This window comes from Mobula birostris, chromosome 6 (genome assembly GCF_030028105.1).
Source record: "Mobula birostris isolate sMobBir1 chromosome 6, sMobBir1.hap1, whole genome shotgun sequence".
In the NCBI taxonomy this organism is placed as follows: Eukaryota; Metazoa; Chordata; class Chondrichthyes; order Myliobatiformes; family Myliobatidae; genus Mobula; species Mobula birostris.
Window position 1 is genome coordinate 188,763,102 of NC_092375.1, and position 288,358 is coordinate 189,051,459.

A 288,358-nucleotide genomic window follows, 5' to 3' on the forward strand; every position below is an offset into this window, starting at 1 on the left:
TACTGAGTTGGGTTTGGAGACAGCACCCAGCAGCTCGAAGGTTGCTATGGTGACCGAAGGCAGGTTGTTGATGTTACTTTCAAGGACTTGTTGCCTGCTTGCATTTCTTCACAGACAAAGGAAGGAGGGATTATTTGAATGACAGGTGATGCTCAGCACAGGGAGATAAATAAGAGGTCAGATGATACAGACCTCAGACACATGATCTGGACACTGAATGAGCACTGTTGTGCCCGCAGAGAAAGTGGGTTTTTGGAGGATCGATCCAAATTGCTATTCCAGTGAAGGAGAAGGGATTGACTGGGGAGTGGGGTGGGGAGTTGTCTATGTGTCCACCCTTGCCGGGGTGATAGCTCCATCACAGGAAGACCGGTCCCCGGTTAAAGTCACAGTCGGTGACTTGTAAAGGGTTTCGGAGGACGACGAGAAGATCGACGGCATCAGCTCACCTGAAGACTCAACTCTCTCTCTCTCTCTCTCTCTCTCTCCATCACTACTCAACTAAATACCATGAACTGAACTGAACTGAACTGAACTTTACTCAACATCGTAAGCCGGTATCTTTTTACCCCTAGACTTAAAGAAGCTTGGTTTTCATACATATATTTCCACACTTACTGAATTATGTACTTATCATTGTTAATAATCATTGCTAACCTGTGTGAATTATCTTCATTTATATTACTGTACTGGACTCCAAAGTGGTTTCTATTTCTGCTGGTTTCTTTATCCCTGTCACGAGGTACGTGACAGTTCATTCTGACACAGAATATAACCCTTCATGTAAAAATATACAGAATAATGAAGGACAGTCATAATGAAATTGTTAGATCAAGTCATCGTAATCTGATTAAACTATTTTGTGGAGGTATCAAGAATGGGTAATTAAGAAGGTCATTAAGTGGTAGGAAAGGCATTTGAAAAAATTCTGAGGGGCAGGATTAGCGTACGCTTGGAAAGTCAAGGGTCGATCACGGATAGTCAGCATGGCTTTCTTGAAGAATCTGGCCAATCGAGATTTTGAAGAGATAACTAAATATCCTGGTGGCAGGGTGGTGATACATCTCTACCAAAGGATGTGGAAGGTGCCAGTGTGCAGGTCGCCCGTGGGCAATGTGTAACACCCGCTTAGCCTCCCCCCCCCCGATAAGGGTCACATGAAGCCATGGGATCAGGTGGTGAGCAGCTGGTGCATATCACAAGTCCTAGTTATTCGAACACTGATGCCATGCAGTCAGTTTCGGAAGAGTATTGATGATGGCTGAGGTCACCCATCTTGTTTAGACACTGCCCACAAGAAAGTAATGGCAAACTACTTCTGTAGAAAAATATACGGGAGTAATAATGCTCAAATGACCATAATTGGCCACATCATATGACACAGCACGTACAGTAATCATGATGATGAACTGAATATATTGATGACTGCAGTGTGGGATAAGGTTTTCAGTGAGGCTTTTGATAAGGTCCCATATGGAAGATGTGCCAAGTTTGTAAACTGGACCCAAAATTGGCTTGGCAATAGAATACAAAGTGTGATGGTAGAGGATTGCTGTGATTGGACGCCAGTGGCCAGTGGTGTACCATAGGGATTGGAGTTAGGACATTTGCTGTTTGTTATATAAAGGCAGTCCACAGATTGCACTGCTGAGAACTACCTGTAAACCCAGTTTTCTGTAAGTCAACTGCATCCATTTTTTAGAGCTACCCATATCCAATCACTCTGCATGCACTTGCTGTAATGCTTTTTCATTTCATTGAACAATCACCCTGACACTACATGTAACTGCCTCTCAAAGTCCAAAGCTATGTCCCCATCATGAAAGGTGAAAATGGGTAAGGAAGACCAACAGGGCTCTGGTGAAGCTGTGCAGTGGATGCAACAGATTGCGGAAGTGTTGATGAACTCCAGCCATACCATCGACTTCAGAGGACGATGGAGACAGGAGATCATCGATGGCCTATGCTCCACTAGGAGCTAAGAGCCCACAAAAAAAGAAAAGGACTACACATAATTAAACTAATGGAATATATATTCTATCCAGTCATTAATAAATATATGAAACATGTTATTACTAGCTTGAAAGATACTTTAATGGCAGAACCCATGTAGAGTTGTTTTTCTGTAAATCAGGTGATTCTTAACCCAGGAAGCCCCTGCACATTGATGATTCAGATATCAATAGCAGAATTATAAAGAATACATCTGCAGCTGATATGAAAATTGGTGGTGTTGATATCATAGATGGTAATCTCAAACTGCAGAATGATATTGATTGGCTGGTAAGCACATCAATGGCACACTTACTCTTGACAGTTGTGAGGTGATGCATTTGGGGAAGGGGGAAATAAGATTATACCTTGAATGGCAGGGCCTAGGGAATATTCTGAAACAAAGGAACCCTGGTGTACCCAAAGGTGATAGCATATAGTCTCCCTGTCTTCCTTTCTCTTCACCATTTACACCTCGGACTTCAACTACTGCACAGAGTCTTGTCATCTTCAGAAGTTTTCTGGTGACTCTGCCATAGTTGGATGCATCAGCAAGGGAGATGAGGCTGAGTACAGGGCTATGGTAGGAAGCTTTGTCACATGGTGTGAGCAGAATTATCTGCAGCTTAATGTGAAAAAGACTAAGGAGCCGGTGGTAGACCTGAGGAGAGCTAAGGTACCGGTGACCCCTGTTTCCATTCAGGGGGTCAGTGTGGACATGGTGGAGGATTACAAATACCTGGGGATACGAATTGACAATAAACTGGACTGGTCAAAGAACACTGAGGCTGTCTAGAAGAAGGGTCAGAGCCGTCTCTATTTCCCGAGGAGACTAAGGTCCTTTAACATCTGCCGGACGATGCTGAGGATGCTCTACGGGTCTGTGGTGGCCAGTGCGATCATGTTTGCTGTTGTGTGCTGGGGCAGCAGGCTGAGGGTAGCAGACACCATGCTGTCTCAGTTGCATGCCATCTTGGTCAATGTCTCCCATCCACTACATAAAGTACTGGGTGGGCACAGGAGTACATTCAGCCAGAGACTCATTCCACCGAGATGCAACACAGAGCATCATAGGAAGTCATTCCTGCCTGTGGCCATCAAACTTTACAACTCCTCCCTTGGAGGGTCAGACACCCTGAGCCAATAGGCTGGTCCTGGACTTATTTCCTGGCATAATTTACATCTTACTATTTAAGTATTTATGGTTTTATTAGTACTTAATTATTTATGGTGCAACTATAACGAAAACTAATTTCCCCCGGGATCAATAAAGTATGACTATGACTATGACTATAGGCAGGGTGGTACAGATAGGCAAGATGATGGCAATAGGCAGCTTGGTGGCAGATAGACGGGGTGGTACAGATAGATAGGGTGGTGACAGATAGGCAGGGTGGTATTACAACTTTATATGATATTAATTATACCATAAGATAGAGGAGTGGAATTAAGTCTGTTCCACCAGTTCATCAAGACCGAACTATTTTCTCTCTCAGCCCCAATCTCCTGCCTTCTCTGTCTCCCAGTAATCAAGAATCTATCAACCTGTGTTAAATATACTGAAGACTGGCCTCCACTACCTGTGGCAATGTATTCCACAGATTCACCATGCTCTGTCTAAAGAAATTCCTCCTCACCTCTGTTCTAAAAGGATGCCCCACTAATCTGAGGCTGTGTCCTCTGGTCTTAGTCTCTCTCACCATAGAAAACATCCTCTCCACATCCACTCTATCAGAGCCTTTCAACATTCGATACATTTCAATTAGTTCACCCCTTATTCTTCAGAATTCCAGTGAGTACACCCCCAGAGCCATCGAACACTCTTCATATGACAAGTCATTCAATCCCGGAATCATTTTTGTGAACCTCCTTTGAACCTTTTCCAATGTCAGCATATCCTTTCTTAGATAAGGAACCCAAAACTGCACACAATACTCCAAGTGGGCCCTCACTGGTGCTTTATAAAGCCTCAGCATTACACCCTTGCTTTTATGTTCTAGACCCCTTGAAGTGAACGCTTCCAGAAATTCCAGCCAATTGCTGCTTTGCTGACATCCTTGCCAGTGTTCTTCAGCCACAACTGGAACATTGTGTGCTCTTCTGAATGACAAATTGGAGGGCAGCACATCATTGCAATAGAAAGTTTGCAGAGGTCCTTCACCAGGATACTGAAGATTCAAAATTCAAGATATTGTCTAGGATGGAATGTTTCTGTTATGGGGAGAGACTAGATAAGCTGAACTCATTTTCTTTGGATCAGAGAAGGCTGAGAGGGGACTTGATGTGGATGTTCAATTTCATGAGAGAGACAGACAGGGTAAATAGTAAGAAAACATCGTATCAGATAAGTAACACACACAAAATGCTGGAGGAACTCAGCAGGCCAGGCAGCATCTATGGAAGAGCATATAGTTGATGTTTCGGGCTAAGACCCTTCAGCTTGATTGGAGAAGAACATGAGGAGTCAGAGTAAAAGGTGGGGGAAGGGAGGGAGAAACACAAGGTGAGAGGTGAAACTGGGAAGGGGGAGGGGTGAAGTAGAGAGCTGGGAAGTTGATTGGTGAAAGAGATATAGGGCAGGAGAAGGGGGAATCCAATAGAAGTGGACAAAAGGCCATGGGAAAAAAGAGGGGAGGAGCACCAAAGTGGGGCAAAGGGCAGGCAAGGAAACAAGGAGAGAGAGGGAAATGGGAATGGGAATGTGAGTGGGGTGGGCATGACCAGAAGTTCGAGAAATCTATGTTCATGTCATCAGGTTGGAGGCTACCCAGACGGAATACAAGGTGTTGCTCCTCCAACCTGAGTGTGGCCTCATAGCGGCAGTAGAGGAGGCCATGGATGGACATGTCGGAATGGGAATGGGAAGTGGAATTAAAATGGGTGGCTACCGGGAGATCCTGGTTTTTGTGACAGACGCAGAGTAGGTTCTTGGCGAAGCAGTCTCCCGATCTATGTCGGGTCTCACTGATATACAAGAGGCCACACCAGGAGCACCAGGTGTCTCCTCAACAGACTCACAGGTGAAGTGTCGCCTCACCTGGAAGGAATGTTTGGGACCCTGAATAGTAGTGAGGGAGGAGGTGTGGGGGGTGGGGGGCAGGTGTAGCACTTGATCCGCTTGCAAGGATAACTGCCAGGAGGGAGATCAGTTGGGAGGGATGAGTGGACAAGGGAGTCACCTAGGGAGTGATCCCTGTGGAAAGCAGAAAGTGAGGTGGGGTGGGGGGAGAGAAAGATGGGATCTCATTGGAGATGGCAAGAGAAATGTTGAAGACCCAAGGGCATAGCTTTGAGATAAAGAATAGAGGTTTAGAGGGATCTCTATTCAACAGCATCTGGATAAACCAGGGGTTCCCAGCCTTTTTATGCCAAGATCCCCTACATTATCTGAGGAGTCCATGGACCCCAGATTGGAAACCCCTGCATATACCCCTTGAAATGATAAGGTTTTGTAAACTCTGGACTAAGTGCTGGTAAAAGGGATTAGTACAGATAGGAACCTGATGTTCTTCATTGATCTTTGAAAACTACCTTAACTGTCTCTGCACAACATGGGTTAAATGGTCTTTCCCACTATCCTTGTTCTGCATGTGACCGTTCTGCTAATTGTTTATTGCTCATGGCTGTTTGCACTGTTGTCCTGTAAATTGTTGGTTGCAGTTTGTAGTGTAGGTTTTCAGAAATAAAACCGTGGAGGTATTTTACGTTTCAGAAAAACCATAGCAACTCATTGATTGAACACCAAAAACTTAAAAAGCATCCTAAAAGTTCTTTACATAATTACTTCAAAGTCAGACCCACCTCTCAACGTGAACCCCAACTGAAACTGACATTGTGAGCCCGTCCGGAGCTCGGACAAGCTGCCCAGCTCAGGTCCAAGTGGAAGAACAGCAGGTGGCTCTGGCTCGTCCAGAGGTGTGTTGACACGCTCATGGACACGTCATGACGCCAGGAGCATGGTAGTGGAATCCTCCAAATCGTAGTGGGCCGGTTCAAGGTCATCTACCGAAACACATTCAGGTTTACCCCTCTTATCACTGTCTGGTGTGGGTGGGGCTACTACATAGGACAGAATGAAGCTACAGAAAGTCGTTAAAATTAGTTAGCGCCATCTTGGGTACTAGACTCCATGGTATCCAAGACATCTTCAAGGAGCAGTGCGGGACCAGGTAACAAACGGGAGTGGTGGCCTTGTTAAAACATCTGTAATCACCACATGGGATACGCAATTGGACAAGGATCGTATGGAGGGGCAAAGCCCAGACTGGCATACAATGCCAAATCTTTCCTTGCTGGCAAACTCAGCCTTTGGGTCCCGTCTACATGCGCCGGCCAGTTGTAGAAATGTGGTGCTCGATCCCATGTTTGTGACTGTAGTGGAGAATGTGAGCTTGGTGAGGTTTGGGAATTCGCCCAGCAGTCAAGAAACTCATATGCGGCGGTGCATGTGATTGACAGAGGTTGTTGTGATTGACGAGTAAACTCATACACGGTGGGGCATGCAACTGAATCAGTTGTTTTGATTGACGAGTAAACTCATACGTGGTGGTGCATGTGATTGTCAGAGTCGTTGTGCAGAACTTACTGGAGGAGAAGGGTAATGACTCATTGAACACCAAAAACTCAAAACAAAGCGCACTATAAGTTCTTTACATAATTACCTCATCACATCAGACCCGCCTCTTAAAGTGAACCCCAAACCAATGTCCTATTGTTGTCCCCAAGAAGCACGACACCAAGGTTATGCACTGATTTCATAGAAACATAGAAACATAGAAAATAGGTGCAGGAGTAGGCCATTCGGCCCTTTGAGCCTGCACCGCCATTTATTATGATCATGGCTGATCATCCAACTCAGAACCCCGCCCCAGCCTTCCCTCCATATCCCCTGATCCCCGTAGCCACAAGGGCCATATCTAACTCCCTCTTAAATATAGCCAATGAACTGGCCTCAACTGTTTCCTGTGGCAGAGAATTCCACAGATTCACCACTCTCTGTGTGAAGAAGTTTTTCCTAATCTCGGTCCTAAAAGGCTTCCCCTTTATCCTCAAACTGTGACCCCTTGTTCTGGACTTCCCCAACATCGGGAACAATCTTCCTGCATCTAGCCTGTCCAATCCCTTTAGGATTTTATACGTTTCAATTAGATCCCCCCCTCAATCTTCTAAATTCCAACGAGTACAAGCCTAGTTCATCCCGTCTTTCTTCATATGAAAGTCCTGCCATCCCAGGAATCAATCTGGTGAACCTTCTTTGTACTCCCTCTATGGCAAGGATATCTTTCCTCAGATTAGGGGACCAAAACTGCACACAATACTCCAGGTGTGGTCTCACCAAGGCCTTGTACAACTGCAGTAGTACCTCCCTGCTCCTGTACTCGAATCCTCTTGCTATAAATGCCAGCATACCATTCGCCTTTTTCACCACCTGCTGTACCTGCATGCCCACTTTCAATGACTGGTGTATAATGACACCCAGATCTCGTTGCACCTCCCTTTTTCCTAATCGGCCACCATTCAGACAATAATCTGTTTTCCTATTTTTGCCACCAAAGTGGATAACTTCACATTTATCCACATTAAATTGCATCTGCCATGAATTTGCCCACTCACCCAACCTATCCAAGTCACTCTGCATCCTCTTAGCATCATCCTCACAGCTAACACTGCCACCCAGCTTCGTGTCATCCGCAAACTTGGAGATGCTGCATTTAATTCCCTCATCCAAGTCATTAATATATATTGTAAACAACTGGGGTCCCAGCACTGAGCCTTGCGGTACCCCACTAGTCACTGCCTGCCATTCTGAAAAGGTCCCGTTTATTCCCACTCTTTGCTTCCTGTCTGCTAACCAATTCTCCACCCACACCAATACCTTACCCCCAATACTGTGTGCTTTAAGTTTGCACACTAATCTCCTGTGTGGGACCTTGTCAAAAGCCTTTTGAAAATCCAAATATACCACATCCACTGGTTCTCCCCTATCCACTCTACTAGTTACATCCTCAAAAAATTCTATGAGATTCGTCATAAGATGAATGCCATTTCATTATTTGATGCTTATGCTATGCCCCGTATCGATGACCCACTGGAAAGGGAAAACTGTATTACAACACTGGACCTTTGTAAAGGCAAGTTCCCCTGAATGACCAATCAAAACCCCTCATTGCCTGCCGCACACCCCTGGATCTATTTCAGTTCACAGAGACACCCTTTGGTCTTCACGGTGGACCAGCAACCTTCCAGTGGCTGATGGATTGAGTGCTCCAAGGCTGTGAGGAATGCAGTGCGGCCTACCTAAATGACGATGTTGTCCACAACCAGGCATGGTCAGACCACTTGGACCATCTGTGCAGGATCCTGGCGAATATCCACGCTGCCGGTCTCTCCCTCAATCTACAAAAATGGCAGATACCTTTGCTACCAGTTGGGATGTGGAGAGGTTCGAGCCCAGATGCACAAAGTGGAAGTGATCCACAACTGTCTTTAACCTCACGCCAAGAGGGAAGTGGTCCTTCCCGGATCTGGTAGGGTGGCATTGCAGGTTCAATCCCCAATTCACTACTCTGGCTGCACCTCTCACTAATCTTAAAGGGAAGTCTGTTAGCAACGCAGTGGTGTGGACAAGTGAGTGTGAGAGCAGTTTTCAAGCCCTTAAAGCTCAAATGTAATCTTCTCCTGTTTTTCAGAACCCAGTGTTTGACAAATAATTCCTTGTCCAAGGTGGATACCTCAGGTGTAGGCACTGGAGTAGTGCTGACCCAAGGAGAACCTGGAGAACAGCGACCCGTCCTTTATCTGAGCCAAAAGCTGCTCCCAAGGGAAACCAGGTATTCCAGCATTAAAAAGGGGTGTCTTGTCAGTCTTCGGTATTACCTCCTTGGTGGGGGTTTGGCCGTTACACAGACCACAGGGTATTGAAATGTATACAGACATGAAGTACCTTAAAGCTAGAGTAACTCGGTGGTACCTGGAGTTCCAACTCTTAGAGTTCTGTGTCCATCATTAAGCTGGGGAAGGAAAGGTTACTGCAAACTACCTTTCTTGGTTGCCGAGCATTGTTGCCACCAGAGAGGAGGGTGGTAATGTGAAGGAGGGCACTCGGTAAATGCTCTCTGTACATATGCAACATCAACACGCACAAATATTGCCTTGTCATTCTGTTGTTACGCTGAGTGTGAGCACTACAGCATCTTCCCCGGTATATTCTCACATTTGGTCCAAACTGAGTCAATATATTTGGGTTGGCTTTATGTTGACTTTCCCATGATACACAGTGGAACCTTTCATTTCTATAGTAATGAGGAACTGTAAGTGTGTATATATTACATGTACACTGCATTTAAAGTAGATATTTCTACTTATTCTGTAATATGACTATAACTACATTGTGGAATGTATCGTATCCCAATTCATGTGTAGTTTTAAGTTAACTTTGGATAATTAAAGATGGTATATTCTGGTGGCTAAATGAGAGAGAGAGGGAGAGAGGAGGAGGGAGGGAGAAAGGGGGAAGGGAGATGACGGGGAGGGGGAGAGAGGGAGAGATAGATATCACACTGGTCAAGTATAATTATAGATCTTTTATTGTGTTTTTTTTAGTAGATAACTTATTGTAAATATCGGCAGTTTTTGCTATTTTCACAATTTTTTGTAAGTTACACTTCTGACGCACTGAAAATACATCTTTGTGCAAAAGTGCTAAGCAACTCCAGTCATCTTTTCTTGGGTCAAACATTCCATTTGTGTTAATAACCAACACAACTCGTGTGCACCCACAAGTGCCACCAACATAGCATGTTCATCATGTTGACAGAACCACACAACAACAGCAAAACAAGTCCTGTTCTCCACACCCCACCTCTAGAACTTCAGCCCCAGAGGACTCGTGGACAGCATGCCCTAAACTTCCCCGGTGAACTCGCAGATTCACAGACCGAGGGCTCCAGCCAGAAGATGAGGGGAGACCTGATAAAATTATGAGTCATTGATAGGCTAGACTGCCAGAATCTTTTCCGCAGGGTAGACTTATCGAATATTGGAGGGCATAGCTTGAAGGTGAAAGGGAGCAAATTTCTTACAGACTGTCATGTACCTGGAATGTGCTACCACAGTTGGTAGTGGAAGCAGATAGCGAGGCACATGAAACAGAGTGAATGAAGGGACATGGATCATTAGAAAGGATCACTTTAAATTGTCATCATGCCCAGCACAAGCATCACTGGCCAAAGGGCCTGTTCTGTTTTCTTTGCAGCCAATACATTGCACTACAAGTGCCCTGAGCAGGAGAGTGAAGTGGCATTATTGTGTGGGTAGAGAAGACAGAGGCTTTCCATTGGATACTATTGCAGTTGAGGAAGGTCCAATGTTTTTAATATCCAATATCAATACTCCAATAGTCTATCTCAGCCTTCTGTGAGATTTTACACAATATAATGAATTTCCAAGTAAACCTAGGCAGTTTAAAGTGAGAAGGAAATGTAAAGAATTTGTACCGTTAGGCTGTATTCTGGAGTTATGGAATATAGCAAATATTAATTTCAACAACAACCAGTCTTCAGATCTGAATGTAGATTATAGATTGAATCTAAAATGCAGCTCAGAACAGTGGTGTTCTTGGGAGCTGCAGACTGGGGTCGATCGCGAACCAATAAACACTCACTGACCTGACAGAAACGTCAACTGTACTTTTTCCATAGATGCTGCCTAGCCTGCTGAGTTCCTCCAGCATTTTGTGTGTGTTACACATTGATCTGAGATGTCTGCATATGCATGAATACAGCTCTGAAGTAACAGTGATTAGCCTTCATTTAGGGTGTCTGGAGTGTTTAGTGTGAAAATTATGGTGTTTGAAAATTATATATAATTCAAAGGAAGCATTGTAGATACATTGTAACTATAGAATTCTCCTGCTATCACCTTTGACCTTTTGCATATATCATGTAATATTGGATCAGAGAATCTCTTCTTCCAAAAGTGTCTGCAGTTTAATGCCTGCTTGTTTTGCTGAATAAAGACTTATATATCACCAGCTTCAGTGTCTCTCATGACTTTGTTCAGTCACAACAGAGCCCATCTCCAGCAGCACACACAGCCGTATACCAGCTGCTCCCCGAACATGCACCCCACTTCACCTTGGACATCCAGTTTAAATTCTTGATTATTGAGTAAAACAGATGGCAAAGCATCAGGATTTCTGATGAATTGAATGCTAAGTTATCAGCAGTTCTTTAATGTACACCCACAGCAGTACTTACCATCAATGTACTTGTTGCTCCTGTCTTCTATTTGGAAACTATAACCAGGATATTTATTGGTGTGCATATTGATATTGCAAGCAGGTCAGTAATCGGCCTGGAACTGTAATTTCTCATTTTAAGCTAGAATTCAGCTTATTGCTGATGGGACATTCACAAGTGAATATGTTAGTGAACCTAGGTAAGATGCCATTGAAAATTAATCTGCATCTTAATGCTTTGCAAGGCAAAAGTATAGGTACAATCAGAGATGAATCAGAGGTGGAAATAGTGAAGAAGTATTTGATTCAATGTGGCTTCGTGTTCAATTCATAAATACGAGAATGTCTGCAAATGCTGAAAATGCAGAGCCACACACACAAAATGCTCAGCAGTTCAGGTAGCATCTAAGGAATTGAACAAGCACTTGACATTTCAGGCCAAGTCCCTTCTTCAGGACTGGAAAGGAAGGGGAAGACTTAAGGTGGGGGTAGGGGAAGGAGGCAGTGTAAGGGGCAGTACGTAGGTTAGTAAAGGAGGTGAAGCAAGAGAGATAGAAGGTGACAGGTGAAGCCAGGTGAGTAGGAAAGGTAAAGGGCTGGAGGGGAAGGAATTTGATAGGACAGGAGGGTGGACCATAGGACAATGAGGAGGAGGAGTGGACGCAGGGATGACAGGCAGGCAAATAGAGGTAAGAAGTCAGAGTGGGGAAGAGAAGAAGAGGGGAGGGGGAAGGATTTTTTTCTTAAAATAGGAAGGAGAAATCAATATTCATGTCATCAGGCTGGAGGACGCACTGACGGAATATAAAGTGTTGCTCCTCCACCCTGAGGGTGGCCTCGTCTCAGCACAAAATTGAATTGACTTTATTTTTCACATCCTTCACATATATGAGTAAAAATCTTTACGTCTCTGCCTAAATGTGCAATTTGCAATCATAGTGATTTATAATAAGTAGAATAGTAAATGTAACATGCAAATACACTCAAATCAGCGTGAGTTAATCAGTCTGATGGCCTGGTGGAAGGAGCTGTCCCAGAGCCTGTTGGTGCTGGGTTTTTTGCTGCGGTACCGTTTCCCGGATGGTAGCAATTGGAATAGATTGTGGTTGGGGTGACTCGGGTCCTCAATAATCCTTCGGGCCCTTTTTTCACACTTGTCTTTGTAAATGTCCTGAATCGTGAAGTTCACAACTACAGATGTGCTGGGCCATCAACTGACATGTTGGAATGGGAATGGGAATGGAAATTAAAATGTTTAGCTACCAGGAATTCCTCTTTTGGTGGATGGAATGGAGGTGCTCGATGGGGCATTTCCCCACTTTATAACAGGTCTCACCAATGTAGAGCAGGCTGCATTGGGAGCAGTGGACACAACTGCAAACAGTACAAAATGTTTGTCGTAATCACACATTCCAATTAATTTTATTGCTTTCTATTATTTCCCAATTGTATATTCTGATTTGTGGGATGAATTTCACTGCTTCATAATGGTACCTTACTTATTCACACCTACTCAGATAATGATCAGGAGGATGTATGCATTCGACTGCAGGTATATCACAATGTAATTTAGAGAGCACCAGTAAGAAAGATTATCTGGGAGAGAGAGAGAATGATGAAGCAGCAACTGATGGTGTCCAGGGAAAACAGGAAACACTTAGCTGTGGAAACAAATGACCAAAATCTTTACAATTTCTCTGATCTGGCAGTTTAAGCTCATACTTTGGTAGAGATAATGTCACCTCTTTAAACATCATCACCTTCATAATTTATAAATTCTTTGATAATAAAAGTACTTTGAAACTTCCATAATTTATTGTGTGTTATGTGTTCTAGTGTGCTTTATACCCTGGTTCGGAGAAACATTGTCTTGTTTCTACATATATTATATGGTTATATATGTTATATACATGTATATAGTTAAATATCAATAAACTTACCTGAGTAATAAATTAATACTAATGCAATTCAGAACATTTCCCCAACTAAGCCAGAAAATTTACTACAGATGGCTGAGGAAAAAAAAAAGGTTGTGCCCAATTCAATCCTTGCAGCCAAGAAACATGAAGCCTTGAGCACTATTTTGAAAAATTAAGACCAAAAAACTTAGTGGAACTTTTTTTTGCCCAGGATGAATCTGCAGCTTAACTGGGAAGCACAAGCGGCTTAATTGTAATGTTTAATAGAAATGTTTGAATTGACAACTGATTATACTTGCACTGTTTTACCAAGTTTCTTGAAATTTATACACAGAAAGGCATGCACTCAAATAAATTGATTCAAGCATCCACCAAGGATTAATATTGCTGTTTAAACAAAGTGCACGTAGTTTTAAGAAAGTACACAATTCTTTATTTTCTGGTAATAAATCAAAAAATTTACCTATGAATGAATCATTTCAATATTTGTAACAAATAAATGGCATTTAAAGAAATTAGTATGATAAAAATTTCCCCTTTTCATTTTTAGAATGCTGTGGAAAATCAACTGGTTAATGGATAAATCTAAAAAAACATTGAAAATGGGCAGATTGAAGCAATGGTCACAATAGGCTTGGCAATTTCCAAGAGTGAATTTTTATCAAGGCAGAGAACAGAAAAGGGGCACAGATTGAGGTTCAACACCCTCCTCTTAAAGATACAAGGTTGTTTTTTGAAGTCTCAAGACAGCAGCGGCTCAATGAACAAGTCTAACGTGGTGACGTAAGAATACTGTGTAGCTGCTGGAAATCTGGAGCAACTCAGAAAATGCAGTAGGCACTGCAGGTCAGACAGCATCTACAGATTCAGGACTGGAAAGAAACAGGGGAGAAGCCAGAACAGAAGGGTGGAGGGAGGGGGTGGACTGAGAGCTGGCATGTAATAGGTAAATCCAATAGAGAGGCAGAAGATAGGCAGGTGGTGAAGGGACTAGGAACAATGTAATAAGCTTGGAAGTGACAAAGGGCCGAAGATGGAAAGGGTGGTGGACCGTGGAATAAAGGGAAGGAAATGAGCGAAGAACTGAAGGGAGGAATGTATATATAATGGCAGATTGAAAAGGCAGGATAAAGAGAAGATGTAACGCGGCCAGAGGGAATGGGAAAACAAAAGGCTGAGACAGATAGGAGTGGTTACCAGAAGCTGGAGAAATTGATGTTCATGCCATCATTTGGAGATTACCAAGATGGAATACGAGGTGTTATTCCTCTAATTGACATCTGGCCTCAATTTGGCAGTACAAGAGGCCATAGACCGACAGGCTGGTGTGAGATGTTGTGGGATTGATTCTCTGAAGTACTCCTTGTTGTTCAGTGGAAAATCCAGATCTGCCTCTGTTTTCTCTATACTCAGTAAGACACCTTTCCATGTGCTTTTTACTTTAAATGAATCATCGCATGACAGTTGATAAATTTCAATTCAAATGATTAAATATGTCTTTAATAAAAAACTTCAATCAGAAATAGTAGCTGTGAAACTGGCAGATTGCACGTAGAGTAGATTAGTATAGCCACTAGGACTTGATGTTTCAATCCCTATGGTAAGTTGGCAATCTCGATGTTGGCAGTGGGTTTGGAGTGGTGACAAGGAGGGAGCGTAGGTACGTCATCGGGGTCATCTGGTGGGCACCCTCCTTCTTTGACGTTTCATTGATAAGCCCACGACGTCTCCAGAGGGCTCAGCGGTGCTACCTGGTGTCCCAGATACACACCCCTCAGTTCCACACCCTCCTGTCTTCATCTTGCAGCCCAGTTGTTGTCTTTCCTTTTAATCCAAATCCAATTGCTGCTTTCTTCTGCTGCATTTGACAAGGACTTAATTGCTTGTTGGAGGAAGTGACCCCTCACCCCCATCTTCTTCAATAGACTGGTGGTAGATGTAGCAATGAATCCCCTGCATCCCACTTCTACAGGGAAAATCTTGGTCTTCCAGCTGTTCTGGGCAGCTTCAGTTTCCAGTTCAGAGTACTTGATCTTTTTCCTCTCATAAGCTTCTTCGACACCATCTTCCCATGGTACTGTCAATTCCACAACATATGCCAGCTTGGCTGTTGTGGACCACAGGACCACGTCTGGCCGTAGTGTTGTAGCCGCAATGTCTGGGGGAAACACAAGCTTTTTTTCCAAGTCCACGTCCATTTTCCAATCCCGAACAACCTGCAGAATGCTTACATCTTTTGATGTTATATGGTGCTCTGGAGGTTGGCCTGCTGGTACAAATCGTGTGATGTGGACATTTCCTGCCAATGTTTGTGGGAGAGCATTTGTGGTGATTCCCCTCTGATCCAAGATTGATGCCAGCTGTCTGAGATCGTAGTTATGCCGGCAAGTGTACCGTCCCTGGATGAGGCTCGTGGTGCATCCTGTTAAAATGTGCCTTAGTGATCCAGGTGCTTGACAAAGAGAGCAAGCGGGGTCTTCTCCCCACCACTGGTTCAGGTTTTGGGGTGTGCGTAGGAGGTCATAAGTGGCTCTGATGACAAAACTTAGTCGAGATCCCTCCAGCTCCCAGATGTCAAAGTGTATCTGGTTTAATTTGTATCTATATGACTCCAGGCCCATCCTAGTGGTTGGCTCGTTATTGTCTTCTCAGTTCTGCAGCAACTAGGTCACAGGCCTGGTTGATAGATAAGCATATGTGCTCTGAGCAGTATACATATTTGTCTGATATAATGTGTGCTTATCATTTACAACAATCATTTCTAACAGATATGCACTTTCTATCTATGCAGAGAGATCACAAGAAGTTAGCATTAGGGATATTGTATTCATATCAAGCAATGTAGTCAACCACCCACTGTATCTGGAATTGAAAGTATATCTTAGACAAGAAACACTCAACCTTTTCATAAGCTGTTCAACATTATGACTCCAAAATCAAAAGTTATCATTTCAACAGTGGAATTCAATGAAAGAATTACAGAAAATTAAATTCCAATATGATGTTTTCATATCTGAAATAATTTAGTTATTTGAAAGTAATTAAATATTCTGGGTAAGCTTGAACGTCATTGAAAATAATGAACATGGAAGGAGTCGCTGTGTTATCCACAACACTATCATACAAGTCTGTTGGATCACTTGAACTTTTTGAAGGGGGTGCGACCATTCCACCCTGTCCTTGACAGTAGATTCCAGTTAGCACTCGAGTGCGATACATGTATTTCATTCCATTTCTGTCAGGTTTTGAGAAAGTGTTGTGAGCAGAATAGTTTGCATTTACGGCAAAATAGGTGCCATTCCCATACATTGTGGCTACAAAAGAAAGTTAAACATTGCTTAATTGAGCAATACTATTTGCACATCAAACAGAAAACAAGTTAATCATTTTAAAGAAACAAACCAGAAACATTTGCTTCCAACATTCCAAGATTAAGCAATTGTAAAGACTTTTTAAAAATATGATTTGAAAAATGGAAACTGGAAGATTTGGAGCAGAGGAGCTGGTTTTCAGTTTTCTGTGGTGATTAAGTGGTTCGTGCACATTATGGTCCTATGCTGAGTGGAAGCAATATCTTACTATTTTAAAATCAGGGTGATGTGCCTCAGATGAAAAGCTTTTTGCATTTTATTCCTGCAGTCTAGTTTACAAACCACTGTATTTTACAGCTTAAAGAAAGCAATTATCTAAAAGATGACAGAATTTTGCTGATTAAAATAATGACAAATATTTCAAAACTAAAGAATAATACATTTCTGGTTAAATATAAACATCAGAACATATTTTCTTTCCCTTTTGGCTATTCTTTGACCAATACTCTCCATATTCCAATTTCCAGATTTGCAATTTGCCCTTTTGATTAATATTTCATTGCATACCATTCCTTCCAGCATAGCTCCGGTTGAATCCATGACGACTGATTAAATTGAGTGTATCAGATGCAGTTCCATGGAATAAATTCCTCTCATTATTAGTTCCAGGTGGATTTTTGTTATCAAGCTGTTGTTTTTTAATCATATAATTCTTCCAAAGACATGGGTTTTGAAGTCTTTCAATCTGTTAACACAATTTCCTTGGTCAATTGTGCTTATAGTTTCAACAAAAATAATCTCAAACAAACTTACCTCCTATTACATAGGATGCTGTTCCTATCACATGAAATGCTGATTTCCAGCACCTGCATTTCTTAGAAACTTTCCAAGTTCTCTTACAATCATTTATGTAGAAAGCATCTTAAGTATATACTGTACACTTTGCTTGACTGGTGGTCAGAATCTGTGCTTAGGATACAAGGTTTGTGCTAGGATAGTCTGAATGCTTATTGATGTTAATATATGAGGATCAACCAAATACTGCACCCACACCAGGGTAAAGCAGTAGCAGAGCTGTGCTCTGCCCTGCCCACACTCTTGCACGAGTCAGAGTGCTGGCACATGACAGAAAGCAACCTTGCCATACTGCTGTCATTCCACATCCTGAGCCTCTAGAAGACCCTCTGTATTTTCTGGTCAAGGAAGATCTCTGTTGGATCTCCATTATTTTCCGATCCTTAGGATTCTTTCAGGAGTCAGGAATGACGAGCATTCTTAATTATAAGATTTCAGATTATTTTAGAGTACAAACATGCAAATACTAAACAAACTAAATGAAGAGCTGAGAATCGATGCTAAGAGCTGTATTAATGAGGAGACAAAGGAATAAAGAAGCCAAGAGGCCAAGATGGTGTCTCCGAAAAATCCATTGCTTTTACAGAAAATTTGTTAGATAGAGAATAAACTAGTTAATAGCCTACATAATTAAAACAATTACATAATGTGGATAATGCGCTAATACTTAGCCAATGAAAAACGAGAAAGGTGATAAACCGTTAATTTTAGCTGCTATACCATTTTCTGCCAAGTGGGGATGAACCACCACATACTGTGAAAAGTACATGAGTTTGTTAAAAAGTATGAATCTTGTAAAATGTTATTTAAAAAGTGATTTCCAACATCTCCAACCATGCCCTACTCCTTCAGTGTCATCAAGAGATGGACACAATCATCATGAGGAACGGTTGGAGATCGACTGGGCATGTGATGAGAGCAGAGGCTAACTCTATCATCAAGACAGCACTGCACTAGACCCCTGAAGGGTGGAGGAAACGCAAGAGACCAAGACAATTGGGCGCCGTACTTTAGAGACAGAAATGAGGATCCTGAACCACACCTGGATTGCCAGGAGCTGTACCATCAATTTGCATGTCACTCAGGGTCTTGGAGTTGTTACGTACCCCGTAACTGGGTTGCCAAACCAGCAGAAATGGATCACTCAGTTGGAGTCTGGATTACTAGTACTAAGAAAGTTTTATTAAAGAAACAAGCAACACAGCAATCGAAAGGATAATAAATGCAACAGTTCAGCAATAATAAACACACATGTGCACAGAATTAAGATAACAGCATCAATCAAGCTCTGTCGTTGTCTAGGGATAAATGACCAATTTCAAAGTGACACAAAGTTCAGTCCAATTTAGTAGTTCAGTTCGCAGTAATCGTTGCCGTGGCGATGGACAACGTGGGGGGGGGGAGGAAGAGAGGGAGAGAGGGAGAGAGGGAGAGAGGGAGAGAGGGAGAGAGGGAGAGAGGGAGAGAGGGAGAGAGGGAGAGAGGGAGAGAGGGAGAGAGGGAGAGAGGGAGAGAGGGAGAGAGGGAGAGAGGGAGAGAGGGAGAGAGGGAGAGAGGGAGAGAGGGAGAGAGGGAGAGAGGGAGAGAGGGAGAGAGGGAGAGGGGAGAGGGGAGAGGGGAGAGGGGAGAGGGGAGAGGGGAGAGAGAGAGAAAAAAAAAAAATCACGAACGGGAACGACTGATCATTCAGACATGGCTTCCACTCACAGACCAGCGATATGGCTCACAAGCAGCTTTTGGGCAGGTCCTTGGTGATGTCACCTGAGGTCACCGACTGTGACCCCTCCTCCAGATGCGGTCGATCCTCTGCAGTGAACCCGGCACCCAAGCAAGGGCGGACACACACCGGGTTCCCGCTGATCGTACCTTTCCACCCTATGCGTTGTCTGGTACTTCCCACCGACTCGTGAGAGGCGCACCGCTTCCAGGGTCTCGTTACCTCGGGTGTCGTGTGTGTGTGTGCCTTAGCGAACCTGTCCCTTTTTATCCCCCTGCTGGGGTATCGCCTGTCCATCACTTCAAACAGTTCAGGGTTCAAAGGGGGAGCCGCTCCAGACAGCTCTCTCTCTCCCGTCCCTTCATTACACATCTCCAGATGCTGTTTCATTGTGTTCCTCATCTCTCTCTTGAAGACAGGTGGCAGACCAACTGCTGATCACACAGGACAGCTAACATCTTATCTATGTGTATTCTCGTCACACTTTCCCCCTTTAAGGATCTTTACCGGGAGGTAAAAATTACAAACATGAATATATTACTTGATACACGCACAAATATACATCTTTATCAGTTATTTGGCTAACACAGCGAGTTTGAAGTTGTCAGCACCTTGACAGACAGTCATCACATTTTCTGTTCCTTTTACATGTGTTATTAGACCAGGCTCCAACTCAGCAAACTTCATAGTGGCCAAAAACACTGATGAATTTCCATCAATGTAACCTCTCATTTGGTTTTGTCCCGGACCACAATAACAAGGGTCGTCCCATTCCGACTCAGTTTTCTCTCGCAAGGGCTTAGTAGGAGGGGGAGGGGTAGTGACCGCAAAGTTATTGCAAAACTTCCTACGGTACCCCACCATCTCCAAGAGCCTTCTGAGGGCCCTCTTGTCTGTCGGGGTTGGGAGGTCAGCGATAGCCTGCACTGTAGCTTGCATCGCTGCCAGCTGCCCCTGTGTCACCACAATTCCCAGGTAAGTGACCCTCGTGTGGCCGAATTCATTTTTTCCAAGGTTCACTATCAAGCTGGCTTCAGACAGCCGTATTAAATTGCCAATACACACCTCTGTGTTTATCAGCCCTTTAGTCACTGAATTACTTATTATATATGGCTGTTGTTTGCTAGGCTGCCCTATTGTAACAGACATCACCCAACGTCCCAGTTCTTTGCATTGCCTCGGGACAATCAACCACATGGGTGCGAGTCGTTTAATTACTCCTAAAGAGTCGCTTTGTTCGGGGATTAAGGGAGAGACCTTATCAGTAGCCCTGGCCAAAACAATAGCTTTCTCCCATCTGATCGATCCCATACTAATCTTTTCAAAATGGTTCTTTCCTCTTATCAGGGCGCCCCTAGCTTCATTGATTTCCACGCCAACACCGACTAGGTTTGTTAGCATATCAAAAGCCTGTGACCGTCTCAGTTCGCGTCGGTCATGATCAATAACATCCTTCCCCCTGGGCAGCCGGTAAACCTCTTTCATGATTCCACCAACTGTTTCCTCCAGCACCGCAAAATGTCCACCGGGGGGTACCTCGTGGGCGATGTTAAAAACCTCACCCTCATAACTCTTTTGCACCACCCCCCACTCCTCATCTACGGGTACTGTACTTGATTTCCCTTTTTTCCTTAGCACTTCGTCCTCCACACAATAGCCTACTAGTTCCCTTGTTAAAGCTGTGTCAGAGAGAGCTGTCTCTGCCAAAACCATCAGCCCCTCGTCTCGCTCCTGCGTCTGCACAAATTCTTTCCTGGCTACTGCTACGTCTGCCCCAGCTCCCTCACTGCCTCTTGTCTCACTACACTCTTTCTTTCCATTTTCTACCCTCTTCTCGTACAAGGTTGGCAGAAACGTTTCAGCTAAATTTACCACAGCAGTTAAATTCACCACCGCAGTCCCGTGATGAACCTGTGAGTCCATGGGCGGGGCCTCGCTGCTGGCAGGCCGACCTGTCAATCTCACGACTGGGAACACGATTCCCCCGGCGGTGTCATTACCGAGCAAGACTTCCACGCCTTTCATCGGTAATTCGGACCTCACCCCGATCGTGACTAGTCCAGAGACCAGGTTGCTTTGTAAGTGTATCTGGTGCAAAGGGACTGATTCTGTCCCTTCCCCAACACCTTTGACCTCTACCTCCCCAGTATGGGTCTCTGAGCTAAACTCTAATACACTCTTCAGTATTAGTGACTGACACGCTCCCGTGTCTCTCCAGATCCGCACTGGAACTGGTTTTAACCCCTCTTTCACTGACACCAATCCGGCCGAGATAAACTTCTCGCGCCCTTCCTGAATTTTGGCAGACCTGACCGTCCCTAGCGGTTCGCTTAACAGCTCGATACAGCCATTCAAAATTTCCGCTTTTCCTTTCCCCGTCTCCTTCCTTGGGGCAAAGCACCTGGACGTAAAGTGTCCGGCTTTCCCACAATTATAACAGACGACCCCAGGAGACTTCCTGCCAGACTGCTCCCGGTCTACCTTATCCTTCTCACTAGTCCCCGGCTTACTTTCTGACTTTTCCGGCGGACTCTCCCCGCCGTCCTGACTACCCTTCTGGTAGCCTTTACTCGGGGCAACCTTCATTTTATGCGTCAACGCATACTCATCCGCTGTATGAGTAGTCGTTGCGGCTAACGTGGCTGCCTCTTGCTCATCGAGGTAGGGTCTCATACCCTCAGGGACACAACCTTTAAACTGCTCAATCAGGATCAGCTGTCATAATCCCCCTCTACCCCCTTCGAGGCGCACCAACGCTCAAAATATGTCTACATCTCACGGGCAAACTCCAAATACGTGCGGTCCCACTGCTTCCTCGCATTCCGGAACCTCTGCTGGTATGCCTCCGGGACCAACTCATAAATCCTGAGGATGGCCTCTTTTACCACCTCATACCTCTGGGCATCTTCCGCGGAGTAAGCTTCTTGGGCTTTCCCTTTCAGTACACTCTGAAGTAAGACAACCCACTTATCCCTCGGCCAGTCCTGACTTATAGCCACTTTTTCGAAGTGGAGAAAGTACCGATCCACGTCGGTATCGTCAAATGGGGGAACCAGCCTAACCTCCTGGGTCGCCCGGAACCCTCCACCTTGGTTCGGCACGAGCCCCTGCTCTGCCCTTAACCTTAACTTCTCCAATTCGAATTCCCTTTCCCTCTGTTTCTCCTCTCTCTCCAACTGTCTGTCCCTCTCTTTCTCTTCTCTCTCCAACTGCCTTTCTCTCTCTTGTCTTTCTACCTCTCTCTCTCCTTCTCTTCTCGCTCCAACTGTCGTACCCGGAACTCGTGCTCGAATCTCAGTTTTTCAAGCTGTACCTGTACCGCGTCTCCAGCAGGTTTTTCAATAGACAACACTCCCAGCTCGCCTTGGGGAAACACACCCTTAGATACATAGTGCTCTACGATAGCTCTGTGTATCTCCTCTCTCCTCATTGTCGACTTCACCTTAGCAAGATTCAACCGTTTGGCCACAGCTACCAATTCCGATTTCCTGGCATCCTCTAGTGCCTCCAAGGTCGGCGCCTTTATAAATTCCTCAGCCTCCATTTCTGCTGTTTGTCTTTTCTTTCTTTCGGGAATTTTAACCCAACCAATTTACTCCGTCCCAAATTTAGCGTTCAAAATCGCGGACGAGAACCCACTTATGTTACGTACCCCGTAACTGGGTTGCCAAACCAGCAGAAATGGATCACTCAGTTGGAGTCTGGATTACTAGTACTAAGAAAGTTTTATTAAAGAAACAAGCAACACAGTAATCGAAAGGATAATAAATGCAACAGTCAGCAATAATAAACACACATGTGCACAGAATTAAGATAACAGCATCAATCAAGCTCTATCGTTGTCTAGGGATAAATGACCAATTTCAAAGTGACACAAAGTTCAGTCCAATTTAGTAGTTCAGTTCGCAGTAATCGTTGCCGTGGCGATGGACAACGTGGGGGGAGGGAGAGAGAGAACGGGAACGACTGATCATTCAGACACGGCTTCCACTCACAGATCGGCGATATGGCTCACAAGCAGCTTTTGGGCAGGTCCTTGGTGATGTCACCTGAGGTCACTGACTGTGACCCCTCCTCCAGATGCGGTCGATCCTCTGCAGTGAACCCGGCACCCAAGCAAGGGCGGACACACACTGGGTTCCCGCTGATCGTACCTTTCCACCCCGTGCGTTGTCCGGTACTTCCCACCGACTCGTGAGAGGCGCACCGCTTCCAGGGTCTCGTTACCTCGGGTGTCGTGTGTGTGTGTGCCTTAGCGAACCGGTCCTTTTTTATCCCCCTGCTGGGGTATCGCCTGTCCATCACTTCAAACAGTTCAGGGTTCAAAGGGGGAGCCGCTCCAGACAGCTCTCTCTCTCCCGTCCCTTCATTACACATCTCCAGATGCTGTTTCATTGTGTTCCTCATCTCTCTCTTGAAGACAGGTGGCAGACCAACTGCTGATCACACAGGACAGCTAACATCTTATCTATGTGTATTCTCGTCACAGAGTATACATGCGTTTTCTTGTGCAACAATTTGTGTTTTCTCTTCTCTCACTATTTTGAATGTATACTATGCACCTTGGCCCCAGAGGAAAGCTGTCTCATTTTGACTGTATCCGTGTACGGTTTGAATGATAATTAAACCTGATTTGATAATGTAGAGGACTGTAGCTAGTACATGTCCAACTAAGATAAATGATCACTATACTGTAACAAAGTATGGATACTACCAAAGATTTCACAGAACTGAGACAAGAAAACAACAGGCATCATATCTAATAGTGAGTGAGGTCCTGATATACACACACTCTGGTAAGTATGAACACTATAAAAAATTAGGCAGTGAAGGGCAACTGGGAAACAATGTACCTTTGTCCACGCTAGGTCATGTCTTAACAATCTTAAAGTTTTTAGAAGTTACCACGAAAATGGATGAAGGCAAGGCAGTGGAAGTTGTCGACATGGACTTTAAAAAGGTATTTAATAAGGTCCCACATGGGAAGTTGGTCAAAAAGGTTCAGTTGCTCGGTGTTCAAGATTAGGTAGTAAATTGGATTAGACATTGGCTTTGTGGGAGAAGCCAGAGACTGGTAGTAGATGGTTGCCGCACTGACTGGAGGTCTGTGACTAGTGGAGTGCTGCAGGGATCGGTGCTGGGTCCACTGTTGTTTGTCATCTGTATCAATGATCTGGATGATGGTGTGGTTAACTGGACCAGCAAATTTGTAGATGACACCAAGATCGTGAGTGTAGTGGACAGCAGAAGATCTGGATCAGCTGGGAAAATAGGCTGAAAAATGGCAGATGGAATTTAGTGCAGACAAGTGTGAGACATTGCACTTTGGTTGGTCCAACCAGGGTAGGTCTTATATAGTGAACAGTAGGACAAAGGGATCTGGGAATACAGGTCCATAATTCATTGACGTGGTGTCACAGGTAGTTAGGGTTGTCAAGAAAGCCTTTGGCATTGGCCTTCATTTATCAATGTACTGAGTAGAAAAGATGAGATGCTGAAGTTGTATAAGATGTTAGTGACCATTAGTGATGGGAACCTTTCATTTAGAGGGAAGGTTGAGTGAAGGTTGTGTTTATTCCAGAGACCAGCTGATTGAGCTATGCAAACCGATGCCAGTGCCCAGAGTGTGGTCTGAGATCTCACAGGAGCTTAGGAGGTTATGCCGAGGCTGCAGGGCCGGAGAGGAGGTTAAGGCTGAGGAGGAAATATAAACCTATCCCCGTGATCACCATGAGAAATGTGAGGTCCTTGGGAAATAAGATGGTGGAACCTGGTGCACTGATTAAGACCCAGAGGGAATACTGGGAGTGCAGAGTTTTGTGCTCAACTGAGACCTGACTACATGCACATTTTCCGGACCATTGTGCTACCATACCCGGCTTAAAGACTGTCCGAGTGGACAGAGATGTTACACTCAGCAGTAAGAAGGGAAGAGGGATTTTAGTGTTTGTGAATGAAAGGTGGTGTAATCATGGACATGTTACTGTAAAGGAACGTTTATGTAGACTGGACTTCGAGCTCTTAGCTGTTGGGATACGACCATATTATTTGCCTCAGGAATTCTCAACTGCCATTTTAGTTGTTGTTTACATTCAACCATCAACAGACGTAAATGTAGCGTGTGATGCTATTCTTCCGACCATTGCTAGAATACAAACTCAATATCCCAATGCTTTTGTGGCCGTTATTGGCGATTTTACTGGGACCTCCTGCTGTCCCCTCCCCCACTTGCCCAAACCACACACCCTCCCTGCCCCCGAAGCCTTCTCCCTCCATGCCTCCCTCCCTTCTGGTGAGTACTTGTGTTCCAAACCCAACTCTGGAGTCTCCTGCCTCCATGGGGATGACCGCCCTCCCCCACCTGACCGACTGCAGGTCAGGGTAAGAGACAGCTGGAGAGACTACATCAAGGCAAGGCTGCTGGACCCGACGGTATCAGCCCAGGGTACTGGAGGCCTGTGTGAGCCAGGTGTCTGGTATTTTGCAGCATCTTTACAATCTGAGTCTGAGTCAGGAAAAGATATGGTGCTATGAAAGACTTACTGCTTGGGTCCTGTACCCAAGAAGGTGACTTCATCTGGACTTACTGACTACAGACCAATTGCCCTCACATGTCATGTAATGAAGGTACTGAAGAGGCTGGTCCTGACTTACCATAGACCGCAGATGAGATCTTCATTGGACCCTCTGCAATTTGCCTGCCAACCTCATGTGGGAGTGATGATGCCATCATCTACCTCTTGTACTGAGCTCACTCCCACCTGGATGATGCTGGTGGCATTGTGAGAATCACTTTTTTGATTTCTCTTGTGCCTTCAATACAATCCAGCTATTTCTTCTGAGCAAGAAGTGAAGCTGCAAAGGATGGGCACTGACAAATCCACTATCTCCTGGATTATTGACAAACTGACAGATAGACCCCAGTTTGTACGGCTGGGTAGTTCTCCGTCTGAGATGGTGGTGAGTGGCACTGGAGTACCACCAGGGACTGTCCTGTCTCCACAATGTACACCTCAGACTTTCAATACAAATCTGAGTCTTGTCACTTGCAGAAGTTCTCTGTTGACTCTGCGGTGGTTGGGTATATCAGAGATGAGCAGGAGTTGGAGTACAGGGGACTGGTGGACAAGTTTGTGGAGTGGAGCGGGAGGAATCTCCTGCTCCTGATTGTGGCCAAAACCAGGGAGATGGTGATTGATTTTAGGACGAAGAAGACTGTGACGAGTCCTGTATCTATTCTGGGAGAAGTTATTGCGGTACTGGAGGAGTACAAATACTTGGGTGTTCACCTTGACAACAGACTTGACTGGAAAACTGGAAAACCATCACCAAGACTGTTTACAAGAAGGGGATGAGCAGACTCTGTTTTCAATGTGTGCAGCAGGATGTTGGAGATCTTTTACCAGTTTGTTGTAGCGAGTGCAGTCTTTCTTTGCTGCTTTATGTTGGGGGAGCTGCATCAGTGCTGGTGATGCAAAAAGACTAAATAAACTCATAAAAAATGGCTCGATCCATCCTTGGCTACAACTTGAACTCTTCTGAGTTAGTGATGGAGAGGAGGTCACTAAACTAACTGTTATCCGTCATGGACAATCAGACAGATTCTCTCCATGACCTACTGAACAAGTAGCAGAGCACTCTTTCGAACAGACTGATTCAGCTCTGCTGTCACAAGGATCGTTACAGAAAATCTTTCCTACCATATGCAGTAAGCACATACAACAGTCAATCACTGTGTGACAGGAGAACACACATCATTGTACAATAGTCTCTGCTTTGTTATTTTGTTCATTATTATTGCACATTGGTAAATTATTGTGTATATTATTATTCTGTACTTTATTATTAGTTAATATTATATTCATTATTTATTATTGCTGCATTTTAAATGTTGCTACTGTAACAAAATAATTTTCCATTTGGAATCAATAAAGTACTTATTATTAATATGCTATGTTGAAGTTGCATAAGACGTTGGTGAGGCCTAATTTGGAGTATTGTGTGCAGTTTTGGTTAAATACCTGCAAGAAAGATGTAAATAAGGTTGAAAGAGTACAGAGAAAATTTGCAAGGATGTTGACAGGACCTGAGTTATAAGGAAAGATTGAATCGGTGTGGACTTTATCCCTTGGAACACAGAAGATTGAGGGGAGATTTGATCGAGGTATACAATATTATGAGAGGTATAGATAGGTTAAATGCAAGCAGACTTTTTCCACTGAGGTTGGGTGGAGCTACAATTAGAGGTCATGGGTTAAGGGTAAAAGGTGAACAGTTTAAGGGGAAAATGAGAGGAAACTTCTTCTCTCAGAAGGTTGTGAGAGTGTGGTATGAGTTGCCAGCACAAGTAGTGCATGTGAGCTCAATTTCAAAGTTTAAGCAAAGTTTGGATAGGTACATGGATGGTAGGGGTATGGCGGGTTATGTTCCTGGTGCAAGGTCAATGGGAGTAGGCAGTTTAAATTGTTTTGGGGGGAGGGGGGGTTGAAGGGCCTGTTTCTGTACTGTGCCTTTCTATAACTCTATTGGGACAGGCAGCCACAATCAAAGAAACCCAATGGAACCCGTTAAACAAAAGACCATCAAACACCCATTCTGCAGAAAAAAAAAACAAATTGTGTCAATAATAAAGGTAAGCAAATAATCCCAGAATTGAAGTTCACTAAAGTGATTCCACAGCCATGAAGCCAGTCACAGCCTATCTAGGAGTTGGTCAGTTTCAGGCCACAGCCTCAGCTCAGCACAGAGATGAGTAAACCTGGTGGAGTAGTGAGCTGAACACAAGCTCATTCCTCACCTCCAGCCCCAACACACTGACCTTTTCAATCTGGCTTGGTGCTTAAATCAGGCAAGCCTTGGGTTGTTTCTCATTCTCAGACCCAAGTCCAAACGATTTGATATGCTGAAAACATATTAGATCTCTCCTTGTTAAGTTACAAGGTTATGAAGTACAAATTGGCTCATGATAATTAATTTGACATACCTTTACAATCTGACGCTGCGCAACAGTTGCTTTGAATGATAGTGCTACATCCTGATATTCTTTGGAATTCCTTTGTAGCTCCACAGATTTACTTTGTAGATTTTGCATGTCATCCCAATGTGTTGGTAGGCTATCAGCTAGTGTTCCTGCAGATATATCAAATAAATCATTATTATTACCTTTGCTCAAAGTTAATGTACTATCAACATACATATATGTTACTGTACACAGTCGGGATTCATTTTCTTGCAGACTTAATAAATCTGTAAAATAATAATCATAACAGAATCAATGAAAGACTGTCCAATTAGGATGTACAACCCGAATGTGGAAGAGGAGAAATGCAAATACAAAAACAAAGAAATAATAATAAATAAATACACAATAAATATCGAGAACATGAGATGAAGCGTCCTTGAAAGTGAGTCCAATGGTTGTGGGAACATTTCAATGAAGTTGAGAGAAGTTATCCTCTTTGGTTCAAGAGCCTGAGATTCATTTTCTTGTAGGCACTTACAGGAAAATAATAGAATAAAATTTTATGAAAAACTATACGAAAAAGAGTGCAAAAAAGATAAATTGATCAAATAAAATAATACTGAAAGCACGAGTTGTTTAAAAGACAGTTTGTAGGTCATAGAATCAGTTCAGAGTAATGCTTAATGAAGTTATCCACAATGGTTCAGGAGCCTGATTGATGTAGGGTAATAACTGTGCCTGAACCATGTGGTGTGGGATCTAAGGTTTCTGTATATATTGGCCGAAGGTGGTAGAGAGAAGAGGTTGTTAGTCAAATGTAGGTTTTAGATGATCAGTGATAAACATTTTAGACCAAGGATAATTTCCACTTCTTTCTCTTTCCATTTGTGTGGCAGCAGTACAGTACAATACATAATAAAAACTAAATTACAGGAAAAAATATAAGTTAAATTTGTGCAAAAAGGGGGAAAAAAAGTGAGGTAGTGTTCATGGGTTAAATGTCCATTCAGAAATCAGACAGCAGAGGGAAGAAGCTGTTCCTGAATCATTGAGGGTGTGCCTTCAGGCTTCTGTACCTCTTCCCTGATGGTAGTAGCAAGAAGAGGGCATGTCCTGGGTGATGGGGGTCCTTAATGATGGATGCTGCCTTTTTGAGTCATTACTCCTTGAAGAACTCATCAGGTCTAACAATCTGCACAAAATATTTCACAATCCAGGAACTGTCACTGAAAGTTACCCCACATGAGTATTGCTAAATATGCCATAATTATATTAGAATGTTGTATTCTACATCCGAAGTTAATTCCATTGAAATAAATGGAACAACATCCAGAGACAGAGGAAATACACAGACATGACTGATGCATGGTTTCTTCCACATGATTCAGAACAGCTGGAAGAATGGCAGGTGGGATTTAAATCCAGACAAATGTGTTGCATTTGGCAGGGCAAACCAATGAATGGTGAGAAGAATGAGGAGGGTGGTAGGAAAAATGGATCTAGGGATACAGAAACTGAATCACAGGTAGGTAAGGTTGTAAAGAGAGCTTTGGGCATATTGGCCTTCGTAAATCAGAGCATTAGACCATAAAACATCAGAGCAGAATTAGACCATCTGGAAAATCGAGTCTGCTCCACCATTCAATCATGACTGGCCCTTTTCTCCCCCACTCTCTGACTTCCTCCCCATAACCTTTGTTGCCATGGCCAATCAAGAACCTATCAATCTCTGCCTTAAGTACATCCAATGACCTGGCCTCCACAGCTGCCTGTGGTAATAACTGCCACAAATGTACCACCCTCTGCCTGAACAATTTTCTCTGCATCTCTGTTTTAAATGGATGCCCCTCTATCCTGAGGCAGTGCCCTCTTGTCCTAGACTCCCCCACCATGGTGACATCCTTTCCACATCTACTATGTCTAGGCCTTTCAACATTTGAAAGGTTTCAATGAGATCTCCCGTCACCCTTCTAAATTTCAGTGAGTCTAGGCCCAGAGCCATTAAACATTCCTCATATGATAATCCTTTTATTCCCAGAATCATTCTTATGAACCTACTCTGGACCGTCTTCAATGCCAACACATCTTTTCTAAGATAAGGAGCCCAAAATTGTTCACAATACTCAATGTGAGGCCTCGTCAGCATCATATCCCTGCTCTTGTATTCTAGATCTCTTGAAATTAATGCTAACATTGCATTTTCCTTCCTCACCACTGACTCAACCTGCAAGTTAACCTTTAGGGTGTTCGGCAAAAGGACTCCCAAGTCCCTTTGCATCTCTGGATTTTCTCCCCATTTAGAAAAGGGTCTGCACATTTATTTCTTCCACCAAAGTACATGACCATGCATTTTCCAACATTGTATTTCATTTCGCAAACAACAGGAATTCTGCAGATGCAGGAACTTCATGCAACACACATCAAAGTTGCTGGTGAACGCAGCAGGCCAGGCAGCATCTGTAGGAAGAGGTGCAGTCGACGTTTCAGGCCGAGATCCTTCGTCAGGACTAACTGAAGGAAGAGTGAGTAAGGGATTTGAAAGTTGGAGGGGGAGGGGGAGATCCAAAATGATAGGAGAAGACAGGAGGGGGAGGGATGGAGCCAAGAGCTGGACAGGTGATAGGCAAAAGGGATACAAGAGGATCATGGGACAGGAGGTCTGGGAAGAAAGACGGGGGGGGGGCGACCCAGAGGTTGGGCAAGGGGTATATTCAGAGGGACAGAGGGAGAAAAAAGAGAGTGAGAGAAAGAATGTGTGCATAAAAATAAGTAACAGATGGGGTACGAGGGGGAGGTGGGGCCTTAGCGGAAGTTAGAGAAGTCGATGTTTAATTCCACTTCCCATTCCCATTCTGACATGTCTATCCACGGCCTCCTCTACTGTAAAGATGAAGCCACACTCAGGTTGGAGGAACAACACCTTATATTCCGTCTGGGTAGCCTCCAACCTGATGGCATGAACATCGACTTCTCTAACTTCCGTTAAGGCCCCACCTCCCCCTCGTACCCCATCTGTTACTTATTTTTATGCACACATTCTTTCTCTCACTCTCCTTTTTCTCCCTCTGTCCCTCTGAATATACCTCTTGCCCATCCTCTGGGTCACCCCCCCCCGTCTTTCTTCCCGGACCTCCTGTCCCATGATCCTCTCATATCCCTTTTGCCTATCACCTGTCCAGCTCTTGGCTCCATCCCTCCCCCTCCTGTCTTCTTCTATCATTTTGGATCTCCCTCTCCCCCTCCAACTTTCAAATCCCTTACTCACTCTTCCTTCAGTTAGTCCTGACGAAGGGTTTCGGCCTGAAACGTCGACTGCACCTCTTCCTACAGATGCTGCCTGGCCTGCTGCGTTCACCAACAACTTTGATGTGTGTTGATTGTATTTCATTTGCCACTTTCCTGCCTATTGTCCAAATCTAAGTCCTTCTGCAACCTTCCTGTTTCCTCAACTCTACCAGCCCCTCCACTAATCTTTGTATCATCTGCAAACTTGGCATCAAAGCCACCTATTCCATCACTAAATCATTGATGTACAGCATAAAAAAGCAGTCCCAACATCGATCCCTGCGGAACACCACTAGTCACTGGCAGCCAACCAGAAATCATTCCCACTCGCTGCCTCCTACCAACCAGCCAATTCTCCAACTATGCTAGTGACTTTCCAGTAATAGTGCAGGCTCTTAACTTGGCAAGAAGACTCGTGTGGCGCCTTGTCAAAAGCCTTCTGAAAGTCCAAATATACAACATCTACTGCATCCCCTTTATCTATCCTACTTGTAATCTCCTCAAACAATTCCAACAGGTTTGTCAGGCAGATTTTCCCTGAAGGAAACCATGCTGACTTTGTACTATCTTGTCCTGTGTCACCAAGTACTCCATAACCTCATCCATAACAACTGACTCCAACATCTTCCCAAACACTGAGGTCAGGCTATCTGGTCTATAATTTCCCATATGCTGCATCCCTCCTTTCTTAAAGAACATTTTGCCAGTCCTTCAGAATCACGCCAGAGTCCAGTCATTCTTGAAAGATCATTACTAATGCCTCCACAATCTCCACTGCAAACTTTTTCAGAACCCTAGGGTGCAGTTCATCTGGTCTGGGTGACTTGTGTACCCTTAGGTCTTTCAGCATGTTGAGCACCTTCTCCCTTCTCCCTACACTCACTTTCTTCCTTTGCACCCTACAATACCTGGCACACTGCTCGTGTCTCCACAGTGAAGACTGATGCAAGATACTCATTTAGTTCATCTGCCATCTCCTTGGCCCCCATTAATATTTCTTCGGCTGATTTTTTTTGAGCATTGAGTACAGGAGTTGGGATGTTATGTTGAAGTTGCACAAGACATTGGTGAGGCCAAATTTGGGGTACTGTGTGCAGTTTTGATCACCTACCAACAGGAAAGTTGTAAACAGGGTTGAAAGAATACAGAGAAAATATATAAGGGTGTTTCTGGGTATGGAGGAAAGATTGAATAGGTTAGGACTATATTCCTCAGCATGTAGAAGATTGAGAGGAGATTTGAAAGAGCTCAACATAATTATGAGAGGTACAAATAGGGTGAATGCAAGCAGGCTTTTTCTACTGAGGTTGGGTGGGACTATAACCAGAGGTCATGGGTTAAGGATGAAAGGTGAAAAGTTTAAGGGGAAAATGAGGAGAAACTTCTTCAGTCAGAGGGTCGTGAGTGTGCAGAATGAGCTACCAGCACAACTGCTGTGTGCAAGCTCGATTTTTCAACGTTTAAGAGAAGTTTGGATCGGTACATGGATGGTAGGGGTTCATGTTAAGTTTGTCACCTATGTGCATTGTTGTATGACAAAGGCAATCATGGTCTTTTCATAATCATAATTGTTCTTGGCAATTTTTTCCCTACAGAAGTGGTTTGCCATTGCCTTCTTCGGGGCAGTGTCTTTACAAGATGAATGACCCCAGCCATATTCAATGTTCTTCAGAGATTGCCTGGCGTCTGTGGTTGCAAATCCAGGACGTGATATGCATCAGGGGCTCTACGACCATCCACCACCTGCTCACATGGCTTCACGTGACCCTGATTGGGGGGAGGGAAGCTAAGCATGTGCTACACCTTGCCTAAGGGTGAGTTGCAGGGTGGTGGAGGGAAGGAGTGTCTAACACCTTCTTTGGTAGAGACATATCTCCTCCCTGCCACATAATGAGGAGGATAGATAGGGTAAACTCTGGCAGGCTTTTAACACAGGTTGGGTGAGATTAGGATAGAGGTAATAGGTTAAGGGTGAAAGTTGAAATATTTAAGGGAAACCTCTTCACTTAAAGGCAATGTGAGCATGGAATAAGCTGCTAGTGGAAGTGGTGGATATAGATTTTATTGCAACAATTAAGAATACGACATGAAACGCTGTCGTAGGAAAGCAGAATCTATCAGAGATCCTCACCACCAAAGCCCTGCTCTTTTCGCACTATTGCCATCAGGAAGAAGGTACAAGAGCTCAGGACTCACACCACCAGGTTCAAGAACATTTACTACCCATATAACCATATAACAATTACAGCACGGAAACAGGCCATCTTGGTCCTTCTAGTCCATGCCGAATGCTTACTCTCACCTAGTCCCACCGACCTGCACTCAGCCTATAACCCTCCATTCTTTTCCTGTCCATATAACTATCCAATTTTACCTTAAATGACAATATGGAACCTGCCTCTACCACTTCTGCTGGAAGCTCGTTCCACACTGCTACCACTCTCTGAGTACCCCTCAGCCATCAGGCTCTTGAACAAAAGGGGAGAACTACACTCACTGGCCCATCCATTGAGATGCTCCCACAACCAATGATCTCACTTTTAGGAGATGTTATTTCAAGTTCTCGTTATTTGTTGCTATTTATTTATATTTGCATCTGCAGTTTGTTGTCTTCTGCACTCTGGTTGATCTTTCATTGATTCTGTTATAGTTACTGTTCTACAGGTTTGCTGAGTATGCCCGCAGGAATAAAAGAATCTCAGGGTTGTATGTGATGACATTTGTATTCTGATAATGAAAGTTACTCTGAACTTTGGAAAAGTACATGGATGGGAGGAGTATGGAGGGCTACGGTCCAGATATAGGTGATGGGATTTGGCAGAGTAACAATTTGTTACAAAATAGATGGGCCAACGTGTCTCATTCTCAGCTGGGCACGCTATGACTCTATGAATGAAAAGAAAGGTACAAATTAAATACAATGAAAAATTTACCTTCAGCTTTCGAAATCCTTTTCAAATTCATCTCACGTCCATTGACCCTTGCAGTACACTTGTTCATATCTACAACACATAGCTGGTTGCGAAATGTGAAAGCAATTTCAGCCTTTTGTTCAGTGAAAGCCTTTTCCAGTATCAGGTTTGTCGCACTGTCAAATGCTATGAATTGACTGCCAGCTTGAAACTGCCATTCAACCAAATTATTGACAAGTTCCTCATCTCTTTTTTCAAATTCATCTTTTCTGACGTTCTCAATCATCACATGAATTTTTGAAAAGGCATTCAGAACATCCTTTGTGATACCACAGATTTTTATCTGAGCTCCAGACTGGTTGCGTTGTAGTTCCAAAGAGATTTGAAGACTTTTCTGAAGACGATGTAATTCTTCATTTTCATTTTCAGAGAATTTAAATAAGAAATCATTAACAATAACTTCTTCACTCTGCTCTCCTGAAACAATACTTTCTATGAAGGATATAGTATCTTCAATAGTTTGCACATTGTTTCCACAGATCTCAAAATGAGCTGTCTCTATCCCATCTCTGAATTCAATTATTTCTTCAATGAAGGAGGCTGCATTTTCTTTCTTCTGTTCCCCCCAAAACACTGATGTAACTGTTGTAAATGGATCTGATATTAGCAGAAAAAAATTCACAAAATTACATAAAAGCATTGTATGCAGACACACAGAATAGAAACGGGATGCATGGTGTAACTTGCCAATCAACACACGTTCCACTTGATCCTCCTCTCTCTTTTTGTATTTAACTTGATCAACTTTGTTTACTACTCCCTTTCCTAAAATGTGCTGTTTGCTTCAACCACCTGGTAGCTAGTTTCACATTCTCACCAATATTTGCATGAAAATCATTGTAACATCTACACTCATCGTGGATGAAATCCCTCTATGTTCACTCCGTCAAAACACTCGGTAACTTTAAATAAAGGAATCTGCTGGTCTGTTATGGTCATCTACTGTATCCAGTGCTCCCAGTGTGGCACTGTATATCGGTGAAATCCAACGTAGGTTGCGAGACTGCCTCGCTGAGCACCTACACTCCATCTGCAAGAAAAAGCACAGGATTTCCCAGTGGTCACCCATTTTAATTCCACTTCCCATTCCCACATGTCAGTCCATGGCCTCCTCTGCTGCTGCCTTGAGGCCACTCTCAGTTTGGAGGAGCAACACCTTATATTCCGTCTGGTTAGCCTCCAACCTGATGGCATGAACATTGATTTCTCGAATTTCTAGTCATGCACGCTCCCCTTCATCATTCCCATTTCCCTCTCTCACCTCAACTCCTTACCAGCCTATCACCTCCCTCTGGTGCTCCTCCCCCTTTCCTTTCTTCCATGGCCTTCTGTCCTCTCCTATTAGATTCCCCCATTCTCCAGCCCTTTATTTCTTTCACCAATTGACTTCCCAGCTCTTTGCTTCAACCCTCCTCCCCTTCCCCCACCTTCTTACTCTGACTTCTCATCTTATTTTCTCCAGTCCTGATGAGGGTTTTGGCCTGAAATGTCAAATGTAAACTCTAAGCAGTAATTATCGCAATACTGCTTTTAGGAAATGTCACAAGCCATCTTCTAGGCTTTGAAGAAATGCCCAATACACCCACTATTTGCTTTCCCTTGTGGCACCAGACAGAAAATTTTTATTTTCCTTAATCCCTGAATCTACATTCCTTGACCTTGGGCACTAGGCATTCTAGCAGCACCTTATCAAAGGGTTCTAAAAATTTAGACAAAATATATCTACAATATAACTATTGTTGGTGCCTTGTTTACCCCTTTAAGCAAGATTTTACTTTTGAACTCTACATTGAGAATTCTTGTTTCTAAAGTTTTGTCCATTAACCTCTCTTAACAGGAATCCATTATTTTACCTACATTTAATGTTAAACAGACTAGTCCATAATTCTCTGTACCCTTAATACAGGTAATACACTAGATTTCACTATGCCTCTGACAATATCTTGTATATAGTACATCACTGAACTGAACTAAACTGAATATTCCTGGACTGTTTCGATGACTGTGTGGTTTGATGATTTACATTCTGTGTTTTTCACTAGCTTTTTTTGACATTTGAGTGATTTGTTCCCCCCCCCCCCCACATGTCAGGGTTTTTATGTTTTTCTTTGAATGGGTTTACTTTGTTTCATGGCTGTCTGGGGGAAGACTAATCTCAGTGTTCTATACTACATATATACTTTGATGATAAATGTACTCTGAATCTTGAATCATTGAAGGTCTTTTGTATCTCAACATCCTTTTAAAATGCATGATGCAAACCTGTTTTATTTTCTTTGATTTTAGTTTATGTAATAATCCTATTTTTCTATTTTAAAAGCATTTATCCCATTACTCATTCCAGTACAAAATATATTCTTCTTTTTAAAATGTCTGATACTTACTTGATATTTTTTTAATGAAAGATTCATGAACTGGAATATTAGATCCTTCACGCATTTTCATCCTGTTGTGAAATTCACTTAACATTTGAGGTTGAAAAATTACGATGCGAATCTTCCGCAAAGAAGCTGAAGGTTTCTTCTTTATAAATTCCACAACTGAATCAATCATTGCATCAGCAACTTGGGAGGGCTTGGCATTTCCTTGTCCTGGTGATTGGCATAGAAACATTTTAAATGTACACGTGATTTCGTTTACTAGCCACGATTAACCCGAAGTGCCAGGCAGAAACACAGAAACTGTACAGAACAGGCCATTTGTCCTTTCAAGACTGGAGAACTCATCTAGTGAGGTGTTGTGGGTGGAACTGAGGAATAAGAAAGGCCTGATCACGTTAATGGGGCTATACTGGAGACCACCCAACAGTCCAGGGATTTAGAGGAACAAATTTGTAGAGAGATCTCAGGTTACTATAGTAGGTGATTTTAACTTTATACATATTGACTGGTACTCTCTTATTTTAAACGGACTAAATGGGAAAGAGTTTGTTAATGTGTTCAGGAAAGTCTCCTTAATAAGTATGTAAAAGTGCGAACAAAGTGTGCAATACTTGATCTGCTATTAGGGAACGAGATAGGTCAGATGTTTGTGTAGGGGAATACTTTGCATCTGATGAAGGCAATGGCATTAGTTTCAAAGTAAATATAGAAAAAGATAGGTCTGGTCCACGGGTTGAGATTTCTAACTTGGATAAAGGCCAATACTGATGGCATCATGAAGGATCTGGCGACTGGATTGGGACAGGCCCTTTTCTGGCAAAGGTGTACTTGGTAAGTGGGAGGCCTTCAAAAGTGGAATTTTGAGAGTACAAAACTTGTATGTGCCTGTCAGAATAAATGGTAAAGATAACAGCTTCAGGAAACCTTGGTTTTCAAGAGATATTGAGGCCGTGATTAACAGAGGTATAGGCAGTTAAGTTTCTCTGTTCATCTGATTATGGCAACCCATTTCTTGTTTTCTTGGCAAATCATTTGATTGGCAGCAAAGAATCTGACTCTATAATTTCTTAAAGTTAAAACCTTATCAGTTCATGGCCAATGAAACTAAAACACTTTATATTACATTCACACATACTAATCTGAAGGTTACTTTTTCTGCATTATTTTTCTTCTATGTTTCTTTTATTTTTTATTTTAACCATTTTTTTACATTAAATATTTCAAATGTAAAGGATGATAACAATTAAAAGTTCATTTCATACTTTATAACATTAATATCTTCAGCTGCCTGAATGATTATCACTTAGGAACACTCACATAGACAACTACAGCACAGAAAGATCTTTTGGATCAGCTAGTCCATGTTAAATTATTAATCTGTCTAGTCCCATTGACCTGCCCCAGACAATAACCCTTCATACCCCCCTCCCATCCACATACATATCCAAACTTCTGTTAAATGTTGAAATCAAACTCAGAACCATCACTTCCACAGGCAGCCCGTCGTGCACTCTTACCAACCTTAGTGAAAAGGATCCCCCCCAGTGTTCCCCTAAATGTTCACCTTTAACCCATGACCTCTGGTTCTAGTCTCACCCAACCTCAGTGCAAAACCCCATCTATACACTTCATAATTTGTATACCTTTATCAAATCTCCTCTCAATCTTCTATGTTCCAAGGAGTAAAATCTTAACCTATTCAACCTTCCCCTATAACTCAGGCTCTCAATTCGCAGTAATGGCCTTGTAAATTTTCTCTGTTATCTTTTCTGGAGATAGGTGAACAAAACAGTGCACAATACTTCAGATTAGGACATCTGGAACATAACATCCCAACTCCTGCACTCAGTACTTTATGAAGGTCAATGTGCCAAAAGCTTTCTTTACAACCCTCTTTACCTCTGAGGCCACTTTCAAGAAATTATGGATCTGTGTTCCCAGATCCCTTTGTTCTACCGCACACCTCGGTACCTACTGCTCACCATGCAAGTCTTACCCTGCTTTGTCATGCCAAAGTGCAATACCTCACACTTGTCTGCATTAAATTCAATATGCCATTTTCAGCCCGTTTTTCACACTGCAAGTTTTGATAGCCTTTCTCACTATCCCATGCCTCCAAACTTGGTGTCATCCACAAATTAGTTTACATTATCACCCAGATTGTTAATATAGATGACAAAAAACAGACTCAGCACTGATCCCTGCGGCACACTACTAGTCAAAGGCCTTCAGTCAGAGAGGTAACTATCTACTACCACTCTTTGGATTTCCCCTCATGAAGCTATTGTCGAATCTTAATTACTACCTCATTCTGAATACCAAGTGACTGAACCTGCTTTACTCATCTCCCATGTGGGACCTTGTCAAAGGACTTGTAGACAGCATCAATTTTAGAAACATAGAAAGCATACAGCACAATACAGGCCCTACGGCCCACAAAGCTGTACTGAACATGTCCTTACCTTAGAACTACCCAGGGTTTACCCACAGACCTCTAGTTTTCTAAGCTCCCTGTAGCCATCCAGGAGTCTCTTAAAAGACCCTACTGTTTTTGCCTCCACCACCGCCGCCAGCAGCCCATTCCATGCACTCACACTGCGTAAAAAAACTTATCCCCGACATCTCCTCTGTACCTACTTCCAAGCACCTTAAAACTATGCCTTCTCGTGCTAGCCAGTTCAACCCTGGGGAAAAGCCTCTGACTATGCACACGATCAATGCCTCTCATTATCTTGTACACCTCTATCGTCACCTCTCATCCTCTGTCGCTCCAAGGAGAAAAGGCCGAGTTCACTCAGTCTATTCTCATAAGGCATGCTCCCCGATCCAGGCAACATCCTTGTAAATCTCCTCTGCATCTTTTCTATGGTTTCTACGTCCTTCCTATAGTGAGGTGACCAGAATTGAGCACAGTACTCCAAGTGGGGTCTGACCGGGGTCCTATATAGCTGCAACATTACCTCTCCGAACGTTCCTGGTAACTTCCTTGAAAAACTGTAAGGTAGATTAGACACAACTTACAATGCACACAACCATGTTGACTATCCTCAGTCAGTCCCAGTCTATCCAAATACTTATATATCCGGTCTCTTTGAATACCTTCCCAGAAATTTCCCACTGCTGATGTCAGGTTCACCAGCCTATAATTTCCTGGCAGATTCTTGGAGCCTTTTTTTAAACAGTGGAACAACATTTTCTATCCTCCAATTTTCCAACACATCACCCATAGCTATGGAAGTTTTAAATTGCTTTGCTAGGGCCCCTGCAATTTCTGCACAAGGTCTGAGAGAACACCTTATCAGTGCCTGGGGTTTTATCCACCCTAATTTTCCTCAAGACAATAAGCACCTCCTCTTCTGAAATCCATATACAGTCCATGAGCTCATTGATGCTTCGCCTCAATTCTATAAACTCTGGGCCCATCTGAGTAAATACAGATGCAAATAATCTATTAAGATCTTCCCCATCTCATTGGCTGCAAGCATAGATAACCATGCTGATCTTGACGAGCATCGATTTTGTCCCTTGCTATCCTTTTGTTTTTCATATAGAAACATAGAAAATAGGTGCAGGAGTAGGCCAATCGGCCCTTCAAGCCTGCACCGCCATTCAGTATCATCATAGCTGATCATCCAACTCAGAACCCTGTACCTACCTTCTCTCCATACCCCCTGATCCCTTTAGCCACAAGGGCCATATCTAACTCCCTCTTAAATATAGCCAATGAACTGGCCTCAACTGTTTCCTGTGGCAGAGAATTCCACAGATTCACCGCTCTCTGTGTGAAGAAGTTTTTCCTCATCTCCAATCCTCAGGGACTAGTCCAGAATCTAGAGTTTTGAAAAATTATCACTAATGCATCCACTATTTCTTGGGCTACTTCCTTAAGCACTCTGGGATGCAGACCATCTGGCCCTGGGGATTTATCTGCCTTTAATCCCTTCAATTTACCTAACACCACTTCCCTACTAACATGTATTTCCTTCAGTTCCTCCATCTCACTAGACCCTCGGTCCCCTACTATTTTTGGGAGATTATTTATGTCCTCTTTAGTGAAGACAGAACCAAAGTAGTTATTCAGTTGGTCTGCCATGTCCTTGTTCCCCATGATCAATTCACCTGTTTCTGACTGTAAGGGACCTACATTTGTCTTAACCAATCTTTTTCTTTTCACATATCTATAAAAGCTTTTACAGTCAGTTTTTATGTTCCCTGCCAGTCTTCTCTCATAATCTTTTTTCCCTTTCCTAATTAAGTCCTTTGTCCTCCTCTGCTGGACTCTGAATTTCTCCCAGTCCTCAGGTGTACCGCTTTTTCTGCTAATTTGTATGTTTCTTCTTTGGAATTGATACTATCCCTAATTTCCCTTGTCAGCCATGGGTGCACTACCTTCCCTGGTTTATTCTTTCGCCAAACTGGGATGAACAACTGTTGTAGTTCATCCATGCGATCTTCAAATGCTTGCCATTGCATATCCACCGTCAACCCTTTAAGTATCATTTGCCAGTCTACCTTAGCTAATTCACATCTTCTACCTTCAAATTTACCCTTCTTTAAGTTCAGAACCTTTGTTTCTGAATTAGCTACGTCACTCTCCATCTTAATGAAGAATTCCACCATATTATGGTCAGTCTTACCCAAGGGGCCTCTCACGACAAGATTGCTAATTAACCCTTCCTCATTGCTCAATACCCAGTCTAGAATGGCCTGCTCTCTAGTTGGTTCCTCGACATGTTGGTTCAAAAAACCATCCCGCATACATTCCAAGAAATCCTCTTCCTCAGCACCCTTACCAATTTGGTTCACCCAATCTATATGCTGTTTGAAGTCACCCATTATAACTGCTGTTCCTTTATTGTATGCATTTCTAATTTCCTGTTTGATGCCATTCCCAACCTCACTACTACTGTTAGGTGGCCTGTACACAACTCCCACCAGCGTTTTCTGCCCCTTAGTGTTATGCAACTCTACCCATATCGATTCCACATCCCCCTTGCTAATGTCCCTCCTTTCTATTGCGTTAATCTCCTCTCTAACCAGCAATGCTACCCCACCTCCTTTTCTTTCATGTCTATCCCTCCTGAATATTGAATATCCCTGAATGTTGAGATTCCATCCTTGGTCACCCTGGAGCCATGTCTCTGTGATCCCAACTATATCATATTCATTAATAACTATCTGCACTTTCAATTCATTCATCTTGTTACGAATGCTCCTTGCACTGACACACAAAGCCTTCAGGCTTGCTTTTACAACATTGTTCAGTTTTACATATAACTGAAGAAACCCTAGGAATTCTCCTTCAATTTGTTTACCAGAGCAACTTTATTCTCTCTTTTAGCCCTGGTGTCCCTCTTAAGTGTGCTTTTGCATTTGTCATTCTCAAATACCTCATTTCATCTTTACTGCCTATATGTTCTGTGCATCTCCTCTTCTTATTAACCAGGGGCTCAATATCTTTTGAAAAAATGCATTGTATGTTTCAACTACCAACACAGTCTGAAGATGTACTGGGACAGCCCGCAAGTGGCACTATGCTTCCAACACCAACACAGTGAGCCTGCAGCTATTAATCCTAACCTGTAGGTCCTTGACTGCTTGGGAGGAAACGGAGAACCCAAAAGAAGCCCATGTGATCACAGGGAGAAGGAAGGAAAAGAACAGTAAACTAAGGGAATCTCAGGTAAGAGAGCTGTTCAATTTAGTCAAGAAGGAAAAGAATGCATATGTAAGGTTCAGGATAAGATTCTGAACATTTCAAAAGCAATGGCCTAATTAGGGATTGTAAACATGGCTTTGTGTGGGGCAAGTCATGTCTTCAGATCTTGACTATGATTCTCAAGGTGATGAAGGTGATTGATGAAGAGCTCTGGATATTGGAGTTTAGTAAGATCCCTCATGGTAGGCTCATCAAGGAGATTAAAATGCATGGGATCCATAGTGATCTGTCCATTTGCATTCAAAATTCACATGCCCATAGAAGGTGTAGTCTTCTTTCTAAATGGGAAGTAAATTCAGTAGGATTCCTCATGTAGGATTTTCCCTGAAGGTTAATTTGCAAGTTAAGCTGGTAGTAAGGAAAGCAAATGCAATGTTAGCATTCATTTCTAGGGAACTAGAATATTGTATCTATATTTAGAGATACAGTGCAGAAGAGGCCCTTCCAGCTCAATGAGGCGAACTGCTCAGCAACCCAGCTATTTAACACTACCCTAATCATAGGACAATTTACAATGACCAATTAACCTAGTAACTGGTACGTTATGGACTGTGCGAGGAAACTGGAGCATCCGTAGGATATCCACATGGTTGACGGGGAGAACTCCTTACAGACAGTGCTGGAATTGAACTCTGAACTCTGGATTGCCCCAAGCTGTAGCAGCTTCGTGCTAACTGCTACACTGCTGTGTCACTCTTTAGAAAAGCAAGCATGCAATGCTGAGGCTGTGCAAGGCATTCGCCAGAACACGTCTGGAGTCCAGTATTTCAAACAGTTTTGGGCATCATATCTAAGAAAGGATACGCTGGGTGGTGAATCTGTGAAATTCATTTCCACAGACAGCTGTGGGGGTCAAGTCATTGGGTACATTTAAAGCAGAGATTGATAGGTTCTTGATTAGTAAGGGTGATAAAAGTTATGACAAGGAAGAAAAATGGGGTTGAGAGGGATAATAAATCAGCTATGATCTAATGGTGGAGCAAACCCAAAGAGCCAAGTGGCACTAATTCTCCTCCCATGTCCTATTGTCTTATAGAAGACAGAGGATAGTGGTCAACAGGACTTATGCAGGCTTCAGATCTGTAACTAGAGGTGTCCTGCAGGAATCTGTTGGCTAGAAAGAATTAACATCTGTGAATTAGCTAACAGGAATAAGCGAAGGGCAAGAGAAGTTGACAAAGCAAATGTTTTTGTTCCTGCCATGTGGTCAAAGTAATGAAGGTTGCCATTTTGTGAGACTGTTCTTGCAGCCACCATTTTGTAAACTGTTTAGGGATGGCTCAACAAGAACCAAACCTGAAACCATTTTCTAAATAAGAAGCTTTTTATTACATTATCTAAAAAAGGCAGGCTTGTAGAAAGAATGATCTACGATCTGAAATAGCCTGAGCCCACTGTTTGGTGGGCCTAACTAAACAGGTTTGAACTAGTCTGATTTGGAAAGGACGAAGGAAGCTACCTGAGGCACAAGAAACTGCTTGTAGCCCTGAGTCAGATCCAAAGAGAAGCTCACACAAGTCAGTCAGATGAGCCCACGCCAACACAAAGTCAAAATGTAACAAATCGATCTGATTAGCACAAGGATAAGAATTGGGAGTATGGGCAGTATGAGACCAACCACTGCAGAAGTGGATGATCCCACTGTGGAAACATAGAGATTACATCAGGATCAAGATCCTACCTTGCCATTCTCTTCAGATTTTGGTAATCGCAACATTATAGCATCTCTCTCACAAATTATCAAATCAAGTTCTTCAGTTGTAGCATGTATTGTGGAAGTAAGCACTAGGGTACGCACTTTCATCTAAACTGGAGTATCCAAAACTACGATTGCTGCCTGTTTCATCTCAAGCTCATTTTCAGACCAACTGCCTTCCCATGATCATAATCCACTAATTACATTCCCACATCTTACTGCATAATTCTTCTTACATACTGTAGTGGAACTAGGACACAACTTGTATAGTTTCTGTCATGGTCTGGATATTAATATTTTGGCTCTTCTCAGTGTGTAAGGAAACTCCAAAAGGAGTGGGGAATAAAAAACATTACGGGAAATACCAACCTGTACCAACGGCAGGGAAAGCTACTGAAGAGAATTTCTGTTGTTCACATAGCTGCAGAACTTCACCAACTGTAGCTTTGATTTTAGTTGGATCTGTTTGTCCAACCATATGAATTATAGCTTGACACCGCAGTTTTCCTGCACTTGTTATTATTGTTGCACTGTTTGCCTGTGAGCCTATGAATTAAAGAAAGAATTAGTGCATTTATTTTTTGCAGTCATTACATAAATAACAATTAAATTTTCCTGTCTACTAATATTTAGACCATAGGACACAGGAGAATTAGGCCATTCGGCCTATTGAGTCTGCTCTGCTATTCCATCATTGTTGATTTATCATCTCCCTGTAACCTCTAACAGTGTGTGTGTGTGTGTGTGTGTGTGTGTGTGTGTGTGTGTGTGTGTGTGTGTGTGTGTGTTCCCAACCATTGAAGACAGGCTAACTGGCCTATAATTTCCTTTCTTCTGCCTCCCTCCGTTCTCAAAGAGTGGAATGACATTTGCAAATTTCCAGTCTACAATGCCGTAAGATATCGGAGCAGAATTAGGCCATTTGGCTCATCGAGTCTACTCTGCCACTTCAACATGGCCGATCCATTTTCCCTCTCAGCCTCAATCTTCTGCCTCCCCCCCCCCCCCCCCGTATACCTTCCTGCCCTGACCAATCAAGAATCTATCAACCTATCTCTATCAATAGTTCCAGCAATAGTTTCAGTCCTCAGGAACCATTCTAGAATCTAGTGATTCTTCAAAGATCATTACTAATGCCCCCACAATCTCCTCAGCCACCTCTTTTAGAACCCTGGGTGTAGACCATCTGGTCCAGGTGACTTTACTTCAGACCTGTTGGCTTCCCAGACACCTTCCCCTTAGTAATAGCAATGACACTCGCTTCTGCACCCTCCACCCACCGATAGAAACTCTTGAATTTCTGGAATACTGCTGGTGTCTATTTGAATAGAGGTCTTTAAATTTTTAAAAATATTTTAAGAGATAAAGCGTGGAACAGGATCTTCTGGCCCAATGACCCACACCACCCAGCAACCCATCTATTTAACCCTAGCCTAATGACAGGACAATTTACAATCACCAATTAACCTGCTAACTGGTACGTCTTTGCACTGTGGGAGGACATACACACAGGGGAAGATCATACAAACTTTCTTACCGTGGACACCAGAATTGAACTACGACCACCTCCCCCCCCCCCACCCAAGCTGCATGAATTTTAAAACATTTTGACTTATGGCACTGTACAATATCTCATGCCACCTTACATCCCTTTCGCTCACTGACTTGCTAAACAACACAAGCTACCTCTTCCACAATGTGTTGATTTAAACCTTTTGATTGTATAAATTCTTGCATGACTTCACCCCTCCAGCTTTGTAATGTTCTCAAAGTTCAGCATTCTTTCACCTCATCAACCATGCACATGATCAACCCATCCATTGTTGGGTGGCGGGGTGGAGATACAGTACGTCCCTACCAAAGGAGGTGTGGGACGCTCCTTCCCTCCGCTAATCTGCAAAGCACCCTTGGGCAAGGTGTAGCCCCTGACCAGAGCCACATGATGCCATGGGAGTAGATGGTAGATGGTCATATGAGCAGCTGGTGCACATCACAAACCATAATGGCTGGGGTCATCCATCTTCTAAAGACACTCCCAGAGGAAGGCAATGACAAACCACCTCTGCAGAAAAATTGCCAAGAACCATCATGGTCATGGAAAGACGATGATCACCCACTTCATACAACATGGCAAATAGTGTGGAATTCCTTCTCTAAATCCTCCTGCAGATTTTCCTGCAATTCATTTTAAAAACCTGCTCATACCCTCCTTTGGACTCTGTTCATTACGCATCTTTGTAGCATCGAGGAACGAGGAAGTTGGTACATCAGGAAACAGAGACAAACTTCTAAGATCGTGGTAGAGTGAAGGAACCTTGAAATATTTTGCAAGCATCGTCATGTCTGTGAGCATTAGCCACCCTGGAATATGATAGCTTTGATATTCTGCACTTGGTATGAATAACAAGAAAAATTTGTTGAGGGCAGTAGAATGAAATACTTGCCTGAGGACATCCGAGATCTAGAGATTGAAATATTAAAAAAACAAAGTCCAAGAGTATATTAGGAAAAAATGCATGGAGAATAGTCTTAGAAAAAGTTTTATTTCAAGCATTAGGCCTCTGTGGTTCTGCTTTCTGTTTCTGTTGTTCTGCCTTCTGACCTGCACAGAGCTGTTTTGGCAGCTCAATTGGTATCTCTTCCATAACTACAGGAGCACTGATTCTGTCTCATTACATTTCTTGATAATCTTACATAAAATCTTTGCCTTTGATTTAGTATACAGTGCCTTGTAAAAGTATTCAGCCCCTAACACTTTGTTCACATAAATTAGCATTACAACCAGAATTTTTGATCAACTTAACCGAGATATTTTATTTGTGAATCACAGGCTCCTTTTTTCATAGTACAGCTCCCCTCACCAAAAAAACAGGGAGAATTCCAAAGCATGAAAAACTAAGAATTCAACAATATTCATTCTTCTTTGATCAGTACTTAGTTGAACCACTTCTCACAACTATTATAACCAGTAGTCTTTTGGGAAATCAGATTTACGCCCCACATACTGCTTGGTGTTGAGGCCAAAAAGTTCCTCTTCAGTCTCAGCTGACCGCAAGACCTTCCTCCACATCTTTACATTATCTTCTAAGTAACACTTTGCAAAGTCTTTATGGGCAAGAATATGTTTTTTCTTCAGCTAGGGCTTCTTGCTTGCCACTGTTCCATAAATACCCATTTTGTACAAGCCCTTAGAGTTTGTGAAACCATGAACATCATCTCTAGTTGCAGCCAGTGACTTCTGCAGCTTACTCAGAGTGACTGTTGGGGTCACAGTGACCTCTCTTACAAGTGCCATTCTTGTCTGGCAGCTAAGTTTAGAGGGGCACCCTGACCTAGGCAGTGTGGCTCTGGTTTCCTATTTTTTCCACTTTTTCACAATGGACTGCACTGAGTTCCGAGGTGTGTCCCGTGCCTCTGAGATAGTCTTGTACCCTTCTCCAGATCTGTGTTTCTTCATATAATTTCCCTGACTTGACTTGTATGATCTTTTGTCTGTGTTTTGGTTTGGCCTGTTGAAAATCTACCATACAGTTGTTTCTCACAGAGAACTGTATGAATTCATTGAAAACAAGTGATTCTCCAATTTTCTAAATCAACAATTTGCATGAGTTGGTAAGGTAATATAAAATATTGGATCTGTGAAAAGTTAGTGTAGTAATTAAAAAGGGGACGAATACTTCTTCAGCCTCACAATTTTGGTTTTTAATTTTTAGTAAATTGTTGACGTTTTGGAATTTTTCTTTTGATTTGACATGATGCACAATATTTTATCGATTAGCTCAACAAAATTCCAACTTGAATATATTTTAAATTTAGAAAATGAGAGAGTAAAATGTGAACATAATTGTGGGGGCTGAATACTTTTTCAAGGCAACGTAATATTCTGCCAGTTGGAAGCTTAAGTTTAATACTAACATGTTAAAATCCTATTGTACATTATAGGCAGAAAGGCAAAGAGATTGTTGAGCTAGAAGCTGCTTGGGTCTGTAGAAGAAAACAAATTCCAAACCTTTCTGATGGCACTCAGCTTCCACAGTTGGACCAGCAGCATCTAAAATCGCCTTGGAGACACCTGAAATTTAATTACAAATGAGTTGATTGATTTAATAGGAAAACCAAAATATTCTTAACCAGAGTAACACACACAAAATGCCGGAGGAACTCAGTTCCTAACCAACAACTGCCTTTTTATTGATCATATTTGATACTTTAAAAGTAAGTGTGCATGAATTGACAGAGATCTAAACTTAATAGTATTGCTGGTGGATTAATTCTAATAATAAACAGGTATGTCTTTGCATCACAAATACGAGTATTGTCTCTTTTTATTGTCTCCATTTTTAGTTTTCCTTTTTGACAAAATGAAATGTGATTAAATATGATCCTGCTTTATTGTAAACCAAACAAAGGCCAGATTTTTCTTTCAGCATGGTGTCTACTGATGCCTCAATGGGGCATTTTGTAAGCGTCTGAAATCATTGCTAATCTGGAATCTATTCCATTGAGGCATCACTCATGGAGCATCTCTGAATGAGGAAAGAAACATCAAGATGATGATCAATTGGACAGAAGTGTCCTCAGCAGCACACTTGCAGATCCGATGAGTTCAACTCGGTCCTTGTGTGCTGTCTATGTGGAGTTTGCACATGCTCCTTGTGACTGTGTGGAATGATGGAAACATCGAAAAGCCAAAGACTCCAGATGTTGAAGTTTCCTCCCCCATGCTAGAATTGTTGGAGTTAGTTAATTAACTGCTGTAAATTCCCGTAGTACATTGGGCACCATGTCAGGATGGCCGTTAGCACGATGCTATTCCAGCTCAGGGTGCTCCAGAGTTCAATTCTGTTCCGTAAGGAGCCTGAACAGCCTCCCCATGGAATGCAAAAGTTTTCTCTGGGTTTGCTGGTTTCCTTCCAGTCCAAAGACGTACCAGATAGGTTAATTATTTTCCTGTGATTAGGTTAGGGTTAATCGGGCTTGTCAGGGGTTGCTGTGGCAGCGTGACTCAAAGGGCCAAAAGGGCGCTGTCACTAAATAAAATAAATAAATATTGGTAAGTGGTAGCTGATGGGGGTGAGCTGATGGGAATGTACAGGGAATAAACTGGGTCAGGATAATATTAGTGTGAAAGAAAAGGGGTACTTGAAGGACGGTGGACTGAAGCCCCATTTCTATGCAGTGTCTGATTCATTGAATGAGGCACAGCACAATCCACAATATATAAAAAACAAACTAATGCTGACTTCAAATCTTATACAGAAAATATACTGTGGCTAGGGAAATAAAGATAGGATAATAGAAGTGAGAAACCAGACAGACTACATTTGCCTTAAAAATCACCTGAAAAAGTGATTATGAAAAAGTACTTACTTTTTCCTAAGCAAATGAGATGACATCTACATAAAATTCATACCCAACATTTGAGAGTTTCTTCAGCAGTAATTGTCCTTCATTAAAATAAATCCTTTGATCCCATATGTGTTAGACTTAACTTTTTAAGTTATCTTCAACAGAGAAGATTAGCAATTCAAAGTAAATTTATTATCAAAGTTCTTGTATGTCACCATTGAAAACTTGTACGGCCAGATTTGGGAACAGCCTCTTTCCAACTGTGATAAGACTGCTGAATTTCAGATCCTGACCCGGATCTGGGCTGTACCCTCCAAATATCCGGATCTGCCTCTTGGTTTTTTTGCACCAAATGTAGCGGTGCGCTACACACAGCGCCTGAATAACCAGACGGAGTCGGTGAGTTGGAGTTGTGATGGAAGAGATTTATTCAAACTTCGCGGCCTGCTTTAAAGCCTTCCCATTCCCGCCCTCCCTGGGTGAGACTGCTGTGGGAATGCATATTCCCAGACCCTTTCCGCGCGCGGGATTTTCCCCCTGCTGGTGAAGGTGGCCTGGCGCCCTTTCTGGGGCCGGCCCTCTGCCTGCGCGCGCTGTTTTGTGAGCTGGTTCGTGTGTGCTAGAAAGTGGGTCGCCACACCACCTTACTTCCCATTTTTCTATTTTCTATTTATGATTTCTAATTTAAAATTTTAATATTTACTAATTTTAACTATTTTTAATATTTAATATTTGTAATCCAGGGAGTGTGAAGCGCAGAATCAAATATCGCTGTGATGATGGTATGTTCTAGTACCAATTGTTTGGCGACAATAAAGTATAAAGTATATACAACCCTGAGATTAATTTTCTTGCAGGTATACTCAACAAATCCGTAATAGAATTACTTCATTTTTGCAATGCTTTGCAATGACCAGATCTGTTAATGTCTATCTGTATTGACTGCAATATGGGACCTATAGAGCAGCAGGCGTACTCGGCAGATTCCTGACTGTGGCCGAGTGCTTCACGATCTCAGGGAACTGCCTGGAAGATGCACACCTTTGGGGCTGGGAGGTCGGAAGTTGTGGGTGACCCGGTTCCTTGCTGATTTCACTAACTGAAGTGCTATGTGGGACTGGAACATCAAGACAGCAGACGGTGTATTTGCTGATCACCGGCTGCTCTCGGAGGAAGGCCTGTGCTCAAGCGATGCCCCTCTCTTTTATGATGGAGAAAGTGCGCCTGTTTGTCCTTGAGAAAGGGGGAAGAGCGAGTTGCTGGTCCCCGCTCTCATTTTTGCAAATGAGCGAACGAGAGAGATAGAGATATAGAGACAGACAGACAGAGATGGGGGGAGTGGAAGTGGGGGAGGAGGGGGGTGGGAGAGAGGGCGGGGAGAGAGAGTGTTGGGGAGGAGAGAGTGGGGGGCGGAGACAGAGACTTGAATGGTGGGTAGGGAGTCAGGGCTTCTGCTGGCGTGGGGGAGGGTCAATACTTCTGTTGCCGCTTGCGCAAGGGAGACTTCAGGTTTTCGATGTTTCTCTCATTCTATGGGGTTTCTTTGTTTCATGGATGTCTGTGAAGGGAACGAATTTTAGGTTGTATACCTTACAGCTACTCTGATATTTAATATACTTTGAAACCTTTGGGACATCTGGATTTTCCAATTTAATCACATCTACAATGTTAAAAGTTGCAATAACAGCAAAGCACCATTGTACAATTACAGTAAAATGCAGCCAATTCTAAGCAAGTAAAATCAATATGAAAATTAAGGGAATTGGATTCTTCTTCAAATTATCTTGGAAACAATGTGTTAAAATACCTGCTTTTAGTGTAAAATTGCCATTTGATGAGTTGACAATGACATCTGTGCTCTCCTTTGTGATATCTCCTGGTACCACTTGTAGTAAAATTGGTCCTATGAGCATTTCAGCCTGACCGGGTGCAGTCTCAGATAGGTTTCCAATGAAAAGACCTGTAAAATGGTTCCAAGATATCTCCTCAATTATACATTTCTTCATAGAACATTTTATTTTACTAATCAAATAGTCTTTAGAAACATGATAATACATTGCTTATGCAGTCCTCACATTTTTTTGTTTTTCGCAATCAGGCTTGGCAAGGTCGAGACCTCCTGACAAAAAGGTGGATACAGGGAATAAACCATCAAGATCTAGACAGACAAGAGAAAATCTGCAGATGCTGGAAATCCAAGCCACACACACAAAATGCTGGAGGAACTCAGCAGGCCAGGCAACATATATGGAGAACAGTACAATCGACATTTCGGGCCAAAACCCTTTAGTAGGACTGGAGAAAAAAAGCTGAGGAGTAGACTTAAAAGGGGAGAGAGAATTACAAGATGATAGGTGGAGGGATGAAGTAAAGCTGGAGGGGGAGGGATGAAGTAAAGAGCTAGGAAGTTAATTGGTGAAAGAGACAGAAGGCCATGGAAGAAAGAAAAAGGGAGGAGCAGCAGAGGGCAGGCGATGGGTGGGCAAGGAGATAAGGTGGGGGGGGTGTGGATATGGGGATGGGAAACAGTGAAGCGGGGTGTGGGGAGCATTACCAGAAGTTTGAGAAACTGATGTTCGTGCCAACAGGTTGGAGGCTACCCAAATGAAATATAAGATATTGTTCTGCCAATGTAACTGTAGCCTCATCACGACAGTGGACGAAGCCGTGGATGGAAATATCGGAATAGGAATGGGAAATGGAATTAAAATAGGCGGCTACTGGGAGATCCCACTTGTTCTGGTGGATGGAGCGTAGATGCTCGGCAAAGTGATCTCCCAAACTATGTTGGGTCTCACTGATATACAGGAGGCCACACCGGGAGCACCGAACACAGTATATGACCACAACAGACTCACAGGTGAAGTGTCACTTCACCTGGTAGGGCTGTTTAGGGCCCTGAATGTGAGGGAGGAAGTATAGGGGTAAGTGTAGCATTTGTTCCGCTTGGAAGGATAACTGCCAGGAGGGACGAATGGACAAGGGAGTCATGCAGGGAACAATCCCGGCTGAAAGCAGAAAGTGGGGGGCGGGAGGGAAAGATGTGCTTGGTAGTGGGATTCCGTTGGAGGTGGCGGAGGTTTTGGAGAATTATGTGCTGGACATGGAGACCAGTGGAGTGGTAGTTGAGGAAAAGAGGAACCTTATCCCTGGTAGGGTGGCAGGAGGATGGAGTAAGAGCAGACGTGCGTGAAACAGAAGAAATGCGGTTGAGGGCAGCATTGATGGTGGAGGAAAGGAATCCCCTTTCTTTGAAAAAGGACATCTCCTTTGTTTTAGAATGAAAAGCCTCATCCGGAGAGCAGATGCAGCGGAGATGGTGGGATTGAGAGAAGGGGATGGTGTTTTTACAAGTAGCAGGGTGGGATGAGGTGTAGCCCAGGTTGCTGTGAGAGTCCATGGGTTTGTAATAGACATTGGTGGATAAGCTCAGTCCAGAGATAGAGACAGTGAGATGGAGAAGGGGAAGGGAGGTGTCGGAAATGGGCCAGGTCAATTTGAAGGTAGAGTGGAAGCTGGAGGTAAATGGATGAAGTTGACGAGTTCAGCACGGGTGCAAGAAGCAGCATCAACGCAGTCATCGATGTAGCATCGGAAAAGTGCGGGATGGTCACCAGTGTAGGCTTGGAACATGGACTGTTCCACGTAACCGACAAACAGACAAGCATAGCTGGGACCCATTGAGTGCTCATGGCTAACCCCTTTGTGTGAAAGAAGTGGGAGGAGCCAAAGGAGAAATTATTTAGAGTGAGGACAAGTTCTGCTTGGCGGAGGAGAGTGGTGGAGGGTAACAGGTTAGCTCTGGTATCCAGAAAAAAACAGAGCTTTGAGGCCTTCCTGGTGGGGATGGAGGTGTATAGGGACTGGACTTCCATGGTAAAAATAAGATGATGGGGGCCAGGGAACCTGAAATTATTGAAAAGATCAAGAATGTGCGAGGTGTCACAGATGTAGTTTGGAAGGGACTAAACTAGACAGGCTGATTTCTAAAAACGCAAACACGAGGAAATGTGTAGATGCTGGGTCTCGGCCCGAAATGTCGACTGTTCCTCTTCCTATTGATGCTGCCTGGCCTGCTGCGTTCCACCAGCATTTTGTGTGAGAGGCTGATTTCCCCTGAGTTACTTGCATGCTGTGTGAACGGTAGCCTTCTCGGGATCTAGACATTATTCCAACATGCATAATAAGTGATGAAAAGGACCGTAGGCATGCAGAAAATGCATTTCTCACTGTAGAATGCACAGCATCAATTTCCAGTGGCCCGAGGTTGAAGATATTACATTTTCCCTGTGTCAGTAACCTCAAGACCTGTTACTAACCATATCCAGTAATTTTACTTCTCAGCTCATTTTCACTTCCTGACATTGTGGAAGCAAGCCTGAAAAGGACTCACGAATTTCCTTTAAAAAATTTAGTGGAGTATTTACTTAAAAGAAAATCTTCAGAGAGAGCGAAGAAGAGGAAGCAAAGTATTTTTATTGAAGTTTTAAATATTTACAATCTAACAAAGATGAAGAAACCTTGCACTTGACAACAAAGTATATATTTTTTAATCTGTTTGTGGTCTGGGAAAATAAACAAGATCTAATCAGCATTTGCAATAAACAGTGACCTACCCGTGGATTTCGGCTGATCAATAGGAACTGCAGTGTTTTGCTGCTTTGTAAAAACCTTTTGGAACTCCTGAGACATTGCCTATACAACAAAACACTGTTAATATTCCAAGAAACACACCGAATCACCATCTTAATAATATACTAGTGAGTATACATCAGCCAGTCTTCAGTGGTGCTCATTCTCTCTTGTTGCCATTTGCACAATTTGTTGCTTTTTGCGTGGGGAGGGGTGGTTTGATGTTCTTGTTGCTGTTTGTGCAATTTGTTGCTTTTTGCGTGGGGGGGTGATGTTTTTCTTTGAACAGCTTCCATGGTTGTCTTTCTTTCGTGGAACATGAATCTCAGGGTTGTATACTGCATACATTTATTTTAAGACTAAAGTCTGTCACGAGCTTTGTGGCCCATCATGCCGGTTTCCATACTGCATACATACTTTGATAATAATTGTACCTTTGAACCTTGTGGGGAAATTATTGGAGAAGATTCTTAGAGACAGGATTTATGAGCATTTGGATGAGGGTTATTCAGCATGCCTTTTGTGAGGGGCAGCTCATTACTCATGAGTCAGACTGAATACTTTGAGGATGTAACAAAGCATATTTATGAAGGTAGAGCAGTGCATGTGGTGCATATAGATTTTAGTAAGGCATTTGATAAGGTTCCCCATAGTAAGCCCATTCAGAAGATTAGGAGGCACGGAATCCAGGGAAACTCGGCTGGGTGGCTTCAGAGTGGCTTTCACAAAGAAGGAAGAGTGTAGTTTGAGGTGGAGTGTGAGGTGATCCACTCTGGATAGTTGAATTTGTCACAGACTACAGGGTTACTGGCTATATTCTTAGCAGGGTGGGGGAACAAAGAGATTTTGCAGTTGATACAACCATTGTTGGTAGAATCTCAGGTGGTGATGAGAGGGCATACAGGAGTGAGATATGCCAACTAGTGGAGTGGTGCCACAGCAACAACCTGGCACTCAACGTCAGTAAGACGAAAGAGCTGATTGTGAACTTCAGGAAGGGTAAGATGAAGGAACACATACCAATCTTTAGAGGGATCAGGAGTGGAGAGAGTGAGCAGCTTCAAGTTCCTGGGTGTCAAGATCTCTGAGGATCTAACCTGGTCCCAACATATCGATGTAGTTATAAAGAAGGCAAGACAGCGGCTATACTTTATTAGGAGTTTGAAGAGATTTGGCATGTCAACAAATACACCCAAAAACTTCTATAGTTGTACCATGGAGAGCATTCTGACAGGCTGTATCACTGTCTGGTATGGAGGGGCTACTGCACAGGACCAAAAGGAGCTGCAGAAGGTTGTAAATCTAGTCAGCTCCATCTTGGGTACTAGCCTACAAAGTACCCAAGACACCTTCAAGGAGTGGTGTCTCAGAAAGGCAGTGTCCATTATTAACGACCTCCAGCACCCAGGGCATGCCCTTTTCTCACTGTTACCATCAGGTAGGAGGTACAGAAGCCTGAAGGCACACACTCAGTGATTCAGGAACAGCTTCTTCCCCTCTGCCATCCGATTCCTAAATGGACATTGAATCTTTGGACACGATTTCACTTAAAAAGAAATACAGTAATTCTGTTTTTGCACTTTTTAAAAAATCTGTTCAATATACATATACTGTAATTGATTTACTTGTTTATTATATTTATTTTATTTTTTTTTCCCTGCTAGATTATGTTTGCATTGAACTGCTGTTACTAAGTTAACAAATTTCACGTCACATGTTGGTGATAATAAACCTGATTCTGATTCTGTCACAACTCTATAAAACCCTGGTTAGATCACACTTGGAATATTGTGTTCAGTTCTGGTTGCCCCATTATAGGAAGTATGTGGAAGCTTTAGAGAAGGTGCAGAGGAGATTTACCATGTTGCTGCCTGGATTACAGAACAGATCTTATGAGGACAGACTGAACGACCTTGGGGTTTTCTCTTTGAAGCAAAGAAGAATGAGAAGTGACTTGATAAAGGTGTACAAGATGACTTTTTTTCAGGATGGAAATGGCTAATACAAGGGGGCATAATTTTAAGGTGATTGCAGGAAAGTATAGAGCTGATGTCAGAGGTAAGCTGTTTTTTTTAATACACGGAGAGTGGTGAGTGCATGGAGTGAAATGCCAAGGATGGTGGTAGAGGCAGATACATTAGGGACATTTATGAGACTCTTGGAAAGGTATATTGATGTAAGAAAAAAAATGGAGAGCTATATGGGAGGGAAGAGTTAGACTGACCTTAGAGTAGCAACATAGAAAACCTACAGCATAATACAGGCCCTTCGGCCCACAAAGCTGTGCAGAACATGCCCTTACCCTAGAACTACCATCCAGGCGTCTCTTAAAATACCCTATCGTATCCACCTCCACAACCGCTGCCAGAAGCCAATTCCACGCACTCACCACTTTCTGCATAAAAAACCTACCCCGACAGCTCCTCTGTACCTACTTCCAAGCACCTTAAAATTATGCCCTCTTGTGCTAGCCATTTCAGCCCTGGGAAAAAGCCTCTGACTGTCCCATTCTACCTCACTTGGAGCACTGTGGGCAGTTTTGGTCTCCTTATTTAAGAAAAGATGTGCTGACATTGGAGAGGGTACAGAGAAGATTCACTAGAATGATTCCGGGAACGAGATGGTTAACAGATGAGGAATGTTTGTCCGCTCTTGAACTGTATTCCTTGGAGTTTAGAAGAATGAGCGGAGACCTCATAGAAACATTTCGAATGTTGAAAGGCATGGACAGAGTGGATGTGGCAAAGTTGTTTCCCATGATGGGGGAGTCTAGTACGAGAGGGCATGACTTAAGGATTGAAGTGCGCCCTTTCAGAACAGAAATGTGAAGAAATTTTTTTTAGCCAGAGGGTGGCGAATCTATGGAATTTGTTGCCACAGGTGGCAGTGGAGGCCAAGTCATTGGGTGTATTTAAGGCAGAGATTGATAGATATCTGAGTAGCCAGGGCATCAAAGGTTATCGTGAGAAGGTGGGGGAGTGGGACTAAATGGGAGAATGGATCAGCTCATGATAAAATGACGGAGCAGACTCGATGGGCCAAATGGCCGACTACTGCTCCTTTGTCTTATGGTCTTATGGTCTTATCCACACGATCAATGCCTCTCATTATCTTGTACACTTCTATCAGGTCACCTCTCATCCTCCGTCGCTCCAAGGTGAAAAGGCCGAACTTACTCAACCTATTCTCATAAGGCATGCTCCCCAATCCAGGCAACATCCTTGTAAATCTAGTAGATTAAAAGGTTGGCACAACATTGTAGGTGGTTATATTCTATGTTCGAAATTCCATAATGTTGGGTAAAAAAAATGGAAACCTACTAAACAAGGACATAAAGTATAAACAGGGGATTTGGTATATCTGGAACAACGCATACAAAACGCTGGAGAAACTTCTCCTCCTCTGCTAAACTTAGGCTGAAGGAGCAACACTGGTTATCCATCTGGGTAGTCTCCAACCTGATGCATAAACATCAATTTCTCTAATGTCCAGTAATTACTCACAACACCCTTCTCTCCTTTTCCATTCTCCATCTGGTAAACGTCTCACACCTTCCCATCACCTTCCTTAACTGTTGTTGGCAAAATTTCAGATGGTGATGAGGAGGCTACAGGACTGAGACAGATCAGCTGGTCGAGTGGTATCAGAACAACAACCATGCACTCAGCGTCACTAAGACCAAGGAGCTGATTGAAGACTTCAGGAAGGGGAAGTTGAGAATCACACACCAGACCTCATTGAGGGATCAGTAATGGAAAGTTTCTATTTGCTGGGTATTAACATCTCTGAACATCTACCACCTCCTGGCTTCTCACTCCATCCCTACTTCCCCACCCACTCACCTTCTCCCCTCCCCTGGTCTCACCCTCCACCTGCCAGTTTGCAAACCTTCTCCTCCCTGCACCTGCTTATTCTGGTTTCAGCCCACTTCCTTCCCAGTCCCCATGAAGGGTCTCAGCCCAAAATAGAAACATAGAAAACCTACAGCACAATACAGGCCCTTCAGCCCACAAAGTTGTGCTGAACATGTCCCTATCTTAGAAATTACTAGGGTTACCCATAGCCCTCTATTTTTCTAAGCTCTATGTACCTATCCAACAGTCTCTTAAAAGACCCTATTGTATCCGCCTCCACCACCGTTGCCAGCAGCCCATTCCACGCAGTCACCACTTTCTGAGTAAAAAACTTACCCCTGACATGTCCTCTGTACCTACCCCCCAGCACCTTAAACCTGTGTCCTCTTGTGGCAACCATTTCAGCCCTGGGAAAAAGCCTCTGATTATCCACACCATCAATGCCTCTCATCATCTTATACACCTCTATCAGGTCACCTCTCATCCTCCGTCGATTGTTTATTTCCCCCCAGAGATTCCGCCTGACTTGCTGAGTTCCTCCAGCACTTTGTGTGTCACTAAGCAAAGATAGCTACTTAGATCAGGTCTATAGTAGAGTCACAGAAAAGTACATCACTGAAACAGGCCCTCTGGCCGACCTAGTCCATGCCGAGTCATTTAAACTGCCCACTTCCATCGACCTGCACCGTGACCATAGCCCTCCATATCCCTCCCATCCATGTACTTGTCCAACCTTCTCTTAAAACATTGAAATCGAGCTTGCATGCACCACTTATGCTGGCAGCTCGTTCCACACTCTCACAACACTCTGAGTGAAGAAGTTTTCCCTCACGTTCTCCTTTAAACTTTTCACCTTTCACCCTTAAACCATGACCTCTACTTGCAGACCCACTGAACCTCAGTTGAAAAAGCCTGCTTGTATTTACCCTATCTGAACCCCTCATTATTTTGTATACCTCTATCAAATCTCCTCTCAATCTTCTATGTTCTAAGAAATAAAGTCCGAACCTATTCAATCTTTCCTTACAACTCAGGTCCTCCAGACCTGCAACATCCCTGTAAATTTTCTCTGCACTCTTTCCATGTTTACATCTTTCCTGTACGTAGGTGACCAAAACTGCACACAATACTCAATATCTGGTCTCACCAATGTCTTATACAACTGCAACATAACATCCCATCTCCTGTACTCAATAATTTTATTTATGAACCCCAATGTGCCAAAAGCTTTCATTACGACCCAATTACCTAGCACTTATGTAATTTAAATGAACAGCAAATGATGAAATATCATCAACCTATATTATTGACTCCTTTTCCCTCTACAGCAGAGGTTCACAACTTTTTTATGTTGTGGACCCCTGCCTTTAACCAAGGGGTCTGTGAACCCCGGGTTGGGAACCCCTACTGTACAGACACTGCCTGACTGGCTGACTTATTTTCATAATTTACTGTTATTTGCTTTTTGGTCCTAATTACCATATCTACAACAGTGCAGCAAAGGAACAGGCCCTTTGGTCCATTGTTTCCATGCCAACCAAGATGTATTAAAAAGGTGTGACTAATTTTAATCAGTATTATATTTAAGCAAACCGTGAATTTACAATTGGAATGTTAAATGTCCCTCATGAGTCAAAAATACAACTTATATCATCAGAAGTGGAATTAAGGATCCCTATCACCCACGACATGCCTCATTGCTACCATCAGGGAGGAGGTACAGAAGCCTGAAGGCACACACTCAATGATTCAGGAATAGCTTCTTCCCCTCTGCCATCCGATTCCTAAATGGACATTGAACCCTTGAACACTACCTCAACACTTCTTTATTTCTATTTTTTGCACTACTTATTTAATTTAGCCATTTAATATATATGTATATTCAGACTGTAATTCACAGTTTTTTCCCCCTCTACTTTTAGGTATTGCTCTGTACTGCTAATGCAAAGTCAACAAATCTCACGACATATGCTGGTGGTTTCAAACCCGATTCTGAAGTTCAGGACTGTGATGATAATGTAATTTGTAAATTAGTAGATGGTTAACAAGTTTGCAGATGACATCAAAACTGTTGGTATCATGGACAATGGAGAAGACTATTTAAGATTCCAACAGGACCTAGATGAACTGTGAAAGTGGGCCAAGGATCAAACATGTGAAGTATTGTATTTTAGTAAGTTAAACCAGGACTTAACAGTGAATGGTAGTGCTCTGAAGAATGTAGAATAGAGTGACCTAGAGATAGAAGTAGACAGCTCCCTAGATGTAGTGACTCAGGTAGACAGGGCAGTGAAGGAGGAGCTTAGTACACTCACCTTCAGTGGTCGGGGCATTGATTACAGGAGTTGGGACATCATATTGTCACTGTACAAATTGCTGGTGAGACCACACTTGGTGTACTTTGCACAGATCTGGTCACACAGCTATAGGAAGGATGCCACGAATCTGGAAAATGCGCAGGAAAAAACCACGAGGCTGTTACTGAGACAAGAGGGTTTGAGTTATAAGGAGACAGTGGGGACAGTGGGACTTTTATTCCTGAAGCAAAGAGGACTTATGGGAGACCTTACAGATTTATAAAATCATGAAGAGGGTGGATAAGGTGAATGGTTGCAGTCTTTTACCCATACAGGGGAGTCTAAAACTACAGGACAGGGATTTAAGGTGAGGGGAGACAGAATTAAAAAAAGGAGCCAAGGGGAGGCCTTTTCCACACAGAGTATGGTGGGTATGTGAGGAAGCTGTACAGGCTGGTATAATTATAATGTTTACAGGACAGGTAAATGTTTAGAGCAGGGGTTCCTAGCCTTTTTAATGCCATGGAGCCTTACCATTAACAGAGGGGTCCGTGGACCCCAAGTTGAGAACCCCTGGTTTGGAGGGTTACGGGACAAATATGGACCAACGGGACCAGCTCAGACAGACATCAGCATGTGTGAGTTGGGTAAAAGGGGGCTGCTTTCTGTGCTGTACATATTTATGACTTTCAACATCTTAAATCACTCACAAATACACCACATACATTTTTTGGTAATAACTCAAAGTCCTTGAACACCAACAGAAGCAAAACACACTATTGACAATTTGATACCAGCAGGCTTCACTGTGTGAATTGGGCAAAATAAGTTTAATCTCAATAATTCTTGTCAGTGACTATAATCCACACAGTTGCAAGGTTGCAATAGGAAGCGATATTGAAAGTAAGAAACTAGAAAGGGATTGCATCTCAGGTAAAGTTTTATTTTCATAAGTGTCTCTCTGTAAAGATTTGAGCTTTGTAGAGATTTGTGGGTTGCTGGTATCATAACGAAATACACAGAAAGTAGGAACCATATGAGTCAGAGGAGTAGATCTGTTCAAAGTTCAAAGTAAATTTATTGTTGAAGTACATGTACAAAGTACATCACCATGTACAACCCTGAGATTCAATTTTTGTGGGCATACTCAAAAAATCCAATAACCAATATAGAATCAATGAAAGACCCCACCAACAGCGGAGATAACCAATGTGCAAAAGACAATAAACTGTGCAAATAAAAGAAAGAAATAATAATATGATTGCTTACACTGGCACAATTAAGCGGCAAACATCTCCAAAATTTTGCTTTAAAATACAAACTCATAAAAAAAAATACATTCTGCGAATGTGAACTGAACACCCAGATGGTGTGTTGTCTCACAGGTGCCAGGGTCAGGGACATCTTGGATTGCATCCATAACGTTTTGGAGGGGGAGGGAAAGCAGCCAGATGTCTTGGTAAATATTGGTACCAATAACATCGGAACGAAAAGCAAAGAGGTCCTGAAGAGAGATTTTAGACAGTTAGGCAGAAAGCTGAGAAGCAGGACCTTCAGGGTACTAATTTCTGGACTGCCAGTGAAAGTAGAAGCAGTATGATCTGGCAGATTAATGTGTGGTTGAGAAGCTATTGCAGGAAGGTTCTTGGGATCTCTTCTAGGGGAGATATGACCTGCACAAGAGGAACCCGAGGGGGACCAATATACTCGTGGCAAGTTTGTTCGAGCTGTTGGGGAGGGTTTAAACTAATTTGCCTTGGGAACTGGGTGAAGGGGCTCAGGATAGGATGGATGGTAAAAAAGCAAAGGTAGTGTGCAGTCAGACTGACAAGAAGGGCAGGCAGATGATAGGACAAAACAAGACAGCAGAAGTTACAATACAGGCATTGGTGATGGCTAAAGAAGAAATAGCAAGGCATCTGGAAAGAAATGGATCCATCAGGCAGATGCAGCATGGACTCAGCAAAGGCAGATCCTGTTTGACAAACTTACTGGAGTTCTTCCACTATCCACTGTGCTCGTTATATCTTCAGAGGGGAAATGATGGAGGTTATTACTTGGACTTCCAGAAGGCGTTTGATAAGGTGCCACATAAAAGACTTATCAATAAGATAAGGATGCATAGAGTTGGGGGTGATGGATTAGCAAGGACAGAGGATAGATTAACTAACAGAAAGCAGAGAGTTGGGAAACATGGGTGTTACTCTGCTTGGCAATCAGTGGTGAGCGGTGTGCTGCAGGAGTCGGTGCTGGGCCTGCAATTGTTCACGATATACATTAACGATCTGGAAGAGGGACCGAGTGTAGTGTGTCTAAGTTTGCTGATGATACTAAGTTGAATGGAAAAGCAAATTGTGTGGAAGGTACAGAGAGTCTGCAGAGAGATATAGATAGGTTAAGTGAGTGGGCAAGGATCTGGCATATGGAGTATAATGTTGGTAAATGCAAGGTCATCCACTTTAGGAGAAATGGAAGAGCAGATTATTATTTAAATTAGGAGTAGGCAACGTTAAGCACAAATGATTTTCCAGCATGAGTTATTCTTTAATTTGAGGCAAAACATAACTAGGTGTATTTAAATGGATAATTCCCATATTTCAAGTGTTTTATAGCATTTATCTGGCCCACCATCCACTAATTAATACGCGATCCGGCCCACAGAGGCAAAAAGGTCGCTGACCCCTGATTTAAATGGTAAAAAGTTGCAGCATGCTGCTGTGCAGAGGGACTTGGGAGTGCTTGTGCATGAATCACAGAAGGTTGACTTACAGGTGCAGCAGGTTATCAAGAAGGTAAATGGAATATTGGTCTTCATTGCCAGAGGGATTGACTTTAAGAGCAGGAAAGTGTTGCTGCAACTGTATAGGGTACTGGTGAGGCCGCACCTGGAGTACTGCAAGCAGTTCTAGTCTTCTTACTTGAGTAAGCATATACTGGCTTTGGAGGCATTGCAGAGGAGAGGTTCTCTAGGTTGAGTCAAGAGATGGGGGGTTAGACTATGAGGAGGATTGAGTCGGCTGCGACTGTACTCGCTGGAATTCAGAAGAATGAGTGGAGATCTTACAGAAACATATAAAATTATGAAAGGGATAGATAAGATAGACGCAGAAAAGTTGTTTCCACTGGTAGATGAGACTGGAACTTGGGGACATAGTCTCAAGATTCGGGGGAGTAGATTTAGGACAGAGATGAAGAGGAACTGCTTTTCCCAGAGAGTGGAGAATCTGTGGAATTCTCTGCCCAATGAAGCAGTGGAGGCTACCTCAGTAAATATGTTTAAGACAAGCTTGGATAGATTTTTGCACAGTAAGGGAATTAAGGGTTATGGGGAAAAGGCAGGTAGGTGGAGATGAGTCATTGGTCAAATCCACCATCATCTTATTGAATGGTGGAGCAGGCTCGATGGACCAGATGGCCTATTCCTGCTCCTATTTCTTATGTTCTTAATATCTACAACTGGTATCATCCCAAAGTCACTAAACAATCCCATTAAACAAATAGGGCTACACAGCTACTGTATATCTATGTAAAACTTCAGGAAGCTACAATACTAAATACTACTAAAGTAGTCCAAAAGTCCCTAGCAATTGAGACATGAGTGTGCTTGGCTATGCCCATACCTCAGGTTTTACCAGCTTGATCTGAGAAAAAATATTTTTCAATACAATAATGATGATATTAAAAACACCAGAAAAATGCTGAATTAAAAGAGGAAATTGAAAGACTATGGAACATGAACAGGGTATATATACATTGTCCCAAGTGGTAACATCCCAAAGTCACTACACAATAGCATCGAACAATCAGGCCGACACAGCAATATTTATGTAAATCTCCAGAAAGCCACAATACTAAACACCATAGAATAGTCCAAACATTTCCAGGAATTGAGAAATGAGTGTGCTTGGCTATGCCCATACATCAGGTTTTACCAGCTTGGGTTGAGAAAAAATAAAAGTTGCAGGTACGTTTATTATCAAACTATGCACGCAGTATACAACTGAGATTCATCTCCTCCAGACAGCTACATAACAAAGAAAACCATGGATGCAGTTCAAAGAAAAACATCAACTCCCAAGCGCAAAAAAACACTAACTGCGTGAACGGCAACAAGAGCAATAATAATTAAAAACACGAGATAAAGAGATCTTTTCATAGATGAAAGGAGACTCCGGTGTGGATTCAGTACAAGAGCCTTAATCACAAATAGTGAATCATCTGTTTAGATAGCTTGAAAGGAACAAACTTTATTGTTTTAAAACATAACAAAACTCAGTGCAAGAGCAACGATGTAATGATGACATTATGCAGTAAAATGAAGCCCATGTAGGAAGAATATTCATCACCATATAACTAGCTAAGGCCAAGAACGGTATCACTGCCATTGAAATAGAACAAATCTGTAAAAGAGTTGTGAGAATTGTTGAGGATTTGGTGAACCGAAGCAGTTAATTAAAGGAAAGGAAATTAGCTTTTGAAGGTGCATTGATTTGGAAGGATTTGAAGTTGTCAACAAGATGGCAAATGAATCAACAATAGTTCAGAGTTCCAGAAACACATTCCATATGGAACCTGAATAACCCTGAAAATACTTCATCAAATTATTATTTCTATAGAAAATACAAAACAGAATCAAGGAAAAAATGCTCAATATGTCAAAAAAGTTATAGCTAAAAACATTTAGTACAAGGTATGTAATTTTCTTCTAATCCTCACCTGAACAACAAGACGATCATCAGGATGTACCACAAAGTAAACTTTCTTAAGGTGAGCTGACCGTCTCTCAGAGCTGAACTTCAGAACTGCTTTAAACATAACGTTTGCAACAACATCCTTTGGGAAAGATAGCTTGCTACTACTAATTGCCGGGAATGCGATGGAATCCTGCTGCGACCCTTCATTGTTCTTCAGGCAATCTCTGATTATGCCTTTCAAGACCTGAATCGCAATTTTACATTTAATCTTCAAGTCAATGCAGAATTTTCAAAAAATATGATTTGCTCCACAGGTGCAAACAATAAAATGTGTTACCTTTTCTGCATTCCTACTTTGTTCCCAACGAGGAACAACAGCATGATACACTTCATTACAGTCAAGATTACATCCTTGAGTTTCATATACCATTCCCATGAAAGGTTGTTTTCTCTTCTGTTCTTCCCACAGTAATTGTTTGAGGCTTGGGCCGGCTTTCTCTAATATTGCTTCGGAAACTGCACCTGAAGTAAGGTCCAGATCCATTCCAATGATGTTGACAATGACACTAGGAAGTCAAATTTAAAAATAATGGTAAAATACAATTTCTGGAATTACTACCAATTTCAAATAAATAAGTTACACTGAAGTCTTACTCTCATATCTTGAATATTTCCTTTGACGACAAGGATGTTTAGACCTTCTTTAGTTTGGGCTTCATGGAGACATTTAATACTTCTGTTTCTCATGTTGCCTGAGGCAATCCTGACCTGCTGTGAACTATTTATCAGGTCACCAAATATTTTCTGAACAGCATGGGAAACAGCATGGACAGATTGAGCATCATTATTTACCAAGTGGATCTCATTGAGTGTCCTCCCTCCTTGTAAGTTTGCACAGTGTTCCCTGACTGTCATGGCAATTATTTCAGCACATAAATCCAGTGGAAATCCAAATATTCCAGAACTAATAGCAGGGATTGCTATAGATTTAAAGTTATAAGCTTCTGGTAGACGTAGACTCTCCTTCAAGGCGCTTCTTAATCTCTTTTTAGCTGTGTTTGGATCGGTATCTGACCACCTTGGACCAACTGCATGAATCACTGCGGAACACGGTAGTTTGCCAGATTCAGTAAGAACGGCCTCACCAGGCAGAAGAGATCCTCGACATTTAATAATCCAATCACAGTCCTTTTGCAACACCGTTCCAGCTGCATCTGACAGAGCTTTTGCAAGACCACCAATATGCTTCAGGTCTTCATTTGAGCCATTAACAACGGCATCAACCTGACTCTTACACAAGTCTCCTTTATAAACAGTAATGACAGGTCCATTAGGCATCTGTACTTTACAGGAAGTCGGGCTCAAGTCACCATTACCTTCCATGTGCTCAATAAGTCTTACAATACAATGAAACTTTCTCTTTGCTGTGGAAACAAGATATTCTTCATTTTCTTTATAAGACTGCTTTATTCCTGGTGTGCTTATTTTGAACATCTTAGTAACTATTTTGGAAGCTTGACTTGAAAGTATATCCTCTGCCTGACAGACATTCTCTTCAGGACCAACGACAGAAACACTTGCATGATTTTTCTTGTCAAACACTTCTATTTGAACACCTGGAACATTAATTTTTCCAAAGGCCATCAAAAAGTGCAGCACTCCGCAGGACTTAAAAGGAATGCTTCTTTGAATAATTGTGTTCTTTTTGACAAATTCACTGAGCTTTTCAAAAGCTCTGCAGACAGCATCCGAGTAGCCAGAGATAGTAATCTGCGCATGCCTGTCCAGGGTTTTCTCTTCAATATCAACCCGCTTACTTTGGGAATTCAATGATTTATCTAATTTTCCCTTTATATCTGTCCATTCATTCTTTCTAATGACACATGTCTTGTATCTCAATACATTTGAAAGTGAGATGTCTTTTGATTTGCTTTTCTGCTTCACACAAAGTGTCTTCACTGCCTGTCACCACAGCAGAGTTGCCCTGAATGTCAAATGCAGCATTGATTCCACTTGATGTCAAAAGTTGGGAGGAAACTTCTTGACAGTGTACTTTTCGTAGAAACTCAACAAGACAATGGTCCAGATTAGTCTGTTTTTCCTTCATCTCAACAACTTTTTCTAATATCTTGCTTTTAGCACAATAAACATCCAAAGATAAGCCATGTAATATTAAATGGCATGCAAGTGGGCTGTACTTCATGTTAAGATTTGGAAATTGTTTGGTAAAACTGCTTTCAAGACCATTGTTTAATAATAAATAATATTTAGCTGGAGGAATTGGCACTACCTCAGATATAGTTTTGTACTTTGACAGACAACATGAGCACCTTGATTAATCAATAACTTACCAACCTCTGCCTTGAATATTTCCACTGATTTGGCCTGCACAACCATCTGTGACAAAGAATTCCAGATTTACCATCACATTTAAAGAAAATTTTCCTTCTCTCTGTCCTAGACGCATTTCCCTCAATTCTGAGGTTACATCCTCTTGTCCTAGACTCCCCATTATAAAAAAATTCTCTGCACAACCACACTATTCAGACTTTCAATGTTCAACAGGTCTCAATGAGATTCCCTCTCATTCTTCTAAACTCCATCAAGTAAAGCCCCAAAGTCATCAAACGCTCCTCATAGGTTAACACTTTCATTCCTGGAGTCATTCCCGTGAATCTCCTTTGGACCCTCTCCAACGCCAACACAACTTTTCTTAGTTAAGGGGCCCAGGGCTGCTCACAGTTCTCTAAGTACAGTCTGAGCACTGCCTTATAAAGCCACAGCATTACATCCTTAGAGGTTGCTGGTGAACGCAGCAGGCCAGGCAGCATTACTAGGAAGAGGTACAGTCAACGTTTCGGGCTGAGACCCTACGTCAGGACTAACTGAAAGAAGAGCTAGTAAGAGATTTGAAAGTGGGAGGGGGAAGGGGAGATCCAAAATGATAGGAGAAGAAGGAGCGGGAGGGATGGAGCCAAGAGCTGGATAGTTGATTGGCAAAAGGGATATGAGAGGATCATGGGACAGGAGGCCTAGGGAGGAAGAAAAGGGGGAGGGGGGAAAACCAGAGGATGGACAAGGGGTATAGTGAGCGGGATAGAGGGAGAAAAAGGAGAGAAAGAAAAAGAATGCGTGAATATAAATAAATAACGGATGAGGTACGAGGGGGAGGTGAGGCATTAGCGGAAGTTTGAGAAGTCAATGTTCATGCCATGAGGTTGGAGGCTACCCAGACGGAATATAAGGTGTTGTTCCTCCAACCTGAGTGTGGCTTCATCTTCACAGTAGAGGAGGCCGTGGATAGACATATCAGCATGGGAATGGGACGTGGAATTAAAATGTGTGGCCACTGGAAGATCCTGCTTTCTCTGGCGGACAGAGTGTAGGTGTTCAGCGAAAGGATCTCTCAGTCTGCGTCAGGTCTCGCCAATATACAGAAGGCCATATCGGGAGCACCGGACGCAGTATATCACCCCAGCTGACTCACAGGTGAAGTGTCGCCCCACCTGGAAGGACTGTCTGGGGCCCTGAATGGTGGTGAGGGAGGAAGTGTAAGGGCATGTGTAGCACTTGTTCCGCTTACAAGGATAATTGCAAGGAGGGAGATCGGTGGGGAGGGATGGGGGGGACGAATGGACAAGGGAGTCACGTAGTGAGCGATCCCTGCAGAAAGCAGAGAGGGAGGGTGAGGGAAAGATGTGCTTAGTGATGGGATCCCGTTGGAGGTGGCAGAAGTTGCGGAGAATTATATGTTGGAACTCAACGGTCGACCAGCATCCATGGAAATGAACAAAGAGTCTACGTGGGCTGGTGGGGTGGTAGGTGAGGACCAGGGGAACCCTATTCCTAGGGGGTGGCGGGAGGATGGAGTGAGAGCAGATGTGCGTGAAATGGGGGAGATGCGTTTGAGAGCAGAGTTGATGGTGGAGGAAGGGAAGCCCCTTTCTTTCAAAAAGGAAGACATCTCCCTTGTCCTGGAATGAAAAGTCTCATCCTGAGAGCAGATGCAGCGGAGACGGAGAAATTGCGAGAAGGGGATGGCATTTTTGCAAGAGACAGGGTGAGAAGAGGAATAGTCCAGATAGCTCTGAGAGTCAGTAGGCTTATAGTAGACATCAGTAGATAAGCTGTCTCCAGAGATAGAGACAGAAAGATCTAGAAAGGGGAGGGAGGTGTCGGAAATGGACCAGGTAAACTTGAGGGCAGGGTGAAAGTTGGAGGCAAAGTTAATGAAGTCAACGAGCTCAGCATGCGTGCAGGAAGCAGCGCCAATGCAGTCATCGATGTAGTGAAGGAAAAGTGGGGGACAGATACCAGAATAGGTTTGGAACATAGATTGTTCCACAAAGCAAACAAAAAGGCAGGCATAGCTAGGAACCATATGGGTGCCCATGGCTACACCTTTAATTTGGAGGAAGTGGGAGGAGCCAAAGGAGAAATTATTAAGAGTAAGGACTAATTCCACTAGACGGAGCAGAGTGGTGGTAGAAGGGAACTGGTTAGGTCTGGAATCCAAAAAGAAGCGGAGAGCTTTGAGACCTTCCTGATGGGGGATGGAAGTATACAGGGACTGGACATCCATGGTGAAAATAAAGCGGTGGGGGCCAGGGAACTTAAAATCATCGAAAAGTCTCAGGTTGGAGGAACACCACCTTATATTCCGTCTGGGTAGCCTCCAACCTGATGGCATGAACATTGACTTCTCAAAATTCCACTAACGTCCCATCTCGCCCTCGTACCCCATCCATTATTTATTCGTATTCACACATTCTTTTTCTCTCTCTCCTTTTTCTCCCTCTGTCCCCCTCACTATACCCCTTGCCCATCCTCTGGTTTTTTTCCCCCTTACCCCTTTTCTTTCTCCCTAGGCCTCCTGTCCCATGATCCTCTCATATCCCTTTTGCCAATCACCTGTTCAGCTCTTGGCTCCATCCCTCCCCCTCCTGTCTTCTCCTATCATTTCAGATCTCACCCTCCCCCTCCAACTTTCAAATCTCTTAGTAGCTCTTCTTTCAGTTAGTCCTGACGAAGGGTCTCGGCCCGAAATGTCGACTGTACCTCTTCCTAGAGATGCTGCCTGGCCTGCTGCGTTCACCAGCAACATTTATGTCTGTTGCTTGAAATTCCAGCGTCTGAAGATTTCCTCGTGTTTGAGCATTACATCCTTGCTTTTATACCCTAGTCCTCTTGAAATGAATGCTAATATTGCACTTGCTTTCCTCACCACCGCCTCAACCTGGAAGTTAACGTTTAGGGAATCCTGCATGCGGACTCCCAAATTCTCTGCATCTCTGATCTTTCAATCTTCTACCCATTTACAAAATACTCCACACCTTTATTTCTAAATTTTACTTTTATATATAGGTTTATAAATATTAACCATTAAAATTGGATTAATTCTAAACAGTGACAATGAAATGAAATAAAAACTAAGAAAGCACAACATTGGTTATATATTATACTTCTCCATTTTATATTTCAAAATATTTGTAACTCTACTTGCCTTCAACACTTTCAAAGGACACTGTTATATTTCTGCCCTCTCGGCTAAAGAATGTGAGGGACCCACCACCGGTAATGAAACTTTCAAAGTATTTTCGGAGACTGTTATCGCTTACGTTGTCACTGGACAATATTCCACTAATTGTTCTCTTTTCATCCAGAAAGCTTCTTTGAATGATTGTGTTCTTTTTGACAAATTCACTGAGCTTTTCAAAGGCCTTGCAGACAGCATCCGAGTAGCCAGAGATAATAATCTGCGCATGCCTGTCCAGGGTTTTCTCTTCAATATCAACCCGTTTACTTTGGGAATTCAATGATTTATCTAATTTTCCCTTTATATCTGTCCATTCATTCTTTCTTATGACACTTATGTCTTGTATCTCAATACATTTGAAAGTGAGATGTCTTTTGATTTGCTTTTCTGCTTCACACAAAGTGTCTTCACTGCCAGTCAACACAACAGAGTTGCCCTGAATGTCAAATGCAGCACTGATTCCATTTGATGTAAAAAGGTGGGAGGAAACTTCTTGACAGTGTACTTTTCGTAGAAACTCAACAAGACAAGGATCCAGATTAGTCTGTTTTTCCTTCATCTCAACGACTTGTTCTAATATCTTTGTTTTTCCCTTTCTAATTTTTTAATGGAATCATTCACAATTGATTTGAATGTTTGTTGCAGGATGTCCACACTCTCAGCCACGCCAGTGATGATTACTTTTCCCTTTGAAGTGTCTGGAATAACAACAACATTTTGGTTCAAATATTGACGCAAATCATTCTGAATTATTTCCCAAACTGATTTAATGGTGTCGTTTATATTAGTCTTGTACTTTGACAGAAGAGAAACTAAATTATCTGAAGCCTCCTTTTTCCAGTTCTTTGCAAGATTCTCAAATGAACTCATATGCTTGGAAAGTGCTGGGGAAATATTGACCAAGTTTGATTGGCCTGATTCTGGGAATGCAATATTACAGTGGCACGAGGACATTCTGTCCATGAATTCTGCAATTCGCTTTTCATCTTGTTTAAGAAACTGTAGAATGTAGGAATCAATTTCAAACAGAAAGGGATCAGGCATTTTCACCACTGGTCTTTTGTTCCCATATAAAGCTGATCCAATTGATTCATAATAAGGATAGACATAAATTGGGGTTTGAAATCTTGTGTTCTTCAGACAGAATGACATCCAGAACTGCAAGTAAAACAAAAAAAATGTTAGAGAATAATTTGTGAAAATGAACTCAACTTACATGTTCATAAATTTCTAATTCATCATTATTTTCCAAAGTACAAATTACCTTCAGAATCTTCAAAAGAGATCACAGCTGCATTATGCTCCAGTGTCATTCCTACAGAGCTTACAATTCCATTTCCATTTTTAGCACTTTCAAAGTATAGTTTTAGAATATCTTCACTGATGCTGGAAGGCAGGTTCTCCACTCGTAAACTCCTAGTTTTTTCCAGCATCTTCGCTCCAATTTTTTGCTGCTTCAGAAACTTGTTAGAATATTTTTGAATAAATTCAGAGAGATCTAAAAATAAAGTTGGGGGAAAAACAAACCTGTTAAAGGAATTCCAATTTTATTGAAAAATTTATAATTTAGTGATTAAAGATTTCAATTACAAAGCACGTCCAACACAGAAACAACTCATTCAACTTGACCAGTATATGATGTTTAAGCTTACGTAAATCTAAGGATATTCCATTCTTCCCAATAGAATTATTTTGAATGTATCGGTACTATTTTCAACCTCTCTCTGTTGTAGAAAGTTCCTCATTCTCCCCAGTCTTTTGGTAAAACTCTTTCTTTAGATTTCCTTTCTGGATTACTTGCTGACTCTCTATTACAATGGCTTTACTTTATTCTTCCTTCGAAACGAAAACATTCTCCGTACAACATTCCTGTGTCGCGCTACCACTGCGCTACCGTGGCACCCCAATGATACTGCAATACAGGATATATTTTGAAGATAAACCTTTAATATCTGGATATTTCACACTTATTTCTTTGCTATCCTTCAATCACTTCACAGCTCTAATGGAAAGTTACTGACCTGAAACACTGCACACAACTGTAGTACAGCAGAAATGTAGAGCAATGGACTTGCTTAAAACTAATGAACAAAAATAGAATTCCATTCAAGGATTATTTCTATAAATCCACAGGATTTAATTTTGGTGCTTTTTTTGTGCACTGACCCAGCTTTAAGTTTCTTTGGCAGGCAAGGAGCAGCAGGAATAAACTATCCTTGATATAAAGAAGGCAAGACAGACCGCAAAAATAGAAGAATAAAATGTTATTTTAATTACATCTTCATCTACTTTTCTCTGCATAATTTTAAATAAATGGGAAGCAATAACCTATATAATACATCTACATATTAAGAAAGCAGCATTAATAAGAGAACCAGAATAATGGTAGAATATGTACATACATGTCCCCATTTCCAGAAGAGTTGGGATATTTTCCAAAATGCAATAAAAACAAAAATCTGTGATATGTTAATTCACGTGAACCTTTATTTAACTGACAAAAGTACAAAGAAAAGATTTTCAATAGTTTTACTGACCAACTTTATTGTATTTTGTAAATATACACAAATTTAGAATTTGATGGCTGCAACACACTCAACAAAAGTTGGGACAGAGTTAAAATAAGATTGAAAAGTGCACAGAATGTTCAAGTAACACCAGTTTGGAAGACTCCACATTAAGCAGGCTAATTGGTAGCAGGTGAGGTATCATGGCTGGGTATAAAAGTAGCGTCCATCAAAGGCTCAGCCTTTGCAAGCAAGGATGGGTCGTGACTCACCCCTCTGTGCCAAAATTCGTGAGAGAATTGTTAGTCAGTTCAAAAGGAACATTTCTCAACGCAAGATTGCAGAGAATTTAGGTCTTTCAACATCTACAGTACATAATATTGTGAAAAGATTCAGAGAATTCAGAGACATCTCAGTGCATAAAGGGCAAGGTCGGAAAAAATGGGCGTCGAGTTCTCCGTGCCAAAGATGAAAACGACCATCCAGATTGTTATCAGCGAAAGGTGCAAAAGCCAGCATCTGTGATGGTATGGGGGTGCATCAGTGCCCACGGCATGGGTGAGTTGCATGTATGTGAAGGTACCATTGACTCTGAGGCGTATATTAGGATTTTAGAGAGACATATGTTGCCATCAGGGTGACGTCTCTTCCCGGGACGTCCATGCCTATTTCAGCAGGACAATGCCAGACCACATTATGCACGGGCTACAACAGCATGGCTTTGGCGTGTGCTTGACTGGCCTGCTGCCAGTCCAGATCTATCTCCTATTGAAAATGCATGGCGCATCATGAAGAGGAGAATCAGACAACGGAGACCACGGACTGTTGAGCAGCTGAAGTCTTATATCAAGCAAGAATGGACAAAATTTCCAGTTGCAAATCTACTATAATTAGTATCCTCAGTTCCAAAACAATTAAAAAGTGTTATTAAAAGGAAAGGTGATGTAACACAATGGTAAACATGCCTCTGTCCCAACTTTTGTTGAGTGTGTTGCAGCCATCAAATTCTAAATTTGTGTATGTTTACAAAATACAATTAAGTTGGTCAGTAAAACTATTGAAAATCTTTTCCTTGTACTTTTGTCAGTTAAATAAAGGTTCACGTGAATTAACATATCACAGATTTTTGTTTTTATTGCATTTTGCAAAATATCCCAACTTTTCTGGAAATGGGGTTTGTACATACGCGTCCCCACTTAAGAGAATTCAGAGCTCAAAAGCAAGGGTGTTGCAGAATAAACTCATAAGGGCTCAAAATATCCATGGGATTTTTGTGACTGAGACCATGCATAAGATTTCTCTTCATGCTGACGATTTATTGCTTTATATATCTAATCCTGACGAATCTATTCCTGCCTTGCTAAAATTATTCAATGAATTTGGAGATTTTTCAGGATATAGAATAAATTTCAGTAAAAGTGAATTATTTCCTTTAAATTATTCTGTCTCTATATATGATAATACTCCTTTTAAAGTCATGGATATTTAGGTATTATATTTTTTAGTAATTATAAGGATCTTTATAAAGCCAACTTTGTTCCTTTAGTAGACTCAATGAAGTATTTACTTAGTAGATGGAGTCCACTTACATTTTCACTTGTTGGTCGTATTCATATAGTTAAAATGATGATTTTACCAAAATTTTTATATTTATTTCCGAATATCCCTGTATTTTTGACTAGGAAGTTTTTTGAACGGATTGATTCTATTATTTTATCTTTTATTTGGAATAATAAAAGACCAAGAATTAGTAAATGTCACTTACAAAAATTGTAAAAGGATGGAGGTCTTGCCTTGCCTAATCTAAGAATGTATTATTGGGCCGTTAATGTGCGATACATGTCCTTTTGGTTATATTGGGTTGCTAAGAATGATCGGCCAATTTGGGTAGATCTGGAACTGAAAGTTGTAAAACAGCTTTACTTAACCTCGTTATTGGGAGCTGCTGTCAGGAGATGGAGGGGGAGCAGGCAGAGAGAGCAGAGCACCCCTGTGGCCATTCCCATCAACAATAAGCATGCCGTTTTGGATACTGTTGGTGGGGATAACCTACCAGGAACAAGTTGCAGTGGTCCTGTCTCTGGCACTGAGGTTGGACCCTCAACTCAGAAGGGGAGGAGGGAAGAGAGGACAGCAGTAGTGATAGGGGATTCTATAGTCAGGGGGGCAGATAGGAGATTTTGTGGGGGAGATCGGGAGTCTCGGATGGTATGTTGCCTCCCTGGTGCCGGGGTCCGGGACATCTCAGAGCAGGTGCAGGTTATTCTCGAGAGGGAGGGCAAGAATCCAGATGTTGTGGTCCATGTAGGGATGAACGACGTGGGTAGGAAGAGTGAGGGGGTCCTGCGTAGTGAGTTCAGGGAGTTAGGTGCGAAGTTGAAGGGCAGGACCTCCAGGGTAACAATCTCAGGATTGCTGCCTGTGTCACGTGCGAGTGAGGCGAGGAACAGAAGGATTACACAGATCAATACGTGACTGAGAGGATGGTGCAGGAGGGAGGGCTTCAGGTTTTTAGATAATTGGGCTTTGTTCCAGGGAAGGTGGGATCTGTTCCAACGGGACGGTTTACACCTGAACTGGAGGGGTACTAACATTCTTGCAGGAAGGTTTGCTAGTGCTGCTTGGGGGGGTTTAAACTAAATTTGCAGGGTGCAGGGATCCAGAATGTGAGAGAGGATAGCGAGACGAAGTATAAAGGACAGGTGGGGACTACACGGTTCCAGAATATTAAGTGTGAAGTAGAGAAAGGTGAGGCGGAATGAGTGATAAGGAGGATACATGTGCAGAGGGATGGTCTGACGGAGCATGGAGTTAAATGTGCAGAAAGAATAAGTAAATTTAAGAAGGACAACAAAATTCAAGGTATAGCCCGGTGAGAGTTCGGGGAGCTGGGTTATGCACAACAGGCAGCGATTTAAACAGAGAGAGGAGAAATGGGTTAAAACTTCTATATCTGAATGCACGAAGTGTCAGAAATAAGGCGGATGAGCTTGAAGCTCAGGTGAGAATGGGTAACTATGATGTTGTTGGGATAACGGAGACATGGCTGCAGGGGGATCAGACCTGGGAATTGAATGTACAAGGGTATACGTGCTATCGAAGGGACAGAAAGGTGGGCAGAGGGGGTGGGGTGGCCCTGTTGGTGAGGAATGAGATTCAGTCCCTTGCAAGGGGGGACATAGAATCAGGAGAAGTAGAGTCAGTGTGGATAGAACTGAGGAACAGTAAGGGCAAAAAGACCCTAATAGGTGTTATCTACAGACCCCCAATCAGTAGCATGGATATTGGGTGCAAGTTGAATAGGGAGTTAACAATGGCATGTGGCAAAGGAAATGTCACAGTAGTTATGAGGGATTTCAACATGCAGGTGAACTGGGAAAATCAGGTTGGTACTGGACCCCAGGATAGGGAGTTTGTAGAGTGCCTACGGGATGCATTTTTGGAGCAGCTTGTACGAGAGCCGACCAGGGATAAGGCTATTCTGGATTTAGTGGTTGTGCAATGAACAGGATTAGATAAGTGATCTTGAAGTAAAGGAGCCATTAGGAGGTAGTGACCATAATATATAAGTTTTTATCTGCAAGTTGAGAGGGATAAGGGCAGATCAGAAGTGTCAGTATTGCAGTTGAACAAAGGAGATTATGAAGCCACGAGGGAGGAGCTGGCCAAAGTTGACTGGTCTGATATCCTAGCAGGAAAGACAGTGGAACAGCAATGGCAGGTATTCTTGGGAATAATGCACAAGGTGCAAAATCAGTTCATCCCCTGGAGAAGGAAAGATTCAAAGGGGGGAAAGTGGCCACAGTGGTTGACGAAGGAAGTCAGAGATAGCATAGCATTAAAAAAGAAGTATAACAGAGCTAAGGTGATTGGGAAGACGGATGATTGGGAAATTTTTAAGGAGCAACAGAACTTAACTAAAAAGGCAATACGGGGAGAAAAAATGAGGTATGAACGCAAGCTAGCTAGGAATATAAAGGAGGCTAGCAAAAGTTTTTTTAGGTATGTGAAGAGAAGGAAGATAGTTAAGAACAATGTTGGGCCCTTGAAGAATGAATTGGGAGAAATTGTTATGGGAAACAGAGAAATGGCAGAAGAATTTAATAAGTACTTTGGATCTGTCTTCACTAGGGAAGACACAAGCAATCTCCCAGATGTATGGATGGGCCAAGGACATAGGGTAACAGAGGAACTGAAACAGATTGACATTAGGAAGGAAATGGTGACGAGTAGACTGATGGGACTGAAGGCTAACAAATCCCCAGGTCCAGATGGTCTGAATCCTAGGGTACTAAAGGAGGTGGCTCTGGAAACTGCGGATGCATTGGTGATCATTTTCCAATGTTCCTTAGATTCAGGATCAGTTCCTGAGGATTGGCAAATGGCTAATGTTATCCCACTTTTTAAGAAAGGAGGGAGGGAGAAAACAGAGAACTATCGCCCTGTTAGCCTAACATCAGTAGTGGAGAAGATGCTAGAGTCCATTATTAAAGATGAAATAGCTGCATATCTTGATAGCAGTGATAGGATTGGGCCGAGCCAACATGGATTTACCAAGGGCAAATCATGCTTGACTAATCTATTGGAGTTTTTCGAGGATGTAACCAGGAAGATAGACGCAGGAGATTCAGTGGATGTGGTGTACCTTGACTTTCAGAAGGCATTTGATAAGGTACCACATAGGAGATTAGTGGGTAAAATCAGAGCTCATGGCATTGGGGGGAGGATATTGACATGGATAGAAAACTGGTTGGCAGATAGAAAGCAAAGGGTAGCAGTGAATGGGTGTTTCTTGGAATGGCAGGTGGGGTGCCACAGCTGTTTACGATTTACGTCAATGATTTAGAGGAAGGCATTGTGAATAACATCACCAAGTTTGCTGATGATACTAAGCTGGGTGGCAGTGTGACATGTGATGTGGATGTTAGGAGAATCCAAGGTGACTTGGATAGGCTGGGTGAGTGGGCAGAAACTTGGCAGATGGCGTTTAATGTGAATAAGTGTGAGGTTATTCACTTTGGGAGCAAGAACAGGAAGGCAGATTATTATCTGAACGGTGTGGAGTTAGGTAAGGGAGAAATACAAAGAGATCTAGGAGTACTTGTTCATCAGTCTCTGAAGGTGAATGAGCAAGTGCAGCAGGCAGTGAAGAAGGCTAATGGAATGTTGGCCTTTATTACAAAGGGAATTGAGTACAAGAGCAAGGAAATCTTTTTGCATTTGTACAGGGCCCTGGTGAGACCCCACCTGGAGTATTGTGTGCAGTTTTGGTCTCTAGGGTTAAGGAAGAACATCCTGGCTGTGGAGGAGGTGCAGCGTAGGTTCACTAGGTTAATTCCTGGGATGTCCAGACTGTCTTACGCAGAGAGGTTAGAGAGACTGGGCTTGTACACACTGAAATTAAGGAGATTGAGGTGGGATCTGATTGAGACATATAAGATTATTAAGGTATTGGACAATATAGAGGCAGGAAATATGTTCCAGATGCTGGGAGAGTCCAGTACCAGAGGGCATGGTTTAAGAATAAGGGGTAGGTCATTTAGGACAGAGTTGAGGAGGAACTTCTTCCCCCAGAGAGTTGTGGAGGTGTGGAACGCACTGCCTCAGAAGGCAGTGGAGGGCAATTCTCTGGATGCTTTCAAGAAGGAGCTAGATAGGTATCTTATGGATAGGGGAATCAAGGGTTATGGGGACAAGGCAGGAACCGGGTATTGATAGTAGATGATCAGCCATGATCTCAGAATGGCGGTGCAGGCTTGAAGGGCCGAATGGTCTACTTCTGCACCTATTGTCTATTGTCTACTGCTTTACCTATACGATTAGCTGAAGTTGCTAATTTAAACCTATATCCTGTGATTAAGTATTCTTTACAAATTTGGCTCCAGTTCTGCAATTTTTTTAATCTTAAAGAATTTAAACTTCATAGTTTAATTTATCAAAATTACTTTTTTTAAGCCTTCTTTGAGTAATCCAATTTTTTTACTTTGGAAAAATAAAGGTATTAATTCATTTTTGGATTTATTTAAAGATAAATTGATGTCTTTTGAACAATTAGTTGATAAATATTCTCTTTCATACTCACATTTTCTGCAATACCTTCAAGTTAGACATTTTTTACAAAAGTATTTAAGTAATTTTCCTTACATATTGGAGGATGACCTGTTAGATACTATTATGAGTATGAACACTTCAACCAAGGGTTCTATTGGAAGAATTTATAACTTACTATTACAATGGGATAAGCATCCTTTATCTAAGATTAAACAGGATTGGGAAAAGGAACTCAATTTGACTTTTATGATGGAGGATTGGATGTGGATCTTGAAGTTGGTTAACTCTTCTTCAATTTGTGCTAGCCATTCACTGATTGAATTTAAAATTGTACATCGTTATCATTTGATAAAGGAGAGACTTTCTAAAATATTTTCTAATGTTGATAGTTATTGTGATAGATGTAAAACTGAGATAGCTACACTGCATTGGAATAGTTCTGGAGTTCAGTTTTTTCAACAATTTCTAAAGCACTTAAAATTAATCTACAACCTAATAAATTAACTGTGCCTTTTTGGAATAATTCCTCAAAATATTCATGTTATTTCTGTGTCTGACCATCATGTTATTGCATTTGTTACATTGATAGCTAGGAGGCCCGTTTTGTTGAAGTGGAAGGATACATCAGCTCCCACTTTGTCACAATGGTTCTCTCAAGTGATGCTATGTCTTAGTTTGGAGAAAATTAGAAGTCGAACCTTTGAACCTGTATTTGATTTTGAGAAAAGATAGGGCTCATTTGCTCGTTATTATCATTTGAGCTAATTGATAGATTTTTTTTCCACGATCTAGTTGTAAATTTTTTAGTATATTTTCTTTTCTTGCTGGTGGTTTGATGTTTATTTTTAGAAGCTTTTTGTATGACGCATGGCTCCGGGGTTGTACACCTAATGGGTCCCCCCCCCCCCCCACTTTTTCTGCTTAGTAGGTTTTTTTTGTTATCCCAAATTTTTTTCTATCTTTAAGATAATGTCTTTTTTGAGACATTGTAACTGTTGTTACTTAACGTACTCCTGTTATTTCTTTTGTATAATATACCAATAAAAAGATTTGAAAAGAGAAGAAATTTTCAACAAGAGAAAAATTGAGATTTCACATTTGATTCCTTGATTACAGCCTCCGTGGAGTGATACAATTCACCTACTTGTTAAAAACAGAAATAAAAATCATCTAAATTAGCCTATTTACAATATATTAGATTAAAGCTCCTAATATTGCTTGTGAGAGGAGCTACTGACAAGAGCAAAGGGATGGGGATTCTTAGTGTGAAGCACATTTGCAAAAATAATTCAGAACTCTCCGATTCCCATGAAATTGGTTAAAATGCCAACTATTTGCAATGGTAAATTGGGAGGCAGATCATTCTGCATGAAACAGATAAATGGTTTGAGTGCAGTATTGTGGCTGTCCATCATGTCTGACAATGACAGGACCTTGTGCAGGAGAGTTTTTAAAGTGGAAAAGCCGTTGCTCTGGGCAGTTCCAATCTTTCAACCTCAGAAGTCCAGGTCCAGTGGTACAAACAAGCATCACAAACCGGGGTCCTCCTTGATTGCAGAGGATGTTCATGACGTCTTCTGTGCCTTGTCATGCCCTTTGCTTTCCACGGAGCGTTACAGTACAGCCTTCCTGGCCATAGGATCTCTCTATAGATCTCATTCGTCCAGTCGCCAGAGCTGACTTTGCATGCTGGGATAGGTACATCACTAACTCGCTGGTGTATGAGGCAGAAGACTACCCTGGAGCCCAGTGATAGGCCACTTTAGAAATGGTACCTTCGTTTCAGATCATTCCAGTGATAACACCGAGAGCAAAATAACTTCCTCGTCTCCAATCTGGCTGTAAGTGTGTTAATAAAAACACAATGAAGATACACAGGTGGAAAATGATGCTTGTTTGCAGGTCAGTAATATCACTACTGCTTTTAAGGCAGCAAGTCAAATCTCGTTGATTGCCAGTTAACTATATACCTCTATACCATCAAACAAAACTTCTCTGGACCAGGGTACAAAGCCATTTTCAGGACAGTGGCGACATGCGGCACATATGTAAGGGCATGGAGGACATCAACTACAGGACAATATCACCTGCCTGTGCTGGTGATGCCTCCCTCCCAGATGCACTGAACAACTTCTACATTCGTTTGAGGCAGAAAATCACACAGTGGTGAGGAAGACCACTCCTTCTCCCAGTGACTAGCTGGTGTCTTACCGTGGCCGATATGAGGAAAACTCTACACAGGGTCAACCCATGGAAGGCTGCTGGACCAGAGAATATTCCTGGCAGAGTGCTCAGAGGATGTGCAGACCAGCTGGCAGATGTTCTCACTGACATCTTCAACATCTCCCTGAGCAGCGCCATCGTTCCAACATGCTTCAAGGCCGCCACCATTGTCCCCGTGCTGAAGAAGTCTTCAGTGTCCTGCCTCATCGACTACCATCCCATTGCACTCACATCCATCATCATGAAGTGTTTCGAGAGGCTCGTCATGAGGCACATCAACACCATGCTGCCCCTCTCACTGGACCCCCTGCAGTTCGTGACTCATCCCACTCAACAGACGACGCCATTGCCATTACCTTCCACCTGGCCCTCACCAACCTGGACAAAAAAGACACATACGTTCAAATGCTGCTGATAGACTTCAGTTCAGCATTCAACACAATCATTCCTCAGCACTTGATTCGAAAGCTGAAACTGCTGGGCCTGAACACCTCCCTCCGCAACTGGATTCTAGACTTCCTGACTGGCAGACCTCAGTCATTTTGGATTGGGAGCAGCATCTCCAACACCATCACACTGAGCACGGGGGCCCCCCAGGGCTGTGTGCTCAGTCCACTGCTATTCATTCTGCTGACCCACGACTGTGCAGCAATATACAGCTCGAACCACGTCATCAAGTTCGTCGATCACATGGGTCTCATCTGTAAGAACGATGAGTCAGCATACAGAGAAGAGCTGCAGTGGCTAATGGACTGGTGCCGAGCCAACAACCTTCATCTGAATGTGAACAAAACAAAAGAGATGGTTGTTGATTTCAGGACAGCATGGAGCGACCACAATCCGCTGAAAATCGACGGCTCCGCTGTAGAAATTGCTAAGAGCACCAAATTTCTTGGTGTTCATCTGGTGGAGAACCTCAGCTGATCCGTCAACACCAGCCCCATAGCAAAGAAAGCCCAGCAGTATCTCTACTTTCTGCAAAGGCTGAAAAAAGTCCATCTTTCACCCCCCATCCAGACCACATTCTACAGAGGATACATCAAGAGTATCCTGAGCGACTGCATCACTGCCTGGTTCGGAAATTGTACCGTCTCAGATCGCAAGACCCTGCAGCGGATAGTGAGGTCAGCTGAGAAGATCATCGGGTTCTCTCTTCCCACCAATACACCACATGCTGCATCCGCAAAGCTAACAGCATTGTGAAGGACCCCACGCACCCCTCATACAAATTCTTCTCCCTCCTGCCATCTGGCAAAAGGTCCCGAGGCATTCTGGCTCTCGCGACCAGACTGTGCAACAGTTTCTTCCCCCAAGCCATCAGACTCCTCAATTCCCAGAGTCTAGTCTGACACCAACCTACACACACACACTCACACTCTCTCTCTCTCAACTGAATGCCACTCCACTCCTTTTGCTACTTCTGCTCATTTCTTCCTCAATTCCTGCTAAAACATTGTTTATATCGACATCATTTATGATTATGTTGTAATTTGTCCTTTACTATGCCTATTGTCTTATTTATTAATTATTGTACTGTCTTGCACTGTTTTGTGCATCTTATGTAGTCCCGTGTAGGCCTGAAGTCTAGTGTAGTTTTGTGTTGTTTCACGTAGCACCATGGTCCTGGAGGATCGTTGTTTCATTTTTACTGTATTCTGTACCAGCAGTTATGGTTGAAATGACAATAAAAGCAACTTGACTTGATAAAGCACTGCAGTACATAAATCACATAATGACATATGAAAGCAAGGATGAAATCTACAGATAGATTATACACAAATAAGCAAGCTAAAGTGCATAAATTAAATATTGTAAGGTACAGAACAGATTTACCAGTGACACTTTGAATGCAATTTGGCAGCGAGTTCAGAAGCCTAACAGCCTGAGGGAAGAAACTGTTTCCCATCCTGACCGTTCTTGTTTATAATGCATCGGAGTCTCCCGCCTGAGGGTAAAAAAGTCAACGAGAATGCTGGATGGATGGGTGGGATCCTTACGCAATGATCCGGATAAATGTCCCCGATGGATGGTGGGGAGACTCCATGATCCTCTCAGTCACTCTCTGAAGTAGCAACTTCTGGCCCGTTGCTCGGCTGCTCCCATAGCAAATGGCGATACAACTTGTCAGAGAATTATTTTCCCTCTTACTGTTCTATTGTTTTTTTAATGCGCGGATCACAGGAATACTTGGAATTAGTCCATTAGTTGCTATGTACATGTTGCCCTTGCATAAAATATAGGAGCAGAATTAGGCCATTTGGCCTGTTGAGTCTGCTTTGCCATTTCATCATGGCTGATCCAATTTTCCTCTCAATCCCAATCAATCCCAATCTCTGTTTACCATGAATCTCTGATGACTGTGGTTGGAGCCTTCTACAGAAATGAAATATTCTTCCTTCAAAGTTCGTACAACCTCTGGACTATCCAGAAAACAAAATAGTACAAGCTCTCGCTGCTGGCTCTCCAACAGGTTGGGTAAGAAAATATCCTTTGCGATAAAGAAGGAGCACACAGTCACTACTCAGATGGAGCCTGCTTCTGTAGTTGTGGTCTATACAGTTTGCAAACCTCATTAGAAAAGTGCAGGAGTCACATAAGTGATGTGTTACATGTAGATTGATTATCACTTCTCATTTCCATTGACATCCATAGAGTTACAGAAAAGTACAGAGCAGAAACAATCCTTTCAGCCCATCTAGTCTGAGCCAAACCATTTAAGCTGCCTACTCTCATTGACCTGCACTGGGTCCACAGCCCTCCATTTCTCTAGTATCCATGTACTTATCCAAACTTTGCTTAAAACATTGAAATCGAGTTTGCATCCACCACTTGTGCTGGCAGCTCGTTCCACATTCTCACGACCCTCCGAGAGAAGGAGCTCCCCTCACATTCTCCTTAAACTTATAAAGCATGTTATCTGCATAATAGCTTATAGAAGTGCACAATCCTCACTGAGCAATTCAGTTTTTCAATGTTTGGTAAATGATAACTTTATGCTACATACAAGAATATCTCAGACATTATCTGGCATTTAGATTAAAAACTCTTATATTGGTTCCATAAGGTTGTCACAGCCAGAGGAGTTAATGGGGAAAGCTCCCACTACCTATTAAATGCTCCCAATGGAAACGTCTCAGACAGCCTCTAACAACCACGTCCAGCTCCTGGCTTTCACGTGTGGCTTTGCTAATAAGCCTGGTGGAATTGTTTCTACTGATAGAAGGTAGAAAGACATGTTACTGGCACCCTAAAACCAGTTGCTTCAGGTAGATGAGGCTTGTCAGCTGTGGTTGGCAGCTCATCTTGGAGAAGGAGATCTCTGATCTCAAACCTCCGCAGTCTTGCAGCTAAACTCACTCATGGGGAAGGCTTCGGGAGAAAACCGAGGAAGAATCTGGACTTGGTGTTTCCAGGATAGTCTTACTTTGAGTTCAACGCTGACTGGCAACTCCTACAGTGCCGCTGGTCCCAAACTGTATTGGTCTCTGCAGTTCCTTTGGATTCATCAGCTGTGTGGAGAGGGCTACAGTTTGATCTCCATATTGTACTGGTCCAGCTTGTGTATCATGTAAATAGCTGGGATACAACATCCATGCTCGACCCTGACCAACACAGGGCCTCAGATAAAAGAGGAACTGAAGTTTCCTAACACGAAACTAAAAGACTGAGCAAGATAAAGGGCATTATGGTCCCTAGAAACAACTACCATGCAGGATCTACTGTATATCTGAATGATTAATGTGCTGACACCTGTTACACATTTCCATCTCTTATTACTTCTGTCATTATTTATGTCTAAAATAATAATTTACTTGCTGTATTTCAGTGGATGAACAAAGATACCTTAACACATTAAGCTACAAATTGATGAATTTTCACCCTTACCAATGTCAGTTTTGAAGGTGATGACAGCTGCGTCCATATCGGTTATTATTTCCAAACTGAATTCACCACGTGCTTCTTCCAAATTAGTCAAACTTACAACAAACAGAGATAAAAGTTCACTCGTAACATCTTTAGGAAGGTCATATAGCAGAACAGCCGAGGATTGTGAAAAAGTATTACTCCTTTTCGGATGAAAACTCTTCACCGTTAACTGAATATTCTCCACAAGATGGACCCTTTGTCTCAACACTGCTTGAGTATCTATAAAAGAACATCAACACTATAAACGTTAGTAAAATCCAGACGTTAACTCTCCCCACTCCCATCAGACCATGACTTACAAAGAAGAGTACTGCAAAGGGCAGGCCCTTTGGCCCACGATGTTGTGCCAACACTTTAAACTACTCATGCATCAGTCTGACCCTTCCCGCACACAGAGCCCTCCGTTTTCTTTCACACACATGCTGAGCTAGGAGTCTCTTTAATGTCCCTCATGGACTTGCCTCTGCCAACAACTTCAAAGTAAATGTTATTATCAAAGTACATACATGTCAGCATAAACAACCCAAAGATTCATTTTCTTGAGGACGTACTCGACAAATCTATAGAATAATAACTATAACAGAATCAATGAAAGACCAGCAAACTAGGGCATTCAACCAGAGTGCAGAAGACAACAAACTGTGTAAATGCAAAAAGAAGAAACATAATAATAATAATAATAATAATAAATAATTAAGCAATAAATATTGAGAACATGAGATGAAGAGTCCTTGAAAGGGAGTCCATTGGCTGTAGGAACATTTCAATGGTGGAGCAAGTGAAGTCATCTCCTTTGGTTCAGGAGCCTGATGGTTGAGGGACAGTGACTGCCCCAGAATCTGGTGAGAGTCCTGAGGCTCTTGTACCTTCGTCCTGATGGCAGCAGTGAGAAGAGAGCATGTCCTGGGTGGTGGGGTTCCCTGATGATGGACACTACCTTCCTGCAACAGCATTTCATGCTAAACCTCTAGCTTTCTCTAAAATTACATGCAAAATACCTGACAGTATAAATGCATTTGATTTATGTGTGTTGCGCTGTTAATGATATCTTCTATTGCTTTTCTGATATTGAGTAAACTACTTGGTAATTTACAAAGAACACTGAAGGAACTCAACAGGTTGGCCAGCATTCATGGAAATGAACAAAGAGTCTACGTTTCAGGCGGAGACCCCTTTTTCAGGGCTGGAAAGGAAGGGGAAACACACCAAAATATAAAAGGGGAAGGGGGGAGAGGAAGGAGGATGGCTAGAAGGTGATAGGTGAAGCCAAGTGGGTGTGAAAGGTAAAAGGCTGGAGAGGAAGGAATCTGATAGGAGAAGAGAGTGGACCATAGGAGAAAGGGAAGGAGGAGACTCAAGAGGCAGGTGAGAAGAGGTAAGAGGCCAGACTGAGGAAAAGAAGAGGGAAAGGGCAGTAACTAATTGTCTTGCTTTTTTGTTGCCAGGCCACACTTGGACAAATTTTCACTGACCTGGAAAATTTTGATAAGAGGCATGGCTTAAAATCTTCTGTACTGGGTCGCAAAAACAAAGGAGCTGGTTGTGGACTACAGGAGGAATGGAGACAGGCTGAGCCCTATTGACATCTATGGATCTGGGGTTGAGAGAATGAACAGCTTTAAGTTCTCACGTGGTCTGTACAAACCAGCTGTGTGGATAAAAAAAGAACCAGACGGTTGAAGAAGTTTCGTATGAGTTCCCAAATCCTAAGGACTTTCTACAGGGGTACAACTGCCTGGAACTGCACTTCCCTCAATAGCAAGACTCTGCAGAGAATGGTGTGGATAGCCCAGCGCATCTATAGATGTGAATTTCCCACTATTCAGAACATCTACAAAGACAGATGTGTAAAAAGGGCCCGAAGGATCATTGGAGACCCGAGTCACCCCAACCACAAACTGTTCCAGCTGCTAACATCCGGGAAACAGTACCACTACATAAAAGCCAAGACCAACAGGCTCTGGGACATCTTCTTCCACCACGTACGTGAAGGATGTAAGAAATAAAGTCAATTCAATTCAAATTCAAGCTCAGATCCCATACTCTATTTAAATCATTTCTTTACAGTACAAAAAGACATTCAACCAATAGACTTGACTCATTAAGCAATCTTAGTTGTTCCTTGGCTGTAACCAGCTCTCTCATCAATTTCTTTATGAAATTAATCAAACTGACTGAAGTGATCCTTAGCAGGAATACGAGGTGGGTGAATCATTCACTTGGAAATTCATGCTGAATATGCTGGAGCTGCATCAGGTTTGAGCAAAGGGGTCACAAACTGGATTACACCAACACCAAGGATGGCAATGTGTTTAAAGCCTTCTTTAAAACGCAAGCAAGATCAGCAATTTCCTTTGTGAGAAACCACATGTCTGCTACTTTTCAAACTGTATGTTCAAATATACAGTATCAGGCAGACTGAACTAATTTTTCTTTTGTCCAAAATATCTGGGTAAAGCCTTTCAGAGAAGAAGACCATAATTCCTAGGAGCAGAATCAGGCCATTCAGCTCGAGTCTGCTCTGCCTCCCACCATGGTTTTTTTATTGTCCTTCTCATCTCCATTCTTCTGCCTTTTCCCCATAACCTCCAACAACTTGATTAATCAATAATTTATCAACCTCTGCCCTAAATATATCCACTGACTTGGCCTGCACAGCCATCTGTGACAAAGAATTCCAGATTTACCATCATGTTTAAAGAAAATTTTCCTTCTCTCTGTCCCAGATGAACTTCCCTCAATTCTGAGGTTATGCCCTCTGGTCCTAGATTCCCCATTATAAAAAAATTCTCTCCACATCCACTCTATTCAGACTTTCAATGTTCAATAGGTTTCAATGAGATTCCCTCTCATTCTTCTAAACTCCATCAAGTAAAGCCCCAAAGTCATCAAACGCTCCTCATACGTTAACACTTTCATTCCTGGGGTCATTCCTGTGAATTTCCTTTGGACCCCCTGATGCACTATCAATTACTCCAAAGGACTGGAAGTAGAGTAAATACTGAAAGGCTTTTATTAACAGTAAATGGACCAACGTCCATGCTGAGTATCTGTCCTGGACTGAGGGAGAAGCAGTGACACAATCGCCTTTATTCAGGGGTCTGTGGGAGGAGCCACAGGAGCAGTCAGCAGAGGGGTGTGTCCAGGCATGTCCAGACAAGTAACCCAGTTAAAGTAAAAGTAAAGACATCCGTTGGTCTTGCGAGACCATGGATCTGTGCCTGGAAAGTCTTCACTCTCCAGAGCGCAGGCCTGGGCAAGGTTGTATGGAAGACCAGCAGTTGCCCATGCTGCAAGTCTCCCCTCTCCATGACAGCAATGTTGTCCAAGGGAAGGGCATTAGGACCCATACAGCTTGGCACCAGTGTCGTCGCAGAGCAATGTGTGATTAAGTGCCTTGCTCAAGGACACAACACACTGCCTCAGCTGGGGCTCGAACTCACGACCTTCACGTCGCTAGTCTAATGCCTTAACCACTTGGCCATGCGCCCACCAGTTACAACCTATATATATGGTTTACCACACGCTCTCCAATGCCAGCACAACTTTTCTTAGATAAAGGGCCCAGGGCTGCTCACAGTTCTCTAAGTACTGTCCGAGCCGTGCCTTATAAAGCCACAGCATTACATCCTTGCTTTTATATTCTAGTCCTCTTGAAATGAATGCTAATATTGCATTTCCTCACCACCACCTCAACCAGGAAGTTAACGTTTAGGGAGTCCTGCACACGGACTCCCAAGTCCCTGTGCACCTCTCTTTTTTGAATTTTCTACCCAGTTACAAAATAGTCCACAACTTTATTTCTAAATTTTACTTTAATATCTAGGTTTATAAATTTTAAATTGTATATATAAATCATTAAAATCAGATTAATTCTAAACAGAGACAATGAAATGAAATAAATGGGCAGTAAGTAAATTTTACCCTATCATTGGAACCACTATCAAGGAAACAGCCGTTCAGTTTTTGACCAACTTCAGTTTTAATTGCAATCTCCCACGTTACTGTCCAGATTTTCTATCTACTTGATAGGATTGGTCATATTCAAAACATGTTCAATTTGCTGAAGGGTGCTAAAGATCTGTAGAAAGCCGAAGTTGCACTAGAGTATTGATGCAATCTTCCAATATCCCCTAAACTGAAGAACCCTGAGGGATTGCTGGAGAGGGTTTCAGGACTTAGGATTGTTTTAGGATGGAAGAGAGGTTCAAGACTTATGGTTCCCATCAGTAAGAAGATGGAGATTTGGGGTAATTGGATTAAGATGGACACCCAGAGTGTTAAGGGTATCGGGGAGCAGTGATACCCTTTTTTGTGATCACATAGAAGGAGTTTGGCTCAGAGAAGGAAAATTAGATTTGCCAAAGAAATCAGACTGATGACTGGGAAAGGCCAGACCAATCCTCTGGAAAGGGGCATCCAGAGAATATCAGCAGTGAGGTTGGAAGCATTGTGTAAAAGGCAAATATTAAAAATAGGAGAAAAATGGACTTTTTTCTCATGGTAGCCGATTGTTACACATTTTAACTAACTCCAAACCCAGTATCATATGAATTCATTCAAATCAGACTTTTAGATGCATAGCCAAGATATTTTAATTTGATTAACTCTGAAATACTTACTTCTGCCTTCTGCCTCAGTCACTCAATTCGACCTAGAAAAGTGGAACACAGAAATACACCTATCTAGTCCATGCCTAAACCAGTTAAGATGCCTACTCCTATCGATCTGCAGAGGGGCCATAGCCCTCCATAACCCTATCATCCATTATCTACCCAAACTTCGCTTAAACATTGAAATCGAGTTCACATCCATACTCTCACAACCCTCTGAGTGAAGAAGTTTTCCCTCATGTTCCCCTTAAACTTCTCACCTTCGACCCTTAACACATGACCTCTAGCTGTAGTCGCACCCAAGCTCTGCGGCAAAAGCCTGCTTGCATTTACCCTATCAAAAGAGGAGAAGGAGAAGATGGCGGCGTGACGCAGCTTGCACCGCCACGCCGGTGAATGACATCTGTAATCTGCCAAGTAGGGTGCTGTGCACAATCCTGATTTGATGGAGACCGATGTGAGAGAACAGAGGAACATCTGGAGAAACTTCTGAAATGCCTTTTTCCCTGCCGCTGTTACTGTGTGATCAAGAATCTCTGGAGGGGAAGGCCCCGAGTCCTCAGCTTTGCTTGTTGCTCGGTGGCCGGCGGCCAGGACGGAGTTGAAGCGCTTGGCAGAGATAGTGCTCGGTGCTCGGTGTCGAAGGGCTGGTCGGAGACTCGAAGTTTTTGGATTGACTCAGTGTCAGCTATGGTCGGGTGCTTCCAATGCATCGACAGTTGTCGGTGCCTGGAGGTTTATGGCAGAGGGAGTTTCTCCCTTCTGCTGCCTGCTATTGGGGACTATCGGTAGTCGATCGGAACTTTGAGACTTATTTTTACCATTTCCATGGTCTGCTCTTTATCAAATTATGGTATTGTTTTGCACTGCTGTAACTATATGTTATAATTATGTGGTCTTGTCAGTGTTAGTCTTTGCTTTTTCCTGTTTTTTTTGTGATATCACTCAAGAGGAACATTGTATCATTTCTTAATGCATGCATGCATTTCTAAATGACAATAAACAAGGACTGAGTGTCCTCATAATCTAATCTAATCTAAAAACTCCTCATAATTTTGTATACCTCTATCAAATCTCCTCTCAATATTCGAAAATCTAAGAAATAAAGTCTGAACCTATTCAATCTTGCCTTATAATCCTGGCAACATCCTTGTAATTTTTCTCCATTTACTTTCAACCTTGTTTATGTCCTTCCTCTAGGCTGGTGACCAGAACTGCACGCAGTACTCAAATAGGCCTCACCAACATCTTATACAACTTCAACATAACATCCCATCTTTTGTACTCAGTACTTTGATTTATGAAGGTCAATGTGTCCAAAGCACATTCTAACTACTTTAGATGCGGGGTGTCAAGTCAACATATAAACATCATTCTGTTGTTAAACCCTTGTTTTATAAGCCCCTGTTATATCAAAATTTGTCAGTATCCTCACTTTCAGAGAATCAATTCTGTAACATTTTAAAAGAAGCACAAGTACCTTTTCCTGGAGTGGGTCGGTTTCCTCTGCAAACCACAATCTGTGAAAGCATAAGAATAATGTCAAAATTGAAAAAAATCATAATATTGCTTTATGATGACAATTTACACAATGTACAGAAAACCTACATTTTGTTCTGGAGTCTGTGTTGCTCCTGCCTCATCCTTGCCCACAGCTGTCTCAGATGGTAGTCTGACAGTAAGATTAATAATCCCTTTCTTTTGCAGATCAATCTGGTGAGTTTTCTTCTCCAATACAAGGGACCTTACTAAAGAAATTATTAGAAGCAATTAAAGATACTAAATTTTGCTTTAAGTCACCATGTGTTTCAAACAAATAACTGAATATTTTGGACTGTTTCACTGAACAGTAAAAATTTATGTGCTTATTTTCTTCAAAGTCAAATGCTGTATGTCAGCACATTATTCTGCCAATGTTCAGTAAAAGGAAGTCACATTGTACAAATTAGCTTAGGTTTAACAGCAATATTGTCTGAAAAGTTGTACATACATTCACCAGTTTCCATGAAGTGAGAATGTAACTATATAATAATAATTCAATGCAACTATATAATATATATAACTAGATAATTCAAAAGAAGAAATGGCAGCTGCAGTAACATGCACAAAAAGCTGGAGGAACTCAGCAGGTCGGGTAGATCTATGGAAATGAATAAACAGTCAATGTTTTGGGCCGGGACCTTTCTTCAGGACTGAAAGGGAAAGGGCTGAAGCCAGAATAAGAGGGTGCGGGGAGGTGAAGGAGGCAAGCTAGAAGGTCAGAGGTGAAGCTAGGTTGGTGGGAAAGGTCAAGGGCTGGAGAAGAAGGAATCTGACAGGAGTGGAGAGAGGTCTGTAGGAGAAAGGGGAGGAAGAGGGGACCCAGAGGAAGTGATAGGCAGGAGAAAAAAGGTAACAGGCTAGAGTGGGGAATAGAGGAAGAGGAGAGAGGGAAAATTTTTTTAAAAACTAGAAGGAGAAATTGATATTTACACCATCAGGTTGGAGACTACCCAGACGGAATATGAGGTATTGCTCCTCCACCCTGAGGGTGGCCTCATCTTGCCACAAGAGGAGGCCATAGGTTGACATGTCATGTTCAGTTTTGGTTACCCCACTAATAAAATATGTTAGTAAACTGGAAAAAGTGCAGAAAAGATTTACAAGACTGTTGCCAGGACTTGAAAACTTAGTGAAAAGGAGAGTTTGGACAGGTTAGGATTTCATTGCTTGGAGTTTAGGACACTGACAGCGATCATAATTATGGAAAACTACAGCATACAAACAAGCCTTTTGGCCCACCTCGTCCATGCTGAACTATTAATCTACCTAGTCCCATCGACCTGCACCTGGACCACAGCCCTCCATGTCCCATCTCAACTATGTACCTATCCAAATTTCTCCCAAGTGTTGAAATCAAACCTGCATCCACCACTTCCGCTGGCAGCTCGTTCCACACACTACCCTCTGAGTGAAGAAACTCCCCTCATGTTCCCTGTGAACATTCCACCTTTTACCCTTAACCCACGACATCTAGTTCTAATCTCACCCATCCCAAGTGGAAAAAGCCTGCTTGCATTTACCCAAGCCATACCCTTCATAATTTTCTAAATTTCTATCAAATCTCCCCTAAATCTTGTACACTTCAAGGAATAAATTACTAAACTGTTTAATCTTTCCTTATAACTCATGTCCTCAAGACCTGGCGACATCCTTGGTAATTTTCTCTATACTCGTTCAACCCAGTTGACACCTTTCCTGTAGGTATGTGACCAGAACTGCACACGATGCTCCAAATCAGGCCTCACCAACGTGGTATACAACTTCAACACAACATCCCAAATTCTGTACTCAATACTTTGATTTACGAAGGCCAATGTGCCAAAGGCTTTTTTTATGACCAAATCTACCCATGATACACTTCCAAGGAAGTACGGATCTGTATTCCCAGATCCCACTGTTCTACCACACTCCTCAGTGCCTTACCGGTCCTACCTTAGCTTGTCCTCCCAAAGTGCAACACCTCACAAATGCCTGCACTAAATTCCATATGGCATTTATCCAGCTGGTCCAGATTCCACTGCAAGCTTTTATAGTCTTCCTCACTGTCCACTACACCCCCAATACAAGGTGATCTTACAGGTGTATAAAATCATGAAGGACATAAATTGGGTAAATCCACTCAGACATTTTCCCAGTACTGAGGCAGTATCGATAACAGCTTTTAAAACACAATTGGACAGGTACATCCTTCAAGAGGACCACAACCTTATCATGGTTTGGAGACCTGCGTTCCTTTGACTCCTGGTAGGGTCACCCATGCCAAACATATCAAAGAGTAGAAGCCAGACCTCCAGGTTTGGGGGTTCAGCTCAGGGCTTGACCGAAACCCCTCTGGTCAAGATGACGCCAGTGCACAATTCTCTGGGTGACATCTTCCAGATGGTCAGTTATTTCACTTTTTCTATGCCTATTACTTACCCTTTTTATCTTCATTGTATTTCGGAAACTGTTGGAGATGGTGACTTACAGTTTGGAGTTCAATTGAGTGATTTCGTGTTCAGCTGTCCCCAAGAAAATTCCAGCAGAGGACTGCAAGTACGAGTTGTCCCAAGCAGGAGATGAAAGAAGGGAATGCAGGGCCATGATTGACTCCATTTCTTGCTGCTCGAAGCATTGAGGAAGATTGAAACCGAGGCGAATGCGGAGGGGGCCAGGTCAACAGTCACTATTCACACGTCAGGCTGAAAGCTGTGAGGCCGCGGGTTGCTGGTCGCTCCCCGCTGAAGGACTGAATTCAAACAGTTGCTCTTCTCGAAGCTGACAGAGGATGTATTCAGAGTTCCGAGACATATCTGATTATCGGTGTGGACTGTGGTCTCCTTCAGGTTTTCTGTTGTCTTTCTTGCTGCTGATTGACAGGTGGGCAATATGCTACATTTTGGGGCGATACAGAGGTTGGATGTTTGATGTTACTGTTGGTTTTTTTGCATGGGGGGTGCTTGGGGTTAGGAGTTTGATGTCTTAGCTGCTGTGTCTGGATGGGTGATCTGGTAGTCTTTGTGTGAAGGAGGGGATTGGAGTTTGTGAGTTTTGTTTCTTTTTTGTACAGTGGGGGGTAGAGGAGATGCCTTTTCTTTCATCGACTTTGAGGTTTTTTCTGTATTTCATGACTATTATTATATGGAGAGGAAATCTCAGAGTTGTATTCTGTGTACATATTTTGATAATAACAAAAATGAACCTTTGAACAACCCTGACAGGTAAAACAAAATTGTTACAGAAACAGCAATGAAGAATCTCCCTACATCAGTGTGTGACAGTATTCCTGAGTCTCCACCTGGGACAGGTGTGACTGACAGTAGTGAAAACTGAGAGGAAGCTACTGACATGATGAAGGAAGCCCTGGACACCATCAGAGATGGAGGACCTTCATTGCTGCCCTAAACACCAGTGGCGTAACAGGCAGTAAGTAAGTAAGGACAGGTACATGGATTGGAAAGTTTTCAAAAGTTATGTGCAAAATGCTGGTACCTAGGACTTGTTTGGTTGGGGTATCTTGTTTGGCATGGAGGAGCATTTTCCATGCTGTGAAATTGCATGACTCTATTAAATGCATTTTATTAAAGTATTGTGCAATGGACTGATCAGAAATTTTGAAATCTATGGATGAATGCCAGCTTAATATACAAATGTATAACTGATTAAAAAACTAAAAGCAGTGAGCAGTGAAGTTAACCCTAATTGTCCCCATTTGATGATACAACCTCTATCACAAAATTCTAACTTCTTTTTACAGCTGTGCAAACCTACCATTGTGCTGAGCAGAAAATGCTTGTTACCTGAAAACTGTTTAGCACTTTAAATGTAATATGCACATCAAACTAACAAAAACCACAACTCACACACAAGTAAACAATATCAGGCAGTAAAAAAATACTGACAGTCATAAATGGCAAAAGTAAAATGTTTTGACTAGATGGCATTGGCCTTCAGTTCCTGGCTACCGACTTCCATTCTGTTTATTGTTACAACTTGTAACGGTGTTGTAACCTGAAACATTGACAATGTAAATATATTAAAGCTCTAAAATGTTTCTTTTCCAATACTTTTATTGATATTATATAAATTACATGAATACAAATACAAAATTCATAAGGATACAAGTAAATAATATGAATTACATTGCATTTAAATCACAGTAATATGATCACAGTATCCCATATTCCAAATCAATCATGTATAAAAAAAGATTGAATTATGAAATGAAACAGAATAAAATAATTGCACTTTATTTGAAAAAAATCTACCCCCACTACCAAAATGAGCTGGTTGGTTAAAAAAAAAGGAAAAGGAAGAATATCTTACCATATGATATTATAATAATAATGGCTCAGATCCATATTTTATTAACAGTCCAAAGATCGTGAAAATAATTCAGAAAGGGCCCCCATAACATTAGAAAATCATGTTTCGAATCAGAAATTGAACAACAAATCTTCTCTAGATCAAAGCACAACCTAACGTCAGATAGCCATTGAACATGAGTGGGCGCGGCGGCCTCCTTCCACTTCAGCAAGATCACCCTCCTGGCCATAAGAGACATAAAGGCCAATACCCGCAAATTAGATGGCTTCAATATTGTAGCACTATCCTCAACAATACCAAACAAGGCAGTCAAAGGATTGGGCTTAAAGCTGACATTGAAAAGTGCAGAAAAAGTTTGAAATACGTTTTTCCAGAATTTTTCAAGGCTCGGACATGTCCAAAACATATGAATTAGTGTGGCCACTCCATTAGTACATCTATCACAGTAAGAGGAAATATCTGTGTAGAAACGGGAAGCTTGTCTTTAGACATTTAAACTCTATGTACCACTTTGAATTGTAATAAAGAATGACGAGCACATAATGATGAAGAATTAATCAATTTTAAAATAATCTTTCAGCTCTCATCAAATATGAAAATCTGTAAATCTTTTTCCCAATCTCCTTTAATTTTATCTAAAGAGGCCTTTTTCAGTCCCAACAGTAGACCATAAATGTAAGATATTGAACCGTTATCAAAGGGTTTCAGATTAAAAATTGTATCTATTATATTCTTATCTGGACTTGTAGGAAATGTTAAGTAATTGAGATCTTAAAAAATCTCTAATCTGTAAGTATCGAAAAAAGTGAGTGTTGGAAAGGTTAAATTTTGTTAAAAGTTGCACAAGAGAGATTCTGTCCATCAAACAAATCCTGAAATTGTTTAATACCCAATCTATCCCATTCTTTAAAAGAGAAGTCAATTAAAGATGGTTTAAAAAAACAATTAGAAAATATGGGACTTGAGAGGGAGAATCTCAATAAACCAAAATGTTTTCTAAACTGTAACCAAAGCCTTATAAAGCTCTGCAGAGAATCCATCAGGTCCTGGGGATTTTCCAGAATGCAATTCTCAAAAAGCCTGAGCAATTTGAGGGGAGGAGAAGATGTCGGCGTGACGCAGCATGCGCAGCCGCTCCGGAATTATATCGTATTTGTAAGTAGGATGATATGCACAATCCTGATTTGATAGAGACAGATGTAAGAAGCATGGAGGAACATCTGGAGAAACTTCTGAAAGGCCCACTTCGCTGCCGCTGCTACTGTGCGATCGAGAATCTCCGGAGGGGAAGGCCCCAAATCCTCGGCTTTGCCTATTGCCTGTTGCCGGGGCCGGGGTCAAAGCGCTCAGCAGAGATGGTGCTCAGTGCTCAGTGTCGGAGGGCCGGTCGGAGGCTCGAAGTTTTTGGATGGACTCAAGAGTCGGCTGTTGTTGGATGCTTCCAGGGTGCTGCATCGGCAAGTTTGCGGTGCTGGAAGCTCATGGCAGGGAGAGTTTCTCCCTTCTACCATCTGCGTGAGATTATGGGACATTCGAGAGACTTCGAGACTTTTTTTTACTGTGCCCATGGTCTGTTCTTATCACATTACAGTATTGCTTTGCACTGTTGTAACTATATCTTATAATTATGTGGTTTTTGTCAGTTTTTTTTAGTCTTGGTTTGTCTTGTGTTTCTGTGATATCATTCTGGAGGAACATTGTATCATTTCTTAATGCATGCATTACTAAATGACAATAGAAGAGGACTGCGTGTCCTCATAATCTAATCTAATCTAATTTCCTCCTGGGAAATGGGTTGATCCAATTGCCTACGATCATCTAACGAAAGATTAGGAATATTTAATTGATCTAAAAAATTATTCATTGCAATATTATCATTAACAGAGTCAGAACTATAGAATTTAGAATAAAATTCCCTAAAATTGTCATTAATTTCAAGGTGGTCAGTTGTCATGTCCCCATTAATTTTACGTATTTCTTTAATTTGCCACTTGGCTGTAAACGGCTTCAATTGATTAGCCAGTAGCTTACCAGTTTTATCTCCGTGAATATGAAATTGACTTCTATCTTTTAAAAGTTGGCTTTCAATTGGATACGTTAAAAGAAGATCATATTTAGTTTTAGTTTCAATATGTCTCTTATATGTTTCAGGATCAGGTTCCGAAGCATATTAATGGTCCATTTGTTTTAACTGATTGGCTAGTTTATTTCTCTCTTGATTAGCTTTTTTAATAATGTTTGCAGTATAAAAAATAAATTGACCCCAGATGTATGCTTTAAAAGTATCCCATATAATAAGACTAGACGTCTCTTCCAATGTATTTTCTTCAAAAAAAGAGTAATTTGATTCTCCATAAATTTTAAAAAGTCCTCATCGGATAACAGAGTTAAATTAAATCGCCAAAATCTACTCATAGGGATAGGACCAGGAAGATTTAAAGATAGAAGTACAGGAGAGTGGTCAGAAATAGCAATCTCTTTATATTCGATCGATCGAACTAATGGAATTATTTGACTATCAATAAAAAAAAACAAATCCTGTTATAAGAACGATGAACATGAGAGAAAAAAGAATACTCCCTGTCCGTCGGATGGAGAAAACGCCAAGCATCAACTATTCCACATTTAGTTAGAAAGAACTGGATAAACAAAGCTGATATTATTAAGTGTGGCTGGTTTAATAGATGAGCGATCTAATACTGGATCTAACCAGCAGTTAAAATCTCCTCCCATCACAAGAGAGTAAGTACACAAATCTGGCAAAAATGAAAATGGACATTCAAAAAATCCTGGATCATCTACGTTGGGGGAATATACATTAGCAAAAACAATCAATTTACTGTCTAAGCTCCCTGATATAGTAACAAATCGACCATTAGGGTCCGAAACAACTTTATGCTGAACAAAGGAAACTGTATTAACAACAAAAATCGAAACTCCACGTGATTTTGCATTAAACGAAGCATTGAATTGCATAGCCTTCCACCGAGTAAAAAAAACATAAGCTATCACAGCTGCGTATGTGCATTTCTTGTACGAAAAAAAAGGGTGCTTTTAATTTTTTAATATAAGCAAACACTTCATTCCTTTTGATGGGGTGATTCAAGCCATTTCACATTCAAACTAAAGAAGTTAATATCTCAAACCATTTTAAATACCAATCAATATGTAATTAGAAGATCTGGCCATAAGTTGTTAAAACTAGAAAGCAAACCATAAGGCAGGGGTAGGCAACCTACAGTCCGCGGGCCAGATCCGGCCCGTGAGCAAATATTGGGATACTATGCTTATCTGGCCCGCGAGCGATTTTTCCTTATTCTGAGTGCTTCACGCGACCACACTGATGGACATGCATGGCGTCTTGTTACACTGGCCCCAGGTTCCGTTTTGTTCCAAACCAAACACTGGTATACAGAAATGACGGGAAGGCAGACTACCTTATTAATATGTATTAGATACTCTCCGCACACGCACAAGTTTTCAGATGGGATCGTTCAAATTTGTAAACAGAAACAGCATCACTGTGTTTTAACAAGAAATCCACGCTAAATATCCAGATATTTACATGTGCTATGATACTTGTTGAATAACTTGCATTTCAAAATAAAATCAAAGAAATAAATTCCAATGGCAATGAATGCAAAATGCAGGAAGGTTGACACTGAGTGCCGAAATTTCCAAGACACTTGGACACTAGATTACTTCTTCATCGAGCAAGCTGGGAAACCAGTTTGTCTCATTTGCCTAGAAAATGTTGCTGTGAAGAAGGTGGCAAATATCAGGTGACATTATGAGACCCACCACAGTGAAAATTTTAACAAGTTTACTGGGCAAGCAAGGAAAGATGAAGTTGAGCGAATGAAGGCTAGTTTTGGAAAACAAACATCATTTTTTGCCAAGAAAAGCAGTGAAAATGAAGGAAATACCCATGCCTGCTACGAAATCTCAAAATGTATTGCAGAAAAGATGAAGCCTTTTACAGATGGAGAGTTTGTCAAAGAATGTTTACTGGCAGTGGTGGATATTGTTTGTCCTGAAAAGAAATCTTTATTTGCACCTGTCAGCCTGTCAGCCAGAACTATCACATGGTGAGTTGAAGAAATGTCAGCAGATGTTAAAAGTTGTTTAAGGGATGCCTGCAATGAATTGCAATTTTTTTCAATTGTGCTTGATGAAAGCACAGACTTGAGAGACACTGCTCAACTTGCAGTGTTTGTGCGAGGAGTGACCTCAACTTTTCAAATTTTTGAAGAGTTTATTCAATTAATTCCTATGAAGGACATGGTTACTGGAGCGGACATATTTGAAGCTTTGTTGAAAATGATGTCAGAAATGAAACTTAATGTGTCGAAGCTAACTGGCATCACAACTGATGGGGCACCAGCAATGGTCAGACAGAAAAAAGGCATCATCGCATTGCTGCAAGGACAAACGGAAAACCTTGGAATCGCACAGAAACTGGTTAAAATTCATTGCGTTATCCATCAGGTGGCATTATGTGCCAAGTCTTTGAAATTAAAGGATATTATGGAAATTGTTGTGAAGGCAGTGAATCTGATTCTATCTCATGGATTGAATCATCACCAGTTTCAGCAGTTTTTGTTGGATACGGAGGCAGAATATGGGGATCTGGCTTATTTCTGCAATGTACGCTGGCTTAGCTGAGGGTCAATGCCGGAAAGTGTATTTGCATTGCATGAAGAGGTGGCAATATTCCTTGAAAGCAAAAATGAGGATGCTTCACATTTTCGGGATCCTGGTCGGATTGCAGCCTTGGCATTTCTTGTGGACATTACATCTCATTTAAATAACTCAAATTTACAACTTCAAGGAAAAAAATCAGCTGATACATGAGATGTACGGTCACATTGTGGCCTTTGCAAGAAAGCTGCAATTGTGGGAGTACCAGCTTCAAAAACGAAATTGTGCACATTTTCCTACTTTTCAAAAAAGTAAAGCACAGATCCAGGCATTTTTGTGAATATGGTCCAAGAACTGAGAAAAAAGTTTTCATCTCGTTTTGCTGATTTTTGCTTGCATGCAAATGAGTTCAAGCTGTCTGCTACTCCATTTGATGTGGAAGTGGACACTGCATCAGAAATTTTTCGAATGGAATTGATTGAAATGCAGTGTGATGACATATTGAGATTGAAATTTCATTCTGAAGATGTGTCAGTGCTTGACTTCTATAGAAAATATATTCATCCAAGTGGAAAGTATCCTAACTTAATGGACCATACAAAAAAGATGGCTTCATTGTTTGGCAGCACTTATCTGTGTGAGCAATTATTTTCAAAAATGAAGCACACCAAGAACCATTTGAGAACAAGATTGACTGCTGCCCATCTGGATAATGTCTTGCTCTTGGCATCAACAAGTCGGACACCCAATATTGAGAAGCTTTCAAACAACAAACAGCATCAAGTTCCACATTGATTTATCGAGTTTGCATTAAAATTTTCTTTTTTATTATACTTAATTTACCACCATTCAATGCATCATGTTCATAAGTTTTATGTTTAAAGATTCTGTGTCCTAGATTCAAAAGATGCCTTGATTGAAATAAATTGCAACTGAGTTCTTTGATTACTAATTGGCATCCCTGGTTAAGCACAAATGATTTTCGAGCATGCGTTATTCATTAATTTGAGGCAAAGCATAACTAGATGTATTTAAATGGATGATTCCCATATTTCAAGTTCTGTATGGCATTTATCTGGCCCACCGTCCACTCATTAATATGTGATCCAGCCCACAGAGGCAAAAAGGTTGCTGACCCCTGCCGTAAGGTTAGGTATTCAAACAGCCATATATTCAACACAATACAGCTCCCAGAGAAACATAGGCCCTACCCCCTCTCCACCCAAAGCGAGAAAGCTGACTAATAGACAGTTAGCGAGCTAAGAACTAAGTTCCCTCCCCAAATAATCCTGTTGACAGACTGGTCCTACAAGGTTATTGTGTCCCTACCAAGACACAACATAAAAAGAAAAATAACTCAGTATTCAAAAATATAAAAGGATCAGTTTAAACAAATTCAAAGAAATCTGCATTAAAATAAAGCCTCAAAAAAGGATAAAATAAAAAAGTATCAAAAAAATAACAGGAGACAATATATGAATAGCTAAAACATAAGCCTGATGAAACCTTATTTCAAGTTCATATTAACAGAAGAAAAAAAACTGATCAAATAAGAAATGTAACAGTTTTAGACTTCATCCTTCAGAAACTTTTTTGCTTCTTCAACCGACTTTATTCTTTTTCACAATCCGTTCTTCATAACAATACTCAGACGGCCTGGGAACCGAAGGGATGGTTTGTATCCTTTATTGTAAAGTTCCCACGTAACTTCTTCCTACTTCGGGCAAACAGACGTCCACAAATATAACCTTGTAATTTTGGAAATTGATCATTCCTTGTCGACGGGTATGGCGAATTAAAAGGTCCTTAATATGAAATTCATGAAAGCTTAGTATGACCGATCTGGGTCTCGCCACCAACGACAATGGCTTCGAAGTCGGAGAGCGATATGCTCGATCGAGCTTCGGCTCGGCAGTCAATAAAGCAGGGAAAAGCTTTTTCAGAAAGTTTGCAATAAACTTCGTAGGGTCAGCGCCTTCAATTGATTCTTCAAGACCCAGAATTCGCAAGTTATTTCTCCTGTTTCTATTCTCAAGACTGATGATCCTTTTCATCATTTTATCATTGGATAAAGATAACTCTTTGCAGAGTTTAATTGTATCGTCAACGTCCTCTTCAAGTGTCATTAGCTTCGCAATATTTTCCTGAATTCGGTTCTCATGCTCAGATAAAGTTTGTTGAATTGTATCCAATTTGCTGTTAAGTCATTGAATCTCCTCAGAAAATTCCAATTTTTGCCGTTTAAGGAAGTCACTGATTGAATCCAAAGTGACTGGGGATTCATTTTCTGTTTCTCTTTCTTTTGCAGACGCTTTGGTTCTTTTCCCAGCCATAGTAAAGCAGTATTAAAGTATTATAATAAGGTTTCAAAAAAAAGACTGGTAGGAGACAATTAAGTAAACAGGGTAGGAGCAATCTAAAAATGATGTTACTCCATCAGCTGCCAACAGAGCTCTCCTAAATTGTTTCAAAGTAAAGGTTGTAGTATGTTTATTATTTAGAAAATCTATGGATTACATTCATTAATACATAATTAACTACAGGATTTTTCACAGTTATATTAGCATGATTTTGAAATTATATAATAGAAAATCCATCTGTCTGGTACAAAGACTATGTGCATGGGAGCAGTTCAGTTACTGCACAGCCATGGAGCTTAGAGGGAACAGTGATCTCTGATACATCTTTTGTCCTGTCCAAACACTCTTGTCACTTTGCTTGCAACTTAAATTTTATTCTTTTTCTCATTCCACAAATGTTCACTGACATCCTGAGATTTTCCAGCAGTTTCTTTTATTTCTGATTTCCAGCACCTGCAATTTTTTTGGATTTTCATGTGTTACACATTGCTGTTCCCAGAGCTGTATCTAAATTCAAGATTTAAAATTAAAATTAGTAACTCATTTACTCTCAAACTGCACACCATGTGCTATGGGAGAATGCAATGTACAGTGTATACCACAATATATTGCGTGATGCAGCACATTAAGGACAAATGGTGTTCCTGTGACAATAACAAAGATCGTTATTCATTCTGCAATTATGTAGGGGGAAATGACTCTTCCTCAGAGGCCAGTATTTTCTATATATGTTGATACCAGAATTAACAGCCTAAATAGCCCCCAAACTGATAGCATGAATAGCGATTTCTCTAACTTCCCCTTCCCTCTCCTTTTCTCTTCACCTGTCTATCAACTCCGGCCCAGAACTCTGGCCCCACTCCATCTTTCTACTTGATAAACATGTGGCCATCCAAATCTCTGTTGACTGTGTGGAAACTGTGGCAAGGCATGGGTTAATTAATGTTGAGGCAAGTATAAAGTTGCAGATAGAGTGCAGACAGCCAAGGCAAGTGAGGCCTGCTTCCCTCCTGCACTGCAGGAGATGGGCACAATTTTGGCTTACTGCAACAATCAGGCAACTGATGGATTCAAGCAACACAAACCAAAGGACAATTACTTTACCAACTTCTAAATAGTATCATTGGTTCACTTTTTGTCTCCAACTTTCACTATGTCCTCAAGTTTACAGTCCATTTCCGACACCTACTCCCCTTTCTCAATCTCACTGTCTCTATCTCTGGAGACAGCTTATCAACTGATGTCTATTATACAACCACTGACTCCCATAGCTACCTGGACTTTACCTCTTCCCACCCTGACACTCGTAAAAACACCATCTCCTTCTCTCAATTCTTCCGTCTCTGCTGCATCTGCTCTCAGGATGAGGCTTTTCATTCCAGTACGAAGGAGATGTCCTCCTTTTTTAAAGAAAGGGGTTACTGTTCCTCCACCATCAATGCTGCCTTCAACAGCATCTCTCCCGTTTCACGCATGACTGCTCTCACCCCATCCTCCCACCACCCTATCAGGGATAGGGTTCATCTTGTTCTCACCTACCACACCACCTGCCTCTGTGTCCAGCACGTAATTCTCCAGAACTTCCGCCATTTGCAAGATGCCGCCACCAAGCACATTTTTTCCTCCCCACCCCCACTTTCTCCAGGGATTGGTCCCTAAGCAACTCCCTTGTCCATTTGTCCCTCCTTGCAAGCAGAACAAGTACACCACCTGCTTCGACACTTCCTCCCTCACTACCATTCAGGGTCCCAAACAGTCCTTCCAGATGAGGCAACACTTCAACCATGAGTCTGTTGTTGTTATCTACTGTGTCCAGTGCTCCCGGTATATCAGTGAGACCCACTGGAGATTGGGAGACTGCTTCGCCAAGCAGGAACGCTCCATCCACCAGGATCTCCCAGTGGCCACTCATTTTAATTCCACTTCCCATTCCCATTCCAAAAAGTCTATCCATGGTGTCTTTTACTGTCGCGATAGGGTGCACTCAAGTTGGAAGAACAACATCTTATGTTTTGTCTGAGTAACCTCCAACCCGATGGCATGAACATTGATTTCTCAAACTTTCATTAATGCCCCCACCCCTCTCTATCGTGCTTTATTTTACAAGTGCACAAGGGAACAGTATGGCCCCTGTCACAACACTGTTCTGAAACCTAAAAAGAGAAATGACATTTTAATACAGAATTGAGCAGCAGTTAGATACTGACCATTTAATAAACTGTGCATGTTTGAATTCCTTACTTGCAAGGTCAATCGCCATTCGCAATACAAGTGTTAAAAGTCAATTGAAACTACAGGCTAACAACCAATGATACTATAAAGAGAAAATCTGCCGATGTGGGAAATCCAAACAACTCACACAAAATGCTGGAGGAACTCAGTAGACCAGACAGCATCTATGGAAAAGAGTTCAGTCGAAGTTTCAGGCTGAGACCCTTCAGCAGGACTGGAGAGAGAAAGCTGAGGAGTAGATTTAAAAGGTGGGAGCTGGGGAGAGAGAAACACAAGGTGATAGGTGAATCGAAGTGGGGAGGGATGAAGTTGGGAAGTTGATTGGTGAAAGAGATACAGGGTTGGAGAAGGGGGAATCCAATAGAATTTTAATTGGAAGAAAGAAAAAGGAGGAAGAGCACAAGAGGGAGGTGATGGGCAGGCAAAGAGATGAGGTGAGAGAGAGAAAAGGGGATGGGGAATGGTGAGGGGAGGGGGGAAGATATAGGCCTGGAAATTAAAGAAATCTGGGGGGGGGGAGGTGAGAACCATGTACAACTGGAATAACCAGTATCGATCAGCAGTAATAGCATCTCTGCTGATTAACTGGAGTCTGAAAACCCATCACATTCCACCTCACAAACTGCACACCTGCCAGTCAGACACCTCCTACCCCGTATGGAGAAGAGTCTGCTGTCCCCACACTGGCCTCATTAGCCCCGCCAAATTCCCAAAACCTCAGTCTTGAGAGACTGCTTGAGGAAAGATCACCAGCAAGTGAGTGGTTGTCAAAGGAATAATCAGCAATTTAAATAATAATAATTATAAAATTACTAATTTTGGTAACTATTCCTCTGTCTAGGACAAACTGGGCAAGCGAAGGGACAGAAGCAACACTTGAGTCATTGATCTACAGCTAAGGTTCTCTGACAGACATGTTGGACTAAAGCATACTGCATGGACAGCTGTGCAAAAGGAGTATGACGTTGTCCCTCAAGGTAAGAGATCAGTATACTGAGAGAAGAAACTAAAGTGTAGACTATCTTCCAAATGGAGAGAAATTTCAAAATCTGCGGTGTACAGGGATTTGGAAACCATCCTGCAGGATTCCCTAAAGGTTAAAGCCGAAGGTGAGGAAGGCAAATGTGATATTAGCATTCATTTTTAGAAAACTAGAAAATAAAAGCAAGGATGCAATGTTGAGGCTTTGGAAAGCACTGGTGAGGCCTCACTTGAGTGTATTGTGACCATCTTTGAGCCCCTTATCTAAGAAACAATGTGCTGAAATTGAAGAGGGTTGAAAGGAGGTTCACAAAAATAATTCCAGCATTGAAAGGCTTGTCATATGAGCAGCATCTGAAGTCTCTGGGTCTCTACCCACTGGAATTCAGAAGAATGAGGAATAACCTCACTGACACCTATCTACTGCTCTGACTTTTTCCTGTTGTCCCTCTCGCCCTTGAAACCTATGGAATGTTGAAAAGCCTTGAGAAGTTGGATGTGGAGTGGATGTTTCCTATGGTGGGAGAGTCTAAGACCATAAGATACAGTCTCAGAATAAAGGGACTTCTATTTAGAACAGAGATTCGGAATTTCTTTAGCCAGAAGTCAGTGAATCTATGGAATTTGTTGCCACAGGCAGCTGTGGAGGGCAAGTCGTTGGGTATATTGAAGGTAGAATTGATTCTTGATTGATCAGGACATGAGGGGATATGGTGAGAAGGCAAGCGATTGGGGCTGAGAGGGAAATGATGTAATGGTGGAAGAGACTCAATGGGCCAAATGGTCTAATTCTGCTCCTATACCTTATGGTTTTATGCTTCCTTCACATAACCATAAAGGACATTTGGATTAGAACCATTTCTGCTTTTCAATATATCACAGAGATTCATCTTAAATTCAGTGATAACACTATTTGTATTAGGATTTCTTAACTTAGGACATAGAAACATAGAAAACCTACAGCACAATACAGGCCCTTCAGCCCAGAATGCTGTGCCGAACATGTCCTTACCTTAGAAATGACCTAGGGTTGCACATAGCCCTCTATTTTTCTGAGCTCCATGTACCTGACCAGGAGTCTCTTAAAAGACCCTATCGCATCCACCTCCACCACTGTCGCCAGCAGCCCATTCCATGTACTCACCACTCTCTGTGTAAAGAACTTACCCCTGACATCTCTGTACCTACTTCCAAGCACCTTAAAACTGTGCCCTCTTGTGCTAGTCATCTCAGCCCTGGGAAAAAGCCTCTGACTATCCACACAATCAATGCCTCTCATCATCTTATACACCTCTATCAGGTCACCTTTCATCCTCCGTCGCTCCAAGCAAAAAAGGCCAAGTTCACTCAACCTATTTTCATTAGGCATGCTCCCCAATCCAGGCAACATCCTTGTAAATCTCCTCTGCAGCCTTTCTATGGTTTCCACATCCTTCCTATAGTGAGGCAACTAGAACTGAGCACAGTACTCCAAGTGGGGCCTGACAGGGTCCTATATAGCTGGAGCATTACCTCTCAGCTCCTAAACTCAATCCCACTGTTGATGAAGGCCGATGCACTGTAAGCTTTCTTAACCACAGTCAACCTGTGCAGCAGCTTTGAGTGTTCTGTGGTCTCAGACCCCAAGATCCCTCTGATTCTCCACACTGCCAAGTACCATTAATACTATATTCTGCCATCATATTTGACATACCAAAATGAACAACCTCACACTTATCACACTTATCTGGATTGAACTCCATCTGCCAGTTCCCAGCCCAGTTTTGCATCCCATAAGTGTCTCACTGTAAGCTCTGACAGCCCTCCACACTATCCACAACACCTCCAACCTTTCTGTCATCAGCAAATTTACTAACCCATCCCTCCAGTTCTTCATCCAGGTAATTTATAAAGACCGCGAAGATTAGGGATTCCAGAACAGCTCCCTGAGTCACACCACTGGTCACCCACCTCCATGCAGAATATGCCTTCTGTGGGCAAACCAATTCTGGATCCACAAAGCAATGTCCCCTTGAATCCCATGCCTCCTTACTTTCTCAATAAGCCTTGCATGGAGTACCTTATCAAATGCCTTGCTGAAATCCATATACACTACATCTACTGCTCTACCTTCATCAATGTGTTTAGTCATATCCTCAAAAAATTCAATCAGGCTCGTAAGGCACGACCTGCCTTTCACAAAGCCATGCTGACTTTTCCTAATCATATTAAGCCTCTCCAAATGTTCAGAAATCCTGCCTATCAGGATCTTCTCCATCAGCTTACCAACCACTAAAGTAAGACTCACTGGTCTATAATTCCTGGGCTATCTCTACTCCCGTTCTTGAATAATGGAACAACATCTGCAACCCTCCAATCTTCTGGAACCCCTCCTGTCCCCATTGATGATGCAAAGATCATCGCCAGAGGCTCAGCAATCTGCTCCCTTGCCTCCCACAGTAGCCTGGGGTACATCTTATCCAGTCCTGGTGACTTATCCAACTTGATGCTTTCCAAAAGCTCCAGCACATCCTTTTTCTTAATATCTACATGCTCAAGCTTTTCAGTCTGCTGTAAGTCATCCCTACAATTGCCAAGATCCTTTTCCATAGTGAATACTGAAGCAAAGTACTCATTAAATACCTCTACTATCTCCTCCGGTTCCATACACACTTTCCCACTGTCACACTTGATCAGTCTTATTCTCTCACGTCTTATCCTCTGGCTCTTCACATACTTGTAGAATGACTTGGACTTTTCCTTAACCCTGTCCGCCAAGGCCTTCTCATGGCCCCTTCTGGCCCTCCTAATTTCTTTCTTAAGCTCCTTCCTGCTAGCCTTATAATCTTCTAGATCTCTATCATTACCTAGTTTTTTGAACCTTTCATAAGCTCTTCTGTGCTTCTTGACTAGATTTATAACAGCCTTTGTACACCACAGTTCCTGTACCCTACCATCCTTTCCGTCTCATTGGAATGTCTTTACGCAGAACTCCACGCAAATATCCTCTGGACATTTGCCATATTTCTTCCGTAAGTTTCCCTGAGAACAACTGTTGCCAATTTATGCTTCCAAGTTCCTGCCTGATAGCCTCATATTTCCCCTTACTCTAATTAAACACTTTCCTAACTTGTCAGTTCCTATCCCTCTCCAATGCTATGGTAAAGGAGATAGAACTGTGATCACTATCTCCAAAATGCACTCCCACTAAGAGATCTGACACCTGACCAGGTTCATTTCCCAATACCAGATCAAGTACAGCCTCTCCTCTTGTAGGCGTATCTACATATTGTGTCAAGAAACCTCCTTGAACACACCTAACAAACTCCACCCCATCTAAACCCTGTTATTATTACACCTTTCCAGAATCTGTCTCCCTATCTGCTCCTCAATGTCCCTGTTACTATTGGGTGGTCTATAAAAAACACCCAGCACAGTTATTGACCCCTTCCTGTTCCTAACTTCCACCCAAAGACACTCTGTAGACAATCCCTCCATGTCTTCCTCCTTTTCCACAACAGTGACACTATCTGATCAACAGTGCCACGCCCCCATCTCTTTTGCCTCCCTCCCTGTCCTTTCTGAAACAACTAAAACCCGGCACTTGAAGTAACCATTCCTGCCCTGAGCCATCAAAGTCTCTGTAATGGCCACAACATCATAGCTCTAAGTACTAATCCACGCTCCAAGCTCATCCCCTTTGTTCATAATAGTCCTTGCATTAAAATAGACACATCTCAAACCCGAGAAAATCTGCAGAAGCTGGAAATTCTAGCAACACACACCAAATGCTGGTGGAAAGCAGCAGGCCAGGCAGCATCTATAGGAAGATGTACCCTTTGACGAAGGGTCCCAGCCCGAAACGTCGACTGTACTTCTTCCTATAGATGCTGCCTGGCCTGCTGCGTTCCACCAGCATTTAGTGTGTGCTTCACATCTCAAACCATCGGTCCGAGCGCGTCTCTTCTCTATCACCTGCCTATCCTCCCTTTTGCACTGTCTCCAAGCTTTCTCTATTTGTGAGCCAACCGCCTCTTCAGTTCAGTTCCCAACGCCCAAATCCTAGTTTATACTCTCCCCAATAGCCTTAGCAAACCTCCCCGGAAAAAAAAACACAAGAAAAGGACATAGGATACAATTGCAAAACATAAAATAACTTCAATTCCAGACGCACACAACGTTTTGGCAAGATTTGATATTTTGTTTGATTAAAAACGAATTTCCCCATAACAACTTGACCGACATAGGTAATCATATTGGCATCAGTGATAAAGTATTTGCGGAGCGTAGCGACAACCCATTTTCATCACGGGTTTGCAGTCTATCAGTGCGGAGACAAATATTAAACTTTCTCAAAGCAAGGAGGTGATAGCGCAAAGTTTCCTTTCCTTTCTCCGGGCAGTAAACACGGCCATTTTCCAAGGATATTACAAATACTAATCTTACAAATATTAATGTCGTAAAATACGAGAGCTTCAAGATCTGTTGGGCTAAATTCTTCTCCCTCCCTCACTATCGAGTCTTCTTCCTCGCCGTTTTCTTAACTAACACTGCACTATCAAAAGCTAAATAAATCTGCTTCTGAAATAACTATAATCTCAACTGAAATGAATTCTAACGATTTGGGAGCGAGTTAGAAACTCACGCGCTTTCGTCACTGACGAAGCGTACCACTGCTTGGTTTGAGACAGGATCGTTATATTCCACGATACATTCTCCGCCGTTAGATTTCTTCTTGCTTTGGAAATAAATCTGCAGTTTATTTCTGAAAAAGGTAGCGTCGTCCAAATCCCATTTGCCCTCGACTATGAGAGGATAGTGGTAACCACCGTCTGCAGCCATCTTCCACAAGCGAATGGAAACTATCCTCGTCCTCTCCGGTAGTTTGCTGTCAGTTTCATTTTCGTTTTCCGTGAAAATAACTTTTTTTAGGCTTGAAGAAAATAGGAAATAACCTTGCACTGTTATTTCCTTTGTTAACGTAAACACTCAAAATTCGCCTTTGAATATGCCCAAAACGCACTTTGTACCAGGGGAATCAAGGTATTACAAATATGAATGGGATAGGTTTCCTCGAGGCGTAAAATGGCATGTGACATATTGGCCCCATTAACCGAAACTAGGGAGATAACCGAAAGCATTTGAGGCTTGCTACCACCCAAACTGGACCCCCTACAATTTGCCTACCGACATAACTAATCAACAGACGACACAATAGCCACTGCTCTACATACCATCCTTACACATTTGGAGAAGATGGATGCTTATGTGAGAATGCTGTTCTTGGACTACAGTTCAGCACTCAACACCATAATTCCCTCCAGGCTTGACAAGAAGTTCAGAGACCTTGGTCTTGACCCTGCCTTGTGCAGCTGAATCCTGTACTTCCTGTCCAATCACCAGCAGGTAGTAAGAGTGGGCTCCCTCACCCCCTGACTCTCAATACAGGAGCCCCGCAGGGCTGTGTACTAAGTCCCCTCCTTCACTCCCTGCATACCCATGACTGTGTTGCCACCCACAGCTCTAATCTGCTAATTAAATTTGCCAATGACACTACATTGATTGGCCTTATCTCAAACAATAACGCGGTGGCCTACAGGGAAGAAGTCATCTCTCTGACACAGTGGTGTCAAGAAAACAACCTCTCCCTCAATGTCGCAAAAACAAAGAAGCTGGTTGCGGATTACAGGAGGAATGCAGAGAGGTTAACCCCTATTGACATCTGGGGTTTAGAGGGTAAACAGCTTCAACTTCCTCGGCATCCACATCACTGAGGACCTCACATGGTCTGTACACACCAGCTGTGTGGTGAAAAAGGCACAACAGCACCTCTTTCACCTCAGACGGTTGAGGAAGTTTGGTACGGGCTCCCAGAACCTAAGAACTTTCTACAGGGGCACAATTGAGAGCATCCTGACTGGCTGCATCACTGCCTGGTATGGAAACTCTACCTCCTTCAATCACAGGATCCTGCAGGGAGTGGTGTGGACAGCTCAGCACATCTGTAGATGTGAACTTCACATGATTCAGGACAGTTACAAAGTCAGGTGTGTAAAAAGGGCCTGTAGGATCACCGGGGACCCGAGTCACCCAACCACAATCTCTTCCAGCTGCTAGCATCCTGGAAATGGTACCGCAGCATAAAAGCCAGGACATCATTGCCCTTCCACCAGGCCAACAGACTGATGAACTCACATTGCTTTGAGTGCATTTCTATGTTACATTGACTGTTCTATTTATTATAAATTACTATGAATGCATATTGCAAATTTAGACGGAGACGTAACGTAAAGACTCCTCATGTATGTGAAAGATGTAAGAAATATAGTCAATTCAATTACATAACACTCAATCCAGTATAGTTGATCCCCTAGTAGGCTCAACGACAAATTGCTCTAAAAAGCCATCTCGTAGGTATTCAAGCAACAGACATAAAAGTTGCTGGTGAACGCAGCAAGTCAGGCAGCATCTCTAGGAAGAGGTACAGTTGACGTTTCGGGCCGAGACCCTTTGTCAGGACTAACTGAAAGAAGAGCTAGTAAGAGATTTGAAAGTGGGAGGGGGAGGGGGAGGGGGAGATCCAAAATGATAGGAGAAGACAGGAGGGGGAGGGATGGAGCCAAGAGCTGGACAGGTGATTGGCAAAAGGGATATGAGAGGATCATGGGATGGGAGGCCGAGGGAGAAAGAAAGGGGGAGGGGAGAGCCCCAGTGGATGGGCAAGGTGTATAGTGAGAGGGACAGAGGGAGAAAAAGGAAAGAGAGAAAAAGAATGTGTGTATATAAGTAAATAAATAACGGATGGAGTACAAGGGGAGGCAACTTTTATGTGTGTTGCTTGAAATTCCAGCATCTGCAGATTTCCTCGTGTTTGAGTAGGTATTCACTTGGGATGCATTACCAACCTGATTTTCCCAATCTACCTGCAAGTTTAAAATCTCCCATGACTACAATAACATTGCCCTTTTCACCAGCATTTCTATTTCCTATTGTAATGTAGTCCACACCCCAGCTACTGCTTGGAGGCCTGTACTGTATATAACTGCCATCAGGGTCCTTTAACCCTTGCAGTTTCGTAACTCAACCCACAAGAATTCAACATCTTCCAATTCTATATCAAACCTCTCTAATGATTTGATCTCATTCTTTACCAGCAGAGCCACGCCACACCCTCTGTATACCTTCCTATCCTTCTGATACAATGTGTAACCTTGTACAAGTGATGTCAATGATAGATGGTGTATGTTCATCTTGGTCAGTACAGGGCTGCAAATTGTCTGGCATTGAACAAGATACCCAGTGAATGTCTTCCCGATAAGAAATTGATATTGGGCACACTACTTCCCTTCTGATGTTATTTTTTTCCTGCCCTGGGCACATGCCACTACAAGTTCTAATGGGAAAATTAATAACCACAATTTAACAGGAAACATGAAGTATAAACATGGTTATACTTAAGGCAGAGGTTGATAGATTCTTGATTAGTCAGGGCACGACAGGATATGGGGAGAAGGCAGGAGATTGGGGCTGAGAGGGAAATGGATTAGCCATGATGAAATGGTGGAGGAGACTGGATGGAACAAATGGCCTAATTCTTCTATATCTTATGGTCTATTTTTTGTTTTGTTGCCCTTTCCTCATAGAATCATAGTCATAGAGCTAGTTTGCCAACAACAGAGAAAAAGTAAATAAATTTAAACTAACTCTGTGATGATGTAAATCTGGTGGCACGTGTTCGTAGAGAAACAATATTGTCAGCCAGTAAAATAATCTAATCTTTCTCCATACTGGAGAAAGAGCCACTGGGTAGAAAAACTGATTTCCAGCTCGTTGCTCATTTGTTGGCTTGTGCCGTAATTGAAAAACTTGCTACTTTGAGGGAAAAAAATCCTGTTCTTGATTATATTTTCTCCGCAGACAAAATGCGTGCCAAACCAGGTCCTTGAGGAGGAATTGGTCACTCGCTCTCCATTACGCAATAATCGCCTGCTGCTGACAGTTACCGAGAATAGATTCGGACCTGCAGCATCAGTCAACTGTCAAAAGGAACGAGAGTTGTTTATGTACGTTATATTAAAACGTTCACGATCGATCAGAATAAGAAAACGCATACTGCGAAGTGACAGAGAAAGGGGGCGCCAGAGTCATCATCCTTGTGTTAAAAATCCTCTTAATTCGTGTGAAGATTCAAACTATCGGATTTCCAGCATCAGCAGATCTCGCGTTGGTTTTTACAAGGTGTTGATCGAAGTTCCACTTTTCCTTTCGAGAAGACGGCTGCAGGAATCCCGTGTGCAAACATCCAAGAAGATGGCAGTTTCATTTCCAGACGGCAGATCGTTTCTAATTGTGAGCTGGGAGGAAAATGTTCACGTTAGAGACGTGGAACGGATTCTGGACAATCACTTCCACAACCTGGCCCACCAGTTACACACCAAATGCGAACTGCGGAGTCTTGGCTTCCGGCAGGTTCTCGTTCTCCTGACGAAGACAACAGCAGGCGGTGAATATTAATCTTGTCATCTTGATTTACACAATGTCATCTGTTAGTTGTATTTATTAAAATGTGCATATCAACAGCTTATTTTAGTAGGACAGGTTTTAATGTGGCATGCATAGGCAAAGCATCCAAAAGAGACCTAACCTAAGAATGGGTATCGTCCATTGCAGTGTTGTTGGAGGATGCAGCAGAGCTACAGAAAAGCAGGTTAGAATGTCAAATGCACAAAATGACCCTGGATGGTGCCAAACCCAAAAATGTATTTGATGTTGCAAGTCCTCCCATGATGCAAATAACTGTTGGTTCAAGGAACAAGTGTGCAGAAAGTGTCACAGACAAGGTCACATAGAGAGAGTGTGCAAGTCAGACAGAAGCACAACCAAAGCAAAAAACTACACTGTGAAGTTTCACACCCAAAACGAAACAAATGCATAAAGTGACCGAATGTGAGACAGACAACACAGAGGCTGACAAAGGTGAGCAGTCATGCCTAGAATTGCATAGTATTACTGAAGCAGATCACAATAGATGTGTCTGGTGTAAAACTGAAAATGGAACTGGACACAGGGTCAGTTTTGTCTATAATTTCAAAGGCTGACTACAACAGACTGCTTCCTAAGATACTATTAGAGAAGACTTCAGTGATGCTAAGGACCTACACAGGCAAAAAAGTGTCTCCCAAAGGCAACTGAAGGTAAATGTGATGTATGGAGGCCAAAAACAGCAGGTACAGCTTTATGTATTGAAAACTGGAGGGCCATCATTTTTCAGACGTGAATGGTTGAGAAAAAGCCAACTAGACTGGTATGCAATCAAAGGTGTGGCATCAACAGGCAACTGCAGCCTAAATGGTAGCACTAAGCAGAGTCCATCAGAGCAGTTTGATCAAATCAGAAGGTGTTTGAGAAGGGAATAGACAAACAGATTGAAGACTGGGCCAAAAGCTGTTCCAGATACCAAAAGGTTCAAACTGCAGCCCCCACAAGCACCATTACACCCATGGGAGTGGCCTTTGGCACCATATTGGCTTTGCTGGGCCATTCATGGACTTCATGTTTCTGATTGCTGTGGATGCTCAGTCAAAGTGGCCAGAGGTTATACCAAAAAAGCCAACCACATCAGAAAAGACTGTTTGTGCCCTGAGGACTATCTTCGCCAGAAATGACTTACTAAAACAAATTGTAAGAGGCAACAAACTACAATACAAGTCAAAAGTATTCCGACGGTTCATGAAGAAAAATGGCATCAGACATTTCAAGTCAGCTCCTCACAAATGGGTCAGCTGAAAGGGTTATCCAAACCTACAGGAAGTCCATTAAAGTGACTGACAAGGAGGACATTTCCCTACAGCACAAGATGGACAACTTTCTTTTTGTGCATCAGAACTCTGTTCATGCGACAACAAATCAAACATCTGTAATGCTGTTCATGAGCAGAAATCTGAGATCTCACGTAGACCTCCTGAAACCAGATCTATGGAGGGAAGTACAGAATAAACAGTTCAACCAGTTGCCAAATAAACCAGCAAGAAGCATTGAGATTGGACAGGGAACCCTCACATGTGATTACTGAGAAGACAAGTAGACTCCTGGTAGGATAGCTACAAGAATTGGACCACTGATATTCACAGTGGATGTTGGAGATCAGACATGGAGACGTCACGTGGACCAGATACTGGATGGTCAACTGAAGAACATACCTGAGTCGACCGCATCTAACGAGATGGACTCGTTACAGTCATCCGACTTACCTCTCAGTGATGATGTCATTGACAGCAATGTGACACTGTAAACCAAGAACATTGTCTTACTCAAAACACCTATCAAACCTGATGCCACTCCACAGGTCCAGAGACAGTATCCTGAAAGAAACAAGTGCCACCCAAAAGACTAAACCCTTAGAACCGTGAAGCTAGTTATGGACTGTTATTGTGAAAGTATGTTTATTTGGAATATGGGTTTATAAAAGGGAAATTGACTGTTTTGAACATATACAGTTTTATATTGCATTAATTTAATGGGGGAGGAAGTGTAATGTATGGATCTATTTCTTTTGGAGCAATGACCGCCCCCCGCCCCAGCACTATGTGTTGATCTATTGTCAGCATATGCGCTGTTGGCGACACATGTGTATTGTTTTTTTTCTCTCCTCTCTCGCTTTCACTGCAATGTGAACAGACCAGTTAAAGCCATCTCCCGTGTGCGTGCTTTTATTTAATTGATATGTAGTTTTGTACAGACACAACACCCCCAACCTAGTTTCATCATCCTGTCATCCCTCCCTTCTCAGGTTCTACCGTCACCTACCAACCTCTGTCTCACCACCCACCCTTCTCATTTCCATGCACTGGCTTTCTATCCTTTGTACTGCAGGGTTTCAATCCTAAATTTCAACCATCACTTTTAATTCAGTTACTTCTGGACCTGTTGAGTTCTTCCAACAGTTTTTTTTTTGCTCCAAACTCTAGAATTTGTGTTCTCATAACTCTCCAGAGAAATTTGTTAGTTTTGGGGTTTTTTGAGAGTTGAAATAGATTTATACCCTTAATTTGTAAATGTGGAAATGATTGGATAGGCAAAATGGATTTTCCCTGTTCCATTACTTGTTTTAAAAATTCAACCCACCTGTAACAGAATGAAATATCCACATAATAAATTTGGCTTTTACTACTGATCAAAATGTTTTCAAACTGGTAAGGAGGATATAATTGATATATGTCATAATCCAGACCTAAAGAGATAGTCTACTTTTTGTAAAAGTATGAGATATTGTTGGAATTCCTAAATTGATACTAATAGCAGTATGATAATAGATTTTCTCTTCTACCTAGTGTTAAAAGCAATTGCTGCAAATACAAGTGTTCCATACAAAAATGAAGAAATTAAACTTAACATCAAAATCCCTTCAGAAGAATCTTTTACTTTGGATTCAAAGAATTTGGTTGGAAAAACAGAAAAGGTAAACTTATTTTGGAATAAAATTACTTTATAATTTCTAAATAGTTCTATTTAGAAAAGTTGTTTGAAGTTAAGTCAGTTTCAAGCAAATTAGATGCATGCAGAGACAGTTTGCTTGTTCGTAATGTGCCATGCCATATGACGTGGGCGATCATTCTCTTTCCCTGACCATGATTGTTCTTGGTAAATTTTTCTACAGAAGTGGCTTGCCATTGTCTTCTTCTGGGCAGTGACTTTACAAGATGGGTGACCCCAGACTCTTCAGAGATTGTCTGCCTGATATCAGTGGTCGCATAACCAGGATATGTGATATGCACCAGCTGCTCCAATGGCTTCATGTAACCCCGATCAGTAGTGGGGAGGAAGCTAAGCAGGTGCTTCACCTTGTCCAAGGCTGACCTGCAGGCAAGTGAAGGAGCACTTTATACCTCCTGTGATAGAGACGTATCTCCACCCTGCCTTGCAGAGACAGTGGAGAGTCCAAAGCAAGTATGTTCTCACAGAAAATAGATGGAGACTTCAAAATGTAGCCACCCTTTCCTAACAACCACTGGCTATTGAGGAGCATTCAACACAGGAATAAATTCAAAAAAGGAAATTTATGTCAGTTGATCAGACCTTGGTACTGCAAAGACCAATACAAATATAGAACCTGATAATAGAAAGCAAATTAGCAGAGAAAAGAGAGCATATGAAAACATTATTGTCAATTAAAGCTGAAAAAATGCAGTGCCTTGAAAAAAGTATTCAGCCCCCCCACAAATAGTTTCACATTTTATGGTCTTAATTTCTAACTTTAAAATGTATTGAAATAGAATTCTTTTGAGCTAATCTACAAAATATTGTGCACCATGTCAAGTCAAAGAAATTCCAATACCTGTCAACAATTTACCAAAAATTAAAATCCTAAATTGTCAAGCTGAAAAATGTATTCATCCCTTTTGCAATTGGTTAGGGCAGGCCTCCCCTCTGAACTTAGTCAACGGAGAAGAATGGCACTTGTAAGAGAGGCCACTGTGACACCAACAGTCACTCTGAGTGAGCTGCAGAAGTCACTGGCTGCAACTGGAGATGATGTTCATGGCTTCACCATCCCTAAGGCCTTGCACAAAAAACGTATTTATGGAAGAGGGGCAAGGAAGAAGCCCTGGCTAAAAGAAAAAGCATATACTTGCCTGTCAAGACTTTGCAAAGTGTCACTTTAAATATACTGTAAAGATGTGGAAGAAGGTCTTATGGTCAGATGAGATTAAAGTGGAATTTTTTGGCCTCAACATTAAGTGGTACATGTGGCATAAATCTAATACTGCACATCAGCCAGGTAACACATCCCTACTGTAAAGTATGGTGGTGATACCATCATGCTATAGGGTGCTTTTCAGCAGCAGGGACCGGAAATCTGGTTAGGATTGACGGAAAGATGAACGCTGCTAAATACAGAGAGATCCTAGATAAAAACCTGCTAGCCTCTGCCAGAAAGCTTAAACTGGGGAGGAAATTTGCATTTTAGCAGGACAACGACCCAAAGCGCACTGACCGAGCAACCATGGAGTTGCTTCAAGTGTGGAAAATTGATGTCCTTGAATGGTCCAGTCGGAGTCCTGACCTTAACCTGATCCAATATCTCTGGCAAGACCTCAAAATTGGTGTCCATCACTACCCCCCAACTAACCTGGCATGGCTTGAGCAATTTTGTGAGGAGGAGTGGTCTGATGTTGTGCAAGGCTGATAGAGACTGATCCATAAAGACTACTGGCTGTAATAGCTGTGACAGATGGTTCAACTAAATACTGAGCAAAGGGGAATGAATACTTTTGAACTCCTGACATTTCAGTTTTTGAACTTTTGGCTTTTCATGCTTGACAATTTTCCTTATTTTTTGGGCTGTACTGTGGGGAAAAAAAGGAGCTTGTAATTTACAAATTAAAATTCTCAGTTAAATTGATCAAAATCCCTGGTTGTAATACTCATTGTTGTGAACAAAAGTTGAGGGCTGAATATTTCTTACAAGGAACTGTATTTGTGATCAGTTCACAAAGGACAAGAAAACAAAAGATAAAGTAATTCTATTGGAGCATAAACTGGTGCTGTGTTTGAGGAAGCAGAAGGCAAGGACATTGTCCTATGTTAATGATTGGTATTGACTTTATCAAAAGAGGAGCATAACAATAACACATAAATGATGAATGTGAAATATCATCCATAGATTATGTGTACCTTAAGATGCTTAGAGTAACAAGGAAGGAAACAGTGGCTTAAGGCCATCTCTTTACGTGGGCATGCTGATAGATTACTGGGAATTGAGGATAGTAGAAGATGCTTCTAAGAAGATTAATAATTTGGAGCTGTAGCTCTGGCCCCTGATTAATACTTTTGCAGTTGTAATCCGTAAAGTACAATCTATTGGTCACCATTCAGTGACATGTAACAGACAATATCAACAACATCCTTTTGTCCAGTTTGACTCCACCCATCTGTTTGCATCCACTCTCGATGTCAAGGCAACGTGCATCCAGGCGTGGATTTAATCTATTAGGAGAAGGATTAGAAGGGTATTGAGGAAATAATTTCATCCACAATAAGTGGGGAACTGGAATGTCACCTGAAAAGTCAAGAAACCTCCAACACATTTAGTAAAAATCTAAAGCAGCACTTTATGTCATTACACGATAAACCAACAGTTGGGAAGTAGGGTTAGTTGTAATATTTCTTCTTCAGTAGACATTGTCTGATTAACCAAATGGCTTCCTATTGTAATTTAAACTCTTGCATGTTTGTGATTCAATGAAAAGTTAACCTTTTTAGATGACACCACTGAATTCTCTCTTTCTATTGATACTTCCTCTGATTTTACTGTTCATATCTCGACAGTGATAGTGGCTTTACATATTGAATTCCATGTGCTGTTAAGTTAGGGGAGTATGTATCAGAGAGGCTATGTTCTAGTAATAGCACTGGGTTGACAAAATTGTCAACGGAGATGCATTATGAATTTCAATGAGATTGAGATGGGTTCCTGAAGGAGTCTGACATTTCCAAGATTTATTGAGTTCCTGTTCTGGTTATTATCAGAACTTTGGGATCCATCACATTGTTGGCTACTAGAAGCCTTCAGTGAGCTTCTGGTTTCTCAACATTTGAGCTTTGCTATGTTACTTGTGCAGTAATTAAAGCCTTCTAGAAGCTCACTAGAAGCCCCAGTGGCCATTTGGTTTCTAAACCTTTGAGTCTTGCTGTGTTTCTTGTATGGTAATTGACCACACCTGTGCCTAGTATCTCTGAACATTTAATCTGTGTGAATGGTGCTGTCCTTTGCTCAATTCTTTGAGTTAACGCTTGATAACATGCCTGTCTTATAATCCAGTGCTGTATACGTTTGAGTGTTTTTTGCCCTTGTGTTGCTAGTTTTGTATTTTGGACATGTTTTATTTTAGAACTTTGGATTCTGTCTGCTGTTTTTTGTTCAATTGCTCGCCTGCTCCATTTTGACTCATGTTTTTGTTATACAGTCATAGAAAAGTACAGCACAGAAACAGGCTCTTTGGCCAATCTAGTCTGTGCTGAACCATTTAAATTGCCTACTCCCATTGACCTGCACCCGGAACATAGCTCTCCATACCCTGACTATCATGAACCTACCCAAACTTCTCATAAACATTGAAATCGAGTTTGCATGCACCACTTGCACTGGCAGCTCATTCCACACTCTCACAGACCTCTGAGTGAAGAAGTTTCCCCTCATGTTTCCCCGTTGAATCACTGCCTGGCCTTCTGAGTTGAGTTATTGAATTTATTGTGTATTTATGCTGGAAAGGTAAAATATCTAGTAAAGTACCTGTCTGAATATTCATTCTGGCCTGCTGTGTGATATCTGCACCTGGCTTCATTTGTCATGCAGCCCCTTGGGTACCATGGTAGAGTTCTGGATTGCCATGATGGAGACCCAGATCCAACCCAGACAGTCCCGACAGTAATGACCTAATTGAGAATTATAGTGTTGTTTATCCATCCTATAACATTTATACTGAGTTCTGAAGCGAGGGGATTTATGAGATTACAAACATAGAAACATAGAAAACCTACAGCACAGTACAGGCCCTTCGACCCACAATGCTGTGCCAAACATGTATTTACTTTGGAAATTACCTAGGGTTACCCATAGCCCTCTGTTTTTCTAAGCTCCATGTACCTGTCCAGGAGTCTCTTAAGAGACTCTATTGTATCCGCCTTCACCACTGCCGCCGGCAGCCCATTCCACACACTCAACACTCTCTGCGTAAAAAAACTTACCCCTGACGTCTCCTCTGTGTCTACTTCCAAGCACCTTAAAACTGTACCCTCTTGTGTCAGCCACTTCAGCCCTGGGAAAAAGCCTCTGACTATCCACACGATCAATGCCTCTCATCATCTTATACACCTCTATCAGGTCACCTCTCATCTTATGTCGCTCCAAGGAGAAAAGGCCGAGTTCACTCAACCTATTCTCATAAGGCATGTTCCCCAATGCAGGCAACGTCCTTGTAAATCTCCTCTGCACCCTTTCTATAGTTTCCACATCCTTCCTGTAGTGAGGTGATCAGAACTGAGCACAGTACTCCAAATGGGGCCTCATCAGGGTCCTATATAGCTGTAACATTACCTCTCGGCTCTTGAACTCAGTTGATGAAAGCCAGTACACCTCCTTAACCAAACATTTAACCTGTGCAGCAGCTTTGAGTGTCCTATGGACTTGGATCCCAAGATCCCTCTGATCCTCCACACTGCCAAGAGTCTACTGTATATTCTGCCATCATATTTGATTTCCCAAAATGAACCACACATTTATCTGGGTTGAGCTCCATCTGCCACTTCTCAGCCCAGTTTTGCTTCATATCGATGTCCCGCTGTATCCTCTGACAGCCCTCCACACTATTCACAACACCCACAACTGTTGTGTCATCAGCAAATTTACTAACCCATCCCTCCACTTCTTCATCCAGATCATTTATAAAATCATGAAGAGGAGGGGTCCCAGAACAGATCCCTGAGGCACTCCACTGGTGTCTGACCTCCATGCAGAAGATGACCCGTCTACAACCACTCTTTGCCTTCTGTGGGAAGCCAATTCTGGATCCACAAAGCAATGTCCCCTTGGATCCCATGCCTCCTTGCAGATTGCAGCAAGGAAGAAGTTAAACAAAGAAATGAATTCCTCTTTGTTGCGGAAAAATCTCAGGATCAGCAGACAGACAAATCAGGCCGACTCAGAGAATTGTTTCAGACTAAAGGACTTTATTTATACGTTATATAACGGAGATCCTCTTTTCCTAAAAGCAGTATTCAGAAGCTCTGGTTAGCGTTCAGACACACTTCATTATATAGATACAGCGTACGTAACTAAAAGCACTTAACAATAACATTGCTTGACTCTGAACTTAGGCCTAAAATGTGACAAACAACGTGACTTTGAACTTGGCCTAAGTTTCAACAAACAACAGCATTATGTAAATGCGGCGCCATAACATTTTTCTTTAGACATTATAGAAACATAAACATAGAAAATAGGTGCAGGAGTAGGCCATTAGGCCCTTTGAGCCTGCACCACCATTCAGTATGATCATGGCTGATCATCCAACTCAGAACCCTGTAACTGCCTTCTCTCCATACCCCTTGATCCCTTTAGCCACAAGGGCCATATCTAACTCCCTCTTAAATATAGCCAATGAACTGGCCTCAACTGTTTCCTGTGGCAGAGAATTCCACAGATTCACCACTCTCTGTGTGAAGAAGTTTTTCCTCATCTCGGTCCTAAAAGGCTTCCCCTTTATCCTCAAACTGTGACCACTCGTTCTGGACTTCTCCAACATCGGGAACAATCTTCCTGCATCTAGCCTGTCCAATCCCATTAGTATTTTATACGTTTCAAACAGATTCCCCCTTAATCTTCTAAATTCCAGAGAGTACAAGCCTAGTCATTCCAGTCTTTCATCATATGAAAGTCCTGCCATCCCAGGGATCAATCTGGTGAAACTTCTTTGTACTCCCTTTATGGCAAGAATGTCTTTCCTCAGATTAGGGGAACAAAACTGCACACAATACTCCAGGTGTGGTCTCACCAAGACCTTGTACAACTGTAGTAGTACTGCCCTGCTCCTGTACTCGAATCCCCTTGCTTTGAATGCCAGCATACCATTCGCCTTTTTCACCGCCTGCTGTACCTGCATGCCCACTTTCAATGACTGGTGTACAATGACACCCAGGTCTCGTTGCACCTCCCCTTTTCCTAATCGGCCACCATTCAGATAATAATCTGTTTTCCTGTTCTTGCCACCGAAGTGGATAACCTCACATTTATCCACATTAAATTGCATTACCATGAATTTGCCCACTCACCTAACCTATCCAAGTCACCCTGCATCCTCTTAGCATCCTCCTCACAGCTAACACTGCCACCCAGCTTCGTGTCATCTGCAAACTTGGAGATGCTGCATTTAATTCCCTTGTCTAAGTCATTAATATATATTGTAAACAACTGGGGTCCCAGCACTGAGCCTTGCGGTACCCCACTAGTCACCGCCTGCCATCCTGAAAAGGTCCCGTTTATTCCCACTCTTTGCTTCCTGTCTGCCAACCAATTCTCCATCCACATCAATACTGTGTGCTTTAAGTTTGCACACTAATCTCCTGTGTGGGACCTTGTCAAAAGCCTTTTGAAAATCCAAATATACCACATCCACTGGTTCTCCCCTATCCACTCTACTAGTTACATCCTCAAAAAATTCTATGAGATTCGTCAACTAAAGGGCTTTCAGATAAATTCTAAGAGCAAGGACTTTAGCTGAATTTTAAGAGCATTCGCAAGCTATTAGGTTAACCCCTACATATCCAAAGAGTCTTAAATTCTTCCACAATTCCCTCCTTTTTGATCCTTTCAGATCAATACTCCTCATGAGGTATTTCCTCCTCTTCCTCACAGTGGGGTTCATATCCCTCTGGTCTTTCTTTGCCAGGAGGTACCTTCTCTCCCCACCAGTTTCGCCTACTGCGTATTTCTCTCTCCATCTGGGGTATCACAGGGACATTTTCAGGTCCGAGTAAGGCTCTTTTCATTAACTGGTAACAACACAATCATAATGCTCCACATAAACAGCATCCTAAAACACATACCATTACCACTATAATTATGCCATGGGTAATCCAGCTTCCCCAGCCAGAAAACCATCCCTCTATTATTTTCCACCATTTCATTGCTGAACCAAAATTCTTAAGCTGTTTCCTTATTTTTCTACTCTCCTCAATTTTTCCTCTTATGTGTTGACTAAAGTCAGTTATGTTTTCTAAGGCATCGGGAATATAAGTACAGTACAACATTCCTGCCCTACCATGGCGCATGTTCCTCCTTTTTCAGCTAAGAGTAGGTCCAGGGCCATTCTATTTTGCAAGGCCACCATTCTAAGGGCCAACTGCCTCCGTTGTTAGGTCTTTCACTTGTGTCTGCACGTCAGTTAGCGCATCAGCAGTGTCATTGGCCAACTTCTCTAGAGCGGCTGCCATATGAATACTTTCTCACAAATTTTGGGTCACACCATATGAGGGAAATGCTACCATCCAAAGCCTTTCACTTTCCGTTATCCCTCGCTTACTTTGCCTTAAATAAGGGTGTTGCGATATATCTTTTATAGGATGCATGGAGGGCACTATATATGGAGGGCACCAAATAACAGCAACCTATCCAATTTCCTGGGGACACATTCCCATTTTTGCCTGGCGGCCCTGGAAACCAAGGATAAGCTCTTTCCCCACATACCGCCTCTGTTCAGTACAAGAGCTATTACCCAAAACGTCGCCCGCTGTATTACCATAACAAATTCCATTTACAGTTTTCTGTGTAATTATTAACTCAAAGGAGGACATTCTTTTCCCCTCCGTTGAGGTATGGAGGTACCATCCTTTGAAACAGGTACATCCAGAATCCTCTTCACTGACATCACAGTCCTTTATCATCTTCTGCCAATCTCTTGTTCTAAAGTTGGAATATGATGTGTTAAATTGGTTCATAAGTCTCACAGAAAGCATTTCTCTTCCGTTCAGGGGGACCCATTCCAGGGACATTCCCTGGGCGGTGTGCTGAGGTATCTTTACACACACCCAACAAGAGTCCAACTCTTCACTTTGTTGACTGGCATAAGTGTGACATAAAAGCAAAAAGGTATTTTTGGATAAGGCCATACTAACTCCCCCCAGTATCACCCCCCATAAAAGCATCTGGCTTGTCAGCTTCATACCTTCTTGTCCTCTAACTCCTGGTGCAGTTTGCACCTAGTAGCCTGAATCCATTCTCCTTTTCCTTCAACCTTTACCGTGGTCCGGGTTGTTAGTAGCATTGGGTAGGGACCTTTCCACCTGGGAGAGAAAGAATCTTTATTCACTGATCTCACATATATTCTATCTGCCGGCTGAACAGATGCATGTTACCTTCAGTTAAAAGGTGCCTGGGCTTGCCGGACCCTCTCATACAATTTCCCTGCCTTCTGACACATTGCTTGTGCATATTTCAGTATCTTCTCATCATTCCATATTAGCACTACCTTTTCTGGGACCATGGGGCTTAGTTCCTGTTGTCATAGAGTGCCCCATCAAAATTTCATGAGGGGTAAGTCCTTTATTTCTATTCTTCTGATTTTTGCAGAGTGTACGTTACTAGGGGCATTGCCTCTGGCCATCTGAAATCATTTTGCTGACAAATTTCTGTCAAAGCCGCTCTTATTTCTCCGTTTGCTCTTTCCACCACACCTAAGGACTGAGGCTGGTAGGGGATATGCAATTTCTACTGGAACCCCAAGGTTTCCTTCAGTCCCTGCACTACTTTAGTTGTAAAATGGGTTCCCCTGTCGCTATTTATCCCTAGGGGAATTCCAAACCTAGGTATAATTTCCCGGTTGGGGCAGGTGATCAAATCTAGCGGGCGGCTTTCCTCCATTGTTTTGCTGGCAAACTAAACAAGTTTGTGCTACCTTCTCGATAGTTACTGTTATCCCTGGGGCGTACCATTGTTGAGTGATGGCATGCTGCATCCCTCCTTTGCCCATGTGAGCCTGGCCATGTGCCAGGCGAGCAGGGGCAAAAATAAACTATGCGGGCACACTACTCGGCCGTCTGGGTGACGCCATAGTCCGGTATTCTGGTAACATGCAGATTTGCTCCAGGCACATTTCTCTTGCTGTGAGGCAAGATTTTGGGTTTCCTGGAACTGCTGGACGTCCATACACACAGGGGGCTCCTTCCCTCCCGATTCAGCCCGAGGGGTCTGTAGCACAGGTTGTCGCTGAAGGGCCACCTGTTTTGCTACCATGTCTTCAAACCGATTTCCTTGGAGACCTCATTGTCGGCTGAGGCGTGTGCCTCGCAATTAATTATTACTAAAGTCTGTGGCAACTGTATAGCTTCTAAAAGGTTCAGTACGAAGGAGGCGTGTTTAATCGCTTTCCCCGACGAGGTGATAAATCCTCCATTTTTCCACAATCGCCCATAGTCATGTGCTATCCCAAACGCATAACGTGAGTCAGAATAAACATTGGCAGCTTTTCCTTAGGCCAAAATTGAAGCAAGCTCGGGTAACGGCATAGAGTTCTGCCGCCTGCCTCCCTCCTATTTTCAAGGCATAAGCTGCTACTGTCTTGTGGGGAGTTACTATAGCATACCCTGCCAGCAACAGATCATCTCTTGGGCGGTGCAAAGAACCATCTGTGAAAATGATTAAATCAGGGTCATCAATAGGTTCGCTTCTCAGACCTGGTGGGGGAGTAGTAGTGGCCTCCACTGCGAGCAGACAGTCATGGTCATCCCCATCCTGCTGTGCAGATGGTAATTGAACAAAAGTAGCTGGATTAATAGCCGGAGATCTTTTGTACGTACAGTCGGATCGAGAGAGAAGAATCACTTAATAACCTGTCCTTCTGGCCGTAGTAAAATGCTGAGTAGCAGCTGAATTCAACAGTAGCATTACGGCATGGGGTACTATCACAGTACACAGGTGATCCAATACAATAGGAATAGATTTTTTCTACCATTACATTTAGGTCATGGAAGGCTTTCTCCCTTTCAGGTGTCCACTCTACGATGAGGGGCTCCGTTTTCAATGTAGCAGAACGCATTACTGCATCCCTCTCCCGGTATTCGGGAATCCACTGTCAACCGTGCCCTGCCATGCCCAGGAAAGAAAGGATGTCATTTTTTTTGTTTTGGGGACTGGGACCTTCTTTATTGCTTTTATTCGATCCCTTCCCAAACTTCGCCAACCTTTACTGAGCTGGAATCCAAGGTACTGGACAGTCTCTTGGCAAAACTGCATTTTCTCCACAGGCACCCTGTGCTCTCTTCTCGCCAAAAGTTCAAGGAGTGTTAAAGAATCGGTCAGACATTGTGGCCCTGTAGCAGAAGCTATCAGGATGTTGTCTGCATACTGAATCAGCGTGGAATATTCGGACAGCTGGCATTCAGCCAAATCATTTTTAACTGCTGCAGCATAAACTGCGGGGTTTTCGGTATATCCCTGGGGCAGACGTGTCCACGTATATTGCTCATTCTTTAAGTAAAGGCAAATAAATACTGGCTATCCTCATGCAAAGGTATGGAGAAAAATGCTGAGCACCGATCGATTACAGTAAAGGTACTAGTAAGTATAGAAGTAAGCATAATGTTGGTGTCCGGCGCCAGCGGAGTGATAGGGATGACTATCTTATTAATGGCTCTTGGGTCCTGCACAGTACGCCATTAATTTCTCCGGCCAGTTTTTGGGATAGGTAATATAGGGGTGTTATACATGCTTTGTGTCTTCACCAGCACTTCTTGCTGCAATGTGTCAAATACTAGAGCGACACCTTCTTCAGCTTCAGTAGTGATACAGTACTGTTTAATACAGGGCAGTGGCACGTTCTTTTTAGAGTAACTTTATGCTCCGGAGCTGCTTGGGCCATTCCTACATGATTGGGCCATTCCTTCATTCTACATGTTGGGCCCATAGGTTCCCTGGTACTCGCGCTCAGGCTCTAGGGGGAAGTAGAGGGTCTTCTGGTGGTGGCTGTTGCTTTTCAAAGGTTGTTTCCCGGCTCTCGGACTTTAACATAATTCTCCCCTCCTTTTCGTTAAAGAATTCTATTCGGACTTCCTGTCCCAGTACCGGCAGAGTTATAGTATAAACAGCCTTGGTTTCTTTCGCCAATCGTTTTACCATCGTCCCGATATCTCTAGGCTTCGGTGGTAGTTTTATGACCACTGTCAAATGAGGCATTGAGGAGTCCCCAAGTCGGAATCTTTTTTTCCCGATCTTCTACTAAATCTACCAGGAGCTCTAATCCCTCGGGGCCAAAATACACTTATGGTGTTGCCTTCAGCTTTACCGTTTAAATAAGGGTGTACAGCCTGATCATAGTGCGGGTCAGTTTGTAAAGTGTAACAGACCGTGCAATGGAGCTGCTTCTTTTCTCGGCTGCTATTAATTAAGTATTGCAGATTGTGCGTGTAGAGGTTGGCTCGTCTTATCAATGTGCCATACAATCTCTGAACTTGCCAAGCATAGAGATTACTATCCAGCTGCCAACAGTGTAGTATGGGTTCTGGACTGTCCTTTTCTCGCCCATTCATTAATTTTAGCATTTGAGGGACCCCAATCTGAGGAAGCTCAGCTTTACAGTGCAGTGTTGCCCCTAATTTACAAAGGGTCTGCAGGGGAAGCGGGGCTGTTTTAGATACAATGAAGGTGTCTGTTAAAAGCTTATCCTTCATTCTCTTTTTCTCTTTTCCTGCCTCTTTTTTCCTTTTCGGGCGCTTTTTTAAGTCATCTCTAGTACTAACACTTCCTTCAGCTCCCTCGGCTTCAATTCCTCTTTCCTGAGACCCTTCTCTCGTTACAGTGATGTCTGCTCCCCTGGGGGTGTTAGGTGCCTGAATTTCTGGCATGGGGGGTTGTAAGGAGTGGGTGCGGGTCGTCCCAAGGCAGTCGTTGTCATTATTAAATCGTCTATTTCACTACTGGGAGCCAATGGGGCACTCGCCGGTACGGGGAGTTGGGGATAAAGTCCCGTGGCAGGTTTCGTTGCAGCCCCAGCCTTCTCTGTTTCAGGCTGCTTAATCTTCTTTTTCTTTGGAGGTTGGTGTCTTTTAGCCACCTCCTTCCATCGTTTAAAACATCTTAACATGTAATCAGCATCCCATTTTGGGTCACTGTCCCCATTTCGGGTGGTGTCCTCCCAATGCTGGATTAGTCTCAAATTAAATTTCCCCTATACAGCCAATCCCCATGTGACCACTCACTACTGTTACCGCATAACGATTAGCTCCGGTCTCTCTGATTACCATATCTGCCGGGGATCCAGGCGGGACCAAGGGTCTCCTATTTGCTGGTGGTGCCGTTTTATCTTTTTATTCTTTTTGGCGGTCTTTTTCCTACCTGCACTTGAGTGTTCAAAGCCTTCGTCATACCTTCGGAACTCTTCGGTTTATTAGCAGGATCAGCGCTAGCCGATCAACTGCTGGCACTTCCCATTTTTCCTGGTTAGGATTTTAATTTCAGTTCCTTTATACACACTATGTACACAATGAGCGCTCACTGGTGTGTTTCTTCTGTCTTTCCACAGGTCCCTCAGTTCAGTCACGGAATTAATCGGTAGCTACCTTGTTACTCCCACAAGCACCCCCTGCCATCCCCCTTTCAGCCAGAAGACAGACCACCAGTCTCCCCCTTTCAGCTAGGAGACTGATTTCCCTTCCCAACTTGGAAGGCACCTTTCTGTCTTGTTTCTCCTTTTCCGCCTAGGGTTCTTTTCCTAGAATCGCGTAAGAGCCGCTGTCTTGCTTTTGCTCAAGCGTACCCTATCGCAATCCCATCCTCGTCATCATTCTGTTGCGGAAAAATCTCAGGAGCAGCAGACAGACAAATCAGGCCGACTCATAGAATTGTTTCAGACTGAAGGACTTCATTTATACGTTATATAACGGAGAGCCTCTTTTCCTAAAAGCGGTGCCCAAAAGCTCTGATTAGTGTTCAGACACGCTTCATTATATAGACACAGCGTACGTAACTAAAAGCACTTAACAATAACATTGCTTGACTGTGAACTTAGGCCTAAAATGTAACAACGTGACTTTGAACTTGGCCTAAATTTCAACAAACAACAGCATTACGTAAATGCGGCGCCATAACATTTTTCTTTAGACATTATCAAGGACTTTAGCTGAATTTTAAGAGCATTCACAAGCTACAGTATTAGGTTAACCCCTACATATCCAAAGAGTCTTAAATTCTTCCACACTCTTGAAGCAAGAGATTGGAGCTCTGCAATTTAGTGACAATTTACAATGAGATTGGATGCACGTTGACTTGACATTGAGTGGACGCAAACAGATGGGTGGAGTCAAAGTGGACAAAAGGATGTCGTTGATATTGTCTGTAACATATCATTGAATGGTGACTAATAGATTGCAGTTTATGGTTTACAACAGCAAAAATATTAATCAGGGGCCAGAGCTAAAGCTCCTGAAAACAATGTTAGCAAATGCACAATTTTTGAAGGTTAAGTATATTTTAAACAATTTTCTGAAAATATTTTTCTAGTATGTGTAGAAATAGATAGCTTGTGTGAAATCCCTCATTACTGACCTTGAATGAAGATGCCCTTCATTTAAAATAAGATAATTTACAAAAAATTACTCCACATATAGTCATAGTCATAGTCATACTTTATTGATCCCGGGGGAAATTGGTTTTTGTCACAGTTGCACCATAATAAATAGTAATAAAACCATAAATAGTTAAATAGTAATATGTAAATTATGCCAGGAAATAAGTCCAGGACCAGCCTATTAGCTCAGGGTGTCTGACCCTCCAAGGGAGAAGTTGTAAAGTTTGATGGCCACAGGCAGGAATGACTTTCTACGGCGCTCTGTGTTGCATCTTGGTGGAATGAGTCTCTGGCTGAATGTACTCCTCTGCCCAATCAGTATGTTATGTAGTGGATGGGAGACAGTGTCCAAGATGGCATGCAACTTGGACAGCATCCTCTTTTCAGACACCACCGTCAGAGTCCAGTTCCATCCCCACAACATCGCTGGCCTTACGAATGAGTTTGTTGATTCTGTTGGTGTCTGCTACCCTCAGCCTGCTGCCCCAGCACACAACAACAAACATGATCACACTGGCCACCGCAGACTTAATTAGTATTTATTCACAATAAGTCCATCAATTAGCTGAAGCACAAAAGTTATGGTAATAATTTTTTGAAAAAAATAGAAAATCAACATCCCACCCCCAAACCATAAGTCACTTCTCTGAAGAGTTAACAGCCTGATTTTCAATTAATTGAGAGCGCTCTCCTGAGTCGCTGCATCACTGCCTGGTATGGGAAGTGTACTTCCCTCAATCGCAGGACTCTGCAGAGAGTGGTGCGGACAGCCCAGCGCATCTGTAGATAGCCAGAGTCATACTTTATCACTCTTCAGGACATTTACAGAGACAGGTGCATAACAAGGGCCCGAACTATCGCTGGAGACCTGAGTAACCCCAGCCACAACTGTCCCAGTTGCTGCCATCCGGGAAACAGTACCGCAGCATTAAAGCCAGGACCAACAGGCTCTGGTGAAGCTTCTTCCACCAGGCCATCAGACTGATTAATTCATGCTGACACAATTGTATTTCTATGCTATATTGACTGTTCTGTTGTACATCTTACTGCAATGCTATTGTACATTGCATATTCAGACAGAGATGTAACAAAGATTTTTACTCATGTATGTGAAGGATGTAAGAAATTAAGTCAATTCAATTCAATTTAATGTATGGTAGGTGATGGGTATGGCTTTTTAATTCTTAGATTAGACTGTTTGTTATCTTTGCAGTTTAGCAAATCTGCTTGTATTTTAAGTAGTTCTTGTATGCACATAACAGTTTAAAATGCCTCCTAATGGTCACAGATTGTACATATAGCTATTCCTTACTGATCCCTTAGTGGTCATATTCGTATAGAACAGTTATGACTCTGGAAGATTCTCTTGGTGCTGCATAATTTGGATAAGTTCTTTCTTATTGCTTAACTCTTATCTCCAAATTTAAATGGAATTTTCTCATTCTATATGGGTATAAATATAGCTGACTACAAGGCATCATTATCTTAGTTCTTTTGTCTCTCTTCACTTAGTAGACCCCATCACTGTTCGTTTCAATTTTTCTTTGTTCTATTAATGCTTAATAAACTGATCTTGAAGTAACAAGTTTTGTCCCTCTTTCCTGACTTCTGAAAGAACCTTGGATTAAAACCTCAGAATCCAACATAGGGGTACAGGAAGTTTGACTTGGCATTGCCTTGTTTATCCAGAGATGTAATTATATTCGTAAATGATTTCCTCGATGAATTGTTGAATTAATAATAAATTCTCACTGTAATTACATTAGAGAGCCTGGGTTCCTTGCAGATTTCTCTCCTGTCCTCATTTAAAAGCATTTCATTAAGTTAAAATATGGAAATTTGATATCTGCGATAAAATAGAAAATGCTGGAAATATTCAGCAGGTCAAGTAGCACCTTTTGAGAGTTTTATCAGAAATATTATAGCTAAAGCGATGGATCAGCTCAGGGAAATGGCAGTAGATATTCCAGGAAGTCCACATATGGGAAGAAGGCTGTTATTGAAGATACTGCCTTCTGATCTTCAGTAAGTCATCTTTGATGACTAAAGACTCTTCTTGCTGTTCTAGTTCATCTGCCTTCAAAATGGCAGCTACCTTTTGACAGAAATCTATGAGAGATCAATGAGAGGTAGGTTCAAGTTTTGCCAAGTTTATTTGCTTGAGGTAGAAGATGCCTCAATCAGTGTCTCTGGTATTGACAGATTCTTTACTGAGATCTAATCTAAGAAATACAGAATGTTGATAACTATCCTGAGTGTATTTTGTGTTGTTGAAATTCTTTTATGTTAGAACTGTTTAATATTTTAAATGTTTCTTATTCTAATTTTCATTTTTAGGTTCCTGAGAAACATGATGGAGAGAATATTAGTAAGTGATTCCCAGTTTCAAGAGAATTTAAAAGTACTTTTGTTTTCTAATGCTGAAGGGACTTCTAATATCGGGGGGGGGGGTTGCGAGGAGTAGGATATTGAATTAAGATGACAAGCAGTCAAATGTTCAGAGCCACCTTCCTCTGATGAGACAGAGAAGACAGGTTGTAACTGCTATCACTCAGCTTATTTCAGTGCTTGAATTTCAGAAAAAGGACAGTCACCAAAAGTGATCAGTAATTTGGGAAACTTCCATAGATTTGCAGTAGGCCTTTCCCAATGTAAGCCTCTGCCAGGGATTCCAGCAGCATACAGTGAAGCAACAGTGGTCCTAATGTCAGTCATAACATCACCAGTCGTCACTCAGGTGTGTCTTCCTTAATTCCTGCTGGGAATGCATTGTGCAGGGCCGATCAGCAGCGGCAACTGAGCTCGACGAAGAATTGCTTCTCACAGGTCAGAGGTGGTAATTTAAAATGAGAGCTTCGCTGGTGTTAGTCCATTCTGCGGGGCATATCAGCTGCCGCAACTGAGCTCAACGAACTAAATAAAAGTACAGAAGGGATAAGCAAAGTGGCCATTGTCAGGAGTAGGCCAGTGGCGAGAGTAGAAGTGACAGGCTTTGGCTCATTCAGGCTTTAGTAAAAGCGGGCTTCGGTGAGGTAAGTGGGTAGGTGGACTTCATTTTTGGTTTCTCTTTGCATTTTTTTGAGGAATAGAGAGCATATCAGTAGGGTTAGAATTTTGCTCTGGGTGTTGGATTTGGGAATCCTGGGAATCTTCCTGTCTCCCAGATGGCCACATCTGCGCTAGGTGCACCGAGATGCAGCTCCTGAGGGACCGTGTTAGGGATCTGGAGCTGTGGCTTGATGACCTACAGTTTATTAGGGAGAGTGAACAGGAGATAGAGAGGAGCTACAGGGAGTTAATCACCCTCAGGCTGCAGGAGTTAGGTAAGAGGGAAGCGAAGGGAAGAGCTCAGATAGTAGAGAGCACTCCTGTGGCCAACCCCCCTCAGTAATCGTTATCTTGATTTGGATGCGTTTGAGGGGATGACCTGACAGAGGACGACCACGACGATCGGGTCTCTGGCACTGAGCCTGGTCCCGTGGTGCAGAAGGGAAAGAGGAAGATGAGGAATATGGTAGTCATAGGGGATTCCAGAGTGAGGGGAACAGAGAGGAGTTTCTGTCAGCCTGATAGAGATACCCACATGGTGTGTTGCCTCCCAGGTGCCAGGGTATGGGATGTCTCGGATCGGGTGCAGAGTATTCTGAAGGGAGAGGGTGAACAGCCAGAAGTCTTGGTACAGATTGGTACCAATGACATAGGTAGAAAAAGGGAGGAGGTCCTGAAGAGAGAATTCAGGGAATTAGTTAGGAGGCTGAAAAGCAGGACCTCTACGGTAGTAATCTCAGGGGAAAACAGAAATCAATCAAAGATAGTGTGCAACAGAGATTATAGAAAGAACAGGCAATAAAGGAAATTACAATGACATGAGAGGGGAACTGGCTGAAGTTGACTGGAAAGGGACATTTGCAGGAACGACAGCAGAGCAGCAATGGCTGGAGCTTCTGCAAAAAATGAGGGGAGTGCAAGACAGATATATTCCAAATAAGAAGAAATTTCCAAAGTGAAGGACACCACCGTGGCTGACAAGTGGTCAGAGCCAAAGTAAAAGCAAAAGAGAGGGCATACAAGGTAGCCAGAGCTAGTGGGAAGATAAAGGATTGGGAAGCTTTTAAAAACCTGCAGAAGGAAACAAAGAAGATCATTAGGAAGAATAATGAGAGGAAGCTGGTGACTAATATCAAAGAAGATACTAAGAGCTTTTCTTTAAGTACATAAAGGGTAAAAGAGAGTTGAGGGTAGATATAGGTCCAATACAGAATGATGCTGGAAATATTGTAATGAAAGATGCAGAGATGGCAGAGGAACTGAATGCAAATTTTGCATCAGTCTTCACAATGGAAAACTTCTGCAGTATACCAGATATTCAAGAGGGTCAGGGAAGTGAAGAATGTGCAGTGAAAATAACGACTGAGAAGGTGCTCAGGAAGCTTAATGGTCTGAGGGTGGATAAATCCCCTCGACCTGATGGAATGCACCCTTGGGTTCTGAGAGAAATAGCTGGAGAGATTACGGAGGCATTAACAATGATCTTTCAAGAATCAATAGATTCTGGCATTGTACTGGATGACTGGAAAATTGCAAATGTTACTCCGCTATTTAAGAAGGGTGGGAGGCAGCAGAAAGGAAACTATAGACCTGTTAGCCTGACATCAGTGGTTGGAAAGTTGTTGGAATCGACTGTTCGGGATGAGATTATGGAGTACCTGGAGGCACATGACAAGATAGGCCAAAGCCAGCATGGTTTCCTGAAAGGAAAATCCAGCCTGACAAACCTACAGCAATTCTTTGAGGAAATTACAAGCAGGGTAGACAAAGGAGATGCAGTAGATGTGGTGTACTTAGATTTTGACAAGTTGCTGCACATGAGGCTGCTTAGCAAAATAAGAGCCCATGGAATTACAGGGAAGTTACTAGCATGGGTGGAGCATTGCCTGGTCGGGATAAAACAAAGAGCGGGAATAAAGGGATCGTATTCTGGCTGGCTGCCGGTTACCAGTGAAGTTCCACAGAGGTTGGTGTTGGGACCGCTGCTTTTTACGATGTATGTCAATGATTTTGACTACGGTATTAATGGATTTGTGGCTAAATTTGCTGATGATACAAAGATAGGTTGAGGAGCAGGTTGTGTTGAGGAAACAGAGCCTGCAGAGAGACTTAGATAGTTTAGGGGAATGGGCAAAGTGGCAAATGAAATACAGTGTTGGAAAGTGTATGGTCATGCACTTTGGTGGAAGAAATAAATGGGCAGACTATTATTTAGATGCGGAGAGAATTCAAATGCAGAGATACAAAGGGAATTGGGAGTCCTTGTTCAGGATACCTCAAAGGTTGACCTCCAGGTTGGGTCAGTGGTGAAGAAGGCGAATGCAATGTTGGCATTCATTTCTAGAAATATAGAATTTAAGAGCAGGGATGTGATCTTGAGGCTCTATAAGGCACTCATGAGACCACACTTGGAGTATTGTGTGCAGTTTTGGGCTCCTTATTTTAGAAAGGACATACTGAAACTGGAGAGGGTTCAGAGAAGATTTACAAGAATGATTCCAGGAATGAAAGGGTTACCGTATGAGGAACGTCTGGTAGCTCTTGGGCTGTATTCCGTGGAGTTCAGGAGAATGAGGGGAGATCTCATGGAAACATTCTGAATGTTAAAAGGCCTGAACAGATTAGATATGGCAAAGTTATTTCCCATGGTAGGGGAGTCCAGGACAAGAGGCATTACTTTAGGATTGAAGGACGTCCTTTTAGAACTGAGATGCAGACAAATTACTTTAGTCAGAGGGTGGCAGATCTGTGGAATTTGTTGCCACAAGTGGCTGTGGAGGCCAAGTCATTGGGAGTATTTAAGGCAGAGATAGATAGGTTCTTGATTAGCCAGGCATCTACATCTAAGGGTATGGGTTGAAGACAGGGGAGTGGGGATGACTGGAAGAATTGGATCAGCCCATGATTGAATGGCGGAGCATACTCGATGGGCCGAATGGCCTACTTTTGTTCCTATATCTTTTCGTCTTATGGTGGGAGTAGGGAAAACCATTATTTCCTACCCAGGCTGCTCACCTTTGATGCCTGGCCGGTGAGAATTGTGTGGTGCCCATCCCAATCACACAGTTACTTCTTTACGACTGAAGAGCCCCACTACTTGATACAAAGGTGTAGTGTTGTGGTGCAGTGTGTTGGAACTCTGACTAAACACCAAGTTAAACCGGAGCCAATGAAGACAGAGTCGTAGTAAGGTTAACCATTTACTGTTCACTCCATAAGACCATAAGACAAAGGAGCAGAAGTAGGCCATTCGGCCCATCGAGTCTGCTCTGCCATTTTATCATGAGCTGATCCATTTTATCCTATTTAGTCCCGCCTTCTCACCATAAGCTTTGATGCCCTGGCTACTCAGATACCTATCAATCTCTGCCTTAAATACGCCCAATGACTTGGCCTCCACTGCTGCCCGTGGCAACAAATTCCATAGATTCACCACCCTCTAACTAAAAAAAATTTCTTCGCATTTCTGTTCTGAAAGGGCGCCCTGCAATCCTTAAGTCATGCCCTCTCGTACTAGACTCCCCCATCATGGGAAACAACTTTGCCACATCCACTCTGTCCATGCCTTTTAACATTCGAAATGTTTCTATGAGGTCTCCCCTCATTCTTCTAAACTCCAAGGAATACAGTCCAAGAGCGGACAGACGTTCCTCATATGTTAACCCTCTCATTCCCGGAATCATTCTCGTGAATCTTCTCTGTACCCTCTCCAACGTCAGCACATCCTTTCTTAAATAAGGAGACCAAAACTGCCCACAGTACTTCAAGTGAGGTCTCACCAGCGCCTTATAGAGCCTCAACATCACATCCCTGCTCCTATACTCTATTCCTCTAGAAATGAATGCCAACATTGCATTTGCCTTCTTCACTACTGACTCAACCTGGAGGTTAACTTTAAGGGAATCCTGTACGAGGACTCCCAAGTCCCGTTGCATCTCAGAACTCTGAATTCTTTCCCCATTTAAATAATAGTCTGCCCGTTTATTTTTTCTGCCAAAGTGCATAACCATACACTTTCCAACATTGTACTTCATTTGCCACTTCTCTGCCCATTCTTCCAATCTATCCAAGTCTCTCTGCAGACTCTCCATTTCTTCAGCACTACCGGCCCCTCCACCTATCTTCGTATCATCAGCAAACTTAGCCACAAAGCCATCTATTCCATAATCCAAATTGTTGATGTACAACGTGAAAAGAAGCGGCCCCAACACTGATCCCTGCGAACACCACTGGTAACCGGCAGCCGACCAGAATAGGATCCCTTTATTCCCACTCTCTGTTTCCTGCCAATCAGCCAATGCTCTATCCACATATGTAACTTTCCCGTAATTCCATGGGCTCTTATGTTGTTAAGTAGCCTCATGTGTGGCACCTTGTCAAAGGCCTTCTGAAAATCCAAATATACAACATCCACTGCATCTCCCTTGTCTAGCCTACTGGTAATTTCCTCAAAAAATTGTAATAGGTTTGTCAGGCAGGATTTTCCTTTAAGGAATCCATGCTGAGTTCTGCCTATCTTGTCATATGCCTCCAGGTACTCTGTAACCTCATCCTTGACAATCGACTCCAACAACTTCCCAACCACCGATGTCAAGCTAACAGGTCTATAATTTCCTTTTTGCTTCCTTGCCCCCTTCTTAAATAGCGGAGTGACATTTGCAATCTTCCAGTCTTCTGGAACCATGCCAGAATCTATCGACTTTTGAAAGATCATCGCTAATGCCTCCGCAATCTCCACAGCTACTTCCTTCAGAACACGAGGGTGCATTCCATCTGGTCCAGGAGATTTATCGACCTTTAGCCTATTCAGCTTCCTGAGTACTTTCTCTGTCGTAATTGTGACTGCGCACATTTCTCTTCCCTGCCACCCTTGAGTGTCCGGTATCCTGCTGTTTTCCTCAGTGAAGACTAATGAAAAATACTTGTTCAGTTCCTCTGCCATCTCCTCATCCCCCATTACAATTTCTCCAGCATCATTTTCTATCGGTCCTATATCTACTCTCACCTGTCTTTTACTCTTTATATACTTGAAAAAGCTTTTAGTATCCTCTTTGATATTATTTGCTAGTTTCCTTTCATAGTTAATCTTTTCTCTCTTAATGACCTTCTTGGTTTCCTTTTGTAAGGTTTTAAAAACTTCCCAATCCTTTGTCTTCCCACTAATTTTTGCTTCCTTGTATGCCCTCTCCTTTGCTTTAACTTTGGCTTTGACTTTGGCTTTGACTTCTCTTGTCAACCACGGTTGCATCCTTTTTCCACTCGAAAATTTCTTCTTTTTTGGAATATACCTGTCTTGCACCTTCCTCATTTCTCGCATAAACTCCAGCCACTGCTGCTCTGCTGTCTTTCCCGCCAGTGTCTCTTTCCAGTCAACTTTGGCCAGTTCCTCTCTCATGCCACTGTAATTTCCTTTACTCCACTGAAACACCGACACATCAGATTTCGGCTTCTCTTTTTCAAATTTCACAGTGAACTCAATCATGTTATGATCACTGCCTCCTAAGGGTTCCTTCACCTCAATCTTTCTAATCACCTCCGGTTCATTACACAATACCCAATCCAGTACAGCCGATCCCCTAGTGGGCTCGACAACAAGCTGTTCTAAAAAGCCATCTCGCAGACATTCTACAAATTCTCTCTCTTGAGATCCAGTGCCGACCTGATTTTTCCAATCTACTCGCATGTTAAAATCCCCCACAGTTATCATAACACTGCCCTTCTGACAAGCCTTTTCTATTTCCAGTTGTAATTTGTAGTCCACATCCCTGCAGCTGTTTGGAGGCCTATAAATAACTGCCATCAGGGTCCTTTTACCCCTGCTATTCCTTAGCTCAACCCATAAAGATTCTGCACCTTCCGATCCTATATCACCTCTTTCTAACGATTTAATATCATTTCTTACCAATAAAGCCAGAGACATGCATCCTTTAGCCACGTCTCAGTGATGGCCACAATATCATACCTGCCAATCTGTAGCTGTACAACAAGATCATCCACCTCATTCCTTATGCTGCGTGCATTTAAGTACAACACCTTAAGACCAGTATTTGATACTTCTTGCTTTGATTTCACTGCAATTTTATTGCATTGCAACTCATCCTGATGGCTACAAATTTGCCCCATCACCTGCCTGTCTTTCCTGACATCTTTACTGCTCACTATCTTAGATTTATTTCTTTATGAAGCGGGTAAAGTGATTGGATAAAGATTTGATAAATGAAGCATAATGCAGGAAAATATACAAATAATGTCCGGTTTAAGATGGCACTGGTGAAGCTTAGCAATCTCTTGCTGGAGGCCAATGAAACAAAGTAAACAACTAAATACTTTGTTAATCACAATTTTTTCCCACCACTTCCCCACTTTTATTTCCCACTCTGGCCTCTTACCTCTTTTCATCTGCCTATCACCTCCCGTGGGTCCCCTCCTCCTCCCTCCCTTTCTCCTATGATCCACTCTCCTCTCCTATCAGATTCCTGCCTCTCCAGTCTTTTATCTTTCCTACCCACCTGGCTTCACCTATCATCTTATAGGTATCTTCCTTCCCCTACCCCGATCTGTTTACTCAGGCATCTTCCCCATTCCTTTCTAGTTCTGAAGGGTCTCGACCTGAAATGCCAACTGTTTATGCATTTCCATAGATGCTGCCTGGCCTGCTCAGGTCCTCCAGTATTTTGTGTTTGTTGCTCTGGATTTCCAGCATCCCATCTGCAGAATTTCTTATGTCGATGTTGTGGATCTTGCTTGTAGGGAGAGCGGTCTATGGTTAGTAGACGTCTGATGCAAGATCCACCAGTTATGTGCTCAATCATCACTGCTAGCTGAGCAAAGCTGTCTGCATTTTGTAATTCCATGGAGGTGAAGGTTGAGCTGATCTGGGTTCTGTGGTTGAGATGACAAGATCAAATAGCTGGCTAGTTCCACTTCTTTGGGAGGCTAGTGGTATGTGCGGCAAGGAAGATTGAAAAGAGAATGAAGATCAAAAACTGAAGAAGCCAGAAATCTGAAAATAAAACAGCAGGCTAGGCAGCATCCATGGAAAGGAAAATAGCACGGGCGACCCTGGCTCAATTCCAGCCGCTGCCTGTAAGGAGTTCGTATGTTCTGTCTGTGACCGTGTGCGTTTCCTCACACAGTCCAAAGACATACCAGCTGGCAGGTTTATTGGTCATTGTAAATTGTCCCGCAATTAGGCTAGGATTAAATTGTGGGATTGCTGGGCAGCACAGCTCGAAGGCTGGAAAGACCTGCTCTGTGCTGTTTCTCAATAAATAAAAACAATAACATAAATTCTAATCTTGTTTCACTGCATCAGATCTATAGCCTTCTATGATTTTTTTCAATTCAAATGCTTGTCTAGAAATTTACTTACTTAATTTAATTTAGCGATTGTAATGTTCTGGTGCAGTGTGTTGGAACTCTGACTAAACAAGTTAAACGGGAGCCAATGAAGACAGAGTCGTAGTAAGGTTAACCATTTACTGTTCACTCTTCCACATTAACATCGTACGGTGAAAACTGTTGATGATAAATACAAACATTCTGGAGAGCAGGGGCTCTCTCTGCTTTCAGCGCGAGTCTCCGGCCGCCCCGAGCAGCGGGGGGGGAGGGGGGGGGTCCCGTCAAACCGCCGTCGGGCTCGAGCCCACCCCGCCTCTGGAATTGAAAAGCCGGCACGCGCGCCGCCCCAACCGCCGCTTCCTTCACAGAAACCGCGTTAATATTTTTACTTCAAGTACTTCCTCATGAACTTACGGCGTTGCTTCTATAATGTTTCTTTGTGGGTAGAAACGGAGCTCTTCAGGATGGCGCCGCACGCGCGGCTCCCGCCGTCACACCTCCCCCAACCGGCGGTGACGTCATCGCACGCCGCCATATACCCTTGACAATGAATTTACCTTTATAATACTGTAACTTAATTATCAACCTTTAGCTTTAACTAGAAAATAGTTACAAACAAATCATTTAAAGCGCAGACCCAACAAAGTCAAATAAATGCCTTAAGGGCAACACAAAAGGTACCCATTATATTCTGTCCTTCAAGAGTCTAGCCTACAGCAGGAAATTCTACAGGGATGTAGGATTTCGGCCAGACTTTGGACAAGTATGCATTTTCTGTGTGACTTGGCTTGGCTGTTCCAAGGATTAACATTAGGATTGCTCATTTGTGTCTTGCTTCTTGTTGCCCAGCAAAAGTGGTGCAGGTTCAGGGCACTGCAATAGGCTGTTGTTGTCACAATCAAGCTCAATATCACTGGCACATGATGTGAAATTTGTTGTTTTGCGGCAGCGTTACATTACAACACATAAAAAATGTAAATTACAGTAAGAAAATATATATGTATATACAGGTTAAATTAAATAAGTAATGCAAAAAGCAAAATAAAAAAAAGTAGTGAGGTGGTGTTCATGGGTTCAATGTTCAATGTCCATTCAGAAATCTGATGGCAGAGGGGAAGAAGCTGTTCCTGGATGGTCGAGTATGTGCCTTCAGGCTCCTGTACCACCTTCCTGATCTTGAATAGAAATTCAAGATTTTCTACTCTGAAACATTCTTTGTAACAGAACAATATATTGGAATTAGTTTATTCGTGTCATGTGCACCAAGATACAGTGAAAAGCTTTTCCTGCATACTGTTTATACAGATCAAATCATTGCACAGTGCATTGAGGTAGAGCAAGGTGAAACAAAAACAGAATGCAGGAGAAAGTGTAACAGCTACAGAGAATTTACAGTGCAAGTAAACAATCAGGTGCAGCATCATAATGAGATAGATTGTAAATAGTCCATCTTGTCATACTATGGAACAATATTGTAACAGTGGGTTAGAATTTGTCCTTGAGACTGGTGGTATGTGCTTTTAGGCTTTTGTATCTTCTGCCTGATAGGAGAATGCCACAAAAGAGATACCAGGTTGACCACGAATCCAGAATTTTTGTGATGTGTGTCGTGCCGGATTGGTAGTTTTGCTGAGTCATAGGTGGTTAGGTTAGGAGTAACAAATAAACACCTCTAATCCATGTGATGAGCACCTCACCCTACCTTTAAAGTACCCTGTAAATAGTACAAGTTGGACAAAAAAGAAAAAAGAAACAAGAAATGAAAAGCATGAAGCACTGCTCAAAATGTTATGCCATGCCACTGCTTGAAACACTGAAACAACCCTTTACTGTAATTGCACTCATGATCCAGTACTAATTCTTCATGAAATAATTTCACTTGTTCCTTCACCGTCTCTCCTGACAGTTCTACTCCTTTGCTGATGTGGAGTTTAAACCACTTTCAGCAGCACACACAAAATGCTGGAAGAATTCAGCAGGCCAAGCAACATCTAAGAAAAGAGTACAGTCGACTGAGTCCTGTCGAAGGTTTTCAGGCCAAAATGTTGACTGTACTCTTTTCCAAGATGCTGACTGGCCTGCTGAGTTCCTCCAGCATTTTGTGTATGTTGTTCAGATTTCCAATATCTGCAGATTTTCTCTTGTTTGTGACTTTGAAAACTTTATCTGGTTGTGAACATTTTCTATCTTTTAGTTTTCCTTATGCACAATTGTTTTTTTAATTCTGTGTCAGCCAAGAGCTGGAGCAACTTTCCTTTGCTTCTTTACATCATAAACTGTGGAAGAGCTGATATTATATAAGTTGCATATGCTTTTCACAGACACCACAGTCAAGGTTTTTCAAAACTTCCACCTTATCTTGTATAGATAATGTGTAGTGTTTGCAATGTACCCCACAAGAAGCACTTCCTTTATTCAGTGAAGACATGACTGAGGTTAGGTAAGCACAGGTTATAAAAATAAATGTAGAATAACACAAAGAAATAATTTGCTTCTTTTGAAGACTGCACCAACAGCTGATTCTGCTAATTGCAGCACAAAAACAGTGGTGAGGAGTTGGCACGGCAATGTGAGAAATTTGAAATTAGGCTGGCGAAAATGATGTCCGAACCAGGGACAAATCCAGATTACTGATTGCCAGATTCCAGGTAGTCGAGCTGTGTATTATTCATTTAAAGAAATCTAATTTTTCATGTCTCTTTAAGAATGAGAATTTTTCAGGTTGTGAAGTGAAGCTTTTGGCACATTAGCCTTCATGAATCAAAGCATTGAGTACAGGAGATGGGATGTTATTTTGAAGTTGTATAAGACATTGATGAGGCTGAATTTTGAATATTATGTGCAGTTTAGATGTAAATAAAGTTGAAAGCGTACACAGAAGATTTACAAGGATTTTGCTGGCGCTGGATGACCAAGTGTGGACTTTGTTCTTTGGAACGCAGAAGATTGAGAGGAGATTTGACAGGGGTATGGATAGGAGAAATGCGAACAGGCTTTTCCCATTAGGTTTGGGTGGGACTACAACCTGTGGTCATGGGTTCAGGGTAAACTGTGAAAAGTTTAAGGTGAACTTGAGGAGAAACCTCTTCAGTTAGAGGGTCATGAGAGTGTGGAACATGCTGCCAGTGCAAGTGGTGTATGTCTACTTGTGTGCTGCACTCTTCTATGGCTCTATGACTATGAATTCTGGATAAATATAGTTAAAGAAATGTATGACATAGGAAGAGGCTCTTTGGTCCACAGAGTCTATGTTGACCACCAATGCTGTAAGAATTCCATTTTTAAATATTCTCCCCACATTTTCAGCTACTCCTCTCAGATTCTGTCACTCTTGCTCATAGTAGGGGCAATTTATAATGGCCAACTAATCCACCGAACTGCATGTCTCTGGGAGCTGAGAGAAATTGGAGCAGCCCAGAGGAAGCGTATGTGATCACAGGGAAAACGTGCAAACTCCACACAGACACTACTTGAGGTTACATTTGAACATGGTCTCTGCCATAGTGAGGCAGTGAGTCTACACGGTGTGCTGTTGTACTGTCCGGAAAACTCTGGGGAGGCGTGAAGAAACAAAATTACCTCTCTCTGCTTGTGAGGAAAATTAATTGACAAATTACTTATGTCAGTTAGAAAATATTTGGCAACTGTTTGTTAGATTCTTTTTCACCCTGTATATTAACATCAATATTAATGTGTTTAATAATATGTAGCTGTTTTTACTATTTCTTCTGAATTCTTTCATTGTTGTTTTTTCCGTGCACTTTCACACGAGGAGCTGACATTAGTTTGCAAGAGGATCAGAAGTTTTACAGCAAGCAAATAAATGAAATAGAAACTCTGCAGTTGGAAGAGGAGGGTAAGGTTATTGTTTCAACTCCATTGACTCTTTTTTTCTACTTTAGTGATACAGTGCCGAGTAAGCCCTTCCAGCTCTTTAGTCCAACAAGCCTACAACACCGAGTAACCCTAAGCTCATCATAGAACAATTTACAAAGACCAATTAACCTACCTGGGCACATGTTTGGATTGTGGAAGGAAACCGGAGAACCCAGGGAAAACCTATGGATTCCACTGGGAACACACACAGAAACTCCGTATGGAATGGCACTGGAAATTGAACTCTGAACTCCAGAACGCCCCCCCAAAAAACTGTCACCATGTCATATTACTAAAAATATCATGTATTTCCGGACAAATTAAGAAATGGTATCCTATTCTTGACCATAAGGCCATAAAACATAAAGGTCTTTTAAGAGACTTTTGGATAGATACTTGGAGCTTAGAAAAATAGAGGGCTATGGGTAAGCCTAGTAATTCCTAAGGTAGGGACATGTTCGGCACAACTTTGTGGGCCGAAGGGCCTGTATTGTGCTGTAGGTTTTCTATGTTTCTAAAACATAGATGCAGTGTTAGCAGCATTAGCGGCAGACCAATCGATTCGCAGAGAGAGAAAGCTTCGTACAGGTCGGGGAGAAGACTTGAAAAAAGGAGCATTTCAGGGGGCTTGGCGCATTAGCGGTGGATCAATCAATTTGCAGAGAGAGGGAGCTACGTACAAGTCGGGGAGAAGGGTTTAAAAAAGGAGCGTTTCGTGGGGCTCAGCACATTAACGGTGGACCAACTGATTTGTGATTCATCAGCAGGAGCAAATAAATGTAAAGCAGGGTCAAAGCAGAGTGGCCATTATGTGAGTGGACCAGTGTGGGAGTGGGAACTTTGGCTCAAGTAGCTTTGGCATTGAGGCACAGGTAAGTAGTAGGTAAAGCTTATGTAGTGGTTGAATAAAAAGACACTAAGTTACAGCTAATTAAATAAAGGGATGATGCAGAATCAGGTTATGAGCTGTAGCTGCATGATGTGGGAGCTGGTGGACCCCACTGTAGATCCTGGTGACCACATCTGCAGCAAGTGTTGGCTGCTCGAGGAACTCAGACTCAAAGTTGATGACCTGGAATCTGAGCTTCAAACATTGGCACATCAGGGAGGGGGAGTGTTATCTGGATTCTCTGTTTCAGAGGGAGTCACACCCATTAGATTAGCTGCCTCAGATTGGTCTGTGGTTAGAGACAAGAGGGTGTGACTGCGAGTGAGGCGGTTAGTGGGAGCCAAGAGACAGTGCTGGAGGAGCCTCAGCCCTTGAGCTTGTCCAACAGGTCTGAGATTTTTGCTCCCTGTGTGGATGAGATTTGAGGCTGTAGGAAGGATGAGCAACCTAACGGTGGCACTGTAGTTCAGGGAGCCATTCAAGAGGGGAGAGGAGGGAAATATAGTGGTTATTAGGGATAGTATAGTCAGGAGAATAGACAGAGTTCTCTGTGGTGAAGATAGAGTGTACTGGGGAACAAAAGTTTAACTGAAAATGGAAAGATTTAAAGAAGATTTTTCACATGTAGATCAAGATGACACCAGTTCATTTTGTCTTGATTGCCTTATGGAAACTATTGGAGCCCATGAAGTGCAGTTTGGAACTGATCGAATGATCTGGTGGTTTGCTGTGTCTGGAGAGCTGCCTTGTGGAGAAGATCAGAGACAGGATCCCAAAAGGGTCCGAGAACACGAGCTGTCTCATGGAAAAGACCAGACAGCGCGGGGTCACGAATGACTCCATTTATAAGCATGGAGGAAGATTGAAGCATTAAGGTGAATGCGGAGGGGGGGGGTCAGTGATCACCCCCAATGGATGCCACTGGGACAACAACAGTCAGCAGCTACGTCGGTGGTGTTTGGACCTGGCATGGCGGTTGCTCTTCAAGGAAGGACTGAGTTCATGCAGCCGCTCTGCTTAAATGGTGATTGGTTGATGTTTGCGATATTCTGAGATTTATGTGATTCTTGAACTGTATTTTATATTGGTCTCCTTCAGTTATTCAGTGTTTTTTTTCTTGTGGCTGATTGGCAGGTGGGTGATCTGTTAGTTTTGTGTGTGTGGGGGGAGGGAATTGGGTGTTTTGTCGCGGCTCTTTTCTGTGAGTGAGAGGGTCGGGGATTTGATGTTTTTGCCACTGGAGTTTTCTCTGCGGGGGAGAGGGTTGGGGATTCGATGCTATTGTGGCTGTTTTTTTCTGCGAGGGAAGGTGGGGGGGTTTTGGGGGTTGTTAGTTTTGTTTCCTTTTCTTTTTCATGTTGAAGGTGGGGGGTGTTGATGTCTTTTCTTTCAACAATTCCCTTGATCTTTCTGTATTTCATGGCTACCTGGAGAAGATTAATATCAGAGTCGCATCGTACATGCATACTTTGACAATAAAATGAACCTTTGATGGATATACAGTAGATATTCTGGCATGGAGTCTCATCTATTCTATAGACTGGGCTGCATGCATTACTACTTGTAGGATTTTCTAGTCAAGGGCATTAGTGTTTTCATACCAGGCCATGATGCAGCCAGTCAATATACGTGCCATCCACACATTTGTAGGAGTTTGTCAACATTTTAGATGTCATGCCAAATCTTCACTAACTTCTAAGGAAGTAAAGGTGATGCTGTGCTTTCTTCGTAATTGCACTTACGTGTCAGGCCTGGGACAGATCCTCTGAAATGACAACACTGAGGAATTTGCTGACCCTCTCCACCTCTGATCCCTTGATGAGGACTGGCTCATGGATCTCTAGTTTCCTTCTCTTGAAGTCAATAATCATATCCTTGGTCTTGCTGACAGTGAGTGAGAGGTTGTTGTTCAACCAGATTTTCAGCCTTCCTCCTATATGCTGATTCGTCACCACCCATGTATCGGCCAATAGCAGTGGTGTCGTCAGTAATCTTCAATATGGCATTGAGCTGTGCTTAGTCTCACATTCATAAATATAAAACGAGTACAGCAGGGGGCTAAGCACACAGGCTCTGGGCTGAGGGAAGTTGTGGAGGAAATGTTGTTGCCAATCCAAGCTGACTGGGGTCTGTAAGTGAGGAAGTTGAGGATTCAATTGTACAACAAGGTATTAAGGCCAAGGTCCTGTAGTTCATTGATTAGTTCTGAGGCAATTATAGTATTGAATGTTGAGCTGTAGTCAATGAAGAACATCTTGATGTATACATCTTTGCTATCCGGATGTTCCAGGTTTGAATGAAGAGCCAATGAAATGGCATCTGCTGTGGATCTGTTGTGATTTTGGGTTTCGTGGTTCATCCACGGCCTCTAGTTGGGGAAGACTGAATGAGCCGATCCAAGTCACTTCTCAGACAGGAGTTGATATATTTCAACACCAGCCTCTCAAAACACTTCATCACTGTGGATATAAGTGCTGGATGTTAGTCATTGAGGCATTGGTATATTGAAGCCTGCTAGAAGCAGAAGGGTACCCCAGACTGCCAGAGCAAGCGGTTGAAGGTATTGGTGAACACCCTAGCTAGTTGATCAGCACAGGTGTCTAGTACTTGGCCACATATCCCACCTGGGCCACGTTCGGTTCTGGTGGTCAAAGCGAACATAAAAGGCTTTGAGCAACGTCTCATCTGGGAGCAACGCCTTTTTATCACCCATGATGCCGAGTTTCACTTTGTAAGGAGCAATAGCATTGAATCCCTGCCAGAGCTGTTGATCTTCCTTCAGTGATTCAGGTTTGATCCGCAATTGTCACTTCACATGTGACATGGCTTTCTGGATGATCTTGTATTTTACTTGTTTTCCAGAGATCCTTTGTGTAAAACAGGCCTCTGAAACAAAAAAAATGGGTAGAGCAACAGACATCACATCATTGCTGTGGAACAGCAACATAGAAGTTAGCATAACTCTACTATAGCACTTGTGATCCAAGTTCAGTTCCGACGTCGTCTAAAAGCAATCTGTCTATTCTCCCCTGACTGTGTGAGTTCCCCTAAGTGCTCTGGTTTCCCCCCACTTTCCAGAGATTTGTGGCTTAGTAGGTTAATTGGCCAAATTGGTGGAATTGCTTGGCACAGGACTTTTGGCCAGAAGGGCCTGTGACTGTACTGAATCTAAATAAAATAAAAGTATAAAAATAAGATTATTTTTGGGTGGCAGGGTGAAGATATGTCTTTACCAAAGGAGGTGTAGGGCCCTCCCTCCCTCTGCTGGCCTACAGGTCATCCTTGGGCAAGGTGTGGCACCTGCTTCACCCACCCCCTCCCCGTTCAGGCTCATGTGGAGCCATGGGAGCAACTAGTGGATGGTTGTATGAGTAGCTGGTGTTTATCGCAAGTCCTGGTTATGTGACCACTGATGCCAGGCAGACAATCTCTGAAGAGTATTGATAATGTTTAGGGTCACCTGTCTTATAAAGACACTGCCCAGAAGAAGGCAATGGCAAGCTACTTCTGTAGAGAAATATACCACATGGTACATAATGAAAGAATGAATGAAAATCATTTATTTCCACCAAGATTGTTTTTAACTACTGTTTTCTAAGTAGGTGAACACCAGATTAAAGACACAAGCCAAGAAGAAATGTGTATAGAGATCCCACTTGAAAATGATTTTGTCACTTTTGTGGAGGACAACATAAATCTGTTGTATGAAGTCATTAAAATGAAGTTTGACTCCTCTGTTACGATTTGTATAAAGGATAATATACAAACTGCTGCTCCAAAAAACTCAATGACTTTCAATTCAGTTCCTGTTATCAAGTCATTGTCCAGAATGACTGCTTTGCCTACTGGAGTCAGATACGTGAAGATCCTACCAGAAGGGTTTCACATTTTTGTCTGCTTGGATCATTTGGCAAAACATAAAGTAGATGCAATAGTGAACAGTGCCAATGAATATCTGAAACATGATCATGGTGTTGCCCGTGCTTTGGCATTGCAAGCTGGCCATGAATTTGATATGGAGAGTAACAGCCTGGTGCACATGCATGGTGCGGTACCAGTTGGTACAGCAGTTGTCACAGGTGGTGGACATCTTCCATGTAAGAAGGTCATTCATGCGGTGGGGCCTGTTTGGAATCATTATTCAGATTCAGAATGTGATCGTCTCCTGTTGTACTCCATCAAAAATAGCCTTCTGCTGGCAAATCAGCTTGGAATGACTTCCATCGCCATTCCAGCAGTGAGTTCTGAAAATGGTTTCCCACTACAAAGATGTGCAGAGTTGATAGTAAATGCAGTTATTATTTTTTATTCAATATGGCAGGAGACAGATCCTTTGAAACAGATCCATTTTGTTAACTCCAGTGAGATAGAGACTGCAGCAATAGAAAATGCATGTGACAATATTTTTGGACACACAGACCAAAAGCATTTGCCAAGCCATGATTTTGTTCCAAACAGTAGCCCAAACAACGATTTTGTTCCAAACAGTATACGTGACATATTTAAATTCCATAATCTACACTTAGAAATCAAGAAAGAAAATATTGAAGAACAGAATGTATGTATAGTTTAATTACATTTATATAAAAACTTTAAAGTCATAAATATATCTTTATGTAATCCATTGATTTATTCCAATAGAATAAAGCAAATCCTGCTGAAGGGTCTCGGCCCGAAACGTCGACTGTACTCTTTTCCATAGGTACTGCCTGGCCTGCTGAGCTCCTCTAGCATTTTGTGTGTGTTGCTTGGATTTCCAGCATTTGCAGATTTTCTCTTGGTTCAAAACGTATTTGTTATTGAATAGAATTTAAGGACTGGACTGTACTTGTATAAATGATCGTGGTTCAGGATATTTCTCCGTATAATCACAGAGGGATTATATTGAGGCCCTCCAGTCGTCGGGGTCAACCATGGAAATTGTGCCTGAGCCGCCTACATGATCTGCAAGCTAGGGCAAGCTGTTGCCCATGCAGCAGGCCCCCCCTCTCCACATAGCTGATGAATCCAAAGAGACTGAAATAATTTGGCACCAGCGGTGTCAGAGGAATTGTCAGATAGCATTGAACTTAACATACAGTAGGACTGCCTTAGTGACTACATCTCCAGAGTTTTCCTCAGGGTTTACTCCCAAAGCCTTCATCATGAGTAGGTATAGCTGCAAACCAGTGGAGGTTTGAGATGAGCGTTTTCCTTCTCCAAGATGAGCTGCCAACTACAACTGATGAGCCCAATGTGCCTGAAGTCACCTTTGCCCCTTCTGTCAGCAGAAACAGTTCTGCAAGGCTATAGCGTGAAGGCCAGGAACTGAACTTGGTTGTTGGAGGCTATTTGACACGTATGCCATTGGGAGCATTTAATGGGTAGTGGGAGCTTATCCCCACTACCTCCCCTGGGTATGACAAACTTAAGAAACCTTAGATAATGTTAAGTTATAGAGCTAAACACACATTGCAAAGGATTCAATACATACAGCATATCCTGTTTTTGTGAATTAGTTCCAGGTGAAAAGTTTGGCATTTGGTAAATCTTGCACACTGAATTAGATTGATAGAAAAGGATTCATTGAGTGCTTTCTGTCACATTCTCACTTAATATACTGAAGTGAATTAATTGATTCATCCCACCAAGACCTGCATTGATACAGTACTTGTACTGATACTGATACTACTTACAAGCTTACACTTGTAACCAATTTGATTAGTTGCCAGTTTCTGGAAATGGAGGACTGGAGGAACGAAATTATAAGACTTCAGCCTCCTGGCTATCTAAGGAGATATGTGAGTAGGTCCCAGGTCGATGGGAGAAGGCAGTATAAATGCTTTCGGCATGGACTAGATATGCTAAAGGCCCTGTTTCTTTGACGTACTCTATGATGGAATGGTTGAGAAGACTTGTGAGCCAAATGGCCCAATTCTGCTCCTAAGTCTTATGATCTTATGGTTCATATGGTGATCACATGCATTTTTGGCCTGAAGGGATCCTGGCCCTCTGAAGGAGATATGATTTGTGGAAATTTGCAACAAGGCAAAATTTTCTTGCTAAGGGGGGTACTTGCCTACTATACAGTTTTCTTGTCAGTAAGACGTAATTCAACAACAAGGTTTCCTCTGTTCTATGAAAAACATAATTTAGATTATTAATTGTTTTTTTTACATTTTATTTTTATTTGGATAAGGAATTCACAAATATCATGTACTTTTTTCACACATATAACCTTTTCCATTTTTTTATATGTATAAAACTATAATTACTTATACATTCTTAAGTACACATTGAGATGATATAAAAGGAAATTAGACACTTAAATAGATAATTATGTACTGTGGTAATTCTAATCTATTAGGCTAAGTAATGGTATTAGCTGTTAAGAAAAATGGTAATAATAGTTTCCATATAACTCTTCTGGACCATTTCCACTGGTCCAAAATGTTGTATATAAGCCTATGTAACAACCATTGTAGGTGTTTATATCCTAATTTGTTCATGCTTGTTCCTGCCCGCAGACATAATTATCCAATCCCTATGTACTTATTTACTTAATTTTTCATTTTTTATCCCTTTCCCAAATCTTTCCCTTTACTTGTGTTAATTCTCTATTTTCCAAAAGAAAACAAAAAAAAAGACATTTAGACTAGGGGTGCTTACGTTAGCAATATTACTGTGTTGATGAGAAGAGCAGTATAAATCATTAGGTGAGTCATCTAAAGTCTGCTCGCATTGGGGTTATATATACAATCCATTTATTCCAGATTTGATAAAATTTTTCTTTTTGAATTCTCAGGGAGTAAGTCAACTTTTCCATTTTAAATATTTCCAAGATAATTTCGTGCCAATCTTCTAATGTAGGTGATATTGGATTTAGCCACTTTCTAGTGATTGATTTCTTACTTGCCGCTAAGAGGGCCTGCAGCAACTTTATATCTTCCTTCTGTTCAAGAAACAATACATGCCCCAAATAGAGCGTCTCAAAGTTCAGAGGTATCTGGGACCTAAGTACCTTAACTAATGTTCTATGAATACCTTCCCAATATAGACTTAATTTAGGGCAATCCCAGAAAATATGAAAATAATTTGCCTCCTTGGAGCCGCACCTTCTCCAACACGTCACGTTTGTATCTTTATATTTTTCCTGATATGCGGTCTTGAAGTATCTTATAATGTTGTTCCAACAATGTTCTCTCCAAGTCAAAGAATTAGTCGAGGACCATTGAAAGCTGCAGATTTTCCCCCAAGCCTCCTCTGAAAGTACCAACCCCGCTTCTTTCTCCCACTTCTCTTTAATATACAGTGTATTTACATTTTTAGCATGGGAGAGTGCATTATATACTTGAGAAACTGATTTACTAGGTATTGAACTGCAAGCCGAATTCAGAATCTTGAAAAATTCTAATTCTACTGTTGATAGGTCTGTATATCTACAACTCTGGTTAACATAGTTTCGTACTTGAAGGTACCTAAAAAAGTCATTATGTTCTAGGCCATGTTTGTCCTGCAGGATTTGGAAACTTTGTAATACTCTTTTATCTATAAATGAGAGGTAGGTTGTAAGACCTTTCTTTATCCATAGCTCAAATCTTTTATCTCCTCTGTTGGGAAGGAATTCGGTATCATATGCACACCATCTAAAGAGTTTTAACATGTTATTAATTCCACACGAATTAACCACCTTCTGCCATACTTTTAATGTAAGATTTATCCAACTGTTTTTAAATTTTTCCAACTGCGCCATCAATCCTTTGTCAGCTATTGAGGCCTGTAGAGGAAAACTGTCAACTAATCCAAATTCTATTTCCTTCCATCTAGCCTTATATTCCCTATTACACCAATATAACAGAGGGGTTATCTGTGAGGCATAAAAATAATTTCTCAGGCAAGGAAGAACCATACCTCCTCCTTCCTTCCCTAACTGTAAGGTGTTATATCAAATTCTAGGTTTCTTTCCTTGCCAAATGAAGCGGGAAATCCATTTGTCCCATTCCCTGAATTGATTATCATCCACCTCCACCGGTAAAGTACGGAAAAGATACAATAACTGAGGAAGAATATTCATTTTTATAGTATTTATCCTTGAATTTAAACTTAAAAAGGGGATAAGATTCCATCTATGCATATCTGCTTTTATCTCTGAGATTAATGGCCCATAATTTACCTGTGACAGTGTTGAAAGATCCTTCGGCAGGGTTATTCCTAAATATTTTAATGATTTAGCTTCCCACTTAAGATCGTATGTATCCTGCAATTTTTTGGATGGTGTATAATTTAGGGACATAACCTGCGTTTTCTTTACATTTATTTTATAACCTGATATTTTCCCAAAGTCATCCAACAGTGTAAACAATCCTATAAATGATTTTTCTGATTCACTCACATAGACCAAAACATCATCTGCGAATAACGCCACTTTCTGTTTAATCCCTGCCACCTTGATACCTTTTACGATTTCGCTCTGTCTTATTAGTTGGGCAAGCGGTTCAATATATAGCGCAAAAAGGAGAGGAGAAATTGGGCATCCCTGTCTAGTGCCTCTCTCTAAGATGAAGGAGTCAGAGAGGTCCCCATTTATCTTAATTCGGGCTGTAGGGCTGTCATATAGAGTCTGAATTACTTTAATAAACTTTTCTTGAAAGCTGAATCTTCCTAACACTCTGTATAGGAATGCCCAACTAACCGAATCAAAAGCTTTCTCAGCGTCCAATCCTACTACCATTGTCTCTGTCTCGTTCTTATTAACCTGTTCTAATATGTGCAGAGTTCTCCTTATGTTGTCCTGTGTTTGTCTTTGTTGAATAAATCCAGTCTGGTCTGAATGGATTAGGCCAGGTATAAACTTTTCCAATCTGCGCGCTAATATAGATGTAAATAGGTTGTAATCTAAATTAAGAACACTAATTGGCCGATAATTGCCACATTCTAGTTTATCTTTACCCTCTTTAGGAATAACTGAAATAATCGCTTCTCTCCAGGAAGGTGGAGTTTCTCCTCTCTGCAAGATCCAATTAAAGGTGTTAAGTAGTAATGGGGCTAACTGTGTCTTCAGGGACTTGTACCACTCTGAGGTAAACCCATCAGAACCCGGGGACTTTCCAGCCTTTAACCTAGAGATGGCCACGTTCAGTTCTTTGACAGTTACTGGTTCTAATAAACTTTCATTTTGTAAATCTGTAAGTTTAGGTAGATCTAAAAAATTCAATACACTGTCTATATAGGGCTCATTGGGGGCCCGGGGTTGGGAGTACAGCTCTCGATAATATGTTTCAAAACTCTCTTGAATTTTCCTTGTACTCTCCACAAGCTTTGTCTTTGGATTCTTTATTTTATGAATTGTATTGTCTGCTTGTTGTTTTCGTAATTTATATGCTAATAATCTAGCTGATTTACCTCCTACTTCATAATTCTTTTGTCTCAGGTAAAGAAAATTTCTTTGAGTTTCCAACGTATAAATATCGTCAATTTCACTTTGCAATTTCCTAATTTCGTGTTTTCGATTTGAATTTCTTTTGTTGCTATCTACAACTTGAAGTTGTTTTAATTTTCCTTGAAGGTCTGCTAATTTTTGTGCATTGATTTTTTTCATGTGAGTGGTAATGGAAATAATTTTCCCTCTCAGTACAGCTTTCAATGTATCCCATAAGATCACTGGTGATGTTTCTCCCATGTCATTAAGGTCTAGGTATTCTTTGATTTCTCCCCTCAATCTCTCCATTACTTTTGGGTTATTGAGTATATGTGAGTTTAGCCGCCATAGTGTTTTCCTCATTTTCCTTTCCAGGATTAGAGACATAGAGACTGGGCTATGATCCGACAGATCAATTGTTTCAATATTACGGTTTTTTATCCTGAGTCTATCTGTATTAAAGATAAAGAAATAGTCTATCCTTGAATAGGCTGAATGAGGGAAAGAGTAATGTGTATAATCTTTACTAGTGGGGTGTAATTCCCTCCACACATCTATAATTCCCAACTCCTCCATCAATAAATTCATTTTCCGAGTCAGAGGTTTATTCTGAGTAACTATTCTTGAAGAATCTAATATAGGATTTAATCTAATATTAAAATCCCCTCCACAAATTACTACCCCTTGAGAACTGACCACTAGGTCAAAAATGTGTCTATAAAATGACCATTCACAACCAGGAGGAGCATAAACATTCAGCAATGTTATTTCTGTACCTTCTATTCTTCCTGTGATTTTTACAAACTGTCCTTCTTTGTCTTTAGTCTCTGAAATATGTTCATAATTAAGAGTACTTGATATTAAAGTAGCTACCCCTCTTTTGTGACTCAATTTATATGATGAATAAAATACATGCTTAAGGCCCATTCTTTTTAATTTTCCATGTTCAGATTGGCTCATATGTGTTTCCTGGAGGAAAGCTATTTGTGCCCTCTCTTTTTTCAATTTAGACATAATCTTATTTCTTTTAATTGGATTCAAAACCCCACTGACATTATAGGAAATTATTTTTACCAATTCAGTTTGCATTTTTCTCTAGTAGAGAAAAAAAACACTCTCCTTTTCTAACCAAACAGTAAGCAATCCCTTCTCAACAGTAAACCAGGACATATAACCACACCCTAGACATTTTTGAATGTGTAACATTTGAAAATTTTTCCCGACTTCCCACAGTGAAGCCTGAGCACCGACCCGCCTCAGTTCAGAGGGATAACCTCTATCTTCACCCTGTGTTAGAGGGCCCTCCGCAGTTTGAATAATCATAGAGAATTTTCTCCTATTTATGTCTCGACCAAATTGCTATCATTCAAGTTATTCCGCCTAGTTTATTTTCAGTTACCAGTTTTCATTTTACCTTTAAGTCCGATTTACTCTTTTCAGTCATTTCTCTTAATTAATCTGTATTCTTTGTACATTCGCGTCTGAATATTTGCAGCTTTTCCTTGTAGTTTGACACTCTGGTTCGACTTCTGCCGAATCCTCTCCAGTAGCGACTCCGGTTGGGTGATAACTTTAATAGGTAGTCCCTGGTCCGCCAGGTCCGACGTTGCCTCCTCCACCGTAGCGTAAGTTTTTATCCCTTCGTTGTAAAAGACTCTCAGCCGAGCTGGATACAGGGTCTGGAATGTGATGTTGTTTTCCTTCAGGACTCTTGTGTTTCCGTATATTCCTTCTGTCTGGCAAGAATGCCCGGTGCGTAGTCGTGGTCTAAACTGATTTTGCAGTTGTTCCACATGAAACCTTTATTTTGCCATGCCCTTTTAAGCACCTCTTCCTTCGTTCTGTAACTGAGAAATCTGACCAGAATCGATCTGGGCTGGGCGCCTGCCGGGGTCTGTGGTGCCAACGCGCGGTGAGCTCTTTCTATCTGTAGGTCTTTTGCGGCTGGTATATCAAGGTTCTCTCTAAGCAGCTTCTCCACGAAGGGAATCATCAATCCGGGTTTACCTTCGGTTCCTTCGGGAACTCTGTAAATCCTCACATTTTCCCTTCTTGAGCGGCCTTCTTGATCTATTAGTTTCCACTGGAGCTGCTCTTGCAGCTTCAGCATTTCAGCAATCTTTCCTCGGCGTTTTGTAGCTTCCCTTCAATTCCAACAATCCTCGCTTTGGCTTCATCTATCCGCGAGTTAGTTTTTACTATTTCTCCTTTAATATTTTCCAGTTGTTTGCTGTTATCTTGTCGGAACTCGCGAATCTCTCCGAGAATCAAAGACAGAGTCACCGATTCCCCCTCATTATCTCCGTCCTGGCTTGCCGTGGGGGAGCTAGGCCCATCGCCTTGCTGCGTCTCTTTATGTTTATCAGCCTTCGGAGCGGACTTTTTAATCTTGTTCTTAGACATCATCCGCGCCCCTTTTATTAATATAGTTATGCAATATTAAGTATTTGTCTAAATTCGATTTTGGGGCAGTTTACCTTCTTTTTTGTCGAGAGACCTTTTCCTTACGCTGCCATTCCCTTGATGACCCGGAAGTCCCCCCTAGGTTATTAATTGTAAACATTCTCACATAACATTAAATTTTTGTGGCCCAGGAAGATACTTCCCAGTTATATTAAGGCATATTTTTACTTTTGAAGTTGTAAGTTAGAACTTTGTGCAAGTATGTGACATGGAGTTAATAGGATCTGCAGTTATCTCAGGGGCTGGACAGCTTCCATGTACAAAGCCCATTCATACTATGGAATCCATTGGGAATAATTAACCTGTATATGTGAACAAGTTAGAAACAAACAAACTACTAAACCTGCAATGAGTCATGAAAATAATTTCCTATTACAAAGATGAGTACAGCTGGTAGAAACTTTAAGAATTCATTTTAGAAATTAAAACCTCATTTACATATGAACAAGGCTATTATACAAGTTGTATGATAGGTAGTTGATGTAGAAGGATTGAGTTCTGTGAGTTTATTATTGTTCACTTTCACCCGGCGGATCCTCTTGTAGCTGGTTATTATTCCTAATTATTCCTAATTTCAGAGTAGTGAGCTGTGCTGTGAGCTGGTGTTCTTCACCTGGTTTCTCTAAGCTAATGAATTTTGTTAACCAGGATTGGACTTACAATTCTAAGAAAAGTTATCTGGCACAGTGGTATGATGGCGCAGAATTGAGGACATGAAATACCTATTTTCCAGATGGCTTTGTGTTTATTGAGAGCATACTATGTCAAGCTGAGTGGTGGGATGGAGATATGTCTCTACTAAAGGAGGTATAAGGTGCTCCTTCTCTCTGCTTGCTTGCAGGTCACCCTTGGGCAAGGTGTAGCACCTGCTTAGCCCCGAGATCAGGATCACATGAAGCCATGGGAGCAGGTGGTGGATGGTCGTTTGAGTAGCTGGTGCATCTCACAAGTCCTCCTTATGTGATCCCTGATGCCAGCAGACAATCTCTGAAGAGTATTGATAATGCCTGGGGTCACCTCTCTTGTAAAGACACTGCTCAGAAGAGGGCAATGGTAAACCACTTCTGCGGAAAAAATTGCCAAGAACAATCATGGTAAAAGACAATGACCACCCATGTCATATGATATGGCACATAATGATGGTGATGATGATGTCAAGCAGGAAGTGTGTGCTGAACTGCCCTGCTTTCCAAGTTAGAGAATGTAGATGCACTGGTTGCAAGTAAATACCTGAAGTAAAATAGCGACCTGCATTTGTATGGCATAAGTAAACTCATTACTTTATTATATTCTTTGTCATAATATGTCCAAGACTTACAGAGCTAGTAGTAGCATTTTTTCTAACAAACTAGTGCTGCTGTTGGTGACTACATGGGTAGTTATCTTTGTATGGTGTGCCCCCCGATCAATCCAATAATAATGTTCCACAAAGTTGAAGAACTGTATTTGATCCTTTATTAGCAATGAACAAAACTATGCAATGTAATGTAATTAAGCGGTCAACAAAAGATATGACACCTTGCGGTTCCTGGAACCAAACTGTGACGAACAAAGCACGAATATATGACTTATTCCCTTTGCTTTTACAATGTCCCCCCTCACGTGACTAGTTACCATAATAAATGTTATCAATGTGCACCACAGAATACAATGCAGAAAGAAAACAGATGCATGGCTCCTACACTTGTAGTAATTGCCCATTCTTTTGTAGCTGCCATAGAGCCACCATTTTAAAAAGCTGCAAAATTACACTCAGCGAGCTTCTGTGGAAAAAACAATTCATGATTTTAAATTGGCAATCATAAAGGAATCATCATCTTTATGCACCAAGTCATATGACCATGGTCTACAGCCATAATTTTTCTGCAGAAGTGGTTTGCCATTGCCACCTTCTGGGCAGTGTCTTTCCAAGACGGGTGACCCAAGACATTATCAATACTCTTCGGAGATTGTCTGCCTGGCATCAGTGGTCGCATAATGAGGACTTGTGATCTGCACCGGCTGCTGATACAACCATCCACCACCTGCTTCCATGGCTTCACGTGACCCCGATCTGGGGGGCTAAGCAGATGCTACACCTTGCCCAAAGGTGACCTGCAGGCTAGCAGAGGGAAGGAACACTTTACACCTCCTTTGGTAGAGACGTATCTCCACCCCAGCATCCTGATAAAGGACTAATAACATATTTTCACTTCAGATGATGTGATTTGGAGGGGATTCTGCTGTTCCTATGCACCTGCTGTCCATGCCTTCTAGGAGATAGATGCTGTAGTTTTGGGATATGCACCCTGATAACAGCACATCAGCTGATACCTGATAATTAGCTGGCTTTGCCCTTCAAGGGTATGTACCAAGTTACTTACACAGGGAACAATGAGGGTTATGCTGTGTACATACATCTATTGATGCTTCTGTACACATCTTCAGTGATATTCCTGGAATCATCAGGTGTTTCGGGTCTTTCAACATCATACAACCTCCTCCAGGTGACCCAGCCGGGGCTGATCAGACCCCAGCTTGTGTCCAGATGGCTAGCTACTTATGACTCCATGGCTGCCCTCTTTTGAGCCACAGCCATCTTGAGGCCCTCTCTGCCGCATCGGTGGTACTGCGGATGGCTCTCCTCTTCCTCTCTCCCTCGATGCCCAAAATGCTGAAGGCTCTAACTAAAGAATGGGCTACGAATCCCCTACAACCAACCTCCACTGGGAGACACCTCGCTCTCCATCCAGCCTGCTGACAGTTGCTGACCAGTCCTGCGTACTTGGAGAGCTTCCTTTCAAAGGCCTCCTCCAAGCTATCTTCCCATGGGACTGTCAGCTCCAGCAGCACCACTTGCCTAGTAGACTCAGACACTAGGACAATGTCTGGTCGCAGGGTGGTGGCTGCGATATGGTTGGGGAACTTCAGCTGCCCTTCGAGGTCCACCAACGGCTGCCAATCCCTTGAAGAGGTCAGAATGCCTGCAGATGTCCTTTTGGCAGGTATTGGCTGCTCCCCAGCTCTGACAAAGGCAATGGTCTGCTTGGAGGGTCGGGACCGCTTCGCCCACTCAACTCCTGCGCTGACAGCTTCAGCGATGGTCAATAAGGATAAGGAAGAACGATTACTGCAAGATACTTGAATTAGTTCCATAATGCTTCTGTTTCTCAGACTCTTGTGGGAGATCTAACTGCAATTACATTTGGGTAATAAGTTCTAGTTGTTTTTATTTAAATATTTTAGAGTGTTTATAGGAAGATGATCTAGTTAGTATCAAGAATCTGAAGAGATTAAAGAGATGACTTCTTGAATCATTTTGCCTTAAAACAGACTGATGTGATTGTGAATGCCATTTCAAGGGATCTAAACCTGGATGTGATCAGAGTTTCTAAGGCTATTGGAGAAAAAGCTGGCCCTGAGCTTCAAAAGGAGCTTCGTAGAATTACAAAAATGGAATTATTGCCTTTAGGAGAAGTGTTAAAAACATCAGGATTTCTTTTGAATTGCAAGTATGTGTACCATGTTGTGTTTTCTCCAAATTCAAATCTCGAATCTGAAAAGGTAAAATGTTGTCATGGTATATTTTAACCATAAATTTATCATTTTATTTAATGTTTTTGTACTGAGATACTTTTTTTTCTTTAAAGTTTTTAAAGACGGTTATTTGTAGATGCTTGGAGCTTGCGGAAGAAGATGAAGTTTGTTCAATTGCAGTTCCTGTAACAACCGATACTAAATTATCGCTTCACCCAAGGAAGATGGCTAAACTTTTCACTGAAATATTGATGAACTTCATAGAATTGAACAAACAAAGCAAACTTACTACTGTTTATTTTGTGCTTCATCCAGAAGAAACTGAAATTTATGAGGTAATGTAGTATTAAGCAAATCTGATAATATGTTTCATATTATTAATTTCTATAATTGCTAACACTCACACTACAAAGCTCAAGCTTTTGTTTATTTCACTTCGAGGTTTGTAATTGAATTTATATATTTAGAAATATCACCAGCAGATTCAAGAACAGTTACTACCCCTCAATCATCAGGTTCTTGAACAAAAGAGGATACCTACACTCACTTCCCCATCCACTGAAATGCTCCCACAAACACTGATCTTACCTGAAGGACTCTTTATCTTGCTATTTCATGTTCTTGTTATTTATTGCCATTTAATTATATTTGCTTTTGATTAGTTTGTTGTCTTCTGGACTCTGGTTGATCTTTCATTGATCCTGTTAGAGTTACAACTCTATAGATTGATGAGTATGCCCACAGGAAAATTAATTTAGGGGTTGTATGTGGTGACATATACGTACTCTGATGATAAAATTTACTTCGTAATTTGATGCCAAATAATGTGTTGTGCATGCTTCCCACATGTGTGTTTAACAAGCGTGTTTCCAATTTGACAGACAATGTAGATTGTAATTAAATTACGTGCAAGCAACTTGCACGGTTCCAGAATGAATGGTGAAACGGAGCAAATTCTTATTGCCCTGAGGGACATTTAGAGTTCAAAGTACATCTATTATCAGAATGTATAGATTTTACAAGCTTGAGATTCATCTGCTAAAAGGCAGCCACAAAACAAAGAAACCCGAAAGAACCCACACGAAAAAAGAAGTTTCTTTCCCCCGCCATCCAATTTCTAAATGGACATTGAACACATGAACACTGCCTCACTACTTTTTAAATTTCTGTTTTTGCCTTACTTATTGTAAAATAATTATTTAATATACAAATATATAATTACTGTAATTCAGTTTTTTCTATATTTATTATATATTGCATTGTACTTTTGCCACAAAGTTCATAAACTTCACGACATGCTGTTTGCCAATATTAAACCTGATTGAATTGACGATTACTTACAGCCATCATATACATGAGGAGTAAAAATATTTGTTACGTCTTCATCTAAATGTGCAATGTGCAATTTATAATTTATAATAAATAAGATATTAAAAGGGACAATCAGTATAACATAGAAATACAATTGTATCAGCATGAATTAATCAGTCTGATGGCCTGGTGGAAGAAGCTGTCCCAGAGCCTGTTGGTCCTGGCTTTTATGATGTGGTACCGTTTCCTGGATGGTAGCAGCTGGAACAGTTTGTGGTTGGGGTGACTTGGGTCCCCAATGATCCTTTGGGACCTTTTTACCCACCTCTCTTTGTAAATGTCCTGAATAGTGGGAAGTTCACATCTACAGATGTGCTGGGCTGTCCGCACCACTCTCTGCAGAGTCTTGTAATTGAGGGAAGTATGGTTCCCATACCAGGCAGTGATGCAGCCAGTCAGAATGTTATCAACTGTGCCCCTGTAGAAAATCCATAGGATTTGGGGGCCCATACCAAACTTCAACAGTCTGAGGTGAAAGAGGTGCTGTTGTGCCTTGTTTACCACACAGCCGGTATGTACAGACCACGTGAGATCCTCGAAGATGTTTATGCCAAGGAACTTAAAGCTGTTCACCCTCTCAACCCCGGATAGATTGGTGTCAATAGGGGTTCGCCTCTCTCCATTCCTCCTGTAGTCCACAACCAGCTCCTTTGTTTTTGTGACATTGAGGAAGAGGTTATTTTCTTGACAGCACTGCATCAGGGTGATGACTTTTTCTCTGTAGGCTGCCTCATTATTATTCGAGATTAGGCCAATCGGTGTAGTATCTTCAGCGAATTTAATTAGCAGATTGGAGCTGTAGGTGGTGACACAGTTATGGGTATACAGAGAGTAAATGAGGGGGCTTAGGACACAGCCCTGTGGGGCACCTGTGTTGAGGGTCAGAGGGGCAGAGGTGAGGGAGACCACTCTTACCACCTGCTGGTAATCTGACAGGAAGTCCAGGATCCAGTTACACAAGGCAGGGTGAAGGCCAAGGTCCCTGAGCTTCCTGTCGAGCCTGGAAGGAACTATGGTGTTAAGAGCTGAACTGTAGTCCAAGAACAACATTCTCACATAAGCATCCCTCTTCTCCAGATGTGTAAGGACGGTATGTAGAGCTGTGGCTATTGTGTCATCTGTTGACCAGTTGTGTTGGTAGGTGAATTGTAGGGGGTCCAGTGTGATTCTGATTCTATGTTCTATGCCATGTGTTTAGGCATTTCTGCAGACATTTGCCAGACACAAGCAACAATCTCAAGAAAGTCCAAAACTTCCATCAATAATTGGTAAGTTAACAAAATAAGAAAAAATATTCATATAGGAATTGGATACAGTTTGCATTCTGAACAAAAGACAGACGTGGCGAAGCAAATTTTTATTTCCTTTGATAGCCAATAAGAAAAGGCAGCAGGTAGTATAGAAAATGGTAGACAAGATGAGGAAAATGGTCTATGGCATGTTCATCTTCATCGGAAAGGGCATTGAGTATAAATTGGGTGGCAGGGTGGAGATACATTTCTTCCAAAGGAGCTGTAAGGCATTCCTTCCTTCCACTCGCCTGCAGGTTACAATAGACAATAGACAATAGACAATAGACCATTCATAGTAGGCTATGCAGGAGTAGGCCATTCGGCCCTTCGAGCCAGCACCACCATTCACTGTGATCATGGCTGATCAACCACCATCAGTATCCAGTTCCTGCCTTATCCCCATAACCTTTGGTTCCGCTATCTTTAAGAGCTCTATCCATCTCTTTCTTAAAAACATCCAGAGACTTGGCCTCCACGGCCTTCTGGGGAGGAGCATTCCATATATCCACCACTCTCTGGGTGAAAAAATTTTTCCTCAACTCCGTTCTAAATGGCCTACCCCTTATTCTTAAACTGTGGCCTCTGGTTCTAGGCTCACCCATCAGCGGGAACATGCTTCCTGCCTCCAGCGTGTCCAATCCCTTAATAATCTTATATGTTTCAATAAGATCCCCTCTCAGCCTTCTAAATTCCAGTGTATACAAGCCCAGTCGCTCCAATCTTTCAACATATGACAGTCCCGCCATCCTGGGAATTAACCTTGTGAACCTACGCTCCACTCCCTCAATAGCTAGAATGTCCTTCCTCAAATTTGGAGACCAAAACTATACACAATATTCCAGGTGTGGTCTCACCAGGGCCCTGTACAACTGCAGAAGGACCTCTTTGCTCCTATACTCAATTCCCCTTGTTATGAAGGCCAGCATGCCATTAGCTTTCTTCACTGCCTGTTGTACCTGCATGCTTGCTTTCAGTGACTGATGCACAAGAACACCTAGATCTCATTGTACTTCCCCTTCTCCTAACTTCATTTAGATAATAATCTGCCTTCCTGTTCTTGCCACCAAAGTGGATAACCTCACATTTATCCACATTAAACTGCATCTGCCCACTCACTCAGCCTGTCCAAGTCACCCTGCATTCTCATAACATCCTCCTCACATTTCACACTGCCACCCAGCTTTGTGTCATCGGCAAATTTGCTAATGTTACTTTTAATTCCCTCATCTAAATCATTAATATATATTGTAAACAGCTGTAGTCCCAGCACTGAACCCTAGGGTACCCCACTGGTCACCGCCTGCCATTCCAAAAGGGACCCGTTAATCGCTACTCTTTGTTTTCTGTCAGCCAGCCAATTTTCAATCCATGTTAGTACTCTGCCCCCAATACCATGTGCCCTAATTTTGCCCACTAATCTCCTATGTGGGACTTTATCAAAGGCTTTCTGAAAGTCCAGGTACACTACATCCACTGGCTCTCCCTTGTCCATTTTCATAGTTACATCCTCAAAAAATTCCAGAAGATTAGTCAAGCACTATTTCCCCTTGGTAAATCCATGCTGACTCGGACCGATCCTGTTACTGCTATCCAGATGTGTCATAATTTCATCTTTTATAATTGACCCCAGCATCTTTCCCACCACTGACGTCAGGCTAACTGGTCTTTAACTCCCTGTTTTCTCTCTTCCTCCCTTCTTGAAGAGAGGGACAACATTAGCCACCCTCCAATCCACAGGAACTGATACTGAATCTATAGAACATTGGAAAATGATTACCAATGCGTCCACGATTTCTAAAGCCACCTCCTTAAGTACCCTGAGATGCAGACCATCAGGTCCCAGGGATGTATCAGCCTTCAGACCCAACAGTCTGTCCAACACCATTTCCTGCCTAATATAAATTTCCTTCATTTCATCCATTATCCTAGGTCCTTTGGCCACTATTATATCTGGGAGATTGTTTGTGTCTTCCCTAGTGAAGACAGATCCAAAGTACCTGTTCAACTCGTCTGCCATTTCCTTGTTCCCCATAATAAATTTACCCGTTTCTGTCTTCAAGGGCCCAATTTTGGTCTTAACTATTTTTTTCCTTTTCACATACTTAAAGAAGCTTTTACTATCCTCCTTTATATTCTCGGCTAGTTTACCTTCGTACCTCATTTTTTTCTCCGCGTATTGCCTTTTTAGTTACCTTCTGTTGCTCTTTAAAAGTTTCCCAATCCTCCGGCTTCCCACTCATCTTTGCTATGTTATACTTCTTCTCTTTTATTTTTATACTGTCCATTACTTCCCTTGTCAACCACAGCCTCCCCTTAGGATCTTTCTTCCTCTTTGGAATGAACTGATCCTGCACCTTCCGCATTATTCCCAGAAACACTTGCCATTGCTGTTCCACTGTCATCCCTGCTAGGGTATTGTTCCATTGAACTTTGGCCAGCTCCTTCCTCATAGCACCATAGTTCCCTTTGTTCAACGGTAATACTGACACTTCCGAGTTTCCCTTCTCCCTCTCAAATTGTAGATTAAAGCTTATCATATTATGGTCACTACCTCCTAATGGCTCCTTTACCTCGAGGTCCCTGATCAAATCCGGTTCATTACACAACACCAGATCTAGAATTGCATTCTCTCTGGTAGGCTCCAGTACAAGCTGTTCTAAGAATCCATCTCGGAGGGTCTCCACAAACTCCCTTTCTTGGGGTCCAGTACCAACCTGATTCCTCCAGTCTACCTGCGTGTTGAAATCCCCCATAACAACTGTAGCATTACCTTTGCGACATGCCAATTTTAACTCTTGATTCAACTTACACCCTACATCCAGACTACTGTTTGGGCGCCTGTAGATAACTCCCATTAGGGTCTTTCTACCCTTAGAATTTCTCAGTTCTATCCATACTGACTCTATGTCTCCTGATTCAATGTCCCCCCTCGCAAGGGACTGAATATCATTCCTCACCAACAGAGCCACCCCACCCCCTCTGCCCATCAGTCTGTCCTTTCGATAGGACGTATACCTTGAATATTCATTTCCCAGGCCCTGTCCACTTGAAGCCATGTCTCTGTTATTCCCACAACATCATACTTACCAATTTCCACTGTGCCTCAAGCCCATCCACTTTATTTCTTATACTCTGTGCATTCATATACAATACTTTTAATTCATCACTCCCCTCACCTCCCATATCAATTCCTATTTCACTTGGCCAGACTGTACGATCCCTTCTTGAGCCTTTGGGCAAGGAGTAGAACTTTGGCGTAGCACCCTCCCATCCCACCAATTACCATCATGTGACGTCGTGGGAGCAGATGGTGGATGGTGCATATCAGAAATCAGTCATGCGACCTCTGGCAGACAATCTCTGAAGAGTATTGATAATGGCTGGGGTCACCCATGTTGTAAAGACACTCCCCAGAAGAAAGCAATGGCAAACCACTTCTGTAGAAAAAATTGCCAAGAACATTCATGGTCATGGAAAGATGATGGCCAGTGAAAGTGTCATGAAATTATGAAGCTAGGTATTTGGGATAAGAAGAGCAGATAAGACTGGTGATCTCCAGTCTTGACTATTTTGTTCTGAATAAGTATACATGATTTGAATGCTACTCAGTAATAAAATTCTGTCCTGTATGTAGGAAAAGTAGAAGAGTTAGCAATTTTAGTTGAATTAAATATGTAGTGAAAAAATAGAAATAAAAAAAAGTAGGGAGGTCTAGTGTTCATGAGTTCAGTGTCCATTTAGAAATCAGATGGCAGAGGGAGAGAAGCTGTTTCTGAATCATTGAGTGTGGGCCTTCCTGATGGTAGCAATGAGAAGATGGCATGTCCTGGGTGATGGGGTCCTTACTGATGGGGCCCCATCACCCAGGTTAAACTAAGAAGTCTTAGAATAAAAATGTTTTTCCATTTTAACCTGATTATAAGCTTTACCATTTCGTGATTTTTTTTTTATATAGATTCAATGCCTTTTCTTGAACAGGAAGGAAGGACTGAACGAAGCATTAAACTTTGTGGTAAAGATTATCCTTTTCTAGAATGTGCACAGACTTGGATCAATTGTACCATTCTATCTGACCAAGGCTATCTCATCATAGAAAATAGAAACCTCATTTATTTCTCGGAATATGAACATAAAGTCTTATCTGCCCTTGGGATCAGAGAAGAGATAACGATGGAAGAGACAATAAATGAAATGAATGTATTCATTGAACTAAGTGGACCTCACTTTGAGATTCTGTATGTGGCACTGCATATAGAACTCTTACTTTGCAAACTGCAGGAGAATATGGTACAATTGAAAGAAACTCGGCTGCTGCAGTCTGTAGTACAGTGGATTTATTCAGTAGAAGATGAGATAAATCAGTATAATGTCACTGAAAACTTCCTTCTAGAAAAGGCCTTTGTAGATAATGAAACTTTATTAATGATTAAGGTGAACAATACTGAACAGACAATATATTTGCAAAGACTTATAGGATTGAATGATCAAAGAGATCAATTTAAAGTTGAAAGACTCGGTGAGTAAACTAGATCCTTTACTCATCAAAGTGCGAACATCTATTTAACAACTTGTTTAACATACTTGATAAAAAGATCACTTCATTTTATTAGTTTCACGCACAAGCCTTCATGCAAATTAATATGATCATTGAGTGATACTGTCATGAGCCCTGTGGGCCTGTGAGCACTGGACTCACAAGTTTTGAGAGCACCTGTATTTGCTAATTGTTCTCTTAATGAGGGCCGTTAAACCCTTAGCTTTCTGTTTAATGTTGTCAAGTTTATTCTGACTGGCATGGGTTTTCCACACACTGTAACTATTTAAAGCTGATTAGCGCTTTTCATGGGGTCCTTGTGTTTTGAGAATGATTTGTCTTGCGGTGTTGCTTGGCCGAGTCACTGATGTTCTGTTGGAATTCCTATGTATAAACTTTTGTTTCTGTCTCTACATGGGATTGAGAGGAGAAAGATCCAGTTGTCGTGGTCTGTGTTAGTACCAATGATGTAGGAAGAATACAGAAAGAGGTTCTGCTGAAGGAATTTGAGCAACTATGGCCTAAATTAAAACACAGAGCCAAAAAGCTAATAATTTCTGGATTGTTACCTGAGCCACATGCAAATTGCCACCAGATTAATAAGATCAGAGACCTAAATTCATGGCTCAAGGATTGGTGTAGGAGAAGTGGGTTTGAATTCATAGGACATGGGCAATGGAGGAGCTGTCCAAAGTTCATTGGAAGAGTTCACTTGCAGAGATGATGGTTACTCCAGCACCAGTTGCTGGAGTATTGCAGAAGAAGGGAGCTGTTCTGATAGAATGGGTTCCACCTGGACCATACTGAGCCCGTATCTTAACAAATCACATAAACAGGGCTGTGGATAGACTGTTAAGTTAAATAGTAGGAGTGGGTGCGATCAACAACTTAGAAAAATATTGATAAAGTAAAAGGGAAGGAGAGTGCAGGAGAGATTATTGAAGTCTCCAGAATAAAGAATAAGATAAAAAGTTTGGAAGGGGATAAGAATTTAACATTGGGCAACATGCAGACAAAATTGATGCAGGACTGAAGGTGTTCCACGTGATTGCACACAGTAAACAAGATAAGGTAGATAATGTTGTAGCCAGTTAGAAATTGGCAGGCATGATGTTGCTGTTGACGGAAGATCACGGCTGGGAGCTTAACATCCAAGTGAAAACTTCGTATCAAAATGACAGGCAGGTGGGCAGAGGGATGGGTGGCTTTCTGGTAATGAAATGAATTAAATCCTTTAAAATAAGTGACATTGGATCAGAAGATGTAGAATCCATGTGGATAGAGTTGAGAAATTGCAAGGGTAAAAAGACCCTGATGGGAGTTATATAAAGGCGGGCAAACGGTAGCCAGGATTTCAGTTCCAAATTACAGCGGGAGATGGAAATACATGTAAAAAGGGCTACATGCGATAATCGGGGGGGGGGGGGGTGGGATTTAAGTTTGCAAGTAGATTGGAAAAATCAGTTTGGTGCTGGATCCCAAGAGAAGGAATTGGTGGGATGCCTATGAGATAAGCTTTTTAAAGAAGCTTCTGGTCAAATCCACTAGAGAAAAGGCAATTCTGGATTGGCTGGTGTGCAATAAGCCAGATTTGTTTAGCTAGTATAAAATTAAGGAACTCTCAGGAAACAGTGATTATAATATGATAGAATTCACTCTGCAGTTTGAGACGAAGTTAAAATCGAATGTGTCGGTATTACAGTTGAGCAAAGGTAACTACAGAGACATGAGGGAGGAGCTGTCCAAAGTTGATTGGAAGAGTTCACTCACAGAGATGATGGTTAAGCACCAACTACTGGAGTTTCTGGGAGTAATTTGGAAGATGAAAGATTGCTTCATCTCAAAGATGAAGAAGTATTTCAAAGGGAGAATGAGGCAACCATGGCTGACAAGGGAAATTAAAGTCAAAGGAAGTCAGAAAACAAAAGAGAGAGAGCATATAATACAGGAAAAATTAGTGGAAAGCAAGAGGATCGGAAAGCTTTTAAAAAACAATGGGCAACTATAAAAACAATGAGAGAAAAGATGAAATATGAAGGTAAGATAGCTGATAATATAAAAGAGGATACCAAAAGATTTTTTGAGTAAAAGAGAAGCAAGAGTGAACATTGGACTGCTGGAAAATTATGCTGGAGAGGTAATGGAGAACAAAACAATGGTGGATGAACTGAATAAGTATTTTATAGCAGTCCTCACTGTGGAAGACACCAGCAGCTTGCCAGAAATTCAGGAGTGTTGGCAGGGGGCCGGGGGTGCAGAAGTGAGTGTGGGTGCTGTTACTAAGGAGAAGGCGTTTGGGAAGCTGAAAAATCTTAAGGTATGTAGATAAGTCACCTGCACCAGATGGCCTAAACTTGAGGGTTTTGAAAGAGATGGCTGAAGAGACTGTGGAAGCAATAGTAGTGATCTTTCAAGAATTATTAGATTCTGGAATGGTTCCCGAGGAATGGACATTTTCAAATGTCACTCCACTCTTTAAGAAGGGAGGGAAGCAGAAGAAAGGAATTTATAGAACAGTTCTCCTGACTTCAGCAGTTGGCAAGATGTTAGAGTCCATTGTTAAGGATGAGGTTTCAGGGTACGTGAAATCTTGCCTGACAAATTAGCCTGTTAGAATTCTTAGAGGAAATAACAGGCAGGATAGACAAAAATGCATGTTGATTACTTGGATTTTCTGAAGTCCTTTGACAAGGTGCCACACATGAGGCTGCTGAACAATACAAGGGCCCGTGGAATTACTGGAAAGATACTAGCATGAGTCGAAGATTGGCTGATTGACAGAAGGCAAAACAAAGGGGCTTTTTCTGGTTGGCTGCCAGTGACTAGTAGCCTTTAGATGCAACCATAAATGGAGCTTCCTAAGTTTAAATATAGATTTAAAAGCAGATTATGTGGTTAAAAATTACCTCTTGAATATGCCTAATTTTGGATGTTTTATAGCTGGGACTGCACCTATTTACAATATATACTAATGATTTAGATGAAGGGATTAAAAGTTGAGACTTCCGGTAGAGCTCATGGAGTGAAGTCGTGTTCTTGACTCGCTCCATTACCTCTGTTTTTTTTTCCTATGATCAGCTACTTTTAAGCTAACCATTAAGGCACCGATTTTTACAATACTTGCAGCGGTTTGTTATTAGATATTTGGGATTAAAAGTAACATTAGCAAATTTGCAGCTGGGTGGCAGTATGAAATGTGAGGAGGATGTTATGAGAATGCAGGGTGACTTGGACAAGTTGGGTGAGTGGGCAGATGCATGGCAGATGCAGATTAATGTGGATAAATGTGAGGTTATCCACTTTGGTGGCAAGAACAGGAAGGCAGATTATTATCTAAATGAAGTTAGGAGAAGGGGAAGTACAACGAGATCTAGGTGTTCTTGTACATCAGTCACTGAAAGCAAGCATGCAGGTACAACAGGCAGTGAAGAAAGCTAATGGCATGCTGGCCTTCATAACAAGGGGAATTGAGTATAGGAGCAAAGAGGTCCTTCTGCAGTTGTACAGGGCCCTGGTGAGACCACACCTGGAATATTGTATATAGTTTTGGTCTCCAAATTTGAGGAAGGACATTCTAGCTATTGAGGGAGTGCAGCGTAGGTTCACAAGGTTAATTCCCAGGATGGCGGGACTGTCATATGTTGAAAGATTGGAGCCAGTGGGGTTGTATACACTGGAATTTTAGAAGGATGAGAGGGGATCTATTTGAAACATATAAGATTATTAAGGGATTGGACACGCTGGAGGCAGGAAACATGTTCCCGATGTTGGGGGAGTCCAGAACCAGAGGCCACAGTTTAAGAATAAGGGGTAGACAATTTAGAACAGAGTTGAGGAAAAACCTTTTCACACAGAGGGTTGTGGTTCTGTGGAATACTCTGCCTCAGAAGGCAGTGGAGGCCAATTCTCTGGATTCTTTCAAAAAAGAGTTAGATAGAGCTCATAAAGATAGCAGAGTGAAGGGATATTGGGAGAAGGCAGGAAAAGGGTACTGATTGTGGATGATCAGCTATGATCACAGTGAATGGCGGTGCTGGCTCGAAGGGCTGAATAGCCTACTCCTGCACCTATTGTCGATTGTCTATTATCTATACTATTATATCATACACGGTATATTCTATCATATCAAGAACAATGTGTCATATAAAATGGCACAATTGTTCTTAACATGATAGTATAGCATAACAGATCGAAAACTAAAGAGTTGAACTTCCACTGGTTGTAAACTGAAGTATATGACAGTGGCTAATTTTCTTCTCGTCATGTGCCAATAGTGCTGAGTGAAGCTTATTATTTGACTTGAGAATAACTGGTGCATTTCTGCACATCGATCATCCTTGTTGAAAAGAATTTCCAAACTCATGAAGTGTTGAGGAAGCAGAGAATCTGCAGAAGAATTTAGACATTTTAAGGGAATGGCCCAAGAAGTGGTAGATGGAATACACCGTTGGGAAGTGTATGGTCATACACTTTGGTAGGAATAAAAGCATACACCATTTTCTAAATGGGGAGAAAATTCAGAAATCTGGGGTGCAAAGGGACTTAGCTGCCCTCATGCTGGATTCCCTAAAGGTTATCTTGCAGGGTGTGCCGGTGGTAAGGAAGGGAAATGCAATATTAGCATTCATTTCAAGAGGACTAGAATATAAAAGCAAGGATGTAATGCTGAGGGTTTATAAGGCATTGGTCAGACTGCATTTGGAGTATTGTGAGCGGTTTTGGGCCTCTTATAAAGGACGATGGTGTTGGCATTGGAAACGGTCCAGAGGAGGAGGGTCACAAGCATGATTCCACAAATTAAAGGGTTTATGTATGAGGAGCATTTGATGGCTCTTGACCAGTACTCACTGGGGTTTAGAAGAAAGAGGGGGGATCTCATTGAGAACTATTGAATATTGAAAGGCCCAGACAGAGTGGATTTGGAGAGGGTATTTTCTGTCATGGAGGAGTCTAGGATCAGCAGTCATAGCCTCAGAATAGAGGGACATTCCTTTAGAACACAGATGAGAATATTTTTTTAGCCAGAAGGTGGTTAATCTGTGAAATTCATTGCTATGGTGTCTGTGGAGGTCAAATTGTTAGGTACAGTGGCATGCAAACGTTTGGGCACCCCTGGTCAAAATTTCTGTTACTGTGAATAGTTAAGTGAGTAGAAGATGAACTGATCTCCAAAAGTCATAAAGGTAAAGATGAAACATTCTTTTCAACATTTTTAGATTACTGTATTATTTTTGGTTTGCATAATTTTAGAGTGAAAAAAAAGGAAAGGAGCACCATGCAAAAGTTTGGGCACACCAAGAGATTTGAGCTCTCAGATAACTTTTACCAAGGTCTCAGACCTTAATTAGCTTGTTAGGGCTATGGCTTGTTCACAATCATCGTTAGGAAAGGCCAGGAGATGCAAATTTCAAAGCTTTATAAATACCCTGACTCCGCAAACCTTGTCCGAACAATTAGCAGCCATGGGCTCCTTTAAGCAGCTGCCTAGCACTCTGAACATTAAAATAAATGATGCCCAGAAAGCAGGAGAAGGCTATAAGAAGATAGCAAAGCATTTTCAGGTAGACGTTTCCTCAGTTTGTAATGTAATTAAGAAATGGCTGTTAACAGGAACGGTGGAGGGCAAGTTGAGGTCTGGAAGACCAAGAAAACTTTCCGAGAGAACTGCTCGTAGGATTGCTAGAAAGGCAAATCAAAACCCCCGTTTGACTGCGAAAGACCTTCAGGAAGTTTTAGCAGACTCTGGAGTGGTGGTGCACTGTTCTACTGTGCAGCGACACCTGCACAAATATGACCTTCATGGAAGAGTCAGTAGAAGAAAACCTTTCCTGCATCCTCACCACAAAATTCAGCGTCAGAAGTTTGCAAAGGAACATCTAAACAAGCCTAATGCATTTTGGAAACAAGTCCTGTGGACTGATGAAGTTAAAATAGAACCTTTTGGCCACAATGAGCAAAGGTATGTTTGGAGAAAAAAGGGTGCAGAATTTCATGAAAAGAACCCCTCTCCAACTGTTAAGCACGGGGGTGGATCGATCATGCTTTGGGCTTGTGTTGCAGCCACTGGCACAGGGAACATTTCACTGGTAAAGGGAAGAATAAATTCAATTAAATACCAGCAAATTCTGGAAGCAAACATCACACCGTCTGTAAAAAAGCCGAAGATGAAAAGAGGATGGCTTCTACAACAGGATAATGATCCTAAACACACCTCAAAATCCACAATGGACTACCTCAAGAGGCACAAGCTGAAGGTTTTGCCAATCGCCCTCACAGTCCCCCGACCTAAACATCATCGAGAATCTGTGGATAGACCTCAAAAGAATAGTGCATGCAAGACGGCCCAAGAATCTCGCAGAACTAGAAGCCTTTTGCAAGGAAGAATGGGCGAAAATCCCCCAAACAAGAATTGAAAGACCCTTAGCTGGCTACAGAAAGCAGTTACAAGCTGTGATACTTGCCAAAGGGGGTGTTACTAAGTACTGACCATGCAGGGTGCCCAAACTTTTGCTTCGGGCCCTTTTCCTTTTTTGTTATTTTGAAACTGTAAAAGATGGAAATAAAAAAAGTACTCTTGCTTAAAATATTAAAGAAATGTGTCATCTTTAACTTATGCCTTTTGGAAATCAGGTAATCTTTTCCTCGCTTAGCTATTCACAGTAACAGAAATTTTCACCAGGGTGCCCAAACTTTTGCATGCCACTGTATACTTAAAGTGGAGGTTGATAGGTTCCTGGCTGGTAAGGGCATCAAATATTACAGAGAGAGGGCAGGAGAATGGGACTGAGTGGGTTGATGGAATGGTGGAGCAGTTGTGATGGACCGAATGGCCTAATTCTGCCCTTATGGTCTTATGAGCGTACTGTTCAACACACTCTTTAGGTAGATCAAATTGCAATGAAGACCTCTAGCAGAAAATGAAAGCCAAAATACCTGCAGATGCTGGAAATCTGAAATGAAACCAGAAAATGCTAAAAACGTGAATTGGCTGGTGGTAATTGACATCTCTGGCAGATGTGTAATACACCACAAGTTTTTCTCATTTTTTTTCATTTTCTTTTTGGTGGTGTGTTAATACCATTTCAATAATATGTCCAACTGTCATCCGAGCTAGTTTTTGTAAGATCCTTTTATTGTCAAAATCATTCTCTTCCTCATCTCCATTTGCAATGACCAAAAGTAATCCAGGCAGGATGATTACTTATTGAAAAATTGTGTGAAAATATTGATGACACAGATGACACCTTGCTAATATCTACTTCTAAACGGAAGCTCCAAGAAATACTAGATAAAATTGTCGAAGAAAGTGCAAAGAGAGAATTGAGCATCAACTTCAAGAAGACTGAATGTGTGGTTGTCACAAAGAGGAATAAAATACAGAATTGCGAACTGAAAGTGGGCAACAAAACAATTAAACAAACATAGAAGTTCGATTACTTAGGGAGCATGATAACATCTGACGGTAGGGCTGGTGTTGAAATTAGAAGGATTGGGATTGCTAAATGCACGTTCAAGCATTTGAGCAAGCTACTAAAGAATCAATTTCTCTGGGTACGAAACTCAGAGTGTTGCAGTGCCTTGTTCGTTCCACACTAACATGGAAACGAATGCTGGACAATATCAAAGCAAAGTGAGGGAAGACTCAAAGTTGCAGGAATGTGGTATTTGAGAAGAAAGATGAAAATATCATTGAAGGACAGAGTAACCAATGAAGTGTTGCTAAAAGCCAGAATAAGAAGAGAGCTGATATCATCAATCAAGAAACAGCAGCAGCTGGAATTTCTGGGACATGTACTAAGGAAAGAGAAGCTCGAAAATTTTGCAGTGATGGGAAAGATTGATGGAAGAAAAAGTTGCGGTCAACAGCGCATGATATTCATGACTTGCATCAAGGGATAGGCAGGCAAAAATTTTGAAGAACTTATTAGAATTTCTCAGAATAAAGACAGATACATGACCGTGTATACCCACATCATAAGACAAGGCACATGAAGATGATGCCTCCTCTCGGTTTTCACTACTGTCAGTCATGCAAGTCCTGGGTGGAGATTCAGGAATAGTTGCACTCAGATGTAGAAGAATTCTTCACTGCTGTTTCTATAACAGTTTTGTTTTACTAGTCAGGGTTGTTAACCCTGTTGAACCCCCCGAACCTGGAGGACAGGGTTAACAACTCCTTGTCTGTCCTCTACCCTTTGAGCTGTTTGGCATGGGTGATCCTACCAGGAGCCAAAGCATAAAGCCTTGACTCCAGCCAACATAACTCTCCAGGTCATTGAGGCACAATAAGGTTGTGCTCCTCTTAGAGGGTTTGATCAGATGCTCCCCTTGAGGCCTCCCAACAATTCTATGCACATGCAAAAACATTGTATTTCCAGTGGTTTTCTAGTGGTCACTTTGTTCCTCTGTGATCACACAGTGCAATAAGTAGACTAGTAAATAAGTAAACAAACTTTGTTGTGGTTCAGTCACCACTAGGAATGCAGTGATATAGTTATAATGAGTCCTTTTTTAGGGCAGTTTAAGTTTGCAAGGGGAGCCGTATTGGGAGTCTCTCAAATTGACAGAATATACCAAATATTATACACAGTTAGAGACCGAAAATGACTGGCGCTTTGCAGATGCTGACCTACTGTTATAAAAGGACTGATATTTCATCCCAAACCACTCAATGTTTGTGATAGTTGCATTATTCATCACCATGCCCAAGACAGAAAGACCCCACCCATCTGAACATCATCAGGTTACCACATTTTGTACATCTGGTGACTTATAGTTTTTTAACCTCACTGTCTGGTTCAACTTCATTTTTATCCATGGTGCTGGCTCAAATGTTTCTACACAATAAACGTTTTTAATATGGCCTCCCTTACTGGGTTGATGTTCTTCTGCCAATAGACGCATTTTTAAACAGCCACTATTGAATAATTGAACCTCTTACTTTTGATCATTTTCTATTATGCCTTAAGGTTAGGTTACATTTAGACCTTATTAATCATGCATAGTACATAATTAGATCTGTAACCCACACAATTAGTAGTTCTAAATGACTTGCAAGACCATGGATCTGCGCCTGGAAAGTCTTGACTCTCCAGGGCGCAAGCCTGGGCAAGGTTGTATGGAAGACCAGCAGTTGCCCATGCTGCAAGTCTCCCCTCTCCACACCACCAGTGTTGCAAGGGCATTAGGACCATGCAGCTTGGCACCAGTGTCGTCGCAGAGCAATGTGTGATCAAGTGCCTTGCTCAAGGACACAACACCCGTTGCCTCGGCTGGGGCTGGAACTCACGACCTTCAGGTCGCTAGTCCAATGCCTTAACCACTTGGCCACGTGCCCACAAGTTCTAAATGTACAATATACAATATTCTAAGCAGGTCTAATTCATGCAGAATAACATGGGGTGTGTTTATGATTTGTACATCCCTATGGTGTGCTTCTCTGTGCTCCCATGTAAACTATATCTAAAAACTAAGAACTTGCAATATCTTATAATAACAAGCTTATAGGTTTATCTGATAACTTATTTCATGCTTCATTTACTGAACTGTATTGGATTATCGTAGTGCTCTAGTTTGTCAGTCTATTTGTATTAAAAAGCCGCAGCAATGCATGCCCTGTTACACCACTCCCCTGTACCTTGCCCATAAGAAGACTGTCAATGTATGTGATTCTATGTGCAAATACAGTGCCTATACAAAGTATTCACTCCGCCCTCCCCCGGACGTTTTTATGTTCTGTTGTTTTACAACATTGAATCACAGTGAATTTAATTTGGCCTTTTTGACACTGATCAACAGAAAAAGACCCTTTGTGTCGAAATGAAAACAGGTCTTTACAAAGTGATCAAAATTAATTACAAATATAAAACACAAACTAATTGATTGCATAAGATTCACTCTTCCCCACCCCTTTTAATGTGACACACCAAATCATCACTGGTGCAACCAAGTCAAATAATTAGTTAAATGGAAACCTGCTTTAGGAGACCCGTGTACAGTGTTTCAATTGGTTCTAGTAAAAATACACCTGTATCTGGAAGGTCCAACTGCTGGTGAGTCAGTATCCTGGCAAAAACTACACCATGATGACAAAAAAACACTCAAAGTAAATTTGTAAAAATGGTTATTGAAAAGCACATGCCGGGAGATGGATACAAAAAGATTTCCAAGTCACTGAATGTCCCTTGGAGTACAGTTAAGTCAATCATCCAGAAATTATGGCACCTTAAATCTTCATGAACCAGGTCATCCTCAAAAACTGAGTGACCGTGCAAGAAGGGCACTATTGAGGGAGGTCACCAAGAGACCTGAGACAACTCTGGAGGAGATACAAGCTTCAGTGGCTGAGATGGGAGTGTCTGCGTATACAGTTGTTGATGGGGTGCTTCACCAGTCGCAGCTTTATAGGGGAGTTGTAAAGGGAAAGCCACTGTTGCAAAAAACTCACATGAAATCTCAGCTAGAGTTTGCTCAAAGGCACGTGGGAGTCGCTGAAGTCAGCTGGAAGAAGGTTCTATGGTCTGATGAAACCAAAATTTAGTTTTTTTGGCCATCAGACTAAATGTAAGCCAAACACCAGACATCATCAAAAACACACCATCCCTACCATGAAGCATGTTGGTGGCTGCATCATGCTGTGGGGATGCTTCACTGCAGCAGGCCCTGGAAGGCTTGTGAAAGTAGAGGATAAAATGAATGCAGCAAAATACAGGGAAATTCTGGAGGAAAACCTGATGCAGTCTGCAAGAGAACTGTGACTTGGGAGAAGATTTGTTTTCCAGCAAGACAATGACCCCAAGCATAAAGCCAAAGCTACACAGGAATGGCTTAAAAACAACAAAGTTAATGTTCTGAAGTGGCCAAGGCAGAATCCAGACCTGAATCCAATTGAGAATTTGAATTTGTAGCTGGACTTGAAAAGGGCTGCTTGCTCACGATCCCCATGCAATCTGACAGAGCTTGAGCATTTTGTAAAGAAGAATGGGGAAAAATTGGAGTGTCCAGATGTGCAAAGCTGATAGAGACCTATCCACACAGACTCAAGGCTGTAATTGCTGCCAAAGGTGCAACTACTAAATACTGACTTGAAGGGGGTGAATACTTATGCAATCAATTATTTTGTATTTTATATTTGTAATTAATTTAGACTGTCGATCAGTGTCAAAAAAGCCAAATTAAATCCATAGTTGTAAAACAATATAACAAGAAAACTTCCTTTTATAGGCACTGTACATCAAATTACAGACATTATTGGGAAGTTAACAGAAGAATTGTACAATCATGTAATATTTTTTATCAAGTATACAGTGACATTTATCAAAAGAGCTTTTTTTATTCCTTTTCTTAGTTCAGGGAGTTGATTACTTGAAGAACTTACCAAGTAATTGGGGCCCAATGGTTAGTTCAGTTTTCCAGAAAATACCAATGAAAATTACTAGTGATGAATTTAAAAAAAGAACCGAGGCATTTGAAGATGCAGGCCTCACCATTCTGAAGGTAAGTATAGTTGGGCTTCAAAAGCATTTTTTAATTTTATATAGTTTGATTAAAAATACATTCAGTTTGACTTTATCATCTGAAATACTATCATTTCTGTTTTTTAAAAAAATTGAACATCTGTTTCTGAAGTTCAGCATTCTAGCCCCAGTTACACCCTTAGGAGTCAGTTCATTCTGATGATCACCTTCCTTTACTAAGTATTTCCTGTAACAAAACCAAATTTCCCTCGGGATTAATAAAGTATATCTATCTATCTAAAAATATTTCTCTTCCTGGCCTTTGAGTTGTGCTCTTGTGCCTTCTTATTTAAAAGTATTATTGTTAGTTTATCCATCCCTCTGTGTACACTGAAGAATACTTTATTCTCCATGATCCTGCTTGAAATCATTTGGGATAAAGGGCAGTATTTTGGGAATGAGGCTATACCTTCAAAACAGTTCTGTTGGGTCAGATTGAAGAGGAATAAAGTTTAGGAATTCCAGCAATCTGTCATATAGTTTGAAAGTAGCTTTTGGTCCCAGATCGTGGTCAAAACCCCAAATGGAGTATGATCTACCAGTTCCATCCCATTGTTACCACTTTACTTCCCTCTGCACTCTTCCCCCCCCCCCTCACACACACACACCATCACACCATCCCACCATCTGAACATATAACGTGCTGAGTGCCTCTGCGGGCTAATTGAAATGACATTCATGTTCCATCCCATTAAATACATCAGAAGATTATGTTCACTTCGTGGAAATCCTTCTGTGCATGTTCAACTGATTAACTTCAGGATGGGATTTTTGAAGACATTTGTAAGAACTACCTAAACCTAATTAATTAAAAAACTCATTTAGATTGTGAGATTTTGCAGTATGATTAAAGTTATTCTGATTTAAAATTGTATAGCATGGAAAGAGGTTACTTTGATCAACTTGGCCATGATGGCACCCGTCCATATTGATTTCCTTTCTCACCACTTGGTCCATATTTTATGCCTAAATTTGTAAATGCCCATCTAGAAACCTCTGTAAAGCTGGCAGCAACCTAGCTTCAAACACCCTCTAAGTATTGCATTCAGGTACATACCACACACTGTGTGAAGAAGATCCTCCTCATATTCCCTCTCAATCTTTTTCCCTAATCCTACTTCTGCATCTTTAACTGAATTTCTCAATCCAAGGCAACATCCTGTTGTGTGGTGTTACACACTCTGATGTTGCAACTGCTGTAGCTTCTCAATATAATTGCATCTTCCTAAACCATTTGTTTGTTCATTATTTGTCCATCCATTTTTCGTTGTTTGTCCATTCTTTCCATGACCACGATTCTTATGGGTAACCTTTTCTACAAAAGTCGTTTGCGATTGCTTTCTTCTGGGTAGTGTCTTTACAAGTAGGGTGTCCCCAGCCACTATCAATACTCTTCAGAGATTGTCTGCCTGACATCAGTGGTCACATAGCCAGGACTTGTGAGATGCACCACCAGCTCATTCAACCGTCCACCACCTGCTCCCTTGGCTTCAGTGACTCTGATCAGGGGGACTAAGCAGGTGGTACACCTTGCCCAAGGGTGACCTGCAGGCTAGCAGAGAGAAAGAACACCTTACACCTCCTTTGGTACAGACTTGTCTCCACCCCATAGTGATCAGAAATGCATGGTACTCCTGCTAAAGTGGACCAAGGTCTTATTATCTTGGAGCGTGACATCCTACATTAGTTTCCAATGCCCTAACTAATGATTATCAGTTTCTTATGTATCTTTCTATCCATTATTAGATTAGATTAGATTATGAGGACACTCAGTCCTCATTTATTGTCATTTAGAAATGCATGCATTAAAAATGATACAATGTTATATCTACCTGTGTTGCTACTTTCAAGAAACTATGGTTTGAACTTCAAGAATTTAGAATGTTAAGTGTTGATCTGATTGAAAATTTCCAAGATATTACGTGAAATTGATTGGTTTGATCAGGGGTTCCCAACCTTTTTTCAGGCCATGGATCAATACCATTAAACAAGAGCTCTGTGGACCCCAGTTTGGGAACCATTGGGTTAGATGAAAAAATTTCTGCTGGTTATGGAATCTCGAACAAGGGATATAGTCTGAAATTTAAAGCAAGTCTGTCACAATTGTTTGAGAAGCTACTTGTTCATGCAGAGCACAGAACCATTGGCAAATGATACAAAGTTGATTTCAAATTTTAAACCTGAGATTTAAGTAAAGGTTTTAAACAGACGATGAAAATGCAGATGTAGAGAATTAAGCATAAAATAATAAATGCATGAAATCTAGAAGTAGAAAATGCTGGAAATGTCTAGTAACTCAGGCATTATCTATTGAAATAGTGGACTGTATTTAGTGCTCTCTGTGTGGTCTCCTCTACACTGAAGAAACCAAAGACAGAAAAGGTGGCTTTGTGGACTGCCTGCATATAAACTGGATGGGTGATTCTAGGGTAATTGAAATCTGTCTGCCAATTAAATTCCCTATTCCACTCCCATTCACACCTATCTGTGTTGTCAAAATGAGTGCGAGGAATGGGACCTCATCTTCCACCTCAGCACACTGCAGCCTTTCAGTTTCAATACTGAATTCAACATTGCCCAATCAGCACTGGCCCAATCTGCTGTAGGCCGGACTCTAATATTAAATCAGTTTTTTTTTCATCTTTCCCAAAACCTGTTCTCTCTCTCTCTCACTGTAATATCAGCCAGATAACCTCTTCAGCACCTGCCTAATCTGCTAAATCTAGCATTTCCTGTCCCTATCTCAGTGCAGCTATTATGTCATTAAAAGTCAGAACAGGATCAAGGGGATAAATCAACTACTCCTATTCCAAAATTCCTTCAGGAATAATTTCTGGAAGCATTTTAGAGCTATCCTTAAGCTTACTCATCTTGGAACTAGATTTTGTTTTTTTAATGTTAAGTTAGTATGATCAAGTCGTTGAGTTTCTTGTCATGTGCCACAGGTACGATGAGATACAAGTACAGTGAAAAACTTGCTGCAGTATCACAGAAATTCAGATGATAACACATGGAATATGAATTATAGTATACAAAGTAGTGAATGGAAAAAAATAGATTCTACTAAAGTAAACACAAATGCATGAAAACAATGAGAATCGAGTCTATGGCCATGCACGTGGTACTAGATAGTGTTCTATTTATTTATTTATTGAGATACAGCGTGGATTAGGCCCTTCTGGCCCTTTAAGGCCTGCTGCCTAGAAACTCCTGATTTAATACTTGCCTAATCATGAGACAATTTACAATGATCAATTAATATACCAACTAGTACATCTTTGAATACAAAATACTCTGCAGATGCTGGGGTCAAAGCAACACTCACAACATGCTGGAGGAACTCAGCAGGTCGGGCAGCATCTGTGGAAACGATCAATGTTTCGGGCCGGAACTCAGGTTGGAGGAGCAACACCTCATATATCGTCTAGCCCCTTGGTATGAGCAGAGGATTCTCCAACTTCCGGTAATTCCCTCCTCCTCTCTTCCCCTATCCCTATTTCACTCTGCCTACCTCCCTCATGGTTGCGCCTCCTTCTACCACTCATTGTGTATTCCCCATTCCTTCTTCACCTTTCCTGCCTATCCCCTCCCTGCTTCCCCTCCCCCACCCCTTTATCTTTCCCCTTACTGGTTTTTCACCTGGAACCTACCAGCCTTCTCCTTCCCACCCTCCCCCCTTCTTTATAGGGCCTCTGCCCCTTCCCTCTTCAGTCCTGACGAAGGGTTCCAGCCGGAAATGTTGACTGATTGTTTCTACGGATGCTGCCCGACCTGCTGAGTTCCTCCAGCGTGTTGTGAGCACATCTTTGAACTTTGGGAGGAAACTGGAGCACCCAGAGAAAACCCTTCAAACTCCTTACAGGCATCGGCCAGAATTGAACCCAGGGCACTGGTACTGTAGAGCATTGTGCTAATCATTACGCTACTATGCCTCCAATTGTTGACGTAGGATTAGGATTGTACAAATCGGTTGAGGAACCTAACGGTTGTAGGAAAGTAATGGTTTCTGAACCTGAAGGCATGAGATTTCAGGCTTCTGAACTTGCAGTGAGAAGGCAGCATGACATGGATAGTGGGAATCCGAGGATAGTTGCTGTCTTCTTGCAGAAACTTTAAATGGTTGGGAGAGTTTTGTCTGTGATAGACCAAGTATTGTGTGTATCCAATAAATGATTGCATTTGTGAACCCTTATAGTCATACTTTATTGATCCCGGGGTAAATTGGTTTTCATTACAGTTGCACCATAAATAATAAATAGTAATAGATTCATAAATAGTTAAATAGTAATATGTAAATTATGCCAGTAAATTATGAAATAAGTCCAGGACCACCCTATCGGCTCAGGGTGTCTGACCCTCCAAGGGAGGAGTTGTAAAGTTTGATGGCCACAGGCAGGAATGACTTCCTATGACGCTCTGTGCTGCATCTCGGAGGAATGAGTCTCCGGCTGAATGTACTGCTGTGCCTACCCAGTACATTATGTAGTGGATGGGAGACATTGACCAAGATGGCATGCAACTTAGACAGCATCCTCTTTTCAGACACCACCATGAGAGAGTCCAGTTCCATCCCCACAACATCACTGGCCTTACGAATGAGTTTGTTGATTCTGTTGGTGTCTGCTACCCTCAGCCTGCTGCCCCAGCACACAACAGCAAACATGATAGCACTGGCCACCACAGACTCGTAGAACATCCTCAACATCGTCCGGCAGATGTTAAAGGACCTCAGTCTCCTCAGGAAATAGAGACGGCACTGACCCTTCTTGTAGACAGCCTCAGTGTTCTTAGACCAGTCCAGTTTATGGTCAATTCGTATCCCCAGGTATTTGTAATCCTCCACCATGCCCACACTGACCCCCTGGATGGAAACAGGGGTCACCGGTACCTTTGCTCTCCTCAGGTCTACCACCACCTCCTTAGTCTTTTTCACAATTTAGGTTTGTTTATCTAAACAAACTTAAATTTTCATGAGTACCATTTATGATATTCAAGAGTTTCAAAATTTTACGGATCCTTCTAACTAATTTTGTTGGGACACATTCATTGCTTTAAGCTATATTAACTTAATATCCATAAGACATAGGAGCAGAATTAAGCCATTCAGCCCAATTGAATCTGCTGCAATAATGATCCTTAATGATAATTCCATCAAAAGGACCATAGTTTCTTAGAATTAAATAGCATAAAGAATATATGAAGTACTTTTATTGCTCTTTTGTGTGGATTTTCACTGGGGTGCTTCAATGTGGCTGAATTGAACTGAACTGAACTGAACATTCTGAGACTGTTTACTCTACAGCTCTGTGACTGTTATTTGCTCATTTCTTGCCCTTTGCGCGATTTGTTCTTTTCTTCATGCACCGGGTTTTTGATGTTTTCTTTGAATGGGTTCCAGTGTTTCTTGTTTCATGGCTGCCTGTGGGAAGAAGAATCTCAGGGTTGTATGCTACTTACATACTTTGATAATAAATGTACTTTGAATCTTTGAAGCAAGGAGCCACGTGATTAACATGGTATTTGCTGACCACACTGATCTTTGAGTTTCTAATTTGAAATGGATCTACATTTGGAAAATGTAATGTTTTAATAAGAATATTGCTTTAATACAGATTGAACAAATACAGAATCCTGTCTTGTGGGCTTGCTACTTAAATACGAAAGAAAATAATAAAGAGTTTATGCAAACTGATGGAAGTGTTACCACCTTGTATCATGCTGTTCCCAGCTACTTCTGCAACTTCGTCTGCAGAATTGGATTTCAGGAAACATATTCATATGTACACGGTAATTATATTTTATTCCATCATTAATCTAAATAATATCGTCAAATGTACTACCCAAGCACTGTAATTGTTTTTCACTTCATACTTAAGGTTAAAGGTGGTTTATTATCATTGGTCAGTACATAAGTGTAAAGGAGAACAAAATGATTATCACTCCAGAACTGATGCAGCATAGGAAAAACACAATAAATATAAATACATAAGATTAGCATTAATTGTATCTACATAAAGTGATGCTAGGCACAGAAGTATTTGAACACAAGGTGACTGACAGGAAATTATAAAGCAGTAGTGGTGTGGGTGGGTGTTAGTGGGTGGAGGTGCTGATCAGCCTGACAACCTGGGAGAAATATAACTGTCTGGTGGTCCAGGTGTGGATGCTGTGTAGCCTTCCTGATGTAGGTGGGATCCCTCATGATATCACTGGACTTTTACTGGCACCTTTCTATATAGAAACATAGAAAACCTACAGCTCAATGCAGGCCCTTCGGCCGACAAAGCTGTGCTGAACATGTCCTTATCTTAGAACCACCTAGGCTTACTCATAGCCCTGTATTTTTCTAAGCTCCATCTACCTATATATAGGCAATATATTGGTATATACAGTAGTGCAAAAATCTTTGGCACATATAGGGTGCCTAAGACCCTACAGTACCATATTTGACTACATGGAGTGGAAAGTGAGTTAGTAAACCTGGCGTGAGAAAAAGATGTTGGGAATGGCAAGGATGGGAGGCATGTAGGACAGGTGGCAGAGAAGGATGCCAGGGGTTGGGTTAGTGCAGTGCAGACACACGTAGCCCTGAGTCAGCAGACAAGGTCATTTGATTCCAAATAATTGGTTTATTGATCCTTACAGAATGTCTCTCTGGTGCTTCCCACCCTCTCTCCTCTCTCTTCCCCTTTTCCCAACTATGATAACCCCCTTTCCGCTCTCAATAAACAATACAGAACCTTATCAGAATCAGGTTAATCATCTCTCCAAATGTCATGAAATGTTTTTATTTTGCAGCAGCAGTGCAGTGTAAAATATAAAATTACTACAGTACTATGCAGAAGTTTTAGCCACCCTAGCCATATATACATGCCTAAGACTTTTGCATAGTACTGTACTTGATGGTCTGAGCATTTTTTTTCTGAGAAAAGCCTGTGAGAGTAGGTAGCCCTGTCCTACTACCAGCCCATTCTAATGTGAAGAATATTACAAGTCAAAATTGTGCATATGGTCCTTCCCTAAATAATAGTTTGGTGAAAATTATATATAACAGGTGATAGGACTACAAATTATTCACGATTAATTTATATATGTTTTAAATTTATAGATAAGGAATATGGTGATGGAATCTACTTTAGAAACAACTTGAAAAATCTCATGAAAAGAACTAATGTCGTTGGGAAAATAATTCACATCTTTGAAGCTGAAGTATTCATTGGCAATTGTAACAGAAAGCCCACATTTCATATTTCACAGCAACTAAAAGATTATGATTGTTGTGAGTACAAAGACAGTATTGCAGAGAGTACATCCAAAGCCTTTGTTATTTTGAACAGCTCTCGAGCTTATCCACATTATTTGATTACATGCAGATTGTAAGCACAAAATTTACCTATTACATATGAAATGTGGAAAATGATGCTGCATTGTATCAACTATTTGTAATTCACACTTGGTAAACTGGTTAATATCTATGGCTCAAACACAAGGAAATCTACAGATGCTGGAAATTCAAGCAACACACACAAAATGCTGGTGGAACTCAGCAAGTCAGGCAGCATCTATAGGAAGAAGTACAGTCGACGTTTCAGGCCGAGACCCTTCATCAGAACTAACTGATAGAAGAGATAGTAAGAGATTTGAAAGTGGGAGGGGGAGGGTGGATCCAAAATGATAGGAGAAGACAGGAGGGGGAGGGATGGAGCTAAGAGCTGGAAAAGTTGATTGGTAAAAGGAATACAAGGCTGGATCATGGGACAGGAAGCCTAGGGAAAAAGAAAGGGGGAGGGGAGCACCAGAGGAAGATGGAGAGCAGGCAAGGAGTTATTGTGAGAGGGACAGAGAGAGAAAAAGAAAGAGAAAAAAAGGGGGAAAATAATAAATAAATAAAGGCTGGGGTAAGAAGGGGAGGAGGGGCATTAACGTAAGTTAGAGAAATCAATGTTTCTCTACTGCGTCTGGTGCAGCCTTCTATATATTGGTGAGACCCGAAGCAGACTGGGAGACCATTTCACTGAACATCTACGCTCTGTCCGCCAGAGAAAGCAGGATTTCCCAGTGGCCACACATTTTAATTCCACATCCCATTCCCATTCTGCTATGTCAATCCATGGCCGCCTCTACTGTCAAGATGAAGCCACATTCAGGTTGGAGGAACATCACCTTATATTCTGTCTGGGTAGCCTCCAACCTGATGGCATGAACATTGGTTTCTCTAACTTCCGTTAATACCCCTCCTCCCCTTCTTACCCCCCCATCCCTTATTTATTAATACCCCCCCTCTTTTCTCTCTCTGTCCCTCTCACAATAACTCCTTGCCTGCTCTCCATCTTCCTCTGGTGCTCCCTTCCCCCTTTCTTTTTCCCTAGACCTCCCATTCCATGATCCTCTCCCCTCTCCAACCTTGTATCCATTTTGCCAATCAATTCTGCAGCTCTCAGCTTTATCCCTCCCCCTCCCACTTACCAATCTCTTACTATTTCATCCAGTTAGTCCTGACGAAGGGTCTCGGCTTGAAACGTCAACTGTACTTCTTCCTATAGATGCTACCTGACCTGCTGCGTTCCACCAGAATTTTGTGTGTGTTGATATCTGTGGCCTTCAGTCTGCTCAAAGTTCCTTCAAAGGAGAGAAGGAAGGATGCATCACTTTGAGCGTGCATGGGACAATTTGCAGCTGCAAATTGGTGTGAAATTCTATACTGCAATAAATTTCCACATCAAGAACTTCTTTCCAAATGCACACCAGAAAATATGTTTCCAACGAAAGGTGGCATTCAGGACCAGTGGCAAGTTATAATTCAGCAAGAATGTTGAGTGGTAATTAGCAGCATCTCTGGTGGATATTCCTTTGTGACAGAATCACATAGCACGTGTCCATTCAAAAGTTGTCTCTGAATTTTTAAGCAAGATTCTCAGGATGTGCCCATCCACAGTTTTACTGAAAAGATGCTGGTTGGCTTTTTCTCTTCCCACAGCACTTCTTGCAGTGGCGATGCAACAAGAATGGTTTAAGGTGGAAGGTCATTCACACCATGAGTTAAACTCCAGCTTCTTTTTCCTTGCCTAGATTTCCAAATGTTGATCAAAGTTCAAAGTGAATTCATTATCAAAGTGCATATATGTCACCATATACAACCCCTAGATTTGGTTTCTTGCAGCAACAAACTGCAAAAGCAATAGAAAAAAAGAAATAACAATAATAGATAAATAAACAATAAATGGAGAACATGAGATACAGAGTCCTTGAAAGTGAGTCATGGTTTTGGGAACAGTTCTGTAATGGTTCCATTAGAAATATGGGTAGCAAAATGGCAGAAGGAGTGTAATCATGATGTGTGAAGCGTTGCATCTTGGGAGGTCAAATGTACTGTATGAGGAACTTATACAGTAAATGGCAGGATCCTTTGGAAGCACTGATATACAGAGGATTCTTGGGGTACAGGTCTATAACTCCCTGAAAGTAGCAACACAAGTAGTAGAATTACAAAGACATATGGCACACTTTCTTAGTTGGGGTATTAGTACAAATTAGGAAGCTCATTGCTATTGCATATAACTTTGCTTAGGTCACATTTTGGATATTGTGTGCAGTTGTCTTCACCATATTACAGGAAGTATGTGCTGGCTTTGGAGTGTGTGCAGAAAGAACTTCACCAAGGAGCCAGAATATTTTTCCCAGGGTAGAAAATGTCAAATACTACAGATCATAGACTTATGGTGAGAGGGTGCTGATCTTAACATGACCTTCTATAATCCTCTGAACAGGGTTGATCTGTTGGGATGATTTGACTGGCGAAGTAAAGAGTTTGCTTAGGTATGAGATTATAGTTTCATGATGTACTCTTCCATTGCTGTTGATGGCCTACTCTCATGGATGCTCAGTTTTGAGTAGTTAAAACCTGTTCTTTACCTATCTTACTTTGCAGAACTGTAGTGCCGGAGAACAGTGGAGTGTTCTCAGGGTGAAGATGGGAGTTTGTTGCTTAGAAGGCTGGGGAGACTCAATCATTGTCTGCACTAAGAAACCAATTAATTTCTGCATATGAAACAGCCAAGATAGTGTTGAATGATAGAACAGGCTTGAGGGGCTGATAGACAATTCATCCCATTTAAGTTTTTATGTGGGGAATAAAGAGATAGGAATAGCATCTTGTATCAAAACAATTATCTCAGAAGACAAGGGTAATAGATCAGATGTCAGGTTAAGAGGTAGCCAACTGAAGATGAGCATGTAATCATTAGAAGATGAGTCACAGCAATGCAGGGTGGGGTTGGAGGAAGAAAAGAGTTAATATGTAGAAAGCTAAGGGTTCCAAGAGGTTGGCCTTCAGGTGAAGAAATACATGAGCCAAGTATGAAGGCAATAACGTTGCCCATGAAGTACAACAAAGTTTCAAAGTAACACATTTCCTATATTTTTCTACTTTACAATCAGAATACAATCTTGCAGCTTTGAAAACCAAAGGAAAATGAAAATAGCCGCAAAGTAATTACAAACTCAGATGAATTTTGTTTTAATGCTCAGATAAAAATCAGACAACTACATTATAAAATTATTTATTTGTATTAAATAGTCTATATAAAAGAAATCTATATCAAAGTCTTCTGCAAAAAAACTCTGTAGGAATATAATATGCATCCCTAGGTCAATATCGCTCAGTGTAAAACGACAAAGAACATTCTAACCTAAAAACTTTTCAAACATTTATTAATTCCTCTTTAGAGTCCAATTTGTGCTGTCCATTGTTGTAGCAGTAAAGACATTTCCTCTGGACTTCCACATGAAGTCAAAATGCCATTTATTATACACAAAATTCCTTCCTTGCCCATGTTTCTGCCTTATTAATAATATTCATTACCATTAATATATACACTTACACAAGAAACAGAAGGAAATCTAATTTTATCTGTGGTTTTTATCAAAGTGTAAACACAAGAGATTCTGCAGATACTGGAAATTCAGAGCAATACGCACACAAAAAGCTGGAGGAACTCGGCAGGTCAGGCAGCGTCTATGGAAATGACTGAACAATCAACATTTTGGATCAAGACCCTTAATTAGGGCTGAAAGGGGAAGATGCCAGAATAAAAGGGTGGGGTGAGGGGATGGAGGACAAGCTAGAATGTGATAGGTGATGTCAGGCGGGTGGGAAAGGTAAAGGGGCTGGATAAGACGGAATATGGTAGGAGAGGAGAGTGAACCATCGGAGAAAGGGAAGAAGCAATGGCATCAAGGAAGATGATAGGCAGGTGAGGAGAAGAGGTAAGAGGCCAGAATGGAGAATAGAAGAGGGAAACAGAAGGGGTAAAAGAGGAAAAAAGGTTCCCTGAAGAAATCTATGACCATGGGGTGGTAGGTGAGGACAAGAGGAATAGTTTCCCTGTATACACACATACAAGAGATAGGAAATAGCATTTTGAGAAGTGACAGGGAGGAAAGTAGTACTAGTCAAGAAAACCATGGAAATTCCTAAGTTTATAAAAGATGTCTGTTGACAGTTTGTCTCCAGAGATGGAGACAGAGGGATCGAGAAAGGGGAGAGAGGTGTCACAAATAGACCAAGTGAATTTAAGGGCAGGGTGGAAGTTGGAGACCGAGTTGATGAAACCGATGAGCTCAGCATGGGTATATGAAGCGGCAGCAATGCAGTTGTCAATGTAGCAAGAAAGAGTTGCAGAGTATTACTAGGGAAGGCTTGGACTATTTAGCATAGCCAATGAAAAGGCAGGGAATGTATAGTGCAATGTAGAAAATTAATGATATTTTATTTAGTTCCAATTTTAAAAAAATGAAATGAATGGAATGTGCCTAGTAAGACCAAATATAGTGAGACAGATAGGCAGACAGACACACATACCTTGGAGACCATAAAATATTTTACATGTAACAAGGAGTGTTTTCTGCATCACTTTGCTGCAGAGAAAAATCAATTTAATGGATACCTCAGCTCCTTTACTAAATGGCCAGGACATGAAGAAGCACAGAGTCATACAACAAGATTCATGCAAATAACAAAATCATTGTAATAAATCTACTAGTCTTCCAAATATTAGGTTTTTCCTCTCACTGGTACAGTGTCATCCGACAACATGTAGCACCCAAGGCATGGAGCCTACATTGTGGTAAATTCTGTGTAATGTGGCTAATCAAAGACAGCAGCTACTAGTGCCGGAGAACCAGCTGCAAGGTCCTGGATACTGAAGCCAAACCAGAAGAGTGGCAGCAACAGGGAAGAAATGAGCGATTAGGAGAGATGTTCTGGCTAAGACACAGATCTATCTACCAATTAGGTAGAGAAAGCAAGTATTCTATGCAGAAGATGAATCTTTCTTGTCAGGAGTATGCAAAGCCAAAGCTCCCAAAGCAGATCAAATGACCTTCTCCAGGTTTTGATGGATCCCAATAACATCGTTCATCAATAATCAGGCGGGGGTGGGGTGGGTGCAGATAACACTTAATAATCCCTCATATCCTGTCTTCGACATCCACCTTCACTGATTACATGACATAAATATTTCATTTATTGAGATTCAGTGTGGAGGAGGCCCTTTTGGCCCTTCGAAACATGCTGCACAGCAATTTAACACTAGCCTAATCACAATTTATAATGACCAATTAACCTACCAACTGGGATGTCTTTGCAATGCGGGAGGAAACCAGCACATCTGGAAGAAACCCAGGTGTCATGAAGAGAACATACAAACTCCTAAGAGACAGCAGTGGGAATTGAACCCAGATAGTCCGTTTGGTAAAGTTTTGAGCTAACCACTCTGCCACCCTATCAAATGGAAACCGCAGCCGCAGCAGCTGGGAATCTGAAACAAAAGTTGAAAATGCTGAAAACACTTAAATAGGTCAGGCTGTGGAAAGAGACAGTAAGGTCAAGATCACTGGTCAGAGCAATCTGACCTGAAACATTAACTTCTTTTCTCCGTCATCAATAAAGGCATCAACTGACCGTTATCCCATCAGAAATTGTTCATGTCCTGTTTTAGTGCATGTTCCTGGGTGTAAAACCAAGTCTTAAGTCATCTTTTAGGCTAATTTCACTATTTTTTTTGAGGAGGACCCAAATGAATCCAAGCACAGTGACACTTCAGCTCAGCACAGCTAAAAGATGAAACCCAATGTCTGGATAAATGTGTTGAATCTTTTGAATTAATAATTTATACCTGCATTTTTTAAAATTCAACTTGTACCTATATCAAAAACGTATCTTGCTCACTTGGTATTATAGGAGCAAAAATTGTATTGTTCAATACAAATGCTTGTTTTAAATGCTTTTGACAGTAAGAGTAATTTAAAATCAACAATTCACTTCCTATTGCAATTAGAGGGTGATTATGCACAAAACCACAAATTTCCCCAACTGATCAGAAATAGAATTGTTTCATTATCATCATGTATCTTATATTACAACAACTGATTTACCAATAAATTGAAAGATCTTTGTTCTTTAGCACAGCTGCCATTCGGGAAATTACTCAACAATTTCTGGGATTTCTTGGCCATCCAAAATAAGAGTGTGGATAATTCCTTCTCTTCGTTTCCCACTGCTCACAGCTTTGATACAGCAGTCATGATTGCCAATAGTAAAATGAGTCTCAGTGCCGTCTTCAACAAATTCTCCCTACAATTAACAGTAAAATGTTTTAAGCAAAGGAATTGCACTTCATCCCATCTTCAAAATATTCAATATTCAGGCATGACTTGTATAGACCTCAACCATTTAATAATTAATGAAATGACTAACAGCAAATCAGTTTTCATTGTGACAGATGAGCGAAGAATGCAGACAGAACACCAAAAGATGTCAGATGAAATATAGTGTTACTGATAAATGTAATACCTGAAGTATAAGTGTAAATGTGCTCATCCTGGAATAGTTATAACACAATCTTGTAACCTGGTAGTAAAAAGGCATCAAAAAGTGCCAAGCTGCAATTACTATCAGAAATTGTGTCAATTAATTTTGTGGCAAAATGAGCATGTAAGAAAAACAATTACATCAATTTGATACCTTAATTCAAATATTTAGAGTGCAAAAATTAGCGAAGTATAAGTAAGCACATTATACCAAAACCTATCTTCAAGTATCATGAGATTGTGATCAAATTAAGAGGATTCATCTTAAAAAAAGCCCACATAATTGACTGTCAAAACTAACAAATAATTTATAGACAACAAGTTACTGGACTTCTGGTAAGATGGCAATAGGTTAATCGCTTAAAATTGTCGCTCTGTTTCATTTCTTACCTCCACACTTCCTACCTTCCTTTTTCTACGCCAGACTGCTAATTTTGTTTTTGTTCTCCTACCTGCCTGCGAATACATCTGTCCTACAATGGCCTTCAAGCCCTCTAAATCCGGGAAAAAAGAAGTCTCTGCGACTGTCTCCGGCTCCTCTGCCGACATTATCGCCATTCTGGACTACACCGTCAAGAGACTATATCTGAACTTAAGTCTGAATACAAGTCTTCCTTCGGTTCGTTGGAGTCAAAATTGGATCAAATCAATTCCAAATGGAGGATCATGCCATTTGTCTCTCTGATCTTGACTTAGAAACTAAAGATTTAAAATGTCGCGTTCAGCAGCTGGAAGCCGTTTGCTCTAATTTGAGTGAGAATAACACCAAGTTATCATCGAAAATAGCTGATCTCAAATTTCTGATGTGTGGCATTTTTTCCATCCTACTGAGAGAGATTATTCCTTTTTTCACATGTCCATCATACTTCTGCTAGAACTGATTATTTCTTAATGGATAATCAGCTGATTCCATCTGTTTACTCTTGCGATTATCAGAGTACAGTGACTTTGGATCATGCCCCAGTTATCCTGTCCATAAATTTCCCTGGTTTTCCTCAAATGAACAAATATTGGCGTTTTAATCCGACCTTGTTGTTGGATAACGATTTTGTAAAATTTATGAAGGACCAGATAACTTTTTTTTAAAAAAAATACTAACATGTCATCTGAAATCTCATTCCAGGTTGTCTGGGATGCTATGAAAGCATATTTGAGGGGTCAAATAATTTCATATACTGTGAATCTGAAAAGAAAGACCTATATAGAGCATTTAGACTTGATTGGTCAAATCAAAGAAACAGACCAATTATATGCCCAGACCAAAAATCCTGAATTGTATAAGAGAGTAAACTTCAAACTAAGTTTGACCTCATCTCCACTCAGCTGGTTGAACGCCAACTTGTAAGAGCCGATTTTATATTCATGGGGATAAGTCCATTAGGTTTTTAGTTAACCAAGACGCTCTAAAGCTAAACAACAAATTACAAAAGTTCCAATGGGAAATGGGAACATTACTTCGAATCATTCTGATATTAATGACATATTTAAGAACTGTTATTCTCAACTCTATACTTCTGAATCTTTAAATGAGAATATCTCGGTTGAGCATTTTTTAAATAGTTTAAGTATTCCTTCGCTCTCCTCTGACTTTAAAGCAAAACTCAATGAACCATTATCATTAGAGGAAATATAATATGCCATCTCTGTATTACAGTCGGGTAAATTTCCTGGACCTGATGGCTTTTCTGCAAAATTTTAAATCATTTTCTTACACTGCTTTCATCTCAATTATTTTTAGTTCTATCTGATTTGCTTAAGCATGGTAAATTGCCTGCATCATTTAACGAGGCATGTATCATTCTTTTAGCCAAAAAAGGTATAGATCCGACAGTGTTCTTCGTATAGGACAATTTCGTTATTAAATGTCGATGTTAAAATTTTGGCTAAAGTTTTGGCTCATAGATTACAAAACATTACACCCTCTATTATTTCTGAAGATCAAACTGGTTTTATCAAAAATAGTCTTCCCTTTTTTAATATATGGCACTTATTTAATATCTTATATTCACCCTCAACTGGGACTCCCGAATGTGTTATTTCTCTTGATGCGGAGAAAGCGTTTGATCACGTCGAGTGGAATTACCTTTTTGCGGTTTTAGAAAAATTTGATTTTGGACAAAGTTTTACTACATGGATTAAATTGCTATAATCATGTCCTACCGCTTCTGTTTTGACCAACTCTCAGCTATCCCAGTCTTTCAGCCTTAGATGCGACACTCGTCAAGGTTGCCCTTTAAGTCCCTTACTCTTTGATTTGGCTATCGAACCACTCATGATTGCGTTTGGTAGTTGTGCTGAAGTGATGGGGATTTGGAGAGGAGGTGTTGAGCATAAAGTTTCCCTTTATGCTGATGATTTTTTACTTCTTATATCAAACCCGACTACCTCCTTACCCTCAATGTTTTCATTTCTTAAAAATTTAGTCAGCTTTCTGGTTATAAACTTAATTTACATAAGAGTGAACTCTTTCCAATTAATAGAGAAGCACAAGCTTTAGTATTCCATGACCTCCCTTTTAAAGTAGCTAACAATCAATTCACTTATCTTGGTATTACAATAACAAGGAACTTTAAGAATCTTTTTCGAGAAAATTTTACCAATCTTCTAAACTCTACAAAACAGAGTTTGACACAGTGGTCACCCTTGTCTATGTCTCTTGCAGGTCGTATTAATGTTATTAAAATGTACAACCTTCCTAAATTTTTGTATCCATTTCAGTCTTTAACAATTTTTATTTCTAAAACTTTTTTTTGATGGGTTAGTTTCTATTATTTCGTCTTATTTATGGAAGGGTAAATGCCCTAGACTTAATAAAGCTCACCTTCAAAAATATAAAAAGCAATAGCCTTGCCTAATTTTCGTTTATATTACTGGGCAGCCAATATTTGTTGTCTTATTTTTTGGTCTTTCTTCTACAATAAGACTGACTGCCCAAAATGGGTGGCAATGGAGTTGAACTGTACTAAGGATCTTTCAGTTTCTGCACTTCTCAGTTCCGCACTTCCTTGTCACTTGCCTAGACTTATTGTTAATCCTCTTATCAGACATACTTTAAGAATATGGGCTCAGTTCAGAAAATTTAATGATCTTCATGGCTTTTCTCTCTCTAGCCCTATTTTACATAATCATCTTTTCCTGCCTTCTATGCGGGATTCAACATTTTACGATTGGTATAGAAAGGGTATTAGGCGCTTTGAAGAAATTTTCATAGATAATTGTTTTGCAACTTTTCAACAACTGTCTGTAAAGTTTAATCTACCTAATACCCATTTCTTTAGATATCTTCAAATTAGACATTTCATTAACCTTTTGATATCAAACTTTCCTGAGATGCCTGAGAAAAATGTTCTGGACTTGTTTCTTTGTATCAATCCATTGGGTAAAGGTTTAATATCTGCTACTCGGGATAAGTTAGTGATTTTGAGGTGTGCCCCCTTCGATAAAATTAGAACTGCCTGGGAACAAGATCTAAATATTTCCTTATCTGATGCGGTTTGGGATTCAATTCTTAAGTCAGTCAACTCAACCTCTCTATGTGCTCGCCACTGCCTTTTGCAGTTTAAGGTTGTACACAGGGCTCATATATCTAAAACTAAATTACTGCAGTTTTACCCTGACATTAGTCCTGTCTGTGATAAGAGTAAAGGAGCTGAGGCTTCCCTTATTCATATGTACCGGGCCTGTCCTAGTCTAGAGAAATTCTGGAAAGAAGTTTTTTTCAACCCTATCTCATCTTTTTAATTGCCATTTAGAACCTAACCCTCTGCTTGCTCTTTTGGGCACCTTGGGTGAAGTAGATATGCACTTGAGACCGACTAAGTATCGAACATTATCTTTTACCTCTCTCTTGGCTAGACAGTTGGTTCTTCTTAGGTGGAAAAATGCTGCCCCACCCACTCACACTCAATGGCTTAGTGATATTATGGCCTGTTTAGACCTCGAAAAGATTAATTATTCACTTCTTAATTCAGACATAAAGTTTCATAAAACACACATAAAAGTTGCTGGTGAACGCAGCAGGCCAGGCAGCATCTCTAGGAAGAGGTGCAGTCGACGTTTCAGGCCGAGACCCTTCGTCAGGACTAACTGAAGGAAGAGTGAGTAAGGGATTTGAAAGTGGGAGGGGGAGGGGGAGATCCAAAATGATAGGAGAAGACAGGAGGGGGAGGGATGGAGCCAAGAGCTGGTGATAGGCAAAAGGGATACGAGAGGATCATGGGACAGGAGGTCCGGGAAGAAAGACAAGGGGGGGGACCCAGAGGATGGGCAAAGGGTATAGTCAGAGGGACAGAGGGAGAAAAAGGAGAGTGAGAGAAAGAATGTGTGTATAAAAATAAGTAACAGATGGGGTACGAGGGGGAGGTGGGGCATTAGCGGAAGTTAGAGAAGTTGATGTTCATGCCATCAGGTTGGAGGCTACCCAGACGGAATATAAGGTGTTGTTCCTCCAACCTGAGTGTGGCTTCATCTTTACAGTAGAGGAGGCCGTGGATAGACATGTCAGAATGGGAATGGGATGTGGAATTAAAATGTGTGGCCACTGGGAGATCCTGCTTTCTCTGGCGGACAGAGCGTAGGTGTTCAACAAAGCGGTCTCCCAGGCTGCGTCTGGTCTCGCCAATATAAAAAAGGCCACATCGGGAGCACCGGACGCAGTATATCACCCCAGCCGACTGACAGGTCAAGTGTTGCCTCACCTGGAAGGACTGTTTGGGGCCCTGAATGGTGGTGAGGGAGGAAGTGTAAGGGCATGTGTAGCACTTGTTCCGCTTACACGGATAAGTGCCAGGAGGGAGATCAGTGGGGAGGGATGGGGGACGAATGGACAAGGGAGTTGCGTAGGGAGCGATCCCTGCAGAATGCGGGGGGGGGGGGGGAGGGAAAGATGTGCTTAGTGGTGGGATCCCGTTGGAGGTGGCGGAAGTTACGGAGAATAATATGTTGGATCCGGAGGCTGGTGGGGTGGTAGGTGAGGACCAGGGGAACCCTATTCCTAGCGGGGTGGCGGGAGGATGGAGTGAGAGCAGATGTACGTGAAATGGGGGGGATGCGTTTAAGACCAGAGTTGATAGTGGAGGAAGGGAAGCCCCTTTCTTTAAAAAAGGAAGACATCTCCCTCATCCTAGAATGAAAAGCCTCATCCTGAGAGCAGATGTAGTGGAGACGGAGGAATTGCGAGAAGGGGATGGCGTTTTTGCAAGAGACAGGGTGAGAAGAGGAATAGAGTTTCATAAAGAATAAATTTTCATAAGGTGTGGGGACCTTTTCTTGAATATTTTAATAACTCTTTTTTAGGGTAAGCTTTTTTTTTTGTAGGCTACAATCCCTTACTTTCAGCTTTTTTTTGGTAAGTTACACGGTTTTTTGTTGTGAATTACATTATACTTTTGGTAGTCGGCATTATACTTTCTTTCTTCCTATGTATATTTACAGTTCTCTAGGGTTGAATGCGCCGATTAATTTTTTTCTTTTACACGCAGAAGTGGTTGGCCTGGGATTTTTTTTCCCCCCAGTGGGAGATTGGGGTGGATACTAATTTTACATAATTCTCTTTTGGGTACTTTTTTATTGTTATGAATTATATATTGGATTTGATTGTTTCGCACTGTATAAATCTCCATTTTCTTGTTGGGTTTTTTCCTGTAGTTTTATCGTAGAAACGCATAAAAAAATTTTAAAAAGTTACCAGGGATACATTGACATTTGGCAGTCAAAGAGCTCTCCAGACTTTGGAAGTTCAGAGAAGAGGGGACTTCAATCAGGATTACTGCCCAAGGATAAAGGCAGCAGTAGGTCACAGCAGTGAAAAAGCGCTTTGAAAAGCGAAGGTTTGTAAATACTGTATGGTGAGGTTTAAACTAGAGTTGAAGGGGGATGGGGACCAGCGTGCCAATGGAGAGGCTGTGGAGGCAAATATTGGTAAGACCTCAGACAAAGTTAGGAATCAAAAGATTAAGCATGGTGCTATAAGGCCATAAGACATAGGAGTAGAATTGGGCCGTTTGGCCCATCGACTCTGCTCTGCCATTCAATCATGGCTAATCCTTTCTTTTTCTCCTCCTCAACCCCAGTTCCTGGCCTCCTCCCTGAAACCTTTGAAGTCATGTCCAATCAAGACCCTATCAATCTCTGCCTTAAATACACCCAATGTCCTGGCCTCCGCAGTTGCATGTGGCAATAAATTCATCACCCTTTGGCTAAAGAAATTTCTCCACATCTGTTTTGAAAGGGCACCCCTCTATCCTGAGGCTGTGCCTTCTTGTCCGAGACTCTCCCACCATGGGAAACATTCTTTCCACATCTACTCTGTCTAGGTCTTTCAACATTCGAAAGGTTTCAATGAGATCCCCCCTCACCCTTCTGAATTCCAGCGAGTACAGACCAAGAGCCATCAAATGTTCCTCCTATGATAACCCTTTCATTCCTGGAATCATCTTTGTGAACCTCTTCTGGACCCTCTCCAATGCCAGCACATCTTTTCTAAGATGAGGGGTGCAAAATTGTTCACAATACTCAAGGTGAGGCCTCACCAGTGCCTTATAAAGCCTCAGCATCACATCCCTGCTCTTGTATTCTGGATCTCTTGAAATGAATGCTAACATGGCATTTGCCTTCCTCACCACTGCTTCGACCTGCAAGTTAACTTTTAGGGTGTTCTGCACAAGGACTTCCAAGTCCCTTTACATCTCCTATTTTTGGATTTTCTCCCCATTTACAAAGTAGACCGTACATTTATTTCTACTCCCAAAGTGCATGACCATGCATTTTCCAATATTGTATTTCATTTGCCACTTTGTTGTCCATTCTCCTAATCTGTCCAAGTCCTTCTGCATCCTCCCTGTTTCCTCAACTCTACCTGCCCCTCCACCAGTCTTCATTATCTGCAAACTTGGCAACAAAGCCATCTATTCCATCATCTAAATCATTTATATACAGCATAAAAGAAATGGTCCCAACGCTGACCCCTGCGGAACACCACTAGTCACTGGCAGCCAACCAGAAAAAAATCATTTTATTTCCACTCACTGCCTCCTACCAATCAGCCAATGCTCTAACCATGTTAGTAACTTTCGTGCAATACCTTGGACTCTTAACTTGGTAAGCAGCCTCATGTGTAGCACCTTGTCAAAAGCCTTCTGAAAGTCCAAATATACAACATCCACTGCATCCCCTTTATCTATCCTACTTGTAATCTCCTCAAAGAATTCCAATAGGTTCATCAGGCAGGATTATCCCTGAAGGAAACCATGCTGACTTTGTCCTGTTCCTGTTCTGTGTCACCAAGTACTCCATCACCTCATCCTTAACAATTGACTCCAACATCTTCCCAACCACTGAGGTCAGGCTAACTGGTCTATAATTTCCTTTCTGCTGCCTGCTTCCTTTCTTAAAGAGTGCAGTGACATTTGCAATTTTCCACTCCTTTGGCACCATGCCTGAGTCCAGTGGTTTTTGAAAGATCATTACTGATGCCACCACGATCTCTAACGCTACCTCTTTCAGAATCCTAGGGTGCAGTTCATCTGGTCCGGGTGACTTATGCACCTTTAGGTCATTCAGCTTTTTGAGCACCTTCTCTCTTGTAACAGTAACTGCACCCACTTCTGTTCCTTCACATACTACAACATCAGGCATACTGCTAGTGTCTTCCACAGTGAAGACTTATACAAAATACTCATTTAATTCATCAGCCATCTCCTTGTCCCCCGTTATTATTTCTCCTGCCTCATTTTCTAGCAGTCCTATATCCACTCGCATTTCCCTTTTATTTTTAACCTACTTGAAAAAACTTTTAACTATCCACTGATATTATTTGCTAGCTTGCTTTCATATTTCATCTTTTCCCTTCTAATGATTTTTTTTAAGTCGCTCTCTTTAGGTTTTTAAAAACTTCCCAATCCTCTATCTTCCCACTAATTTTTGCTTTGTTGTACACTCTCTCTTTTGCTCTTGCAATAGCTTTGACTTCCGTTGTCAGCCATTGTTGTACTATTTTACCATTTGAGTATTTCTTCATTTTTGGAATACACACGTCCTGCACCTTCCTCATTTTTCCCCAGAAACGCACATCATTGCTGCTCTGCTGACATCTGACATCCCTGCCAGCAACTCCTTCCAATTTACTTTGGCCAACTCCTCTCTCATATCACTGTAATTTCCCTTACTCCACTGAAATACTGCTACATCAGACTTTACTTTCTCCCTATCAAATTTCAAGTTGAACTCAATCATATTCACTGGTTCCCAGAGGTTCTTTTACATTAAGCTGCCTAATTGCCTCTGGTTCATTACATAACACCCAATCCAGTATAGCTGATCCCCTGAGCTGCCTGTATTTCAATGCAAGAAGAATCGCAGGAAAGGCAGATAGTGCTGAAGATGAGGTAGCTGAATGTAATGTTGAAACTTTATAAAGCACTGGTGAAGCTTCACTTGCAGTAATATGAGCAGGTCTGGGCCCCTATCTCAGAAAGGATGTGCTTAATCTGAAGAAGGCTTCAAAGGAGGTACACTGAAATGATTCCACGATTGAATGGCTTGTCATATGAAGAGCATTTGATGACTCTGGACCTGTATTCACTAGAATTCAGAAGGATGAGGGGTGACTTCATTGTAACCTATCAAATAGTGAAAGGCCTTGATAGAGTGGATATGGAGAGGATATTTCCTATGGTCAGAGAGTCTAAGACTAGAGGACACAGCCTCAGAATAGAGGGGTGTCCTTTAAAAACTCAGATAGGGAGGAATTTCTTTAGCCAGAGAGTGGTGAATCTGGTAAAGCTAAGTCTTTATGGATATTTAAGGCAGAGATTGATAGATTCTTGTTTGGTCAGGACATGAACGGATACTGGGAGAAGGCAGGAGATTGGGGCTGACAGGAAAATTGGATCAGCCATGATGAAATGGCGGAACAAATTCAATGGGCCAAATGGCCTAATTCTGTTCTTATACCTTATCGTCTTTATATTTGTGGCAACGAACTGATACAAATACAAATTAAATGATCAAAATTACTATACATTAAAGCTTTAATGTGTAATTATTTATAAATGTTCTGTGCCAGCAAATAGTGTCATCCTGATGAGATTAAGATGTTGCAGGAATTGGTGCTGTGAGATCTCACCTAATTTGTTGGGTGACCCAGAATTGCAGATGTTAGCTAGGGTAGTTAAGCGCTGGAATTTAATTGAATGCAGAACTCAATTGGATAATAAGGTACTTGATCCAAATTTTGTCCATGCTCAATATCCACATATGCATACTTCCTGCAATGGTGATGAGAACTGGGAAATTAGTGTTTCCCCATATTCATCCAGAGCTATTTAGAACAAGTTAAATTTCTACAACCACCAAAAGAGACTGGAACTGTTTTGATAAGAAATGCATCTATTCTGGGGTCTCAGGGTAGCGCAGTGGTTATTCTCAATACTTTACAGAAAAGTTGCCGGGTTCGATTCCCAATGCTGCCTGTAAGGAGTTTGTATGTTCTCCCCATGATCACGTGGTTTTCCTCCAGGTGCTCTAGTTTCCACCCACATTCCAAAGACGTACTGATTAGTTGGTGAATTGGTCTTTGTAAATCATTACATAATTAGGCTATGATTAAATTAGAAGACTGCTGGGCGGCATGGCCGAAGGGCTGGAAGGGGCTACTCCACGCTGTACCTCAGAATAAAATATATTACAAACAGAAAAGTAATAAATACTGCAATGATGCAGAGAAAATGCTGGAGGAACTCAATTCCTTCAGAATCTCTTTTCTTTTAAAGATAAACCTTTTCTCCACAAGGCTGTATTTTTCATACCCGATGAAAGGTAATAGACTGAAATTTTAATTGGATTCCCACTTCTGCAGATTCTGCCAGTCGCTACAATCTCAAATAGATGAATCATTTTATTTGTATGAAATGTGAAGCAAAAACACAATAGGCACAATATAATGTTTTTCTAAGCTGCCCTTTTGGTGGAGTATCAAAACGTCAACCTTTAATTACAAACATAAATGTTAAAAGTTTTCGGTTAGTTAGTGTAGGAACCACTTCAAACAATTTATTCAAAAAATGAAAATTCTGAAAGGACAACTTGTTTTGAAAAGAGTGCAAAATTTTTGTGAGCACGCCAGTCTCATGATACAAAGCAAAAGTATCCAAAAATTACAAAAATCTTACCACCGTCTCCATCTTCTTTCCATTGCACCAAACATCCATAGTGTCTTTCTCTGTAACGATAATTTGGTCATTTTGTAATTCTAATCAGAGAAACTTACAACTTGCGGATGTTTACATTAGATTTCCATTTCTCTTAGCTTGCATTTCTGAGCCAAACTACCACCATAATTAGTATTCATTTGACATCAAGCAACAATAGTCTCATTAGATTTATTAACGAGACATGTCACTTAGTTCCCTGTTTCATAAAGTGATTAGAATACCATACGTTCTACATTATTTCTGTGGGTAACTAAAGTACAGAACTTTAAATGGGGCATCACCAGAATTTGTCTTAAGGTAAAACATGTTCTTGTCACTTTCTCAGTTGGGCTGAGAAAAGAATTTTATTATTATAGATGGATTAAGATTTCTTGAATGTGGTGTAATCATATGTCATTACGAGTGAAAGTGAAGTCCATGATTATGGATGACCTTGCAAAATCAAAATGTAAGTGAAGGAGCAAAGGAGTGGTGTTACACCCAGTGCAGCTAGCTGCCTCATCTCCAGAATCTCCTGTACTTTTGGTAGAGAATCAGCACTCTTTCCATATGACTGTATCTCAGTATCTTCAAAATATCCCAAAAACATGTAATTAGTAGATAAATGGCTGCTGAAAATATCTGCAGTACCGGAGGGTGGTGGGAGAATCAGAATGCCTGCACCTACAGTATGTGCCTTTGAAGCTGCTGCAAGTTTTTGATTAGTCATAGTCATACTTTATTGATCCCAGGGGAAATTGGTTTTCATTACAGTTGCACCATAAATAATAAATAGTAATAGAACAATAAATAGTTAAATAGTAATATGTAAATTGTGCCAGTAAATTATGAAATAAGTCCAGGACCAGCCTATCGGCACAGGGTGTCTGACCCTCCAAGGGAGGGGTTGTAAAGTTTGATGGCCACAGGCAAGAATGACTTCCTATGACGCTCTGTGCTGCATCTTGAAGGAATGAGTCTCTGGCTGAATGTACTCCTGTGCCCACCCAGTACATTATGGAGTGGATGGGAGACATTGACCAAGATGCCATGCAACTTAGACAGCATCCTCTTTTCAGACACCACCATGAGAGAGTCCAGTTCCATCCCCACAACATCACTGGCCTTACGAATAAGTTTGTTGATTCTGTTGGTGTCTGCTACCCTCAGCCTGCTGCCCCAGCACACAACAGCAAACATGATAGCACTGGCCACAACAGACTCGTAGATCATCCTTAGCATCGTCCAGCAGATGTTAAAGGACCTCAGTCTCCTCAGGAAATACAGACGGCTCTGACCCTTCTTGTAGACAGCCTCAGTGTTCTTTGACCAGTCCAGTTTATTGTCAATACGTATCCCCAGGTATTTGTAATCCTCCACCATGTCCACACTGACCCCCTGGATGAAAACAGAGGTCACCGGTGCCTTAGCTCTCCTCAGGTCTACCACCACCTCCTTAGTCTTTTTCACATTAAGCTGCAGATAATTCTGCTGACACCATGTGACAAAGTTTCCTACAGTAGCCCTGTACTCGACCTCATCTCCCTTGCTGATGCATCCAACTATGGCAGAGTCATCCGAAAACTTCTGAAGATGACAAGACTCTGTGCAGTAGTTGAAGTCCGAGGTGTAAATGGTGAAGAGAAAGGGAGACAAGACAGTCCCCTGTGGAGCCCCAGTGCTGCTGATCACTCTGTCGGACATACAGTGTTGCAAGCACACGCACTGTGGTCTGCCAGTCAGGTAATCAAGAATCCATGATACCAGGGGAGCATCCACCTGCATTGCTGTCAGCTTCTCCCCCAGCAGAGCAGGGCGGATGGTGTTGAACGCGCTGGAGAAGTCAAAAAACATGACCCCCACAGTGCTCGCTGGGCCTTTAACACTCTGTACTTGTGCACGACATTAAAGTTCATTTGACTTGGATCGCTCCCAGGGCCCACATAAGCATGATGGGCCAGAGACAGAGAGATCAAAACAGTCTTTATAGGTGAAGCAGCACTTCAGTTGCACCTTCCAACCTGGGGTACTGTACCTAGTGTTCCAAAAGTGGCCTCCTCTACACTGGAGAAACCAAACATAGACTGGAGGATTACTTAGCCTGTTTTGTAATCCTGCATTAGCAGCACACAATAAAGACAAAGCAGCATAATCTGCTTCTACCTGTGCCATTAATCGATTTGGTCCCACTGTAGAAATATTCCCATTGTTCTTTCCATTCCTCCCCTTTATGTGATTGAAATTTTTTCTGTCCCCAATTCAGATTACGTGCTTGGCTAAAAGTGGCAACTGTTTCTTTCCTCAGATGATGCCCGAGATGTTGAGCATTTCCCGTATTCTCTACTTTTCAAGTGTTGGATAGGATGGATAATTTCTGAATAGTTTATGGAAAGGTGATAGCAATGAACTCAAGGCCTCAAGTATAAAAAGGAGTGTTCGTGACCAGGACTAGGAGTTGTGTATGTTGCTCAGTAACCATTAGAAGATGTAGATAATTGCAATTCACCATCATTAAGCAACTTAAAGTATAGCATTTTCATGAAGGAAATAACCAGTTACTTTAGGAAATGCAAATTAGAATAAGTGCGAGCAAAGCCTTGAAACTGTGTCTTATTTAGGATAATTTAAATATACACTCCTTGTGAAAAAGTAAAAATTACCACTGTAATATGCACTTACCCAGCACAATTCGAGAATCTATTCCATCTAGATTTAGTAGCCACGTATTTGTAGTCTTAGACCTGTTCTCCAAATATTTCTTTAGGCTTTTCCCATTGATCTCCAAAGTATATTCATACGCAAAGCCACTGATTGCATCAATGTTGATTGTTGCTTTTGTTTTAGTTGCCCCAACTACAAAGGTTTCCTTCCCAACAAGCTTGAACATCCAGTCCCTTTTTATGACTTCCTGATAACAAAATACCGTTGGTTACACACAAAAAACTTCAATTATTATTACACCAAACTAAGTTACGAGTTAATTCATACTGCATGGCAACGGCTAATAGGAGAAATGTAACCAGTCATAACAAGTTAGGAAGCATAAAAAAGCAAAATAAAAAGGTGCACAATCCGAATACAAAAAATTCAAACTATGGAGAGCACAATGACATAGCTATAAGAACTTTCAATCATGACACCCTACTCATGCTACCAATGGATAACTGAACAAGGAGTTTCATGCTTGAATATTCAAAATTCAGAAGTACTCTGTTTTCTAATAACCCTGATTTGGCTATGAAGGGCAACAACAACAAAAGTAAAAGTAATCTTGCAGGCAAATGGGTGTTCTGCAGAGAACTGCTGGCATTCACTCCCATAAATACAAGCACATCTGGAGTTCCACTCCGTTTACATTCAAATATGAAAGCCTCCTCATGGAGTGCAAAAGTTTTCTCTGGGTTTGCTGGTTTCCTTCCAGTCCAAAGACGTACCAGATAGGTTAATTATTTTTCTGTGATTAGGTTAGGGTTAATCGGGCTTGTCAGGGGTTGCTGGGGCAGTGTGACTCGAAGGGCCAAAAGGGCGCTGTCACTAAATAAAATAAATAAATATTGGTAAGTGGGAGATTATGGGGGTGAGCTGATGGTAATGTACAGGGAATAAACTGGGTCAGGATAATATTAGTGTGAAAGAAAAGGGGTACTTGAAGGACAGTGGACTGAAGCCCCATTTCTATGCAGTGTCTGTGATTCATTGAATGAGGCACAGCACAATCCACAACATATAAAAAACAAACTAAAGCTGACTTCAAATCTTACACAGAAAATATACTGTGGCTAGGGAAGTAAAGATAGGATAATAAAAATGAGAAACGAGACAGACTACATTTGCTTTAAAAATCACCTGAAAAAGTGATGAAAAAAGTACTTACTTTTTCCTAATCAAATGAGATGACATCTACGTAAAATTCATACCCAACATTTGAGAGTTTCTTCAGCAGTAACTGTCCTTCATTAAAATAAATCCTAGACTTAACTTTTTAATTTATCTTCAACAGAGAAGGTTAGCAATTAACCACCCTTTAGCAAAAGAAATTTCTCTGCATCTGGTTTAAACAGATGCCCATATATGCTGAGGCTGTGTCTTCTTGTCCTAGACACCCCCACTATGGGAAACATCCTTTCCACATCCACTCTGTAGAAGACCTTTTGTATCTCAGATTTTTGGTTTTTCTCCCAGTTTAGAAAATAATGTGCACATTCATTTCTACTACCAAAGTACATGACCATGAATTTTCTAACATTGTATTTTATTTGCCTCTTTCTTGCCCATTCTCCTAATCTGTCCATCCTCCTGCAGCCTTCCTGTTTCCTCAAAACTACCTGCCCCTCCACCAATCTCTGTATCATCTGCAAACTTGACAACAAAGCTATCTATTCCATCATCTAAATCATTGACATACAGTATAAACAGCAGTCCCAACTCCGACCCCAACGGAACAGCACTAGTCATTGGCAACCAGCCAGAAGAGGATCTTTTTATTCCATTTGCTGCTTCCTACCGATCAGCCAAATCTCACTATGTGAATAATTTTCCCATAATGCTGATAACTTGGCAGGCAGCCCATTGTGTGGCACCTTGTCAAAGGCCCCCTGAAAGTCCGAATATACAACATCTATACGCATCCCCTTTATCTATACTACGTGTATTCTCCTCAAATAATTCCAACAGGTTTGTCAGGCAAGATTTTCCTTTAAGTAACTTTGCCCCATCTTGTCCTGTGTCACCAAGTACCCCATAACCTCATCCTTGACAATTGACTCCACATCTTTCCAACCACTGAAATCAGGCTAACTGGTCTATAATTTCCTTTCTGCTGCCTTCCTCCTCTCTTAAAGAGTGGAGTGACATTTGTAATTTTCCAGTCCTCTGGCACCATGCCGCAGTCCAATGATTTTTGAAAGATCATTACTAATGCCTCCAGAATCTCTAACGCTAACTCTTTCAGAACCCCAGGATGCAGTTCATCTGGTCCAGGTGACTTACGTACCCTTAGCTCTTTCAACTTTTTGAACACTTTCTCTCTTGTAACTGCACTCACTTCTCTTCCCTCACACCCTTCAACGCCTGGCACACTGCTAGTGTCTTCCACAGTGAAGACTGATACAAAATACTCATTTAGTTCCTCTGCTGTCTTCTTGGCTCCCATTATTATTTCTCCAGTTTCATTTTCTAGTCATCCTACATCTACTCTCATCTCTTTTAATGTACTTGAAAAAAACTTTTCATATCCACCTTGATATTGTTTGCTAACTTCCCTTCATGTTTCATCTTTTCCCTTCAAATGATTCTTTAATTTGCTCTCTGTAGGATTTTAAAAGCTTTTCAATTCTGGCTTCCCACTAATTTCTGCTTTGTTGTTTGCCCTCTCTTTTACTTTTAAATTAGCTTTCACTTCCCTTGTCAGCCACAGTGGTACTATTTTGCCTTTTGTGTATTTCTTCACTTTTGGAATACATCTATCCAGCACCTTCCTCATTTTTCCTAGAAACTCACACCATTGCTGCTCTGCTGTTATCCCTGCCAGCATCTCCTTTTTGCCAACTTCTCTTTCATACCACTGTAATTTCCTTTACTCCACTGAAATACTGCTACATCATACTTTACTTTCTCCCTATCAAATTTCAAGTTGAACTCAATCATATTGTGATCCCTGCCTCCTAAATGTTCTTCTACCTTAAGTTCCCTAATCACCTCTGGTTCATTACATAACACCCAATTCAGTATAGCGGACCCCTCAGTAGACTCAATGAACTGCTCTAAAAAGCCATAAGATCATAAGATGTAGGAGTAGAAGCAGGCCATTTGGCCCATCGAGACTGCTCTGCCATTCAAGCCATCTCGTAGGCATTCAAATTCACTCTCCAGGTCCATTTCCAACCTAATCTTCCCCAATCGACCAGCATCTTGAAATCTCCCATGACTATCACAACATTGCCCTTTTGACATGCCTTTTCTATTTCCTGTTATAATCTGTGGTTCACATCCCAGTTAGTTGGGAGGCCTGTATATAACTGCCATCAAGGTCCTTTAATCCTTGCAGTTTCTTAACTCAACCCACAAGCATTCGACATCTTCCGATCCTATGTCACATCTTTTTACTGATTTGATGCCATTCTTTACCAGCAGAGCCATGCCACCCCCTCTACTTACCTTCCTATCCTTCTGATACAACATGTCAGCTTGGACATTTAGCTCCAACTCGAACCATCCTTCAGCTTTGATTCAGTGATGACCACAACATCATACCCAACAATCTGTAATAATGCAACAAGATCATCCACCTTATTTCTTATACTCTGTGCATTGAGAACTGTATTTGCTACCCTTTTTGATTCTGCATCCCTAATGCACAGATATTCAACTTGCTGGCTGCAATTATGTCCTATCATCTGCCTGCCCTTCCTAACCATCTGACTGCACACTATCTTTGCTTTTATACCATCCATCCCGTCCTAAGTTCCCAACCCCTGCCAAATTAGATTAAACCCTCCCCAACAGCTCTAACAAATCTGCCCAAGAAGATATCAGTTCCTCTTGGGTTCACGTGCAACCAGTCACTTTTAGACAGGTCACACCTCTCCCAGAAAAGACCTCAATGAACCAAGAATCTGAAGCCCTGCCCACTTCACCAGATTCTCAGACACTCAATAGTTTGCCAAATCATACTGCTTCTACCCTCAACGGTGCATGGCACAGGCAGCAATCCAGAAGTCACTACCTGGGAAGTCCTGCTTGTCAGCATTCTACATAGCTCTCTAAATTCCCTTTAAAGGACCTCTTTGCTTTTCCTTCATATGTCATTGGCACCAATATGTACCAAGACATCTGGCTGCTCGCCCTCCCTCTCCAAAATGTTATGGACTTGATCCGAGATGTTCTTGTCCCTGGAACCTGGGAGGCAACAAGCCATTCAGGTGATCTGTTCAGATCCATAGAATCTGCTGTCAGTTCCCCAAACTATTGAGTCCCCTATCACTACCGCTCCCCTCTTCTCCCTCATTCCCTTCTGCACCGCTGACTTATGTTCAGTGCCAGTAACCCTGTCTCCGTGGCGTTATCCTGGGAGATCATCCCCCACAACAGTATCCAAAACCGTATACTTATTGTTGAGGGGAATGGCCACAGGGGTGCTCTGCGCTAACTGCTTATTCACATTTCCATTTCTCCTGACAGCCACCCAGCTACTCGCCTCCTGCAACTTCGGGGTGACTACTTCCCTGTAACTCTGATTGATTATCTCCTCACTCTCTCATACAAGACAAAGGTCATCCAGCTGCTGCTCCAGATCCCTAACATGGTCTTCAAGGAGCTGCAGCCGGATGCACTTCACGCAAACGTAGTTCCCTGGGAGACTCTGGATCTCTCAGGACTCCCAACATCCAGCATGAAGAACACACAGCAGCCATTTACTATAGGTACAAGAAAAAAAAGAGAGAACCTTAACAAAAGCTTATCCAGAGCCAATTCCTCTTTTGAGCCAAAGCCTGAACGCTCCTACTCTCACCACTGGCCTACTGGGCCCTTCTGTACATTTAAACAAGTGTCACGGACCAGCAATCATTGTGGCCCGCTCCTGCCACTGATTTGGCCACCGGAAAGAGCCTGAACGCCCGCAAAACTCATTATATCCTTTGTTCTTCTTTGAACAAAGCTCCATAGGATATTTCATCATCAATCCAACAGAGCAGAAAGGGCCCCAGTTTAAAAGTATCATCTAATGCTCCAACTGCATGGCCTCACTGCAGTATTTTGATGGAATAATTCCAACATTTTTTTAATACTCGTTGCAAACTGGGATTTGAATGCACACACTTCTGATCTAGAGGCAAAAGTGCCTGTACTAGACCCAAGGTTACTTGGGCAACTCTGCAGCAATAAGCGATTTTGTTTCCAACTATCAACACAGATGTCAGTATTTTGAACTCAAGTTGTTGAATAGAGTTTTTCTTATTTCCAATGTGCCCACTGGTAAAATCAACTGATGGTCCAATAAAGCAGAGGTTCTCAACCTGGGGCTCATGGACCCTTGCTTAATGGTATTGGCTCATGCTATGAGAGGTTGGGAAGCCCTACAATAAAGGATACAGTGTTACTATTACATCATTACACTCACTTATTTATTAAAATATCAGGGAAGCAGGCACATATCAAAATTAATATGGAAAATTATGTGTGACAGACATTATAATTTTTAATATCATACCTTTCCATCAACATACACTACTCGCTTTCCTGAGGTGGTACCATGCTCAAATTCTATTTTATGAACACCATCGCTGAGAGCTACTTCCCACAATGCCACCAGGTCAGCCATTATTTCTCAATGTGGCCGTATGTATCAAGATCTAAATGAAACAAAATAATTACTTTTTAAATACACAAAAGGCATTAACTCATTATGACCAAGTTTTGTGGATAGTTTTAATTGCACACGTAGTTTGGTGACTGCAGTCCTGTAAACAGTGGGTTCTGCAAAGCTCAGAAGTTGGCCTTTTGGTTTCCATTGTATTTGTAAATAATTTGAAGTTCACAGTAGTTTGCCAATGTTAGAACAGACACATGTGTTAACAAATCCTTTATCTTTGCTATATACATAAACCCTCACCCTATACAACCTTACACAATGTATTATTTACATGGCATCTCCAGGTCTTTTGGAAATTCAGATACTACCTCCTGTCAGTGGCAGAAGAGCCTAAGTTTCCCAGTATGAGGTGCAACATGATTTTCAACATACACTCGAAGATACATAGCCTATTCTGACCTTAAACAAGCTTTTAAAATTTTACCCATTATAGATGACAAAGAACTCACATCAACATTGACTGCCTCTGAAGTTTATCACTAATTTGCATTTGCTTGTCATGGTTTGAAGGCTTGCGGGTATCAATGACCTGGAGGGCTACGTTGACTGGAGTCAGGGCTTCACGCTTTGGGTCTTGGTAGGGGGTCACCCATGCCAAACAGGTCAAAAAGTAGAGGCCAGACTAAGAGTGGTCCGCTGGTCCTCCAGGATTGGGGTTTCAGCTCAGGGCTAACAACCCTGACTGGTGAAACAAAACTGTTATGGAAACAGCAATGCAGAATCCTGCTGAAATGAATGCAATGACATTCCTGAGTATCTACTCAGGACTTGCATGATAGACAGTAGTGAAAACAGAGGAAGCTACTGACATGATGGAGGACCTTCATTGCTGCCCTTAACGCCAGTTGGTGTATTGAGCAGTAAGTAATCAAGCATTTGCTAAATGATGACATGCAAGCTATGACTCTAACCAACGAGTCCACCCTTGACTAACTACAATGCAGACCAGTATCAAGGCTGGGTCAACAACTCTTTTCTCATTTTTTCTTGCTCTAACAATGCACATTGCTTCAAATAAATTGCCTGCATTCCAGACAAAAGCCACTCCAATTTCACTCACTGAATTGGCATTTGTAGATGATGCTTGTGTATGTACCAAATTTCAAGTCACTGATGAGCCTTTTGAAGCGGATGACGTAATAGGCCATGAACATCAGCGAAACATAACTCTGCCTCTGAGCAATAAAAATCCATGGCAAGACACTGAAAAATGTGAATCACTTCTCTGGCTGTCTCTTGGAGAAGGTAGGTAAGGCTGGTGAAATTCAATAGTTTCAACTGCACCAGCACATACCCCTGTAGTCTACCAGGCAGCAATGATCCACTTTGGAGACAGAGATAACTTACTGCAGAGACAACAAAACACAGTACTAATGAAACATTTATAAGTCTTTGCACATTCCTCCAATTTCACTGGCAAGGTAAGTGATGTCTGCACCCTTTACCATGCCAACACACTGAAAATCAAATCTATTGGACTCAGCTGGCTCCAATGGAATGGGTTAAAATGGTAATTCCATGCCACATCACACAAATAAAAACAAACAAGAGGAAATACTGTCAGGGTAGAGTCGTAGAGTCTAACACTTACTGATTTGTGGGGATCTTTGGATTGTACCTAATCAAAATAAGAATGCTAGGATGGCACTGAGCACCTATAATTTCTTTGTCATCATATATTACAACCCAGGAGAACTGCTGAAAGACTCATAATACTTGCCTTACTGCTCAATAAATAGCCCCCATTAAGCACCCACTGCTCCACCCACATCAAAGTATGCATATCCTGCATGGACCTCATCAGCCACCTCAAAATCCACAGAACTAGAATGGAAGCAAATTGTCTTTAAAATCAAGGGAACACACAAGAGGCTGTTGCTTTATATTTCTCTGTATATTATACAAAAACATATGAGCTCTTACTTTTGCAGTAAACCATTATGTTGCTAATTCCTATATGCCCTTTCAAGATCAAAATACCTACATCCAAATGTTGTCATACAGCCCAAACAGAATCAGATGAATCAGATTTAATATCTGACCAGCACACTGTACATTGTCAACTGTGTTACATTTATGGCAGCAGTACAATGAAATACTTGATAAGTATAGAGAAAGAAACTGAGTTACATTTAGTATGTGTGTCTATTAAATAGTTAAGTAATGCAAAAAATAAACCCAAAAAAGTTATCAGGCAGTGTTTATGGGTTCAATATCCATTTAGAAATAAGAAGGCAGAGGGGAAGAAGCTGTTCCTGAATTGCTGAATGTGTGCTTTCAGGTTTCTGTATCTCCATCCCGACGGTAACAGTGTGAAGCAGGCACGTCCTGAGTGATGGGGATCCCTAATGATGAATACCTCCTTCCTAAAGCACCGCTCCTTTTAGATGGCTTGGATTCTACAGAGGCTAGTACCCACAATGGAGCTGACTAACTTTACAAGTTTCTGCAACTTATTTTGATCTTGAGCAGAAGCCCCGCCCCCCCACACCAGATGGTGACGCAACCAGTCAGAATGCTCTCCATGGTACATTTGTAGAAGATTGAGTGCTTTAGTTAACAAGCCACATCTCCTCAAACTCCTAATAAATGACCTGGATGAAGAAGTGGAGGGATGGGTTAGTAAATTTGCTGATGACACAAAGGTTGGAGGTGTTGTGGATAGTGTGGAGGGCTGTCAGAGGTTACAGCAGTACATTGAAAGGATGCAAAAAATGGGTTGAGAAGTGGCAGATGGAGTTCAACCCAGCTAATGTGAGGTGGTTCAAATATGACGGCAGAATATAGTATTAATGGTAAGACTCTTGGCAGTGTGGAGGATCAGAGGGATCTTGGGGTCTGTGTCCATAGGACAATCAAGGCTGCTGAGCAGGTTGACTCTGTGGTTAAGAAAGCATATGGTGTATTGGCCTTCATCAATCGTGGGATTAAGTTTAGGAGCTGAGAGGTAATGTTGCAGCTATGTAGGATCCTGGTCAGACCCCACTTGGAGTACTGTGCTCAGTTCTGGTCGCCTCACTACAGGAAGGATATGGAAACTATAGAAAGGGTGCAGAGGAGATTTACAAGGATGTCACCTGAATTGGGGAGCATGCCTTATGAGAATAGGTTGAGTGAACTCAGCCTTTTTTCCTTGGAGTGACAGAGGATGAGAGGTGACCTGATAGAGGTGTAGAAGATGATGAGAGGCATTGATCGTGTGGATAGTCAGAGGCTTTTTCCCAGGGCTGAAATGGCTAGCACAAGAGGGCACAGTTTTAAGGTGCTTGGAAGTAGATACAGAGGAGATGTCAGGGGTAAGTTTGCTTTTTTTAAAAAATGCAGAGGGCGGTGAGTACGTAGAATGGGCTGCCGGCAACGATGGTGGAGGCAGATACGATAGGGTCTTTTAAGATGCTCCTGGATAGGTAGATGGAGCTTAGAAAAATAGAGCGCTATTGGTAACCCTAGGTAATTTCTCAGGTAAGGATGTGCTCAGCACAACTTTGTGGGCCAAAGGGCCTGTATTGTGCTGTAGGTTTTCCATGTTTCTAATGAAATATAGCCACTATCTTGCTTTCTTTATAACTGTCAAATGTTGCACCCAGATTAGGGTCCACAAAAATACTGACCCCCCAGGAACTTGAAATTGCTCATTCTCTCCACTTCTGATCCCTCTACGGGGATTGGGTTGTGTTCCCTTGTTTTACCTTTCCTGAAGTCCATAAATCAGCTCTTTGGTCTTACTGACATTGAGTGCAAGGTTGTTGCTGTGACAACACTCCACTAACTGGTATACCTCGCTCCTGTATGCCCTTTCGTCACCAACTGAAATTCTGCCAACAATGATTGTACCTAATAAATCAGTTCCCATCACAGTGTGACAGAGTAATGAACAAAAAGAGGAAATTTTATACCCAGCATGAATGGAGTTGAATTTATCATTTGGATGCCACAAGTTGCTGATTAATACAAAGCTAGTTTATTCAAGATTAGCTTGATTTGTTACAATATTGAGTTTTTTTTTAAGTTGGCAATCGTAAACATCTCAAGACCTTATGAAAAGGTTTCTCTTGGCAACTAATAATTTCTTGCCCTAATTTTCTGGTAGATTCCCAGTAATAATCTCTGCAAATAGAGTGAACTCCAAGCATATCAAAACAAGTTAAAGATGACACATTTCTTTAATATTTTACGCAAGATTTTTTTTATAACCATATAAAAATTACAGCACGGAAACAGGTTATCTTGGCCCTTCTAGTTTGTGCCGAACTCTTACTTTCACCTAGTCCCACTGACCTGCACTCAGCCCATAACCCTCTATCTCTTTCCTGTCCATATAGCTGTCCAATTTAACTTTAAATGACAACATCAAACCTGCCTCAACCACTTCTGCTGGAAGCTCGTTCCACACAGCTACCACTCTCTGAGTAAAGAAGTTCCCCCTCATGTTACCCCTAAACTTTTGCCCTTTAACTCTCAACTCATGTCCTCTTGTTTGAATCTTCCCCACTCTCAATGGAAAAAGCCTATCCACGTCAACTCTATCTATCCCCCCCCCATAATTTTAAATACCTCTATCAAGTCCCCCCTCAACCTTCTATGTTCCAAAGAATAAAGACCCAACTTGTTCAACCTTTCTCTGTAACTTAGGTGATGAAACCCAGGTAACATTCTAGTAAATCTTCTCTGTACTCTCTCTATATCGTTGACATCCTTCCTATAATTCCGTGACGAAAACTGTACACAATACTCCAAATCTGGCCTCACCAATGCTTTGGGCCCTTTTCCTTTTTTGTTATTTTGAAAGTGTAAAAGATGGAAATAAAAAAGTAATCTTGCTTAAGATATTAAAGAAATGTGTCATCATTAACTTTTTGCCTTTTGGAAATCAATTCATCTTTTACTCACTTAGCTATTCACAGTAACAGAAATTTTGACCAGGGGTACCCAAACTTTTGCACGCCACTCTAAATGTCTCCTCTTTAATTATGCCCACAGTCCCTGCGAGATTGAGGAAACATGGTAATTAATTAAAACCTTTGCCTCTCCATTACTTAGTGGAATGTCAACATCAATAACACTGACCTTCATAGATTGTTTGGCCAGTCTATCGGACTACTTTATTTCCTTCCACCCCTGCGAGAGCTGGGATCCACAAAAAATAGACATACACTTCTCAATACTGCAACCATACTAATGTTTTCCAACTCCTAGTAGTCCTCCAGACATTTTGTTGAACACACCCACCACTACACAATCCAGAGAAGGAATCAGAAATGACAGCATAGTTAAGGGTGTACATCCACTGCAATAAGGATTGCCACCATTTCAATAGTGTAAACTGAAAGTTTATTAGACAACCCTTTTCCAATTGGCACCTGAAATTCTGGATCACAGATTGCTGCACCATTGTCATGAGACACTGGGTCTTTACAGCCACCTGTAAACACTGGAACCATTCTGTAATATTGATGATGCATATACAACTCTTCAGATACACACCGAGCACATTCTGACAGCATCTCCTAAAGTGTCAAATCTGCCTTAGGTAAAGGAAATAGTAAGGGAGGAATAATAGATAAAGCCAAACCAGGAGCATAGATCATATTAGGCAGAGCTATGTTGTCTGTCTGATCATTTCCACCCAAAACTGCAAATCTTGTGATCTTGATGTTCTCAACAACTTTCAATATATTCTTAGTTGGATGATCATCCTCATGACCACTAATGTACCCAGTAATTCACAGCCATCAGCAATCTTCTCAAATACAATGGCATCTTATCCATTTCCACCTGCAAAGCAGAGAAAAGAGAAGATCTAATAGCACCACAACCCAGACGTAAAGCCTGGGCTGGAATAATATGCAGCGATTTCAAAAGTGAGGAGGCAGAAGACTCAGACAAAAGACAAACATAACTGAAGACCCTGTCTTCTTCTTTTTTGTTTTATGGCGGTTGGCAACCAGTTTCTCAGAGCATTACCGCCACCTGCTAGACTTGAGGTGTTCCAACCAAATATGTCCTGGAGTTCTCTACTTTAGACAATCTAGTTCAGCCTGCAGTTCTCTCTTAGCATCACACTGTAGTTGCAATTCCTCGTGAATGCTTAATGCACTCATTAATGCCACAAACTACTATTCTTCCATAATTTTATCATGTTTTCATGTAGTTGCATTACCTCAATTACATTGATTTCATCTACATCACTTGTAAGACTAAAATCATTTTGTTAAAGGATAGTAATTATCGCACGTTATACTTTTAAAATTGCTGTTTTTCCAAGTCTATCTGCCTTTTTCAGGTTTTCCTTTTCTTGGATCGTAGCCTGCAGTTGTTTACTGAGACCTCAGAGTTCTTCTTCATTTGCTTTCATATTTTCATTTTCTAATCTAAATGTAGATAACTCACTTTGAAACAAATTCCTTTTCCTTTTGTATCCTTGTAATAATTTCCTCCATTTTCCAATCTCTTTTCCAACTCACAGTTGTTCTTGTCGGGTACTCCTATTTGTTGTTGGAGTTCTGCACATTTATCCTGGGCTTCAACCATAAAATCTGAGGATTTTCCTTAAGTTCTGAAAAATATTTCTTAAATTCTTGACCATTTGCGATAAATATACTGCCATTAAGATTCCACCTTCCCTGCCTGTGAACTGTTGGATCCTCCATTCAGCGTTTCTTTGACTTCTTCCCACCCAATCCCTTTAATACTAAGATACTTTTCTGCAGACTTGACTATAATTTTAATTTTTTTCAGTTCTTTTGCTTGTTTGCACTGAACAATTAATTGCATCCACCATAAAAAGTACGAAATTATTTCTACTCATTAATATTGTATCCTTATTTTTCATATTACAGCCCTCACATTTCACCAGTTTATTATTCCCTGTATTTGTTTGCTTGACAGCCTTTTTTCCAGCAAATTCTTTCATTGCCTCAGCATAACTGATTTCTTGAGTTACTTTTACATATTGTATCTCAGCCGCCTTCTTGCTATAAATGCACCCTCGATAAGCTGCGCTGTGTTCCTCACCACAATTGTAGCATTTCAGCCTAGCTCCTGCTTCACATTTCCCATATTCATGTTCTCCAGCGCATTTCCCACATCTTTGTTTTCCTCTGCAGACCGCTGCAATGTGCCCGAATTTCTGACATTTATAGCATCTTAAAGGCGGTGGTATATATATTCTAACTGCATAACACATATACCCTAAGTAAACGTTAGTCGGCAACCTCTCTTCATCAAAGTTAATCATTACCGATAAACTATCACACTTTTCCCCATTTCTTGTAACTTTCAAATGTTTGGCCTCAATAATTTTTGCTCCTTTTATGTTCTGTTTAATCTCATCCATAGTAACTTCTGTTGGAATCCCTGAAATAACTCCTCTAGTCTACTTTCTATTGTTGGGTATTGAGCATTGTACTTTTTGCTGTCTGTTTTACTTAATCTTATCACTTTGTCTTGTTGAGCAATATCCTGACAAATCACTAATAGCGATCCATTTCGTAAAATCTTTGCTCTTTTAATTTCGCCTATAATTTTGTTGAGCATCTTTGTCAAACGAATCGGGTTCCAATCACCAAAAGTCTTCGCTTAGTTTTATAATTGCTTTAATCTCAGCTTCTTTCCATTGCTTTGCTATCCTGTTTTGATCATCCGCCGACCCCTCAGAGTTTGATATCCAGTACCTCTACTTTCTTTTCTTCCTCTTTCCATTCCACTCCTCTTTCCCACCCACCTCCATCTCTAGTTCACTTCCACTCTCGCCAAAAACATCCTTCAACAGCTTGGCTCTTTCTTTAATGTTCTCTCTCTCTCTGCCATTTTTCAGTGAGCTCCACAATCAATTCCTGCTCCAGCACGTCAGCCACACCTTGACTCCATGATGTTCGAACCGACCTAAACTCATTCACCAATCCAACCCCCAACTGAAGACTGCTCTAATGAACTCCCAGTCTTATACTGGCCCACTGTCATAATGGTCACTCCACTTGAACCTAACTTCCGTTTATTGGTTGTTGTTTATCAACTATTACCTAACAATTTCTGTCCCTATTCCTATAAGAAAAACTCACAAGTCAGTCACGTGTCCTACTCTTTTGCATGCTTGTGCCTCTTGCTCCAAGTCCCCACTCTTAAGGAAAACTCACTAGCAAGTACAGAGACCTACCTCTTTTAACTCTTGCTCCTCTCACTCCAAGTCCCAGATCCTGTTAAGGTCTGGTGAGCAGTTAATAATTGTCAGATTACTCATCCTAAACTTGAATGAACAGAACATAAATTTTAAAAACATTTGCACTTATGCATTATTTTCAAAGCTTTTAAATGCCGATATGCTTCACAGATAGCGATTATTACTTAAGTGTCACTGTAGTGATTATAGAGGTAATCTGACGATCTTGATAATGGTGATTGGGTCATAAACTGTATGTATCTCACAAAAATGTTCTTTATTTTTCATTACTGGACATGAAGACAAGAAAGAATCAATCTACCATTTGAAATGACACACAGCTGATTGCACAATGTTAAGAATCTACATTTTCTTTAAAATCTAGTTCCTCTACCTGACTATTGAAATAAAAATATTTCAATATAGAAATATTACAATCTCACAATGTTTTAGCAAATAAAGTTAAGTAGTTTCATCAAGATTTGTAAACCAAGAAGCAGTAGAAAATTCCAAACTACAGAAATTTCTCCTCATCTCATTCCTAAATGGCCTATCTCCTATTCTGAGACTTTCCTTGGTTATAGATTACTCAGCCAGGGAAAAGAAAAGCATCTGCTCAACATTCACCTGGTCAAGCTCTGTTAAAATTTCATGTTTTAAAGAGATTATTCATCAGTTATTCTTCTGAACTCCAGATATAATCTACTCAATCGCTCTTCATACACTAAACCAGGATCCAGGCTGGTGATGCCCGGGATTTCCCCCGGGATCAATAAAGTATGACTACTACTACTACTACCAATACTAATATATTCAGTATACCCTTTGTTGTCATAATTACTCTTAAAAAAAATAACCGAACTTGATTAGCCAACCTGTTCTACAGAATTCACGGCAATGAATCAAACTGATATTTACAGACAATAAAAAAAATAAACAAACAACAATGCAATGGCTTAGCATCTATAATGAAATAATTTATATTAATAATATCTGAATTCTCTGACAAGACCCTACGTTGATAAAGGTGGAGTTTTCATTTTCCTTCCAGAGATTTCGACTCACTTCACAGTTAAAAGTATCTGAGAGAATAATATCGTTGTTTTGCGGAAAACGACGCAGTCAAATTTGCCCGCAACTCCCACAAAGTGCAACATGGCAAAGGCCAAGTAAACCACTTAATCGGGATGCGATCTGAGAGGCAAAATCCTGTGAGCATAAATCTTACATTGCAGATTCAATGAATGCACACGTTGTGAATAAGAACATTAATGAGTGAGGAGTAAATGAGGTTTAATGCCGGCGTACTATTTGGAAGAGAAACTGAGCTGCCCACCGATGTTTACTACCTTGGCGCCCCACTTGGTAACGATGGCAACCTCCAGCGACCAGCTCCTCTGCGAAAACACCCCTATTCTTCACATCAAAACAACAGCGAGAGCCTCGGGGTTTAATGGGTATCCGATCGGATCTGCCATCCACCTACGGCAGACACACACGAATTGCCATCCTCGCCTCTCCTTCCCCCAGACCGCGCCGAGTTGCTGAGACGTTGCGGGCGAAGGGGAAATAAATCCCGAAAGCAAACCCTCGCGAGAGCCACGACTCCTTGGCTCGATATGATTGGCTCATCCGTCTTGATGGGCGGCTGCTATTGGTGGAGATGCTCGAATAGGACATTAGCAACCGGTGCAAAGGTCATTGTGCTCCCAGCGCTGTCTATTTGAAGCTTTGAAGTACTTTATTAGTTTAAGCCTGTTGGGCATACAGTTTAATTATTCCTTATGTCTTGTTGTAAAACATTATCTGGGTTGTGTAGGTTTTGTCACGTTATGAAACAGTTGAACATATCAAATGCAGACTTAATTAGAATCCTTGAAGGTCGATACTTTCATTTAAAACATTTAAAAAACTTTGTCAAATCATGGGAGTGACTTTAGCTTAATTCAGAGTATCGCCTTTCATTAGACAGTCTATAGTGCTTTTTGGGGTTTCATTTGAAAGAGAAGTGGAAAGGGTTTTTCTCCCCAATTCTCTACACCACACTCCACTGTAGTTGGTAGCAGTAATGCACCTTTACGTTGGACTGCTAATAAAAGTCATAAGACGATGAGTACACGTAGTTCTGCCTATTCACAACTTTAATGTACTTATTTGTTTAGTCATATTGATCCCGGAGGAAATTGGTTTTCGTTACAGTTGCACCATAAATAATAAATAGTAATAAAACCGTAAATAGTTAAATAGTAATATGTAAATTATGCCAGGAAATTATGAAATAAGTCCAGGACCAGCCTATTGGCTCAGGGTGTCTGACCCTCCAAGGGAGGAGTTGTAAAGTTTGATTACAGGAAAGATTCTAGCATGGATAAAGCAGTGGCTGATTGGCAGGAAGAAGAGTAGGAATAAAGTGAGCCTTTCCTGGCTGGCTGCTGGTGACTATTGGTGTTCCACAGGAGTCTTTGTTGGGACCGATTCTTTTTATGTTTTACGTCAATGATTTGGATGTTGGAATTGTTGATTTTGTTGCAAAGTTTGCAGATGATATGAAGATAGGTGGAGGGGCAGGTAGTTTTGAGTAAATAGGCTACAGAAAGACCTAGACAGATTAGGAGTATGGATAAATAAATGGCAAATGGAATACAGTCTCAGGAAGTGTGTGGTCATGCACTTTGGTAGAAGAAATGAAAGGTTTGACAGCTTTCTAAATGGAGAGAAAATACAAAAAACTGAGACACAAAGGGAGTCCATGTGCAGGATTCCCTAAAGGTTAATTTGCAGGTTGAGTCTGTGGTGAGGAAGACAAATGAAATGTCATTTCAAGAGGACTAGAATATAAAAGCAAGATAATTTATAAAACAATGATGAGCCCTCACTTGGAGTATTGTAAGCAGGTTTGGGCCCCCTGTCTTAGAAAGGATGTACTGAAACTGGAGAGGAGGTGGTTCCAGGATTCCAGCATTGACTGGCTAATATGTTCAGTGCTAATCTATTTCTTCACAAGTCTTCATAAGTTAAACATGTAGATGTTGCTTCTTAATATTATTGATTGTACTTTTGAAACAAATTAAATAATTATCTTTGTAGGAATGACCTATTTCAGTGGCAGAGCAGAACTCTGAGGAAGCAGTATACGTTAGACCTGGAGCGACTCCATGACTCTGCTAAATCAGAGATTCAGGGGGTACAGGATGACAGCTTTGTGAAGTGTCAACATCAAAGTCAAACTGAAACAGTATAATCAAGGTATATAGGTAATAGTTTGATTGTAATGTGCCATGTCATCTGACGTGTGTGAAAATAGTCTTTCCATGACCATGATAGCTCTTAGTAAATTTTTCTACAGAAGTGGTTTGCCATTGCCTTCTCCTGAGCAGTGTCTTCACAAGATGGGTAACTCCAGCCATCATCAATACTCTTCAAAGATTGTCTGCCTGACGTCAGTGGTCGCATAACCAGGATTTGTGATATGTACCAGCTGCTCATATGACCATCCACCAGCATCTTCCATGGCTTCACATGATCCTGATCAGGGGGCTAAGCAAGTGCTACACCTTGCCCAAGGGTGACCTGCAGGCTGGCAGCGGGAAGGAGTGCCTTATTCCTCTTTCGGTAGAGACGTATCTCCACCCCACAACCCGACAGGTAATAGGTTGAATCCAGAGTGGTAATTTTTATTTTTTCAAAAATTATGCTGCTCTTTGTTGGATCACTGAGTTATGTGGTATACATATTTACTAACAATACCTTTCATGGTCCTGTGATAATTTTAGAAGACAAGAGTAGTTGATGTTACTTTATGGAAATCGTAAAATTGAGGAATTGCTCTTCGACTAATAAGCAAACACAGCTGCTTCACCTTTGCAACATCTAGAGGTGGACAGTGTGTCTGATCACTTAGTTCTGGTTTCTTACAATTCTGAACAGTGGAAACAAAAAGTAACTGTCAGCTCGAAATCTGGACAGGTATGCTGTGGAACCTGAGTAGCTTTGGCAGCACCTGGGGTGGGGAGAGGAACATGAAAAATTCTGAAGAGCTTCAGATCTGAAATGTTATTTTTTTTTAGTCATAGGAACTTCTAAAGATAAAGGCTAGTGGTTAGCATTGTGTCCGAAATTGTTTAAGATCCACTGCTTTCCAGACAAGATTGATGGCAGCCATTCAAGCAACTAACTGAAACGAGAATACATGTTCATTATCTTGTTACATCATCTGCAGTGAGGCTAATTGAGTGGGTAAGTGATTTGCAACCTTCAATTAATAGCAAAGTCTATGGGCCCCACAAACACTCCAAGACTTGTGCTGCAGAGGTAACTGTGCTTTTTGTCCAGGCTGCTCCACAATCTACCACAATGGAAATAGAACTACCTTCTACCCAGTCCTTTGTCCTTGACCTTCACAAACACTGGGTGAAATCTCAATTACCAACACTCTAGTAGAAAATATTTGTCATCATCTGGAGTGTGAGTCAGAGAATGACAAAGAAAAAATATTTTGTCTTGACTATTGGTTGTTGTGGCAAGTTAGCTAGATTGAAAACTCACTGTATTTTTGAGAGTGTATTAGTTTCAACATTGTCTTGCGCTTCCTATTCTTTAATTTTGCAGAAGCAATTAAAAAAATTCTTGTACCGATGGTATTAAGTTTAGTTGCTTACAGACTGGTGATTCAGAATTGAATTTTGTTCTGCAGTAAAGGTTCAATTTGTATTTAGTGTGTTATGAGGATTTTGTATCATTAGGTATACTGTTGTGGACTTGAAAAGAAGCACGAGCAAGAGAAGACGATTATGCAATTACAGAAAAGGTTGTACATGCTTGTGACTGAACAAGAAAAATACATTGAAGGGTACAAGTTTCAGAACCAAACTTCTGGAATGTATACCAGGTCCAACAAAAAGTAAGGTTCAAATCTTTCATATGGTGAGAATTGAATAGAATCAAAGAAATAAACAGTCCTCTTGGCCTACCTCATCCATGCTGACTGTGATGCTATTCCCATTTACCTGTATCTGGCCCCTATCCCTCTAAATCTTTCCTATCCATATACCCTTTTAAATGTTTGTAATGGTACTAACATCAACCATTTCCTCTGATAGCTCATTCCATATACCCACTACTTCTGTGTTTTTAAAAACTGGCTCCTCAGGTCATCTTTCAATTTTTTCCCACCCAACTTAAACCTATTCCTTTTAGTTTTGTAATTCCTTGGCCTGGAGAAAAGACAGGGACAATCCATGTTATCTAAGCTTGTAAATTTTACAAAGCTCCATAAGGTCCCCCCCCCCCCCCGCCCAGTCTCTTCCTTTCCATCAACAGCCTAAACAACATCTCCTCATAAGTTCAGCCTCCATTGCATCCTTCAGGACTCTTCACCACACACTCCTCCCACTGGCTTGTCTCTTTCATAGAAACATAGAAAACATACAGCATAATACAGGCTATTCGGCCCACAAAGCTGTGCTGAACATGTCCGTACCTTAGAACTACCGAGGGTTACCCATAGCCCTCTATTTTTCTAAATTCCAGGTATCCATCCAGGAGTCTCTTAAAAGACCCTATCACTTCCGCCTCCACCACCGCCACTGGCAGCCCATTCCACACACTCACCACTCTCTGCATAAAAAAAGCTTACCTCTGACATCTCTGTACCTACTTCCAAGCACCTTAAAGCTATGCCCTCTCGTGCTAGCTATTTCAGCCCTGGGAAAAATCCTCTGACTATCCTCACAATCAATGCCTCTCATTATCTTATACACCTCTATCAGGTCACCTCTCATCCTCTGCTGCTCCAAGGAGAAAAGGCCGAGTTCACTCAACCTATTTTCATAAGGCATGCTCCTCAATCCAGGCAACATCCTTGTAAATCTCCTCTGTACCCTTTCTATGGTTTCCACATCCTTCCTGTAGTGAGGCGACCAGAACTGAGCACAGTACTCCAAGTGGGGTCTGACCAGGGTCCTGTATAGCTGCAACATTACCTCTCGGCTCCTAAACTCAATCCCACGATAGATGAAGGCCAATGCACCGTATGCCTTCTTAACCAGAGTCCCAACTCCTCCCATATTACAATTTGCTCACCATTTCTCCCTTAATTGGTTCCTCTTCACCTTCCTTTCTTATCAAATTCCAAAATCTGCAGCCCTTTGTTGCCTTCACCTCCCAGTCTCTCTCACTAGTTCAACTCCTGCCTCCGCTGCCTGATTCCATCCATCAGTCAACCTCTCCTCACCTGGATCCACCTGTTCCTTGCCAGCTCTTGCCCCTATCCTTCCCCACTCATTGCTTTAACCTGGCTATCCTCTGCTCTTTCAGTCCAGATGTAGGGTCTTGACCTGAAACATTGTCATTTTCCTTCTACAGGTGCTGCCTGAGCCACTGAGCTCATTTTTTGCTCCATCTTGTCAGGTCCTGGAGATATATCCACCCTAATATTTCTATTTCCTCTTTAATTCAGATCTGCTTGAGAATATCAAAGTACTTAAGAGCATCAATGTACTCCTACTATAGCTGCAGCCTCTTGTTACGTAACCGGCAACAATGAATATTAATCGCGACAGGTTATATAAAAACAACCAAACATTTATTAAACACGTATAAACAATAAGGGGAAAAAAACAAAGGAAAACTTTAACCTGAAGTTAACAGATATGCAGCCGTTCACCAACTCCACTCGGCTCTAGTTCTTAAAGCGTTAAATGCAAAAACAGTTCTTAAAGCGATACAGTCAGATATAGTTTTTAAAGCGATAACTTCGAAAGTCCAACAGATTTACATGTTCAATTGGGAGAGACTTCTCTGGAGAGAGATTTCTTCACCTTTACTGCAGGTTCTGTCCACAGGATTCATGATGCCGAAAATAAACAGTTTAAATCGACTGACTTTAAATTCCTTTAGAGAGAGAGCACCTTTTTGCATGAACTCATTGCTCTTTCTGGCAAGAGTTATCTCGATGCAGGTAGCTACTGCTCCAACAAAGACTCACTAAGGTCGATCCTTTATTAAACTGCCAAACAATGCCGACTCCTCTTGATCCTGCACTTCGATGAATTCTTCACTCTCCCTTCGAATGTTGGAATTGAGTAAATCAACACATCTAGCAAAAATTTCCAGTCCAATAATACAATATCTTGTAAGAGAATGCACCTCCCCTTTTAAAAATGAAACTGCGTCACAAAAACAAACGCAACAGAAACGGACGCACGACACGTTCTACCTGGAAATCTACAAACTCAAAAACCTACTGCGTCACCTGAGTCGACTCTTATATAGTCACGGGGCACATGTCATCACGTGACCTCACATCGGCGGGAAAATCACATCAAGAGACCTCCAAAAGACCATTACATCATTCTAACAAAAAAACCAGATCTCCTTGAGCATATAACACTCTACACATCCACTAGCTTCTCCCCGATGAATACAATTAGACGTACCAGTTTAGGATCTCAGTTATGTCTCCCGCCTCCACACACAAATTAGTCCTCTAATCTCTGAAGGAAACTGTTCTTTGTTTAGCTACCCTTTTGCTTCTCTATGCTGTATAAAAGGTTTTAGATTCTCCTTAATCCTATATGTCAAAGTAATTTCTTGAACAGGAGACAATCTGCTGATGCTGGAAATCCAAAGCAACACACACAAAATGCTCAAGGAACTCAGTAGGTCAGGAAGCATCTATGGAGAAGAGTAAACAGTCGGCACTTCAGGCCTAGACCCTTCATCATGACTACTCTTTTCCATAGATGCTGTCAGTAGCTGAGTTCTTCCAACATTTTGTGTTGTATTGCAAAGTAATTTCTTGGATCCCTTTGCCCTCCTGATTTCTGAAGTTTCTTCTTTTCCCCCAATGAAACCCAGGTGGCTCATTTTATACCAATTTCCCACAACAGACATAGGCCTCCTCCTTTTCTCTGATCACACCTTAAAAATCCTTTGTTAAACCCACTTCCAAACTTACCATCTTTACCTCCTACCCTTGCTGCTCCATGCTTGCTTTGCATTTTTAGTATCTTGTTTTAGAACTTCTCTAACTTACCAAACGTTGTCTTCCTCTGTCAGCTGCTCCCAACCTACCTCTCCCAGCTCCTGTCTGACGCCATCAAAATCAGCCTTCCCCTAGTTTAGGTCTCTAAATCAACATGGAACATAGAACACTACAGCACAGAAACAGGACCTTTGGGCCACGATGTTAGAACACTACAGCACAGAAACAGACCCTTCGGTTCTATCACCTTCTGAGCAATCCATTGTCTCATTCGGACTGTGGCACGTAAAATGTGCTGACTGACCCGCTCACTTCTTGTAATCTCTCATGTTTAACTCTCAGTAGATAGATACTGTGCTGACCAACATAAACCTTCAATCCAACCCATCCTTCCTAAACAGCCCATATCTCTCTATTTTTTCTTACATCAGGTGCCTACCTAGGAGACTTTTAAATGTCCCTATTGTATCAGCCTCTATCACCACAACTGGTAGTGGGTTCCAGGCCACTTCCCAACAAACTAAAACAAACTAATTCTGACATTTCCCCTAAACTTTCACTCATCTTAAATGGATATCCTCTGGTATTGGCCATTGCCACCATGGGAAAGTGGTATGAGCTGTCTACTCTGTCTATGCCTCTCAGAATCTTGTACATCACTATTGAATCCATATGACCATAAGATACAAGAGCAGACTTTGGCCATTCGGCCCATCAAGTCTGCGGGAATCCTGCACAAGATCTCCCAAGTCCCTTTGCACCTCTGGTTTTTGAACTTTCTCTCTATTTACAAAGTAGTCACCTTTTTCCTTCTACCAGAGTGCATGACCATACACTTCACGACACTATAATCCATCTGCCACTTCTTTGCCCATTTTCCCAATCTGTCTAAGTCCTTCTGCAGACTCCTTGCTTCCTCAAAACTACCAGCCCCTCCACCTATCTTGATATCATCTTCAAGCTTGGCCACAAAACCATCAATTCCATCTTTAAAATAATTGACACATCATGTGAAAATAAACGGTCCCAACACTGACCTCTGCAGAACACCACTAGTTACTGACAGCCACAAAGAATATTTCCACTGTCCTGCCAGTCAGACAATCTTTTATCCATGTTAGTAAAAGTTAAGTTGTACCACAGAGGCAAAATTCTTTTTTCTTTTCTTTTTCAATCTTTTTATTAGTTTCAACAACAAACTCATTACAAAAAGTAAGTACATAACAATCGGGATTATGTTAAATGATAGTAATTATTAAAGTTTACAGTCAGGTAACACATAGTTAAAAAACATCCCAAAATCACACAGATTAGCAACAAAATATATAAAGAGTATAGATAAAATATAAAATATCATAAAAAAAGAAAAAGAAAAAAAACTCTCCAAAAAAAAACTAAACTACGCAAACTAAAGAAAACTACGAAAAAAAAGAGAGGGCTATTATGATATCTCAGATAGAACCAATAGTGTTGCCACTTCCGCTCCTCTCCCCAAATATTGAAATCACGAAATAGATTGGCAAGGGTCAAATTACATCATGTGGAAGTATTGAATAAATGGTCTTCAAGTCTCATCAAATTTAATAGATGGGTCAAAAATAACACTTCTAATCTTTTCTAGATTTAAACAAGATATAGTTTGAGAAAACCAATGAAATATTGTAGGAGGATTAATCTCTTTCCAATTCAATGGTATAGATCTTCTAGCCATTAAAGTAACAAAAGCAATCATCTGATGAACTGAAGGGGTCAAATGATGTTTTTCAATCTTTGGTAAACCAAAAATGGCAGTAATAGGGTGAGGTTGTAAATCAATGTTCAAGACAGTGGAAATAATATCAAAAATATCATCCCAATATTTTTTCAATAAAGGACAAGACTAAAACATATGAGTTAATGAAGCTATCTCAGAATGACATCTATCACATACAGGGTTTATATGAGAATAATAACGAGCTAATTTATCCTTAGACATATTAGCCCTATGTACAACTTTAAACTGTATCAACGCATGTTTAGCACAAATAGAGGAAGAATTAACCAATTGAAAAATTTTTTGCCATTTCTCGGTAGGTAAGGTAAGCTTAAGTTCCCTTTCCCAGTCATTCTTAATTGTATTGGAAACATCTGGATTTATTTTCCTAATCATATTATAAATAATTGCTATTGAACCTTTCTGAAAAAGGTTTAGATCCAAAATTTTTTCCAATATATCAGCGGAATCTGAAATCGGAAAGGTAGTAAGAACAGTACTTAAAAAGTTTCTGATCTGTAAATATCTAAAAAAATGTGATCTAGGTAAATTATATTTATTAGATAATTGTTCAAAAGACATAAAACAATTATCTGAAAATAAATCATAAAAACGTATAATACCCTTTGTTTTCCAAATCAGATATGCTTGATCCAAAAAAGGTTGAAAAAGAAAGTTAGATATAATAGGGCTAGTTAAAATGAATTGATTCAGTCCAAAAAATTTTCAAAACTGAAACCATATTCAAAGAGTATATTTAACTATTGGGTTATCCATTTGTTTGTCCAATTTAGAAAAGTCAAAAGGAAGTGGGGTCCCTAAAATAGAACCCAATGAAAATCCTGAAACACAATCTCATTCAAGATTAACCCATTGTGGACTAGGAACTGTATCCCAATTCCATGTCCAAAATTTTAAATAACAAATATTAATCACCCAATAGTAGAATCTAAAGTTTGGCAATCCTAAGCCACCCTCCTTTTTGGGCTTCTGTAAGTGTCTTTTACCTAATCTAGGATTTTTATTCTGCCATATGTATGAGGAGATTTTTGAATCAACATTGTCAAAAAAGGATTTTGGGATAAAAATAGGCAATGCTTGAAATAAATATAGAAACTTAGGTAAAATAATCATCTTAACAGCGTTAATCCGACCAATTAATGACAAAAACTTTGGTGACCATTTAGTTATCAAACCTTTAATCTGATCAAGTAAGGGTAAGAAACTAACCTTAAATAAATCCTTGTGCTTCTTAGTAATTTTAACTCCTAAATAAGTAAATTGATTAGTAACTAATCTAAATGGTAAATTTTTATAAATTGGAACCATCATATTTAACGGAAAAAGTTCACTCTTATTAAGATTCAGTTTGTATCCAGAAAAGTTACTGAACTTACCCAACAAGGATAAAGTTGCAGGAATAGATGTATCTGGGTCAGGCAAATATAATTAGGCTAGCATTAAGTTGGACTGCTGAGTGGCATGGCTTGAAGGGCCAGAAGAGCCTATTCTGTGCTGCATTTCAATAAAGGAACAAACAACATGCCAATCCTGAACTCTAATCAGCTGGTCTTTAATCAACTCCATGTCAGATGTGGACTTGTCCGACAGTAGCTGCTGCTAATCGACACCCCTTAGCTCCTGTCTTATCCTATCGTAATTTGTCCCTCCCCCAATTTAGTACCTTCCTGCAAGATCCAATTTAAAAACAAGAGAAAATCTGCAGATGCTGCAAATCCGAGCAACACACACAAAATGCTGGAGGAACTCAGCAGGCCAGGCAGCATCTTGGAAAAAAGTACAGTCGACATTTTCGAAATGTCGACTGTACTTTTTCCATAGATGCTACCTGGCCTGCTAAGATTCAATTTAATCTTACCTGTAATTATCTTAAAACATAATGAATGTTGGTCATTATTCCTAAAATGTTCACCATCAGATTTGAACTGTCATATAGAAGAATTAAGTAGATATTAAAACAAAATCAGCAGTAGTTCCTCAATTGGAACTGAAGCAAGACCGAGAAATAACGTTGTTTTAAGTAATTGTAGTGGTTACATGAAAACAAATCAAAACCACTCAGAAACTGAGTACGATGGTTGACACTGTATAACGTGCTTCTAAAATAGCGAATTTCCAAATCAAAAAAAGTACATCTGATCTTTTATTACGAAACCAGCAAAGACGATCAATCTTGTAGCAATTTAGCAAAATTAATGTTGCAATCAGTGTAACTAAGCGGTAAAACCAATCGATTTTGCTGTCAAGAAATTAATGGTCAACAAAAAAAAATTACCCTCCAGCCCACTCCCTGGCTGTAACTAGATTCAACTGAATGGAGACAAAGTGAGAATACGTAACCATATTCACTTGTTTTTACCTCGCCCCAACCCACATGACAAATTACCCATAATAAACGCACAATAGAAAATACAATACAGACAGAAAATAGATACGTGGCTCCTACAGTAACCTCTTAAAATACTTGAAGCAATACCAAGGAATAACGTTGCTTGTAAGTAACCTCTTAAAATACTTGATTCTTTAATGTGAGAAATATGGCAGCTACATTGTGTATAAGGTGGTCACTCAAACAGCAATGAAATGTGACCATGCACCTAATCTGTGTCTTGAGGGTCATATGCAGCTACAGCACAGATTTTACATTGTTTTCTTTTAGATCTTTTATGGTTACATGAACTACCGAAGGCGTACTACGCAAGTAAGAGAGTAATTAAAGAGCCTTAAGTTTGAATAGAAGGAAAAGGTGGGTGTAACATTCACATGATCTAGATTGTTAGGTCAACTTTTAAAGTAGTTAACTCTATCCTGAATTCATGACTTTTTGGCTCAGATAAAGCAGTATACGTACCATGCCAAGACCCATTGTGATTTATGCCCCCTTTGGCAGGTTACATATCAACAATGGAAAACTTTACATAATTTGCAGAGTTGGCAAATTCTGCTTTCTGCTTGTTCCACAATATAGTGATCCTAAAACAACACATGGAAGATAATTTTCTTCCACACAACAAAATATCACTGTACAGTTGAACTCTGCAAATAACTGGCGGGGTGTCTGATTGCTAAAATATGCTGAAAGCAGTTTTTGTAATACATCCTTTTGCTAAATTACCTTTTTTTCCTTTTGAAAGAAGTTTCACTTTTAATGTTTTAGTATAATCACTATATTAGAAGAGCATGCAGAATTCTTTCTAGCATTCTACACACTTTTTCAGGATTTACTGCAGCTATTATGTAAGAATAACAACTCAAATGTAGGATCTGAATCCAGGTAAAGATAACTCAAATAATCTGGCATTCAGTGTTTCAGAGAACTTGATGGTACAGCATCTATAAGCAAACATATGTATTAAATAAGCTATTTTATGAATTTATATTTGTTATTTTTTTAAAATTATTATTGTGCTCTTTATCATATTGAGATTTTTTTTTAGCTGCATTGGATCTGGAGTAACAATTATTTCATTCTTCTTAACACATGTGTACCAGAAATGATATTAAAAAATATTGAATCTGCTCATTAATGTGAGTCAGTTGTCTGGATCATGGGCTGGGTCCGAAGATGGAACTAGGGTCAGGAATTTCTGGTGGTTTTTGCTGAGACACAGGATCTGGAGAGCTTGTATATTCCCTTATTCATATAACCTTAGTGTTCCCGGAACATAGAATAGTACAGCTTAGTATAGGTCCTTTGACCCACAGTATTGGCCCAAAACCACCTGTACGTTTTTCCAATCATCTTAAAATTACATTCTCTCATATGAGCCATTTTCACCCTGGAACAAAGGTGCTGTCTGTCCACTCTGTTTACACCTCATATCATCTACAACAACCTTCCATGCTATCCACAACATAACAAACATTCTGCCTTCTGCAAATTTACTAGCCCACCGTTCCACTTCCTCATTCAAGTTATTTAGAAAATTTCCAAAGAACAGAGGTCCGGAACAGATGCCTGTGGAATATTACTAGTCAACAACTTCCAGTCAGAAGATGCTCCATCTACTATCACCCCCTGCCTTCTGGGGGCAAGCCAACTCTGAATCCACACAGCCAAGTTTCCATGGATCCCATCCTGACTTTCTGAATGAGCCTACATGGGGAACCCTAGGCAAGTGCCTTACTAAAATCCATATACATCTTATCCCATTCACTTCATCAATGTGCTTTGTCACTTTCTCAAAGAATTCAGTCAGGCTTGTGAGGTATGCCCTACTCTCACAAAGCCATACTGATTACCCCTAATCAGTCTATGCTTCTCCAAATGCTGACAACTGTTCACTAGAAAATTTATTATACTACAGTGCTTATAGATATTATAAAAGTCACATTCAATAGAAAGAAAAACCCAGTCTTGTACCAAACTTCAGAGTATCACAGTTTACTGTTGCTACCTAATGTCTTAACTAGCATTTTAATAAAGTTTTGAAATAATATATAGAAAATTGCAATTGATTAAGCACATGTATTGATATTAGCAGAAACTTTAATAAAAAGCTCTAATTATCTTTTTCTTTGTTACAGAGGTAGACAGTATAGACCATGTTTTATGTACAACGTTGGCATGCAGTCTGACTGTCAGGAAGGGCAGGCAGATGACAGGACGTAATTGTAGCCAGCAAGGTGAGTGTCAGAGTATTAGGGATGCAGAATCAAACAGGGTAGCAAATACGGTGCTTAAAGTGTTATAATTGAATGCACAGAATATAAGAAATATGATGGATGACCTTGTTGCACTATTACAGATTGTCAGGTATGATGTTGTGGTCATCACTGAATCGTGTCTGAAGGATGGTTGTAGTTGGGAGCTGAATGTCCAAGGTTACATGTTGTATCGGAGGGATAGGAAGATAGGCAGAGGGGATGGCATGGCTCTGCTGGTAAAGAATGGTATCAAATTGTAGAAAGATGTGACATAGGATTGGAAGATGTTGTGCCTTGTGGGTTGAGTTAGGAAACTGCAAGGGTAAAAGGACCCTTTGACAGTTATATACAGGCCTCCCAACAGTAGCTGGGATGTGGACCACAGATTATAACAGGAAATAGAAAAGACATGTCAAAAGGGAAATGTTATGATAGTCATGGGAGATTTCAACATGCAGGTCAATTGGGAAAATCGGGTTGGAAATGGATCTCAAAACAGTGAGCTTGATGAATGCCTTTGAGATGGCTTTTTAGAGCAATTTGTTTTGAGCCTAATGGGGCATCAGCAATACTGGATGGATTGGGTGTTATGAAATGAACTGGAGGTGATTAGGGAGCTTAAGGTAAAAGAACCCCAAGGAGGCAGTGATCACAATATTATTCAAATTCAACTTGAAATTTGATAGGGAGAAGGTAAAGTCTGACATAGCAGTATTTCAGTGGAGTAAAGGAAATTACAGTGGTATGAGAGAGGAGTTGGCCAAAGTAAGTAGAAAGGAGATGTTGGGAGGGATGACAGCAGAGCAGCAAAGGTGTGAGTTTCTGGGAAAAAATGAGGAAAGTGCAGGATAGATGTATTCCAAATATGAAGAAATACTGAAATGGAACAATAGTTCAACCATTCCTGACAATGGAAGTCAAAGCTAATGTAAAAGCAAAAGAGAGGGCATACAACAAAGCAAAAATTGGTGGGAAGACAGAGGACTGGAAAGCTTTAAAAACCCTACAGAGAGCAACTAAAAGAAGCATTAAGAGGGAAAAGGTGAAAAATGAAAACAAACCAGAAAACAATATCAAAGTGGATAGCAAAAGCTTTTTCAAATATGTAAAAAATAAAAGAGATAAGTGTGGATATAGGGCTGCTAGAAAATAAGGCTGGAGAAATAATAATGGGGGACAAGGAGATGGCAGATGAACTACATGAATATTTTGCATCAGTCTTCACTGTGGAAGATGCTAGCAGTGTGCCAGATGTTGAAGGGTTTGAGGGAAAAGAAGTGAGTGCAGTTACAAGGGAGAAGCTGCTCAAAAAACTGAAAGACCTCAGGGTACATAAGTCACCCAGACCAGATGAACTGCACCCTAGGGTCCTGAAAGAGGTAGCAATAGAGATTGTGGAGGCATTAGTAATGATCTTTCAAAAATCATTGGACTCCGGCATGGTGCCAGAGGACTAAAAAAATTGGAAATGTCACTCCACACTTTAAGAAAGGAAATTATAGACCAGTTAGCCTGACTCCAGTGGTTGGGAAGATGTTGGAGTCAATTGTTAAGGATGAGGTTATGGAGTACTTGTTAGGACAAGATAGGACAAAGTCAGCATGATTTCCTTAAGGGAAAATCCTGCCTGACAAACCTGTTGGAATTCATTGCAGAGATTACAAGCAGGATAGATAAAGGGGATGCAGTGGATGTTGTATACGTATTTGGACTTTCAGAAGGCCTTTGACAAGGTGCCACATATGAGGCTGCTTACCAAATTATGAGCCCATGGTTTTGTAGGAAAGTTACTGGCATGGGTTAGAGCATTGGCTGATTGGCAGGAGGGAGCAAGTGGGGGGAAAAAAGGATCCTGTCTGCTTGGTTGCCAGTGACTAGTGGTGTTCCACAGGGGTCAGTGTTGGGACCACTTCTTTTTATGCTGTATATGAATGACTTAGATGATGGAATAGATAGCTTTGTTGCCAAGTTTGCAGATGATGCTAAGATTGGTGGAAGGGCAGGTAGTGTTGAGGAAACAGGTAGGCTGCAGAAGGACTTAGACAGATTAGGAGAATGGGCAAGCGAGTGGCAAATGAAATACAAAGGTGGAAAATGCACGGTCATGCACTTTGGTAGTAGAAATAAATTTGCAGACTATTTTCTAAACAGGGAGAAAATCCAAAAATCTGAGATGCAAAGGGACTTGGGAGTCCTTGTGGAGACATCCTAAAGGTTAACTTGCATGTAGAGCCGGTGGTGAGGAAGGCAAATGCAATGTGAGCATTCATTTCAAGAAGTCAAGAATACAACAGCAGAGATGTGATGCTGACACTTTATAGGGCATTGGTGAGGCTTCAACTTCAGTATTGTGAACAGTTTTGGGCTCCTCATTTAAGAAAAGATGTGCTGGCATTGGAGAGGGTTCAGAGGAGATTCACAGGGATGTTTCTGGGAATTAAAGGGTTATCATACTAGGAGTGTTTGATGGCTCTGGGTCTGTACTTGCAGGAAGTCAGAAGGATGAGGGGGGATCTCATTAAAACCTTTTGAATGTTGAAAGGCCTAGACAGAGCAGATGTGGAAAGGATGTTTCCCATGGTGGGGGAGTCTAGGACAAGAGGACACAGCTTGAGGATAGAGGGGGTCCATTTAAAACAGATGCAGAGAAATTTCTTTAGCCATAGGGTGGTGAATTTGTGGAATTTATTACCACAGACAGCTGTGGAGGCCAGGCTGTTGGGTGCATTTAAGGCAGAGCTTGATAGGCTCTAGAAGACCGGGGACTGGGGCTGAGGAGTGGAGAAAAGGATCAGCCATGATTGTATGGTACAGCAGACTCGTTGGGCCAAATGGCCTAATTCTGCTATTTATTATGGTCTTATGTTTTACATATAGTCTGTGCTGTTAAGCTACAAATAAGAAAACAGATTTAAATTCAAGCATTTCTCATTATTCTTTATTCTTACAATCTGATTTATAATCTGTATGACTTCCTATTTTTTAGATATACTTCAATTAAATTTGTTTTAACTAATGCTAATTGAGGGCTTCATAGCTTTCAGTGTTCTTTCACACCCCTATCCCTTCAAACCTGAATTATCCTGGAAATACAGGGAATTAATATTTTTAATTGTCAACATGATAAGTTTGGAACTAATTGTTTACAGTTATGCTCCTTCATAGTCTGCAATTTGAAATTTTAAATGTAGCAAAGCCCCATCGACACTGAATTAAAATTATTGCGTACTTTTGACAATTTAGTGATCACCTCTGGATATCTTAATATCTGCACACCATACTAATCAATAAAAGACAAGTCATGTTTAACACTGCTCAACTTATACATAATTTTAAAATTAGACAAAGTAACAAATGTGATTTGTTCATATGAAATCAATTTATTTACAGCTGTTAATAAATAGCAATTCATATCTCTCAATAGCCATTGTTCTGAGCATTTTCCATACAGGAAATAACCATGATATTTACAATAGATAAAGAAAACAAATCTATTTTTAACATGTTGCCACCTTTTTGAAATGATTTTCTAAAACTTTAGTCTGGTTATTATGCATCACATGATAGCAAAGTGGCCTTAAAGGCACTAGTTCAAGCCTGTTATTTTACCCCAAAAAAGCTGAATCTAAGCATACAAACAGTATTAAGGCAAAAGTTAAAAAGAATGTAGAGAAAATGCACATTAAAAAGCTGGATCTTATTAAATAGCATACTTGAAAACAGTCTTGTGAATCTGAATTATGTACTTCAGGGATTAAATTTTCTTCATAAACCAATTGGAGAAGAAAATGTTTTGAGAAAAGCTTTAGGAAATGTGTTGTCTTTAATGATGTTTATATATACAATCCTGTTTAAAAGTGCAACTTAACTTCTTCTATATTCCATTTAACCAATTGCAAGTCCTTACAGTCTGCCCAGTTGTGATGAAAATGTTCTGCTTAATTAACATAAAATGTGGACATTTTAAAAAAAATCTGGGTATAGATGTAGTCCTTTCTCATAATGCAAGATCATTTGCTGTCAAAATGAAATCGATAGAACGCACGTGACAGCCAGGTTCGCAAATTACCAGATAAGTATCCGTGATCCTCCCTCAATCTATCAGAAAACCACGTGAAGCTCCAGGTTAATTATATATCAAATATTTTCTCGTCCTTTGCTTGGTAATCCACCACCAGTTAGTTTATACCTGTGAAAAGGATAACGTCACTATCACATATTATTCCTGGTCACAGGAAAAACAAAAGACACTTTTGATAAAGGGACCAAAGCAGTTAATGAACCAAAAGTTGTTATAGTATTGTGGTGAATAAAGCTATAAGGCTTAATTTCTGTTTACTATCACACTACATATGGAATGGTTATTTCTCACAGGAGTTTAAATCAAGAACACACTTCTCTTCATCTTTCTGCTCCAACTAAAGATGAGTTGTAATTATACTAAGAAACAAAAACAGATCTACATTTTACAAAACAAATCTAAAGAAGCTTTAATATTGAATATATACAAAAGACAAACTTGTATTTATATGTACAACTTCTCTCAACTTGAGTTCAGAGTAACGATCACTCGTTCTGTCACCATCTTTCTAAGAACATTTACAAGAAAACTAGATGTTCTTGCAATCAGCTAGATATAACTATTCTATAAGGATTGTTTTTAAGTGGTTTGGGTATGTACACATGTGTACTCAATATTTTTAAATATTTAATGTTTAGATACAAGGAGTATACCTTACCATTCTGTAAAACCTGGGGTTAAGTTATCCTTCGGAATATCAATCAATACCTTTTAATGAAGAACAATGTAAAACTTAATTAGTTTATAGACTACATTAATCATTTGAAGAATTGTGGGGTAACTCCAAAATGAATGCATAAAATTATTTATTTTGAGCAACCAAATACTGTGATTTAACATAGAAGAATATAAAAATGAATACATCTACAATAAAGCTGAAACTTAAAAAAAATAATGATACTAAGTACTTGTGCAGTTACTAAGATACTAAGCATTTGTTATGCTATTGAACAAGAGTAAAAATACGTAAACATTTAGGCCCAAGATCAGGGACAAGAAAAATCTTGGCCCCCATCTCCTCTTCACTGACTCCATCAATAAATGAGTACTAGAGCACTGATTTTTTTTCGCTGCAGAGATTTTCAGCAAATTATTCTGTTGTCAAGGGTCTTTCATATATGATCAGCATATTAGCCACACTGTACATTACCCATGTGAGAGCTGCTGGAACTGAGACTATCACCCCATCATCCTATCACCCTGAGGTGGAAGTAACCGTAATTTCATTTTAGTTACAGGATGATACTTTGCCTTGTTGATGTGTGATCAAAGAATACAGTCCTAACCTATTCAATATTTCTTTATAACTCAGGTCTCCCAGACTAGACAACGTCCCTGTAGATTTTCTCTGTACTGTTTCAACCTTTTTTACATCTTTCCTGTAGGTAGGTGACCAAAACTGCACACATCTCCTGTACTCAATACATTGATTTATGAAGGCCAATGTGCCAAAAGTTTTCTTTATGACCCTATCTACCTGGAATACCACTTTCAATGAATCATGGACCTGTATTCCCAGATCTCTTTGTTCTTCCACATTCCTCAGTGCCTACCTTACTCTTCACTATGTAAGATCTACACTGGTTGGATCTCCCACCGAAGTGCAAAATTACTCATTTGTCTGCATTAAATTCCATCTGCCATTTTCAGTCCATTTTTCCAGCTGATGTAGAACCCTCTACAATCTATGATAGCCTTCTTTACCGTCACCCCCAATCTTGTTGTCATCTACAAATACGCTGATCCAGTGAACCACATTATCATCCAGATTGTTGTTATAGATGACAAACATCATAGGAGCTAGCACCAAACCCTGCAGCACACCACTAGTCACAGGCCACCAGACAGAGAGGCAACCCTCTACTACCTCTCTCTGGCTTCTCCCACAAAGTCAATGTCTAATCCAATTTACTACCTCGTACTAAATGCGGAGTGACCCATGGACCAGGCCTACTTTTTGAAACTAATAGCATTGTGGTCACTGGATGCAAGGTGTTAATCTACATAAACTTCTGTAGTTCTGTAGTTAATCTACATAAACTACCTGCCATTTCATTCACTTATAGCAGATCCATTATTGTATGCTCTCTCATTGGAACAAGGGGTAGGTAGTGCTGAGGAAGCAACGTGATTGCAGAAGGACTTCGACAAATTGGAAGAATGGGCAAAAAAGTGGCAGATTGAATACCGTGTTGTGAAATGTATGATAATGCATTTTGGTAAAAGGAACAATAGTGCAGACTTATGAGTCCCCATGCAAGACTCCTAGAAGGTTATTTTACAGGTTAAGTCTATGGTAAAGAAGGCAATTGCAATGTTGGCATTTGTTTCAAGGGAGATAGAATATAAAAGCAAGGAGATAACACTGAAACTTTACAAAACATTAGTCAGTCTGCACTTGGAGTAATGTCAACAGTTTTGGGCCCCATATCTCAGAAAGTGTGTGTTGTCATTGAAGAGAATTCAGAGGAGGTTCATGAGGGTGATTCCAGGAATGAAGGGGTTAACGTATAAGGAGTATTTGGCAACTTTGGGCCTGTACTCAGTGGAATTTATAAGAATACATGGGGATCTCATTGAAACTTACTGACTGTTGAAAGAACTAGATAAGGTGGATGTGGAGAGGATGTTTCATCTGGTGGGGGGGGGGGGAATCCAGAACTAGGGGGCACGGAATTGAGGAGCAACCTTTTAGAACAGAGATAATGAGGATTTTTTTTAGCCTGAGAATAGTGATTCTGTGGAATGCTCTGCCACAGACTGAGGTGGAGGCCAAGTCTGTGGGTATATCTAAAGCGGAAGTTGATTGTTTCCTGATCAGTCAGGGCATCAAAGGATATGGCGAGAAGGCAGGTGTATGGGGTTGAGTGGGATCCGCGATCAGCCATGATGGAATGGTGGGGCAGACTTGATGGGGTGAATAGCCTAATTCTGCTTATTTGTCTTACAGACTTCCACGTACTGAGGAAGGAAACTTTCCTGAACGCATTTGAGAAACTCTATTCCATCTAGTCCTTTTACAGTATATTCCCAGTCAATATGTGGAAAGTTAAAATTACCTACTATATAACATCAAGCAACACACATCAAAGTTGCTGGTGAATGCAGCAGGCCAGGCAGCATCTCTAGGAAGAGGTACAGTCGACGTTTCAGGCCGGGACCCTTCGTCAGGACTAACTGAAGGAAGAGTTCCCCTCCCACTTTCAAATCTCTTACTAACTCTTCCTTCAGTTAGTCCTGACGAAGGGTCTCGGCCTGAAACGTCGACTGTACCTCTTCCTAGAGATGCTGCCTGGCCTGCTGCGTTCACCAGCAACTTTGATGTGTGTTGCTTGAATTTCCAGCATCTGCAGAATTCCTGTTTTTTACTATATAACATCCTTATGTTTCTTGCAACAGTCTGTAATCTCTTTATAAGTTTGTTCCTCTAAATCCTTAGGACTGTTGGATGGTCTGTAATATAGCCCCATTATCCTGGTCATTCCTTTCGTTTTTCTCAGTTCCACTCACTAGATGAGTTCTCCAGTCTGTCTTGACAGAGTTTCTTTTGCTGTTTTTCAAACTATGTATAACAGTTAGTAGGGAATACCTGCTATGTCACACTGAGGACATGAGCTGAACACGTTCAAATCCCATTTTCCAAATTCTTTATAAATACAAGTTACTCTTACCATCCCAAGTTCCTTCCTCACGTGAGATCGGAATGACCGGTTGTTTTTTACCGCAACATCTAATTTACGTTTAGGAATTTCCTCCAATGACACGGAGAATTCAAACCTGAATAAGACAAAAAGTTATTTTCATGTTCGTACTCACAGACATTCAGGGATCAATTTAACAAGTATTTTCTAAGAAGATTATACTTGTGTTTGTCACAAATGATGTCTGCAATGGACAGGATAGATTGAAAAGGGGATTCATCACATGACTGATACCTATTTTAACATCTTTAAGTCAATTGAGGTAGCTCTGCATGCCATTTTGTTAAGAGTTCAAAATTAATTGAATAACTTATTTATATTGTATTATAATTAAGCTAGCACAGTGGTTAGCGTAACACTTTACAGAGCCAGCTGTAAGAGTGGGTTCAATTCCTACCGCTGTCTGTAAGAAGTTTGTATGTTCTCATGTGACTGTGGGTTTTCTCCAGGTGCTCTGGTTTCCTCCCATATGCTAAAGACATATGAGTGACGGTTAGTTGGTTAGCAGCAGTAGCACGGCCTCACTTGTGGACTGCCCCAGCACTTCTGAGGTTATGGAGCTCATTGAACAAAACAATGTATTTCACTAGGAAGAGGTACAGTCGACGTTTCAGGCCGAGACCCTTCGTCAGGACTAACTGAAGGAAGAGTTAGTAAGAGATTTGAAAATGGGAGGGGGAGGGGGAGATCCAAAATGATAGGAGATGACAGGAGGGAGAGGGATGGAGCCAAGAGCTGGACAGGTGATAGGCAAAAGGGATACGAGAGGATCATGGGACAGGAGGTCCGGGAAGAAAGACAAGTGGGGGGGGGAAGCCAGAGGATGGGCAAGGGGTATGTAGTCAGAGGAACAGAGGGAGAAAAAGGAGAGTGAGAGAAAGAATGTGTGTATAAAAATAAATAACAGATGGGGTACGAGGGGGAGGTGGAGCATTAGCGGAAGTTAGAGAAGTCGATGTTCATGCCATCAGGTTGGAGGCTACCCAGACGGAATATAAGGTGTTGTTCCTCCAACCTGAGTGTAGCTTCATCTTTACAGTAGAGGAGGCCATGGATAGACATATCAGAATGGGAATGGGATGTGGAATTAAAATGTGTGGCCACTGGGAGATCCTGCTTTCTCTGGCGGACAGAACGTAGGTGTTCAGCAAAACGATCTCCCAATGCGCCCGATGTGGCCTTCTATATATTGGCGAGACCCGACGCAGACTGGGAGATCGTTTCACTGAACACCTATGCTCTGTCCACCAGAGAAAGCAGGATCTCCCAGTGGCCACACATTTTAATTCCACATCCCATTCCCATTCTGATATGTCTATCCATGGCCTCCTCTACTGTAAAGATGAAGCTACACTCAGGTTGGAGGAACAACACCTTATATTCCGTCTGGGTAGCCTCCAACCTGATGGCATGAACATCCACTTCTCTAACTTCCGCTAATGCCCCACCTCCCCCTCGTACCCCATCTGTTATTTGTTTTTATACACACATTCTTTCTCTCACTCTCCTTTTTCTCCCTCTGTCCCTCTGACTATACCTCTTGCCCATCCTCTGGGTCCCCCCCCCCCCATCTTTCTTCCTGGACCTCCTGTCCCATGATCCTCTCGTATCCCTTTTGCCAATCACTTGTCCAGCTCTTGGCTCCATCCCTCCCCCTCCTGTCTTCTCCTATCATTTTGGATCTCCCCCTCCCCCTCCCACTTTCAAATCTCTTACTAACTCTTCCTTCAGTTAGTTCTGACAAAGGGTCTCAGCCTGAAACATCGACTGTACCTCTTCCTAGAGATGCTGCCTGGCCTGCTGCATTCACCAGCAACTTTGATGTGTGTTGCTTGAATTTCCAGCATCTGCAGAATTCCTGTTGTTAATGTATTTCATTGTATGTTTCAATTGTGAGGGGATCCAGGAGTGCCCCTATTAAATGTTTGAAGAGAGACAGAGAGAGACATTCATCATTGATGGTTTGTTTGAAAAGGAGAGAGAGAGAGTTATTTACCACCAATTTGTTGCTTTTGAAAAGAGAGAAACGAAGATCAACGGTTGGACTGTCACTTTAAGGCATTGGAAGTAACTTTGGATTTCTACTGAGTTTGGAGTTGGAGACAGCTGAGCAGCTCGAAGGTTGCTATGGTGACTGACAGGACATTATTGATGTTACTTTCAAGGACTTGTTGCCTGCTTGCATTTCTTTGCAGACAAAGGAAGGAGGGATTCTTTGAATGGCAGGTGATGCTCAGCCTGGTGAAATAAATGGGAGGTCAGATGATACAGACCTCAGACACATGATCTGGACACTGAATAAGCATTGTTGTGCCTGCACAGAAAGTGGGTTTTGGAGGATCAATCGGGTGGATTGATCCAAATTGCTATTCCAACGGTAAAGAAGGAGTTGACTGGTGGGGAGTTGTTTATGTGTCCACCCTCGCCTGGGTGATAGCTCCACCACAGGAAAACCGGTCCCCCTGGTTAAAGTCACAGTCGGAGACTTGTAAAGGATTTCGGAGGACGACGAGAAGATCGACGGCATCAGTTCACCTGAAGACTTTTCTTTCTTTTTTTCCTCTCTCTCTCTCCATCACTACTCAACTAAATACCACAAACTGAACTCCACTTTACTCAACATCGTAAGACTGTATCTTTTTACCCTTAGACTTAAAGAAGCTTGGTTTTTCATACATATATATTCCACACTTACTTTTATATATAATCATTGCTAACCTGTTTGATTTATCTACATTTATATTACTGTATTGCGTAGTTACTAATAAATATTAGTAGTTTATAGCAATACGAGACTCCAAAGTGATTTCTATTTCTGCTGGTTTCTTTATCCCCGTCACGGGGTACGTGACACAATGTGCATGTAACAAATAAAGCTAATCTTTATCTTCACAAAGACTTTTGTCCATCAATAAATAAAACCTCTGGCCATGAAGTCCCGACTGTAAATCAGACTAAATCCAAGGGTTCTGAAATCAGGAATGAGATGTATTTATGGGATACTTACTTTTCATCATACTGTGGATTTACAGTCTTCTTCTTGACTTGTGTTTTTCTCCGGCCTGACCAGCTCTTGTCAGGAAGAAGGTAAAGTCGGACATATGGATCTGATCCATCATTTGAACAGGCGATTAGGCTTCTGTGTCAAATGAAATATGAAACTTCAACTATTATCTTGGTTACCTTGGAAATAATAACTCAGCTATTTGATTACCATTGAATCTACTCTGTAGTCCATACTATGCTGGACAGATGTTCACAGAGAAACATACAGTTGTGTAATTAAAATCACTCAAGTGAAAAGTAGAAGGCCATTCTGTCATCCAAACCCGTTTTGTAGTTTTGTTAGCTGCAGACATTTAACCCATATTTGATTTATGATATAAAAATCTTGTCAATTTCAAATCATGAGCACTTTATTTAACCATATTTTTTTGGGGGATTTTTATGTTGCCACTAATCTTTGTGAAAACAGTGCTTTTTAATGTAGAGATTCTTTTCCTTAGTACTGAATATTTCACTGAAGGAAACAGTTTTAGGTGCCTTCTGCTTAATCATTCAAACATCTTATCCTGGATCATATTTATTCCTTCTATGTTCTTGTATTCTATCTCTTGATCCTCAAACTCTTGCAGAGAAAATGCTACGCTCCAATTACTATAAATCAACAGAAAATATGTAAAATGTCAAACATATCTGTATGATTGGTTAAATTATTCCTAAATTCAGCTGAATACTGCACTTGATTTTCACTACAGGTAACAAGAAACTGGCAAGAAGAATAAAATATCCAGAAAAGTCAAGTATAAGGTAACAACAATGGAGGAAATCATGAATTAAGGGTTCATCTGAAGAGTTTGACCTCCAAGAGGACCACAACCTTGGAGGGTTTGGAGGCTTGCGTGCTTCAATGACCCAGACGGCAATGTTGGCTGGAGTCAGGGCTTCATGATTTGGCTCTTGGTTAGGGTCACCCATGCCAAATAGGTCAAAGGGTACAGGCCAGAGTAAGAGTCCTCCAGGTTCGGGCGTTCAGCTCAGGCTAACAACCCTGACTGGCAAAACAAAATTGTTATGGAATCCTATTGAGTGCAATGGTATTCCTGAGACTCTACCTGAGACCTGCGTGACTGACAGTAGTGAAAACAAGAGAAAGCCACTGACATAATGAAGGGAGCCCTGAACGTCACCAGACATGGAGGATCTTCATTGATGTTCTAAATGCCAGTGGCATATGGTGCAATAGGTAAGTAAGGGCTTGAAGAGGTATTTGATCTGAGTTGGTCTTGCGTCCTTTACGTGTTTAATGGGAATAAATTGTATCCTGACGAGTTCTACCTATTATGAGATTTGGCATAGATTCTTTAAACAATAAAGTTGAACATTAGGGCAGTGGTTGGCTGTCCCCAAGTCTACATTAGCTCTCTGAAATATCAAGCCTTAATGAAAAGATGATCATTCACTTGTTTTTTTCCACATCATTTGTTTCTTCAGGACACACATTGATCTCGTTACCAACACTGAGTGCAACAAATTTCACAAGTAAAATAATTGCCCATAAGGAAATTTACCTGCAACAGTGAACAATTACAATCAGAGAGTGACGTGGAGTGGAATAACGTACAGTCAGCTGGATTTTGCCCAAAGATTCCTCAGTCTGGACTGTGCCACTGGAAGAAATTACACATTCTCTTATCTACCTTCTCTGTAAATAGACTTCCAGAGTCTTGAGATCCTATGTCATACTTGAAACGCCATAAAACTCCATATTTACAAAGTATTATTAAAAAGTTATTATACAAATTTTCTCAGATCTTTATTAATACTGATCCTTCTGTAAGTAAAGAAAACAATATTTAAGTTAGGAATTACTCTCTACTTTATATTCCCAAATGAGACTTTAATATTAGTCTATATTAAAATTGTGCACCTAAGCAAAAATCATCATTGAAAATTTGGTAGTTGAAAGATCTGTTAACTCAAACACAATTTGTAAAATATCGATTGAGCATTACCCATAATTAATCAGACAGGAAAATTTGCCCCTCGGCTTTGGAGGTCAGGTAGAATTCCTTTCTCTGCCAGAAAATGGTGTATAATATACAGTACGTATACTTGTCAGGGCTTATGAAGGTTGCTCAACATTGTAAGTTCCAGCAAGGTCATCTAGAGATTGATTTGGTGAATATGGAAGTGTCAGATCATTTACCCCCAAAACAATAGAGCACTTCCCGTGTTGGTCTTACCAAAAATCAAAAAATGCCATCCAACGTTAGGAAGATTGACCTGCCAGGTATCCCCAGTTTACCCTTATGCCATGTCCATAAATTACTTAGGCCATATACGTGCTAGTGAGACTAGAAATAGGGAGATAATGCAGCTAAATACATGGCTAAGGAGTTGGTGCAGGATGGAGGGCTTCATGTTTCTGGACAATTGGGCCTTGTTCCAGGGAAGGTGGGACCTGTTCCGACGGGACGGGTTGCACCTGAACTGAAGGGGGACTAATATCCTTGCGGGAAGGTTTGCTAGTGCTGCTCCGGGGGGGAGGGGGGTTTAAACTAGATTTGCAGGGCGGAGGGGAACCAGAGTGTTAGAGCAGATAGTGAGGTGGAGGAGGATATAGGTCGTGCGAGAACTGCAGGTACAGTTCATGGAGTAAAGCCAGATCTAACATATAAAGAGGCTTTGAGGAGAGAGAAACAGAATGAAGGGTGTAAAGGTAGTAAGGTAGAAGGGCTAAAATGTGTGTACTTCAATGCAAGAAGCATCAGGAGCAACGGTGATGAACTGAGAGCTTGGATACATACATGGAATTTTGATGTAGTGGCCATAACAGAGACTTGGCTGGCACCAGGGCAGGAATGGATTCTCAATATTCCTGGATTTCAGCGCTTTAAAAGGGTTAGAGAGGGGGGAAAGGGGAGGAGGGGTGGCATTACTGGTCAGGGATACTATTACAGCTACAGAAAGGGTGGGTAATGTAGCTGGATCCTCTTTTGAGTCAGTATGGGTGGAAGTCAGGAACAGGAAGGGAGGAGTTACTCTGTTGGAGGTATTCCATAGGCCGCCTGGTAGCAGCAGGGATATCGAGGAGCAGATTGGGAGGCAGATTTTGGAAAGGTGCAAAAATAACAGGGTTGTTATCATGGGTGACTTTAACTTCCCTAATATTGATTGGCACCTGATTAGTGCCAATGGTTTAGTCGGAGCAGAGTTTGTTAAGTGTGTCCAGGACGGATTCCTGTCACAGTATGTTGACAGGCCGACGAGGGAGAATGCCATACTAGATCTAGTATTAGGTAATGAACCGGGTCGGGTCACAGATCTCTCAGTGTGTGAACATCTGGGGGACAGTGACCACCGCTCCCTGGCCTTTAACATTATCATGGAAAAGGATAGAATCAGAGAGGACAGGAAAATTTTTAATTGGGGAAGGGCAAATTATATGGCTATAAGGCTAGAACTTGCGGGTGTGAATTGGTATGATGTTTTTGCAGGAAACTGTACGATGGACATGTCGTCGATGTTTAGGGATGTTAGGGATAAATTTGTCCCGGTGAGGAAGATAAAGAATGGTAGGGTGAAGGAACCATGGGTGACAAGTGAGGTGGAGAATCTAGTCAGGTGGAAGAAGGCAGCATACATGAGGTTTAGGAAGCAAGGATCAGATGGGTCTATTGAGGAATATAGGGTAGCAAGAAAGGAGCTTAAGAAGGGGCTGAGGAGAGCAAGAAGGGGGCATGAGAAGGCCTTGGTGAGCAGGGTAAAGGAAAACCCCAAGGCATTCTTCAATTATGGGAAGAACAAAAGGTTGACAGGAGTGAAGATAGGACCGATTAGAGATAAAGGTGGGAAGATGTACCTGGAGGCTGGAAGTGAGCGAGGTCCTCAATGAATACTTCTCTTCGGTATTCACCAATGAGAGGGAACTTGATGACAGTGATCTTTATGTCCTCGTTGTCCATGGGAATGGTACCGGAGGATTGGAGGGTGGCGAATGTTGTCCCATTGTTCAAGAAAGTTAGTAGGGATAGTCCGGGTAATTATAGACCAGTGAGCCTTACGTCAGTGGTGGGAAAGCTGTTGGAAAAGATTCTTGGAGATAGAATCTATGGGCATTTAGAGAATCATGGTCTGATCAGGGACAGTCAGCATGGCTTTGTGAAGGGCAGATTGTGTCTAACAAGCCTGATAGCGTTCTTTGAGGAGGTGACCAGGCATATAGATGAGGGTAGTGCAGTGGATGTGATCTACATGGATTTTAGTAAGGCATTTGACAAGGTGTCACATGGTAGGCTTATTCGAAAAGTCAGAAGTCATGGGATCCAGGGAAGTTAGGACAGGTGGATTCAGAATTGGCTTGCCTGCAGAAAGCAGAGGGTCATGGTGGAGGAGTACATTCAGATTGGAGGCTTGTGACTAGTGGTGTCCCACAAGGATCTGTTCTGGGACCCCTATTTTTCGTGATTTTTATTAATGACCTGGATGTGGGGGTAGAAGGGTGGGTTGGCAAGTTTGCAGATGACACAAAGGTTGGTGGTGTTGTGGATAGTGTAGAGGATTGTCAAAGATTGCAGAGAGACATTGATAGGATGCAGGAGTGGGCTGAGAAGTGGCAGATGGAGTTCAACCCAGAGAAGTGTGAGGTGGTACACTTTGGAAGGACAAACTCCAAGGCAGAGTACAAAGTGAATGGCAGGATACTTGGAAGTGTGGGGGAGCAGAGGGATCTGGGGTTATATGTCCACAGATCCCTGAAAGTTGCCTCACAGGTAGATAGGGTAGTTAAGAAAGCTTATGGAGTGTTAGCTTTCAGAAGTTGAGGGATAGAGTTTAAGAGTCGCAGGGTAATGATGCAGCTCTATTAAACTCTGGTGAGGTCACACTTGGAGTAGTGTGTCCAGTTCTGGTCGCCTCACTATAGGAAGGATGTGGAAGCATTGGAAAGGGTACAGAGGAGATTTATCAGGATGCTGCTGATTTAGAGAGTATGCATTATGATCAGTGTTTAAGGGAGCTAGGGCTTTACTCTCTGGAGAGAAGGAGGATGAGAGGGGACATGATAGAGTATACAAGATATTAAGAGGAATAGATAGAGTGGACAGCCAGTACCTCTTCCCTAGGGCACCACTGCTCAATACAAGAGGACATGGCTTTAAGGTAAGGGGTGGGAAGTTCAAGGGGGATATTAGAGGAAGGTTTTTTACTCAGAGAGTGGTTGGTGCGTGGAATGCACTGCCTGAGTCAGTGGTGGAGGCAGATACACTAGTGAAGTTTAAGAGACTACTGGACAGGTATATGGATGAATTTAAGGTGGGGGTTATATGGGAGGCAGGGTTTAAGGGTCAGCACAACATTGTGGGCTGAAGGGCCTGTACATTGTTCTATGTTCCATGTTGTTCTATATCCTGAACTCAGCAATTCCTATCTCTATATAGTGCTGATGATTTTTAAAAATAGGTTAGAAGTATTTCTAAAACAATACATTTATGATATGTACTAGTTTTTAAAATTAATTATTTTGCAAAATGTGAAGCTTTCACCATAATCCCATTGTGAGTGAATCAACCAATTCCAAATGTACTTGACTGACACTATTCAGCCGATAACTTCTGGATACTGAGAACTCATGTTGGCTTAGTTTCTTCAAGCAAGTAATGCAGAGGTTGGCATTCTCAACTCAATACTTGTCCAAAAAGTTTATAATAATTAGACTTGTAAAAAGGAGTAATAAATAACATTACCAGGTGTAATCATACTACCTTCTCATTTGTTTAAAAAAATGTACTTGCTTATTGGAGAAACATTCAACCCATTGGATCCATGCTATCTTGCAATATTGCAATGTCTTCAATCCCAATTCCCTTTATTTCCTTGTAATCCTGAAATTAATTCTGAATTATCTATCAACTCTCTAATGTTTTCTCCACTTATCAATACTAAGGGAAAATTAATAATAATAGTAATGATAATACATTTATAATATTAGCTAATTATCCTAGTTTGCTGTGGGATGGAGTCTATGTTACAAGTCGTCAAAAAGGCCAACAAGTAATAAGTAACCCTGAGCACATGGCATCTTCTTTGAAGTTCTAAAACTTAGCAATAACAAACTTAGATCATATACATCTGCGAATGGGAGGAAATACCATGGGGCCTGCAATGTTCATCAAGAAAGGAGACACAGCTTACAGTGGTAAACACAGAGGCAGGACTTTCCAGCTAGTTCCCCAGTAGCAGGACAAATGCTGTCAAAATATAGTGTGAATTCTGTCCATCTAGGAGGTACAGTGGACGTATTCTTCACCACATTACAAATACGTGAGAAATGCGGGAGGTACCAAGCAATGTACAAAGTCTTCTCCAATTTCACTAAAGACATTAATCCAGGTGGGACTCTGGAGCAACCTCATCTAATTCAGCTGCCCACAGAAATTCAGCCTTTGCTTCATGACAGTTTGAATACCATGATGTTAACCAGTTAGTCTACATCACACGAATTTTATTAAAGACCACAGTTGTACAATAACCCACTGGTACCACCAATGGTGCCTCTGCAAAACCCTCCAATTCACTAGGATATGCTGACATTTGTACATTTTTGATTCCAAGGTAACATCCCAACAATCAGACCCTAACTGTCTACCCCAAATAGATTTATGGATGATGTGTCCCATTCTGAGCTCTTTTATGGAAAGAGAATACAAGGCAATTCGAGGAAAAAATTCAAGGGTGAGGTCAAAGCCTCAGAGAAATATGTCACCTCGCCATCTCCTGAGAATTTCTGGCCCACATCAGCTCAAAATCGAGGAACATTGGCATTGAAAACCAAGACCATGCACTAGGTGCAAACAGAAGTGGTAGTGATAGAAGAAGATCTTCACTTTACAACTATCCACCCACCCACCTTGTCAAGCATCATCTGTCTCATCTGGAGAGGAATCTGGTTTCCAGCACCTTGCAACCCACAAGTTTTACAGGAAGCAAAATATCTTTAGTCCTGATGGAATACATGCTTTGAGAGATAATTAACAAAACAAAAATAAGCCTATTTTTTGTGATTGTTGGTAACCACATTAACAGATTAATACTTACCCTGTGGTGTAAGTATTGTTTAATGGCTTTTTCATTCAAGAGGTAATTTGTTGCAGTAACAATTCCAGTTTAGCCAGTTCTAGTTCTGTATTACTAATTAACTAGCTACAAAATGTTTGTAAATGAACTTAATGATTCAAAGTAATTTTAAAAAATAGTAATATATACCATATGCCTTACTTTTGCAGTTGAAGATCCCCATACTGCAGGTTAACACTGGAACTGTCAGATTTAAGTACGGTACCGGACGGCTCTCTTTCTGAGGTCTCCAAGGCGCTGGATTCTGCTGCAGGTGTTTGAAGTTCTGGCATAACTTCGTCAGTATCATTATTAGACTCTTCGTTACTTTCCATTCTACCCATCTGGTCACAGGCTACACTATCGTGAACCATCTTTGTAACATTTGGTAAACTTGGTGTTGAAGGAGGAGTGCTGGTTTTGTTTCCAGTTTTCCTTTTCTTCACCGAAATGGGACATTTTTTCAGGGCATTCAGACCAGTGTAGATACTGTCAGGGTCTGGTTCCTCATTGACCAGGACCTGTGTGTATTTTGAACAGAAGAAAGATCAATCTACGTAACAGCACGAGAACATTTAATGCATCTTAGTTTAATATCTATCAGCAAAGAGAGGGAGGGTGTCTAAGGGAGAAAGAAATAACAAGTTAGCAGAAGCTTGATACTCCTGCTGGAAGTGTTTTACACAGGAAGATATGAAGCCATTGCCATGTTCAGTTCTGACCTCTGTGTCGAGTTCCATGTGCTCCCCATGATTATACCGGTTTCCCTGTGTGGTCTGGTTTCCTCTCACGTCCCAGAGATGTGCATGCTCATTGGTTAATTGGCCACTGCAAATTACCTCTAGTATAGGTGAGTGGGAGAGGTTAATGGGAACATTACAGGGAAAAGTAGCGCAGAACAGGATTGTTCTGTGAGCTGGGATTGACTTAATGAGCTGAAATAGTCTCCTTTCACATGTAAGATATATTACACAAAAAAAAACACAAAGAAAATTGCACTTTTAGCAGAAGCAATATATTTCATATCCATGAGTGAATTAGGTGAATTAAGATACAAACTAACTCTTGTCATGGTATAAGAATTGATGATTTGAAGGTTAAACTGTCATATCTGCCACACTGTCATCTTTTAGTTGGGTTGTCTTTCACCCAGTTTGATTCCTTCTACACCCGTTTTTGTTTCAGTTAATCAGTTTAATTCATTTAACTCATTATATCATTGATCATTAGCACCTGTTTGTTGCCTAGGACTTTTTGCAGAGTACTATATACTTGAATAACATGCAAAAAGCAGCCAGCTGGGGGAACTCAGTGGGCCAGGCAGCAACTCAGGGAAATGGGCAGTCAATGCTTTGGGTCAAGACTCTTCATCTCCATTGAAAGATAGATGGAAGACAGCCAGTACATCACAAGCAAAGGGAAGAGATGGAGCAAGAGCTGACAAGTGAGATGTCAATCCAGATGAGGAGAGGTGATAGGTAGGTAAACAGGGTCAGAGGCTGAGAGGTGATGGGTGAAGGCTACAAAGGACTGCAGCTGATTGAAAGTGGAGCATGGAATATAATAGCTGGTATGGGCAGATAGGAACAGTAGGACAAAGGGAACTAGTGGAGCAGTGTGTGGGCAATGGGCAGATGGAGATAGTATATGAGGTGACACAGGACCTGGAGATGTGGTGATTGTAGAAGGAATGAAGTTGATTAGGAAAAGAGAGAAAAGTGACAGAAGAGGAACAATTTACCAGAAATTGGAGAATTCAATGTTCATCCTATCTGGTCGTGGACTACCCAGAAGGAGTAAGAGCTGCTGTTCCTTTAGATTCCTTGGAAGTCCTGATGAAGGATCTTGGCCTGAAAACATTGACTGTTATTCACTTTCATAAATGCTGCCTGACCTGCCGAGTTCCTTCAGCATTTTGTGTGTGTTATTTCTCCTTCCCCCCCCATTTAACCCTAGCTTAATAACAAAACAATTTACAAAGACCAATTAAACTACCAATTTTTGGACTGTAGGAGGAAACTGGAGTTTTGTGTCCATTCTGCATCTCTCTGTAACATTATTACCAGTAGAGAATTAGAATCAGAATCACCTTTGATATCACTGGCATATGTTGTGAAATTTGTTGTTATGTGGCAGCAGTACATTGCAATACATAATAAAAAAACTGTAAATACACTGTATATAAAAAGTATTGAGGTAGTGTTCAAGATTTCAATGTCCATTCAGAAATCTGATGGCAGAGGGGAAAAAGCTGATCCTGAATTGTTGAGTGTGTGTTTTCAGGCTCCTGTACCTCCTCCCTGATGGCAGCGATGAGAAGAGGGTATTTCCTGGGTGGTGTGGGACCCTTACTGCTGGATACCTTTTCTTGTTTGTAGGACTACCTGCTGTTTGCTTTATTAAGTAGAAACATTAAAAGCATTACTGACATTATAGAACTTATGCAAAGAAAAACATATCTAAACGAAAAATATATCAGTAGTCTCTTTGATACGGCTGACTTACCCGAAGGATCAGCTTCAATTTTATTAGGCTGCTGGGACCTGAGTGATCAAGTGGAAACCTTTGGTCGAGGGTCATATCAGTTGCTTTCAACAAATGGTAGAAAGGAACAGCCAAGATCCCAAGGGCACATTCTTTGTCTTTGTCTTTGATCTTCTCAAAACAAATTACATAAGTAGTTCACAAAATATACAACATAAAACAAAACAGCTAATTCTTCCATTCCAAGTATAAAAACAATTTGGTATCTACCTACCCAGTATTAACCAATATCAATTAATTCCTGAAAATATTTATATTTTTTATAGTTCATATAATTGAAGTCATTCCCTTAAGAAACATTTGGAGGAAAGATTTTTATTAGAAAACTTCAGGCAACACTGCTGATGGGGTTACTAGTATCAGTCAATGTTTTGGGTCTAGACCCTTCACCTGGACTGGATCTGGAGTGGACCAGTTGGGATGAATGGTCTCTACCCAAAATGTTAACTGTTTCTCTCTATTGTTACTGCCTGACCCATAAAGTTCCTTTGGCATTGTGTGTATTGGTCCAGATACCAGCCTATGCAGTCTTTGTCTCCATACTGGCCACAGTTTTCTTCTAATTGTTTGGAAATAACTACATTACCAAAATGGGCATGCTTTCCAATGCTTCCACATCCTTCCTATAGTGAGGCGACCAGAACTGGACACAGTGCACCAAATGTGGCCTAACCAGAGTTTTATAGAGCTGCATCATTACCTCACAACTCTTAAACTCTATCCCTTGACTTATGAAAGCTAACACCCCATAAGCTTTCTTATAGACTTCAGGGCAGTTCAGATGATGTGGACACTCTACAGGTCAAATTGGTTGGGAGTTGTCAGGGTGTCTTTGTGGAGTCCCTAGGAGCATCAGCATTAATTCTCATGTAGCAGAGTTCCTGTTCTGGAGCCAAGTTGATGGAGATAACTGAGCAATTAGTTAGAGGACTACAACAACCATTAGTGCCTATTGTGGACACAGTTCTCTTCAACTCCATTCCAAAGCAATCTATCAAGTCCAACCTTGCCGCCAACTCTGGTAAAACATTGTAAAGCCATTTGTGAATCAGAATTGAAGCCCCAAGGAGCAGGTGGTATTACTGCCGAAGTTTTATATCTTCACACTGAAGGACTTCAGTCACAATTCCACAATCTAATGGTCCACACCTGGTAAGAAATTGATATGTGACTGGGTCTCAGAAATACTATCCTCAAGAAAGGATAAAAAATTGTTTGCTATATACAGTCTACCATGCAGCAAGAGGTAATTACATCCTAAGGATGTAATGCAAGGACGTTTTCAAAACCTCATTGAAATGATGCAATACTCCCATTTTTGTCTGTGAGTCCTTGATCTCTCAAAGAGAAGCATAAGGAGATTGGAAGCATACAGAAGGCCAGCATAACGAGTAGGACCGGCCATCTCCCAAGTCATTCACCAGCCCTCCCTGCCAGTAGCAAAATCTGCATGTCTCACATTGTGTTCACCAGCCCTCTCAGAAATGAAGTGAAAGCAAGTCATCCTCAATTCTGTGAGACCGTCTAAGAATAAGGACGATCCAATACAACAAAAAATAGGCACATCTTCGTGGATCCTTAAGTCCGAAATCAGCAGAACTGATTGGTGAGGCCTATTCCTTGTTACAACCAATGCCACGCAGCTCCCCTACGTTCACCAGTAAACCAATGAACTGGACACACACAATTATACAGTATCTTTCCACACACACCAAATCAGTCTGATATACATATTTCAGATTTTTCTGAAGTTGCTTTTACAAACTACAGCATAAATTTTCATTTGGAAAATTAGCCTGAATATAATAGGTTTTTCCTTGTTCATGCTTATTAGAAACAACAGCCTTATGTAACAAAATATACATTACCTCTATATACAGTCCGTCAGAGTGAATATTTTTGATGAAGAAAGTAAATGCTTGTTCCCAGACTGGTGCACTAGTATTGTAGCAAATCTGTAAATTCAAAATTAGTGTTAGTTAGACTATCTTTCAATGGTGAATGTTTATAAATTTAGTTATTTGATTTACTTAAATGATTGTCAAGAAGTTCAAGTTCCAGATTGTCATTCATTCATACATAAATATCCATGTATAGAGCCAAATGAAACAGTGTTACTCCAGGGCCAAGGGGCAAAACAGTACCAAAGTTGCACACAGCACAAAGCACATATAGGTAGCAAGCACATTTAAGATAGCAGTATAATACAGTCACAGAAAAAATGTAGTCCAAGTCTCTGAGTCCATGGATGTTGCAGCAGTCTGCAGTCAGACACTATACAGCTCGTCTTCTCCCAAGCGAACACTGGGGTGGCAGCATTGACCCCAGCATGTATGCTGTGGGGCACTGCTTTTGGCACTCTGGTGCATCACCTGACTCTGACGCCCTCCCCGCCCCCCCGCCGGGCGGTGGCAAACAGGTAACGCCACGGCTTGAGGTCTAATCCTCGCTACGACCAAGGCCACGCAGCTCCCGCGCCATTCACCACTAAACTAATGAACTGGACTTGCAGCATTCCACACCGCCAAAGTCCAACAAGGTACTGCGATCACAAACAAAGTGACTAAGACAACCATTCGCTCTTAGACTGCACACCTCCTTCGTGCACCTGTGTCACAGGTAGCATCACCGTCTGCACCAAGTCCAGCTTCTTCTCCATCAATGAGCAACTCACTGATGGCATATACCCACAGTACTTGAAGTTCTTAATGTCCAGCGGGGTCATATGATCATAAAAAATACATTAAAAAAGACAATAACACCTTTGGTTGACCCCAAAGCCATTAATTTACGGTTGCACACAGTTAAACAACTACAAATTTTTGAAAGGATCTAGCTTTAATAGCTCAAAAGTACATAAATTATCGACAATTTAAACATTTTTTAATCTTTTTTTTCTTTCGTCCTCCAAGAGGACCACAAATTCATCATGGTTTGGAGGCTTGCATGCACCAATGATCTGGAGTCAGGGGTTTATGCTTTGGTTGTTGGTAGGGGCACCCATGCCAAACAGGTCAAAGAATAGAGGCCAGACTAAGAGTAGTCCACCAATCCTCCACGTCCAGGGGTTCAGCTCAAGGCCAACAACCCTGACTAATAAAACAAAATTGTTGTGTAAGAACCATAGAAGAATCCTCCTACACCTGAGTGCAACAGTATTCCCGAGTCTCCACTTGGTACTTGGATGACTGACAGTAGTGAAAACCAAGAGGAAGCTACTGATACAATGAAGGAAGCCCTGAACACCACCAGAAATGGAGGACCGTCATTGCTGTCCTAAATGCCAGTGATGGGCAGCAACGGGCAGTAAGTAAATATTCTTAGTAAGTCTGCACCACCATTGCAGTTTTTCTCAATTTTTCCCCCCTCCTTTCTCCACCATGCTGATAAACTGCTGTAAGCAACGATTATAATGCTGCTCCTGAGAATTATACAATAAACCTTGCAGCACCACATAATAAGCCAACTTTTGGAAGACCCATACAAATCAGCTGTTGGAAAATTGGATAAACCCTCAGATGCAACTTTCAATACATGGCAAGAAGTGTTTGACCAGCAGGCAACACTTCCTCTAATTTTTGTTTTACAACCGCAGGGACCAACCAATGCTCTGAGCAGGACATTTTGTACCCAGCCTGTAAACCGTGTGGCACTTTCAATGAAAACTGAAAAATCACACACTTGATTTTATTTATTAATTGAAGGATATGATGAAATACAGTACAGCAAAAGGAAATCTTCCATGTTTAGTCAACTTCCAAACTTAGATGGTGTCAGTATTTAGTGGGCTGGCGTTTGATTAACAATGAGCTACCGACTTCCATTCTGTGTTTATTGTTACAATTTGTAACAGTGTCATAACTTGAAAAACTGCCAATGTAAGCATGTTGAAGCTCTAAAATTTTCAAAGGTTATAGTAGTGTACATTTATTACTTTAGAAAATTTATGGATTATATTCATTAAAACAATTATTATAGAATATTTCACAATTATATTAATTGAGATTTCAAAATTATATTAACATTATATAAGAGAAAACTCCAGCTGCATGGCAACAAAGGCTATGTGCATAGGGGCATTTCAGTTACTGTGCAGCTTGGGGGAACTGAGCCAGCAGGTCTGCCAGCTTCCAATGGCTGCTTCTGTTTGTATACCGGATTTTTCAGAAAATTCTCAAGTTTGCTACTCGCAGAAATTTATCCCCATCGTTCATCAACCATATCAGCCAAGGCAAAATTTTAACCAATAGGCGCATAACAGACTCAATCAAGAAGCTCCTGCCCAATCTTTGGCAGAGTCAACAAATCCCTTAATGGGCCTTTCGGCCACCTCATAACCCATAGATGGAGAAGAAGTAAGTCATTTTCATCCTAAATTGTCAGCTTAGAAGACTCATTTTCCACAGCAGTCAACACAATTGTATGTGGTACCCAGCAGTACAATGAATTTCATGTTGGTGATCCTCAGAAAAAAATAGTAGCACATTGTGTAAATTCAGGAAGAATAGGAAAGCTGAATCAGTTGTTTTCCTGTTTGAGGCCTAAACTGGGATCTCCCTTTCCAATTGCCATTTAGCTCATTGAGGGTACGGGCTTATTTTCAGCCTCTTTCACAGCCAATTAACAGCAAATCCCTCTTTCACATGGCCCACCATAAACTTAAGAAATTGCATCACATCTTCCACCTGAGCACATTGTAGCCTGCAGAATTTCATACAGAATAACACTTGCGGGAAACCTGCTCCTCTCCCAGTGTCCCCCAGTTTCTCCTCACAGAGGTGGCAATACATTTCTGTTTAATTTTTTTTCTAATTCCTCTTTTGATTCCAACTACTGGCTGCAGTTAGAATCTTAATCTTGTTATCTCACGTTCTCATTATTCATTGCTATTTATTAATATTTGAATTTGCACAGTTTGTTGTCTTCTGAGCTCCAGCTGATTTTTCATTGATCCTGTTTTAATTATTATTCTATAGATTTACTGAGTATGCACCCAGGAAAAAGGATCTCACAGTTGTATGTAGTGACATATATGTAGTTTGATAATAAAATTTACTTTGAACTTTTGAAATTTTTTGAACTCAAGTAGTTATCATCTTGACAACTTTGTTTGCATCCTACCAGACACTTTCCTTGGAATCTCTCCACCCCTCTTCCCAGTCTGCAACTCACTCAGTCACTTTTCCAGTTCTGAGGAAGCGTCTGTTTCTTTCCTCTCAGACGCTGTTCAACCTGCTAAGTGCTACCATCGTCTCCTATTTTTGCAACAACTGAAAGTTAGGCACCCATGGCTTCTCATCACTGATTCTGGCCAGGCAACGTGGGCCATGGGGCAAAAGGTCACAACCACCTTATCTGTTATTTACTTACTATGATACAGATGGGTGCTGCTTGGCTTGCCAGGTTCATAGTGATGGCCAATACATCTACGAAAGGAAATGCTGACACTGGAGAGGGTTCAAAGGTGGTTCACAAAAACGGTTCTGGGATTGAAAGGCTTGTCACATGAACAGTGTTTGATGGCTCTGGGCCTCTACTCACTGGAATTTAGAAGAATGAAAGGGGGATCTCATTCAAACCTATCAAATGTTGAAAGTGGATGTCGAGAGGATGTTTCCTATGGTTCAATTTAATAACCGAAAGCCTATACAGTGTAAAGGGTTTCTTCTCTTATGTTACTGCGTATGTTAATCAAAATGGCTTCTTTGTTATGTTATAATTAAAATGGTTTCTCTGTTATGTTAAATGCTGAGAAAGTTCTCTCGCTAGCAGCTTGTTTGGGCTATATTATTGATAAGAGAGCAAATAAACCAATAGGTGTCCATGTTATTCTTTTTCAGGTTGATATTCTATCTCATATGGCTGGGAAACGGTGTTTTTGGCGGCTTTTGGAGGAGAGACCGGGAAAGGACAGATGTGCTGGGAGTGCTCTGGTCCATCACCTTGGGTGTTCCCGAGCTGTGAGTCGAGGGGGTCGGAGTGGATTGCAGGGTGAAGAGAGAAGACCCCAGGTATTTGAGCTCCAACTGTGTGTGCACAAAGAAATCGAACTTTGATAAGTCTGGCACCTTTTTCTTTTCCTTTTATATTGTATCTCTATTAATCTCATAGTCCCAGTAAGATTTATAAAGTGTAATCTGTAAAGTGTACATTGTGTGCTGTCTGATGATTAATGTTTGAGGTCAGACCAGGTGGCATTGCACAGCAACCGACACAACCGGGAGACACGGTTGGGCAGCGGACGGGGTTTCCCCTAGATAAACACGAGCCGATATAGCTGAGTGTTACCCAGTACATAACCTGAAACTCTTACAGTTCACAGAAACATCTACAAAACAAGAAACTCCACGGAAAGAACAATAGTAACACCAAGAGCCCCAAAGCCCCCTTCCCGTGCACAAGCAGCAACAGAATCCTCAACCATGCCCCTCCTCCCTTTGCACTCGCAGAAGCACCGACCCCTCCCAACCATGCAAGCAACAGCAAAAGCTACCCCCCTCCCCCAAAGAGACCTTGATCTGGAATCCATCAGAAAAACACAGTCCGTACTCCAAAACTTTGGTATCTCAGACAGCCTCTCACTCACTAGTGGTCTCCTGCACCAATGAAAGCAGGAGACCAGCAGTTCGCCACTCTAATGCTGGGGGAGTCTAAGACCAGAGGACACAGCCTCAGAATAGAGGGATGTTCATTCAGAACAGAGATGGCGAGGAACTTCTTTCACCAGAGAGTGGTGAATCTGTGGGATTTGGTGCCCCAGGCGGCTGGGAGGCTGAGTCATTGGGTATATTTAAGGCAGAGGTTAATAGATTCTTGGTTAGTCAGGGTATGAAGGGATATGGGGAGAAGGCAGGAAATTGGGGCCGAGAGGGAAAATGGATCAGCCATGATGAAATGGTGGAGCAGACTCAATGGGCCAAATGGCTTAATTCTGCTCCTATATCTAATGGTCTTAAATCAATCCCATCAGTCCCAGCTCACTTACATGCCCATCAGTTCATTGATTATTTCCCCGTTTGCCTGTAGCCTACCAGCACATATCGATAGAAAACAGGAGCAGGTGTTGCCCATTCAAACATTGACAATGTTCCATCATCTAACAAGATTGTGGCTGATAATTTATCTCAATTCCACATTCCTGCTCTCTCAATACCCATTTCTGCAAGTCTGCGGGATAGCAAGGTAAGTAAAGCTTCTGGTCATGGTGGTCATAGATGGGCACGTGGCCAAGTAGTTAAGGTGTTCGTCTAGTTAACTCAAGGTCGCTAGTTCGAGCCTCAGCTGTGGCAGCGTGTTTGTGCCCTTGAGCAAGGCACTTAATCACACATTGCTCTAGTGTCTGTGCGAGGAGTGGCGCCCCACACAGACTTCCAATCTGTGCCTTGTAAGGCATGAAAGTGCCCGACGCAGGCCTCTCATGGTCTGAGTCGACGTTCCCCTCATGGTGAGAACCTACAAACTCTACACACAGAGCAGACAAGGTCACGACTGAACCTGTTCTGGTGAGACAGTAGCAGTAATAGCTGACCCACTGGGCAGGACATGCACACGTGATTCTGCTGTAAAGCATACTGGAACTAAGGAATGATGAGAAATTCAACTCATTTCTGTTGTCATTTATAACAAATAAACAGTCTTGAAAATGGATATCTTGTACCTTACTTTCTTGCTTGATGTTTTCAACCTGAAGCTGAACAGAACAGCTAGGTTCCAGGCTTGTCTTCTTTATCGACTGTGAAAGTAAGTGAAGCATAATCCTCACCAAGAGCTGATAACACATTTGTAATAATTTCAGATGACTGCATTTCTGAATATAGCATAACCATTACAACGATGAAAAGCATGATAGGACTTCTGCAATCTGTTTGCTTTAAATCCAAGAATGTACCACTTAACAATTCTCTGCCCTTTATACAAAGTAAAATGTGACATTGGGGTGGTACAGTAGCACAGTGGTCAGCACATTTTACAGTACAGGCAACCAGGGTTCAATTCCCACCACTGCCTGTAAGGAGTTTGTACATTCTCCCCATGACCGTGTGGGTTTCCTCTGGGTGCTCTGGTTTCCTCCCACAGTTCAAAGACGTACCGGTTGGTAGGTTAATTGGTTATTGTAGGTTGTACGATGATTAGGCTAGGATTAAATTGGGGATTGCTGGTTGGCAGCTCAAAAGACTATAAGGGCCCGTTCCAAACTATACCTCAATAAATACAATTAATTAAAAAGGTAAAGAGTGCAGATAAGATTTATGAGGATGTTGTCAGGACTGGACGGTTGAATTTGTAGGGAGAGTTTGTAGAGAGAGTCCTTGGAATGCAGGAGAATGAGGATCAACCTTGGGGAATAATTTAGGATTATGAGAGGCAGAGATAAGGTGAATAGTAACTTTCTCTTCCCCAGGGTAAAGGAGTCCACATTCTGGGCTCAGAGATTTAGGGTGAGAGGAAGAAGATTTAAAAGGGACCTGTGGAGCATCTTTTTCACAGATGGAACAAGCTGCCTGAGAACGTGGTTCAGGCAAGTATAATAACATCATTTAAAATGCAATTGAATTATGACATGAAGGGGAAGGGCTTAGAGCAATGTTGTCTAAAAGCATGAGATTGGGACTGGCTGGATGGGCACCCTGGTCAGCAAGGATGGGTTAGTTGTATTTATACATATTATATTCCTCAATGGCTCCAGAGCAGGGGTTCACAATCTTTTTAATGCCACGGACCCCAGGTTGGGAACTCCTGCTCTAGAAGATCATTGTTGTTCGTTTACGCACCTAGTGATGCATTGGGTGGCAATTGTGTCATTTCTGTAGGATTTGACTTTTTTTTACAAGGTCAAGTTGCACGCATGGAAAGTGCGCAAGCAGCTGTCCAGATCTGAAGTCAGGATCATTTGCCTCGAAGTCCAGTGCCTACGCCACTGCACTATCGGCCGGTCATAGAGTCAAGAAATATCCAGCATGGAAATACGTCCTTTGGCCCCTCTTGTACATTCTTACCAAGATATCTATCCTAGTCCATTTACTTGCATAATTCTAAAGCTTTCCTGTCAACCTGCCCAAGTGTCTTCTAAACTTTGTAATTCTACCCTGAATACTATAAAATTACCTTGATATATTTTGGTTTGTTCCTTTTCTTTATACTGTATTCATTGTTCATATATTCAAACTGATTTCTCTTAGAGAAAAGAAAGTTTTATTAGTCAACAAATAAGGAAATAAAAAGTTTTCAGTTAGATTTCTTTAATTCATTAATAAAATTTAACAATATACAACAGAGTGGAGTAAACCCAACGACTCATCCTATGAGAGAGGGCTCTGAACTCCACAGGAAATTACAGAGACTGAAGATTTTAATAATGCAAAGGAGGGCGTACAGAGATAAACTTATGAATGTTCCTCTGCTCGTGAAATGATTGAAACATGAAATGAGCTTCTTAGTGGAGATGAAAGCTCCAAAACTAATTTGGAAATTTGATGCATAAGAGGTGTAGATAATCTTACTGGAGTCAATTAAGGTGGGAAGAACAGTATTTTTCCTATCTTTTTAATAATTAACTTTAACAAGCAATTTAATAAACTCCCATGTTATTTCTAACCAATGCCTATTCTCATTCCCTGAAGACATAGAGAATATGTTCATTTTTTTAAACCATGTCAACCATATTATCATTACCATAGTCATTGATTTTAGAGAATACTTAATGTAAATGCTTATTTAACTAGTTTCAAAAATATGTTTTATTAATCAAGATTGTCAAATAACAATTATTGTCAATAACATTTTAGTCCCTCTTTCTTTTGTTTTGAATATTTTTTTAAAATATTAATCAGGTTTAGGGGCACAATTCCATTAGCTTAAGACCTGTGTACAACCTCACACATAAGGACAACCAGGAGCTTGGTGAAACTGTGTCCCTCCAATTTGATTATTGTGGATAGACCAGATTATCCAATTGAAATCTGCCCATGGAGTTAGCTGCATGCTGATCACAGATGTACTGGGGTGGAAGCCATTGCCCCCCCCTCACCACACCTGGAGCACACCAATATAATGTTTGATCTTCTCAGGTGATTGGAAGGGAAATCCGTGGTTGTGGTTCTTGAGAATTCCTTTTTGCACTGATGAAAGGCCTCATAACCATGACAACCAAATAAGGACACGATTGAGAAAATGTCAATGTGGGTTTTCAAATCAGAAAAGAAAAATGCACAAATTTAACAATTACAAAATCTCTTAAAAGGTTCACTGTATGAAGAAATGAGCTATATCAGGTAATTGTTTATTTTGACCAAAACATTGATGGATTCCTACTAACAAGGAACAACATTAAAATTGTACTTATCAATGATTAAAACACTTGTTACGATGCTTAACAGATGATCTATGTGTAAAATACATCTACATGAAATTCACAAGGGTAAGAGCAACATTAAGCTAACAGGGATGCTATACAAAGTGAACCAAGAAGAAGATGTATTGCTCCTTCATATTTTCCTGTATAATAATAAAGATGTGCATCATTCTTTTAAAATGTTCTTCAAACTACATACTTGGATATATTTTCAAATATACTGTATATAATTTACTTACAGGGAGATGATATGCACTATCCAGATAAACAACCAGCACTGCCGATGATTTGTCTGGGAGAGTTGGCTTCATAGCATTTTCCTATTGAAAACAAAATCTTTCTATTTGACATGAACCTAGAGTCATATCCTACTAACATGCAATATTATGGATGTGTACATTAGCATTATACAATTCACAAATAATGATGAGTTAGAAGGAAATAGAGTAGTGAAGTGTTGCCAAGACAACAACCATTCCCACAATGTCAGTGGAAGAAAAGAGCTTGTCATTGACTTGAGGAGGAAGGGGTGGAGGTGGTGTATGTGCTTCTGTCAACATCAATGGTACTGTATTGAGATTGAGAACTTCAAGTTCCTGGGGGTGAACATCACCAATCTATAGTCCTTGTCCAACCATGTTGTGTCACAGCTAAGAAAGTTCACCAATGCCTCTACTTCCTCAGGAAGCTAAAGAAATTTGACATGTCTCCTTTGACCCTCACCATTTTTTACTGATATACCATAGAATGCATCCTATCCAAATGCAACAACTGTTCTATTTGAGACAGCATGAAACTGCAAAGAGTTATGGACACACCATGGAAAGCAGGCTCCCCTGCAGGCCAGCACAAACAAAGGCTTTACCTACCCTGTCAATCTCTCTCCTGCAAATGTCCAGACGTATGTACTGTCACATGAACTGTCAACAGCTTCAATCCTGTTGTTATAAAACTACTGGGTAGTTCTCCAGTACGCTAAGGTGAATTCTTCACCACAATCTACAGTACTGTCCGGAAGTCTTAGGCACATATACGTACATAGCTAGGGTGGCCAAGACTTTTGCACAGTAACTGTAGTAATTTTACGTATTACACTGTACTGCTGCCACAAAATAAAAACAAATTTCATGACAGATGTGAGTGATGAAAAAAAGACCTGATTCTGATATGGGTCTCTGTTATGGAGGACAGGGGCAGGGAGAGGGGAGGAAGTGGGAAGCACCAGAGAGACATTCTGTTATGATCAATGAATCACTTGTTTGGAATCAAATAACCTGCCTGTTGTCTCAGTGCTGGGTGTGTCTGCCACCACACGCTACAGCGCTCCTCTGCTACCTGTCCCACACTCCTCCCGCAGTGCTCCACCCTCACCATTCCCAACATCCTTGCTCCCACCAAATTTACAAATTCACTCTCCGCTCCATGTTGACAAATACAGGTACAAATATATACAGTGTCTATAAAAAGTATTCACCCCCCCTTGGAAGTTTTCATGTTTTATTGTTTTACAACATTGAATCAACTTGATTTAATTTGGCTTTTTTGACAGTGATCAACAGAAGAGGACTCTTTCTGTCAAAAGAGATCTCTACAAAGTGATCTAAATTAATCACAAATATAAAACACAAAATAATTGGTTAGACCATAAGACCATAGACTTACGGTCAAATGTAATTGATTGCATAAGTATTCACCCCCTTCAAGTTGATATTTAGTAGATGCGCCTTTGGCAGCAATTACAGCCTCGAGTCTGTGTGGATAGGTCTCTATCAGCTTTGTACACCTGGACACCTCAATTTTCCCCCATTCTTCTTTACAAAACTGCTCAAGCTCTGTCAGATGGCATGGGGATCATGATTGAACAGCCCTTTTCAAGTCCAGCCACAAATTCTCAATTGGATTGATGTCTGGATTCTGACTTGGCCACTCCAGGATATTAACTTTGTTGTTTTTAAGCTTTGGCTTTATGCTTGGGGTCATTGTCTTGCTGGAAAACAAATCTTCTCCCAAGCTGCAGTTCTCTTGCAGACTGCATCAGGTTTTCCTCCAGGATTTCCCTGTATTTTGCTGCATTCATTTTACCGTCTGCCTTCACAAGCCTTCCAGGGCCTGCTGCAGTGAAGTATCCCCACAGTATGATGCAGCCACCACCATACTTCACAGTAGGGATGTTTGTTTTAGATGATGTGTGGTGTTTGGCTTAAACTAAACATAGTGTTTAGTTTAATGGCCAAGATGCCCAATTTTGGTTTCATCAGACCATAGCACCTTCATCCAGCTGACTTCAGATTTTCCCACATACCTTCTGGCAGAATCTAGCCGAGATTTCATTTGAGTTTTTTTTCAACAGTGGCTTTCTCTTTGCCACTCTCCCATAAAGCTATGACTGGTGAAGCACCCAGGCAACGGCTGCATGTGCAATTTCACCCATCTCAGGCATTGAAGCTTGTAACTCCTTCAGAGTTATTATAGGTCTCTTGGTGAATTCTCTCACTAGTCCCCTTCTTGCACAGTTGCTCAGATTTGAGGACAGCCTGCTCTAGGCAGATTTACAGCTGTGCCATTTTCTTTCCATTTCCAGATGATTGACTTAACCGTACTCCAAGGGATACTCAATGTCTTTGAAATTTTCTTATGTCCATCTCCTGAGTTGTGCTTTTTAATAACCTTTTTGCAGAGTTGCTTGGAGTGTTCTTTTGCCTTCATGATGTAGTTTTTGCCAGGGTACTGACTCACCAGCTACTGGACCTTCCTGATACAGGTGTATTTTTACTACAGTCAATTGAAACACCTTGACTGCACACAGCTCTCCAAAAACACATCTCCATTTAACTAATTATGTGACTTCTAAAACCAACTGGATGCACCAGTGATGATATGATGTGTTATATTGAAGGGGGGTGAATAGTTATGCAATCAATTATTGTAGGTTTTTATATCTGTAATTAGTTTAGATCGGTTTGTAGAGATCTGTTTTTACTTTGACATGTAAGAGTTTTTCTGTTGGTGAACATAAAAAAAATCCAAATTAAATCTACTGTGATTCAATGTTGTAAAAATATAAAACTTGAAAACTTCCAAGGGGGAATGAATACTTTTTATAGGCACTGTGTATATATAGATATATATCTCAGACTTTTGCACAGTACTGTACCTCACTGTGAATCTGCACCTTATTGTCTGCCTGTACTCTCTCCAACTGTAACACTTCATTCTGTTTCTCTTGCTATTTTACCTTGTACAGTACTGCCTCAACACACTTTCATAACAAATTGCATGAACGATATCCAAGACAGGTTTTTCGTTTCACTTTGGTACTGGTGGAAACATAAGTCAATTTACCAATTACCAATAATTTAAATTTGCATTTTAATGACTTAATTTTGTATTTTGCTTTAGATCAGTGATTGATGTTTTGATATTACAGTGAGAGTTCTTCACCATTACCACATGAAACAATATCATTAATACACTGTAAAGGAAATTTGTTATTCATTCATACCACAGACTCATTCTCCAGATCAGTGTGCAAGGAGAGCCATTCCAGTTTTAGATGTACTTTTCCACGCTCCACATCACTCAGGGGAAACCACTGTTCAAAACACAAGGAACATTTACGTGAGTTTAAGCCCATGGCAATAGAAAAAAGTCTCATATTAAACCAAGAAAAAACAAATTATTTATTGATTGAGATACAGCATGGAACAGGCCCTTCAGGTCCTACGAGCTGCGCCACCCCACAGCCCGATTTAACCCTAGCTTAATCACGGGATAATTTACAATGACCAATTAATCAACCGACCAGTACGTCTTTGGACCATGGGAGGGAACTGGAGCGTCTGGGGGAAGCCCACGTGGTCGCAGGGAGAAGCTGCAAATTCCTTACAGATACCTGTGGGAATTGAACCTGGGTTGCAGGCACTGTAAAGCATTGTGCTAACTACTAGGCTACGATGCCACCTTAATAACAGGGTTTGCTCTGGATGAAGGACAGGGAATTGTTGAATGGTACATAATTTGATTTAAAACTTCTGGAGGAACGCTGTGGGCACAGTGGTATCTATTGGGGTGGGGGCAGTAAGGAATTGCTGATGCTTTGGGTCAGAACCTGCATCCACGTTACATCATCTGCAGTCCCTTGATAAAACCAAGAGATTGCTTATACTGAATCTCTGTTAAAGGTAGGTCAGTCTTCATTGATGGGATCAAAAAAAAAGAACAGACAGTTATCTTGGGTACAGCACTGGTCTGTTTTTCCAAAATTGTACTTTCAATATATAGAATAAAAACTTCTTCTACTCATCCTAAATGAAAATGTAAAAGCTTATTTATCCCTGTTTGGGCATAAAAATGAGATTCTTATCTCTTGCAAAATGTTAAACAATATAGAGCCTTGTATAATTCTATTTATCAACTCAAGAACATCGCTTGAGATTTATCAGCACTGCTTTCAAAACCCTAATATCAGAATTAGATTTATTATGACCGACTTATTGGACATGGAGCTTTTTGGTTTGTGGCAGCAGTCCAACACAAAGAAAGAAAATTACTATAAATTATGACAATAAATAAATCATGCAAAGAAAACAAATAGTATCCATGAGTTCATGGACCATTCAGAAATCTGATGGTCTGCTTCAGAATCGATTAGAACCCAAAGGAGTGGCCTCTCTCTGCTTTGGATCATCCAGCTGCTGTTTTCTCTAACTAAAGCAGAGGTTTCCAACCTTTTTTGTGCCATGGACTCCTACCATGAACCAAAGGGTCTGTCGACCTCACATTGGGAATCCCTGAACCAAAACATCAAGGTTGCATTTACTCAGGCCTTACCTCTTCTACAAGCCTGTCTTTCATGACTTCACTGAGATCTATAACAAGGCTGTAAACCAGAAAATAAAAGAAATCATTATTGCAAACACGAGAAAACCTGCAGATGCTTAATATCCAGAGCAACACACACAAAATGCTGGAGGAACTCAGCAGGTCAGGTGGTATCTATGGAAAAGAGTAAACAGTTGATATTTCAGGCCAAGACACTTCTTCAGGGCTGAGAAGGGGGAAGACACCATAATAAAAAAAGTGGGGGAAGGGCAAGAAGGATAGCTAGAAGGTGATAGGTGAAGCCAGGTGGGTGGCAAAGGTCAAGGGTCGGAGAAGAAAAAACTGATACGAGAGGAGAGTGGACAATAGGGGAAAGGGACGAAGGGGATGATGGGGGGGGGGGGAGTGATAAATTATCACCTAGAGTAAATACATTGATTGGTATGTCCATGGCTGGAATAATAACAGGCCAAAGCGTTTTTAAGAGTACACTAATAAGGTCTCATAATGTGTGGATAATTGCAGCAGTTAATACAATACTCATACAGATTCTATAATACTACCTAAAGCTTCCGGAATACTACCTATTGTTAGAATTAGTTGTTTTCTTTATACCTTCATAAGATATTAGTTGAATTAATACAAGACTATAATCTTAGCTTTTTACTGATATAATTTGTATCTTTAACAAACTCACAGGTGTTTCGTCCCCACTTACTGGCAAGAAGTGGTATAGCAATTGCACGTGCCTTTTCATTTGTTAATTGGCTAAGTATTAGCACATTACACGTGTTATGTGCTTTAATTCTGTTGCTTACAAACTGGTTTATCTCTATCTTAAGAATTTCTGTTATCTCAAGTATAAAGATGATAGATTTTAAAAAGGAACCATCTTTTTATTAAATCTCTTTATTTTCTCATCTCTCATCTTCCTTTGTTAAAACTTTAAAATAAAGGTTTGTGAATAATCAATGAATCAAAGTTTCTCTCTCATTCCTGAACTCCTAGAAGAACCCAGGGAATGAAAATAACCAGAGATCTGACAATATCAACCCATTTACTATCAGTGTGAATAGATAACGTAAAAAATTTAAATACCAACATTGGATAACATCATTCTGTGTCGATGGACATCAGGATAAAATTACAGCGTGAACTTGCATGCAATTTCCCTCACACCCGAATAGCATATTGACATTCACATTCAAAGTTCATGTATGAAGAGTAGGAGGAAGATTTCCTCAAAAGCGGTGCAGTATTCTTCAGGATTCTCTGAGAGAGACGATTGGTAGAGATAGTGGGGAGGAGGCACTGCTGATACAACACTACCAAGACACTGCCAAAACACCTGGGAAATTTTCCACTGGGGCCATAAATTAAAATGCCTCTGCAAATTACAAAGACACTTTTCTCAGGAGATGCAGAAGATCATAGTGTTATTATGAAAGACTATAGCTACACCTGACCTTCCCAGAAAGTCATCTTTATCTGGGTCTTCATCAAAAAGTTCCAGTTCCAAATCTTGTCCAAAAGCCTCGTGGACAACAGCCTGTAAATAAAGAGAAAAAAAATATGGACCATATCCTACTTCTAACAAAATTTATGTTTGGAATTCTAAAAGTTAAAATTAATATTAAGATTGTCAAAATATGAGACCATTTTGCTGGGAAGAGCGATGGTAAATGAAGGACAGTTGTAAAATTTAGTCAAAGAAACTTACCTCATAAATTTCATACCATTCAGGATTTAAATTTCCTTTAACTGTTTTGCTGCGGAATGTCTGGGTCCCAATTCGAATAACAGCATATGGATCAGACTTCCCTGGGACCATACCCATTAGATATGTGTCTTTCCTTATTAAATTAGCAGCTTTGTTTAGATATATTCTCACAACACCCTGTAAAACAATAAGGTGACATCAAAATACAAGTCATTTCTCTCCATGTCAAAATTACTCCACACTGTGACTGCAGGAACCACGTATCTGTTTTCTCCCTGCTTTGAATTCTGTGTTGCGCATTTACTATGTTTGTTATGTAAACGACTCACGAGTGGGGCTGTGGTATAAGCAAAGGGAATAAGTTTCGTATTCTTGCTGATTTTGCTGCAGTTTGTAGCTTGGGACCAGTGAAGGTCGTACCTTTTACTGACCACTAAGATAATGCTGAATAATGCTTAGCTTACATGGGTACACTTCAGTTTCTCTGCTTCAATATTGTATGTTTGCTAATTGCTAATAAAGGATCAAATAAAGGATTCAGCTTTTGGAGAAATCATTGGAGCTTGGCTGGGTCATGCAACTACAACAACTCCGTAGCGGTCAAAGGCTAGTGGTAATTGCTTTGTTTTGCTACAGTGACAAATGTTCTCAAATCCAATTTCTGCCTATCCCTGATACCAAGAATAGACCAAGTAGGCTCTTAAAAACATCAATAATTATTCCCTGAATTTGAAAACCACGATTAAAATTCAGATTCTATTCTTGTAAATGTTACTGTAATGAACTCTAGAGTTTGCACTGGAATTTAAACAATATAGATTATACATCTGATGAATCAGTTAGAAGCAATAACAAAATAACTACTCTTGGGTGGCAGCACTTAAATGACTGCACAAGAAATCTTCAATAATCTGCTACCACATCAATCTGGTTCAGTAAAGACTCGATGAGCCGAATGGCCGGTTTCTGTGCTGTATGGGGCCATGGGAGGCAGACAAGTGGGTCACGGTTAGGAGGGGGAAGGGGAAAGGTCAGGTAATAGAGAGTACCCCGGTGGCTGTGCCCCTTAACAACAGGTACTCCTGTTTGAGTACTGTTGGAGGGGACAGCTTACCCGGGGGAAGCGACAGTGGCCGTGCCTCCGGCACAGAGTCCGGCCCTGTAGCTCAGAAGGGTAGGGACAGGAAGAGGAGGGCAGTTGTGATAGGGGACTTGATAGTAAGGGGGTCACATAGGCGATTCTGTGGACGCAGTCCAGAGACCCGGATGGTAGTTTGCCTCCCTGGTGCCAGGGTCCGGGATATTTCTGATCGTGTTCAAGATATCCTGAAGTGGGAGGGTGAGGAGCCAGAGGTCGTGGTACATATAGGTACCAATGACATAGGTAGGAAAAGGGAAGAGGTCCTGAAAGGAGAATATAGGGAGCTAGGAAGGGAGTTGAGAAAAAGGACTGCAAAGGTAGTAATCTCGGGATTACTGCCTGTGCCACGCGACAGTGACAGTAGGAATGCGATGAGGTGGAGGATAAATGCGTGGCTGAGGGATTGAAGCAGGAGGCATGGATTCAAGTTTTTGGATCATTGGGACCTCTTTTGGCGCAGGCGTGACCTGTACAAAAAGGACGGGTTACACTTGAATCCTAGGGGTACCAATATCCTGGCAGGGAGATTACCGAGGGCTACTGAGGTGACTTTAAACTAGAGTGGTTGGGGGGTGGGAATCAAATTAAAGAGGCTATGCAAGAGGAGGTTAGTTCACAACAGGGGGATGGGAACCAGTGCAGAGAGACAGAGGGGTGTAAAGTGAGGGTAGAAGCAAAAAGTAGTAAGGAGAAAAGTAAAAGTGACAGGCCGACAAATCCAGGGCAAGCATCAAAAAGGGCCACTTTTCAACATAATTGTATAAGGGCTAAGAGAGTTGTAAAAGAGCGCCTGAAGGCTTTGTGTGTCAATGCAAGGAGCATTCGTAACAAGGTGGATGAATTGAAAGTGCAGATTGTTATTAATGATTATGATATAGTTGGGATCACAGAGACATGGCTCCAGGGTGACCAAGGATGGAAGCTCAACGTTCAGGGATATTCAATATTCAGGAGGGATAGACATGAAGGGAGGGGAGGTGGGGTGGCGTTGCTGGTTAAAGATGAGATTAACGCAATAGAAAGGAAGGACATAAGCCAGGGAGATGTGGAATCGATATGGGTAGAGCTGTATAACACTAAGGGGCAGAAAACGCTAGTGGGAGTTGTGTACAGGCCACCTAACAGTAGTAGTGAGGTCGGAGATGGTATTAAACAGGAAATTAGAAATGTGTGCAATAAAGGAACAGCAGTTATAATGGGTGACTTCAATCTACATGTAGATTGGGTGAACCAAATTGGTAAAGGTGCTGAGGAAGAGGATTTCTTGGAATGTATGCGGGATGGTTTTTTGAACCAACATGTCAAGGAACCAACTAGAGAGCAGGCTATTCTAGACTGGGTTTTGAGCAATGAGGAAGGGTTAATTAGCAATCTTGTCGTGAGAGGCCCCTTGGGTAAGAGTGACCATAATATGGTGGAATTCTTCATTAAGATGGAGAGTGACATAGTTAATTCAGAAACAAAGGTTCTGAACTTAAAGAGGGGTAACTTTGAAGGTATGAGACGTGAATTAGCTAAGATAGACCAGCAAATGACACTTAAAGGATTGACGGTGGATATGCATTGGCAAGCATTTAAAGATTGCATGGATGAACTACAACAATTGTTCATCCCAGTTTGGCAAAAGAATAAATCAAGGAAGGTAGTGCACCCGCGGCTGACAAGAGAAATTAGGGATAGTATCAATTCCAAAGAAGAAGCATACAAATTAGCCAGAAAAAGTGACTCACCTGAGGACTGGGAGAAATTCAGAGTTCAGCAGAGGAGGACAAAGGGCTTAATTAGGAAGGGGAAAAAAGATTATGAGAGAAAACTGGCAGGGAACATAAAAACTGACTGTAAAAGCTTTTATAGATATGTAAAAAGGAAAAGACTGGTAAAGACAAATGTAGGTCCCCTACAGACAGAAACAGGTGAATTGATTATGGGGAGCAAGGACATGGCAGACCAATTGAATAATTACTTTGGTTCTGTCTTCACTAAGGAGGACATAAATAATCTTCCAGAAATAGTAGGGGACAGAGGTTCCAGTGAGATGGAGGAACTGAGCGAAATACATGTTAGTAGGGAAGTGGTGTTAGGTAAATTGAAGGGATTAAAGGCAGATAAATCCCCAGGGCCAGATGGTCTGCATCCCAGAGTGCTTAAGGAAGTAGCCCAAGAAATAGTGGATGCATTAGTGATAATTTTTCAAAACTCGTTAGATTCTGGACTAATTCCTGAGGATTGGAGGGTGGCTAATGTAACCCCACTTTTTAAAAAAAGAGGGAGAGAGAAACCGGGGAATTATAGACCAGTTAGCCTAACGTCGGTGGTGGGGAAACTGCTGGAGTCAGTTATCAAAGATGTGATAACAGCACATTTGGAAAGCGGTGAAATCATCGGACAAGTCAGCATGGATTTGTGAAAGGAAAATCATGTCTGACGAATCTCATAGAATTTTTTGAGGATGTAACTAGTAGAGTGGATAGGGGAGAACCAGTGGATGTCGTATATTTGGATTTTCAAAAGGCTTTTGACAAGGTCCCACACAGGAGATTAGTGTGCAAACTTAAAGCACACGGTATTGAGGGTAAGGTATTGATGTGGATAGAGAATTGGTTAGCAGACAGAAAGCAAAGAGTGGGAATAAACGGGACCTTTTCAGAATGGCAGACGGTGACTAGTGGGGTACCGCAAGGCTCAGTGCTGGGACCCCAGTTGTTTACAATATATATTAATGACTTGGATGAGGGAATTAAATGCAGCATCTCCAAGTTTGCGGATGACACGAAGCTGGGCGGCAGTGTTAGCTGTGAGGAGGATGCTAAGAGGATGCAGGGTGACTTGGATAGGTTGGGTGAGTGGGCAAATTCAAGGCAGATGCAATTTAATGTGGATAAATGTGAAGTTATCCACTTTGGTGGCAAAAATAGGAAAACAATTATTATCTGAATGGTGGCTGATTAGGAAAAGGGGAGGTGCAACGAGACCTGGGTGTCATTATACACCAGTCATTGAAAGTGGGCATGCAGGTACAGCAGGCGGTGAAAAAGGCGAATGGTATGCTGGCATTTATAGCGAGAGGATTCGAGTACAGGAGCAGGGCGGTACTACTGCAGTTGTACAAGGCCTTGGTGAGACCACACCTGGAGTATTGTGTGCAGTTTTGGTCCCCTAATCTGAGGAAAGACATTCTTGCCATAGAGGGAGTACAAAGAAGGTTCACCAGATTGATTCTTGGGATGGCAGGATTTTTATTTTCTTTTGGAAAATAGAGAATTAACACAAGTAAAGGAAAAGATTTGGGAAAGGGTTAAAAAATGATAAAATTAAGTAAATAAGTACATAGGGATTGGATAATTATGTCTGGGGGCAGGAGCAAGCATGAACAAATTAGGATATAAACACCTACAATGGTTGTTACATAGGCTTACATACATTTTGGACCAGTAGAAATGGTCCAGAAGAGATATATGGAAAGTATTATTACTATTTTTCTTAACAACTAATACCATTACTTAGCCTAATAGATTAGAATTACCACTGTACATAATTATCTATTTAAGTGTCTAATTTCCTTTTATATCATCTCAATGTGTACTTAAGAATGTATAAATAATTATAGTTTTATACATATAAAAAAATGGAAAAGGTTATATGTGTGAAAAAAGTACATGATACTTGTGAATTCCTTATCCAAATAAAAATAAAATTTTAAAAAAAAGAAAGACTGGATTGGCTAGGCTTATGCCCTCTGGAATTTAGAAGATTGAGGGGGGATCTTATTGAAATGTATAAAATTCTAAAGGAATTGGACAGGCTAAATGTAGGAAGATTGTTCCCGATGTTGGGGAAGTCCAGAACGAGGGGTCACAGTTTGAGGATAAAGGGGAAGCCTCTTAGGACCGAGATGAGAAAAAACTTCTTCACACACAGAGTGGTGAATCTGTGGAATTCTCTGCCACAGGAAACAGTTGAGGCCAGTTCATTGGCTATATTTAAGAGGGAGTTAGATATGGCCCTTGTGGCTATGGGGATCAGGGGGTATGAAGGGAAGGCTGGTGCAGGGTTCTGAGTTGGATGATCAGCCATGATCATAATAAATGGTGGTGCAGGCTCGAAGGGCCGATTGGCCTACTCCTGCACCTATTTTCTATGTTTCTATGACTCTGTGACTCTATCTAACATCTAGAAGGTTCACAGCCTGTTTCCCCACACTCCCTTTAAAGACAAGCAATAGACACAAAACGCTGGAGGAACTAAGCAAGTCAGACAGCATCTATGGAGGGAAACAAATGGTCGATGTTTCAGGCTGAAACCCTTCATCAGGATTTCTTATGATGAGTCTCAGTTTGAAATGCTGACTGCTCATTTCCCTCCATTGATGCTGTCTGACCTGCTGAGCTCCTCCAGGATTTTGTGTGCATTGCTCAAGATTTCCAGCACCTACAGAATCTCTTGTCTCCCTTTAAACTCACTAGGATTCCAGTCCCATGTTCCCCTTAAATTCATTGGGACCCTGTTGCTTTTCAACAAACCAGAGCCATACTTCCCACAGTCTCATTAAACTTATCTGGCTCACTGGAAGTTTTATTAAACTAAAGTACACTTTCATGAGCTTCATTTCTGAATGTTATTTGCTTACTTTTTATTATTTGCATGATTTGTTCTTTGTTTTTGCACACTGGGTGCTTGATGGTCTTTATTTTTAAATGGGTTCTGTTGGGTTTCTCTGTTCTGTGGCTGCCTGTAAGGAGACAAATCTCAAGGCTGCATATAGTATATATATCTTCATAATAAATGTACTTTGAACATTGAATTTTGATGTGTCATCTCAAAGTAAAGTGACACTAAAGTGCCTTCATGTATTAATGCAAGAAATATCCCAATCTGCCAGGGTCCCAAGAGGGCTGGATTAATGGAGTTTTACTGTATTTCAAAGCTTAAATTTTATTTTTGAAGTATAGAACATTTGTAACTATTTGAATATTTATAAATGCAGAAGAGTTCAAAATATTACAGTTTTATTTGATTAGAATTTTTTTTGTACAATTTAGCTAAGGGAAAGCAAGTTGCAAATCTTTGCAATGTTGATTGAGTTTCATCACTCTTAGCCATCCATGAGCTGAACTTGTAAGTATCTCAGAAGTGACCCAAGAAGTGGACTGCTGTTATTTCCAGTTGGGAAACAACAACAGAAAGAAATAAATCAATTCTATTATGGGATGTTTGAAACCATAATACATTTAGTTCATAGACCAACATTTACATTAAGCTTAGAATTAAGTTTAGAATTACATTAAGCTAAGCTTGGTACATGGAGTTAGGAAAATAGAGGGCTATGGGTAACTCTAGGTATTTTCGGAAGTAAGTACATGTTTGGCACAGCATTGTGGGCCGAAGGGCCTGTATTGTGCTGTAGTTTTTCTATGTTTCTATTAATCTCAGTTTGGTTCCCTAAGATTGTCATAGCCAGGGAGGGTAGTGGGGTTAAGCTCCCACTACCTATTAAATGATCCCATTGGTGTGCATCTCAAATAGCCTCTGACAACCAAGTCCAGCTCCTAGCCTTCATGGGTGGCTTAGCTACTGAGCCTTACAGAACAGTTTCTATAAGGGGGGGGGGGGAAAGGAAGTTTACTAGCACCTTAAAACCAGTCACTTTGGGCAGATGGGGCTCATCAGCTGTGGTTGGCACCTCATCTGGAAGGAGGAAAACTCTGACCCCAAATCTTTGCTGCCTAGCGGCTATACCCACTCGTGGGGAACACTTTGGGAGTAAACCCAAGGAAAAATCCTGAGCTGAAGTCCCTCAGGGAGTCCTACATTGAGTTCAAAGCTGACTGGCAGCTCCTGAAATGCTGCTGGTGCCAAACCGCTGTTCCTTTGGATTCATCTGCTGCATGGAGAGGGGGAGCCTGCTGCATGGGCAACAGCTTTCCCTCCATATCATACTGCCCTGGCTTGCGTATTACGTAGACAACTAGGACATAACATCCATGGTTGATCCCAACCAATGGACGGCTTCAACATTAATCTCAGAATACAACCTGCAGGCCTAAACAGAAATGCTTTCTAAAATAGTCCGTTCTCCATATAGGATAGGGGGCGGTGGGTGGCGGTGGGGGGGGGGGCTAAAGCCACCTGATCCAGTAAAAATATTAAAAACAATAAGAAGTTTTTAAAAGAAACCTTTCAAATATGCAGACAGTCAAAGTAGTAAAACCAACTTCACTTACAAACTGCACTTGGCAATTAACTACTTACATGAGGTAAGGGGAATCTTAGCTGAGAAACACTGACTTGATCAATCAAAGGACAGGTGTACCTATTAGGCAGTACCAGGTGGGAAGCAATAGTGTCGAGAATCTTTGTGTCTGATAACTCACTGAAAGGAAAAGAAATAGTATAATAGCAAAGCATACAATAACAATGTACTTTACTTATATTATTAAGTATGCTTAAAATGTTTCTTTTTATTGTTATTGTTAGTTATTATAAATAATATCTAAATTACCAAAATCTTAATACAATACTTCCAAGCAGAAAATTCTGGAAATTAAAGGTTTTGATATTTAGAAAAAAACAAAACAGCATAAATATCATTAGAATGTTTGATAATATGAGTAGCCTTTCATATTATCCTTAATATTATCAGTATATGGAAACACCAAGGCCCTTGAACAGAAACATAGAAAACCTACAGCACAATACAGGCCCTTCGGCCCACAAAGTTGTGCCGAACATGTCCCTACCTCAGAAATTACTAGGGTTACACATAGCCCTCTATTTTTCTAAGCTCCATGTACCTATCCAAAAGTCCCTTAAAAGACCCTATCGGATCTGTCTCCACCACCATTACCGGCAGCCCATTTCATGCACTCACCACTCTCTGCGTAAAAGACTTACCCCTGACATCTCCTCTGTACCTACTCCCAAGCACCTTAAACCAGTGCCCTCCTGTGGCAGCCATTTCAGCCCCGGGAAAAAGCCTCTGACTATCCACACGATCAATGCCTCTCATCACCTTATACACAAAAAGTAGTGGAAATAGCTCAACCCATCACGGGCAGGGCTCTCCCAATCATTGTGCACATCTACATGAAATGCTGTATCCATCACCAGGGACCCCCACCATCCAGGTCTTGCTCTCTTTTCTCTACAACCATCAGGAAGAAGGAATAGGGGCTGCAGGGCTCACACCACCTGGTTCAGGAACAATTAGTATCCCTCAACTACCAGGCTCTTAAACCAAAGGGGATAACAAAGCTATTAATCAAAGAGGATGCTACGGAAGTTTTCTGTGTTTATGGATATGGAAATGGATTTGGACTATGGACATGTTTAGTCTTATCTTTTTTTTATATTCCGTGTTTTTGCCTGTTCATTCTCTTCTTTTGTGCTGGGGGAGGGGGATTTGGAGGCCAATGTTCTTGTTGTGTTTCATGCTGGGGGAGGGTGTTTGGGAGGTCGATATTCGTGCTGCATTTCTGTAAGATTTTTGGGAGGGAAGAGGGGTATTTGGAGGCCAATGCTCTTGCTGCATTTCATGCAGGGGAGGGGGGATTTGAGGGTTGATAAGCATGTTTCCGTTCGTTTTTGTACAAGGAGGAGGATTTCTCTCTGAACTGACGTTTTTTTTCTTTGTTTTGTGGCTATCTGGAGAAGACAAATCTCAGAGCTGTATACGGCATACACACTCTGATAACAGACGAACTTTGAACTTCACTCAACCCATCATTGAAATGCCCCCACAACCTATGGACTCACTTTTAACAACTCTTCATCTCATTTTCTTGATATTTATGGCTTCTTTATTTATAATTATCATTTACTTTTGCGTTTGCACAGTTTGCCATCTTTTATGCTCTGGTTGAACGCCCAAGTTAAGCAGTCTTGCATTGATTCTGTGCTAGCTATTATTCTATACATTTGTTGAGTATGTGCACAAGAAAATGAATCTCAGGGCCGTATACGGTGACATATTTGCAGACATCCCACCCTGCAAAAACTTATTTCAGGGAGGCAGCACCACCATTTCAGGGAGGTAGCACCCCCCCCCACCAAGGGTGTATGTAATACTTTGTTTAGTGATTTTGTCTAATCTGTAAACCAAGTTGGGTATATGCAGAAAATGTGACATTAAAATATGTACTTATATTATATTATCATGTTTATTCTATTACAACTTTAAGCAAGTCTACAGGGAGTTTAATCTCATCACGTAGGACATCAATAGAGTAGCTCCTTAGCAGCCAGCCAGCTAGTTTAAATAACGTTAGCTATGCTAATGAACGAATGACACCTGTTAAACTCACCTCAACATGTCTTTTACATTTTAACCCACCGTGGGCAATAGAAAAGTCAGTGTTGCAAACAGTGCAGCGAGCAACACTGTCATTATTTTTGAGGTCGACTGTAAAGCCCACCCACAGAGAAAACTGATAGGTCTACTTAGCAGGGGTCTGCAATCGTTTTTGGTTTAATATTGACAATATTCTTGTGGACCGGCCGACCGGGGGCGGGGGTGTTAATCACAACCGGAATATAGGTGATAAGTCAATTGCATCATAATATTTTAAGTAACGTTTGGATATTAAACACACAGTGCATATTTTCCACGTATGAACATATAAAATCATTGCAACACACCAATATCGCTGAATCAGTGGGAGCCCTGGGCTTGTTTTCCTGCAACGAGACAGTCTGATCGAGGGGTGATGGGAGACAGCGATGCTCGAACGGGGTTCCTTACGTCCAGTCTATTCTGCAATTTAGTTTTCGTTGCGTTCATTGTAGAAAACTCCACTTCGCAGCGATATGTTGGAAATGGAAGCAACGTTTTCAGTGCTTTTGTGGCTATCTCAGGATATTCAGCCTTGACTTTGTCCAGAATGCCGGTAGAGATGTTATGTCAACCATACTTTTCAGCCCACCGTCATTGCAAACTCGAGGAGTTGATCTTCTTCCCGCGCTGACATGGATGATTCACCAGGGGCATTCACAAATGGGTTACGGACCCATTCCTTTGCACGTCTTGGGTCACTGATGACCTCGCGTGCGTTAAAGTTCAACAGTGCGTGACAGGGAATGAGGAAAGGTGCAGCTGACTCATATCGTTTCCTCGTGGCCCGGTGGTTGGGGACCACGCTTAGCACGAAGGGAGACCAATCAGGATGCCGATCTCCCTTTCCCTCTCAAAAAAATCTATTTCCGGGATATTGTATACAATTTCCGGGAGTCAGGGAGCCACTATTGATATACGGGAGACTTCTGGAACTTCCGGGAGAGGTGGGATGTCTGTATTTGTACTTTGATAATAAAAGTAATTTGAACTTTTAACCTCCTCACTTTTCACATGCTCAGAATTAGATTTATTATCACTGACCTCTATGACATGAAATTTGTTCTTTTGCAGCAAAAGTATACAGTGCAATAAAAGAGTAAACATGATTTGGCATTATCAGTTTTTGATTTTTCAAATACTTTTAAGAATTCTATCTGAAATAAGATCAAATAAAACAGAGGAAACGATTCAAGTTACTGCTATTGATACCAGGGGCCGGATTATCATCTACAGCAACCGTCTGAACATGGCCCGAGGACAATCACAAAGATGCCTGTGATTATTTGAGCAAATGCCGATGATTGCCGAGTTGGTCAACTGCCAGAGGGAAACTTGATCACAATAGGCTTTTTGTGAAGAGGGAGACAGGAAACTCAGAAATGCAGCCAGTCAAATCTTGCAGCAAATGGAAGAATATTTTTAAAGAAACAGTATTACAGAATACCGGGTGAGACTACAGTAGAATGTAAAGACACAATTGCAGACATTTTCAATTCCATTGAGTAGGAATAATCACAAAGGAAGTAATCTCAGGGCCCCATTGAACACAAAAAGATTTTCAGACTATGAAGTTATCATTTGAATTGGTTGTTAACTGACTTGTACCAGAGTAGAGCAACTAGAAAAATACTTCATAATCTCAGGGTTTATTTCCTCAGAAATCATTTCAAAATATATTGATTTTCATACCGGCATTGAGATAACCTGCTCCAGCTAATTTTGGAGCCAATCTTTCAAAGAATCTTCATCTCAGGTTCTCAATATTTATTGCTTATTTATTATTATTTTTTCTTTTTATGTTTGCACAGTCTGTTGTCTTTTGCTCTCTTCTCACTGCTGCGATCAGGGAGGTGGGTACAGGAGCCTCAGGACTCACACCACCAGGTTCAGGAGCAGTTATTACTCCTCAACCATCAGGCTCTTGAACTAAAGGGATAATTTCACTTGCCCATCATTGAACTGTTCCCAGAAACTATGGATTCACTTTCAAGAGCTCTTCATCTCATTTTCTTGATATTTATTGCTTATTTATTTATTTATTATTATTTCTTTGTTTTTGTATTTGCACAGTTTATTGTTTTTTGTGCTCTGGTCGAACACTCAAGTTGGTGCGGTCTTTCATTGATTCTGCTACGGTTATTATTCTATGGATTTATTGAGTATGCCCTCAAGAAAATGAATCTCAGAATTGTATATGGCGACATATAAGTACTTTGATAATAAATTGATAAAAGGGGATAACTACACTCACTTGGCCCATCATTGAAATGTTTCCACAACCAATGATTTCACTTTAAGGACATCTTATTTCATTGTCTCATATTCTTGTTATTTATTGCTATTTATTTATATTTGCATTTGCACAGTTTGTTGTCTTTTGCACTCTGGTTGATCTTTCATTGATCCTGTTATAGTTACTATTCTATAGATTTGCTAAGGATGCCCACAGGAAAATGAATCTCAGGGTTGTAGATGGATACATACATGTACTTTGATAATAAATTTATTTTAAACTTTGAAATAAGCTTTTATTTACATTCATCATTCCCTTGGAAAATCATGGTTGGTTTCCAAACTACGCAAACACGAGGAAATCTGCAGATGCTGGAATTTCAAGCAACACACATAAAAGTTGCTGGTGAACGCAGCAGGCCAGGCAGCATCTATTGGAAGAGGTACAGTCGACTTTTCGGGCTGAGACCCTTCGTCAGGACTAGTTGCTTTCCAAACTAAATGTTTTTCTTGTACTCATATAGCCAAACTATTTCTTTGAGATGTAAACACGAGGAATTCTGCAGATGCTGGAAATTCAAGCAACACACACTGAAATTGCTGGTGAACGCAGCAGGCCAGGCAGCATCTCTAAGAAGAGGTACAGTCGACGTTTCAGGCCGAGACCCTTCGTCAGGACTAACTGAAGAAAGAGCTAGTAAGAGATTTAAAAGTGGGAGGGGGAGGGGGAGGGGGAGATCCAAAATGATAGGAGAAGACAGGAGGGGGAGTGATGGAGCCAAGAGCTGGACAGGTGATTGGCAAAAGGGATATGAGAGGATCATGGGACAGGAGGCCTAGGGAGAAAGAAAAGGGGGAGGGGGGAAGCCCAGAGGATGGGCAAGGGGTATAGTGAGAGGGACAGATGGAGAAAAAGGAGAGAGAGAAAAAGAATGTATGTGTATATAAATAAATAACGGATTGGGTACGAGTGGGTCTTGGGGCATTAATGGAAGTTAGAGAAGTCAATGTTCATGCTATCAGGTTGGAGGCTACCCAGACGGAATATAAGGTGTTGTTCCTCCATCTCTTACTAGCTCTTCTTTCAGTTAGTCCTGACGAAGGGTCTCGGCCTGAAATGTTGACTGTACCTCTTCCTATAGATGCTGCCTGGCCTGCTGCGTTCACCAGCAACTTTGATGTGTGTTCTTTGAGATGTAATCACTTTTTGCACACGAGAAATGCAACAACAATTTGTACATACTGGGAATCCACAAGTAGGAACATGATTATGACATATTTTTGTATTTGAATTGGACAGAAGTTTAGTTGTCCTCTTCAGAAGAACATTATTGACTTGCTGCCCAAAACCACCGAATATCACATTTTTCTTTGATAGAGATGGAGTCCATTTGGCCCATCAAGTCTATGATCCCTCTCTGTCACATATACCCACTAACACCCCACTCACTCCCTTACCACCTAGATACACTCAGCCAATTTGCAGCAGTCAATTATCCTGAAATCCAGCATATCTTTTGGACATGAGAGGAAAGCAAAGTGCCCAGAGAACTCTGTGGTCACAGGGAGAACCCAGTCCCTGAAGCTGCAAGACAACTACCCTACCACTAGCAACATTGTACTGCCCCTTAATTTTGAAAAGGTGATGATTTAATAAAACACTTAATCCTGTTAACATGGGCTTTTGCAATAAAAATGCTTCCAAAACAAAACGATAAATGACTTGAGCATTTATGAATAATCTTTGCAGCGAAATTGAATTCCAAAGCTATAAAAAGTGAATAAAATAATTCAGTACCTGGACCATAAAATCAATATAGCTATCCAAACTTCTCATAAATGCTGAAATCGTACCCACGGCAGTTCATAACAGGTTCTCAGCGAAGAAGTTCCCTCTCATATTTCCCTTAAATATTTGACCTTTGACTAACACTTAACTGGAGTCCTTCACAATGGACTATCTGTTCAACAGGCAGATTCCATAGTGTAGGTCCCAGAAAGTCTGGTTTAAGGCTCTTAAACAGCCAAGAAAACTCACCAACATCTCTATTTCCACACAGGCTAAAGAAATCTGGCATGTCCCTGATGACCCTTAGTTTTTATTCATCCCATATAATGCTAAATTGTTTAGTGTGGCAACTCCTCTGCACATGACCACAAGTAACTGCAGGAAACTACAAGGAAATGTGGAGATGCAGACACAACTTGGCACATCATGGAAACCAGTCTCCTCTCCATGGATTCTGTCTATACTGCCTTAAATAAAGCAGCCAGCATAATCCAGTACCCCACCTACTCCCAGCCTTCTCGTTGAGCACTGTAGCACAGAAATAGGCTCTTCAGCATGACCAGCCTGTGCCGAACTATTAACTCGGCCTAGTCACATCGACCTACACCAGGAACAAAGCCTTCCATATCCATCCCATCCATGCACTTAATGAAACTCCTTTTAAATGTTAAGATCAAACCCGCATTCACCACTTCCATCAGCAGTTCAGTACTCATCCTCAGTGAAGAATTTTCCTCTCATGTTCCCCTTCAATATTTCACCTTTCTTCCTTGACCTATGAACTCTAGCTCTGGTCTAGGTCAACCTCAGTGGAAAAAGCCTGCCCAATCTATCGCCCCCATAATTTTGTGTACCTCTATAAAAATCCCCCCTCATTCTCATACACTCCAGGAAATTCTCTTTTCTCTCCTGTTCCATTGGGCAGAAAATACAAAAGCCTAAAAGCACATCCCCACAGCTTTGACCCCACTGTAATCGTTCATTCGCTATGTGCCCTGTTGTATGATGTAGGTGATCAAGATCTTTCCATGACCATGATTGTCCTTGGCAGATATTTCTACGGAAGTGGTTTGCCATTGCCTTCTTCTGGGCAGTTCCTTTACAATTCAGGTGACCCCCAGCCATAATCAATACTCTTCGGAGATTGTCTGCCCGGTGTCAGTGGTCCCATAACCAGGACTTGTGATATGCTCCAGCTGCTCATACGACCATCCACCACCTGCTCCTGTGGCTTCATGTGACCCTGATCGAGGGGCGAAGCAGGGGCTACACCTTGCCCAAGGGTGACTTGCAGGCTAGCAGAGGGAAGGAGCCCCTTACACCACCTTTGGTAGAGGTGTACCTTCACTCTGTCACACTAATAGGCTGTAACAAGACTATTAAAACATTGTCTAGCATGATAAAATGGACCCTTAAGCTTACGATCTACCTTGTTATGACCTTACACTATTGTTTACCTGCTCTGCATTTTCTCTGTAGCTGTTACACTTTAGTCTGCGTTGATATTGTTTTACCTTGTTCCCCCTCAATGCACTGTGTAACAACCTGATCTGTATGAACAGTAGGCAAGACAAGTGTTTCATTGCATCTTAGTACCAAAAAGACACTGTGGATTCTGGTCAATTACGACATATCGGAACAGTACATTTTGGCCCAATTAAGCGGCAGTCCTAATTGGCCAAATTTTCATGGAAATATTAAAGAGGTATAAAAGAGACAAGCTAGCATTTAACTGAGTAACAATTTATGCATTTCAATGAAATTCAGAACAAGTTAGAACACTGCCAATACTGCAGTGGTTGTCTGTCGTATCCAAAGATGACAGGAACCCTGTGCGGGAGAGCTTTTAATGTGGAAAAGCCATTGTACTGGGGCAGTTTCACTCTCTCAGCACCTTGGAAGCCCAGGTCCAGTGAGACAAGATGTCTGGGGCTTTCCTTGGTTGCAGTGGATGACCATGACATCCCCTGTGCCTTGTCAAGCCCTTCACTCTCCACGGAGGGTTGCAGTATAACCGTTCCGGCTGTTGGATTCCACTGCAGATCTCACCTGCCCAGTCCACCAGAGCTGACTCTGTATGCTAACACAGGCATGTCCCTCTCTCACTGGCTCGCCAGCTACCCTCACCTGGTCCAGCCCAACTGTTAACGTAGTGCACCGACTGCCACCACATGAAAACAGCTTCTCAAAGCCACGGCTGAGAGATGAGTGTCCAGTGGGGACCAAAGGTAATATTCAAGACAATGGTCCATACCTTCAAATTTTTCATGGTTCCCAACTTGTTGAAGTAGTGAAATCATTTCATTTTCACTCCTGGCTGTTTCTGGCATTTCTAAGCCTGAATGCCTGAAGCAGCAGTGAGCAACGTAGTTCTGGATTGTCCTACTGTTTGCTTCTTGTTAACTGTCAGTA

General features: G+C 41.4%; 4 protein-coding genes and 1 long non-coding RNA gene across 11 annotated transcripts in view; 2 read left to right on the forward strand and 3 right to left on the reverse strand.

The window, feature by feature from the left end:
* Positions 1-16,176: 16,176 nt before the first annotated feature.
* On the reverse strand, positions 16,177-110,612 carry LOC140199657 (protein mono-ADP-ribosyltransferase PARP14-like). The gene is given in 20 exon segments (XM_072262102.1): positions 16,177-16,463; positions 17,028-17,205; positions 28,016-28,161; positions 34,213-34,848; positions 36,636-36,842; positions 44,417-44,593; positions 48,057-48,119; positions 51,204-51,356; positions 54,013-54,091; positions 64,896-65,117; positions 65,211-65,439; positions 65,517-66,755; positions 66,757-67,173; positions 70,990-71,529; positions 71,531-71,567; positions 71,674-71,907; positions 85,076-85,336; positions 91,211-91,250; positions 91,339-91,478; positions 110,420-110,612. Coding segments are annotated over 20 exon segments (5,478 nt in total).
* Positions 110,613-114,080: 3,468 nt separating this feature from the next.
* On the forward strand, positions 114,081-187,508 carry parp9 (poly(ADP-ribose) polymerase family member 9). Its single transcript, XM_072262104.1, has 11 exons — positions 114,081-114,273; positions 117,101-117,228; positions 133,223-133,253; positions 149,639-150,597; positions 161,212-161,442; positions 161,529-161,750; positions 163,985-164,054; positions 168,034-168,594; positions 179,960-180,108; positions 185,741-185,915; positions 187,237-187,508. The coding sequence occupies exons 1-11, from the start codon at positions 114,081-114,083 to the stop codon at positions 187,506-187,508; spliced, it is 2,991 nt and encodes a 996-aa protein (XP_072118205.1).
* A 3,129-nt stretch (positions 187,509-190,637) lies between these two features.
* faima (Fas apoptotic inhibitory molecule a) lies at positions 190,638-222,306 on the reverse strand. Of its 4 annotated transcripts, none has more exons than XM_072262105.1 (5): positions 222,066-222,306; positions 212,397-212,538; positions 206,867-207,095; positions 204,167-204,216; positions 190,638-193,761 (listed from the first exon to the last, which is right to left on the reverse strand). In XM_072262105.1, the coding sequence occupies exons 2-5, from the start codon at positions 212,505-212,507 to the stop codon at positions 193,612-193,614; spliced, it is 540 nt and encodes a 179-aa protein (XP_072118206.1). In that variant the 5' UTR covers positions 212,508-212,538; positions 222,066-222,306; the 3' UTR covers positions 190,638-193,611. The 4 variants fall into 4 exon arrangements, with proteins under 4 accessions (XP_072118206.1, XP_072118207.1, XP_072118208.1 ...); XM_072262106.1 differs by having other exon boundaries at positions 222,053-222,306; XM_072262107.1 differs by lacking the exon at positions 222,066-222,306 and adding an exon at positions 220,714-220,785.
* A 768-nt stretch (positions 222,307-223,074) lies between these two features.
* LOC140199661 (uncharacterized) lies at positions 223,075-247,654 on the forward strand. Of its 2 annotated transcripts, XR_011886461.1 has the most exons (7): positions 223,075-223,151; positions 223,804-223,962; positions 224,063-224,361; positions 224,784-224,952; positions 235,002-235,100; positions 246,662-247,149; positions 247,398-247,654. It is a non-coding gene; the product is annotated as an uncharacterized lncRNA (long non-coding RNA). The 2 variants fall into 2 exon arrangements; XR_011886460.1 differs by having other exon boundaries at positions 223,804-224,361.
* Positions 238,497-288,358, reverse strand: part of LOC140199660 (extended synaptotagmin-3-like) — a 117,891-nt gene continuing 68,029 nt past the window's right edge. For 2 of the 3 annotated variants that reach the window (XM_072262109.1, XM_072262110.1), the window contains exons 8-23: positions 279,846-279,966; positions 272,456-272,632; positions 272,202-272,284; positions 270,745-270,793; positions 269,417-269,506; positions 266,154-266,234; positions 264,669-264,737; positions 263,221-263,295; positions 257,432-257,518; positions 255,525-255,674; positions 253,182-253,540; positions 247,475-247,573; positions 245,911-246,042; positions 242,874-242,979; positions 239,861-239,910; positions 238,497-239,310 (exon numbers count right to left, since the gene is read on the reverse strand). In XM_072262109.1, coding sequence (XP_072118210.1) covers positions 239,259-239,310; positions 239,861-239,910; positions 242,874-242,979; positions 245,911-246,042; positions 247,475-247,573; positions 253,182-253,540; positions 255,525-255,674; positions 257,432-257,518; positions 263,221-263,295; positions 264,669-264,737; positions 266,154-266,234; positions 269,417-269,506; positions 270,745-270,793; positions 272,202-272,284; positions 272,456-272,632; positions 279,846-279,966 — 1,780 coding nt within the window. In that variant the 3' untranslated portion in view covers positions 238,497-239,258. Of the gene's footprint in view, positions 239,311-239,860; positions 239,911-242,873; positions 242,980-245,910; positions 246,043-247,474; positions 247,574-253,169; positions 253,541-255,524; positions 255,675-257,431; positions 257,519-263,220; positions 263,296-264,668; positions 264,738-266,153; positions 266,235-269,416; positions 269,507-270,744; positions 270,794-272,201; positions 272,285-272,455; positions 272,633-279,845; positions 279,967-288,358 lie in introns of those variants that run through there. The other variant, XM_072262111.1, reaches the window with a different exon arrangement.

Excerpts from the sequence above, each read along its gene's own strand:
- parp9 (XM_072262104.1), top strand. The coding sequence starts at position 114,081 with ATGGCAGTTTCATTTCCAGACGGCAGATCGTTTCTAATTGTGAGCTGG. Across the intron at positions 161,751-163,984 it reads AAGAAACTGAAATTTATGAG|GCATTTCTGCAGACATTTGC; the intron begins GTAATGTAGTAT and ends CCATGTGTTTAG. Across the intron at positions 180,109-185,740 it reads CAGGCCTCACCATTCTGAAG|ATTGAACAAATACAGAATCC; the intron begins GTAAGTATAGTT and ends GCTTTAATACAG.
- faima (XM_072262105.1), bottom strand. The coding sequence starts at position 212,507 with ATGGCTGACCTGGTGGCATTGTGGGAAGTAGCTCTCAGCGATGGTGTT. Across the intron at positions 207,096-212,396 it reads TAGTGTATGTTGATGGAAAG|GAAGTCATAAAAAGGGACTG; the intron begins GTATGATATTAA and ends TTTTGTTATCAG. Across the intron at positions 193,762-204,166 it reads GAAAGAAGATGGAGACGGTG|GGAGAATTTGTTGAAGACGG; the intron begins GTAAGATTTTTG and ends TGTTAATTGTAG.